Source organism: Parasteatoda tepidariorum, chromosome 10 (assembly GCF_982258835.1).
Source record: "Parasteatoda tepidariorum strain Cologne lab strain chromosome 10, Ptep-v5.0, whole genome shotgun sequence".
NCBI lineage: Eukaryota > Metazoa > Arthropoda > Arachnida > Araneae > Theridiidae > Parasteatoda > Parasteatoda tepidariorum.
The window spans coordinates 38,034,616-38,314,108 of NC_141764.1; the positions used below are offsets into that span (position 1 = coordinate 38,034,616).

Consider the following 279,493-nt stretch of genomic DNA (forward strand, 5'->3'; position numbering starts at 1 on the left):
CCCTCCCTAGTGTCGAAAACACCATCTATAGAGGCGGTGCTCATCATTTCAACTTTTTTTTAGTGGTAGTATGGGTATCATCATTGACTTTTCGCCGTTGCAGATACATCTTAATTCGGATGTAATCTAATGATAACTATCTCAGAGAAATGAATAAAATTATTTAAGAAAAATTTGTCTATTAAGTATTGAAAATGGCCATAATTCTAAATATAAAAATAAAGATAAAAACCCTTAAAGGGATCAAGAAAAGTCATTCTCTTCAAATCGAGAATTTCTGTTAAGATTGATATTCCACGGTTGGGACCCCCAGTAGCCAAAAATTTGAAAGTGAATGAATTGTTCCCAACTCACTGTTAGGAGCATGAGAAGAGATCCATGGTTGGCGATTTATTGAAAGATAACAGAGCCAAAAATAAAGCCAAGCCCCCATAATCAATATTAGATTTAAAAATACTTTGGTGATCGCGAATCGCCAAAAAGACTGTGAGAATTAGTATAACCATGTAACTGAATCATATTTGTGGTAAGAAAAAAAGAATAAACAGTTATAACCAGATTTTTGTTTTCGATTAGGTGCGACAATGAATTAATGAGTCTTATATTAGATTTGAAATAAATAGTTTGACGTTACATTGATCGATGAGAAAAAAAATAAAATATTTTATGTTCGCTTTTTATAAAATTTTAATAAAATTAAATAATTTGTTTAATTTAATTAAAATTTGGCTAAGAATGATTAAAAAAAATAAGTTATAGGAATTAAAGAAATTTTAAAAGCTAGGAAATATGTACTCCCTATTGTGGTATCACATACACTATAACTTAAGAGGCCTCTACTTTCGCCATCTTGGATTTTAGGTTAAATTTTTAATTTGCGTTTTTTTTTATATTTTTTGTACTTAACAAACTTCTGACGATATAATATTGTTAGACAACAGAATAGCTTTCAAAAAAGGTAAAAAATATAAGGGGTCTCTAAATTAGATTAGGCGAAAAGGATCTTTATAATTCTCAGATCTACTATGAATTTTTCCTCAAAACTTTAAAGCAATATGAAGATGCGATTTGTGGTTTTGAGAAAGTAATTTAAAATTACACGTTCCTCAGTTTTTAGATTTTTTTTGAAAAACCTAGCTATATTCCAATTTAAAAAGACGAAAGCTGATTTGGATGAAGCTAAAAACTTATTTAATTGTTAATCTCATAAAAACAAAGATACTTATCAAAAATCTAAAAACAGGATACTGCATGCTGTACCTATCAAAAACTGTTGATTGCAGAATTATATTGGTTTAATTTTGTCCGGAAAAATTAAAGTACTGTAAGCTTTATATCTCAAATTGCTATTGGGTGGCTGCCTTGTATTGTGCTTGTATCGATAGATAATGCCAAATAGAATATCCTCAGTTTATTTGTGAACATTAAATAAAAAATATTAAAAGCATATTTAGAATTTTCCGCCCCCCCCCGTCTCCATCCCTTCGATACTTGAGTTCGGTCGGGAGAGGAAGGAAATACAGTCGAACCTCGTTAACTCGAGCCTCGATTTCACGAATTTTTCGTTATCTCGAAGAAAAAAAAATTCCCTTCAAATTTCCTATACACTCAATGTTAAAAGAAACTTGATTTCTCGAATTTTTTTTTTCTAATCCCTCGATAACTTGAATTTTTTCCCATAAATAGTGCAGATTTTTTTTTCTGAAAATAAAAAAATATTCCGAAAAAATTTTTGAGATTAGAAAATCAATTCTCATAATCATAACCAATTTTCAAACAAGCACTATCTGCAGTGAACACTGTAAGGAGATTTACTGAGAGGCAGCCGAATATGTCAGAGGAGACATTTAAAGCTATAGTCCACTTAAAAAGTGTTATAGATAAACTTTCTTACACTTCTCTAAAACAAACAACAATTGAATCTTTTCAAGTGTAAAAATTGTTTTTAGAATAAATATGGAATAGTGAATAGGGTACGTAAAGAGCATTTTTCTTTATTCTACCATCGATTACATGCGATTTTCGATAATTCGAATTTTCGGTATCTCGAATTTTTTCTCCTCTCCCTTCAAGTTCGAGATATCGAGGTTTGGTTGCATTTAGCCACTTTTTAAAGTAACAAGTTAAAAAGACCTTAGCAGTAGAAGACTTGAAATTTCCTGAAAATAAAATGTCTCCTATAAAGACCAGAAGACATGTCCTTAAAATATTACTGTCAATTGTTGTCTTTCGAATTCAACATAGCATAATCGTACCTACATAAAGCTAATTTTTCTTAACTATATGCAAATCGTTTCTAATTCTGAAACAAAATTTAAAAAGGCTTCTGAACCATAAAACAAATTATTATCATCTTGTCAACTTAATCCTTATTGTTCCTTAAAAGCTTTTTGTCATCAAATCATCAGCATTTTTTTTTAATCCTGTTCCAAAGTCAACTCTATTTATGGCCAGCTGACAGTTAAAATAGAAAAATAATGGCTATTTTTTCCACATGGCCTCCAGAGTCTCGTTCTTGAAAGCTTCGTGAAGAATGGAATTGTAACCCTTCCTGATCATGGATCATGTATCAGGAGTAATTCATGTTGTCCTCATCATTGTCCTATTCCTTCTTGGAGCTGTTGCTACGATTTATTGTCTCCAAGTCGTAAAAGAAAAATGAATCTGTTAAAGATAATGCTGGTTTGTTCATTGTATGGCTGGTATTCAAGATCGTGGTCTGTCGTTATGATCTTGCAACATGCTAATGATATTACATCAAATACTAAGATTCATTTTTTGTTGAGATTTTAAAATTATTTTGGATGAATTTAAATTTAAATAAAAATGCATATTGCCTTAAAATGAAAACAAAAATAAATTAGAATAACTGTAATGTTTTTTTTTTTTTAATTTTAAGCATATTTTTACAGAATGCACATTAAGGATTATGTCTTGAAGGTCTGAAATTTATATAAATTAGTAAAATATAGCACCTGCATTGATAGGTATATGCGTTGAAAGGTATAAAATTTACAATGCAATAGCATTCTTTCTTTATTTTTATTTTTTCTTTCACAACTGTGTTTTACATATTCAGGGTTCGATGCAATATCAACTTTCGTCATTTTTTTTAAATTTCTTTCCTGCTTATGTGGGTATACATTTTATGTGTTAATAATGAAAGAATAAATGTAAAATATTCTAATAATAGTTTTGATTTAAATACGATTATCTCTTCTTTCTCTTTTTCTTTCTTTCTTTTTTTTCTTTTTTTTTTTTTTTTTTTTTTTATTACATAAAATACATGAAGATGTATTTAGTTACTGTTAAATAGATAGATAACATAAATTCGTGAGTAGATAGATAGTCAATTGCAAATGGACAAGATTTGAAAGATAGGTCAATATTTGTAAATTTAATACTAATCACAGGTTTAAATGATGAATAAAATTATTTAAAATTTATATTTTATACAAGTTTACAGTACAATACAAGTTTTAATCGTATTTTGACCGTTAAAAACAAAACTTAAATTTTATCGTCAAATAGAATTTATCATCAATTAAAATTTTGATCACTTTCAGACTAGCTAGAGAGCTCGAATTTCAACTAAAACATTGTGCCTGATGCCAATACAAGGTGCAAATGTTTTCTAAATGTTACAAGCAAAATTTATACTATCGTCAATTAAAATTTTAACCACTTTCCGACACATTTAAATTGAGAAACTAAAAACTTGAAAGGAAAAAAATATTTAAATAAAATGCATACGAAAAAAAACCTATCTTTTTTTTGCAAAAACTTAAATGAAAAACGTAAGAATTATCGTTTTTGTAATTTAACTCTATTATTTCTACTCGATAACTCCTCCTACGTCTTTTTAAAATAATGCATCCAATGTTTCGAATTTACATCCATTTCCAATGAATCCAATTATCTCCTTTTTACTCCACTTGAAAAATAATAAAATTTTTATTTTATTCTATTTTTTAAAATAAAATTCAAATAGAACACAAACATATTAAGTTTTCTTATGGTTCAATATTCAAGGGACATAAAAAGCCATAAATTAATTTATGAAGTATAATATCTGTAATTACATCCTTAAAAATGACAATTATGAAATTATTAGAACAGGCAACAAAGCTTTTAATTTCAATAAAGCGGTCAATCATTTCAAATCATTTGTTCATGCAAATCATTACAAATCATTTTGTTCATGCACATATCTTCCAACCTTGAATAATTTTTTTTAAAATCCTACCCTTAATAAATCTTTTTGACGCAGCTACAAATTATTACAACTAGAAACAACTTTTTTGCAATAATAATTTATACGTCCTGCAAAAAAGAAAAATAATTTTAACGCATCCCTAATAGAAAACGAAAATCCAAAGTTATTTTATGCTTTAATATTAGGGGGAAACGGCCATAAATTAAATTATCAGCTTTAACATCCTTAATTACATCTTCCAAAATGACACTTATTAAATCATTAGAATATGCAATAACTGTAGCTTCGAATTTCAATATGGCAAGAATACAAATCATTTGAACAAGCAACGTTTCTTCCCACCTTGAATTGTTCTTCTAAATTCCCTCTTTAATAAATCTTATTAAAATTTACAGCACGGAGGCGCGATATAACACAACTAGAAACAGCCTATTTGACCTTTTCAATAACCTTACATTATCATAAAGAGGCCTTCAATATTCCATTGACAAGATGTGAGTATTGTTTTCTTTGCACTAATTCCTTTATTAGCTAAGTGTAACAGTTTATGTAAATCAATTGATGAAGGATTAATAATTATTGGCATTATCAATTATGTATAACAGGAAGAAGGCATCTATAATTTTGTAAGAGAATAGACATTCCAGGCTGAAGTATGTAAGGTAAACTTCCTCTTAACTTCCGCAGACTTGAATTTGTTGGGAGTGGCTCGTAGGTAGGTTGGTAAGCAAATATGCTAGAAGCTATTGCTGAGTAAATATTCGAGATTTGAGGACTACTGGAGTTAGGATGTAGTCAAATATTTTTATTAGAGAAAAGAAGGAATTGCTGAGGACATTTTTTATGAAATAAAAATGTGGTTAAAGGATTGGCACTCTTCTTGTTAGGACTAAAGGTTTCTTTTAAATTAAATTCCTTTTGGGGTGATACTTATTTGGAATTGTGCTTATGTATTTTTAAATGTTACATTTGTTTATAAATTATATTGGATAGCATTATTTTAGTTATGAATAGCATATTTTTAGTTTCTATTCAACTATATTCTTTTTTGAATTCTCAATTATTAGATACAAGTAAGAACATATATCCGGGCTTCAAAACCAATGAGTTATCACATAACTTCAGTTAAATTGAGTTCTAGTTGTTAGATTGAGTCCTAGAACGTGGAAGATCCGATCATGTGGATCATAAGTTATTCAGCGTGGTCCCTTTCTTTTTTTTTCTTTTTGAGCACTGTACATATGTTAGATTAGGCCTAATTTTTTTCAATAATTGTCTCCGTTTGACTGTAATAAAGTCGAAGATAAATTTGAATTTCTAATGATTGTGCTGCAGAGACTGTAAATTCTGATCTCGGGCTTATATGTTTTGAGGAGTTGAATACGAATCCCATGTTGCAACCAAAATTTTTTCCATGATATAAGTTTTAATACTGAAGAAAGTTAAAAAAATCTAGTTTTTCGCAATTAACTTTTCTTTATTTAGATAGAAACTTTCTGATGACATATCTGAAAACGGGAGAAAACTTCAAAAACTATACCTACATCTTAACCATATAGTGTAACAAATCAAAGAATTACAAACATGCGAAAACTGACTTATAGCATTTATGTTTTTCGTAGTACTGCAAAGAAAAGATTGGGGAGAATAATTAATAAAGTTTGAAATTTTATAAAAAATTCTCCTGTCACGTCTCGCTATGCATGAAAAAAAAATATACTCCCCTCGATACATTTTCTATACATTTTCTTGAGCCTTCGTCAAAATCACTATTTTTAGGATCGTGCCTATTTTCGATTTTTCGTTCCTCTTTAATTTTTCTCAGTTTAACTTTGAATCCGTAAATGAGTATTCCCATCCCCCTCATCAATTTACTTTAATCCCCCTGAGGGAAGTTAATACCTTTATCTCCAAATCCAACCTTATTTTCGATATCTCTTTGTTACCCTTTATCCATTCAATTAGTAAGTAATACTTGGTTTACAATCCTTGGTTTTCTTCTTCGTTTTTCATAAGATACACGCTATCAATATTGATAATTGTAAATTAAAAATGTTTATAAGAATTTGCAATTGAACTATTTATTCTAGAACGGATAATTAAATCTTCAAACAATCGAGGAACCCAATTTACATAATTTCGAGTTTCTTTTTTATATATAATTTTACAATGCAACTAAGGACATTTTCTTGAAATTTCTTTCCTTTTTTTTTTAGCCAAACCTTAAATAATTTTAAAAAATGCAATTTCAAAACAGTTTTTTTTCATTTTCAAGGGATCAGTAGCATCACCATTTATCCGATTTCATTAAAATTTTAACATTATGCTCATTTTCAATTCAGTTTCCGTTGCAAATTAAATTTTACTTTTGTCATTAAAGTCTTGAACTAATTTAAGAACATACCCTGTCTTTGAAAGTATTTTTGTTCACAATGATCATTATTTTTAAAACAGAATCGAAACTTACATAATGATCTAAAACTCTTAAGAAAATCAGATTAAAATTAAAGATGTTCTCCAGTTGCTGTTCTCCACTGTAAAAAAATTTCGTATATCGTAACACTAAAAATTGTGGCAACTACTTTACACCAAAAGTGTTGTTCTGAAACACCAATAATGTTCCTTAACACTGTTTAGGGTAAAGTAGCTGTAATAACAATAAGGTAAAATACACATAAGAATCAGTAAACTTATTTTTAAGAGTTCATATAAAGAGTAAGAATAATTAATTTAGGATGCATATTTATACTAATTCTTAAAATAAAACTATTTTGTAATAGAAAAGTACACACAGTACAGAGAGAATATGGCGACGAATCAAAACTAGGCTTAACAGAGAAAAACGATTAGAAATCATGCATTATATAATTACTTAATTCAATTTAAGAAAACTTAAAAATAAAAATATAAATATCCTGATTACACAACTAAAAACATATGTGCTTTCTGTAAAGGCGAACTTTTGTTGCCGTGGGTGTATAACAGCATGAAAAAAATTGACAACTTTCCATTAACTCGAGATTGATTGTAAACATTATACAGACGGTATTTAAAGTGTTCCAATTCGACGCTTCAGAATGCGAAAATGTATGTGAAATGAATAATGAAAGTGCATGAACTTGGTCTGAACTTTTCCCTACATAAGAATTTCAGATTTATTTACATATTTTAAATTCTATTTAAAAGCTCGATTTGGTATAAACTTGAAAAAAAGTGTTCCTTCTCTCAATTGTTTGCGTTTTTCAGCATAGAATTTGGAGAAATATTACACCACAGTTTCAATGTCTTCAGAAACAGTTAAACGATATGCAACAATGTCAGTTAAACGATAAGCAACATACTTGTTTAATTCTACAGAATTTCTTCTACTAAGTGTTTTAAATATTAATAAAAGCATGAAAAAGAATTTGAAAATATTGCTTATGAATAATATTTAAAAATATTGCTTATGAATAATATTTAAAAATATTGATTATGAATAATATTTAAAAATATTGCTTATGAATAATATTTAAAAATATTGCTTATGAATAATATTTAAAAATATTGCTTATGAATAATATTTAAAATAATGGAAATCACAGTGTTCTCAGATAGCATAAAATTTGCAGAACTTCATTAGAGATTAAAGAGTTCATAGAGTTTACAAGATTTCTGATAATTATACTGGAAATTATTTGTTACTCTTTTGAGATCTGTTTTAGATGGCATTTCATTGATTTGGTAAGCAGATCTTATTTTCATTTAAACTGTTAAATGCGTTGAGGTCATGTTTTCAAGGAGATATTTTAAGCAAAGTAACTATTCCCTCATTTTAAATTTGCACCCTTATAATTGCTATTTTTATAGAAAATAAATTTCTACGCGGTTGGCCTCCTGACACTGACCTTCAAAACAGTATTTATAATGTCAACTTACAGAGTTCAAAATTAAAATAAAACGAAACACACTGAATAACTTTTTATTTAATGATAATTTTCCACACTGTAAAAAATGTTGATCTATAGTTGTCACCATTTTTGGTGTTGAGCTAAACTAAAACTTTTTCCGTGGAGGTAGTCACGCTTCTTTATTTATTTATTAATTTATTTTTTTGTTTATTTTTTTAACTGGCTGGATATATTTTCATGCGTAATAAAATCAATTAAATGGCTTAGACTCAAAAACATTCCATTCCAAAAATAAACATATTTTTAGAAATATATTCGTACGAATTATTTCAAACCATTGTTATTATTTTTATTTTATATTATTTTTTGCTCGATAACTACATCTCTCTACCAAAAAATTTATTTAGTTTGGTTATTACTAAAAAAATATATATATTTAGATTGACCTAAAATATAGAAAATAGAAGAAAAAAGTTACAATAAAAAAGTTCATTTATTTTAAAAAAAAGCGGAGTTTCGTGGAATGTAATGAAAAAAAAAAAGAGACAAAATAGGCAATGAAATGGGTATTCAGAAAATGTTACTGTTTAATTTTTACTTTATTTTTGATAGTAAACAAAACAAATAATGTTTCATAAATTATTTAAATAATAGAGGTTTAAAATAATTCTATATTTTTAGTTTATTTAGAACTACTCTTTCTCTCAATTCTTTTCCCCTCCACGCAGAAAAAAATGGTACATAATAAAAATGAAAGCAAAGAAACAAACAAGGAAGCAGTCAAAGTACCGTATCGAAAAAGAAGAAGAAAAAAAAAGCATTAAAGTCTGCTTCTTCAAAAATATAACTGAATTTAATACAAAAATTGAATAAACATTGCACCTTTTGCCCTTGATAAGATAATAGAATTTTAATGATTTAAATGATAACAATCAAGTAGAAAATCTGAATCGTTAAACAATTTCACACGCAAACAATCACAAGTTAGCATTTATAAGCACCATCTTGTTACAAATGAAACGCGTTAAACGTTTTAAATATGATTTAATGGAGGTTTTTTTTTCCTTTTCACATAGTCATTTAAAGTCGATTTACTTGCTACAGTTCCTTTAAAATCAAATTGTAAGTATTCTTCATTCCTTGCTCCAAGGTTTCACCTTTTGCACTATAATTTTGCACTTAACTTTGATTCAAGCTTTTAATCTAATCGAATATAAAATGGTTAACTTTTTTTTAAAAAAAAAAGTCCTTCGAAGAGTGCAAAATATACAATACTATAGAATAAACAATGTGGGAAAGTTACTTTTCTTTAATGACTGCCTAGTAATGATTAAACAGCCTTAAAAAATAATTTAAAATATTAATGCTTTGTAGTGCAAATAAATGACTTGGTTTTCGGACATTTTCAGGATAAAGAGCATTTGATGTGTGTGTGTGTGTATTTTTTTTTACAACTTGCTTTCTTTAATATCTAATACGAGAGTACACTGCAAAAAATTCCGAATTGAATTACGGTAAGAACACCTGCACTCAGAGTGCCAGCATTTCATCCGTAAAATCCATTTTTATAGTAAAATTTTACGGAACAAGAAATCTGATGTACTGTAAATTTTACAGTAATATTTACAGTAAAATCCCTGAATCACTGTAACTAAATAAATATTACTTTAAAATTTAAGATATAAATTTTTGCGATTAAAATGGATTTTACGATAAAATGGATTTTACAGAAGCTGCCTCAGATTGTCAATGCTATTTACCGCTATTTGATCCGTAAATTTTTACGGTGTGTAAAAAATTAAATGAGACTATTTTCTTTTAATTTTTGAGAGAGAGTAACTGTGGTTTATTTTCAGTTAGCAGTGACGAATACGAATGTTTTTGTATATCCCGTTTGTAGAAGTACCAGCATAAACTAAAAAAGACAAAGTCGCTGTAACGCAAATAAGTGTTTGATAGACGAAAGAGATAAAAAGGATTCCAATACCTTCTGGTACCTTTAATACGAGTGTCACCGTAAAAACGAAAAGTATCATAGCACTTTTAAGTTTGTAGTAAGGAATAGTGTAAACCCTTAAAAAAATTTGAAACTGCAGATACGGTACGGAAGAGTCACTCTCTTCAGTGTTCATGTCTTTGGCAGAATTTTCGAAATCAATTCACAAAGAATTTTCTGGAGGTCGTGAAAAATTTATGAAGCATCGATCGTCCTCCATGGGCCTTAGGAAGTTATTTGTTTCTTTGGACATTGGTCAAGAGTCAGATATCTGACTTTTCATTTCTCATGATATTATGTTTATCCCGTACTGAAAAATAAATTATAAAAAAGCTACATAAAAGTAAAATTATAAAAAAGTTATTCGTTCCTTGCAAATTATTTTAATTAATTACTATAGGGATTGGGATTTTTTTTTCACGATTTGCCTTACACAGAAATGACAAGAAATATTTAAAATCGTTTCTACTTAAAGAAGCACGATAATCAGCCTTTCGCAAGTCATTCTGTCTCAGAAAAAGATTTTAACTTTAATCTCGTTTCTCTTTTATGCACTCTAACATAATAGTAACCATTTAAGCTATGAGGCAAATTATTAAAATTACATAATATCCTAAATAAGTTTTGCATGTCCTTTTAATTTTATTTTTTTAAAGTCTAAAAATAATTTTTTTGTCAAAACAAACAGGTTAGGTATCAACTTTTTACCTAAATTTATCATTCCTTCAAACTTTTAGCCAGGTATTTAAATAATTATACATTGCTTCCCAAATTATCTGACTATATTATAAACATAAAATATACTAGTCTCTATGCCTAAAACTAACCCTAAACATGATTTATATTGCCAGACTTAACTTTGAATACTTCGAGAAGCTAATGAAACCCGCATTGAAACGAAATAACGTTTATCATTGCCTCAAGCACTAGAAAAAGCTTTCGAAATTATTTCTATTTCTCGCTTAGACCATGAAATTTGATTGATACGACAAGAACTGTTGCCCACAGCTATAATCTTAACAGAATCGTTGGCTTCTTCTTTGTATTATTCTAATCATCCTCAAATTACAAATCATTGTCACGAAATCATTCAGGAATTTGATAATTCTGATGATCTCTTGATTTATTTATGAGACCATCTATTAAACGATCCATTAATCTCTATAGCAGTGGTCAGGTAGCATTATTTTAATGATTCTAACCAGATTAACAATAAAAATATAATGATTTTAACTAAATTAACGATTAGTGGAGAAGATATATGTATGGTGGGAAGGTGATTTTATTATTTATGAACGGGTTGCATTTCTGTTGAAATATTCATGCTTTCTTTGCGTGTGGTAAGAAAGTATTCAAGGATGCTGCAAATACTATCCTTTATAATAATTCTTTGTATGAAGAGACTTATTTTTAAAAGGTTTTTCAATACTATTTCAAAAATGAGTTTAGTAACAGTGCAGATTTTAGGAATGCGCAATAATTGATATTTATCAAAACAAATTAAAAAGAATACCTTAAAGAAATCTCATGTCCATAGTATGGCAAAACTATGGTCATTTTTTTAATGGTAAGAATGCGATTGAATTTTGAAAATCTGAAAAAATGGTTTGAAAAACTAAATTCTTCGTACTCCGTAATGGTATTAGCATAATCATCTTAAATTTTAAAAAATTATTTTTAATTAGTTTTTAATACGGAAAGCAAACTTAGTTGAATCTAATATCTGTATCATCAGGAAAAATCAAGCGTAATTTACTTACTCTTGGATTTTGAAAATATGTTATTTTTATAGCAATAAAGCGGCTTGAAGAGACAACTTTAAAAATTTTTGGAAAACCAGTCGCTTTTAAAAACCCTGTTCAATGGAATTCAATTGTCTCCATTGACCTCCAAAATAGAGTCTTTAATTGAAGCCAATAAGCACTTTAAAAGTTCAATGAAATGGTTATTAAAATATCTATAGATGGCAATATTTCTTTCCTTGTGCTAAAGGAAAGAATGCCCTTTCTAAAACAAATACATAATTACGAAAACTGCTGGTGCTAGCACACAGAAATTCCAAACTCCTGGTCTACAACAAACACAACAAAAATTTGTATTTTCTCCTTTTATGGGTACATACGCAAGAGTAGAAAATGCACTCTGGTTTTCGTTATATTTGAAATTTATTCGACCAGGAGGTATTTGGTATTTGGGATAACATGGCATTTTCTAGGTTATGACACTTGTCTAGATCTAGTAGAACAGTGTTCCCCAACCTTTTTATCACCGCGGACCAGTCAATGACTGATAATTTTACCGCGGCCCGCTGGGGGGGGGGGACGTTGATTGTTTATATTTTAGATTATTTTGATTTATTAATTTTAATTTAATAGTATCTAAACATGCCTTCAAAAAAAATACAGTTACACCAAAAAATAAATATTAAGAGATTTAACATTTTAACTAACTAGAGCGTTAAATCAATGAGAACCCTGAGCTTGTTTCGTTGCTATGAGACGGTTCCATCTGGGGGTAATCAGAGACAATGATACATTAAAAAAATTATGTCACTATCTTCGGGGGCTCCTATTTTTTAAATAAATAAAATTTTAATGAAACACAGATATTTTTACTTTGGAGTATAAACCTAGGAATTTAAATTCAGTTTCAATGAAATGTGCCGCCCTTACCACTTGATCCGTGACCGGTACCTGTCCGCAAACCGGGGGTTGGGGAACACTGCAGTAGAACATTAAAAAAAATAATGGGTATTCTAATAAAACCCGCTTCGGAGTTTTAATGGGGATGAACGCTGAACATGGATTAACATGTTAGAAATTGGAACGTTGGTAACCGCGTCATTTTTACAAACACAGGGTGGAACTTCTGAGGTACTGCGAAGCCTATTTTGCGTGTGTTACATCTCCAGAATGAAAAGATATTTTAATTCAATATATACTGCATATAGCTTAAAAGGTGGAGTGACATTACGCGAAAGAGTTAAAAATTTCTTGAAACGTTTTACATTCTCAGTCGCCAACAAGAGGAGTTATTTTGAGACATTTTGAACACTTTCTTCATAATCTTATTTAGCCTTCTTTTTAAATGATAATTATTGCCATTACCGAAAATATTTTCGATCAGTAAATTTTTGTAAAAATAATTTATGAGTTTTCGTAATTTTTTGGCAGCATGTAAATATGTTCTTTATTTTCCTTAAATCGTAATTATAGAAAATATGCACTACTATCTTCTAAAAAATTAAGGTCAAAGTAAAAGATTCAATTAATCAAATTTAAAATTGTTTAAACTTATTAAAACTGGTTGTTTTTGCTTTACGATGGCTTTTGATTTTTAAAGAAAGTTGATTGTGTCTATGCGACAAAATGTTGTGAAGGTATCTGACAGATCTGAAATAATTAAAATTTCAAATAGAAACGCAATAGGAATAAAAGCATATTTAGATGAAGCTATCAGAAAAGCTTCAACATCAGAAGGACATAGACCCAAGAAAATTACAAAGCGAGATGACAGAAAACTGAAGCGAATTATGAAGAAAAATAGGGAAAGCAGACGATTGGCGACTCTACAAAAAAGTTCTATTTAAACTCAGAAACAAAAATATCTCATTGAACAATTCAAAAACAGCTTGAATTACTTAAGCTTATAAGTCGATGAAGCATCAAATATTAAATTAAGTGTTGGCCAGCATGTTTAAATAGTTTTAATATCATAAAGTTTAGTTTTATAATTATGAGAAAATTCATACAACTGCAAAATATTCCAAGATTGAATTTTCTATAATTATGTTCTTATTAGACCATTACTTATCAAAAATTATGAAAACGTTTATATAATTAGAAAATTAACTTCTTAATAAAATATAAGTTAGTAATTAAAATACAAGAAACAATAAAAAATTTAAAACCACAAAAACAAACAATATTAAAATTAATATATAATAGTACCAACAAGCAATTTCATACAAATACAAAATTAATAATGTTTAATAATATGAAGGCTTTAAAATAAAATATCAAGAAAGAATAAAATTTAAATTCACAATATTAAAATATTAATAATATCAACAAGCGAGATTAAAATTTTTAATTACAACAATAATATATCAATCTCAATTTTCGTGTTAATTAAAGTTTTCTCTATTTTATTGTTAACTATACCATAAACATGAACTAAATTCTAAATATAATTCATATTAAGGAAATACGAATACAAAATATTACTTCTCTTTGTTTCTATAAAATTTATAAAAATAATTGTCCTTCAGAAATTTAATTACAGTACAACATTCAATTCCTTACAGTTTTTTTACTATATATTTAGCATAACAATAGGAAGAAACAATTTAAATGTTTAAACAATATACCTTATTGATTAAATCTATATTTCAAAAACAGAAACTCCATCCACTGAAACTATTATTAACTAAAAACAACCTTTTCAAAAATAATTCATATTTCGCTGTAATAAGAAAACTACTTCCCTTTCAAATAAAATCAATATATGAACTCTTTCTTTATTTTCTTTCAAGACCTAAAGATATCTTTGAAAACAGCAATACTTAGTTTTGCATTTTCCCTTTCTGATGTCATTACTTTCTATAACAGCACTGAAAATTGCTCTTCAGAAAAAATAGATTGCTCAAAAACGATAGCAATCATATGCATTAGTAAGTTATGAATAAGTTCACAGATGGTTATTACAGGTTCAAAACGCATGGGAATGACAATTGGGTTATTTGGCGAGTGCTAGACAATGCCAAATCGCATATCTCTTGTAACTGTGGGAATTCTAAATATCATTGTGGTTAGTGAAATCTGAAGCAAAACGCAGTGGGTGGTTTTATTTGGTCTCTGAAATTAGAGGTTACGTTTTGGATGTTTTGTTTCTCTAGATCAAAATGATTGATTATGTCATAAATAAATGCATTTACAAAAGAAAAGAATTTAATTGTGACTGTATATTGCAAAAAGTAAAATTAATTGTTATCGTTATTCATTGAAATTGTGAGTTGTTTAATCATCAAGTATGATTGATCGTTTAAAGTACAGCATAAATTTTCCAACACGTAATTGGTTAGATCAAAATAAAGTACCAAAACGAAATTTATAAATCTAAAGCATGTCTTTTACGAAATGCAACAAAAGAACAGTGCCGAATGAAAAACGTATTGTTGATTAGTTTTACACAGCATTCGTCTAATGTCTATTAATATAGTCCGCTGGAAATAATAAACTACCATTTTTTATAAGGTACTTTTGGTGTACTTTATTTACGTCGCACTAGTGCAGCACACTGGGCTATTGGCGATGGTCTGGGAAACATTCCTGAGGATGATTCGAGGACCTGCCATCGCAATTTCGATCCTCTTCAGAGGGGATGGCAGCCCTGCTTTGGAAGCCCGACAACCTGCTCGTGAACATTTTTTATAAGAAAATATAGATAGTTCACGGCTAATTAAAACGTTCTTTGCTCTTTTACCTTTATTTGCTGTGTTGGAAACATTCACCTGCCTGAGTTGATAGAATTAGAATGTTGTCGCTATATTCGTCTTTGCTTTTTTAAGTTCTATATCTAATGATAAGTACAGCCCTACCATATAGTTCAAAAGATTTTATTTTCATCAAATTCGATTGAAGACACTTTTCAACACCTTATTCATAAATTGACAACTACATTTTTTATTTATTTATTAATCCCTTTGTGGTTTTCTCGTTCATATAGCATAAACAGTACTAATATCTATGTAATGCTCATAAATGCAAACCATCCTGTTTTGGCTAATTGAAACCCGCATACAACCTTGTCCTGGCAATATTCTGAGACCTCGTCAATGTAATAAATATTACGTCTTTCCAATAACTGTGATTTCAACTATGTTTCCATCCCTTTTTTCTGGGAATGACTTTCATAACGTTTCGTTGCATTTAGATAACGCTTTTATGCACCCTCAACTCGACTTCAAATGAACCGAAACAATAAGTAAAATTTTGATAGGAAATTTCCAAATTTTTCTTTAAATTTTTATATACGTATTTCTTTAAAAGTGCATTCATTTTTCTATAATTCCATATTTTTCTAGAAATTTATATACCATTTTGAGCATAAGTATATATTAATGCATAAGAAAAATATATTAAACCAACTCTATTACTTTTTAGCTGTCATTTTTCATTCCTTAAACGATTTTTACGTTTCGTCTATCATTGAAAAGCAGAATAAAAATAGTTAAACGATATCAACTCTTTTATCTCCGCTGTTTTATTTATGGAGAGAAATTGAAATGTCACAATGAGCTTGGTGAAAATCGTGCATTAAGTTGCAAGCACTTAACGATTCATCTTACTGTTTCATTGTCGTTCATAAAATTATACGGGTTCATCGTCCATTACAGCAACAATTGAAAGTTATTTTCTATTGAGACTGATTCTGATGTAAAGCTAAATGAAAAGATGATACGAACTCTTTTTCTACGAGAGTATACTAATCATAGCTTAATTGAATCGTTTATTTCGGGAAACAGTATAATATCCGTTTCTTTATTTTGTAAAAAAAAAATATTAAAAAGACATTTCCTTATTAAATCAAATTTTTCTATTAATTTCAAATATTTTATTGCTGTTTAAAATTTATTTGAATAAGAAGTTCTATTTTATGCCATTCCGTTCCTTTATGTTTAGCTAGTGAAAAATATTAGAAGAATAAGAAAAATTTAAGGATTTATATACACTACATACGTTTGTCTTATGTAGCACTAAAATCACGGGTTTTTTCTGTCTTATTTGGCAGCACTTGAATCAAACGTTAAACCACGATTAATCTATTTTTTCCTCTTAATATCTACATGTATCACGTAATAAAAAAAAATCTATTGATTTTTAACTATGCATCTCAAAAATAAGTTCTCTTTATATTTTCTCCCAGCGAAATACACTTATCGCTAACATTTAATTAATTCATTTATTTATTTTATTTTTTTAATTTATTTGTTTATTTAATTCTTTATTTTATTTATTTATTTATTTATTTATTTATTTATTTATTTATTTATTTATTTATTTATTTATTTATTTATTTATTTATTTTTTCATTTATTTAATAAAGTTTCCAAAATAAAAAAACCTTGATTTGTTTAATAAAACTAAATTAAGTTGTTTCCCAAAAAAATCATTTAGAACCTTCTTTCACTATGCTCTTAAACTGCGAGTTTTTAATTACTTATTTGTTCAGTTCGAATTTACAAAATTAAAAAACGTTGATTAGTTTAATAAAACTAAATTAAGTTGTTTCCCAAAAAATCATTTAGAGCCTTCTTCCACTACGCTCTTAAATTGTGCGTTTTTATTCATTCATTCATTCATTCATTCATTCATTTAAAAAATTTAAAATAAAAAAACTTTGAGTGAGTAAATAAAAATAAAATAAGTTGCTTTCCAAAATAATTATTCTACTAATAAGCTCTTAAATTATGAACAATAGATAAGTTCAACATACAAGATTCAACTATTTAACCTATAAATAATTAATATATAATTAGTCGTAAGGATTCGCTCTCAGAAAAATCGGTTAAAGGTTAATAAATAGTATCTGTGCCTTGAACCATAATAATTCTCAAACTTGCTGCAATCTTCGTAAAATATTAAATTGAACCATATCAAGTTGATTCATTGTACAGTGTAATAAGTTTAAGAGACAAGCTAAAATGATAACAACTGGCTCTAAATAAAGTTACCATGCTTTAAAAGTTTTATAAGTGTACAGTCCGCAAAAAAAAAAGATATCACCCTGAATAACTTTCGTTCTAATGATCGGATTTTCACGAACTAAGTGTCAATCTTAATGGTTCCTGGGGGTGACCTCAAATATGCTAATTAATTAGTGCTAACTATTAATTAAGTTATGAAATCAGACACAAAAACGTACTTTCTCTGTATAAATATATATATATATTTTTACATATTTGGAATCTTGACACTTGAATTAGGGGGGGTAGACAAAATTTTAAAAAAATTGGATCGTAAATTGGGTCGCAATAAAGGTTTATATATTTGGCGATAGTCCAGAAAACCGCCAAAAAAAGTCGCCTGCGCAAATGAATATTTTAAGATAACCCATTGACTAATTCAAAAGAGGAATGCTTAATTTTACTAGGTTACTAGGCAACCAAGATCTGGCCGTAAAAAAATTAATTAAAGTTTTGTGATTGCTTGGAGAGGTTTTATTAATTGTTAATGGAAAATATCTCGAAGTTTCTAGGCAATAGACAATTTTTAAGCTGATTTCTGTCCAAAAAGCAAAAAGAACATTTGAATCGATTTATAAATTACTTATTATGTTCTAAGTTTTTAGAATTTAAACACATGAACTTTTTATCTGATATTATTTAGATTATGTTGTTTTTGCTATATTTATTCTAGGATTTCATACTAAAATCAAATTAACATAACTTATTATAGCTAAGTACAAAATTTTAGGGATTATCATTTTACAGCTTTAATCGAGTCTTCTAGGCAAGAAAGTTTGAAGGGAAAAAAAGTGCTTGGAAAAAAAATGTAGATTGTATAGTAATTCTAATGCACATAATTCTCTATAATTTACGATATTTCTTTTTTCTATAACTCAAGGAATTGCTGAATGTTTTGTGGCATTTTAAAAACATTGAAATATGTTATATTTAAGAATAAGATATTGAAATAATATGTTGCATATTGTATGAATAATTGTTTAAAAATCGCTTCATTCTTCTAGATATTTAGGTTGCATGGTTTTCTTTGGATAAAGATAATTAGAAAATAGCATCCTCATGTTTCGATACATTCTGAAACTTACATTCGCAAATTCACCATAAAGTATCGCACAGCATATTCTTCAATTGCGATAAGCTACATTTACCACCAAAATTTATAAAATATATATTCAAGAAATTGATAAATATTTTATTCCAAATTTATTCATACGTATGTATATTATTGCAATTGTATCAGTTATTGAGAAAAAAAATAAAAAATAAAAAATAATCACATTAAAAAAGTACAATCTGTTGTATAATCATATTTTATCAGAAGCATGCTTTTATAAAACTCGACATTCGTTGAATAAAATGTTTTTTATTCAATAAAATGTTTTATTCCAATTTCTTTACTAAATTGCAAATCGATTTTTAGACGACTTAAAAAGAAACATCGTATTTTATAGTTTAAAAAAAAATAAAAATAAAAAGATTAGCAAACGATTATTAGCGAAAAAAATATGAATGAAATTTTACGCGACGCGCGCGAAGTCAAGTTCCTTGCAAGTTTATCACAATTTAATATTAATCGCCCCATTTAATTATTTCTTTTTTGTCGCCAGATTAATTTTTTTTAAATAATTAATTTTGGTTTTTCTCAGCTTCTAATGAATAAAAACAGTTGAAACTTTAAATTTTTCAATTGAAAAGCATGTAGATTAATATGGTATAAAAAAATTCATACCTTATAATTCAAAATTTTTTAATCCTCAATTTAATTAAATAATAAAAAATAATTAATTATTATTAAAAATTATTTTTTTCATGAAATTATCTTTGGGTAAATGATTTTTATGACTAGGTGAAAGTTTCTTTGAATTTGCTTTATTAATTTTAAAAATATGACTAAAAACGAATAAGGTGAAATTAACATTAAAGGGTACGAACTTTGGATAGCTCTCCTGATCAAACTATGAGGACCATATTTCCCAGATTGCGGCTAACCGCTATATTTTGAAGGTTAAAAATCCAAATATGTAAAAAAAATATATGTTTATTCAGAGATAGTACGTTTTTGTGTCTGATTTCGTAACTTAATTAATAGTTAGCATTAATTAATTAGCATATTTGAGGTCACCCCCAGGAACCATTAAGATTGACACTTAGTTCGTGAAAATCCGATCATTAGAACGAAAGTTATTCAGGGTGATATCTTTTTTTTCGCTGACTGTACACTATATTCTCTGTCTTAACAGATTTTGTATTGGATTCCACACTAATTTCATAGTGAACCCCTACATTATTGGGTACCAACCACCATTTTTTGTAGAAAAGTGGCGATGTTTCCCCAGTTGTAACAAAGCACAAAGGATATTCAAATTAAAGGGCGAAGTACTCTACGATAACAAACCATAAACAAGCAATTCAAATTGATATCAAAACACCGGAAGAAAATTTTACCATACAAAATGTTTAGCAAACCGATGAAATCAGAAAATTTAGCTTGATAAAACTCTAATAACAAAAATCTTTTTGTTTTACTCCAAACTTTCACTAAGATTCTCCAATGGAAAGCAAAAAAAAAAGTAGGAAGTTCTTCGTTTCCCTTTTTCTAAAGAACTTTCGAAGATGATTCTAATTGATAAAAGTTCTGAACTAGGGTTAAGAAGAGAGAGTAACTGTAACAATACCTCTTTTTTTCCGGTGGCTTCCCATTGTTGCGTTATTGTTGCAAAAAGGGACTCATTTTGTGGGCATTATCATCATCAAACCAGCGTGAGATACGCGCGTAGGCGGAAACGAGATGGAAAGTTTCGGAAGAACTCACATGTGTGAGTTTTTGCATGAAAGGTTCGCATTGTTTTAGTGGAACAACTTGTAACAAATTTTCTGAGTGTTGTTTTCAGAGTTCAAATATAACTGAACTGACATCGATTCGAAATGGAAAGTATTTACTGTATTTACACAAATAAACAAAATGTTTAAAGATGTGTTTCAATTGTACGTGCATGATGTATGCTTATTTACAACAAAGAAATTAGTAATTCCAACTTTTTTTCCCATTTATTTGTTGAAAAAGAAATCTTATATATATATATATATATATATATATATATATATATATATATATATATATATATATATATATAAAAATTCTGCTGTTCAATGTGGTACACGAAGTTAGAAAAAAATCAAACTTTATCAATTACGCAATTCATGTTATGGTACACATCAAAAATTATTACTTTAAATTATTATAATAACTATAACACTCTAAAACTAATTTGGTTCATTAGCCCTAATTAGTAAATAGATTCAACGTAGAGATGTAATTACGGAGATTAAATAAATAAAAGAGGAAATCTGTAGCTTTTCAATGTAATGGGCATACTATCAGCTTTCGAGCTTTAGCGGTAACATATTCACAGTAAATCTGAATGAGTGCGACAATTATTTGTTACCTGTAGGAATTTTGGGATCACTTTACTATGACGTTTTTACACAAATGTGTACTTTAAAAAAATAGTTGGGCAGACAGAGTAAATGGGAATAAAACTTTCTTTCATCTTTAGATTTGGTATTTTTTATGGGCTAGGTATTTATCTGTGGATTTGCTAAATTCCAATGATCTTAAGTACATTTTTATGCAAATTTATGCTTTTTCTTTTAAACAAATGCTATTTCCATAACCGAAACGAATGCTAAGGGTTTGGTTTTTATGTTTAGGCTACATATTTATCTCTAAATTTGAGCGAATTTAATAATCTTATACAAAATTTTTATAGAAATCTTTACTTTTTATAAATATAATATTTCAAAAATCAGAAGGAATGGAAATAAAAATGTGTTGCAGGTCTAGGTTTGAAATTACCTTAAGGTATGCATTTATCTCGTTATTCAAGAAAATTCAATGATATTTTATTACATTTTTACACAAGTCTAGACCTTTTTTCAACAAATGCTATTTGCATAAAAAGAGCGATTTTTTTCTTATCTAGATTTGGTATTGTTGTGTAACGTATTTATCTGCAGTTTTGAAAGAATTACATGATTTATTAGCTACATTTTTATGTAAATATTTACTCTTTTAGTATAAATACTTCCAAAACTCATACGGAAAAAAATCAAATCTCTTTTAACGGTATTATCTTTTAGCTGGAAATTTATCTCTAGAATCGGGTGAATTTTATAAATTCCTTATTACCATTTTACGTAAGTCTTCATTTTCTTTAAACAAAACTTTTTGTCATAAAAGAGAATAAGAATAATATTTCTTTCATTTCTTGGTTCAGGTTTCGTACAATATCAGGGATAGGTTATCAGTCACCTCTCTAAGTACTCTGCAGTGTTAAAAATTTCCGGATCAAATTCTGGTAAAAAAATACCTGGAATACTGATGTTTTTACTGTAAAAGGCATTTTCACCATAAAATTTTAATTCACAGAAATAAAATCATAATAACCGAAATAAAATAAAATCACCGAATCAGTGTAATTAAATAAATATTCATGCAAAAATTATTGTATAAAAGTTTACGGTAAAGAGGGACTTTGCGGTGAAATCAATTTTATGAATGATGCAATCAGGGTACCAATACTTTTTTACCGATTGATTCGGAATTTTATATAGTGCAGAATTTAATGAACTCTATACATTTCTATAAATACCTGCGCATTTATAAAGCAAATGTTTCCATAGTAAAGCTAATGTTTTAATTCATAATATTATACACTGAGAAAAATAAAGAATGGTCAAAACTACCGGAATAAGGTAAAATTTTTCATATTTCTGTGTTCGCAGCTGTATGGTAATACCGGAAAAGCGCAGTAATTTTTACCGAAGTGCTTTGGTAATGATTTTGGTAAAATTGAACATAAAATATGGTTTATAATTTGTGATAAAATTTAGTAAATGAGGAAAAATTAAGTAATATTTATCGTGATACCTTAAAGCATGGTATAAAGACTATTTATTTCGTTAAAATTGTCTTTTAGTTTTGTATTTTATTACTAAATGTGTGATAATTATAACTATAATTTTAAAAACCAGACTCTCCGTTAAAGTGTTACCATATGACCGGAAAAATTATCAAATGAATGGTTTAAATACTGTATATTTTGGTTCTTTTTAACCAGAATCATTTTTTAAACAAATTTTTTTTTACCATTTTTTTAATCAAAAATAAACCATTTTTTTTTTTATCAGAATCTTTTTTTTTTTTTTTTACCAGTACGATAATTTTACTGGAATTTTTTTCTCTGTATAGATTTTAAGAAGTTACATTTTAGATACCATAATTGTACATGAAATAAACTTAATTATGTTGTTTGAAAGTTTTATCTAAAGATATCTTAATAACGATTAGCTAAACTATCGCTACTAAGACTGCTGGTAATTCGTATTCAACGCTACTTGCACTGATTACAAAACGATGTCCACGCGTTTTTATTTATTTATTTTTACTTATTTATTTTTCTTTTTAATTTATATCAAGCTCTTTCTTCACATCAATGCCTTGTATTATTCATTACAGATTAATTAATGAACATCCTTTTGCCCATAAACTTTTTACCGTTCTTTGTTGTAATAATGGAATCAGGTGGAAAGCATTATTACCTTAATGAATACTTATCCTATTTGCATTTAAATTATGATAGGATTAAACCAATATGATAAGTAAACAATGGTTTAAGGAAATTTTTCCGAGCTGTGAGCTCAATAACCCATTCGTGCTCTGCAATGCTACGCAAAGTTATTAAATGAACAGAAATCCATCAACTTTCAAACTGTTTATAAAGAGAATACTTTAAAAGAATAGAAAGAAAGAAAGATAAAACTCTACATTTATTTAAGGATGTTTTTTTCACATTGTTTAATTTTTTTTACAACTTTTAGCGAATTTATGCAGGAATTATTTGTTAAACCATAACCCATTCGTGTGCTCCAATGCAATGCAAAGTTATTAAAGTAATAAAAATCCATCAATTTTTCAAATTGTTTATAAAGAGTATATCTTAAGAGAATTGATAGACATGCAAGACTGATCAAACTCTAAATTTTTTTAGGGATGGTATTTTTTTCTAGTTGTTTAGTTTTTTTAGCCTTTAAACAATATTTATGCTAGAATTGTTTGTTAAACAAACGGCATTTATTGAAGGAACACTTTATCTAAATTTTTGGAACATTATTTAATTGTTGTTGTTTTTTTTATATAATGTATTTTAATAATATATTTTTAATATCAGTTCAATTATATTTGTTAAAAATAAATTAAAAATGTACTTTTTCCCCCTTGGAGCTCACGTAATCCTTTAAAAACGACCCATTATTCATCACGTATAAATGTATCAAAAAGTTTCTTTTTTTAACAAAAACCAATTCTGGTTTTGGCGCCGTTCCCATTTAAATGTTTATTAAATAAGTATTTGGTCATTGTTCAGAAACATGCTCTGAAAAACTTAATTTCGCCTGCAATTAAGTTACCATAGTTTTTCCGTAACTGAGTTACTCTGTAAAAATATTTTTTAAATCCATCGAAACATCATACGAGGGTTGAATTTAGAATTATTCATTCTAAAATTGAAATACATGACATGGTTTTTCAAAATCTTTCACCAACGAAAATGAAGAAAGCCACCGTTTAAATGCATTACACTTGCAGCAAAGCTATAATTTAATACTGCATATGCCACCTTGCTGTAAAGAATTACCTGGATTTCTAAACATACAAGTAACTAAAATATTTTAAAAATTATTAAACTTTTTCGAAAATCCCCAGTTTGGCGACATTTTCCCACCTAGATGAAACTTATCAAAATAAATGCCTTAATCCCTTTTTTTCAAATTTTTATCAGCCCATATAATGCAGTGTTGGCGTAAGTTTTTAATTACTAAAAAATAGATCTCAAATGTTTTTCATTTTCTCAAAACTAACTAAAAAGAAAATTTGAATTACTTTCCCAAAAACTCCTATATTCTTTTGAATATAACTTCAAATTGTATATAACTTCAATTGCTTTTTAAATCCATAAAAGAAGTTTAAAAAAATACGCTTTCATATTTTATGTAGTTACATTAATTACTTATTACTTTTCAAGGATTAATTTTTCAATTAATTTACTTTCAAGGGCTTCCTAATTATTATAGATGAACTAAACCTTTGAGATGATTATTATAGATGAACTAAACCTTTGACATCATAAATTAACGAATATAAATCTAGGTTTTTAAATTAATAATTTAAAATAATTCATCTTGAAGGCAATAATTATCATTCAACAGTAGTTTCATTTTTAACCAATTTTGATGTTCTACTATTTCTTTTATCTCTATAGTTGTACAACGGGTATATTATTTAGTAGATCAACAAAACTTGCATTCTGTTCATAACCCATTAAATCAAACAATCATTCAGCTATATGTTATTGCATCCAATAAAAACTAATAATAATAATGCATAACCTTCAATTGTGAAGATAATTAAACTTGAAAGCCCCGTTGAATAAAACCTTACAAGAGCCGGAATCGTTCTAACAACTAGGGTGTAGTCTTAAATCTAAAATATCACTTTTTTGAACCTTAAATTAAAGGTACTACTCGAAAAAATAGTCAAATAACCTTAACTTTATTATTCATGGTTAAATGAATCTCAATTCCCAAAAAATGAAGTCTTGTATTCGATGATCTTGAAAAGCGTTGAAATACATGTAATGAAAATCCTGTAACCCAACATATCATAATTTTACGAACCATAAAATAGTTTGCGTAAGAAAAATTCATTCAGTTCAGAGAGAATTGCGTTTTACAATATCCCACAAACATACTTTCCCCTGCAACCAAAAAAACTCAAACTTTCACTCTTGACTAAAGAAGCAACAGTTCATTATTGTTTTACTTTTTTGTCCATAACCTCAATTAAATTTTACATATAAACTGCTTTTCAAGTATCAAATGGAAACAATGGATAATTAATGATGATACTCAATAGTGAATGTGAGCTCTTATAAGTTCAATATAAAGAGGTTTATTGTCTTATAAGACATTAAATGAGAGTTACATTGAAATGAACAGAGCACAAGACAAGAAGTAGAATTTTTCATGTCATGTTCACGGTAGTAAAAAAGGGTTAAAACCTGAACGACCAATTAATATCGTAAGTGGATCTTGTATAGGAGGTTACGCGTTTTGAAATGCACACCCTTCTTTTTACTGCATTGCTGTGTACTTCTTTTTTATTCTTGTTATTCCTTTTAAAGTATATTTGCTAACATTTCTTTCAAAATTTTTGTATAAAACAAATTCCATTACTATTGCATGTAAGTGATGAAAGCGCTACTAAGAAATTACTTTTTTTGCTTTGTAGGAAATTACGTTCTTATTCTTCTTTTAAGCTAGTGTTCTTTTTGTTTAAAACTTTGACGAAGAACTTTTATTTAACATATTTTTAATACTTTTTGCTTGTTATAACCAATAAATGACATTTAAAATACGACATAGCACCTTTTTTTCCTTCAGAAATGTCTTTATTATGCAAATATGGTATTTTTACAGTAATTTTTTTCTCTGTACAGAGACTCACATTAATGAACCTTAAAATAAAGATATATTTATACATATCGTTAGCATAATCATGATTCCCTTTATAATAAATATCACTAAAGGAAATGTTAGCACATTTTTACATTACCAGAGACAATTCGCGATCGCAACGCTCGAGTACGCCGTCTAGCGGGAGCCTGTAAATATCGGACATTAATTTATCACGTTTTCATTTAGTTCCATCAAAGTCATTGACTGAATCAGACGCCATTTTTTAGCAGCAAATAAGAAACAAAATCTCCCTAAGGAAAAGGCCGAAGAACTTGAAAAAAATCTCCAGAATATTAGTAAATCTTTCAGGAACAGAACACGCCAAACATTTGAAGAAAAATTCCTCAATAATTTTTAATTTCTATTATCAACAAACTTGCAACTGATGACTTCCGATTTCGGATACTGTTACAGATGTGTGTATTAAGGTAAAATGCATTTCTTCTGTCTTCAATTCATTACGAATTAAAGTGAAGTCAACATTGCTTTCGTCATTCCAGTGAATAAATATGAATTCAGAACATACAGAATTGTAATAGTTATAGCATATTCTTCTTCGTTATAGAATAGTATATATTTCTGTATCCATATAATTCGGAAAACAACAATAAAAAATTATCCAAGTTACTTGAAATAGTGCCATTTGTGCTGATTCTTAATTAATTTAAATCGTTTTCTTGGTAAGTTTTTTTTTAATTTTGAAAGAATAAGTTCAACTAGAATTCAGCTATTCTGTTTTTAGCTACATATTCAAATTCATATCAATTATAAAATTTTGCTGTGTAGTATGTTATCTAAAAGTAATGAAGGTATAAACTATGTATCTATTATTTGAGAATAAAGTTTTCAAACAAGGAACTTATCATTTTGGAATTCTCCGGGAATCATAAATCAGGTAAGTGCAATGATTTTTACAATAAAAAATTTGCTTGTAAATATTTTTTTTCCATTTGATGATGGTTCTCTACAGAATGGTTTTTTACGTCTGATTAAGAACTATAAGAATAATAAAAAAAGAAACAATATGAAAGTTTTTATTTCAATGTTAATAATTCTTAAAATCGTTTTTTTTATCCTAAGAATTCTTTATTTTCCGTTTTTTAGTTTATAATTTTTTGATAAAAATTGTTCTCAAAATACTTTTGAAAAATTAAATGGTATAACATTATGTGTTTATGTGTACTTCTTGTATATTCCAATGTTTGAAATAATATGATTCAGAAAAGTATGGAATAAAAATTCGGTACTTACGACGTATTAACGCCACCGCCGCTACAGATTTGGCGGTTTTTAAGTGCCGCCAATCTACACTTAAAATTTTTGCGACAGTTCATAAAATAAAACACTTTATTTAAAATCAAAATAGTTAATTAGATTTCGGTGGAAAATGAGCCGATATAGAGTTTAGCAAAGATTCAAAACAATCATATCGCCATATGAACTCTGATGAATAAGATTCCAAATGAAATAACATTTCCAAAACGTACGTTTGCGAAGATAAAGTTTTATGTTGTGGGAATTGGTACATTTTCGTTTTTTCGGTAAAATATTTCCCTCCTGAAAAAATAAAATTGCATCTTGTTTTGTTTTTGGCAAATCCCAAAGACGAATATTCGTAGCACTAAAAATGGCGACAAAAAAGAATTGTTTTTTTTTTTTTGTTTTTTTTTCGTCAGCATTCTTTATTTTACGTTTCTTAGTTTCTAAATAATGATTTTTATTGAAACTTGAAATTTTTTGATAAAAATTGTTGTCAAAAAACGTTGTTTACAAAATTAAATTTCATAAAATTATGAGGCTTATGTATACTTTTTGTTCATTTTAATTTTTTAACTAATATGATTCTTAAAACTATAGAATGTAAAGTTTAAATGGGCCTTTCATGTTATATCATTAAATTTAGTAATACTATTTCTCGGGCATTAGGTTTTAACTCTTATAAGAATATACATATTTTTTTCTGTTAATGTACAAATATTTTTCCGATGTGTTTTGGATATTCCTTCTCTAATAAAAAGAGACACCATTTTGTTTTCGGTTGTACAGGAAAGAAGATCGAGCATTTTTCTTTTTTAAATTTAATAAGCCACATTAAAGAAGGAACGTTGCAATGCTACACGCTACATTAATGACGTCTCCAGAGTAACTGAATGACGGTTCATATGGAAATCGCAGGTAAGCGTCTCATACAACAACGCCCCCTATAGTTCGTTGCGATCGCGAATTAAAAAATTTGTCTCAAAGCATTTCACCACGAAAACCTGTATTTTTAGGACGTAATTATTTTCTGCAAGTGTCACACTTAGAAATATTTTGTATTCGAGCTGCATTTTTTTTTTTTTTTTTTTTTTTAAGAAATGCAAATAAAATATTAAGTTTTAAAGGCAGAAACGTGATTACATTTTTAACGTTATGAAACTTAATTTTGTTTCTAAATTAATAATTTAAAAGATATTTTAATATCTTTTAAATTAGATATCTAATAATAGATAAATATTTTATGCGAAAATGAATCAATAAACGAATGCTATATAATAAATATGCTATACAATGAATATAAATTTCTGTATTTTTTTAATTGAATTATGTTGAATTTTACAGATATATGAGTCAAAATTATAAACGTTCCAAAGAAGACTTAAAAAAAACTAAATTAACAAATTGGTTCTACAAAAAGTATATTTTTAAGACGCAAATATTTTCTGCGATTGTCATGAGTTAAAAAAATGCAAAAAATAAAGATAATTTTTAAAAAAATATTTTATAAAATATAATAATATTTTATAAAATATTTATATAAAAAATAGATTTTACAAACTTGTTTTTCAAAACATTAACTTTAGGACATGAATATTTTCTGTATATTCTGGATGGCAATGTCGAAATATATTTCTTTTAAAAGTATTTTAAATTGAAAGTTTTAATTTTATTCATTTATTTTTTAATTTCAAAAAATAGCTAAGTTAAATTACTTACAATTCCAATTTTTTTTAAACTAAAAATTTCGCTTTCACTAATTTTTTTTTTCCTTCTCAATTTATAAATTGGTTTCTTCCCTTTTAAAAAAAGTTTTTTTCAGCCCTGGCCCAACGCAGGCTCAACTCGTTCAATGAGCTCCGGCTAGGACAGACTCAGACTCATGATAAAGTTTCGATTAACTTTCTTACTTTTTGTAAACAAACGTTTGGTTTAAAAATGAACCATATGCTCAGTAGAAAAAATATATGAGGTATAAAAACTTAAAGCGATCTGGTACTTTATTCGGTGCTTTTGCTTTGTATGACTTGCACCAATTGTCAAATGACTTTTCAGTTTAAGAATTTGATTTTCTTTTTCGATTTGTCATGACTCGGACATCTTTGACTCGGACTGAATTTACTTGTAACACATTTTACTTCTTTAAAAACAGACTGTAAATTACTTGTAAATTCTAAAAATATTTCTCTTAATTACAGTAAGGCAAAATGATAATTGTTTACTTTTCTCTCTCTATTTATTTTGTATTTATGATTATAGAAATTTTTTTTTAAAAATTAATAGAATTATAATGTTCCTGAAATTTGAAACATAAATATTTCAGGAAAGCGCTATTTTAAATTAATTTCGCTTATTTATCGATGTATTTATAGAAAAGAATCGAAAAATTATTTTAAAAAAACAATTAACGGTTGATCAATCATAAGTGTTAAAGAAAAAATTAGTCTGACATGTAAATGAATGAAGTTAATTAGACTCTTTCCATTGTCTGTGTCTAACTTTATTAACTATAATAAAATATATTAGAAAATTTTAAAAACTACGTTTTTCAAGTGGACTATGGAGAAGATAAAATATAATAATAATATATAAAAATCTATAGGGGAGAGTCGGGAAGCACCGCCCAGCGGGTACCCCCGCCCACAGTCAATTTCATGTGTATAGAATATTTTTTCAAGTCAATGGGCCATCGGACATTAATTGTTATATTAAAAAAAAGATTATTTTCAAAGTTTCAAGTATTTATGCAGCTGGTAACATGGTAAGCAATAGTTTTGAAAATATGTTGAAAACAGAAGTCATGAAATTAAGAAAAATTGATTGAATGTTTCGATTAAACTTCATTTTATACTAAAAAAATAATTTTTTTTATACATACAGCATTAAAGTATGTAGTCTTAAGTTTAATTTGCACAAAGAAAGAAGTTTGTATGTAAAAAATTGTTCCAGTAATTACAAATTTACAAAAAAATTGGATTTCGGGTAGCCCCGCCCAGTTACAAAAATTGTGTTTTTTGGCTATTTTTTCAGGTGTAAATGAGAATGACCAATGTATTGACAATAGATAAACCTTATTTATCATTTTTATCACAAAATTATCTTATTTATTACATATTTATATACTTTTAGTGAATTCTATCATTTAATAACAACAAATGCCATACCTTTTATCATTATTAATGTATATTAATATATTATAATATTAATATATATTTATATTAAATATTTAATGAAAATAATTTAATTTAAGTAACAATAATTAATAACAATAGTTGTTTTTCAATATAAACTTATTTGGTTGATCTCTTCTTATAAACATAATATAAAATTACAAATTCACTTTGTATTTTGATTGCATTCAAATGCTTCTGTAGATTGATTCGTTAACAAATGAGTGAAAATAAATAAGTAAGCAAATAGCTTATCATAATATTTATGATTTCTTGATATTAAATTTAATTTGGATATATCAATTACCAATATGTTTTAATATTATATGAAACATAAAATTATCTATTTAAAAATGCAAAAATTTATATATTTAAAAATGCAAATTAAATATTTTTAAAATGTAATTGATATATCCTAATTAAATTTAATATCAAGAAATCATAAATATTATGATAAGCTATTTGCTTACTTATTTGTGAACGAATCAATCTACAGAAGCATTTGAATGCAATTAAAATACAAAGTGAATTTGTAATTTTATAAAAAGTATTTTATATTAAGTTTATAAGAAGAGATCAACCAAATAAGTTTATATAGAAAAACAACTATTGTTATTCATTATTGTTACTTAAATTAAATTATTTTCGTTAAATATTTAATATAAATATATATTAATATTATAATATATTAATATACATTAATAATGATAAAAAGTATGACATTTGTTGTTATTAAATGATAGAATTCACTAAAAGTATATAAATATGTAATAAATAAAATAATTTTGTGATAAAAATGATAAATGAGGTTTATCTATTGTCGATACATTGGTCATTCTCATTTACACCTGAAAAAATAGCCAAAAAACCCAATTTTTGTAACTGGGCGGGGCTACCCGACACATCTTGAAAGGAGCTAAAAAACATGTTTTTTTAAATTTCTATTTTTTTAAGTTAAACTATTCTTTTTTTGGTTTATTCTTTTTGCATTATTTAACTAGATGGTAAAACAATAAAAACATACAAAAATATTGATTATTACTCAATATTATACAGAAATATAAGCAAAACTCCTTAGGTGGGCGTGGCTACCCGACTCTCCCTATATATATATATATATATATATTAAAAAAATTTAAAAACTACGTTTTTCAAGTGGACTATGGAGAAGATAAAAAATAATAATAATATATAAGAAATATTAAAAAATTTTAAAAACTACGTTTTCAAGTGGACTATGGAGAAGATAAAAAATAATAATAATATATAAAAAATATTAAAAACTTCGTTTTTCAAGTGGACTATGGAGAAGATAAAATATAATAATAATATGTAAAAAATATATGTATATTAAGAAATTTGAAAAACTGCGTTTTTCAAGTGGACTATGGGGAAGAATATAAAACTATTAAATGAAAAACGTAGGGTACATCACTCTCGTAAGATGGAGGAGAATTTTTAGTAATGATATAAGTTAATTACGAAAGCGATGTGCCTTACGTTTTTTGTTTTATATAGGTTGGACAGGACAAAAAAATATAATTATTTTCTCTTTCTTAGTCCCCTTGAAAAATATGGTTTTCAAAAAAATTATAATATTTAATTAATTTCTTCTTTTTATTTTTTGTCTAATTGTTATGTTGAAGAGTGGTCGAAATTTTGAGTGCTGATCAGCTTTGACCATAATATCGTGAAAAATTTTGCTTTGAGCAGAAAACTGATGGAAACTTTTTAAACTACAATTGGCAACCAGAATGGAAATCCATTTGAGATTTGTACACTCGAACTGATATAGTAATCAGAATTTTGACGATAAGCTTCATTTGGCTACAAAAAAAAGGCAATAAATTTCGCTTATCACAATCAGAAAACTACTGAAACATGTATTGCTTACATTTGAATACCTAGTTAATCATGAAATGGTCAAAATTTTGATTGACCGTAAATCTTTAAAACTTGTCAGCGCAGTAGCTACGATGAAAATTTTAATACTCCAGATCAGTGATTCTCAGCCACTGTGCCGCGGCACTTTTGTGTGCCTCCAAATTCTTAAAATGTGCCGCCAAATATTGGAAATGATTCAATAAAAATTATAATGCTTTTTTTTAATTATGAGTAAAGTTTTATTTTATTTATTATTAAAGAGTTGTATTTATATATATATAGATACTTTTATAATTTTTCCACGCTTTAACAGCGTGAACATCTTTGTCGGCGATTGTATTGTCTCTGACAATCTTAAAATAAGATGGAAGTGCTTGAATTGTATGTGACACACAATTTTAAAAAATGTTGTAAGAGCTAATCATTAAAGTAAGCTATGCGATTAATAAACAAATTAACAAAGGATAACTAAAAAAAAAAAAAAAATTTTTACCACAAAAAAATAACAGTTAATAATTATAGAAAACAAGCTAACAATTATTAACTAGCAAAAAAATAACTGTTACTAACTAATAAAAAATTGGTGGAAAGAAATAATTAATCCCTTAATAAATGTGCTTTTGTAGTACATATTATTTTATTTCACATTCAAAATTATTATCACAAACTATTTAACACAGTGTAAAAAAGGTAATTAAACAACTTTTAATCTAATTTTCTTCATTGTGTACCGTCAAATTTCGAAATCGTTAAAAGTGTGCCGCAACAAAAAAAAGGTTGAGAATCACTGCTCTAGATAATCAGAAAGTGGTCGGAGTCTTGATTGGCAATAAAAGGACAAAAAATTCTGCTTTTGAATAACTGTCAGGAATCAATTGAAAATTGTGTTGTCACCCAGCACACAGCTCCAATAGAAATTGGAGTGATCTCACTAGTCTGAAAGTGGTGGGAGTTTCGATTGATATTGAATTGATTGATATTGTTAAATTGCCTACTTGTAGCTATCAGGATATCATCATATCTGCTTGTGGCATCAGTATCTCATCATCATATCTACTTGTAGCAATCAGAAAAATATTAAAACTTGAATGGTCGTAAAATGGTCGAATTTCGATTGCAAGATTCCATTGCCCTTTACACGTATTTAAATATACTTGAATTTTGATTTCAAAATTTCCTTAGAATAAATTAATGGAATGACTTCAATCGGATGCTTGCAACTCGAGAAGAAGACGATCACTGATACACATGCACGTTACCTATGACCTCAGCTCCAGCTAATCTTTTATAAACAAGATGGCGTGTTAAAGTCGGGCTAAGTTTCTCCACATAAGTTAGAATGTTGTTTAACGTGAAGTTTCTTAAACACAACGCCGTATCACAGATCGAAATTGTTTAAATATAATTCTTTTTTTCGTGTACGTCTTTTACTGAACTTCGATTTATTATTTTTTATGTATTTTATTGCAACCGTGATATCTTTTTGTTTTGCATACTTGTCAACTTCGATGCATAATTAGTTTATCAATGTTCTACATGGCTCCGTGCCTGTCTTTGTGTTAAGTACGAAAGAATTGAAATCTTTGTGAAAGAATAAAGAATGTGTCACCTAAGAGAATTGAAACTGGATGGGCTCAGTTTACTTGAAATAAAATGGAAGAGAACAATTGCTAACGTAAACAAATGCCACGTTTCAACAACCAATCAGGATCGAGATACCCGCACTACGTCATTTGCAGGCATCCCATTGCCTGGAAGCAGACAGTTGCTAGTAACACTTAATACATTTAATAATAATGATAATACTTCTTTTTCTTTCTTAATAATAATTTTCTCCGTTTATTCTATCCATAATATTCGTGCCAAAAAGCCAATGAAAAATGCAAAACAACTCCGTCAATACATTTTAAGTAAATAGAAGTCCTATTTTAAAGCTAATTCATAGTACAATTTTTCATGGGATTGAATTTAATGAAGCCTGTATAGGTCCACTTGTAAAAATTTATATAAAGCTCTCTGAGCTTAGTACTTCTCTTGTACTTGAAAGTATTTTCCGTACTTTCTGATAGACCAATTAAAATATTTTGCACCTATTCTATATTAAACTCAAAGACCACTTAAGGAATGCAAAATTTTAATGGTACTGCTATTGGTAGTTTAAAAAGTTCCCAATTCTCGGTCAAAAAGATACGAGACATATAAAAAATTGTCACGAATATGAAACAAACCATCACTAAATATAGATTATAGTGCTGCCATCTATGAAATTGAGTTGAAAATAAATTTATCATTGAACCTAATCCTATTGTAAGTAACCTTTACTTTAAATTTATTGAATAAGTAGAAGAATCACAAAATGTATTAGATGTAGAGGAATTCATTTCCTTCCTTTCGTATCGTTGAATATTCTTGCAATTTTCCAAAAATTTTTTAAATTACAGTGCTGCCCTCTATTAAGAAAGAGTAAAAATAAATATTTAATCAAAACAGGATCCAAACTAAATTTTACGAGTAATTAATTGAATAAGAGACTGTACTCACAAAAATTAGTAAAAAATTTATTTCACATAATTGATAATAATATCCCTCATTAAATCCAAATGATAGATATGATTTCAAATTATATCCATCATTTTTATTTTAATAACCAATTTATAAGAACAAAATTATAATAATTTCTACTTATCACTTTTATATTTTTATGCATTGAGCAATAAATATATCCAATAAGAATTTTACTCAATATCTCCAGAACTTTCTCACATTGAGTAAAAATGCTTAATGAGCAAAAGAAACTTAGGGGAATATCTGAAATTAATTAATTAATAATTTCATAAGTTGTTTTTTTTATCAGTTTTATTTATTTATTTTTCATTTAAATATTTTAAAACTATGCATAGAAAAATATTGTTAAGCCAATGGGGGAAAAACTTTAATGATTTTGATATCCATGAGTACTCTATTCAATACACTGTTATCACTTCAATTTGAAAAATTATAGATGTTGATAAATATGAGTATGCTAGTTAAGTGTCGCTTAATATCACACATTAAGTTATAAAATAAGGTACACAAAAAACGTGTTTTATTAACATAAAAGTTATTTTTTTCCTTTTGATTTAAAACCCTTAGATGTACTTTTTATTCTTAGCAATTTTTATTCTTAGTATTATCTATAACTAGTGAAGAGGATAAAAAAAAAACACCTGTTCATTCATTAAGTTTAGTTCCTCGAATCAAAAATTTAAACATTTTTTAGAGCTTACTGTTCTTAAAATATATCAGTTATTATTTAGTTAATAAAATTAACATCAAAAATTATTTTTTAAAAAAATTTAAAAAGAACTTTTTATTTGCACAATTAGCTCTACAGATAAGATGTGTAACCAAAAAAAATTTGAAACAATTTATAGAGAAGAAAAAAGTACTAGAATTTCTAGGTCATTACAAACTGAAATACAAATAAATGGTATAAATTGTATAATAACTTTGTACGCAAGATTAATCCCGAACTTCCCATACAATTTTAGAAATTATTCTAAGTTTTCAAGAATTTTATTCAGCTATGTGTAGACTTAGTCAAGATCACAACAGTAACTATTACTAAATAATTTAATGCACTAGTTTTAATTGAAACCAAAAATATTTTGTATTGTTTTAATTTTAACTTTAGTTTTTTGCGATGGTCAAAATTTTAATTTTAACAATAAAGCACAAAATATCATTTATTAACAAAAAAAGCATGTTCCTAACATGGCCAATACACCTTTTCAACACAATTTATTTTATTTATTTATTTTCATTGGGAAGTAAGGTTTACTGGAAAGTTAATGTTAAATTTTGATAAATGGCCTATGCACAGTTCTGAAAATATCAGAATTATTGAAAGCATAATATATCATACATTACGCAATTTACCGACAGAAATGAAGACTAAAATTAGCACACCGGCAAGACTTCGTGTTTTATGACTACAAATCACTGCCTAGTTCATCCCTAACTCAACAATAGTTATTAAAGCTTGTGTAAGGTGTTTACCAACACTATCACCTTTATCTTTAGATCTCTCATCCTTTTTTTCCCAAATATTTGGTTTTAAAAAAAATTTTTATTTTTTTGATAAAAATAAAACTTATAAAAAAGAATATTTGAAAATTCTGAGAGGGTAATTTTCAAGTTTCCTAAAAATTATAGAAAGATCAGGGAACAAGATGACACTAACATAATTTGGTAAATACAACTAAAATTTAAATGTACAACATTTCAATTTTCATTAAAAATTCAAATATATCTGCACAAACTTTCCAAACAACCTATTAGTAAAAAAAATTAAAAATATTACAAAAAGGCTTAATTTTCACCTTCTTTCGTTTCGAAATAAATGCTTTAAGGAAAATCAAGATGAATCAAATAAACATACACTTTTTTCTGTATTGCAAAAATTTATTGAACAAATACTACAATACAAAAATGTAAAACATATTTGTTATGATCTGTACATTCATAAAAAATTATCACTACAGATGTTAAGTAATAAATTGTTCCCATTAAATTGTAAAATTAAATAAAATTGTTCACAAACATTTAAAACCTTATCAAAAATAAAAATTACGAAATTTTAACAAGTTTGTTCTGGAATTGACAATTGCCAAGGCAATGCTACGTCACAAATATGAAAGATTGTTCTATTTGTCCATAAATTGAGAACATTTTTAAAGTTAACTCCTAACAAATGTATTATGAAAAATAAAATAGTAATTGAACACTGATGATGTAAATATTTCTCCAAACATTACTCTCCACTAAATGCAAAATAAGTTTGTAAAAGTGCACTTTAAAAGTTTTGCTGCAAGTTTAGTAAAATTACATTTAAAACATTAAATGTTTTATTTTTCAAACTTGCATATTCATTCAGTGTGTATATTGTTTATAGAAAATAGTAATATTGGGATAATATATAGACTTCTAAATAGAATGCTATAAGCAATTTAAATAATTTAACATTTAACATTAAATTGACAACAATTATTCAATAACAATTAAAAACATTGATTTTTTTTTTTATTTTAGTATATATTCAACAAATACCAATAATACTAAAATAAAAATATTCTAATGATTCATCATTTTTATTTAATATAGTTCGTATCTTTACAAATGAATCAAAGTTTGAGATCATAATAATCCTGTTATTATAATATTTCAACTGATTCAATTTGTAAAAATGTTGATTATAATATTTAAATTAATTTTTATGCTAATGAAAAATCATCAGATAAAATTATGAAAATTATTGGATAAGAATTAAAAAAAAACAAGCCCGTGAATAAATTAAGATATTTCTGAAAAGGTAAAATTATCAGTAAAAAAAAATTCTTTAAGCAACTTTTTTTTGTTTGATGTAATAAACAAAGACTAACAATACTGAACAAAATAATCCTGCCATTTTAGATTTCGTAAATGTTCCATTTGTAAAAAAAAAATATTAATTTTTAAACACTTATAAAAAATATTTTGAAAACATTATAAAAGCATTGGATAACAATCAAAAAAATTAACTAATTTATTTTGGATTGGGCTTGTAAGGTTTCTCAATTATGAAATAATAATTGAATTACTTCAATAATTCAAAAAGGTACAATAATAAAATAATCTATGGATTTTTTTTTTTAAATTACGAAGCACTAATAATACTGAAATAAAAATATTCTAAAGAATTTTTTTTCAAATTAATATAGTTTAAATCTTTACAAATGAAGTACTTAAATCAAAAGTTAATTTGAGATCATAATAACCCTGTTATATGTCTTTAAGTTATTCAATTTGTAAAAACCTTGATTATAAAATCTATATTAATTTTTAAAGCAGTTTCAAACACTTTAAAACACTTATGAAAAATATATACAGTTTTAATACATAAAAGTATATAAAAAATAATTTTGTTCAAAATTAAAAACAGTTTAACAGCATGCCTACTAACAATTGAATCATAAAGAGTACAGAAGTACATATATATTAATATAAAAATTTTCTATAAAGATTGTAACAACAATGAAATATTGCTTTACAATAAAAACCCAACTTTCTAACAATATACAATGTGATGAATTTACAAATGCATCATAAATACAATGATTCCTTCTTTCTATTTAAAATGAGCATTTACAATGAACAAACATTTTTTTACATTTCATGCACATTAAAATCGATTCAATTTTAATTAAATGGCACAATTATAATTGCTCTATTCAACAAGTGCAAGATATATTCAAGACAAAATACTTATTGTAAAAAATAAAGCTAGCTCAATTTTTTTAAAATCTTTAGCGAATATAGTCTTAGGAAAATTAGTGGCTTAGAAAAAATTGTAAGGTATTCAGCATAAGAAATTTAATAAATTTCTGCCATCACAATGTACAAAATTATGCGCCGATTTGTAATTTAAAAACAACAAAGCTGCATACTTAAAACAGTTAGAAAACATAAAACGAATGTTTTTAACGATTCATTTTTTCGACTTCAACACTGAATGCAAATACTTATTATAGTTTTTTAAAAAAAAGAGGCATTTTTCTAATTTCACATAAATTAAACATACAATTAAACTTTAACAATGAGTGATTCACTGACAAAATAAAATCTATTTACAATTCCTGCTGTATATAGAATAAATATCTTAAATACACAACTTGAACATCAGAATGTATTTCTGTAATGTGCGATAGTGAATACAGCATATCCAGGCACTTGGAAAACAGATAATTTACATTTTTAAAAAAGTATCTTAAATGAACACAGCGTCAGGAGATTGCACAATGGGCGTAGGCCTGGCATTAGTAGTTTTTTTATGCTGTAAATGTTCTACAGTGTGCTGTTGGAGATGAACATTGTGCCCAGTAGGACTGGCTATACTCTCTGACCAATCAGAGGCAGAGTGGGGTGAAGAGCTGGACCATTGCCCAGGAGATTCTGGGGACGGAGTTAAATAAGTCTCTGGAGGATGATGATAAAGTGGCGTTGATTCACCACCATTAGAGCTGTGTTGAGATGGGGGTGTGGGATAAGTATATATCTGAGGATACAGAGGTGGTGCTAAATTGTTTCCAGTACTCTGCAAATCTGCAGATGGTTTAGGATAATCATAAGTCAAGTTGCCCCCACCCTGGGTATGAAACTTAGTAGTTCGCTGATGATGTGCAGTCCTCATAGCTGCCATATGTGTGGGTGATGTAAGCAAACCAGGACGCTGCTTACTAGGAGACACTGATCTGAAAGGTCGAGGAGGTGGCACAGGATTTTTAGCTGGCACGGAATTGTGCCTCACATGACGAGCGGGTACGTTAGGTGGACACTGATCTGTATAAGATGGTCGAGAAGTGACATAACTTAAAATATTATTCAAATCACCATATCCTTCCCTAAACGAAGACAAATGGTCATAAGAAGGTACTTGATGATTGCCTGCATTGGTCAGTTGTGTGTAAATTGGTTCTGAACTGTCCATGCCACCTTGGGTGAGAGCAGTAGGGGATGTGAGAGAATTCGGAGAAAGCGAAGGTGAACCATCCATGCCTGGAAGACCCATGTGAGAGATATCTTTGCGTCGTTTTACAGATGGCTTTCGTCTAAGGTTGGCATTAACTGTAGAATCACTGTTGTCCCTGAGAGCTGAAGAGTCATTGCACAACTTGTTCTTTCTTTTCGTTTTGGATTTGGTGGATCCATGCATACCAAGTAAAAACAGTGGAGAACCCTCTTTGAATTGTCGGTTGGTCAAATGAGCTGTAGAAGGGATAGAGCCTTCAAGCAACTGTACAATGTCATTATGAGAACGCTCCCTTGCAATATGGATTGGTAACCTGTCCATGTGGTCTGTTATTTCCTTATTCGCAAAATGTTCAAGCAGTATTCGAGCTGCTTCCAAGCTTCCTTCTCTTGCAGCTAGAAAAAGAGGAGTTTCTTCTTTCTCATCTTGTGCATCCTTATTTGCACCATGGGAAATAAGTAAATGTACTGCATCAACATTATTCACAGCAGCTGCCCAATGTAAAGCTGTTTTACCTACAAATAAATAAATTTTGCTTTTAATTACTTATTCCAATTATCAACATAGCTAGAGGGAGATAAATGTAGTAATTATAAAAGTAGTGAAACTGTGAGGATTTAATTATCAACTACATCAATTTTCATCTATCAAAAGGTACCGCGAGATAAAATCGAGCTAACAAGTCTTACATACTACTGAATTGGTACTGAATATTAGTAGTGGTAGTTACGCCACAAAACAATAAATATTAAATTCCTTACCATAGGTATCAGAAGCATTGACATCGCATTCAGCATCCAACAATAACTGAACCATATTCTCTATTGCAAGGCGTGTTGCAAGTATTAAAGGAGTTGTGCCATCGTTCATCTTTGCATTTAAATCAGTAGCTCGATTCCTTGCCAAAATCTGTAGAGAAAAAAAAGAATTTTCTCTTAAAAGTGGAAAAATATGCATAAAAAACATTTTATTTAAAAAATTTTACAAAAAAAAATTACAATTGATTCTCATAAAGGGTTTAGTTTCTAGTAATTTACACTAACATGATTCAAACAGAAACTGTATAATCAGAAACGTGCTAAAGGATTTAGGGGCCTACAAAAATCTATTTATCAACTCTTATAAAGCTATGCATCTTACACTTGTTCTAGCTATTTCCTATCATGCATAAAAAGCTATATATTAGCTACAGAAGTTCATTATTGTACAATTTTTAACAGTCCCTAGTTTGCAAGATTAATTATTAGTTTAATTTGGAAAATTTTTTAAATTGTCAATAGCAGTAAATTTCCTTGGCTTATAATCATGTTTAAAATTTCTAAAAAGGTTTGGAATAACAGTTCAACAACTTTTCAACACAAATTTGTTTGTGAAGCTTTTTTCCCATTTGATCCAAGCTATCGAATTTAGTATAAATAAATAGTTCAAAAATGATAGAAATTTAAACAAATCTATAAATTTTTCCCTTTTTTCAAAAAAAAAATTAATTCTTTAGAGCAAGTTTAGAACAGTCTTATATGAAATGCTTGAAGTTACATTAGGAACTTAGTAAATAAGAATTGGAGTGGCAAGACACAATAGCTTTTGATTTCTATTTTTTAATTTAAACTCTTGTAACAGCTTTGCATTATAATAGCTTGCATAGTAAATTTCATGTTGTGTGTCTAGACCAAGGATAGATGATATAAAAAAAGCGTGCACGAAAAAAGAATAATTTAGTTTCATTTTACCTGAAAGACACCTTGAGCATCGGCAGCTACTGCTGCATGCAAAGGGGTACGGCCAGTTATATCTGGAGCATTCACATCAGCACCATTATCCACCAAACTCTTGGCAGCATCTGCTCTTGAGTTCCTAGCTGCCAAGTGAAGAGCTGTTTCCCCTAAAAACAATTTAAATATTTAGTTAAAATACAATGATACTTCGGGCTTGCTTGACATATTTTATAACAATCAGTACTTGTAAGTATAGCTTATACTGTTTAATAACTTATTAGAAGCACAATTTTGCTTTTCTTTATTTTTCAAAATTTGACATAAAACCTAAAAAAAAACATAAAAAATCTATTTTTGACAGATATTTATTAAATATAAAAAATATATAAAATTTATTATTTTAGATTTAAAAAAAAAACAAGTTATAAAACCTTCAATTTTGTTTCTTAATAATGATGAAAAATGTAGTTTAAGATAAGAAATAAAAAGCTAGAAAAGTACAGTCTAAATTTTGAAGGCCTAAGAAGTCCTAAAATTTCCTTTAAAATATGAATAAGAGCTTTTGAAATAGCAACATTTTCTAATGCTAAAGAATTTTAATCATATCTCAATCATTTCTAAAATTTAATTGCTCCATAATTAAATATTTATTGTGCACATTCTAAATGCAGAATCAGGATACAAATTTCTTCAAAGTTTGAAATAAATGTTAAATAGAAGAAAATAACATAGGAAATATCATATAAAAAATGACCCAATACCAATAAATAAATAGAATATTTAGGAAAAAAAAACAACCTCAGAATTTCAAATAAGAAAAACAGCCTTAAAATGAATTAACAGGAAATAATCGGAAATGAATTTAAGCTTACAAAACTACTAAGTTATTAAAGAGAAACAAAAATTTAAATATCATCGATGAAAAGATAAATTACTAAAATAATAATAAGTAATAACTTACTGCTTTTTTCTGTGACTGCATTTACATCTGCTCCTTGGTTAATTAAATCTTGTATCGTATTTCCTCTGGATCCATCCTCATCAGAAGTACTTTCATTATCATAGCCATCTTTTCTATGAGTTGTACACATTAAGGGTGTTAATCCACCTAAAAAAGTATTTTTTATGAATGATTAAATGTTTAACAATAACCAAAAATCACATATCTAAAACTCTTAATGACCAATACCAATTTCTATATTAGAAAATTTACATCATACTAAATCTTAAAAAACAAAATACAGAAATCATTTTAAAATAAATTATTTGTAGTTTTAAGCCTTTTGCTAGTTTTCAAATTTTTATTAATGTCTATTGCAGAGACATATCAATTGCCAATTTAAATAGCAAAATCCAATAAATATTTGAATTCGCACTCTGTTGATATCTTGGTATTCATTTCAACTTAAATTTTTTCAGGATGCATAGCCAAATTTTTCAACGAAAAATAAGCACTTATTATTAGTGCTATAAACATTTTTATTAGTGCACAAAACCTATATAACTAGGATATGCGCACTAATAAAAAATGTTTCTTCCTATTGTTGAAAGTTCTTGATATATATTAACAAAATGGAAAATAATTTTCAAAGAATTTACATGATTATGTTAAAATGACTAGTTTCTGACAAAGAACTCTTTTCTTGATTAAATTAGCTACCATAAAAACAATTTATGCACACTTTAAAATACATTCAATATTGAGCGGCACATTTTATTTTTTAAATTAATAATTAATTTAATTACGTAAAAAAATTAATTCAAATTTATTATAAATTCCAAGTATTATTTAAAAACGTTATGGAGTATATATTTTTTTAGATTTAAATATAAGTTTTTTATTAAAGCATATACAACAAAACATTGACAAGATTAATATTATTGATCATACTGATTAATAGTTTACAACTGAAATTAAGAAGAGAAAAAAAATTTCATTTGCTATTAGGGAAAAAAAATTGGCAATGTATAGTTGGTCCCAGTGATCAGTAAAAACTCAAGAGATTTTTCGGTTCAATTTCAGAGGGCAGAAAATGAAGCCTGAAATTGAGAATGTCTTGCAAAATGCAACAGAGTTGCACATGAGAGTGCAAGAATCCTTCCCACTGAACCAGCTCAGTAAACACACATGCGGCCCAGGAAATATTTCATCTAACATGAAAAATGATTGCCGGACCAACGGTAAGCTGAAATAGATTATGTTTGAATGGATTTTGAAAACGTTCAACAGAACAATGTGAAAACCAAGGTTTCTGCAAAATTCGTAGCGAAAATGGATGTGGGAAAAAAAAAACATCTTTTGGAAAAGGGAAAATTAAGCATTTTTAATAAACACCCAATGAAAAAAACACCTTTAAGGGCTTTTAAGAAACGATAATCAAAAATGAGCAACATTAAGCACTTTTTAAAAATGCTACGCACCCTATCCTAGCATGAACGAAGATTCATTGGCAATTATTCCTGTACAGAAAAAATTCACTGTACATTTTTCAAGCAGATGACAGAGAATTGAAAAATATGATTACATGAAATTAAAAGTTCAGCAAACTGCATAATATATTGTCCTGTGATAGGTTGTGTTATTCCAAATAAACTCTTTTTTTTTTCCCTTGAAAATGAAAACATGTACTAAAAATTTACAAGGTACGAAACGATGAGAAAGATTGGTGCCTGAAACGCACCAAAATCGTAAAATATAAATAAAAGAAGAAATAGAATAGACTTAAAAAGTAATCTCTTTTTGAATGGAAAATACCATTCAAAATAATTTTGATATTGACTACTTTTTATAAGGAATATTCAACAAATAGTTGCAATACTTACCAGGACCTCTAACATTCACGTCAATACAACCATGATCCATGTCATTCTCTCCTTGAGGTGGTGTTAAGGCTAATATGTCAGGGTTTCTGATATCAGCAGCATCCAAGTGTTGTTGAGTCCACTTTCGAGAATCGCTTTCATCGTATTCAGGAGGAGCAAGAGAACTTTGGCTGTCACCAAAACTGTCGTCTTGAGATTTGTCACTTTTTAGTCTTTTCATGGGAGGGTGATCCAGAGCATCATCATCACTCCATTGATCAGAAGGGAGAGAAGGAACTGGTGGTGGACACACGTTTCCATTCATGCTGATATCTACTCTATTTGATGATGCCAACTTGTTTAAATTTCTAAAAATAATAAGTAGGAATTGATCAGTAAGAGAAAAGTCATTGTTAAAACTGCAGTCTAGATAACTTTGTTTTGATGACAGGAGTATTGTACTTTAGAAAAATATTTAAGATAGTTTTTATTCGATATAAAGTTTTTAAAAAAAAAAATTATTAAAATTTTCAATAATACAAGTTAAACAGTTTCAGAATTACTCAGTCCGCATCATAATTTTAAAGAATATAATTTGAGAATTATGTAATTAGCCATTATCTCTTTTTTCTAAAATCATCGTTTTTTTATGAAATAATTACAAAAAAAAAATAAAGAAGTAGTTTGTTTTAAAGTTAAGGTACATCAAACTTTATAAAAATTATTACCTCAAAAAGCTGTTTTTATTTTGATTTTAAGCACTTTTTTTTGTATTAACTAAAAATGAGCTAATATAAAATTTTATTAGTTTTTGAAAGTGTTTTATAATAAAATTAGGCTAATAAATATATGCACTTGAAAAATAGTTTTATATACCTACAACAACAAATATATAAAAACCATAGTATATATTTTGAGATTATGATATAAAAATTAGTTTTGTTTACGAGTGACAAATTTATAATGTAAATAAAAATAATTAATAATAAAGAAAAGTAACAAATCTAAATTATAAATAAAAAATATCTATCATGAAATCACAATAAGTGAATGTTATGAGTTTTATTACTATATTAATAGCTCAGTTCATTAATGGCAGTGTTTCTGAAATTGAGGATTGCGACCACCTAAGGAATAGACAAATCGGGGAGGTTGCAAAATTAAAAGTAAGATAAGCAACACATTTTATCAGACTCAAAACAAAAATACATTTTAAAAAATTAAAGTAAAAGTTATTATAGTATTACTGATTACATTTTGCCGATTCATCTATATATTTAAGGGGATGGTTTAGTTTTTTTAACCATTAAAAGTTTGCTCATTTGGGTTTCCATAATAAAAACAGAGTTTTTATTATGCTTCTAAGTGATAACAGACAATTTCTGCAATTAGTTTTTAATGCCACAGTAGACAAAAAGCCTTTTTCAGAAAAGCAAAATGGCACAAAAGGAATTAATATTTTCAAGGCTACAGAACTTGTACTTACTTCAATAGGCAAGCCAAAACTTATTTAAAGTACAATATGTAACAGCTTCAAGCAAGAAGTCTGAAATTATTTTATTTTTCCTTTTTTTTTATTTATTAAGGGTTCAATGATGAAAAGAGGTTGGAAAACACTGATCTAAGGTAACAATCACTACTGATAAAATTGAAGTAAAACAAGAAGAAATATAATAGAAAGTACGCAACAAACCTCATCTCTTGCCCATCTGGTCCTCGACGATGTGAACTTCGTTGTTGACTTCCACTCGTTCTAAAAAATCCCTCAGGAAACCAAGTGATACCTCTCACTTTTTTGCGCCTACTAATTAGAACTCCCATCAAGAGGCCTATGAGGCAGATCACAACAGCTATGCCAACATAGTAAACCATATAAGGCCTACTTATCTTAACAGCAACTGTCGAGTCAGAGTCTTCTCCAGAAATGTCTTCAAATTGAAAAGCAAATGCTTGACGGGCTTGAGTCGCCTTCAAAAAATTTGCAGCCTAAGAGAGATAAAAAAAACAATTAAATTTTAGGGAAATATATCAAATCATGACACTAGGTACACATAACTATGATTGAAACATTTTACTCTTTAATGATTTACAGTTATGAAAGGCTTACTTTGGTTGATGATTGAAAACATTCAGCTGCTGCAGTTTTGGTACACCTTCTGTTGTCAATTTCCATCACAACTTTAGTTCTGTTTAAAGAAAAATTATAAATAATTTAACATGGGAAAACTATTCAACATAAAACTCAAAATCAATGAAAAATTAAGGAACAAAATTGTAGCTCTTCTTGTAGCTCCTTAACAGATTATTATAGGGTTTTTAAAATCAGAGAAACAATAATCTATAGCAAAAATAAGGTCAAAGCACATTTTAATATTAACATTAAAAAAATTTTTTAAATAAATGTTGGAAAATTAATTATGAAAGTTTTTTTCTTTAAATAAAAAGTTTAACTCAATAAACTTGTTTTATCATCGTTTTCTGTCTACAGTTACTTATTTAAAGAAAGTATAATTAAAGAGCTGAGAAGATGGAAGTTTTAACCAATGTAGCATTACAAAATATGTGTATATAATCTTGCGTCAAATTCCCAGGACTAAAATCAAGACAAACGAAATATTCCAATCATAACTTAATAACAGCTGGTGTTCAAAAAAATTTAATTTCTTTTTTTGTTTGTCAATGGGGAATTAAGTGGCATTTCAGTGAATTTAAATAAAATTGCCTTAAAGATTATATGTTGACAATAAGATATAAAGATCATCATTATTTCGCATCTGCAAGCTTCAAACTGTTAAAATGTCTAGAGCTCATTTTATTTGTCATGGCAAGCCTCTACACTTTTTTTCTATAAGTCTTAATCTCATATCATAAAACTTTTTATTAGTTTTGAGAAATAATGTTTTTAATTCTACTAAATTTAGATGTTCTGGTGCATTTCTTTTGGCATACTTTTAATTCAGAAGTTATTTATGACAGCATATAACAAAAGTATAAGGTATTACTTACCCAGTTTTTGGATGCTTCTTGTGATGGTGACTGACAGCAATATCTTTTGCTTGCCAGCGATAAACCATAGGATTTCCATATTCGTCCTTTTTTATACGGACAATTGTCCTTAATGCATGGCCAATCTCTCGCAAGAAGGATACAGAGTTATTCATGAAAACCTAAAAATTATTATTTTATTAACACATGATATAACAATAAAAATCTGATGATTGTGATAAAATTTATTAATTGAAGATTTTATTTAAATTTACATATTTCCATAAATCTGAAATATGATAAACTAAGACGAAAAACATTTTTTCTAATCTAATATGTAATGTAAGAATCTTTATGTTTAATTACAGTTTTTTTTTTTTTTTCATAATGCAGTACAATTTAAAATGCTATAGTGTTGCTCAATAAATTATAATTATTTTTTATAACCCATTACAAAAAAATGTTGTATTCTTAGTTAAATTTTTTTAAAGTTACATTATTTACATTGTCTGAAAGCAATTGAAGCTCTTTTCAGAAAAACTTGTATAAAAATTAATTTTTACTTCATAAAACAGTCTCTAAACTAGCATATTTTTTATGCAACTAATTTAATTATTTAATAAAGATTTCCCTTAGCATAATAACATATATTTTGGCTTCATTGTTCAATATATTGTACAAATTAAGTTTTAGAATTATTTCAAGTAACTCATTATAAAAACAATTTATTTTACTTTATAGATTTCATACTGATATAATATTAAAAAATTACATCTTAACTTTAAATAACCTTTTAATCAAGACAATTTTTCAGGCATGGCAGTAGTGGCACAAAATAAAAATCTTTAATTAAGTTTAAAAATACTAGCTCCTTATTTGATATTCTCACAAAATCTCACTCTAAGCTCATTTTTTCATACAATCAATGTTAAACTAATAAGTTAGTTATCTCAAATTTAAATAATAAATAACAAATAAGTTTTTCCTTAATGTCATCTTCAAGCTTTCTCCTGAGAATTTAATTCTGTTCTCACATTTAAGATAAATTTCACTCAGCTTAAATTCAAAAATAAAATAAAAATGTACAAAATATTTTTGGGAAAAAAATACTAAGCATAAGTATAGATATAAAATCTCAGCATAAATATAAAATATTAAGCATATTTTCCTCGTGTTAGATTCGTTGAATTGTAAATAATGGACATCATTAACCATTAATTATACTTATTTTCAATATCCAAATACAAATAAGACTTTCATAGCGATTTATACACAATGTTTTCACACAGCATGAATAAGTTGATGTTTTCATATTTTATTTAATATAAATGTTACTAAAAAAGTTTAAAAATCAAAAAACTTAAAAACAAAATATTTCAAAAAAATTTAAATAAAATATTAAAAAATAGTTATAGAATAATTACCTCAGGTTCCATTAGAACAATTGTAACCAGTGAACCATCAGCAAGCATTGGTGCCTCCGACTCGCAATCCAAACCATCCCAGTTACACTCTTCATTATTACATCCATAATCACAATACCCATTAGCATAGTTCTTAAGACAATAGGTGTCATAATGTTCACTAAAATACGTAATTCAGAATAATTAATTATTAATATATATATATACATATTGAAAACAAATAAAAATTTTAAGTTTCTCCAGATATTTAAATATTTAAAAAAAAAAACTTTTAAATGTTAAGCCCCTACACAAAATTGCATTGAAACATGAAAGACTAAAAATTACTTTCCATTTGAATTACAAGGAAAAATCAAATTTTCAATGCAAGCATATCACCTTTAAAAATTTTTGAATAAGCTTGAGCTAATAATCAAAGGATTGACAATTTTACAGTTGAGAAAAGTTTACACATGAATTTAATTTTTAAAAAAAAAATACTTAGTTTAAAAAGAAAATCTCCTTTGAATTAAAAAAATAAAAAATTTATAAAGAACTGATTGTATATTAAAACTGCTAAATCATAATGACTAAGTTATCAGTGAATCTCAAATTAATTGTTCAAATTTAAAATTCAATTTAAAACAATCTATGCAGCTACATTTTAGGTACTTACTTGCATGGAAGAAGCTTTTGTTCACAATCAAAACCATCAAAAAGACAGTCAATATTATTACATTCAATGTTACACTCATCATTTCTAAACACATCCCAGCAGTTAATGGGAGCAGTACAATTCCTCCAAGGATTCATTCCTGTAAAAAAAGTCCCAAATAAATTTAGTTAAAAAGTACTGTAATGTTATTTTATTAAATAAATTAGATTTAACAAATTTAATTTAATTTTATTAGTTTGGTTTTACTAATCCAATTAAAGTAACAAAAGCAAAAAAGTTTAAATTAAATTATGTGAACAAATTACAGCATGATTAATTTGCAGAACAAATATAATCCAATAATACATACCCAAAGAGCAGTCACCCCCATCATAATTACATTCTCTGGAATTGCATTCTTCATTGCATTTTCTGTTTCCTGATTTCTTATAGCACTCATTCAACTCGCATAAATCCACAGGATCAATGTCATTAGCTCTCATAATTGTAACAGGTTTCAGATATAATCCAATTCCTCCATTAAAAGAAGAATCAAAGACACTGCAACGAGCACCGTTCCAATTTGGAGGGCATTCACATTCATATTTACCTAAAATTAAATGTAAAATATGTAAATAACAAGACAAATTCACTTACATTTTTTAAATATTTTTTTTAAAAAATAATAAAATTTTAAAACAATATTTTCTCATTTACCCTCAGCTATATTGTACATAATTTAAACAAAATGACCAACTCACAAAGTGGATTAAACTAAGTCTGGCAAAGAAAAAAAAAAGAGAAAGAGTATTTCAGGAAATTGCAGAAAAAAATGGAAATCAGAAAAAAATATCTAATGGTGTATTCTCTAGAGAGATTATATAAAATCAACTACTTGTAGAGAGATTTCTATACAGATAAATGTGCCAAATTGAAAAATGGCCACCTGGAATCGGCGAGAATGTGGAAATGGCGAATGAGGAACTAAAAACATTGAAACTCGAAAGTGTAAAATTAAAGGGGAAAGTCATTGCATGTATAATTTTTCAATAAAATCCAATTGCGAGAACCAGGCAATAACACCTTCGCAAATGCAGTTCATGTAGCTAAGAATAAACATGGGAATTTCCTCCATTTGTGAGCCTTTTATTCATAAAAAGTATTTTTCCTATCTGCTGAACAGAATTCTTTATAAGTAATATTTCTCTAAAAACTCACTCATTCTACTAATGATAAAAGAAATCATGACTATTTAATTTGTAAAAATGCCAAAATCAAAACTTGATAAAACCAAAATTTTAAGCATTTCAATTACTTTACAAATTTAAAATTATACAAAATACACCAACTTACCAATTCTATTATGACAAGTTCCGCCATTCATGCATGGAGATGAAAGACACTCATTGTATGTATCAATTTCACAGTTGCTACCTCCTGCACCATTTGGGCACACACAAGTGTAACTATTCTTTCGCACTCTACACTGTCCACCATTCTTACATGGATTAGCAATGCATGATGTATTAGCATATGCACACGTCTCCCCATGTAAACCCTAATAATAAAAAAATTCAAAGTTAAATATTACAGAATACTGAGATTTATTTTTGCAATAACTTTTTGGTATTACATTATTAAAAAATCTCTCTATTCTAAAAAAAAGTTTTTGCAGTTAATTTTGTCCCCTGAAAAACTTTTTAACTACGTGATGAAAATCTAAGATTAAGGAATCAATTCATTCAGAATCTTTCAGGGAAGACATTTAGGGCATTCAAATCTTTTACATAATTTTAAATTTTTATTTATTTTAGTTTTAAAGCACGATTTTGCAGTTAATAATGAAGAATAACCGCCGTTCACAACAGCCAATCACATGTCTGAAAACGGCAAGCTTAAAAAAGCGATTTACAAGTCTGAATTTTCTTTTTCAGAGATGCAACCAATCACAAAATAGTTAGAATTTCATTCTTCAGTTTTACAACATCTCAACTTATTTCGTATTGATATATTGATTAATCTGATTATTTGTTTTCTAAAACGTTAATTCGTAAGTTTAATCTGGTTTTAAATCTTAATTCGATTTGTTTATTTACAAGTAATGCCTAAAAAGAAAAGACCTAACATTACTAAAAAGTCGCAACTCAATGCGAAAGCTAATCGAAAGCGGGAAAAACGTAAACTTCATTGTATAGAAGAAAATAATGCTCTTTTGCTTATACAACCTAATGATGATTCAACTAACAAAAAAAAAGTTAAACTAACAAAGATTGAGCTAAAAGAGAATGTGTGTAATTGCTACACAGTCGCAACAACATCGACTTTCATTTGCCCACATCAAACCAGACCTGTAAATACAGAAAATGTGGTTGGAATGCACACTGTACCAATTCGCTTTCGCAATGTTGACAATGATATGGACCAAAATCCTAATCCACCTATTTTAAAATCAAAACAACATGAGTTTGCTGGTGATTTATCGAAATTGTTACCTATCAAGTTTAATATTGAAATATATGAAATCAAAGCATTCTTGGTTTTGCGAAGCAAACCAAGCAAGAATTGCGAAGCAATTCTCCGGAGGTTGGCGAGCGTCAGCGAGCAGGGGGCGGAGCCCTCTAGTCTTCTAAAAAACAAAAATAAGTAAAAGCAATAATAAAAATGCATAGTTAAAAACGTTTTTGATACATCTTAATATGCTCAGAAAAATAATATGGTACAAAATTTACATTGAGAGACTATAGAATATTAAGTCACCCTAATGAAGATTAAAATTTTTCTAAAGTAAAATATTTAAGATAACAAAATAAAATTTTAACTTAAAAAAAAGTTTTTTTAAAAAATAATAAAACATTGGTGTCATATTTTGTATTTCTTCAGTACATTTTAATAAAGTACTTGAGTTAATATATAAACTCATAACCTATTACAGTATAGCACATTTGTTGAAAGTAAAATAATAACAGCTGTTGTATTAATATATGCAACATTTGACATTTCTTCTTAATTCTTATTAGTTTAATGTTCATTGATTTAATGAATTCAATAAATACTTTTTAAAAAATTGCAAGAATATGAAATAAAAAAAGTGCTCACTTCAGGACAAATGCATAAATATCCTTGTCCAGTACCAGTACAGAATCCTCCATTCAAACATGGATTTGTGGAGCAGAAGTCAACTTTCAGCTCACAGTGTCGACCCATGTAACCAGATTTACAATCACACCTGTAGTTATTCACCAACTGAACACAGTCTTGTGTACCAGACACATAGCATGGATTTGACAAACATTCATTAACATCACCTTCACATCTAAAAGTTAATAAAAATAGACTCATTAAATACAATTTAAAAATTAAAGTTTTCTCTGAAATATATTTTAATCAAATAAGCATTTGAGTCCCCTTAAAATCAATTTTCTTGTTGTAATTCAATCAGAAAAATGTATATTGAAAAGAAACCTTAATAAGAACTTTGCATGTGAAATATTTAGTTGGTTAAAAGAGATGATATTGCCATTAATCAAGAAAGCAACAAGTACTTCTACATATTATAAAGAAGTTACTAAAACATAATTCATTCTCTTTTTCTCTCTATAAGTAATTTTTTTTTAATTCAACCACTAACATTTAATTAGAAATAGTTTTTAAAAAAAAGGTTTTAACGTTATAATAAAAAATAAAATAATTTATGTTTAACAAGTTACATTTTTTACCAAATAGTGGAACAATCTTGTATATTAAGAATTACAAAAAGTTTATTAAAAGTTCAGAAAATTTTATTCATTAAACAAATTAATTCATTCACCAGATAAATATTTTTTCCCCTTAATTGTAACAAAATATCAAGTCAGTAGATTATGCACAAAAATATTATATTTGCTTTATTTTTTTCATTTGTGAACAACAATAACAACTAACATTTTTGGAAAACTGCAAAAAAACATTTGACAAATAAATATTCCATTGAAAAATAGCATTAACAACTTAATAAATTCAAAATATATCATTCTTTACTGACCTAGGGCCAACAAATCCAGATGGACATTGGCATTCATAGTTTCCAACTTTATCAATGCACGTTCCCCCATGATGACATGCTCCATCAAAACATTCATTCACATTAATTTCACAAAGCACACCTTGAGTTCCATGAGGACAGGAGCAAACAAACTTATTTACTAAGTCATGGCAAGTTCCACCATTACGACAAGGATTTGGTACGCAGTCATCGATATTGTGCTCACAATTTCGGCCTAAAATAATTTTAATGAAACTTATTCAATTTATTTAATTCAAATTAAAATTATACTAAAGAGCTAAATTCTAGTTTTAAGATTCGAGCATTAAAAAAAATACTTAAGATGAACATACCTTGAAAACCAGGGGCACACGTGCAAGAATATCGGCCAACAAGATCGTTACATGTTCCACCATTTTGACATGGTTGAGATGCACATTCATTGATGTCATGTTGACAATAGCTACCCTCAAATCCATGAAGACATATACACCTGTGACTATTACCATGATTTTCACATCTACCACCATTCTGACACAAGTCTTTTACATCAATTTCTGAAAAATAATCATTAGTTAAAAGTTTAAAATCCACTATATAAAACGAATTATGAAAATAATACATAAAAAAATTACAACTAATTCTTAGTGGCATTTATAACAATTCTGTTTTCAAGTGTGACTATTTTAACAATTAATATTAAGTCCTTCACAGTACAAATTTTAACAAATTACTTTTAAGATGGTAATTCACATTCAATGTGAAGATCAACTAAAAATTGAAGTGATAAAAAGTGCAGAAAAATATTTGTCATAACACATAATAAAATTATAACAAATTCTTGATGACACTTATAACTAATGAATAGTTATTATCAAACTTAAAAACCATTTTTAGGATTGGAATTCACATTTGATGTGAAGATCTACCAATAATTGAAGTAATAAAAAACACAGAAATAAACATTAAAAAAGCGTAACTTCAAACTACAAACATTTTAACACTGTCATACCTGTGAACACAATCACTTAATGAAATAGAATCATCAAATGGAAGCCAGTTTTAGTATTGCTTAACTTGTAACATAGGTACACACCCCCAACAAACCAAAAACAATAAGGTCTTTTATTGTATGCAAATAACCAAATTTCTGATAAAAACTATAAAAATGTCCAATAAAAACATCACATAACTAACACAAGGTTAACTGCTTTACAACACTGAAGCATAAGATGAAGCAATTATCCAATGATCTTTTAGATATAAGACAACTTGATGTTGATAATTTTTGCAAAAAATTTTATTTATAAGTATAAAAATTACATTTTCTTCGCTTTTAACCTTCCTTGCAAGATTTCCTGTATCAAAGAACTGATTTCTCCATGCTATTAAATAGGAAAATACTGTGTAACTGGAAAATTTCTATACACTTTTACCAAGGGCTCAGTGCAAAGAAGGTTAATTACAATCAATATTTTAAACCATTACGTAATTTACTGAAAATAAACAGAAAAGTTCAGAGGAAAAAAATTTTTAGATAATTTAAATAGTAAAATTTAACACAGAAAGCCAAAACAACTAATATCCTCAAATTTAATATTATTTTAAAATTGGCAACAATTAAGATACATAAGACATTAACATAATAAAAAATTACCTTTCTGAAGAGCAGCATCGTTACACGAGACCATACTAACATCACAAAGAAGACCAGTCCATCCAGGTTTGCAAGTACAAGCATAGGTATTATTCACTTGTTTACAAGTTGCACCATTCAAACAAGGGCTTTTACTGCACCAATCAACAAAGTTCTAAAAAATATTTAGATAAATCAATTAAAAAGAATTTTATATAACATAACACCATTTCTTAATAAATATTATGTTCAATTAAACAGAGTTAAATTTTACATTACTTAGTATTATTTTTGAAAAATAAACTTGTTAAGTTATCCTACTACATAATTAACAAGTATGTTATTATTTACATTTAACAACAGATAAAACTTATGATTACTTTGGCACTTTAAAAAAAAAGTAAAGGTATTTTTAAAAAATGCAATTTCAAACATTTAGAAATATTACTAACACAGCTTACAAGTAAATCATGCTTAGATGTAAGACACAATAAATTAAAAATACTTACTTCGCACTGACGCCCCGTATATCCAAACTGACAATGGCAAGTGTAGTCACCAACAAGATCAACACATGTGGAGGCATGACGACAAGGTTTTGAATCACATTCATTGATATGATATTGGCAGTTACTTCCAGTGTAACCAGGTGCACATCGACAAGTATAATTATTGATGCCATCGACACAAGTACCACCATTAACACAAGAGCTGGAAGGAAAAAAATGAATACTTAACTAAAACTTAAAGTTCTTTAAAATGTTAATACTTCTTTATTACGCACTTCATTTAAAAAAAGAAAATAAAAATTATGATTGTATTAAAAAACTTAAAATAGGTATTTATAAATTCTTCCCACAAACAAAATGCCATTGTATTAATTAATAATTTTTTTGTTCTAATAATTCTATTAAATGTGAATCTAAATAAAATCTTATATACCTTCTTTTGTCATTACATTTATAAATTTTATAAATTATATAAACTTTAAAACAATAATAATATAATTAACGAATAATAGATCTTTTATATACATAAATGAAGAAATTCCTAAATCAAGAATCAGTTTTGAGTAGTATATGAAGATATATATAAAAGATTTTAATTTTAAATCAATGACCATTACAAAATTTAATGAGTGCAAAAACAAGAAAATTTAAAAATTTTAAAAAAAAGTAAAGAAAAAGAAAAGAAATTGTACCTTAAGTTACAATCTTCATCATTGGTTTGACAATTTGTACCACTGAATCCTAAAGGACATGTGCAAGTGTAACTATTGACATAATCGTTGCAGGTCGCCCCATTTTTGCATGGGTTGTTAGCACACTCATTGATGTCAGTTTCACAATGATCACCTCCAAAGCCATCAACACAAAGGCAAGAGTATTCTCCAATTCCATCCAAGCAAGTTCCACCATTTTGGCAAGGAGCTATAAAGTTTTAAGGCAATATATTACATTTCTAGCAAAATTGTTCTTAATTATAATTGATTTGAACTTAATTATATTTATTTAAAGTTTCTTAAAATCTAAAGAACATAAATCAATAATTATATTTTTTATAATATTTATTTATTTTTCATAACATTTATTTTTTCTAATTCTAAAAACTTCAAAAATAGTTCTTATTTGCCAATTCTACATTTAGATATTAATTTCATTTATTTATGAATTTATTAAACCTTCCAAAATTACATTTTTATCCAAGTTTTCTATTAAATTAATTAAATATAAAGATAAAACATGATAATGATATTTTCATCTATACTTATCATTCTCAACAATAAAAATTATCTTTCGCATTTCCTCTCTGACTTATTATTCACATCTACTAAGCTAAATAAAATTTTAATTTTGATTTGAATTTACAATTAAATTTCAAGTCTCAAATAGTTTATCTTTCGATTAGACACATTCTAATAATATTTATTGCAGCAAAAAAAAAAAAAAATCAAGATAATGCAAACAGCATAAACAAAACTAGTTCATATGCAACTTAAAAAATATTTTTGTAAATGCAAACTTAGATAAAGAGTTCAATTTCAACACTGTGATTAATACTAACATAGTGCACAGTCATCTGTGTTTATCAAACAGTGTCTTCCTTCAAAACCTTTTGCACATGAGCAAGAGTAAGAACCATTGGAATTGATACAAGTTGCACCATTTCGGCAAGGAGAAGAAACTGCACACTCATCAATATCTTCATCACACAAACGACCTTGAAAATAAAAATCAAACATTAATAAGCTTTTATTAGTAAAGATAATTTTTATAAAGGGGAAGCAAGAAAGAGATGTCATGATTTAGTGCCTACATAAATCTTATATGTTTTTGCTAATAGTTGATTTTACTAGGCTTTCTAACAAAAGCATTTTATTAAAGGTATATTATCATGAGTTCTAAAATAACAACCTTTGTAGCACATAAAAACATGGTTAAATAATAATGAATTTGATTTTTAAAAAAAATAAAATGCAAATTAATTATTTTCCCCTTGATAATTAACTGTTTTCCTACAATATTCTTTTACTGAAAATCTTCTTATTTCTTTCCCTTTTATCTTATGAATTAACTACAAAAATCCAACTTTCCTACAATATTATTTTTACTTATTTTAGTTTCCTTTTGTGAATAACTACAAAAATTCAAAATAATATTTCTAAAATATATCCTTATAAAATCAATTTTTTTAAATTTTACTAAAACTTGACTCTTGATTGCTCATTTATAGGCTTAACAAAAATTTATGCAATGTATGAAAAATTGCTGTAAAAACATTAGCTCCCAATTTTTTATTTTTTTTTTTTAAGTTTTATTATCAACATCAGTAATAAAACTGATACAATATGTATAAATAAAAACGTAACACATAAACAACATACCTGCCAATTTTTACGCTCGTCAAAAAAGTTTTTCCCAGTGGTACAGAATCACCATTTCAATGGAGATTGTAATTTAGTGTTTCATTGAAATTTGGATAACACACTTGAACAATTTTACCAAGAGCCAGCAGGCTCTAACCATATATATATTTAAATGTAGTGGTAGTCAAAATCATCACATTAAATCACATTTATTCAAAATAAAATAAAGTGTGGATGTATAAATTTTGCTACCACATTAAATATAAAACCTTCCAGAAAATACAGAAGTATTGGCAGGTATGTCACAGTTATGTTTATTCTCTTATACATATATTATCCTTACATATTATTCATACATATTTTATACATATAAAGAATATAATGTTCATTCCATGCAATAATTTCAGTTTAATCTAAATTCACACATAAATTTTAAAGTTTCTAAATTAACCTAAAACATTAAATAAATATGACTTACCTGTATAACCAATACTACAGCTACAGGCAAAATCCTGATAGTTAGAGGATGGCATGCACCTGGCTTCATTCTTACATTTGTTAGGACTGCATGGATCTAGTTCCACTTCACAATTGGTGCCGGTATAAGGAACTTCACAAACACACTGAAAAGCATTTACAAGATCTATGCATGACCCACCATTGATACATGGTTCCATAGCACAATCATCAATATTTATTTCACAGTTTCTACCAGCGTAACCTGGCAAACAAGTACAGCTGTAACTAGCAAGAGAATCTCTGCAGCTACCTCCATGTTGACACGGGTTTGACTGACATTCATCAATGTCAATTTCACAGCGATGTCCACCATAGCCTATAAAACAAGTATTTTTTTACTAACATTATAACAAAAGAGCATGATTTTAAACAGTAAGATAAGTATCATTTAACAACTACAAATGGACATAAATGTGAAATAGACATTGATGTCTAGCATGATCAAAGTCTATTTCACATGTATGTCCATCAGTTTTTTAAAAAAATTTCTATTCATATGAAAGCTACATGATTTTGAACAGCATCTACACTTAACTAAAATTAATTAACATTCAAATAAAATATAATTAAAGTTTAAATAAATTTCAAAATGTTAAATATAAAATGTTAGTAAAAAATGTTAATATAAAAAATGTTAACATAAAAAATTTTAATATAAATGTTAGTATAAAATTTTAAATATAAATAAATGTCAAAATGTGTGAAAAATATTTTAATGTCTTAGTCCCCAAATCCTAAAAACTGTTAACAAATAAATAAAAAAACATTTCAAGCAATTAAAACTGACTACTGTGTTTAAATAAAAATTCTACTACAGTAGGGAACCGATTATCTGGAACGATCGAGACCATTGCTATTCCGGATAACTGATTTTTCCGGTTTTTCTGAATCGCTACAAAAACCCGTTTTTTTTTTTTATTGTTAAACCCAAGTAAAAATAAAGTATTTGGAAATAATCTTAAAAAGAAGAAAAAAACAATGAAATAATACACTAATGATTATTTATAAAATGATGGTAAGGTAAACATCTTTCAAAAAAGAAAGAAAAATCCCAAAATCTTACAAGGAAAAAAAAAAATTTTAAAAAATGGCGGGAAAATTTATCGAATTTCGTTCCGGTTTTCTGATTTCCGGATAACGGGTTCTGCACTGTATTATTAAAGCAAAAATAGTGATTTAGAGATAAATTTCATTTATAATCTTGTTTTGTAGTGATTTACACCCTCTTTATTACAAATTATGTTGAATTTATACCTAAAATCTGGAATACCAAAGGTACTTATTTTTAATTGAGTCCCATACCAATCATCCATCATGTGATTTGTCACTTGTGTCTCTGAGAGGAATATGTGAATTTATGGTAAAAACAAATATTACAGAAAACTGTGAACCAATTTTGATAATTTTTTAATTGACATTGCTGACTAAAACTTTAAAATGTGACCTGATTATTTATAAAACATTTTTTTTTTAATTATATTATGTAGATTATAAGATTTTAAATGGTTATTATATCAAACAAAAATAATCTCACAAAAATTGGAACACAATAATCAGTGTTTCAGCCATAAATTCTCCTCCCCCTGGAGTAAGAATTACCATAGAAAAATAGATCATACACAGTTGAATATGTGATGTATTTACTAATTAAGTCATTTCTTTCATTTCTAGGTAAATAAAAATTTATCGAATAAAAAATACTACATCTTTTTGTATATACAAACAAATATATAATACCTGCAGGACAGTGACATATGAAACGATCGATTTCATCTTCACAAGTAGCTCCATGCCAACAAGGATTGCTAGCACATTCATTGATATCAGATAAGCATCTGGCACCATAATACCCCCTTGGACATTCGCAACGATAGCCATCTATTAGATCAGTGCAAATACCACCATTTGCACATGGGTTGTTTCTGCAGTCATCAATATTCTTTTCACAATGGATACCTACGGAATTTTACAAAAAATAAACTTATCTTTTTTAATTCAGTGTTTTGTAATTATTAAATTTCAAATTTTGTAATTATTAAATTAAATTTCAACTATGCATATAAAATAAGCAGCTATCAAACGAAAAAAAAAAGATACTACATATGTTGATGATATTAACAAAAATGAACAAAAGCAAACAATGCATGCTTATTTTCACACCACCATTGGGGATTAAATTTTAAGTTAAATTGAGAAATAATTGACTACTAATCACTATTAATTATTAAAACTACATAAGGGATAAAAAAAACTATACTTAATAAGTTTGAATAATTATTTTCATAACAAGTATTTCTATTACAAATATCTACGCGAGACATTGAAAGCACACATAAATACCCTATTCAACCTTTCAACAACCTATTCATACGTATTCAACTTTTGAAAAGTCCCAAAATTTCACAAAAATCAGAGAATTGACTTAGACAGTCGGACATTTAATTATCATGAAATATCGATTCATTAAAAGCAATAAGATAGATATGAATAACTCTGGTTCAATTTACCCCTTCAAAACTATTTTTAATACTTTAAATACAATTAATTTTGCCTTTTCTCTCATATTTTCTTTGCATTGTAAAGAAAATATGATGAGAAAAGCTGCAAAATTGATTAACATATAAAGAATTTTTTAGAAACAATACTTCAGAAAAAAATTCAGTTCTGAAAAATATAAATATATCATTCATAGTTCAGAAAAAAATTAAGAATGAAAAAAGTTAAGATAATTAATTCAAGAGTATTTTAAAAAATATATAACACAATGTCTAAATAACAATGGGTCTTAGTTTATCGTTAATTTGTAGCAATAAAAGCTTATAGCACATAATTTGTAAATATTTAAAGCAATTGAATAAGTTTATATGAATTTACAATTTTTTAAAACAATTGTAAATGGTTTTACAGTAATTTGAATTGTTTGTAGCATTTTGATTTTATTTATAGTAATTGTATATTTCTTCAATCGATAGTGGTTAATATTACAAGAAAATTAGAATTATAGAATTATTAAAATTAATTTGATATTTATTACATTTTTAAATTTTTTCTTTATAATCACAATGTTTATCAAACTGTTATTAATTATGTAATATACTATTATAATTACATTATTTTTATAATTTTCAGTAAGAATATCTTCATAAAAAAATTTTTTAATCTAAGACTCTTATATCAAATTCATTTGAAAAAAAATTTAAAACTTTATTTACCAGTAAATCCAGCTCTACACTGACAGGTATAGGAATTAATACCATCTTTACAAGTAGCTCCGTTACGGCAAGGATTGCTTGAACATTCATTAACATTGTATTCACAATTAATTCCTGATGTACCAGGGAGGCATTTACATTGGTAAGCATTTATTAGATCTTGACATATTCCCCCATGTTGACATGGGTTACTTAAGCATTCATTAATTTGCTTTTGACAAAGTTTACCAGTGAAACCTCTATGGCAATTACAATGGAATGAATTGATACTATCGACACATTCACCGTGATGGCAAGGTGAGGAAAGGCAATCATTGATGTTTATTTCACAGTTGGTGCCAGAAAAGCCTACAAATTTAAAAAGAATAAGGTTTATCATAACATATAATTTTTTACACACATTTTTCAATAGTTCACTAGTGAATTATGAACTTTATTCACATGGTTCAGTTTATAATGATATCAAATTCATCCCCATGGCAGAATCGTGGGGACACAGCGACATTGTTGCAGAACATTTCAGAATTCTTGCAGAAAGATTATTTATTTGGGAAGCAAAAAAGTTTAGTTTTTTTTATCTGCAGAATTTTTCGAAATATTTTTTTCGCACAGCTTTTTTTCCCCTTTCTACAGAATTATATTAAAAAACTGCCTAAGTGGAATAAATGCTTGTGATTTTTTTTTTCAACTTTCTTTTGAGAATAAAAAAAATTCCGCACTGACTGCCTTTAGCTAGAATTTCAGATTGATATTATAAAAAGTAATTTCCAAGTAGCAAAAATTTAAAAAGGTTAACTATTCAAATATTTTTTAGAACAGAGGAATATTGTCAATAATATTAGAATATCTATTCTTATTATAAAATTCTTTTGTAAAATCTGTATTCTTTTTTATAAAAGAATATCTCTTCTTTCATAAAAAAAAATTCTTACATTTATAACTAAAAAAATATTTATACTGCTCTATTCTATACATAAAGGCTTTTTTGTAAAAAGAAAGAGCTTCTGTTACGTTAAATTAGTAGCATATATATTTTCTACAATTAAAAATGTTTTTTAGAAAGATATTAGTACTAGAGAGAATTGTTGCAGAAAGCTCAAAAAAATTCTGCCACGGGGACATTCATTTTGATGGAAAACTGGATTTATTGCACTAATTGCAATTAACCCACATGGAAAATTTAACAAGATAAATTAAATCATATTCTTTTTTTTTTTTTAGTTTAAAATTCAATTTAAAAAAATAAGTGTTTTTAACATTTGATATTTTGGTATTTAAAACTTGATGAAAATTACAAATTTCTCATTTTTAATTATCTGATATTTGTAAATGCTAGTAATTATTTGAAAGGCCTCTAATATATATGAGTTCAAACGCTTTAACAATTCATTTCATCCATTCTAAAAATTTATTAGGGTAGATAATTAATCTTACAATTAGTTAAAATATTTTTATTTACTTTTATAAACAAGCACTTACTAATAATTAATTTTATTGACATTTAACAGAGAATAAAAATGCATGCTAGAGCTCAAACTTCAATACATATTTTTACATTAAACTAAAAGATAAAAGAACATACCTGGTGGACACTGGCAGTTGTAACTGGCAATAGCATCAATGCATTTGGCACCATTTTGGCAAGGATGGCTCATGCAATCATCTTCATTCATTTCACACTTCTTTCCTGAGAATCCAATTGGGCAGAGACATTTATAGCCATTGATCAAATCAGTACATATTCCACCATTTAGGCAAGGTCTTGGTGCACACTCATCAATGTCTTCCTCACAAAATATTCCCGCAAAACCTGCAAAGTTCAGAAATAATAGATTTAAATTATTTGTATGATTTATTAAGTTGACAGAAAAAGCAGTTTTAAAGCATTATAATAAAAAAATATTTTTAACTTTTTCAATTGCAATTAGCAATGTATACCAAATCGTTTTTTTTTTTTTTTTCAAGCATCATCTTAATTTCAAAAAATTTCTAACATTTAATATTTTCACTAAAAAGATGATTAATGGACAATACTAGAAGTACATCATCACTTTGTAATGCTGCTTATCCAATATTAAATTGGTAGTAACCAATATTTAAAAAGCAGTTTCCACAACAGACCATTGTGGGCTAGTGGGGCCATGAATGTTATAACTTCAGGCAAAACATGATCGAGGCAAAATGTGGTCAACATAGGGCACTGGCAGCCTTTATTTACCAAACAAGTTGGTATACACTGATGTGAAGCTGGGTGAGCTTCATGCTGCCACCATGGATTGAGCCACAGTTCTTCACAATGACAATTCAGTGCCTTAACAACTGAGCCATCACAGTTTCCCATACACACTCATTATAAATTTTAAAAAAAGGTTAATTAATAAAATGTGAATAGAATGAATATAAATATCCTTAAAATGTCTGGTAAATATAACCTATTGAAAAAAAAAATTTGAAACAAATTGAGCAATGTCATTTTGTCTATTGCACCTAAAAACTCATTTTCTATCATAAATTAAATGAATAATCATCCAAACAGAACTATAAGTCAAAATTATGAAAATTTGTAATAGACATTTGTAATAGTCATTTTGTCTATTGTACCTAAAAACTAATTTTTCTATCATAAATTAAATTAATAATCATACAAACAGAGCTATAAGTCAAAATTGTGAAAATTTTTAATAGACATACATTGCATAGGGATTTGTGATATGATTAAAACATAAAACATATCATTTTTTTATAAGAATTCAAAATATATTTAAACTAAATTCATAAGATATTCAATAACTTAAAAAGAAATACAGTAACCACAAAATTAAAAATGATATTTCTCTCTAATGATTCATATTTCTTAACTGCCTAATTTACATACAATAGGCAAAGTTTTTTATTTGACTTGAAATGCTTAAGCAATAATTTGTAATGCGAGACATTCAAAATAAAATGCAATGGATTTAATAAATTCAATATTTTTAAAATAAATATTCTAATCCTTTGATTTTAAGTTTAATCAAATGACAAAAAAAATTATTATTATTTTGAATTACTCAAGGTTACTAAATTATTGAACTTATGTTAATTTTTCATTAAAAACTTCTTTATCAATGAATCTACTATTTATAAAAAGGAATATTTATTTTTTTCCTCATTGTGACACTAAGATTATAGTCTTTATAATTGCTAGTTTCCATCTTAATAACATAGCTAGAATTGATAGAAACCTGTTTAAGTTTGAGTGATCAAATGACAAACAATTTCAAGGGCAGAAGTTCAAATAATGTAAAATTGCAATTCCCACCAGTGTGATTTTAACAGTTTATTGGGAAGGGGGGGGGGGGAATTAGGGACTTAAGAATTGGAAAAAGGTCATTTTCTGTCAATTCAATCAGCCATTAATTAAAAATACATAACACTGTAAACCAAAAAATAACTTTAAAAAAGGAGATAGTTGATCCTTTATTTAAAAACAATATTATGTATTTATTTTCAAAACAATTATAAGCTTTAAATTTATTTGAATAAAGCTTGAAATAAATATAACTTAATTATCAGGAAAGAAATTTTCTTACAGACTTTTTAATTTTGAAATTACGTTTCGATTTTTAAATTGGCCAAATTACTTGTAATTTAAAAGTATGGCAATCGAAAAGGTATCATAATCTGATAGGTATCATAGCTGATAAGTATCAAACGATTTTAAAAGCGCATTACCTTTAGAGGTAACTCATAACTAGAATGTACAACTGAATTTTTAAAATTTTCGGTCGACTATAAGCCTAATGGTAACTAAGTTACGATTATGAGTTCTGACGAGTACAAGCTATCATCCTACAGTAACTAACTGTAGGTCGATTGACGGTTATTTTTTAGTTCAGTCGATTTACAGTAATTGGATACATGTAAGTGAGTAGGTAAATCGAGGTATTTTTCAATTCAGAAATCAATCAGGTTCGATACACACACGTGACGTCGCTTACAGGTATTCAATTCAATCCGATTTAAATTAAATGGTTGGGTACAATCATTTCACTTCTGCCTGAGTAACAAGTACTTTATCAAATGCTTAGTAAATTGGGTACTAGCACTTCAAGAAAATCACGTATACCCACCAGGGTTTAAGCTGAGTCTAAAAATTCATTAGCAAAAAAGCTAAAATCTGAAAAAAAGTTTTAGCAAAATGCTAAAATGCCATTAGGCTTATAAAATTACTTTATATCAAACAAGTACTGTAAGTTATCTGACAAAGAATAGCTTAATGTACAAGAATATCAAAAAGAATACCTATAACAAAAAAAAAACACATTTATTATTTATCAAAACATTTTGGTTTATAATTAACAATCTTCCTTTCTTTCATGTTTGCCCATTTTACAAATGCTTCTTGAAAGTTAAATGCACTTTCAGGGCCCTCAATATTAATCATTAACAAATTGTTTACATGGTTGATTAACAACCTGTTTCGAATATTAGTTTTAATCAAATTAAGGCAGCTAAAGCCCCTTTCACAGTCAACAGTGTGCATTGGTATTGTTGCACAATACTCTATAACAGAAGTTATTAATGGGTACTGTACTGTTCAGACACATCATTGGTATATAAAAATAAAAGTAATTCATTAAATGACATGTTTTTACATCGTTGCATTAAGATGTGTTTAAATAATCCCCATTCACAAAGTAATTCAGTTTCTGTAAACTGAAAATCTTTTCTGGGAGGTTCCGAAAACAAATTGAAAATGCAACGGATTTCCTTTACACCATAATGCTGTAATTCTTCCGAACTATGGGGCATCCTGCTAGGTATAAATATATTGAACATTTCGATTTTATCCAAATCTCCCAATCTATCAGTAATATTTTCAATGATACAGTTTAAAAAATTGTGCATCAAATTACGGAATCTTTCCCTCTGTTTCAGTCCATCTAAAATTATATGGCCCATGAAACTCAAATGTTTCACTTTCCTTCTTAGGCACATCATCTAAAAAACTCATATAATGAGTGCCGGTGCCAGTTTCTATTTCTTCTAAACTTGAAATACAAGCCTTCACACTTGATTGATCATATTCAAAATTTAAATTAGATTTTTGAAATATGAGACTTAATTTATTAATGTTGAACATGATATCATTCATGATGGCAGTGGTTGCTAAAAACAAAAAAGTAGTTATATTTTTTAACAACCCTTGAGCAACAGGACGTTTGTCTTCCATTAAAACACTAACAAGAGCTTTTCATGGATGTTAGCGTCATGGTTTTTCGCGGAAGCTTTTTTTTTAATGGAATTTAGTAAAATCCTTTAGCAAAAATGCGAAAATGCTTTGTTGAATTTTAGCATTTTTTAGGGGTCTTTTCGCATTTTGCGAAAAAAGCTACCGTAGCGGAAACCCTGATACCCACACGTGTCCTATGACGTAAGTGCCCGCTGATCATTTATAAGCAAAATGGCGTGTTAAAGTTGAGCAAGTTTCTCCACATTAGTTCGAATGTTGATTAACGCGAAGTTAATTGAATACAGCGTCATATCGCACATCGAATTTATTGAAATATAAATCTTTCTCATTTATGTCTCTTACTTAACTTAGATTTATTATTTGTTTATAAACTTTATTGTAGCTGTGATATATTTTTGTTTTGTGCACCTGGCAACTTCGATGCATAATTAACTTGTTTACGGTCTACGTGGCTTCGTGCCTGTCTTTGCGTTAAGAAATATATCGTGAAAGAATTGAAATCTTTAAATAAGAATATAGAATGCTTCACTAAAGAGAATCGATACTTGATGGATTTGGCTTACTCGGAATGGAAATAGAACAGTTGATAGCGTAAACAAATGCCAAGTTTCAACAACCAATCAGGATCGAGATACCCATACTGCGACACTTGCAGGTATCCCATTGAATATCATTATTAATCTCTGCTATAACCTATAGTAACTAAGTCAATTGACGATTATGTTTTAGTTCTGACGACTATTCGTAACTAAATACTGACGATTACTTTTGAATTCTGATTAATACAAACTGTAATTTTAAAGTAAAAGCTAACTTTTATTTAATCAAGCTATCAACTAAATTTGTTTACATTGCATTTTGCATCATTCTATAAACCATTCTTGTAGAATATTTCGTTTCAAATATCATTTTCAAATTTAAACCAGTTTCGGAAAGTGCACTGATTCATTTCCGTTGAAATTTAAATATGTAATTAAAAAATATATAAATAAGAAAATAAGACTAAACAAACTGAAAAAAATTCCTACTGACACCAATATTTTTGACTAGCTTTTATTTATCCAACGAACAACCATGACATAAATCGTCTGGAGGCACCCTGAGGATAAGAAAAATACACCTGTGAGCAACCATGATGAAAGAAAGTGGGGGTTGAAAAGCAAGCTGTTACCCCTCTTCTTTCGCTCAAAAAGGTGTATAAAGGGTCAAACGAAATGGCCATAATCCACGACTAGCTCGCTCCATCATAAAAGCTGGTCTCCGGGTTCACAAAACTTTCTTTAAGTAATTACGCAAGCTTTCGAGTTCGTATCCACCCAAGAAAACCTTTTATGATAAAAGCGCAAACGATTACGTTGCTCGTCCCCCCCCATGGGGCCGAAACTGCAAGGTCCCATCATAAGATGAGAGGGGTGGGGGAATGGAAAATGGGGGGAATTTAAGCTTTTGGTTGCGTTTAGCTGTAGAGAATACTGTGAGACCAACAAAGTATTTCACTACTAAAACTTTTACGAACAAAACAGCAAGGTCACCCATATATAAATGTTCCTGCAGCTTTCATTTAGCGACTAAATTACAGACATGCAGTCGGACTTCTATTTAACGAACTTCCATTTTGCGAATTTCTCTATTTTGCGATTTTTTTTTTCGACGAACCAAGAACATTTTGGAAATTTCTTCTTAAAATAACTTCCAAATTGCGAAGTGAATTTTCTATTTAACGAACTTTTCTTTGAGATCCACTTTCCCTATTTCCCAAAATATTTCAGAACATTTCACGCATGCTAACGCATTTTATGGGTGAAATGACCATGAATTGATTTTCGAAGCCACTTTAACTTTTAGAGAAAGCGGTAAAATTCCTTTCCGTTTGCATTTCAAACGAAAAGCTCAGACAGAACGGATTTTATCAGTAACAATTAAACTTAAGAACGCATGTGGCAATGTATGTTTAAAATTACTTTTATGCAGCTATAATTTCATACATAAATTTAGCTTTTTTTTTTAATTGAAAATGTACGTAGCATGATAGTGTAACACTGGTTAATGTTTTGCTCTATTCTTGCTTTCCATGCAAATTTCTTTTATGGTTAAGATTTATAAAATAAATAGTAGATACTAGTTTACAAGATAAAGGTGAATCAATTGCTATTTTAATTACTTCTAGTGTTTATGAATTTAAAACCTGTTTTATGTTGTTTAAGTATTTCAAAAGGTGATTTTCCATTGAACGAATTTTCCATATAACGAACTTTTTATCAGGATTTAGCGACTTCGTTAAATAGAGGTCAGACTGTATTTGTCCGACCAAGTAATATTTAAATGACGTAGAGGCAAATTAAAGAGCAAAATAAAGGATGATGAGTTTTGACAGTCCAATCTACGATTTTTTTTTTTTTAATAAAAAAGCTTATATTAGTTATTTTTCTTAAGTTTAATTTCTTAATAAAAGCCAAAAATGAAAAAAAAAAATTAAAAAAAAGACTCTCTATCAAAATTAAAACGGAATAATGCAATTTTTTTTTTTTTTTTTTTAATGCTGGGAAGTAGAGATGAGACGGGATCAAGCTGAGCCCGACGCTGGCTCGCAGAAAAGGTTTTAAGCTCGGGCAGACTCAGTTTTATAAAATTTTCATAAACTTTTTCACTACTTTTAAAAAAACGTTCGATTCAGTTAGAGTACAAAAAATTTAAAATGTATACAGATTCTCAGCGATCTGCTACTTGTGTTCGGTGCTTTTGTTATGAGTGGCAAGGCGCTAACCGTCACTGCGCTAATTGTTTTATTTTTTAATTTTTGTTTTAGTCCTCTTGAATTTCAGATGGTTCAGATTTTGTCTGCTTTTTCTTTCACGGGTTAGCAATAGAAAAGGTTTTAATTTACTAATTCCCTTGTTGATACAGTGACAAGACTGCATAATTTGTGGCCTTTAAGCCGACGTATATCTCGGGCTAGGGCTTGGATCAAAATTTTTCCGGGTTGGACCTCCAAAAGCGAGTCAGCATCTCTACCACAGAGGAGTGGACAGCGAACAATTTCTCATGATTGGATTTAAAGAGCTGCATTTATTACCAGAAACTACTGACGGTGCAACATACCTATTTTTTTTCTTAAATTCAATTTATTGAAATGAGTTAGCTCTGTTCAAGGAGAGACGCACAAATGCCAATTAGAGACGCAACCATGCAGCAGCCATAGTCATCATGATTTGGATCTACAGCTTTCAACATTAATTTGCATCTAAGAACTTAGCAGCTTTTTAAACTACCGTTTAACTGCGACATTTTATTAACGATTCACTGAAAGATTCTTCGTCTACACGTTAATAGAATATTTTAGATGCAGCTTTTAAATGTTAGTTCAAATTTACTTTCACTAAAAAAGAATGCTGACCAAACGAAATTTGAATAAATAAGAGCTTACCTGGCATGCAAACACAGCGAAATCCTCCTCGCTCATCCAAACAAGTGCCTTCATTCTGACAAGGATTCGAGTCGCATTCATTGATGTTGATTTCACATCTGGGACCTGTAAATCCTTTGGTACAATTGCAACTAAAAGAACCCGGAATATTGACGCATTTGCCGCCATGTTCGCATGGATATCCTAAAGAGGAAACAAGAAAAAAAAAGCTCAGAATAAAAATCCTTTCAAATGGATTCTACGTGGTACGCACATTGCTGCAAATCACTTACCTTCGTCACATTCATCAACGTCTTCCGTGCAATCTGTTCCCTTGAATCCATTAGGGCAAGAACAAATATAAGTACCATCAATCGGACTGGTATCGCACATTGCTCCTGCATGGCAAGGATTGCTGGCACAAGCATCATCCAAGTGGCATAGAAGACCTAAGAGTTGCATTTGATAAATCAAGTAAATCTCAATTTCAGGCATTGTCTAACGACTAAATACTTTTTCTTACATTAACATTACTAAATACTGACATCTTCTTGGAAACAAGATATTATATACCAACGTTAATATGTTTCAATTCATAGTATCAACCCTCAAGAAAAAAAATTTAACAGTTATCAATTTGAACAGCACAAAATTTAAGAAACACATTGTTTTACAATAGTTTTTTTATATTTTTAAAAAAAAAAAAAACTAAATAAACGTCAAATAACCGATAACAACCGATCAAAAATAAAATGTAGGAACCATACGGTTTTGAGATCTACTTTACAATAAACAATGTAGCGATTATGCATTCATTATTTCATCTGCATATTTACGTAAGAAAGCTACAAAGCGAGACATAACTAAAGTCAGGGTCTTTAAAAACATAAATATGATACGCACCTGTTTTACCGGGAGCGCATTGGCAATAAAAGGAGCCTACTCTGTCATGGCAAGTGGCACCGTTGAAGCAAGCAGCAACGGCACAGTCATCGATGTTTTCAGAACAATCATGTCCAGTCCAGCCATTAACACAAATACAAGTATAGCCACCAACGGTATTTGTGCAAGTAGCCCCGTTCTTACAGACACTAGGTCGTACAGCGCACTCGTCCACATCTTTTGCGCAATATGCTCCTGCAACACAAAGATAAAAAAGTTTAATTCTAAGAGCCTTCGAAGCAATATCTAGAAACATATATGAATCGTAGGGCATCTATTTCCATACCTGTATATGCAGGTGGACAATGGCAAGTGTAAGAATTAACACCGTCAATACAGGTTGCACCATTTTGGCAAAGATTTCCAGGACAATCATCGATGTTAACTTCGCAGTTTGGTCCAGTAAAGCCTAAAAAGATGTTGATAAGCAATTCATGTATTTATAAAGATATAAGTTTTATAAAAAATGGAAATCAAATCAAGACACTAGTTTGTATCGAGTAGTTAATTCTCTTATTTTTAAGAGGAATAAAATAATGAGTCTCTCCAAAAGCTAGCGGCGATTTCAAAATTCTAATGAAGGAAAAAAGGGAAGGAGAGAGAAAAAGGTAAGTTGCAAAATTTTGCTCTTGCCAAGATTTTGCTTAAGATACCAGGCATTTATTTTCCTAAAATTACTAAAATTAGTTATAAAATTACCATAAGATAAAGTGAAAAAACAATGCTTTCCATTGCCCATCAGACCATTATAACTAAAATATATTTGAGCTCGCTTAATTTTATTTTGTAATTAGATGCAGTTTATATTGGGATGTCCTGCGTAACGTTAACGTAAATAATGCATTTGAGAAAACGGTGTTTAATAGTTCTTTTTTTTTTAATATTTTTAGGTTAAAGGCGCTATTTGTTAACAGAATTAGTGACTAATTGAAAAATTTAGTAGGAATGAATTATCTTCTGCGATTATCTTATCATCTAAGAAGAACGGAGAAAATTTTACATTTCTATTGCCTCCTGTTTTTCGTAAATTGATTTTGTCGATAATTTTAAGACGTTTTCAATGCATGTTAACTTTTTATGGCCCTAAACTATAATAATTTCAATTATAAAAAGAAAAACTTTTTTTAAAAAAATACAAAATAATCAAAGACGTCTTCAAACTTTGTATCAATCATTTAATGTATACCTCGCTCTTTGCAAATTATTATAAAATAATTAAAATCCCACGTGAATTATAATTCTTAGAAGAACCAAGAAGCGATCTGAGCAAAACAAACAACTTAAGTTAAGAGAAAATACTTCAAAAATGTGAACATAAACACGCTCTTCGTTTTCATGAAGTAAAACAAAGGTATAAGTTTTTATTGTAAGCTGAAACAATTTTTTTTTTCTTTTTAAATTTCAAAACAATGCTCAATCGAAAACCTTCTTTTAAACTTTGCACAGTTCACACAAAATAATGAAAGAGGTTAATATTTAAGTTTCTTTCTTGATGGCACTTTTTTTCCCCAGGTTAAACTTTAAAATTGGATTTAGATGGATAAAAACGGCATTTATCCTTTTTTGAAAAACGTCGATGATGTTTACATAATTTTAAAATTACAACTCCTTCATAGACGTTCTTCTTTATTTTTCAACACAAAAACAATATCCTATTTTTACATATTTACAAAATCATGTTCCTCACAAAAATGACACTAATTCTACGGTTGTTTCAAATTTAGAAAATTATCAGTAAATTTTTCACATATTCACTAAAACAAGACATTACACAAAAAGTCTGGACAGAGCACCAATTTTAATAATTTTTCACTAAACCATAAAAAATAGGACCTTATTTTCACAAATTCACAAAATGATGTGCAGGTTTTTAACAATTTTGCAAAAACAGGACCTTTCAGAAAAAGTCTGGAATAGCTTCCTGCAATTATTTCTACCTTCCAAAAATTTGATGAATATAAGCTAATTAGCTATGAATAATCACGTTGCAAATTAATGTAGCTATTCAGAAAAAGTTGTCTTATTTCGCGTCCAAGGAAAGAACATACAACTCAAAATGTTGGCAGTAAGTAAGTATGTTTTAAAATTCATCGCGAAGATTTAGATTTTACTTGAATTGGAACTGAAAACTAATTACAAGCAGAAAATGTATGGAATTTTAAGCCCTTAAAATTTAAATAAAACGATTAACAAAGATAAAATGTCTTACTTTAATTGAAAAATTAAGAAGACTAAGGCATTCATTTTAATTTTTTCAATTGAGTCAAAAACAATTTTAAAAAAATTAAATCGAAATTCAATTCGAAATACTATAGATCATCTCATATAATAGCAAAACTTCGATACAAAAGGAGACTAACTTTAGTTATTGTTAGATTCAAAAATTTAAAGAGGAAGGGATACATCTTAAAATGTTCCAACCCAGTCTCGATGAGAACATAATATACGGCGTTAACAGCAAAAACAGATTCGAACAAAAACAAAAACGTCTGAGTGTCTTATATTCTTCTGGGTGGAGAAAATTTATGCAATTTCCTAAAGGAATTATAAAAGGTGAGGGCGTTAGATGATATCGCTCACAGCGGGTTTTCCACGTGTTTCTATTCTTTATGTTCCATAGAATTAAAAACATAAATCTAAATTCAAAAAAAGACTACGCGTCAATCCTCCTAAAATAAATTCAAAAGACACGAATAATTTCAAGTCGAGGTCACATTTAAACTTCCCAGGCAGTAAACGCGGTTAAATTTGAAGGGATCAAGTCATACTCATCCGCTTAAGATTCAAATTTATCGAACAGAATCCGCAGATGAATGGCAGATAATCCTTTGATTATGTTTTAGTCGAAATAGAATAATAAAAAGTGAATTTTAATTTTTCTCTTTATTATGCCAAGTATATCTTACCGTGCATAACTCGATCTGATAAGTTTTAGTTGTAAATCCGAATTACGTGACAAATTGAGCTTACACTGATCATTAAATAATGAATTTAGAACATAATTTGTTCGGTATTTTCTTTAAAATTTTTAGACACTGATCACATCAAAAATTGTTATAACCTACTATTAAGGTACAGAAAAACTTACAATTTACCATCTCTGCCTGTAATAAACATATTAAAATTATTCATAACTTCATAAAACAAATTTTGTTTCAGATTTAACATAAATTTAGTCACAGACTTAAGTTTGAAATCAAAGGACGAAAAAAGATTTTAAAAAGTTAGGAATCGTTTGCATTTCTCTCCGGGAAAAAAATCGTTTGTTAAAATTATTAATTTCTTTTCTCGCTATAAAACTTTTTAAATTTAAAAAAAAAAAAAAAAAATACTCAGATTTTTACGTATTTCAAATTGCTAGTTGTTTGTATTGTTTAACAGCATTAGGCTAAATTAAATTTCTAACTCCTATAAATTTCTTCCAGAAATTAAGGTGGGTTATACTTTATAACCTTCTCAGGTGAGAAGAAAAAGCATTTACTGCAATATGGATAGAGCCCCTTAAGGAACAATGAAAAATCATCATCTCCGTTTTCAAATCTATTCCCACGCATCGAAAAAGATACGAAAGCGATAGTTATAACTGAGAATGATAGCATCACAAATAAATAATGATCCCTGGAGCAGCAGCATATAATAATAAAATAGAATACTAAGAATATGAATAATGACAAGCTAAAATGATACCAAAAAGTAATGTTATTTACCAATAAATTTATAATATTTATTGCACATAAAAGAAGTCTACTCTTGTGAATGTAAAATATTTTAGATATTAAATATTATTTTCAAAGTAATAAAATTTATTTCATTTTAATATGTATATGCAGAAGACAATGTTTACAAAGTTGGCACGTTTAAATTTTAAAACTATTTTGCCTATTATCAATGTTTAAAAAAATAACTTAAAACTCTTTTTCACATCCGTAATTACTAAAAATACATGAGTATATATTTTGTTTAAATAGATTTAAACATTTAACAACGAAATGTTTAAATTAAGAAAAAATAATACATTAGATGAAAGAATACTCTATTATTAAGATATCTAAAGGTAATTTATTACTTTACACACTTCATATTTTTCCTATTTAGTTTGTTATAATTGAATTATTTTTTATAAATAAGTATGAAACAATTTAAATAAAAGTATGATTTAAAAGTAATAAAAAATTGCCAACAATCATATGTTGTTCAATCATACACATTATAAAAAAAATCAAACGATCTTTTATAATGTGTTTAAAGTTCAAAATCAAACGATTTTTTTCCCCTGATGATACAAGTGGCAAACGATTTTTTTTTTGTTGGGTCCGTGGGTGTGAAACAACCACTGTTTTATGAGTTCTATCACGTTGAAAACAAGGTGCGGCCTTTTTTTTTAAGTGACCAAATGCAAGAACACATCTACTTTTTATCAAAGAAGCTTTCTTACAGGGGATGGGAAACTGTAGAAAACTTATTATAGCACATGAAGGTCTATAACGACAAGTGATAAGCTTGTAAAAAAAGTTCATCTCATTTTATAAGCTTTACTCTCTCATCGCTGTTATCAATCCTATAAAGAAGAAATAAATCTTTCATCAGGAAAAACGCCCTTGGAAAAGCCACTAGGCGCCTGAAAATTAATTGGTATCTTTTTGAAATTCAACAACAGGGTTAATGTAAGAGGAATAACAGTTTGTTTCATAAAAACTATGTTAAGTGATCGATTTTTCACTTCTCTGTAATCTAGATGAAAATAAAAATCTTGTACTAAATGTAGAACATATGATACAGTGAAAGCTAGTGAGAAACAAAAAATATTAAATAGCGATAACATAAATACTATTTATTAACTAAAATGCTGCAAGATAAGTTATATCTAACAAGCAATTAGAATGTTGATATAATGAAAACAAATTATAGAAGAAAAAAAAGACATTCGGTTCATTTACTCTAGTAATCATGAAAACTTTTAGTATTTAATTGCTGAATTAAAAATACCAATACTAAATTAGTTTAAATGAAAGAGTTAATGTGTGAGGTTTAAATACTCATAAATGACGAAATCAAATGATGAATATTAAAAACAATAAAAATATTAACAAAACATAAAACCAAGAGAAATCACTGTAGTCTCTTATAGTTGAAAAAGGGAAGTAAACTTGACGAAGGTATACATCCAATTAAAGAAAAAAAAATGAAATTTATTTTAGATTTGGTAGACTCCCAAGCGTTATTTAATAAGAGCTTAAAAAAATCATAGCTGCTCTTAAGTTGGATTTTAAGTTAAACTTTAAAAGGTTAAAAAAAAGTTGTTCCTGGAATGACATTCGACACATTTGACTGTGGCCAATATTAATTATTTTCAAATGCATCAAGTACTCAAAGTTAGAAAATCAAATAATTAGAAAACAAAATTAAAAAGTGTAAAAAAGCAAAATAAAAAACGAAAGAAAAATCACAACTGTTCCTTGGGATCGTGGAACTCTTGTTTGGCTGAAGGTAAGCCCTGTGATGAACTAATCCAATTTATGACACAAAAACAGATCTCAATCAGTGATAAACGATGGTCTGAAGAGGTCAAAACCGCTTTATAAGTTAGATTTTATAAAGTTAACTTCTGGGAAAAAGGTGAACAGTGAGTTAGCATAGGCTTAAACAGCATTAATAGTCATCAATAAATGTACTTATCCGAAGTAACAGAATCAAACGGTATTAGAAATATAATCCTGATCAGAAACAATGATTGACAGAAAGTAATGCGGGGTATAAACAGAAAAAAGAAAGATCAGGACAGATTTTTGGAGTCGGACAGTTTGGGTTTAATAATTTTACCTTTAACTGACATTAAACATAAATAAGATATTATTTATCACTGCTTAGAAGTTGGATCTTTGAAAAATTTACTTTTAGGAAAAGGTTGAGAGTTAGCACAAACTTCAACAGTTTTTAACTGTGGTTAGTATTAATAAACCAAGCATACAACTAGTTGTTTACTAAGCAGATAAATAGTCCTCCAAACAAGTTCATGGACCTCATACTATCTTAATGTCTGCGGACAGCCTACTGGGTGGGTGGACGCTCCTCAAATCTTAAAAACAGAGTAGAATAAAATTATTGTTATAGTAAAAAAGGGCTAGGCCTAAGCGTTCCTTCTCTTCCCATTTATTATTTGGGGTTTAACTCATGCCTCTTCTTACACCCGCCGCCATTGCTGATTGTAGGCTGTCACCATTTTCTTTAAGTGTGGCAACAGCCTTGTAAGTTGGGAACCGGTTGTCGACGAAATTCTCGCCAAGAGATCTGGGAACGATGAAAAAGTAACGTTCAGGTTGGATGTTATATGGGATAGGTAGACCTTTGTTCTTCTCTGTCTTGAACGTGGCTTGAATACTTTATAAATCTGGGAAACAAAAATGATTTTTCACGCTTACAAAGGACGGGCGTTGTTATTCTTATGGATTTTGAGAATGATGGTATAGAAAGAAGAAAAAACTTTATAAATTATGTGTCAGATATTTCAGCAAGAGCAGTTATGAAAGATGGTATAGAAAAGAATTAATTCTGCAAACATTTCTAAACCTTCACCTTGTGAAAACGTTTCGTAGAAGCCATGCCTTCTTACTAATTTCAGTTAGAATACATTATAATCCTTAAATTAATAACAATTTTTGGGCAATTGCATGGAAATGGATAAAAATGCAGAAAAAGAATAATTATACAATCCAAAAAAAGACTCCCCTAACAGACTCAACGCCTTAAAAACCTACTTCAGTAGAAATGAATCAAGCTCAGTTCAGTAGTTTCGAAGTCTTCAATTTAATGAAGAGCAATCCTTCTGGAGATAATGTTCTGATTGAAAGTCTTCAAGCTCAGACATTTGCCTGAGCCTGAACACTTTCAGTCAGATTGCCCGATCAATCGAAATGTTTTAAGGCAAATCCCGGCCAAGATTTAACAATTCTAACAAATTCTAAAAGGATATCAGAGTAAAAATTTACAACGCGATATAAAGTACATACTTTCGGATCATGACATTCAATACTTCTAAATTATTTTTATAACACTCGATAATTTTACTTTTTTTAATACTACAATGAACCAATTTTTTGCATAGATTTATTTAGATTAAAGATATTAAAAAAACATACGAAACAGTTATCATGAGCTCGAGCCCAAAAAAACTTTCATCAGCAAATAAGCCCAAAGGCAAAGTCGAGCCTGATCGCCGGATGAGTCCGTCTCATCTCTGGTTTTCGGATCATCACTAGGAATCAATCCTGATTATCGGAATGACTATTAAGTATAGCTCTACTGTGATGTCAATAACCAAACCTAGCCTAGTTCAGTAAAATTTGAGTCACATCGTGCCGGTTAGTCTAGAGACACAACAAATGATCGCGATATAACAAATTAAAATTGCAATTGAAAGCAAAAGAGGAATAAAGTTTAAATATCGCAGTCATTTCAATAGCTCTAAGGTTCAGGGTATAGAGTAGTCGCCCCCTGATGAGGTCAACCTTGTTCGAATTGCAGCATTATTGGGTCGATTCGAACTATGCATTCAATCTGCTTAAACCACAAAGTAACGTAAAATATATCCTCACTGTTCGACGCATCATGGGTTAGAAGTGGGAGGTTACGAAAAAATATGAGCTAATTTCAGGTTAAGCCCTCCATAAAGATTTGTTTCTCTAAATGCTTGATCCAGGAGTTCGCTTGTCTTCAGAGTTGGGAGCAAAATTACTAAGTTTCTGAATTGAACATTAATACCCGTAAACCCAAAAATGGGTCGGCTGTTCAACGACAGATATTCAATGAATAGTTCTAAAAGGCCTGGTTTCTTAGGACAGGACGCCGTCAGCTGGAAATCAGCGCTAACCTCCGATTGGTCCATTTGTGAGTTTGATAGTATACGTCATCGAGTTCAAGATGAGCGTTCGATGACGTACACTATCAAACTCACAAATGGACCAATCAGAGGTTAGCGCTGATTTCCAGCTGACGGCGTCCTGTCCTAAGAAACCAGGCCTTAATGCAATGTTAACAATCACAGCATAGTTCAGTAAAATACTATCATCATATATACTGCGCCGCCAGTCTGGACAAAAATTAATGTGATCTATCCAAATGCGTAATATAATAAAGATCTTAACAAAATGAGATCAATGCAATAAGATTCCTTTGCTATTATCATAAAATCTTCGATAATAGCTTGTAACTAAACACATGCACCTTAATTTTATTTAATCAGTAAAACGAAACAAAGAATTTTCTCTGGGAAAAGACCTGGCCTAAAGCGACGAGCTATCACTCTAACAGAAAAACTAAGCAGGTTTTTACGATTTCTACATTTTCAGAGATCATAGTTCACATTAACAATTAAAGCAAGCATTGTACATCCATATCACGTATTTCTTTAATCTTATCCACGGCAAAATAATGAATGAGAGTTGGAGATTTCAAACTTGTTTTGAACATTCTCTTTTTCATTTGCAAACTCGCAGTTGAAAAAAATTTTTCAGACTTCTTTCCCGAACGATTTACAACGCGCAAAACTACACAGTCGCCTTTTCATCTTGAGATAGATAATAATAAATAAAAAAAAGTTCTAAAGCAGGAAAATGGTGATCATAAAAAGTTCCGAAAACCAGTCTTTTTTTCTCTTCCTTAGAACTTCCCTATCAGAGAAAAAAATCTGCTTGCAACTTCTAAGAGCTTTTGAAATAAAGCTTTTAATTATAATTATTAGAACTTTGCCGGAAAATGTAGAACTTTATCTTAAATTATCTACGCAGAGGCATCAAAAATAGGAAAAAGGTTAAAAACTGCAATTATTCGTCAAATCTAAGTGCTTTTAATCGGGGAAAAAAATAATACATAATTGCAACCAACCCCATTTCATCCTTCTGTTGCTATGTAAAAAGCTTTTAAAATGCTTTTAACTGTTTAAAAAAAAGGTTATATATAAAGTTAAAACAAGACAAAATAGTTGCGGTAACAAAAATTTTTTCTGCCACTTTTAAATGATACTTTTTTTATTTTTTGTAATAGTAGTAGTAATAGTACTAGCACTTTTCGTTGAAATATTAGAAGACAAAATGAAACATTTTTAAACAGTAAGTTTTAATACATTTTTGTATAAAAATTAATAATCTGTATTTATAAAAGTATCAAAAAGAATAATAATTATATGAATAATAATTACGGAATTTATAGGTTCCCTCACGTGAGAAATAAAACTTTGCCCCTAAATTAGGAAGAGGAAATATTACTTAAACCTATAAATTACTTGAACCTATCATTTCTAAATTGGAAAACTAGAGAATAAGCCACATTTTCAAAATATTCATTAACACTTACCAGGAGGGCATGAGCATCTGTAACTCAGATTTCCCATATACCGACAAGTCCCACCATTTTTACAAGGACTAGGATCACAGGGAATGTATTGATGATCACAGTTGTGTCCAGTGTACCCGGGCTGACAGTTACACCTGCATAGAAGTAGAACAAAATTAACAGATTATCAATATACAGAAACTAAAATTCCAAACCCGAAATACTGGATAATACATAACGACACACCTTAATGTTTATTTTTTTTGTAAAAGATACCATGCACAAAACGTCACCAAATGCTCCAAAATTTTTGTCAAATTGAGACGAATCATTATCGAGGTCGATCAGATAAGCAAGGATTTTTATGCATAGTAGGACTGGAATACGCTTTTCGATCATAATAAATAAACTTGTTAAATTATTCTAAAATGAACTTGTTTTGATGATTTTAATTTCTCCTTTTAATCTCGATAATAATTCGATTGCATTTGGTGTTTTTTTTTTTTTTTTTTTGAAGTTAAAAGTTTAACCCTTAAGGTCTCTGCTCATTATTATTTTTACTCCTAAAATATCACTACTATTTTGATCAATAAAAAAATATATCTATGATAATATGTATAACTATGATAATATGTATCCTAAATGTATCCTATATGTATCCTAAACTATGATAATATGTATAATTAACTATGTTTTAGTTGAATTTATAAACTGTTACAATTGACCCCGTAAGTGGGGACAATTGTTACAAGTGCACGACTGTCAAAAATTGTTAATAACTAATATAATAGCATTTAAAATAAGGTTTTTTTTCTAGTAGAGGATAGTCTACTTTACTCGTCTGTCAATTAATACTAATAATATATTGGAATTTTGTTAGTTAAAAATAGTTAAGTAAAAATTTTTATAATTGACCCCACTCTCCCCTACTAGTTTGCATATTATTATTTCATTCTTACAAAATTTCTAAAAAATACATTTGAGGAGGAGTCATTACAAAAGATTCTGCATTAAGAACGAAACATCAACACTTACCTATAAGAACCGACGGTATTTACACACATTCCATGAACACAGGGATTTTTCTCGCACTCATTGATATCAGATGTGCAATTAGTTCCTGTGTATCCACGAAAACAAGTACATCGATAAGTATCCTCCAAGGACTGGCAAGTAGCTGAGTTTTTACATGGCTGCGGGGAGCAGTGATCGGGTAATTGGCAATGATCACCTTAAAAATTAAAAAGAATCCAAATTAGTTTCATATTGTAATACAGGACATGCCTAAGTTGCTACACGGGGTTTGTTAATTTCATTAAATTTTACAACGCAAGTATTATTACGCATTTGAAAGATGACCAAGAGAAATTTTAAAAAACTAAGAAGTTAACACGCCGAATTATAGCTACGATTTACTCAAGATCCATGTCAGATTCTGGTACGGGATCATGGTATCGGTTATTGTTACTTTCTCAACACAAATTACCGAATCCAAAAAAAATCCAAATTAGTTTCATATCGTAATACAGGACATGCCTAAGTTGCTAGTTTACAACACAAGTATTATTGAGCATTTGAAAGTAGACCAAGAGAAGTTTTTAAAAACTAAAAAGTTAACACGTCGAATGGATTTACTCAAGAAGATTCAAGTCAGATTCTGGTACGGGATCATGGTATCGGTATTGTTAGTTTTTCAACACAAATTACCAAATACAAAAAAGAATCCAAATTAGTTTCATATTGTAATACAGGGCATTATTAAGTTGTTGACGGGTTTTCATAATTCATAGCATTTTACAACACAAGTATTATTTCGCATTCGAAAGTAGACCATGAGAAGTTTTTTAAAACTAAAAGTCAACACACCGAATTATAGCTACGATTTACTCCAGATTCAAGTCAGATTCTGGTACGGGATCATGGTATCGGTATTGTTACTTTTTCAACACAAATTACCGAATCCAAAAAATAACCCAAATTAGTTTCATATTGTAATACAGGGTTTCATATTGTAAACGGGTTTTCCTAATTCATAACAGTTTATAACACAAGTATTATAACGCATTAAAAAATAGACTAAGAGAAGTTTTTAAAAACTAGAAAGTTAACACGCCGAATTATAGCTACGATTTACTCAAGAAGATTCAAGTCAGATTCTGGTACGGGATCATGGTATCGGTATTGTTACTTTTTCAACCCAAATTACCGAATCCAAAAAAAATCCTAATTAGTTTCATATTGTAATACAGGACATGACTAAGTTGCTAGACGGGATCTCTTAATTTCATCACATTTTACAACACTAGTATTAATGCGCATTTGAAAGTAGACCAAGAGAAGTTTTTAAAAACTAAAAAGTTAACACGCCGAATCATAGCTACGATTTACTCAAGAAGATTCAAGGCTAGATTCTGGTACGGGATCATGGTATCGGTATTGTTACTTTTTCAACACAAATTACCTAACTTAGCACGCAAATACTGAATGGAACGAATTCAGAAATGAATTCAGTGGATTTCAATATCCGTGTAGAAAACAATGCAATATGGATTGGTCTGTATAATTAATACACAACGTGCAAATTTCTGTTGGAACCGCAATACTGCTCAGTTGATTTCAATATTCGTATAGAAAACATTGCATTAGGTCTTGCTTAAACATTGCTTGGCCTGTAAAATCAACATAAATCTACGTGTAAAACAGCAGCACTGCTCATCAACTTCATTTGTGTTAGAAAATTAACTTTTTGTTATATTTATTAACGATGTATTGTTTTAAACAATATAATTTGTTAACATTTTCTTTAATAAGAAATTATGAATGAGAAAAAACACTATATTTTAAAAACATTTCGCATATTATTACTTGTATTATTAAGGTAAAAAAGCATCGGAAATGTTGTAAATTCACGTATTTTCCATGTATTCAAATAAATCTTAATTTTCACGTCAAATCGCTTAAATGCGCCTGAAATGCTAAGCGCTAACTAGCAAAGGTCTTAAAGAATCCAGATTCATTTTATTGTGGTTCTACAGGCAAATAGACCAAAGTATAAATAAAAATAGCATCAAGTATAAATAAACAATTTACTTTTAAGATTTCATATTGTCTAAACAAAATATAGCAATCAAGGTTATTACAATTCAATGGGTATGAGACGAAATTATATTAATCTACAACTCTTCATTATATAGGACAATAATTTAAACACACGAGCATCTCTAAATTCGATAAATTTCTTTGAAATATCAACATAACTTAACATGCAGATTAATCGATTTAATTATCTAATAAACATAACATAGTTATTTAAGTACACATAGGCCCATTTACTATGACGCATTTCAATCATAGCAACAAAGGCGGAAAATTCTAAATGTGTCCTTTCATGTCAATGCAAAATAAAGTTCTGCAGCAAATTCGATAAATAGCATCACTTCATGTATCAAAATGTAACGTTCCAAAAGCAAAGTTTAACCCGATCCAACCATGAATTTTAAATTTACACTAAAATTTAAAACGAACTCTCAGTAACGGCTACGTTTTGTTAAAGCTAAATTCTTTGTTTTCACTTTGGAAGAAGTCATTTTCTTTCATAAAAGTGAAAGCCTGGAAGGTGTCAGAATATTCCAAGCAAAACTAATGAATATTCCAACAATAATTAGCAAAATTAAAAGTATTTTTTGAGATTTGAAAATGAAACAGTATATCAAACTACCTCTGTATCCGGCGGCGCAGGAACAATTGTAATTGGTAAGTGAGACTAGATTGCAAGTTCCGCCGTTCATACAGGGTTGGCTGTCACAGCTATTTGGAATGGCAATTTCACAGAGGGACGCCGTGTAGCCCAGTGGGCAATCACACGATATCGTTGGTCCGTTCGTAACGCTCATTTCCACCTTGCAAGTACCACCATTCTGACATCGTGGTCCGGGTCCGGTATGGCAGGGATTCATGTGCTGGCAAAATTCTCCGACGTACATTGGTGGACAACTGGAAAAGAATTACATATTCATTACACACTTGTTAAGCATACACTACATAATCAATTAATCATGATCATACAAAAAGTTTAAAACAATGTTTAGTATTAATATAGATCGTTGGAAAAGAAAACATAATATTTTTAAATGCAAATATAGATAAATTTCGCTCAATAAATTCTTCAAGAAGAAAATCGTTTTAATGCAGGAGTTTGTTTCACGTTCAACATGAGTTCAGTTATCTTCTAGATTGAGTTTAAAATTGCAAAGTACACAGAGCCAGACACTGGATGTCTATGTTAAATGATAGTGATGAAAGAAAAGGAGGGGAAAAAACGAAAAAGTGAATTTAAAACATTAATAAGTCGTTTTTTGATTCATTACATCTAAAACCAAATTTGTTTCGTTCAGATAAAAAGTTAATTAAAAGGCGTGAATTGTCTCATTATGATTTAATATAAAATAATTATTACATTTAATCAGAATTAAGTATAATTCTATAGTATAAATTATAGATTAATATTGCAATAATATACTATTTAAACATACTATTTAAAAACCTTGGTATTACATTTGGGGAGGAGGCTTGCTTTATATATCCCGCCTATTAAATTCTCATCAAATTTGATATTTATTTAACATAACATAAACGTGGCAAACATAAACATAACATAAACGTAAACATAAACGTGGCTTACATTAAATTTTCATGAAATATAGATTATCATTTCATTTATATTTACTCTAAAAAGAAAATATCCAACACAAATTTTCAAAAACTATCTCTCAAAATTATTTTTAACGAAAAAAAAAACATTATATTGATATATTTATTATTATTATTATAATTATTATTATTATAATTATTATTATTATAATTATTATTATAATAATTATTGTTATTATAATTATTATTATTATCATAATAATTATTATTATCATAAATTATTAATAATTATCATCATAATAATTATTATTACCATCATAATAATTATATATTACCATCATAATAATTATTATAATATAATTTTATATTGATTATAGAAGCACCAAAAGAAGTTGTCGCATAATGCGAGCAAGTTAACCGTAAACTCAAAAATAAAAGGCGGTTTCTCAGCATGAACTTAACGGGATGACGTGAACGAAAATAACTCAATAAAACATAAAAACTCACACAGGAAGACATCACTTAGTTTTTATTCAGAAGGTAAGCAAAAGATTCTCCAAACTCTTCACAGAAGAAAAAAAAATGCTTAAAAAGGTTCTTAAATCAAATCCAAATCGTTTAATGCAATAAAAATAAAGACTTAAAAGCATCTTTCTCAGCAAGAGGTTCTACAACTCGAAGGGGTTCCCCTTCAATCGCGCATATATTTCGAACTATATTCTTTCTTCTGAAAGTTAATTCTCAAAAGATCGTAAAACTTGGAGCAATGTCACGCGGATGCACCCGTCAATCCAGGGAAAGGTTGAGTAAGTCTGTGGATGAAAATATCAAGAAATTGGCTCAACCACCCTTGAAGAAAATTGCACCACACTCTTTTGCGGAATGCAGAAGATAGCCGTTTTCTTCGTCGTTTAAGTATATGGAGAAGAAATAGCTTGAAAGTCAATTTTCAGTCAAAAAATAATCTCCAATGTCACCTCGAACCTCGATTTCACCAAAAGTTCCTCAATGTATTATCACACTATGTATTTTCTAGTTTAATATTGGGCAAATCGTACATATAATATAGCTATTATCAGACTGTGTAAATGTCTACTTTTGACAAAACCAATCTTCAACTGTCAGGATTGATTAATTGGTTAAATTAAATATAAAATTCAATCAATTCTCCATACTCTTTTGCGGAATGTAGAAGATAGCCGTTTTCTTCGTCGTTTAAGTCTATGGAGAAGAAATAGCTTGAAAGTCAATTTTCAGTCACAAAATAATCTTCAACTGTCACCTCGAACCTCGATTTCACCAAGAGTTCCTCAATGTATTATCACACTATGTATTTTCTAGTTTAATATTGGGCAAATCGTACATATAATATAGCTATTATCAGACTGTGTAAATGTCTACTTTTGACAAAACCAATTTTCAACTGTCAGGATTGATTAATTGGTTAAATTAAATATAAAATTCAATCAATTCTCCATACTCTTTTGCGGAATGTAGAAGATAGCCGTTTTCTTCGTCGTTTAAGTCTATGGAGAAGAAATAGCTTGAAAGTCAATTTTCAGTCAAAAAATAATCTCCAATGTCACCTCGAACCTCGATTTCACCAAAAGTTCCTCAATGTATTATCACACTATGTATTTTCTAGTTTAATATTGGGCAAATCGTACATATAATACAGCTATTATCAGACTGTGTAAATGACTACTTTTGACAAAACCAATCTTCAACTGTCAGGATTGATTAATTGGTTAAATTAAATATAAAATTCATTTCTAAAAATGGTCTGCCATCTTTTTTATTAAACGATATCATATACCCTTAAGAAATGAAATGTTTGTTGCTAACTAAATTTAGCGAGCAAAAAATGCCAGAAAAGAGATATGATCACGGAGGTACTATGAGATCATGGTAACCCTAACCCTACCTGGTAGTTTAACCTTTATTAATGCTATCACGCGAAATTAGTGGTAATTTAAAAAAACAAGGTAAAATCCTAGAATAGCCCACTTCTTGGAGACTTTTTGAAATCTCTCTAAGTTAGCGATTATTACTGGGATCAACGTAAACATTATAGTCAGATTAAATTTTAACGATTTGTTTTTCTAAGCGAAACATTTTATTTCATAAAAAAAAAAATATCCGATAACGAAATTTTTGAAAACTAAAGATGACCCTGTCGTTCTAGTCACCCATGAAAATTGTTGACCGAATAAGATAAACACAATATCGAAGCGTAGAAACTACAATGCATGAGAAAAACATTTTTTTTCCAGCGTTGAACATGATAGAATAAGCAAATTTTCGTGCTTAACTAGCTGGAAGGCTGAATAAAAAAATACTGCTTCTTCGAAAGTCAGGTTTATACTAACTACAATAACATCGGTGACTAAGTCTCTATTTTCAATTAAATTTTATTTCAAAAAACAGCTCAAACAATTAACATCATTATTTATACGTTCTTTTTTTTTTCATAAGACGAGGTTAAATCAGCAAAACATGCAATAACTATTACTCTATTTGGGATAGCACATAAAAGGTCGCATGAATTTATAACAATGATTTCGTGAATTCGTAACACTTTGAGACACAGAAGAAGTGACAGACATCACAGATTTGGTTAAAATAAAAAAAAAACTTTATTATTTATTTTTACATTTTTTCACCATTTTTATCAAAATACGATTGCATGTATGGCGTTCCGTAAAGACCACCTTTAACGCGTACTTTCATAATCCTTATCAAAAATTTAAATAAAAAAGTACACACACTTAGGAGTCACAAATTAATATTAAATTGCCGAAAAAATGAAAACGCCATCGATATGTTGTTGTTACTTATGCCACTTGCCATTACCAGCAAGCCTGCTTGAAATCAAGCGAATTTTTAAAGCAGAGGGTGCGCTTTTTCTTTTTTTTTTCAGTGGCGCCGTACATCATACACAAATCGTAATTTTGACCTGAACCAGAGAACGATCGATCTTCAATTTAGTACACCCACAGGTATTGATTTGTTATGGGAGCATGGAAACCTTTGTAACCCCGACAGATTTAATATGTCCCAGACACCATTTAATACACGGGGTTCTTTGACAGGTGGTATTCGAGCTCCCGTTCACACGAACACGAGCCCAACGTCCTACCCACCAGGTTATCCTGCCCCGCCATCGATATGTGACCAATTGCAATAGAAAAAGGCAAACGTAATGAACAGCAAAATAGGTTTAATTTGAGATTGAAACTTTAAGTAAAATAACTATAGTACTTCAACTCCCACAAACAAAAAAACTAATACTTTCGCCACCCGTAACGTGATTCGCTAGATTTTCATAGTGATTTTTTTTTTCTATGAAATTTTAAATTGCGGCTCTAATGTGCATATTTTTGTTGCTTTCACTGTAGTTGAGGATTCTAAAATATACATAAAGGGCCGTCTTTAAAGAATAACCTGTATAATCACTATCATTATTTTGAAAACGTGTAACTTCATTTATCAACGGTCCTTTTTCTCAATTTTTTTCAATACATGTTGAGACAATTTAACCTCAATGTATTTATTGCAATTATTAATATCAATAAAAATACTTTTTTTTAATGGTCATCTAAACTTGTGAAACATTTGATAAGATTTAGGGGGTGTAAATTAAAGAAATACATTTCCCAAAACATGATTTTTGTAACGAAAAATCTAATTTATCATTTTTGACACAATTTAAAGACCTTGTGTATGGAATACTTAATGCAGTCTCTTAACTAGAAACTTACAGCAAAACAAGGAAGAGCAACAAAGAGAGAATAGTGATTGCAAAGATATGTATAATATCTTTAAAAATCCAGTACATTTATAGTACTTTGTTGTTTACTATCATTGCTGATATTTTAAAGAATTATAATAAAGCAAAAATCAAAAATTTATTTTTTAAAATCAAGCCCGTAAAAAGTAAATAGCATTCCAAAATACGGCTTGTTACATTACTGTTAAAATAAACTTCCAAACACAATAACCCTTAAAATGTATTTTAAAAAGCTTAAAAACAGTAAATCGTAAAATAAGCAGACGCATCCACGGACAATTTCCCCATATTATAGCAAGTTATATGCTTAATATTTGATTCATGATTTAATAAAGCTATTTTAAAACTATTATACATATTGATGACTTTAACCACCATAACATATTGATGACTTTAACCACATAAATTTGAAATAATCTAGTGTATAACACAAATAATAGTTAGCAGCTAAACAGGAACCCAACAAAGGAGTGAGCAGTTTTCGTAATTTAATATCAAACAATACACCGAATATTTAAAAAAAAAATGGTATTAATATTATTTCAAATAATAATATTTCCATATGAAATATTGCAAACATTTTTGTGAAAAAAAATAATGATAATCATGTAATTTGATGTATTGGAAAAAACTTTATTCTTTTACTTAATTCTTAACTTTTAAAATATCTGAAATAACTAAAATTCTTACGAAATCTAAATTTTTATTCCATTTTCCCTACTTGAATTTATCCGTAATAAGTGTAAAAGTTGGCAGCTATCCCAATATTTAAACTAGATTACGTCAAAATAACGATATTTAAAAAGAAATAAAAATAGCTTGCAAAGAAAATAAAAATAGCTTACTAATAAACCGGAAACCGAATGAATGGGTTAACAGTTCTCATAATTTAATAACCGACAAGCCAAATAAAAACAAGAACGCATTTTATTTCCTAGTGATTATATTTACTATTTACATATTAAAATTTAAATTCTTAAAATTTTATTCTCTCGCTTAACTTAATTCTTATTTCATTTTCCCTAGATGAAATGTTCCGTAATAAGCACAAAAGTTGACAGTTAGCCCAATATTTAAAGTAGATGACGTCAAAATAACGATATTTCAAAAATAAAAAATTAATTATAGTTGGCAAATAATCAGGAAATCGAAAGAACATTGTGACGACCAGCTCTCATAATTTAACAACAATCGATAAACCGATTAAAAATCAGAACGCATTTTATTTCCAATTATATTTACATATTGAATGACAACATATTAAATACAGAAAAAACAAGCCAAAGATGAGTTTATAAAGTATGCAGTAGACCTTAACCTATATTGAGAAACGAGAATGAGACTTGTAGCCGAACAGCACCGAGGCGTAACCATATAATCGAGCACGCAAGAAGTTCTGGATGCCATCCAAGAAAAAGAAACTACAACAATGCCGGAATCAATTGAGCAGCCTTTTAGGCTTAAGAAGAAAGAATAAATTAATAAGCTGCGAAAGCTTCAAGCTGAGTATGGGAATACATTATGAGAAAGGCTTTTGAAATTTAGGTTAAAAAAGAACTACAAAAGTGTGGCTTTTATTGCAATTTAATTTCACAATAATGTGAATTTAATTAAATATAAATTAATATTTTGCAACAGCGAGTTTAATATAAATTAATTTTTTGTGTGGATTATATGACTCCCACGTAATTGACATTCCCAGAGTGTTAAAGTAACAATTAAAATTGTAATAAAATATATATTTTTGCATTATTTATAAATTTTGGAACTAATTTAAAAATTAAATCATTTGCATCAAAAACAAAAATCAAAGGTTGAAAGGAAATTTAACTACAAATGAGTATTTTTATAGGCGGAAAAATAATTTAAAGTGTGTTTTACTTTATTAAAAAAAAAAACCTTCATTTAAATTTAACATATGAGAGAAAATGATTAAATTACATGCCTGTATTAATAGAATTTAATTTACTTGGTGATATGATTGAAGCGTTAAAAAACATTGAGCTATAGAAAATACTATTCCATTATTTCTTTTGTTATATTTTCTTCAGTTTTGTAGCATTTTGTTTGTTGTTTAGCATCTGTTGTATTTTTCTTCCTTGAATAGATTTACATAAAGTTTTGTATTTCGAAAGGACGATAATTACCAAAGAGACTGGGGTTTTCATTTTAGAATGTAATTTCTTTTAAGAGCTTAATTTAATATAATAATTTATTTATTTGCTTAACTGCAAGCGTAGATGAAAGAAAATGTAAGATAATTACATTTCTTCAATGTAGTTTGTAGATTTTTAAGTAAGTAAAAATAAATGAATATTGAAAATATTTCAATTTTTCAGCGTGCAGTATAACTTATTTTTAGACATCAAAATAATAATAAATAAATAAATAAAAGCTGAAACACAATAGATAAAATCGATATCTGCGCACCGGAAAAAATTCGAGCAGGAAATTTTCAAACACAACTGCTAGCACATATATATGAAATGGGGTACGTTAATTCCAATTTTTAAATGATGGCGAATGTTAATTCAATTTTTAATGTGATTCACTCTTGGAAGAACATAAAGAGTTTTTAGGGTCCGATTTAGAAATACGGAGACTGTAGATCATAGTAACTGACAAAGTAAAGAACGTAACTGAATATAGTTTTGGCTTTTGTAACAAACATTCCTCACATTCACATTAAAGACTTCACAAAACGTGACAAACGAAATAAAATACGTAATTAAAGTTAATAACTAAAAGACCCATTTTAGACATAAAAAACGAAAACTCAAATTAAACCATTTAAGTTATTGTGCGACTGGAAGCAAACTGAACACATTAACCTTCATTAATTTCAAAAAATTGAATATTAGAATCAAGACGGTTATTTTATTCATTTTTTTTAAAGGAACCCTCATAATTTTCACCAAGCGTGGGTTGATGTAGTCATCGAATGCGACTGTAGTCAGAAATCTTCCAAATGTCGCAAAGTGTTGGGCTTATCACCCAAAGGTCATGACCTGTCATTAAACTTAAAGCATTACGTGACATTTCGCAAGGGTGGAAAATATTTTAGCAAGGAAGTCGTGGGTAGCCTTCTAATCGAATTAAATTATTTTACCAACGTAATAATTTTTAATAAAAAACGAGTTTTTTAAAAGATTACGTTGGCTTAATTAGTTAGAGCATGAGATTAAGCATATTTACCGAAACGGAAAAAAACTTATTAAAATGTAGCACAAATTGTAATTAAAACGCGGTTACAAATACACACAGCACTGATCAGCAATCAAAAATATAAAGCAAGAAATCCAGTCTCGTCGGTTTTTATATTAGTTAAGTTAGCTGAATGTTAGTAGCATCAACTGAAATTTAAACACTTTATATTTAGTCAGCATTTACAATGCTATATTAGTAGTATAAGCTGAAATATGAAAAAGGACACTAATACACAGTACTGATAGTAGTCGAAAATAATCAGCATGTAATTTAGTTTCTTCAGCTTTTATATTGTGTATTCCGTCAAGCGTTTAGAAAAAAAATCCATTGATATGAAAAGAAGTGCAAAGTTTATTCCTTTCCTTTATCTACTTAGATGAGAAATTAAAATCATAACTAATTTTTTCGCAGAAAACTATTAATGAATTTTGTCACGTAGTATTCAAACATTTGTCATAACAAATTCATATTACATAGGAAACTGACTTAAATTCTTAAGTGTTTATGGGAAAAAATCTATTGAACTAAAAAAGTACAGCTTACTCAATGAACTCATATTACTGCAATAAAATAAAGTTCCACAAATTTAGCGACCTACATCAAAACTATAAATAAACAAATAACTAATAAGCTATTAAGATTATGAATAAACTATTTAATAACAAGCTCTGTCAACTCTTTAACAATTAGGTTTTGATTGAAATTCAAAATAAACCCACATACTTCAGAAATTAAATTTCAATTACTATCACTGAAGTTCCTAAAACCTATCTTCTAAAATTTAAATAATTCGTTCTTTAAATATTCAAAATAGTCAAACATAAGTATTAATGATAACATCCATTACATTAACTTAATAAATATCATTTTTGCATCTTTAGAATTTGCATGAGGCGCATTAAATAAACAGAAAACCTTCAGAATTAATTAAAAGCTTAGTATTAAAATTCATCAAACAAGACATGCATGTCACGCATTTACATAACCAGTAAAAATTCTCACAGAAAAATAATTCGAAGAATTCAAATCAGTGACAATTCCCTTTCATTCATGGGCATCGACTTAAAAGTTAATTACTCCATTCAATTTCTAACACGCACACACCAAGCAAAAAGCAAAAGCCCTTTTCAAAAAGGAAGATTCATTTATCTAGCGACAATAAAAAGTTGTGATGTGAAACAAAAATGCCGGTGTCGATAGTATTAGAATCTATGGAAAATAATACAATGTTTTACAGATATGATAGCACAACGTGATTAGAAATCTTGGCCGGCAAACCACTATGTAACGTTTGTAGAGCCTGATAGGTTGATACTGTTTGGTGTCTTTACTATCAAGGTGAATACCATCTTCCACACATTAATATTTCATCAACCTATTCTTCGTTGCATTAAATTTTCAAAACTTAGCCCTAAAATTCAAGTAATTCCATCCTTAAATATTATCGTAAAGTACTAATCAAAATAGTTAAGATAATATAATGACAGCAATTTCATTAGCTGAGAAATATCTCATCGGCAACTTTTGAACATGCGTGACAAGCATTAAATAAACCAATAACCTTCAGAATTAATTGAAAGCGCTATTAGCGTTGTACTAAATTTCGCCAAACGCGACACGCAGGTGACACATTTACATAACCAGTAAGAATTCTCACAGATACATAATTAAAAGCATTCAAATAATCGGGGACGACTCTCCCTTTCTTTAATTCACGGCCATCGACTCGAAAGTTAATTACTCCAATCAATTATTAACACGACACACCAAGCAAAAGCCAAAACTCCTTTTCAAAAGGAAGATTCAAAGACCAAACGCGGCGACAAAGTAATAAAGCAAAAACGCCGGTGACGATATTAGCATCCAATCAGAAAACGCAAATGTTCTATAGACATGATAATCCTACATGATTAGGAATGCAGTGGCCAGCAAACCACAATGTAACGTTTGGGAAACATAATTCCGTTAGGATGATAATGCTGGGTGTCTTCACTATCAAGGCGAAGATCGTCTTCCACATGAAGTGTTTCATCAACCCAATCCTCAATGGCACGAAAGTCAGACACGCATGGCGATTTGTCGCACGCTATCAAGCACGTAAAGGTCCTTGTTGGTTGAGCTTTTGTTCAACCCCATTGAACCCTTGACTCATTAGTCTCCTTTATTGTTCCCTCCTGTTATCTTCTATGAATCTAAATCTGTTGTTAACAGTTGCTTGTTTATTTGGAGAGTTGGATCGTTCGGATGGATTCTTTGTCATATACGCCCGATCTTAATCGTGCAATCAATCGGTCTTGGGTTTTCGCGGGCTTTTCTTCTGCTTCTGATCGTGAGAACTTTTGGTGAAGTTAAAACTATCACTCATCAATATGAATTTGAATATAAAAATCTGTACGTTTATGCAATATTCTTGTTTTGTGCTCGTGCAAACGTATTAAAAGATTTGACACATTAGTTGTTACTCATTACTGTGATCGTAAGAACTTTTGGTGAAGTTAAAACTATTACTCATCAATATGAATTTGAATATAAAAATCTGTACGTTTATGCAATATTCTTGTTTTGTGCTCGTGCAAACGTATTAAAAGACTTGACACATTAGTTATTACTCATTTAGAACATAAAAAAGTGTTAGTTTAAAAAAGAAGACAACAGTAAAAAAAACTTACAAAACTTAACTGATTGCCCATTATCAATTTAACCAGGAATTAAAACTTCTGCAAACATGGACTCACTCAAATTAATAACATTTCAGTTTTCATAAATGAGTTGTAAGAAATGATAAGTAATAAATAAGAATTGTAAGAAATGATAGAGTTCAAAAATATGAACAACGCATATGCTTCAAAATAATTTTGTTATTCTCAAGAACGGAAAAAGATTTATTATAACAGTGACTTAACTGATTGCCCATTATCTATTTAACCAGGAATTAAAACTTTTGAAAACATGGACTCACTCAAATTAATAACATTTTAGTTTTTATAAATGAGTAAAAATTGTAAGAAATGACATAGTTTAAAAATATGCACAACGGCTATACTTCTAAATCACTATATTTATTATTCTCAAAAACAGAAAAAGATTCATCTTAACAATAACTTGAGCTTTAATCAGAGTTTGTTTGAAGAATATAAATTTTTTTTCTTCATAAAACTTAGGCGATATTTGAACCTCGTTATCTTGCATATTAAAAATGATTACACGATGCTAGGATTCAACCTGAGTAGAAGCATGGTTCAATTTAAACCCCATTGGGGCTGGAGCAAATTTGCACTATATAAGGATAATATGGTCCAACGTCAAACCGAATTTTCTGACGAGGTAATACAATTAACTCAATAAAATGTAAAAACAGAATATAATATTCTATCTCAAACTGATTAATAATATAAACCATGAAATCTAAGTAATTTATAAATCACATACATTACAATACACATAAGCACAAATTAAAATCTATGTACAATACCCCAACAACAAAAAAAAGGAAAGCTTGCTTTGATAGTTTAAACTAAGCTACATTATCGATTTAAATAATTTATATTTTATTACCTTAAATAGATAATAAAATTAATTAAAGGCGGCTACAAAACAAATAGAAAGATCATAAAGGAAACATAACAAAACTTTAAAACAAAAGTACCTGAAAGCTCTAACACGAGATAGAAATACTTAGAATTAAAAAAGGGGGTGGAACTAAGTCCTCAACTAAAATTTAATGTTCCAAAAGAAGTAAATGGAATGCAGAAAAACAATTTTTTTTGTGAATCAGGCTACCCTGCGGCAGGGAAGACGATTCATAGAATAATGGACAAAATAAAACATTTTTCCTAAGTTTTGCGTGCTTTAAGAATGTAAAAGAGAACTAAACTTTGCATAAAATGTTTATAACATTCGCAACTGAACAAAGAATCCTTTTACGGGGCAGAAAAAAAAGTAATAAACGGTTGTGTTCAGACTGGCGTTAAGGAAAATCGTGAACCAATAAATGTTGTTTATATCTTTCTAAGAACTGGAGAGCAAAAAAAAAAATGGCAACATTCAAGTTAAGAATTTACCATCCGCTTTATATTATTATTTTTTTCTTTACGTGATTTCAAACTCTTATATTATTTACTATAAAAACGGATCTAAATGGGGACAAAGGATTATCTTTCCTTGGAAGGTAGGTATTTGAAAAGGGGAAGAAAAAAAATTGCATCATTCCAAAGCTTCCAAATGAGAAATAAGAATCGATATGCCCACGCCTGACCATTTGATTATTATCTGAAAAACATCGGAATATGAATTAAGTGATATCGAACAATATTTTCGGTCATCGGAATTATATTATATTTAATAATTACACGTAAAGTTCTTGATTATTGAACCATTTCACAAATAAATAAAGATCTAATTGAAGAAAAAATTTCTTTTATTTTCAAAACAGTTATTCAGATTTTTATATCCACCAGCAGTCAAGAATATTAATAAAAATACAAATAACTGAACAACCAAAAAAAAAAAAATAAAAAATCAAGCGTAAATCTAGATTAAATCCCAAACAGTGTTAGAACATCATTCATGGTTAATCCGTGGACAAAAACAAGATATGTACTTAAAAATTCGTATTAAAACCCTTATATTATACATTAACCTTCATGTTATACTATAAGTAAATTCCGGAATTTTTCAACGATCGCACAACCTAAGGAGCTTAAAATAAAGATTTTATTTCGAACAAATTAATGTATTACTTCTCGCAAAACAGAAATTCCGTGAAAAAATTTTTACAGCCGCCATGGCTCAATAATAAGTCAGGATTTCATTTCTGCAAAAACGAAATTAATATAAAAATATAATAGTTTTATCAATGTAATACTGAAAAAAAAATTAAATATTTGAGAACCTATAAATTAGTTAAAACTACAAGGTTTGGTTTATAAACAAAAACAAAAAAAACAAAAAAAAAGAAAAGGCAAAATACTGTCACAACTTAAAAATGAACGATGAAAGACAAATTTAACCGAAACATAATAAAATCTTCAGAAGACGTAAATTTTTACGAAATACTAGTTTCAGAACATTTCAAATATGTTTTATGATCGAAACTAGAGGATTCGAGTAAATTTATTGAGAACTTTTTACTATCATCATCACAAGTTTTTATTCTCCGTAATATTAATTTTTTCAGCTTTAAAAGACATTGAAATAACACGAAAGCCTAATAAATTCACGTTAGGTTTATATATGATTATTGCTATCATTATTATTTTAATTTTCAAGAATTGGAAACTTCAGAGCCATTACATATTTAAGTAAAACAATTCGCATGATTTTCGGAATAATTTGTTATATCTAATATATTTATAATTAATTGTGTTATATCTAATATATTTGGTGTTCCCCAACCCTCTGGATTTTACCGAGGCAATCACTTTTCATCACAAATTATGCGTCAACTCCATTAAGCAATTTAAAATTAAAAGTATAGAAAAAGTGAGTTCAGGCAAACTTAGAGTTTCAATTGCTCAAAAAAAAAAAAAATCCAAATATTAAAAGGCAAACAAATTATTGAAAGAGTACTTTCCCATTGCATAAACTTACATTATCCTCTCATAACTTGTTTTCATGTAGATATTTTGAAAAAAAAATTTTTTTTTCATATTTGAACTTCAGGAATTATACTATAGTGCGGCTTTCAGGAGAACTCCTCCAGACTTCAGTCTCGCATCCTGGCGGGTACTATGGTTGCGAGGAAAAGTCACTTTGAATAGGGGTGTAAGAGGAATAGTTTTGTCTTAATCTTGGCATAGGTCGGCGTGAGTAAACCAATCGACACCTTCATTGCACCCCTATTTGAAACGTGCTCTCGCTTGTTACCATAGCAGCAGACAGTTCCAGACTTTCAGTCTGGAGGAGTTCTCCTCAAAACCGCACTGTAGGTTTGCCTGAACTTATTATTCTTTTTACTTTAAATTACTTACGGAGGGGTGACAGAAGTTTGCATTGAGAAATTTTTCCCGTGGTTGTCCTCTTTAACACGTTGTTCCATATAGGAGTAAATTTAACTGTGGTAGCAACTTGTTTTAAAATAGGAAGTTTTTTTTTAAAGACTTCATTCCCTTTTCATGTTTAATACATTTTATAATTATGCTGACGTTACACAGAAAGTGTCAGAATTTAAGAACATCGCAGATAAGGCAACAAAAAAAAAAAAAAAAAAAAAAAAAAAAAAAAAAAAAAAAGAGAAGCACTTCTCTAAAGAAATGCGAGGCAATAAACACGGGCACGAGTCCCCTTCTTACTGATTTAATGTCTTAACCACAGAATTAAACAACAAACAAATACAAAATTACATTTCTGACGTATAATTTAAATTGTAAAACAACATTCATTCCGAATTCCTCAAGACATTAGTCAATTGCCGCTATTCGTCTGTCGTTCACTCTTAAAAATTACAATAATATAGACACTAAAGCGTCACACGCAAATGCGACATGAATATCCCATTACAAAAAACCGGTCGGCCTTTAGGCATTTTTCGCAATATCTTAGTTCCTAACCGCAGAAGCCGAAATATAATTTTCGAAGACTAAAAAAGAATAATTTCTTCAATTTCGAAGACATGAGAATCCTTATTAGCGACCGTTCCAGATTTTCATGCTTTATTTTGCGACAGTAGGTCGTGTGTGTATTATCGAATAATTTTGTGAGCGTCCCCACCCAATTTAGAACAAAAATTTTTTAAGGGCTATCGAAGACTGACAATGATTAACGGTTACGTTAATTATAGTCATTAAACCGGTGTCACAAACTTCGTGGTTGATGTTATGAGTGATGCGGTCCTCAATATATAAATATACCCGTGCAGGAATTAAATCGATAAAACAGGTGGGGACCTGGAATGCCTAGGCATTCATAAAAATTAAACTGAAATATAGAATTATTTATTTAATTTGAGTGATTAAAACTTGATAGCTTGTTATTGATCAAAGCATAGTTGTATTAAACTGTGTAAAACAATGCAAATGTTTAAAACAAAAGAATATGTAAATCAGAGATGCTCGGCTATCATAACAATTTATCTGAGATATAGAATTAGGCACTTAATTAATGGAAGCATAGGCCAAAATTGGAGCCTTTTAGCTTGACAATTGAACAATATCAATAAAAAAATATTTAAAAAAGGCTAAAAAAAAGTTGATAGAAAAAAAAATCTTTTTCAATCAATTTCTGCAACAGTAAGGTACGGATCTAGTTCGGACTCAAATTATCGGAGTGTTTATTCATGGCAATGTGTTCAGTGTTTACAATGAAATGTCATTTTTTACGATTTTTTACGAATGAATTGGGCAAATGGATTGAGAAAACGAATATTTTCAAATTTTCAATAATTTTCTTTCTAAATAATATACAGGGTTATTCGTAATTCCCTCCGGGGTTTCGACGAAAAACGAAGACCAATATGGCAAAAAAGAACATATGATATTATTCCGAAAGTATTCAAGTTTTAATTTAGTTTCGGAATAATTTCATATGTTTCTTTTTTTCATATTCGTCTTCTTTTTTTAACTATAACGCTTCGAAACCCCGGAGGGAATTATGAATAACCCTGTATACAATAAGTCACAGGGTTGTAGTGATACGTCAATTACATCACTTTGAAATACAATCCAAACACATCCTGCATTTTTAAAAACACAGCGTTGGTTCTAAAAATGGTATTTTCCAATTTTTGTAATCTAAATTCTAAAAGGGTAACGCACTCCGAAAGTAATTAAATTAAATTTAAAAATATTTTATTAAACAGACAAAAGAAATAAAATGTCATTAGAATATTATTTTACTATTGTAAATCTGAAAAGAAAAGGTTCATTTCACTAAAAAGAAAAGGTTCATTTCATAACACTTAGTGAATTAGTTAAAACAAATTATAAGTAATTTCAGCATTGTGAACGAATTTGAATTTAATTCAATAATAATTTTTTATTTTTATGGCTTAGTACATGCATTAAAACAGTGTTATTAAACTGAAAAGTACTATGAAAGTCAAATCTATTTCTCTCCCTACTTGAAAAAAAATAGATATTAAAAAGATCAATATTATTAGAAACATAAGTTCAGAGAGCTTAATTATTTAAAAGACTATATAATTAGGGATTTTTAATCTCCAAACCTAAAGATATATGTTTACATTTCTGTATGCATTAAGTAAAACAACTGTCTTTTATAGTTAAATTAAACTGAAGAAATTTAAATCGTTCTATATCGTTTTCGAATATTATGAAAGAATGACGAGAATGATTTAAAACGGGAAGAAAAAAAATTTGGGGTTCATAGATTATCTGTTGTATGAAATAATTTATCTAATGGATATTTCAGTTTTTTTCTTTCTTTTTTTTTCTCCCCAGATGTTAAGGAAAGCTATTCACAACAGGAAGGTGTAAGAAAGTGAATTTTACAAGGAAAGAAAATTTAAGATTTTTAAATATTTGACTAGTCAAGATAAATTAAAACAAAAATTTGACTTCACATAATTTACCAATGAACCAAAGCCGTTGACTGAAATGCGTAACTTTAAATTTTAAAAGCGGCATTCTATAGATAAATACATTTATTAAAAATATTAAAAGGAAATTGACTCCAAAAATATCATTCTAGGTCAGACGAGCATTCTTTGATAAATTTTAATTTCAAAACGGGATGTCTACGCGAGAAGCATGTTCTATCGGCTTCAACTCTTAAAACAAGAAATCGCCCTTCGTCCACTTGTAAAAAAAATAACTAAAGTAGTTTTGACAAAAAGAACCGAATTTCTTAACTTCCTCATCAGCTAGTCTTGTGTCATCGTCAATACAGTGTCATTTTCAGTTATTACGTAATTCGCATTCCTTCGTCAACGATCCATCGAAGCTGTGCATGGAACGAAGAAAAAAAATCTGAAACTGTTGCGTTATTTATGATGTTCTGAAATTATCAGTTTCGGCAGAAGCATTTTTCTTATCTTTTTAATGATCTTTTTTTATAATGAATAAAAAAAATGGCACTTTAATCGAGAAGAAGCAAATCTCTTGAGACGTCGCACGAGGCCGAGACAACTATGCGACATTATATCCTAAAGGCAAAACTCATCAGGAGGGACTAGGGTTCTCTTTATGATATTAATCTTAGAGAAATGTCTTACAGAGCCGATCCCTATTCCATTTAAATAGCGTTAAATGTACTTGAAGTCCGGTATTTAAAGTCAAAACCCGATGTAATTTATTTTGTGTAAATTAAGAAATCAGATGCTGTGTGCTTCCATTAAAGAAAGAATTTATCTGATTGCTGAAAATAATCTAGATTTTTGAAAAATAATGATAAATGGAGGATTTATTATTATATAAGTTTGAGACAACAAAAATAACTAGTATCAGAAAAAAATCTGAGTGGAGATCGTTTGACATTGCGAACAGCAACTTACTGCTCAGGCTTCGAAATTGATACCATCAATAAAAATGAAAAGAAAACGAACGATTAAAAAAGAAACTATATTTAAATCATTAAACTCATACTGCATAATTAAAAGCGTCCTCAAAGAGGGACGATGTACAATTTGAATGGAATATCTATTTTCTCGTTATAAAACCAAAACACTTACAACCCTCATAAAAATGAAGCATTTTGAAAAGTCTATTTAAATACAATTTTCTTAAAATTTATTAAATACAATTATACAATATAATATAATTATGCAATAAAATAGCACAGTTATAATTATAAAATTACATTCTAATAACTAAACTAATAAACACAGTTGCACATTACGACTAAAATATTATAATAATGTAATTCAGGAATCACTTAGAATGTATAATATACTATAAAAAGCAAAGCACTGATTTAGAATAATTTAAAATGTAATTATTAATAACTGATAAATAGTGCGATTAACTTTATTTTTTGATGAGGGAAATAAGATTTTTTTTTTTTTTTTAAATTTAGACTTATCAGTTGGCTTAATACTGAAAGTTCAATTTACAAGTAATTCTTCTTTTAAAAAATAATAGTAATGATAATAATAATAATTTTCGAAAGAGTTGAACATTTTTAATAATGAAACCAGGTCTAGAAATTCTAAACGCAGTTATTGCACCGAAAATAAACAAAACTCTATTGACTATTAGAATTAATCGTTTCCAAAAAAGCAGAATCGTAAGTATCACCGTAGAAAAAAATTAATATTTACATAGTTCTCCAAAGATTAAAAAGAAATAAAAAGAAGGGGATAAATGATTGCTTTTAAAACCCTTCTCAAACGCCAACCAAGCAATTCAAGGGCATTCATGTAAGGTAAATCTAAAAGCGATATGGAAATTGCCATTGAGCCTCTCTAACATAGTCAAAACAAATTATAGTCTTGCAGACCATTCTAATAGACCCAGATGCAGGCCCCTGACTCGTGCATTCGAATCACGATTCCTTGTGACTCAAAAAGAAAAACTTTAAAAGGGGTTACCAACTTATTTCCTAACAAAGAAAAGCTTCAGAATAAAAGTGATTGTATTTTTTTTTTTCTTCCACAGTTGAGGTTGAGACAAAGGTGCTGCGTTTTACAGCACATACTGGAAATACTGTGGTGCAATGTTCGGAGTCTTCAAGAGGAACTCATGTAGAAATTTAAAAATTATTTAGAAAACAAAGTTGACGGCATCCTTCCTAAATGCACCACCAACATCTAAGTTGAATTTTAAAGAGCCCTAAATACGAATGTTCAAATTTAGTTTGACAGGACAACCTGCTTCCGACACTCGCGTTTGCAGGGGTCTGTCCAGACATTTTGTGACAGGTCCGTTTTTGTAAAATTGTGAAAAAAATTACTCGTAATTTGTGAATATAAAATAAACGTTAAGTCACATTCTTTCAACCAGGGTCCGCTATTGTGAATTAGGGCAAATAGGGTTCGTTATTGCAAAAAAACTTTTTCAAGGAGTTCTTAAACTGTAAAGACATACAAGATTATGCTCAACACTGCAAAATTATAATTAAGAAAATAAAATTTTGAAAAATAAACAGCAATTGCTGCTACCAAATTAGAGATGCAACATACAAATATTTGGTATTTAGCCTATACTGCTGCTGAACGCAGAATATTCATTTCGGACGAATAAAGGAAGAAGTGTTAACAAAACAATAATAATGATAAACAAATTTGTGAAGGGTCCGATTAAAAGAAAAATTATTTTGTGAAGGGTCTGTTTTTTTTTGTTTTTTTTTTTAAGTTAAAATATTTTGTGAAGGGCCCGTTTTTATGAAAAGATATTTTGTGAAGGATCCGTTAACGGACCCAAATTTCTTCTAAACAGATCCCTGGTTTGATTATAGCGAACAACCTAATTCCAACATCCACGTTTGATTATACAGAACAACCTTATTACGACATCCATGTTTCGATTATACAAATCAACTTAATTCCAATATCCACTTTCAGACATAATGATGTTTTGATAAAAACAATTTTAGAGTCAGATACAAGACAACCTATTTTTAACAATCACGCTCTGCAGAAAAACGCCATACCGAAGTGGGTTTAAAGAAGTTACTAATGCACACAAGATTTATTTATTCTTACTGTTTAAATAAACGTAGGTTAGTCATCAGAAAAAGTGTATATTTAAAACGTAACAATTATTAGCTAACCATCTTTTTTTAAATCAAAAATAAAATTATATTATTTGTTATTAATAAATTTATTGTATAATTATTATAAACTTATTAAATTTTATTATAAGGAATCATGGGAGCTGGTCCTCCCAAAAAATCTGCAAATATTCTCGATCCTAATAATTGAGTTAATTTAAATCAGTAAGAGTAATATTTTTGTAAAGTTAATCAGTAATCAAGTATTCTGATTTTAGACAAGTTTTTTAAACAAATATTTTGTTCTTTTCATATGATGGAATCTTGAATATTTTTTTTTTTGTATTTTTCACCGACATGCCTCCTCAAATCATTGGTAATAAAATCTTGCCTAATCTAGCATAAACAATAGGTATAAAACGCGAATTTCATTACAGAACAGCTTTCCTTTCGAAGTATTGTCCAGGTGGTATTTTGAAGACGCGATATTTGGTCCCGCAAATTTTGACCTTATGATTCTTCACCTAGCAAAATAACGACGTGGGAGAGAGAAAAAAAAATTTTTATTAAAAAAGAAAAATTTGAAGAAGCTTTGAAGGAAAAATAACTCACATTGATTTCATAAAGTGATAAATCATTAAGGATTTTTTTTAAAGCCAATAATAGGAAGATCTCGTATTTCTCTTGACAGTGAATTTCAAAGGTCGCTTGAAGCACGAACAGATCGAATTTTGGTCCCCGGGCAGTTCTTTTCAACTATATTTCAAGAGAGAAAAAAAAATATTTCCTTATCCTTCTTTCATAAAACTAGACACGCCTATTCATAATGAAATTTTTTTTTTCTCCCCAGAATGAAGGGGGAAAAAGAAGGTATAAAATCTTGAATCTTTTCTTGCCCACCCAACAGAATGGACATGTGGGCGATTCGAATCTTTTTCAAAAAATAAAATTTAAATAAAAAAAATGAAAAAATCACGATCAATATTCAATTTACGTTTCGTGCATTTTAAAGATTATTCGAGATTCGCAAGTTATGTTTTTTTTTTTTTAAATTCTTATTTGATTGAAACCTGAAAATGTCAATTTTTTTCTCGTTCTTTTAACCAAATTATCTAATTTAATTGTGGCAAAGTAGATCTACTCTATTATGCAAACTGTATGTAATACTTTATTCTCTTATAGACTTTTAAACAAATTTTGAAGCAAAACATTCATTTTCGTAACTTAAAAAATTTAACGTAACATCTGAGTCGCTTACTCAGAATAACGCATTCATCCCACTTAATTCATAGCTCTCAATCTTTAGATCTAAAAAAAAAAAAAAAAAAAAAAAAAAATTGCATTCAAATCTACAAAAACGTAATTGTGCGGGACTGCTTTAAGACAAAAGTTTTAGGTAGTCCCGTTTAATTCCATTGATTCTCATGCAGTAATCAAAAAAACATTAATTGTTATACATTTAATTTCCTTTTACATTTCTCTATAATAATACACATAATCATATTCATTCCAAAAAATGATTCCTTTAAAACGATAATTTTATTTTACTTTATAACTAGCGTTTAACAGCCGATCCAAGTCTGAGTTTACGACTATAAATGTTTAACTAGGTAGCTTTGTAAATTTGAACCCAACGTAAAAGACAAGGGGACTCCTAGATCACACATTGGGACAAACTAAACTTTCTGGATAACTTTTTAGCTGGAACTAACCCGCATTTGCGTTACATGGAAAGGAAAACCACGACACTCCCCTCCCTAAAAAATCATTGTTTGGAAGTGAGCCGTGTTTGAAAAATATCCTCTTTAACGCAGAAAAAGACATCGATTTTTCATGCTGTATTTCATAACCAGAAATTATTAAAATGCTAAATATAATATTTAACACTTATTTTGACCTAAATTAATAATAAGAAAAAATTTGTTTAAGAAATATTCTGTGTGAGGCTTTTTGTGCTAAAACATCGCATAATATTATAAAATTCCAGCTGAATTATCCAATAATTATTGTAATAACATTATGTAAAAGTTATTCTAAAAATAACTACACACGCTAAAGAAACTTAGATGCTTTTGACAATGAAAAGAAGAAAAAAAGTAGTTTTATTTGTTTGTTAAAAAAAATGTAGTTTATCTTTAAATTACCATTTCCATCTATTAAATTCCAACATGAGTGAATGCGAAAGTGATTTCAACAATCACCATAACATTATACCAAAAACTGTCCGCCCTTACCCACAACAGATGGCAAGCGAAGAAAACTTTGTCCCAAGAGGGCGCTTCTTTCAAGAAGCCAAGTCACTTCACTTCACTTAAGATATTACGTAATTATAGCATAGCCATTTACTAGCTACCCTTAAGGTACTTCCTAAATTACCACAGTGAAAGTTAATAATAAATGGACCTTACAGAGCAAAAGTCAATAAATATTTGATTTTTCTGGCGGGGTATGAAAAAAGAACCCTTAAAAATACAGAAAAATTACAAAGCAAGATAAAACTGTAATTATATAATTGGAGCCATTCAATTATAAGTTTCTTAAGAGCCATAATTGAATTACGGCATTTTTATTCATTTAACACACAATAAGGAGTGCCAATTTTTTCAAAAGGATAATTGAAAAAGATAATGATTTAGCCATAAACTTCATTGTTTAGGATCATCATCCAATTTTGGTGAAATTTCCCCGAAATTAATAAATGGAAATTGAAAATGCATTAAATGTATACAGGTAAGATAGACACAAAGGTGCAATTCTAATGGTAATTTTTTAAACAAAATAAAAGGAAATTAAGTCTTCAAATTGATTTTTGTTAGGAAAATTTGTTATTATTGTTGTTGATGTTTTTAAATTTTAATTTTAATTTTTAGCTTTTGAATAGAGTTGTTATCTGTTCAATTTCTCAAGAGGCGAACCAGTTTGATTAAGTTGTCAAAAAAAAATTATCATAAGTTCAGTAGATTATAGCATATTCATTTCATCACTATAAAAATGCTTAAATCCACTAAGGTAGGGTTCGATACCAGTTTTAAACATTCTAGAAGTTGGCCATATTATCGTTTCAGAAAACTTAAAAAATAGCATACGATTGTTATAAATTCTCGAATGAAGGCAGACGACGATTGGCAATAACCCTTATTATAAAATGTCGAATGCAAGGGAAAAATAGCTACTCACACAAAATTGAATACAAAAGTACGCACGCAAATTGCATTAATTAAACACAAAATTTAAAGTGGAAACAAGTTAAGGAAACCAGGGGTCTGTTTAGAAGAAATTTGGGTCCGTTAACGGACCCTTCATAAAATATTTTAACTTAAAAACGGACCCTTCACAAAATGATTTTTCATTTAATCGGATCCTTCACAAATTTATTTATCTTCATTATTGTTTTGTTAATTGAATAAACCCTTCCCAAGACAGAAAACAAAATATATGGTTGTAAACGAATTAAGTTTTGTCTTCGGCAGACGATTCTTCCATTATTCGCCGAAATGAATATTCTGCGTTCAGCAGTATAGGCTAAATACCAAATATTTGTGTGTTGCATCTCTAATTTAGTAGCAGCAATTGCTGTTTATTTTTGAAAATAAAATTTTTTTATTATATATTTACAGTGCTGAGCATAATCTTGTATCTATTTACAATTTAAAAACTCCTTAAAAAGAAAAGTTTTTTGCAATAACCGGATCCTATTTGCACAAATTCATCAAAGCAGGACCCTGGTTGAAAGAACTTGAGTAATTTTTTCACAATTTCACGAAAAACGGACCTTTCACAAAATGTCTGGACAGACCCCTGATAGTGCTCGAGCTTATTAATTTAAATCTCTTGAAGTGAGATAAAAAGATATCAATTCACGACATTTTCCAAAAAAAAATTAGATAGAGAATAATAATAATTTACAACTATATATATATATATATATATATATATATATATATATATATATATATATATATATATATATATATATATATATATATATATATATATATATATATATATATATATATTAGTTTGCATCTAAAGAAAAAAATTAGGGGTTTTTTTTAGGTGATGTGGTACTATCCCAATGTGTGAAGGTCGGTTTCATTACGAAAGCCACAAGATTTGAAGATAAGATCTGACATTCTTACAATACATGCTGATGGCTTCTAACTTATCAATGTAACAGCTGATTAAACAGCCTGATAAGCTAGACAAATCACTTTCTCGGTCGAGTACTTAGAAAATTGCCAATAGATTGGTATCAAATGTTTAGAAAGCCACTTAAGCTTCTTTATTAATCTTATTTGAGAAACGTTTTTGCAATAAAACTTCTTATTATTAATGTTTTCCTCTTATTATTATTATTAAGACATAAATGTAATCGGAACGAAGCTTAAAAAGTGTGTAAAGCTGCCAAAATTAGTGAATAACCAAACACATCGATTTATTGATTATTATTTATTAGTGAATAGGCAAACATAAATAGAATACATGGAGAGGGTGGTGGAAAATATTTGATGACGCTATTGAATTTTTAAAAAAAATCAGCTTTCGAATATATTTTATAACCGTCGTTGAATAGTCGACCCAGTTTTTTTGGGTTTACGACTAATAATGTTCAACTCTGTAGCCTTGTAATTTTGAACCCGATCCAGAAGACAAGGGAACTTCTGGATTAGGTATTGGGAGAAATTTGCATTCATGGAGGACTTTTTGATGGAAATTACCTACATTTGCGTTACATGGAGAGGAAAACCTCCCACGGTTAGCCAGATGGCAAGGAGCTCTAACCCATGATCCATCCACCACTGAGGATATTTCACGTCAGTACTGCGGTCGGTGCAAGCTGGATGCAGAATTCGTATCGACCAACCGATGCTGAGATTCGAACCTGGTTCACCTTAATGGAATGCAAACGCTCAATCCCCTGAGCTATCAAGGCTCAGTTTTGGAATTTAAGAAAATACCATTGTCCTGTTTACGAAACATCTTTTTCTATCAAAAATTGTCTTAAGAAAGACAGCAAAATAAAAATAAAAATTTTACAGCCAACAGAAACACTATCTTAAACCAGTAAATAACCGAAATATCGATATCGCAAAATAACGATTTATCGCGAAATATCGATATTATCTGACAATCACAATAGCGATATTTAAAATATATTCGCATAACATGAATACGATAATATTGCGATAATTATTGACAACAATAAATATAGAAAACGATAAATCAGGACAATTCATTATTGACATTATCGTGAGCAGCGATAAATATAAATTAAAATATCACGAATTTCGATAATTATTGATTACGATAATTTGAAGAACAAACTATCAAATATGATGTTATCCCGAACATTGATTATTACCAATACTGATTTTATCGTGAATATCAATAATTATTGACTACGATATCGCTAATATTCGTAACCATTTTAACCATCAGTTCTTTATTTATTGGTCAAAATTATTAGTCGTTGTCTTTTTGTCACTAAGAGTACTAAACATACAGGCAAGAAACTATTGTGTCAGTTAAAATCATAGTTTAGTTATGTGTCAAACAACATTTAATCAAAAAAAAAAATTATTTTAAAGTAATCTAAATGCATTTTTCGGATTAGGATTTAGAACTAAATTCTAAATAACCATAAAATTTCATAAACCTCAACTACACGTATGCTAATTACCCAATGTATTCATACTAATTACTAATGTATACATACTAATGCTAATTACCCAAGTCTGTACGCTAAATTATTACATTTAAACAAACAAACTTAATAATTTTTATTTCCAAATGAATTATATATTGATATAAAAATAAATAAATCCACGTCACATAAAAAATAGAATTAATACGAACAAAACACTATTTAAATTTATGCACTTTCTTCTTTTTTATTAACAAAGTTTTGAAAATTTTGTTTTAATTTGGACTCATTCAGAACAAAACTTCATAAATTTATTTACATACAATAAAAACCTATAATCTCAAAATAAATAAACCAAAATATCCGAAACAAGAAATGCCACGATCTTGAAAATACATTTAAATTCTAAAAGGAAGTCATAATCTAAAAAAAAATGTCACGATTGAATTTAAAATTCGTGCAGCCACCGCCAAGCTCTGCGTAATTCCGGATTTGGGCGATATTTATAGATGAAAAACAATATTTTTCGTCTTCTGCAGATCAGAATAAATACATATTGATTAAGGCCAAGCAGAAGAACCAAGCCCATCCTATGTATCTAAATACATTCGCAAGGGAATGGATTGACCTGGCGTTAGCATACATCGACCCGGTCAAAGAGTTCCACCACGCTTGCTAGAATCAAAAACATAATAAGGACTAGTTATTTTACCCTAAGGTTATCCTTATCTAAATGTTTTTATTCGTCATCTCCGTATCATCAGACGAAAAATTTAGAACTTTCCACTTCGCTGTATTTACCGCAGACTTTAATTATTAAATGAAGATTAATTTTTGCAGGTTAGGCACATAATTACAGACATTCAAAGAAATAATATTACCATCAAAAAGTCTGATCACTATTTTTTTTTTTTGTTGAATGTTATTCTTTAACTGATATTTATATTTACATACATCAAGTTGTAGAATCGATTCGAAATAATATAACAGGCGACCTACGTTTATACAGCAAAGGATATATAAAAGGAAGAAAAGAAAGAGGGATCACTTTATCATAATCCATAGAATAAATTTTCTTTTATAAAAAATTAAAAGCTGAAAAGACTTAATAAAACTTCCAACGATGAAAAAGGCACTGTTTTTAAATTAGTTATATTATTAAGAATTGCAAAGAAATATTTCTTTTTTTAGTAAAAAACTGTCTCTATCAGTAAATTCTTACTAAGAAGTTAGGTATAGTATATAATATTTCGCTTGAAACTGAACGGAATGACTCAAAATATTTTTTTTTTCTCTCTTCAAATACTTGTTAGATATTTTGAAGTCAACAATTCAGGTTTATATATATTACATTTCTGAATTTAAATTACTTTTGTAATCCAAATCCATCATTTGTATAACTATTTTTACATCCAGTAACAAATCAGTAACGTAATACAAACAGTAAAGTAATACTTAATCCTTCACCAGGTGACGAAGTACACTAATTAAAAATGTTTAGAATGCCAGAATTTAAAAAATATATATTTATTTTTATGTAATAACGCTCTAGTTTTTATGAGTTTTATAAATCTTGGTTTTCAGTTTGGGTAGAGAAGATATTGAACGTCGTTCAAAATTTCCCATTACTATAACGAGCGTTCGTTTTTAGAAACGAACGTTAGTTATAATAAAGCGATTTGAATTAATGAATAAATGGACCGAGAAAGAAGAGGAAGCGAATTAATCAAATCAAATAAAATAAATATCGAAACAAAATAAAATAAATATCGATATATGTATTGAACCTATAATTTACAATATGGAAATTTTTTTGAGCTGAACTTGGCCAGGTTATTAATATTTTTATTTTAAAATTAGTTATTTGGTTTAGGTAATTTTACAGTAAATTAAGTTCTGTGTGCTCTTTCATTAACAAATCTTTCCGTCATCTTAAATTACATTTTAACGCAAGTAGATTTTGGTATAATATTCATTCATTTTTTCAAGATTTATATAATAATTTAAATTAGTGACACAATTCAATCCATACTTTGGTCAATTAATTCGGATTAATTCGGAACAAAATTAATTCGGATTAATTCGGAACAAAATTAATTCGGATTAATTCGGAACAAAATTAATTCGGAACAAAAATCACATTCGATTTTTTTTTTTTAAATATATGAGTCCTAAACAAAATTAAAAACTAAATTACACGTTTCTAGTTTTAACACTTTAATGAAAAACAATTGAAATAAAAAAATACCCAAATATTACACGGTTAACACTGATGATGTGGAAGATGGGAGAGAAAAAAATAAAATCAACATTTCCAAGTTTTTATGGAACAAAATAATAACATAAAATTGAATAACTCAACGTAGGAGACGAAACAAAAATTATAAGCAAGTAATATCCACATTCTGATACCTCGGTGACAAGAACGGGAGAGTACAGCGGCCTAATTTTGTTTCTCGCAGACGTTGAAAAAGAATCGCCGCAAGACATTTAGAACATCATTTCTCACAGCAAGAATACCCAAGTTCTAAACTCGGCCGATGCGGGTGAAACTCATTTAACCAATCCTTATCATAAGAAGAAAAAAATTAAGATTAATAATGGAGGCGCAGCATATATTTTGCAGCCATGCAAAACAAAGATAATCAGCAAGCAATTTAAAAATTTTAAGAAGAATATTTTCATTCAAGGTTGACACTAATTTATTCATTTAAAAGCATATTTAAAATAATCGACCAAATCGCTCTAAATTTAAAAAAAATATTAATAATATAGGGCACCAAATTCCATACTTTAACGACTGATTAAACTTGACCCGCATAAACATGAAAGTACCAATTATGTTAACTATTTTCAATAAGTAAACAATAAACAAAGTGATGCGAAGTTTTAATAATAATTGAAAGGCTGTTTATGTCCGATTGATAAGCACAACTAAAATTTATAATTTCGTTTCGTAAATTTTTTTGGTTATTCTCTTACAAACCAATTAGTTCTTTTTTAATCTCAAAAAAACCAGTTTGATGTTAAACCCTGATATCGTAACCATGAACCATATTATCGTGCAAATTTGAACAAATTTAAAATATATATATATATATTGAACCATATATATAACCATGTTATATTGAACCATGTATATTATAATAGTGAATCATGTTTTCGCTCAAATCGAACCATACTCTCAAGTAATCAAGAAAGATTAATTAACATCATATTATGGTTCAACTTTAAGCCACATAAAGGTTCCAACAAAAACTGAACAATAATGTGGTTAAAAGTGTTTAAAATTTTCAAACTGCATAGCTTTGTCCACTCTCTCGTACTCGCCCTTATTACGATTTCAGAAATAAATATTACTTAGATGGTCTGTACTTCTGTGCTGATGCCATTATAGGCATTACATATTTCCTAAATTTTAAAATTTCCTTAATTTCATAATTTAATTTTTTAATTCTTAATTCTATTATAATTAAATTAAATCAATTATATTAATTTTTATCACATTTTATAAAAAGCAAATGTAAATATCTTTATTCTTTTCTTAACAATCAATGTAACGGCTAACATTTTATTTCAAGTGTTATAACTTATTAATTCAGTGTCGCGACTAGACGAATATCGATATCTATTAATGACTTTATTTTTCTCTAAGCTACTTTATTTCTCTAACCAGAAAAATGTTTCAGTTACCGTTTTATAATTCTAACGTTATTTTTGGAGATTAAGATGTAGCCAGATCATTTAAAATTTACGGTATTTGCTTAGGTTATATCATCTATAAAGAACTCGCCAAATTTTGGATCTATTCCCATGCTTCCCAAGTGTCCGTTAGCAACTAAGCATTTACTGAAAATTTTAGCTTCTTGGCTTTAGGACTGGGATGTCCGAAGGTCCCTCAGCCAGAATGTTAGAATTTTACAAAATTGTTATATAAAAATGGAAACCTAAGAGGAAACTTCTTCTTCACTGTAAAGAGAAGTTTAATATTTTATTCATATAATTTGCATTCGAAGTTAAAGGTACGGCCATATTTGTTCATTTCAAAAATGCTCCCTAATAAAGCAAGATATTTATCTTTGCTTGATCATCTATCAGATCATATATTTGATCATATATCCCTTTTTTAACACAACGAAAATGTATGAAAAAAAATTCCGTACTTATCTACCATGATAACTTCGAATTTTAAAAACGATGTAGTCTGCTAACTATACTACATGAAAAGGATAATGCAGATACATAAAATAACAGATACATAATATTATTTTTTTTATATCTATTTAGACCATATTAGTTTAAAAACGAGCTAAATTAGACAAATATAAAACTACAGTATATATCAAATAAGAAACAATTACAAACCCGTAAGCGTGAACATAAATATATTATTAATTACAACAATACAGATTTTTTTCAAATATCCTGTTAACTGTATTCCTTTGAAGATTTATCTGCAATTTGAGCTAAATTATATGAATTTAGATTTGAATAGCAATTTTTAAAGATTATCAACAAACATTAACAAGACTCAAATTGAAAACTGTTTTAAATTTTATTAATACTTATAGAAATACCATAGGGTTGAAACAGAGCAATTCTATGCAACCTATTTTAAAAAATTATAAATTTCTTGATTTTTGCAAACTGAAGTAATTTACGAAACTTTTTTTTTTGTTCTGAAAAGACTTTAAATTTTTAAAAATCACTCTATAGGATAAAACATAAATTGAGTTGTTTCAATACTTGCTTGAAAGACTAGATTGTTTAGCAGCTTTCATATCGACGCTTTCATGTTATGATTGGTTAGCAGCATTAGCATATTTTTCTTTTATTAAATAACAAATACAATTAAAATAATAAAACTGTTAATCTTTAACTAATAAGGTGAAATGAAATTAGTATTTGATTACAATTGCTTGTTTTGAAACATTTCAATATCTTACAGACAAAAAAATTAAAAGGAACGAAAAGGTTACAAAAAGTAAAACCAGGAAGACACTGAAGATAAATCGTAAAAATTAACTTTCAATTACAGAAAAATCTAGGTTTAATTTAATCTGAAATTATTATGGAGCAAATGAGAAAACTATTGAAGCATTTTTCTGAAACAACCAAACTTTCCATTTAGTCAAACATAACTTTCCATTTAACTGTATCCATATAACCAAACTTGGTCAACACTTTTTCAATCGCACCCATGAGGAAAGAATTAATAAACTAAATAACAAATCGCAGTAATCAACCCTTTATGTATTACCAGCTCTGAATTCCATAAAGAAAAAAAAAATTAGATGCCTTACAACCAAAAATTACTGTCACATAAACTAACATCAACGAAAAAAAGAAACTGGTCGTTAAAGTCCAGCGTGTAACTCGATGATGCAAAAATGGATGAAAAGAAAAAGTTAACTGTAACCTTATCCAACAAAGAAGTCTCTGATGACGGCCGACATTTTATTCCTACAGTGCACGATGTCAAAGGTTGGTACCAGAACACCTTCACCTGAAGGGTTCAAGATGCAACAAGATGATCATAAGAGAGAGAGGGAAGAAAAAAAACTTGTTCTTCCACAATCCTGTAAGATCATCCAAAAACAAGAGACAAGATAGAGATAAGAGAGGGTCAAAAAATGGTGTTGTGAGTTCTACACAAGAGATGACAACAGGTACATGGAAAAGTTCTTTTTGATGGCAAGGTCGCCAACACGAATGTGGGTGGCCAAAGGGTTGGGTGAAAATTAGTCAAACTATGAACGTAAGATATGGATGTATTTTTTTTTCCTCTTAAATTTTTTAATAAAATCCATGAAGAATTAAAAGAAAGAATTATAACCGGCGGAAAGATCAAAAAGGAACTTCTAGACTAACAGATTATTTACGAGTTAAGCTTCCAGAAAGTAAAAAAATAAATAAATAAAAAGGAGGGGAAAGGATGCAACACAAAAAATAAACAAAATAAACTCATTCTTAATAATGCGGCGGATTTCCTTTGTATCAATTATGTGTACCCAAAAATTTAATCGAAAAGGAAAATTACTAGATTTAAATAAAAGCGCTGAACGAAAACATTAAAACGGATATAAAAGGGACAACAAAAAAAAATAATCTGGCAAAATGACAATATGTATGACAAGGAAAAATTAGTAGTATTACGTTTAAATTAATAAAATGTTTGATTATATGTATGTTCGGATGTAAACTTAAAACTATCATTTTATAAGCCGAACGTTAAGCAAAACTATCAGAAAACACGTTACAAAAATTAAAAGAAAATATGAAATGTTGTAAAGCGAGAAATATCAAAAAGAAACGTTTATCGTAAAACTTTATAACCAAATTAAGAATTCTAAATATAGTGCTTAACATTATAAATTAGGAATGTTCATAGAAAATGTTTTATAATAAAACTTTGCAGATGAATTTAAAATAACCATAAAAAATAGATCGAAAGAAAAAAAACAATGTAAACAGCATGTTTTTTAGTAACGTAAGTAATAAATCAATGCAATTACTATTTTAGAAAAAGAACTGTAATACTTAAATTTATAGCCATTCATTGTGCAAAATAAACGAAGATTAAAATAGCTTCTACACAGTATTATTAATTAAAAAAAGACTAAAATTAAAGATAGAAATAATTTCGAAATATTTTTAAAATAAAAAAAAAAGATAATGGATGGCAGTGATGGGATTTGTAAACGTTAAAATTAAAAATACAAAAAGTTAAAGAAACAAAGAAATTCCCGCGATAAAGTATCATTGATATTAAATATCAAGGATAGAGCCTCCTAATGAGGGGACCCGGGTTCAAATCCCACCAATGACTGGTTGATACAAATTCCGCACCCGGATCGCACCAACCACAATGACATAAAGTACTCTCAGTGGTAGACGGTTCATGGGTTAGAGTCTCCTTACAATCAAGCTAACCGTGGGAAGTTTTCATGGTTTTCCTCTCCATATAACGCTAAAACGGGAAAATTCCATCAAAAAATGTCCTTCACGCAGACAAATTTCTCCCAATACTTGATCCAGGAGTATATTTGTCTTCTAGATTGGGTTCAAAATTACAAGGCAACGGAGTCGAATATTCAAAAAATTAGGTCTGCTGTTCAACGATGGTTTTAAAATAAAAATAAAATATTACTGATACCTTTTTCTGAAACCTAAATAAAACCTCCAATAGTTTGAGAAAGGAGATATTTCGTTTGTACTTAATATTAATTAAACAACAGAATTTGCCAATTGTTATTAAAACGGTATTTTTTTATTACAATAAAAAAATAATTTTCATACACCAAAAACAAAAATTACGTTTTCATTTAGCAACGTTTGAGCAGAGCTTAAAGCGGCTTTATATTAGTCAGATGTATTAAAAACCTAAACACATATAATATAACGAAGTCTGAGATATGCAGGATATAAAAACAATCAAGAAAAGGGCGACGTGGAGGTGTATCTATTCACGACGCGCATTAGAAACAAAGCACACCCTCTCTGTACCCAAGTTTGGCAGACGATTTAAGACAACCATATTCCATGAAGAACGGCTGAGTCCAGAAAAGATGTAGCAGAGATGACGATAAAATAGCTATTACCAGAAATGTACGGCAACATAGGCCGAAGGTAATTGCTCTTTAATTGCAGGATGAAAGAGAAAACTCCAAAGCTAACCTTTGTGTACAAGTTAAAAGCATTCCATGCAACAGGTATGGGTATGCCTCTCGGCCAAAGCTGATGAATTAGGAAAAACTGCTGGAGCACTTGCCGCAGTCAATTTAATGCTGTCGAGAAAGTTGATTGCGCTAAAGTGCATTCCATTAGGTTAGTTTTATTTTCGGCCTTTGAATTATTATTACAAGATTGGATTGGTGTTGTGTAGCAGAATTTAAAGTCTAGTTGGTCATAATCATTTACTTGATAATAATGCTTATCAGAAGCGGTCAAAGAGTGAAGATTACGGTGATAACACAGTGTTTAAAAGCGCTTAGGGACAGTAATTTATTTCACACAAATCCTTTGATGAAGATGAAAATAATTGTCTGTTATCACTTAGTCGATCAGTTTAACTTATAAAATAGTTTTAAGGAGTTGACTTTAAAACTGCAAAAGGTGATCACCAGATTATATATTGTGTAAGATTTTGAAGAAACAAATGCTAAATTTTTATATCATTTATTAGTTTTTATAATATTTTTGTGAAATGTTTGAGTGCAACTATTATCTTGGCAATAACTATGTCGGGATGGAAAAGAATAGCTTATTTTTGCCAATAAACAACTTGATCTTTCAATACTATGACTACAATTTAATTTTATAAATTTTTTTTTGACACTAAGCTTGGTATAAATTTTGCCAATTAGTGATGAGCAATGTATTTAACAATAAATTTACTAACGAAAGCAAAATGACTTGAGTTAAAATTTTAATCATATTTTAATCATTTCAAAGTCTTTATCAAAATTATATAAGCTAATCAATCCGCTCAGCTGTGTTGTATGAACCATAATTCCAACAATAAATAAATAAAAAATCTACTTCACGAGACATAAAGCCATAAACAGTAGAATCTAGATGAATCCTTGTGAGAAACTTTTCAAAGCAGGCCCATCAATAAAAATCCTATATAAATCATAGCACTACATCGTTGTCAGATTCATTATTAAACGAACTTCAGTTACATAACTTTATAAACAATGACAAAGCATTCATTCCCAAGCATTATCTAAATCCACCATCAACTAAATCTAAGCCATTCACATCTTTATAATAACAACAAAACTTCCCACGAAGTGATGAAGATGCAGACGTGATCAACTGACCAAGGCAAGCGGGGGTGGTCAATCGGACAAAGACATCGATGGGATAAAAGCGATTAAGGCATAACGGATTTTTAAAATCACATCAGATCATTGTTAGTAATGCCGTGAGATTTGATTCGAGTCACGCTAAAATAGCCATTGTCTTTTCCTGACGACTCTCTTAGAATTTTGAAGATGTAGAATATTTTTCTTACTTCCTTTCATTGCGGGTCATGATGTCAGTAGTGGAGTATTGACGGTTCTGCATACACCAAACCACACCGATTTCCGAATTTTATGATCCCGCACAATGGCTTATTAGGTCAGACGATACTCAATTCATACTTTTATTTCTTGATAAGCTTTCAACTCACATTGAGGAACCGGCGAAAGAAAGATGGGAATGTAAGGAATTGCGTATTTTCACTATCTTTACCGCACAGCTTTCTTCAAGGGTCAACGACGTTATCGGAACAGAAGAAAGTTCCGTGAGAATACGGTTACGTATAATGGAAGATTAAATGCATATTTTACTGTATTGAAATTGTAAAAACCCTTATTGTCAACGTAACAAGGATCAGAGTTAAAACAGTTCACGAAACAGAAACAAAAAGAAAAAAAACACTTATATAAATGTTTCATTTTTTAAATTAATGTTTATATCTTTAGGCTAAAATCGGATATAAGTATATATATCTGTGGCTTAATGCAATAACAAAAGTAACAAAAGGTAATGTGATCAGCTAAAAATAGTTTTCACATTTTAATTTTTAAGAACAATCTAAATCGAGCTTAGAGAAATTGACACATAAAATCGCCTTCTCTATCATACCACTACAATGTCAGCTTGCAAATAAAACACTAAGCCGATACTTTAGCTAACTGAAATATGACTAGATTAAATTCAAGTCTCAAGTCAACTTAAAAATAAAAAAATTAAAAATTAAAAAAACTTGAAAATTTTGATATAATGTATTTCTTTTCTAAGTCGGCTTATGCAATTTTTATATTATAATGGTTTTATGGAACCACTATAATATAATATTGAATCATTAATATATCAATCGTGTTTTTAAAACTTTTCAAGAAAAATTGACATTCCAACAGATATCAAAGTGCAGCGAAAACCATCGTGATTAGCTGGAAAAAAAAAGGCTTTTAACTAAGACAATCTAAGTCATCTCTAAGTCTTTGACAAAGAAAAATTGCTACCACTATGATTGTTATAAATTGCGATAAAAATTTATAATTGATATATTTTTAAGACATTTGATGTATTGATACCAGTTGGGAAAAAATTATTATATTATGAATGATTTTTTATTTCTTGTAATTAATGAATTTCAACTAAAAAATACATTTAATGATATTCATATAAAATTGCCTTTCAAAAAAAGTACCGTGAGAAAAACAAAATTCATTTCTCTTAATTAAAAAAAAAAAAAAAACTTTTTAAAAGTTTCAACCGTAAATCAAATTCGAAATAATTTTACTTTCTTCCACGCCAACTAGATTAAAAACAAAATAAATGCAACTGCAATTCAGGAATATATTTACTGTCAGAAAATAAATTATCTGAAAATAAATTACGTTTACCAATCTTTATTCTTTAATTAAATTACAAGAAATCATTATAAGTAGCAAACAAGGAACTACAAGCATTAGAAAGAGGACGAGTGTTTTTTATTCATTGTTTTCAACCGTTTCAGTACATTTATAACAGGCAATCACCTGTTAAATTTTCAGAAACTTCATCGTTTATCAGTTATATCAGGAAATGTTTCTCAAATATGCAGAACACATAATTATATTAATCATATTATCCATATCTGAATATACAGAGGTTGCCATTGAAAATTTCTTTAACATAGCATCATGCCAAACAATTCATATACGCAATATCCATATGATAATATCTTGCACGAATTTATAACTTGAATTAAAAAATTTAAAAAATGGATATAATACGCTTACATTTTTTATGTAAGCTATATAATTTATTTAAAAAGCATACTGTATAAAACTATAAATGAAGATTTCAAAAAAGAAAAATCATAAAAACTTTTTACTGATTTACGTAATCGAACTTTAAAATAATAAGCTACAATTTTAAATTACTCAGGTGAGCGTTTTAATTGGGGGGGGGGGAGAATGATTTTCTTGCAGGTACATTGACCCAAGCCTTTAAATTAAAATCTCGTTAATAGTTTTAAAAACTAAAAAAAAAGTGCAGAACATTTCAGATCGTGGAAAAATACTAAGTAAAAAAAGGAAGATTACGCATTTCTTTTGTTAAGCATAACATAATAAAAAACAAACATAGATTTCAAACACTTTGAATCAAGTGAAAATCTCCGAATCCGAATCGTTTTGATTGAATCAAGGGAAAACCAGCAAATTCGAATCATTTGAAATCTAGTATTTTTGTGTACTCGAATACGAATCTCTTTGAAAACATTGGATTGTTCGGAGAGTACTTTTTTCCCCCTACCAAATACTTTAACATTTCTTCACGGCCAACTTCATACTTAGGCCGCATAATCATCATATATTTTTTAAGCTGATATAGCAAGGCTCGCTGGTTAAAAAGTTCCGAGTGATTCTACGCAGTAGTTTTTGATTGGTTGTCCTTTCTCAAATATAGTAGGTGAAAAGCAGTTTTCGGCATATTTAACTTTTTTGCTATAGAAAAGATAAAAATGCTGTTCAAGCAAGAAAAAAATTAGATGGAGAATATGTGTTTGGCAGTGCGCCTGTGTCATAACTGCTATAGTAGCAAAATAACTTGAGCCGTCATTGGACCAATATTCACGAATCTAGACTCAATGAGGCTTCAAAGGACCGTTATTTTTCGATATTGGTCCTATATAGAATTCCCGATATTTTACAGCCACTTTATAACCAATATGTATCGATCCGTTTGAAAATTGTCAAGTTCACCCGATATTTTATATTCATTATTCAGCCAATAAAGGCCCTATTTTGGCAGTATATAAGCCGATATTGGTTTTATATAAGACCAATATTTTATATTTTATTTTATAACAATTGTTGAGCAGCCGGTCCACTTTTGGGTTTATGACTACTTATGTTTAACTCCGTAGCCTTGTAACTTTGAACCTATCCAGAAGACGCGGAAACTCTTGGATCAGTACCCCCAGAGGTATGGAACACGGAGGACTTTGTGATCAGACAGATTTATCATGCAACAGACACCATTTACTACACGGGGATTGTTCGGCCAGCGGGGATCGAACCCACGACCTCTTGAACATGGGCCCAGGGCCAGACCAACCAGGCTATCCAGGCCCGTAGGGCCAATATTTAAAAAAAATCTAGACAACCCAACATTGGTCCCTCGATGCATGCTCATATAAGGACCCATGTTGTGCCAATTTTAAGACTAAACAAATTTTGAGCCTAAACAAATTGAAAATTTATCGAAACAAAATTAAAACAAAAAAAAAAAAAAAAAAAAAAAAAAAAAAAAACAATATGGAAATTTAAAAAGGTGAAAAACCTCGATAACCTTTTTTATCTACAAATAAATTCCTGAGGGCAAAGAAATAAACTTTTAATTCAATCTTATTAAAAAAAAAACGCACAATCCAAATAAAACTAATAAAGAATCTACAAAAAAAATCACGATTAACCTACATATAAAAATCTTACCATCATGAAATCCATTAAATATAAAGAACATCACGAATGTAAATCTTTAAAGAATTGTTCAAACTTTTACGAGGAAAAATTCACGAAAACTGGCGAGGGGAAGGGAAAAAAAACTTATGTTTATATCCAGAAATTTCGCCAAAACTGTTGTCGTGTACCATTAACAATGAGCTCTCTTTTTACTATCAAACTTGTGCAAAGATGTAACAAAGACATATTCAATCGTAATTAAAGTATTATTGCAAGAAAGGCTAACATCAGGTGTGGGGGACATTGTTTAAGAGAGTAATAAAGAATGGTTGTATCCGGATTATAGTTTCTGTTACGAGGGTGGGGAGGTAGGAAAATGGCATCGCAATTTCTTTGAACTTGTAAGAATTCCTCTATCCATTTAACGTCATACAATGATATAGGAATATGAGGTTTTCGGAGGAATGTTAATTATAGCTATAATTTTGTAATTGCTTTTACTTCCTACATCTTAATACTCATAACGAAAAATTACTAATACTGATAATAAAGAAAAAATATTTTGTTTTTGTGTACCCTAATAGTTACAATAAATTTTACAACAATTTGAAAACGATAAAAAGTATAGAATTAAAAAACATGTTTCAATCAACTATTTTAGAAAATTTTAATTGTAATTTTTGGTAGAATTTTAAAAAAAAATTCCAATTTTTGTCTTTCTTAACAGAACAAAAAATTAAAACAAAATTATCTTACAAAATTTTTTATTTTATTTTTTTATTTATATATTTATTTTATTTTATTATTATCATTATTAGTTTGGCAATAGGTAGTTTATCATTCAAATATGCTAAATAGATTTTTAAAAAATTCTCCATTTTGAATTTTTGATCGCTTAGGTTGATTATTCTTCAGCACGGCAGCATTATTGAACTAATTTGAAATTAATTTTCAATTGAAGTAATTATTGTTAAGCTAAATACAAATTATCTAAGATTTGGTTAATCTACGTCAGAAAGTTTGCATGTCTATAAAAATAAAAACGTATTGTTTGCATATTACTATCCACTTCGTTATTTATAAAATTAAAAAAAATATATACTTTATGAACAAAAATTGAAAACTAAATCGAAATTACAAACAAAACGAAAATTAAGTATGTGAGCTTAAGATTTCCTTTCTATAAACATATAGGAGGCAAAGGTCAAAAAAGAAGAAGAAAAAATCAGCAGACAAACAGTTGATGGGATAAATATCAAAGAAGTTTTAATTATATAGGTCATCATAAAGACACAAATCGGAATTAACCAAAAAAAAATATACAATAACAAGACAATCTAAATCTGTCAAAAACGACCTGAAATTATTACTACAGGGGAAAATGCAGAAAAAAAAATGGCTGCACCGTCATGGAAGGTGATAGTGTCAAGAAATAAGAGGAGGTCTTAACAAAAGAAATGCCAAGAGGCCTCAAATATAAGAGAACACTGATTTCCATTTTTGGGCCCCACACTTTCCAACAATGCCGGAGCTGACAAAACTATAGTTCCAAAAGAGGGGGGAATAGGGAGAAATCAGAGAGGGGGAAAAAATGTATCGCCTATATTATGATTGAGTACGGAATCGGGTGTAAAAGTACAGAAGGAAAATTACTTTCCTTGCTTGTCTCCCCCTTTCTCCCCCGCTTCCTGGATGAAAATGATAGAGCAGAAATTGGTGAAATGTATTATCTTTCTCATAAGATATACAATTGCAAGATGATGTAAATAGAAAGACAGCGGTAATTGGTTTTGTATTTCCTGTTACTTTTAGTGGAATAATTTTAGCATGCAATAAGACATTCTCAACATAACCAGGCTTATTAAAAGATTAAAAACCGATACATTTTAGGATTACATTTGGGGTCAAAACCTGCGGCTCCCCTTGTCGCCAGACTATAATTAGAAAAACTAAATAACCACCGTGAGAAATTTCATCATTCTTTTTAAACAAGTTTTAATAAATTAAAATTTTAAAAAAGGTGCAGAAATATGTAAAAGCATTAAAATCCTAAATTATTAGGTTATTATTTTAGATTTCATGGGATTATTATTTAACAAAACATGATTAAAACAAATGTAGTGCGAAAATTTATTTAAAAATTAAGAGTTTAAGCAATTTGTATAAACAGTAAAAAAGATATAAATTTAATTTTCTCGTGGGAAAAGTTAGCCATTTTTTAATTTTTTATAAGACAAAGTACACAAGAGTTCAATGTCATTTAACTTAAAAATATCGCACTTACACTTTGTAAATATAACCTATAATTTATGCACTTCTTTTTCTTTTAATTTTTAGGACTAATTGATATTCTTTTTTAAACATAAGAATAATATGTGTTGCGAATTGATTTAGAAATAGAACTCATAGCGACCACAGAAAGGTTTAAAAAAAAAATTCTGTGGCATTTTCAGGGAAAGATTGCTCAATCCTAGATTAGTCAGTGAACATTAAATAAACTAGTAAATTAAAATTTAAAAACATGTGAGCTTTGATTATTTTTTTACTAATTGGTATGTAAATATTCTTAAGTTCAGAAAGATTGTTGTTATCCACTTTTATTTATATACATTTATATGAAAGTATGAAAGGCTTTTCTACAATGCCCGACAATTTAACCAATGAAGTAAAAGAGGGATTTTCTTTTTTAAATAAAAGAAAAAGAACATGGCACAGACAAGGGAAAAAAAGACTTTCTAGGCAAATAAAATATTAACATGTGATCACTAAAATAGCAATAAAGATTAAATGGATTAAACATGGAATTTTATTTTCCTAATTATCATGGTCATTCATCGTTAGTAAACAAAAACTATCAAAAATTCATGAAAGCATGCCTAATTTTTCAGACGATAAACAAATCTGTAACAAACGATGACCTTTTCGAAGAAGACACGCGTTGTTCAGGTTCTTTTTCATCAGAGTACCCCTGAAATTGGAAGAACAGAGACACGTGCCTGCCACTTGTTGAGTGACAGAAGACAGAAGAGGCCTCAATGTGATGACGTCACATGAATATGAAAAGAGAGAGAGAAAAAAAATAAGGAAAATATCTACTGAAGCAGACAGGAAATGTCTTCTGCAGAGATGACGAGGTTTGACAGTTGCCGAAGTGCCTTTCGGCAAATAAAGGAATTTTTGGATAAGGTTTTAAAATATCTTGATGAAAAAAGAGCAAGCAAGAGACAGGTTTATCTATTTTCCAACCTTCTAGGATTAAAAGAAACTATCAAGTTACCCCATTCACTTTAGTGACAAAATAAAAAAGGGCTTAAAGCTGAGCTTTTCGCCTCAGGTTATGAATTCGTCTATTATGTCAAAATTTTTACAATAGCGTAGAGAGAAAGGTGCACGCTGTAAGCAGAATTACATATTATAATAGTTATTTAAAAAGAAAACATTCAATAAGCAAAACCATGGAACATGTATGCTTTTTACTTATTATTGCACACATTTTTTTTTTAAATGTAGATTTCAAAATAATTAAACGACAAAAATAAAACAAAAAAGACAAAATGAATAATACGCGCATTCGAAAAATAATAACATAAAATTAATAATAACATTTTACGTCACTACTATAACTAAAATATGCCATTATCTATAATATAACTATAGAACTACTATCTATACTAGCATATCAAACTATAATACAAAAATGTTTATAACAAACCATAGCTATAAAATAAATATCACTAACATACTGTACCTTCTTATAATATACCACTATAACATAATTTACTATACAACCTTACTAATATAGCTAAGAAAGCATTAGTAAAACATTCCATACATAATAAGTAGAGTAGCTTTTTCGTTCAAAAAGAAGTTTAAGATAGATAAACATTGAAATTGGTAAAAAAAGCATTTTCTTTTTTTTTTTTTGAAAAGTTGGGAAAGCAATGACTATATAAATTATTAGAAATAAAAACGTAATTTAATATTTTAAAAAACTGATTACTGTGAATGAAGAAATATAATGTACTGGTCCAACTTATAATACTGATGTTTGATATGTACTGTAAAGACCTAGTGTTATTTTGATGTATGAAGTTGATGTAACTATATTGATGTATGATGACATAATCCAATTATCATAAAATAAATTACTTCCTCAAAGGAATGATAGCAACATTACTTGCTAATCATCAGTTAAACTTAAAAAACCAAACAAACTCTAAACTTCAGTTACCGCGACAATTTTATATATTTTGTAATGGCAATATTCACATGGGTTTCTTCATTTAAAAAAAAAATCTCAAATGAAAAAGAGGTATTTCTTCTAAGTCGTTAGGTTTAATCGAAATTTGAGAAAGGGGAAAAGGATAGCCATAGCATCAAGTAGACTTCAAGTCAAGAAATCAAACCCAGCCCATTTCACTTCAATTCGGATCTCTTTTTCCAGTCAGACGATTTAGAAGAAAAAGGGAGTGGTGGCAACGTCAAATAAATGAAAGAGGAACTCTTCAGCTCGGGGGAGTGGCGAAGAACCAGTCCATTTTGAAGAAGTGGCAAGACCTTTTGAAGACGATAGAGCAATAAGGGAAAAAAATATACCAAAAAAAAGGATAAAAGAGACCAATTTCTTTCCAGGCTCGAAGCCACATATATACATAGTCTCAGAAAATGACATTCTTTGTGGACCGTCATGGTACATTTCATTCTTTCCCCCCTATGTTACGAAGAGGTGGTCGTCAGTCAGACCTGCCATCTTAGGATTGTTTACACTTTGGATTATTATTTTTTCTCATTTTTTCACGAGTCTGAGGGTAAGGGGTAATTTTTTTTGGAGATTTCGGTTTCCTGTCTGATTTACAAGTTGGGGAAGTTCAGGGGATTAAATGCTGCTGAAATTTATAAAACTTAGAAAATCTTTAATAATAAAAACTTAACCATTATTTGCAATTAGTCAAAACTCAGTTTTTAGTATACAACGCCATTTGTTTTGGGCCAAAACACAGTTTTTTAGTACTTTTAATACAACACCACCATTTGTTGAATAAAGCTATTAGGGATTAGTTATTTAGAATTTTTTACGAAAGATTCGCTGGTTGCTTATGTGAAATTGTAAAAAAATCTACTCCTAATTCTAAGAATTTGTAAAAATTATACCCGTTTTTCCGACTTTGTGGAAAATTAGCAGTATTTTTACAAAGGACAATATTTTTTTGATCACATGAAATTAATCAACATTCGCGATAATATCGTAATTAATAAATGTCATCACTAACGTTATAATCATGCCTGATAAAGCTAATAATCGTGATATTATCATACTGATAGTACTCATGATATAATCATTTTCATATTTCATCGATGCAGGAAAGCTCTCGCTAGCATCGTTACCATCAATTACCAAATATTCGGTATTTATTGCAAGACACGATATTCAGGAAACATTATAAGAGCACATTTAAAATATCGTTATCGCGATATTTTATAAGTACCCATATTTCACGACCACACTGATGATCTCTCAACTTCATTAGCATATTAGTTCTTTATTAACCTTGCCAAAAGGTGTTCTATATAACCACCCTTAAACTCATCTTTTTTTTTTATTGTTTTTTGAGAAACTTTTATTTAAGTTTCTTTTAACAAAATATGCTAAGTGAAAACCATTAGATAATATGAAATTTCTAGTTTTAAATCATCACATTCACTGCAGGATTGCATTCATAAAAAGGGAGGGGGAAATCTATCAAGTTTCAAAGCTAAGCTGCTTAGTTAACAGATAAGAAACAAAAATCAATGTATTTTGTCGAAGATTTTTATTTATATTCCATAATTCTAGAATAGACAATACAAAATCAAAGTGTCTGCCTTTGAGTCATATTTCATTGGCTTTACGTTCAATAGTTAATAAAATAAAACGAATTAACATTTTTACAACCTCTGAAATCGCTCCACCCAGCGATGCTCCCATAAAATCAGTATGCAACTATTAATACATCGTAAAAGAAAGAGCAGCTTTCAAGGTGAAGTTAACAACGACATTCTTAAACAGAACACTTGTAATAAAATACATCTTAATAAATAAAATAAAAATGTTTATTTCGCGGCGTATTTTAATACTATAACCTTCCCTCTAAAGATAAGGTGCATTCATCTTTTTTGTATAACCATGCCGTAACAAATTTACACATTTTAATATATTACGTGTAATTTAATCGACATGGACATTTTGAGCTGGCGGTAGATAATTTGCCTTTATGTTTTGAATGCCTGCAATAAAATAATATTGCAATAAATCAATGTAAAAAAAAAAGAAGGTTGAAGTTTACTTCGCGGCGAATTTAAATACTATAAACTTCATCCTGCCCACGAAAAATTATGTTCATCTTTTTTTATTTAAAATAAACGTTGTTCACTAATTTAAAATTATTAATATCTGATTATTTCCTCCACTCAGACATTTTAAGATGATGATAAATAACTTGCTTTTATGTTTTTAGTACCTGTAATAAAATATAATCTATAGTAAATCTTAATAGTATCACAAGAAGGGGTTTAAATTTATTTTGTGGTGCAGGCATGAAAAGATTCACTTTTTAATGCTTGTAATTACGCCGTAACAAAGTGAAAAACTTAATTTTATTGTTTCCCTCATATGAAAATTTTAAGCTGACCGTATAAAACTGACATCTTTTGAATAAATCTCACACCAGCGCATTAATGCCAGCATATAATTTATACCCAGGTTGGTTTTGCTCTTGTTGGTCCAACATAAAGTTGTTCCAATTACTAGTATGGGGTCTCTTGACGCCTTGATTCCTGACGTCTTGATGGCACCATCAAAGAATAAGATGGTTTTTGATGTGATATTAAGTTGGAAACCATTAAAATATGATGGTTTGTTGGGAATTCATAAAAAAACATCAAATTATATTGGTTTTGCTCATGTTGGTCCAAAAATATAGTTGTTCCAATTCTTAACATACGTTGATGGTCAGTCGTAATGGCACCATTAAGAAGTAAGATGGTTTTTGATGGTATCCATCTTGTTCATGAAGGCCCATCATAGAAAGACCAACAAAAATTTTTCATTCTGAAAAGCCATTAGAAGATTTAATTAACTTTTTATACTTATAGCCAGGCCATGATAAATTTAAAAACTTTTATTATTTTTTTATTCCCTCCACTTGAACATTTTAATAACAGTAATTAATTGACTTAATGTTTTCAATTGAATGAAAATTTTTACTATTAGGCAAAATTATAGCTTGGAATTATTATTAATTATAAACAAAATCAGATTTGAGCTATTTAAATGGGAACTTGATAATATTTTTTTTCATCTTTTGAATTCATAATAACTTGTCATGGAAAAAAAAATTCCCATTTTTTTTTTATCCGTAGCTAGACGTTCTTCAGCAATTAAGCAGTCAATTTAGACCTTGTAAAGTTTTTACCGACAACATTAAAAGATCAATCATTTAACGAAAGGGTGTGTAAAAGTTCCGAGACAGACTGCAAAAAAATAGGATTAAGTAATAGCACGCATATTAAAGGATGCTATTTTAAATCCGCCCAACGCCTACGTTCCCCGAAAAATTGCTTTAACAAAAAATATTCTATTAATTTAACAGACTCCACTCTCTTATGAAAACTAGTGTTTAAAACACACTGATTGGAGCTCTTAGCCACAAAATTACGGACAAGAGACCAAAGTAAATAATATCTCTCTTACTGATAATCATTTAACTTTTAATAACTGAAAACTTATGTAAAGCAGGATGCATAAAAAAGAACAAATTAAAAATTATAGAGCTTGGACCATAATTACAGTAATCAGAAGATCGTGAAAACTGGGATCCTTTTTAAATAATTATTGTAAATGTTTGTTTTAATGCAAATTTATTATGGAGTATAAAATAAATTTTACAATTTCTGTTATTGGAAAAAAAAACAAGCTTTATTCCAGCAAAGGATTTTTTTCTCTAACTAGGGTTAGTATAACTTTTGCAAGCATTGAAATAATTTTTTGTTTAAATTTGGGCTGCATTTTCAAAACATGCTAAAAAATTTTTACAAATAAAATTTTCTATTACTGCTACACTAATAAAAAATTACTGCACCTCTAAATTTGACATATCCGTGTTTAAATTATTTACTTTAAAGGGAGTTAATTGTAAAATAAATGCATATAAATTGATGTATTGTATTTTCAAAAATATAATTTTCATTCAATAAATTATAATAATTTTAATCTTGCAACAAAAATGAGAATTGTTTGGCATTAAATAAATTTAAAATTCAAATAATTTATTATTCATTTAAGTCTTAAGAAACTTCTTACAATTTTTTTTTAATTTTTAACTTATGTAGTTTTTTTAAAATAAAATTAATGATTAACAATTAAAAAAACCACTACCAAAAAAAAGTTTGAAACGAATCTATAAACATTTGAGCAATACAAAAAGGCAGTAAAAGAATATTTGAACCTAAGAAGAAAAAAAAAGCTGTTTTCAAATGTATACTAAATAAATGAAAAAGGGTTTTTCTAACTCTAATCACAATATTTCATTTTCAGAACAATTACAACAGATAATTTTGGTTATTAAAAATAGTGTATCATAATACAACAGCTGAACGTCTTTACGAATGAGACATCTTAATTTCGTACGAATTAAGACGTCAATTACGTTTTTGTTACAGAAGAATCAAAACTTTCAATCGGGGTACAATTACATTTGGATTTTTTTTTTCTTTCTTTTTAAATTATATCCGAAAAGTATTCGTAAACTTCATGCATGGAACGCAAAAACGATTTCATTTCGTATTTAGGAAGAGGAGAATATACACTTTTCCTAGAAGATAACAACTCTTACTGGTAAATGCTCGAATATCACGACTAGGTAATTTCGTGCAGGACTTTTTCTTTCCAACAAGAAAGGATTTTGCCAACCCTTGACCTCAAATACAGCTGCACTTTAATCATCGACAAAAAAAATAAATTAGAAAAATAAAGAGGCAAAGGACCCAGAGTTAAAACCAATTTAATATTTCAAGGGAAGTTGCTGACCGTGGATCAAAAACATTTCGATCATCTATTTGGATTTTGAATTTTCTCCTGAAAAGCAAAAGAAAACGACGATCAGAATTAAAAATGTTTATTTCCGCAAATGTTAGATTGGATAATTGATGATCTAAATCATTTTCTTATACTGAGCTCTTAAAATTTTGCGAATTACAACAGATACAACAAAAAACAATTGGACAACAAAGTTCTTTTTTGATGGAAAATATAAGTTCTCTCTAAACTAAATGGAAAATATAGTTCTCTCTGAACTATATTTTCCATCAAAAAGGAACTATGTTTAAGAATTACCAATTACAAAGTTGTTTTTTTTCTTCCTGCCATTCTTTTTCATGTGGGAATCATACAACTAGCTTTTCCCATAATCATTAACAAATAACCATGTTACTTAATTTACCTTCCCTTTTAATCACGTTTCATTTGTATTTACATTGTTTGTAAAATCTTATTTCATAAATTCAAAATGTTATGTTAAATCTTGAATAGTTGCTAGCCCGGTAGCAGAAACACGGCAGCGGGCGCTACAGATTGATTACAGCATCTCAAGATCAATTTTCAGTTTTCTTTTAGAATCAATTTTTAGTTTACTTATAGAATGCAAAAAAAACAAATTGAGAAAATATGGCAGAATATTTTTTAAAATATATATATATCTTTAAACTTGTTTTGAATAAAAATTAAAAAGATGAATTTAGAGAACACTGCAAATAATAAAAAGTAAAGATATTTTCTGTCACTTATACAAACTTAACTTTAAATGTTGAAGTTTTTTTTTTTTTTTTTTTTTTTTTAAGTATTATTGCATGAAATTTAACTTAGATTTATGAAACGAAGTTTTTATGTATAATTTTTACAGACTTACTTTCACTTTCTTTCGACTACACTTTCACTAAAAATAATAATAATAATTTCTTAAAATGAAAAATAAATAAATAAATAAAATGTACCATAATGTAACAAAAACAAATTAATGTGCAACGTGCAATACAATAAAAAATTACTATGTGTTATGTATTGTCATTTTTTCAAAATTTTTTTGAAACTTTATAAATGTTGTTTTTGTTATTATAAATTCAGTGACTCAACATACAAAAATAAACTATTTTTTAATTAATATTTTTATTAATGTACTGATTTTTCTAATTTACGCAGCAATTAATTGGCAACGATGTTAAAAAAACAATTTATGAACATATTTGGGGTAAATAAAAGTTTCATTACTAAAACATTTATTTATTACATATTAAACTTTATTTTTGAATCAAAAGCATTTTATTGTTATTTCTCTTATTATAAATTTTTTTAGAGTGTTTGCATAACAAAATGTAAAATAATTCTGGGAAGGTCCTTATCAAAACAACCTACAAATAGTATGAAGACAAAATGGCTGAAAGTTAAATATGCACGGATCATTTCGTAAAAGTTACTATAAAAACGAAAGGTTCGATGAATAAAATAAAAATAATAGAGAGAAAGAAAAAGAAAAAAAGAGAATAAACCGCCTCTTCCAACTAAAAATGAAACCTTTTTAGCGGGTCAGCGAACGTTAACAATGTACTTATTGGACTCTATCGTAGTCGGGTGCGCAATTATCTCTAGCGTCTTTGCAGACTAGTAATTGCTCTGGCCAACCACTTTTAACAGGTTGTTTACATGCCGATAACTCACACTGCTTTTTTTTTTTTTTTTCTGAATAAGCTAACAAAAACTAACGTTTAGAACAAGTTTTAAAATGTTTAGAACGAAAAAAAAAACTTTTTTAATGCAGTTTTGTCTATCTGTCTGAACTAGTAAAGAACAAATCCATTGAGAAGATAGTTTAATCTGTTACAAAAAGTTTAACAACATTTAAAAAAACAATTAAAACTCTGCGGCGAAAAAAAATAAACTTTCAATTTTGTTTCAGAAAAGAAATTTGCCACGTTATTTTGTCTATTTGAACTAGTTTAAAAAAAATAAATAAAAACTTTTTTTAACCCTTTGGCGCAAATAGGACACCGATGTCCCTTTTATAAGTATTTTTTTTTCTGACGCTTTAATTATAAGTAAATATATATTTTAATATTTAATTATAAAAAAACAGTCTAGTAGTTACTAAAGAAATCTGTTAGATTATCGGAATCATATTTGTACTAAGATGTAAAATCCAAAAAAAGTCATTTGAATTTTTTTTTATTCATATATTTATCAATAATTGATTTCGAAAATTAAAAAATTTCAATAATGAATTGCTCTTTCTCTTAAATCTAAAAAACTGCAAATTTGAAAAATTATTGTTTGGAAGTGAGCAATCAGTCCATACTTGCCTAAGTACACATGTGCTACTAACCATAAACAAAAATTACTACGGAAATTGTAAATAAATTATAAAATAAATTATAAAATAATTTATAAAATAAATTATAAACAATATTTTTCACTTATTTTGACCAAAATTATTACAAAATAATGAAGAAAATATAAAAAAATGTGTTTAATGAAAATTCTACGTCAAGAAATTAAAAAAAATAAATAAATAAACAGTGGCTTACTAATATTTAATTCAATTACTGAAAAATGATTCTTTATTCACACTTATTAAAAATATTATAAGTGCAAATTTGAAAAATTATTGTTTGGAAGTGTCGGTCCATACTTGACTAAATACATATGCATTCCTATCTGCGCCGAACCTTAACCATAAATTATTATAAGTAATATTTTTCACTTATATTTTGGCCAAAACTAGTACAAAATATTGAAGAATATATGAAAAATGTGTTTAATGAATATTCTGCGTCATAAGATTAAAAACAAACAGCGGCCCAATAATATTTAATTCGATCATAGAAGAATGATGATTCTTTATTTACATTTATTTTCTAATTTTATAAAAATTACATTTAACTTGTTACCGCATTATATTTACTTTGAAATTAACACAAATAATGAATTTCACTTTCAAAAAAATGAGAATGATGAAAATAATATTTATTGGACTAAAAAAAGAAGAAAGAAAAAAAAGATGACTTATGAAATAATCATTTTGCTATTAACTAAATAAACATTAAAATAAACATAAAAGACTGAAACTTAGTATATACCGATATTGTCCAAAAGCAATCAAAATGACTGCATTCTGAAAGAATAACTAATGTGTAAAGAAATTTGTTTAATTAATTTTTAATATTTTTTATATTATTTACAGATATATAACAAGTTATTAATAAATGTTAATAATAAAAATAATTTACTTCACTTGGAATAAAAAATATTTCATGCATTATTTGCACATTTTTTGCAAATGAAAAAGCAGTAAAAATGACTTTCTTGGGCAAATCTAGTGTTAATTAAAATAAACATTATCTAAAATAAATGTGACAAAATTAAAAGCTTAAAATAATAGAACGAGTTTCCGTAAATTTATCGAGTAGTTGGCAAAAAATACATATAAAAATGTCTTTTGATTTAACTTATGCGATTTATGTAAACTAAAGCTCATTAAGTTTAATATTTAATATGTGTACTATAATGGTTTATAATATATGTAATATAAATCTTTTGATAAGTGGAACAATTTTACTGCAGTGTATACTTCAATGGGTGAAAAATACAATATAAAATACTTTTCAAAGAAAATTTCATAATCCTATTCAAAGACAAATTTAGATTTAGACTTTACTGTGAAAACACTATTCTATTCTGCCATCTCAGAAATCTCAAAGAGACTAGATTTAAAGAATAACTTTACCCCTTTCACCTTAGTAAAAATTATTGCACGACCTTCGAAGATATTGCAACCTGAGATTGAAAGAGTGGGGAACAAAGCCTATAACCCCGCTTCATAAATTCCAGAAATGCTTTACTTTTTCAAACGCACTCAGAAATTATTTTGAAAAACATTGATTTATAATTTTGAGACATGAATTTAGTTTTAATAATTGCTATTATGGAAATAAGTTAGTTCGCTAGCAAAGAAAATAGATACTTCATAATTATCAGTCAAGTTCGATTGCTTAAAAAAAAATTCAATTTTACGTTTGAAAAATCAGATTTAATACTGATGATAAATTAGACTCCTCCTAAAAGTTAATATGAAAGTATTTATTTTTTTAAGTTTATTCTTAAAATTGAGAATAATATTATAACTAGTTTATGACGGATTTCACTGGAATTTTTGAAAACTAGTTTATTAAACAGCATTATTGTTATTTCGTTTTTAAATAAACGCTACAAAATATATATTACAGGAAACCAAAATTTATATTATTTATACTATATATAAAATTTAGATTATATACGGTTTTATATTAAAACACTTGATAATTTAACAATTGTGAGGAATAATTCCGGACTTTTGTTCCGGACCTGTTTTTAAGAAATTGTGAAAATCTGCTAAATTTTGAGACCCCGTAAAAATAGCCCGTTTTTTTGTGATTTTGGGAGAGATCGCGAAAAGCAGTGCTCTGTGCTCATTTTTTGTGAAAGGTCCCATTTTGTGAATATGGGAAAAATCTACTTATAGATTTTCTGCAACTAAAATTACAGCAGAATGCTTTTACTGTCTAAATACTGGTTTTGTGAAATTCAGGAAATAGGGTTTATGTTTGAAAACTCTCTCTCACACACATCCATGTCTTTTTGCAACAGTTGTAGTTTCACAATTAAATACATCACAATCTGCATTTACCAAAAGAATTTTGTGAAGGGTCTATTCAAAAAATATTGCAAAGGATTTGCTTATAAGCTGAAATATCTTGATATTTTTTTTTTTCAGAATATAATATTTTGAGAATGGGTAAACAAACCCATTTCTAAAATAACTCGTTGTTAATGAATTAAAAACAAAGTAACAAAACAACGTAATAAGTTTGTGATCGAAGTAATTTAAGTAATCCTACTTAATTGGAAATAATGTGGAATATATTCAAATGGAAGTATACTCAAATGGAAATATACTCAAATTTTTCTTTGACTATTAATAAACATTTATATTACCTTAACCGTTTAAACGCAGATGAGACACCAGTTTCCCTTTTATAATTTTTTTTAAACAAGCAAAAATATATTTTAGTATCTTTTAGTTATAAAAAACAGTTTAATAGTTTTTAGAAAAATCTATTAGATTATCGGAATTATAATTGCACTCAAATATAAAAATCCCAAAAAATATAGAAACACATTTTTTTCATTCAAACTTAAAAGTTTATCAATCATTGATTTTGAAAATTAGCGAAATTTCAATAATTAATAACTGCAAATAAGTAAGAATTTGAAAAACTATTGTTTGGAATGATTTTACTTAAAACGCGGAAAAAGTCATCTATGTTTCATGCTGGATTTCATAACCAGAAATCATTAAAATGTTAAATACAATATTTTTTATTTATTTTGACCAAAATTAAAATTAAAAAAAAGTATGAAAAATATGTTTAATAAAAATTCTGCGTCAAATTATTCTTGGCAGACAATTGAGGTTTCATTCCAAAATTAAATATAAAAATAAGAAGAAAAAAAGATAAACAGCCAATTATAGTCACCCTACATATCACTTACTCCTGCCATAACCACATTGAGTGGCAAGAGGAAAAAGTGCGCGGGCAGTGGGGTGGGCGTGGCGTGGAACGGCCGCCGATCTCTTTTCCCACGGTGGTACCACGCGCAAGCGCAGTTCATCACTTTGCTGGCCTTCACTTGATGCCCAATCCTGATTTACGGAACTTAACATAAGTTCCGCGCGGAAGTGTTAAGTTTATGAATACAGTTTATACTAAAATAAAATTATTAGGAATGCTACACACGTGAAAGTACTTTTTAACAATAATGCATATAAGTTCTAATTAAATGCTGACTCTATATTTTGATATTTAAAAAAGCAAATTCTTATTTACCTTAGATAACTATACTCAGCAACCAATCATTATAGCCTCATTGCATTTAGACTACGAATTAAAGACATACATATTTTTATATTTCGAATAGGCCTAGTAAATTTAAAATTCTAATACATAAATAAGTGATCAAATTTAACGTTTTTTTTTAACGTATAAAAGAATTATGATAGTCTCTGAAGAAATGGAAATGGTCGAAAAGTCTTATTTTAGGAAAATTTACTTTTTTAAAGTAAGTAAAGTTAATATCTATTTGGGAGTTAATTGTATAGTAAAAGAATGCGTCTCCGTAAATTGAAGTTATTTTATTAAAGTATGTTATATTGTTGAATAAAAAAAGACAGAAATTAAATTCAGATGGAAAAATGTCAACAAAATTGATAAAATGTAAAACTCAATAAAATATAGATTTAAAGCAAGCTTTTAAAAAATACCTTGCTATATGCATTCTTGACAATTTTTTCGCTTTAAAAAGATAATTTTTCCTAGTAGTAAATAATAAGATGAAAATAGAAGACAGAAGGTTTTTATTTTGTCAAAGCTCAGACTCATAATCTTAACATAATTATGCATTTAAATCTACGTTTAATTTGTATATATGTTGCGGCGATCATTGTCTTTTGAAATTCAATTTATATATATTCAAAGTATAAATTTTGCTACCATTTTAAATATAACAATAAAACCTAACGAAAAATGAGTATAAGAAAGCAGCTATGTTACATGAGATTACACAGCATCGACCTTTAAAAAACACTTTCAGTGATGAAAATTTGATAGCCTGTTTAAACACAGAGTTGTGTTAGCACCAACATTGCATAATGATATTTTTTAATGAAAAAAAACCTGATATCAAAAATTACTGAATTAGAGTAAAATTAATGGCAAATCCAATGCACGATTCAAAGAATACAACTTCCAACTTGAAAAAATTATTTAAATCTAAAATTTCCTATTAATCTAACAAGTAGCAATAGCTAACAGTCACGTGACGAAGCAAGGGAGAGAGTTGCAAAATACAACCATGCCTTAATGTACTCAAACGATAATAATAAAAAAAATAATATAGAAAAAGGAGAGGCAAAGAGAACATTTCAAGGTACAGTAAAAGTAGAGGCTCAAGATGGGTTTTCTATAAAAGGGAGGACAGAAAAAAGCAGAATCCATATGGAATATTTTGTGACTCACTACCTATTGTTGCTCAATCATGATTTAAGGTTCAACGCAACCTCGAAAACTCCAAGAATCTTTTTTTATACCATCAAAGCCATTTTGTATTCACCCCTCACCCTGTAAGTTCGCTCACGAGCTGACCTCCCGGGGATTTAGACTCCCCCATTGAAGACCCCCACACTGATTTCTTCAGATATCTTCCATGGGTATTAACCATAGGAACATTTTTTCCAAAAACGGATCTGTGTCAAGTAGGACCCGAAATCGCGGCGACAAATAACTAGCATGCACAACTGATTTATTGAAGCGTAAACAAGATAAGGATTAGAGAGCTGCAAGCAGGAAAATATAAAATAAATAAATTTAAAAAAAAATAGCTTTGATCTTCGGCTACATAGCCTCGCACAAATCCATTCTTGATTGAAATAAATAAATAAAAATAAGCAGACTATTTTAAAAAGCTACCGAAAAATTTTGTTGTTATATTTTGATATTTTACATAATTTTCAGAAAGTTTTCGAGACAAAAAAAAAATTATAAAATAATATCTTTTAGACGATGAAGTAATGCGATTGGGTATAACATGAAAAAAACACAACTACTTCGATTTAGTAGGAACAACATATGACGCAATGCTAAACGAATGGAATTTAGTTGTTGTTTATTTAGTTATTGTTATTAGTAGTTGTTGTTATTTGTTTTAGTTGTTGTTGTTTGTTTAGTTGTATTTAGTTTCAATAACTTTTCTTTATAATGCAATAAAATCTGGCGAGCAGCTATTTAAACGATCGAACACTTCGTTTGTTTATTTGAGGCTTGAAGTTAGGCTCGCAAAAAATGCCGTTCATGGGTTAAATTTAGTAGGAACAACACAACCTGTGACGTAGGCTATATTATACCCAATTGCATAATTTCACTATGCGATTGCATTAATTCTTTATCGCTTTGAAGAAAGCAATAATGAACCAGAAGCAGGCTTATAACCATCAATAAATGTTATTTCACGAACTAGCTCATCAAACCAAGATCATCAAAAATAATGAAACATAACTATTAGAAATTATCTAAATAGCCAAATCATATTTATGTCAAGAACTTACATTACCAAACTATGCGAACTAAAATGAAATAATAAGTATAAGCTAAAAAAAAACATTATTTTGTATAACCATCGGAAAGCAGATTTTTTTTTTTTATTAATGAATAATAGCAAAATTTGGGGCCCGATAAGATAAAAATTTACAATATTTTGTTTAAGAATGCTCGACGAATCTAATCAAAAATGAATTTCAGTTTACTTCACAATTAAATTTAAGGCTATACAATTGGCTAACATAAACAAACTAGATCCATTTAAGTACAGAAAATTAACAATAACATACATAACCTACTTTGGAAATAAATCTAATTAGGATTAATTTTACTGAAAAAGAATAAGACATAACGATCTGTAGAATAATATAACATAAACAAACTGATTCTCATAAGTCAGGAATGCTACCTATAACATGGAAATAAATCTAATTCGAATAAATTTCACTGAAAAAGAATTTTCAGTTAATTCAAAACGATTGTGTACAATTTAAATAGGTATACCAAACAGACATACAGGTTTTCCATTTCATTATTTCGAAATAATGAAGCGAAAACATCATTCGAAATATACAAACAGGAACATTTTTCTTTTCAACAAGCATATTACTTTACAAACTTCTCCAAATTATCAGACGATGAAAATAAAATAAATAATTTCTAATTATCAGACGATAAAAAAAAGAACTCTTATTATATACTCTTGTCAACAAACAATTAAGAATTGCTTTTGGTTAATATTATTCAAATTTGATATCTATCTTAATAATCATTGCTTCTTAATACTTGATTTATACCGCGAACGATCACAACATATTTGAACACAATTACAATCTCTTAACAATCATTTCTCGTGTACTCCAAGGGACAAGAAATTATCGCCAAGTTGTAACATAATAAAAGCATCTTTATCATAACACGGCAAATAAGGAAGGGTCATAATCTATGTAGCTGTAAACATGAATGAAGTTCTTTATCACATTTTTGATAATAAGGATCTTTCACGGAGTGACGCAAAACATAAGCAAGGAAAGTAGATATCAGATTGTTCTCAGTTTTTGCTCGAGCACTTGACCGCCCGCGTATTAGCAATACTTGAGGACGTACTGACAACAGGCACGGGGCGGCAGGTCATTGAAAAATAATATGTATAAGGATAAAACACATGTGTTGAATAAAACGATGGGAAAGCACTTCTAATACCAGCTTTGTTTATGGGCGTATCTAATGACCTTTAAACATCAGTGTTCAAGCCTTTTAAAAACTTCCGATATCGATATAATAATATATATATTATCAATAAGCCTCTTAAAAACTTCGATACCGAATTTATAAAAAGAAATAGAGGAAAAAAGCTTTCACGTCTTAAAAGTGCATTATTTAAACAGATTTAGCATACCACTAGGATAGTATTTTAACTAGAAAGAATTAGGAAAGAACTAGGTTAGAAGCAAATTTTAAAATAAACATAATAAAATGCTGACAAGAAATAAATAGTCTAAATATAGTCTAAAAAAAGTCAGTTAAATAGTCTAAAAGGTCTAAAATAATTAAATTAAAAATAATTGCAATTTTGAGATCAGAATAATGTAATATACTCTAGATACTGAGAAAATGATCTATTCCTAATATACATTCTTACCTGATAATAATTAAGTACCGCAATAGTTATAAGATTGTAGCCAAACAATAATTAAAATAATTTACAAAGATCTCATAATTTCGTACGAAAAATTAATCTTTTATCAATAAATATGAAATCAACATTATGCTTGCTGAAATACTAACATATCTTCATTTTGCAGCAGCTAATTATATATTCAATTACATAATTTCTTAATCCCATCTAGATCCCATTATTTTCTAGAATGAAGTAGTTATAATTAAATTTTAATCGTAATAAATACATAACCTTCAGAATTTATTTTAATATACTGGAAAGAGATCATAAAAATTTCAAATTAAGGGACTTGATACTTTTGTAATGCTTTAAATAAACACGAACACATGTGTATATTAATATACTCTACATTGTTATTTGAATCACATATAACTAAAAGTATTAAAATACACGCATTAAAATAAACAAAGGGGAAAAAAAGGAAACATAATCGAACACATCAAGGAAATGCATTTAAAAATGTGGTGTTTTATCGAAACATAATTTCAACACTACATAGTTTCAACAAATTGAAATAACGATATTATAATCGCGAAAAATTATATCACGTTCATTTGATATCTAGACCATAACGTACTTCCATTTCGATTAAATAAACTTTTAACACGCCTCATTTGCACATAATTACGCTTCATGTTTCAACAATACGAACTCTATACATTCCAAGTGCAAACGATTTTAAACTTCTATGAGGAAAATAGGCGGTGGAGAATAAATTCCCAATCGATATCATAGAATGCACAAAGTAGCAAACGATAATTTCAAATGTAACTAACTGCATTTGTAAAAAACAGAGCCGAGACAGAATATTTTAATACGAAAATTGCTTTCCTCCATGGCTTTATTTAAATAATAAACAAAATGAAAAAATAAAAATAATAATAAAAAAGCGATAGTAACGACACGCATGGGAAATCTGAGAATGATTTCCCTCATAAACATATCAGGGATTGATACCTGAATCACGTATTGATTTCCCGCCAAGAAAGATAATTGGAAGAGTGAAGATGTTGAAGATAGTGACGAATTGACAAGCACCGTTATTTTCTGAAACAAAGTATGGGAGCCGAGGAAGAAAGCAAAGAATAAATATAGTGTGGGAAGTAGTTACTAGCTTTCTTCCTCGAAAAATTTCAAGCTCATTGTACAAAGAAAACGAATGTAAACAAAGAGTTAACTAATAAATAAGAATTGAGCTGAAAGAGTAATTGTTCAATAATCTGTATAATTTCGTAACCTAATTTTATTAACAGTAATACAACAATCGAGTTCTTCAAATTATTTGACGAATTTTTTTTAAAAGAATTGAATCAAGTTAGTGAAGTGAGAAGTACCATACAAATTAATGAAAACAAAAATAGCAAAACTATTATATACTAATTTTACAACTGCTGTACTGAAATATGGTTGGTTGGTGTCGTATCCTCTATTGAATCATATTTCATGGTGTGCTTGAATAGTTTTTGTTATTTCTATGGTATTAAATTAATACAAATCCTCTTCTGTGGGGTAGTTTAAGAGGTGAAGGCCTGCAGGGCAGTTAAAAACATGATATGGTGTCAGTTCCACATTAAGACAGTTGCCACAATTTTGATACTTTCTAGTCCCATCTGTAGAGATTTTCATGTTTTTATGATGTTTTGTTCTTAGTCTGATGAGAGTAGTGGCTGTCTTCCTATCGATGTCAAGATTAGTTATTTGATCGTGGGCTTTGATTTTTAAAGGGGTGAATAGTCTTGACTTTGCAAAAGCATTTGGATCTGCCAACGTGGTTGGGATTGTATTTTGATTGAAATCTCTGGCATTTTTAGCCAAGGAATCAGCTATTTCATTGAACTCTAGGTTCACAAGGGCGGGAATCCACTGCAAGAAGCATTTTTTCCGGAGACGCTGAAGTTGTCCAAATATTAATAAATAATAAGCAAACTTTTCCTAGCTAATTTAAAATTACATTATAATTTTTTTTACAGAATTTAATTAAAACCTGTAATCCTTTAATGTGGGCAAACTTTAGGCTTAATTTTTTTTTTTTAACGAAATGTTTTCATCAAAGTTTTTACAATGTTAATTTGAGCCAAATTAATTAAAATGTATTCTAAATCTCTCGTCTGTACAAAAGCTTAACTATTCGCAGAAAACTAACACAAGTTCTTCAAATTTTAAAAAACTAAATAAATAAATGAGCGAACTAAGCAAAATAAAGTAGGCGGTAAAATTATTGTTCTTTGAACAAACTAAATTGAACATAATGGATCATAATATTTTATTATACATATATTTTAATGCCGAAGTTTGTAAACATAATACTTAAACGTACAATGCACTTTTCTAAAGAATGAATATGGCTACTTCAGCCTGAAACAAAAAGATCATAAAAAATCGGAAGAGGTCATTAAACATAAGATTGTTTCTAAAAGAGGTTTAATTAACATTACTTTAGTCTATAGATACTAGATACGATTTAATTACATAATAGAGAACAGTTATCAGAAAATGAAATCAATTACATCATACAATAGTCAACATTAACACTGAGGCATAAAAATTCAGTCTTAATGCAGAAAATAAATATGTTCTCTTTAAAGCTTGATAAAAAAAATTATTATATACAAATTGTCATTAATTTTTTATGGTAGAGAACAGAAAAATCTACGTTTTCACTAGTTAATTGTGGCCATATTAAATATAAGTATAATCAGTATGCAGACAGTTTTTAAAACGTAATTTACTCTATAAAATGAGGACTAAATTCACATGATATAAAGTAAGTAAAATATAATTCCTCAATGAATAAATGTATGAAATGTCAGTTTCAGTATCTACACACGGGAAGGATTGTTAACACTGGTGCTATTGATGTTTTAAATAACAAGGATAAAAGAATATCAACATCGACAACTTCAATTCGAAAACATTTTCTTGTAAGTATTCAAATATAATAAACAAATTAATATGCAACAAAGGGAATGATTTTGAATATATATACCATTTCCCTTTCAAGGTTTCCTTAAAATTACAATTTTAAAATTTGTTTTCTATCGCGAATCAAAATTAAATTGATGAAAAAATTTTGAATAGCTATTTCTACATTTCTCATTAGTAGGCGATATTTCGCGATAGTATTTAAATAAAAATAACCCATTTTATAAAATATTTTATATTCTCAAGTAATGGATTGCAATAAATTAAATGTCATGATTAAATTTAATAACTGTTACATTTTTATTTTAATTATTTATTTATAATAATATAATGTTTCGAATAGTACATTTAAAAAGTTAATACAATTGTCAGCAGTCATGGATTAATATGAATTGAATTTGATAATAACAAACCAACAAAATTTCTTAACTATTTCAAAATAAGAATAAAAACATGTGACAAATATAGAACAACTATTTTAAAACTTATATGACGTAATTTTATGTACAAATCTAAATTGATTAACTTCAAGAAAAAAATATTTATTTATTAATTATCACAGCGATTGTTATTAAAGACTGGATATTACCGCTAGACAATTATGATTGACCGCACAGTTTTTGATTAAAGAGAAAAATAGAAATTCAATTAAATTCTCCATTATTTTCTTCTTTAATGTTCCACTTAAAATAAAGACCAGCTTTTGAACTATGTTTTTATGAACAATAAATTTGCAAATCTCAACACGCAAGCAACTTTGGTTAGTTTAAGCTACGATTATGAAAAACCAGTTTTTCAGAAAACGATATTTATTTATATGTAAATTGTTATTTAAGGCAGGAAGCGCTTGCGACAGAACATAAAAACTTAAAATACACAAAAGCTTCGACTAAAGTTTAAATTAAAAATCTTATTGGAAAAAAAGTTTCTAGCAAAAAAAATATTACTTTTGGTTATTTTTAATATTTTTGAGTTTGCCAGAAATGTAGGGGGGAAATTGCAATACCTGTTCCGCATGTTTGGCTGAACAAAATGCACCATGGCGATGTTGTTTTTAACAATTTTCAGAAAGAAACGCTTCATCGCATTCTTGTCAATTCACAAAAAATAAACCAGTGATTTTATTTACAACAAAGGGGATAAAAATAAACTTGAATCATGTTTAACACTTTCCAGTTTCATTGCAAATATGATACTAATGCAACACTTACTAATTGAAAAGAAGACATATAATCTGTATATATATTTCTCTTATGTGGCACCATAAACTGGGGTGTTTCTCAGTGTGTTAGGTAATCTTAAGTAATAATTTAATGTAGTGTTGAGAAATTAGTTACGCGTTAAGTATTTATTTAGAAAAAATTTGTATTTTTATAGAAATAAAAGCATAGTTAGTACTTAGAAATAAAAACTTTAGCTTAGCTTTATATTTGACCCTTTCTAAAATGGCTAGAAAAATTTTAAACTTAAACGGTGCTATGCTACTGTATGCTGTCATACTAATTATTGGTGATGGAATTAGACTTTTTTGAGCAAAAGCATATATATTTTAAGATACTCAAGCTCGAGAGGTGCGTAAGGAAGTAAGTACAGTACGTATCTGTCTCATCTCACAGAGATGAGAATAAATTTGTTACTTAATACTGTGCTGAAATGTTCCAAACTCATACTTACAATGGTTCGTGAGAGTTAATGACTGCGGGATTACCATCTTATATGAACGGAAACGTCACAAAATTATTCTTTTAAAAAAGTAGCTTTCTTACGTGCTCCACGTGTTATTTCGGAGGAGAATAATTTATAGAGGGTTAAATAAAGTTATTAATTAACAAAGAAGCTTTTTTATATTTAACATTAATTTAAAAACTTATTTTTTGCACTGTTCGCAATATTGCTGAAAGTCGTAATGACAAAAATCTTACAAAAACAGGACTCAAGATGAAGGAATCCGAATCAACGCTGCTTTAAGATTTATTACAACTAGGTGTAAATTTTTAACTTTTTCAACAAAAAAATAATTAGAAAAAATTTAGATGGACCCCTTGATGTTATAAAATAGCAAAATTTCTGAAGAAAGAGGTTGATGTGATTACGCACTTTCATTTAAAAAGCATATGAACGATTTAAGATATGTTTATAGATTAGCGATATTAAGATATCAAAAACACTTACTTGCAGTAGGATTCCCCTCTGGGGTTGGAGACACAGGATGCACCATGCTCGCAAGGATTGGAATTGCAAGACACTTTGCCTAGAACAAAATCAAACACATTTACATAAATAATCTTCAGCTTCAGACATACTTATTACTTTCATTAGATTTAATCAAATAAAACTGTGCATTTAAAACGAGATTTTATTCTAACACAGCGGCTTCAAACAAAATTTCTGACCATACATTGTAATACAATATTCTGGGCAGTGTTGCCAGATTAGGGGTTTTCCCCCTTAATCTAGAGGGATTTTTTTACCTTCAGTGGGTATTTTAGGGGAATTTGTTTTTAAGGGTTTGTTTTAGGGTTATTTGTGAATTTTACTTGTTTCATTTTGGTTACGTTCTAATATCAAATTTTATAACTGAATGTGTGGGATGGTAATATGAAAATCAATATGTTAAACCAAAACAAAAAGCTTAAGATTTAATTTTAGAACTTAATGAACTTGTTGAATGTAGTAAGTTATTACTTAGCTCGGTTCTCGACTTAAGTTTACTTAGTGCTCGACTCTTCTTTTGACTTTATTAAGTATCCCGTTTTCAAATGCAGCTGTGGAGAGATGTTTCTCCATATTAAATATTATTAAAGAGAAATTGAAAAATAAAATGTCTATAACTACAGCTGATGCTATTTTGCGCGTTCCATATGAACTTTCTAATGGTTGTCAAAGTTTTGTACCTACTTCTTCTATGTTAAAAATGTTTAACAGCGAAAACATATACAAATCAGAAAGTATTGACGAAAATATGTTGGATATTTTATCAGAAATTTAAGCATAATGTTAGAAATAAAATATTAAAAAGATTCTATCGTTGATAATAAAATATTTATGAAAAAATGTGCGAATCAAGAAGCATTGAAAAAATATCTTAAATATTTTAGTGGAAATTAAAGATAATGTAACGATTGAAACGTTAAAAAGATTAATTTGTTCATAATAAAATATTAAAAAGTATTAAATCAACGTTTTCTATACATTATTTAACTTTTGTACAATTTTTTAATACTTATACATTAAGTTAAAAATTTTGAGGTACTTTTAAAATTTTTAGAGGATTTTACAACGCTATCTGGGGGTGAACGGTTATCAGTACCTGGCAACACTGATTCTGGGTCAACAATTTTGAATTGTGTTGAAACCAAAATATAGGCATTGGCATAATGGATCTATGTTAGTTAAACCTCTTTTCGTCTGAGTATTGTTGCGCAAAGCAAAATGTGCAAAATCATGTAACATAAAATGAAATAGTTTAATTAAAACAGCAGCTACACTTGTTAATAAGTGCTTTATATGAACTTAGTTCATAACTCCATAGTATTAGCTCTCTAAAAATGTTGATATAAGTTGAATACAGTTATAGTAAAAAAAAAATGAATATTTTATGTTTCTAACTTCTTAAGCTTGCAGTACGAATTAGGAAATAAAATAGATAATTATGTCAAAAAGTACATTTTATTTTTTATGCAACACGCATATCAATTACAAATAAAATAAGACTTAGCATGCTGTTATTTTTACATTGAACATATTTCTCGGTCAAAAAAACTTTTTTTAAGTAAAAATAAGTGTCAATGAAGATAGAATTTTAAAAAAAATAATAATAATAAGATATTTTACCCATGCCTATCGTTTGACTTAATTATTGTTTCAAACATGTTTAATTTTGAACTTAGCTTTTAGGTAACTTAATATAGAATACAAAACAGAACAGAAATACAAAAATTCTGTTTGGCATAATCTTTCCGAATATAAAAATCGATTGATGATTGTGGATTTTACCATTTTCACTGATGCCATCTTTTTTTCCTTTATACACATTTACTAACTGACTAAACTTTTTTTCCGTATTGTTTGAAATAAGAATTAAGTAATTTATAAACAAATGTCATTTAAGAAAAATAAAAATGTCCAATGAGGCTGTAGCAAATTAGAATTCTCCTTTGAACTTATGGAACCTTTCTAAGATAACAATCATTCGACGGAATATACATACAACTAAGTGCACTTAAATAGGACTTTGAAAACTCAGATATTATCAGTAGTTTATTCTTTTTCCATTTCGAATAAAGTCTGCCTTATCGGCTACGACAGATACTGTCACTTTCTAGAGAAAACCAGGCAGACAGGCCGCTTGTAAAGCAGTTTCCGTTTCTAATATCGCCACAAATTTTACTTTTTTTTACAGCCGCCCCCATTATGAATGAAAAAAAGGTTTAGAAATGTTGCCAGATAAGAATTCGATTTATATTGCACTTTAAAGCGCCATTTTGAATGCTATTAGTCATGAAACAAGATCTTTTACTTAAGCCTTATGCTTTATTGTCGTTTCTATGTGAGTTTTTGCTTTGCTGGGTAACAAATCAAACATTTTGAAGCCACTAAAAAGAAAAAACTCAATTTAAATAGTATTGGTGTAGATTAGATGTTTTAAAGCTGTTCTGTTTTTCCAAGACTCCGTCGTTAATATGAAATTATGCTTTTATGCAATTTTTATAACTGCTGTGAGATAGCACGACTTTTAAGTCAAGTTTAACTTATCAAAAGCCAGTGCCTGTCTGCTCTTATTTCGAAAATGGCGCAAAACGTCAATATGGAGAAAAACTACTGTTTGTGAAAATGAAAAGCATTTGTGGTCTAATTTTTCTTACATTTAAAAATTTACTCTAATGCTGCATTACCTGGGCTCATAAAAATTTGCAAAAACCGAGAATAAGGCAGTGATTTTTATAATTTTTATCTAAGTGGGAAAATGTCGCCAAAAAAATTGGCGATCTTTTAAATACTTTAATAATTTTTAAAATATTTAAGTTATTTGTCTGTTCAAAAATCCAGATAATTCGTCACGGCAAGATTATATATAAATATAGATTTAAATCATTGCATTGTTTCAAATGTAAGGCTTTTAAATTATGGCTTTTTTATTTTCCTTAGTGACAGAACTTCGAGAAACAGCGTTAATAAATGCAGATTATGCTGCTTTACCCGAAATTCGAAGTGCCATTTTAAGCGGTATTAGTCATAAAAGAGAATCACATTTTTACGTTTTAATGCCATGTTTCTTAGAAGTTTCTTTACTAAAAATTTTGAAGTTACGTAAAAAACTGAAATACAAATCTCAGTTTAACCAGCAGTATTAATGTTTACAAAATATTCTTCAAACAATAATCATTGTACAAACATAGAGAGATTTTGTATTGCGTTACATTTTGTTAGCTATTTGATCTTTACAACGCATGCGCGAAAATTTGCAAGAGCTTTTTATTAACTACTACTGACCGATGCTTTATCTGAAAATTTCGTTAAGGAGCGTTTCACTGTTTATTGAGTGATAAGTCAAAAAAAAAAAATTTTTTTTAACTTCATAAAATGGCAGCAAATTTGAGATTATGTGCAGTGGATAGATTTTTTTTAGCACGCAATAATTTTTAAAAAGCTATACCTCCGAAAGAAGATTTAAATAGTAAATATATTTTTCACTTTGATTACATTTGGGCCTCGACTTTGACGGATATGGAATGTTTTATCCCTATTATATTTTTTAATGGTACATATATCTTAAAAAGCGTCTTATTAGTGGTTCGAAATTAAACTTCTATATTATCTTTAATATATTGATTTGATTACTTAACAATAAACAAACAAAACAATGTTTTATTTAATATTTAAGAATAAAACTATACTTTAAAAAAATATGCTTTATGGACAATACCGAGCATTAAAATATTTACAATTCTTTTACATATATATTTGTTACGCTTTGATAGCATAAACATTGTAGATTCGTAATGTGGCCGGTGCTTATTGAAAAAGATACAGGAACATGAAGAAATAATACAATTTTATTAAAATAAGAGCCGGGATCCCAAAAATGAGAACATTACATGCTGGTGTATAGATAGAGAAGAGCCAACTGACCTTGGAAGGAAAACTTTTATATCTTTCTGGACAATACATTTAAATATTAATAGGTCTTAGTAACGTGGGACTGATCAAATTCCCAAGCTACTAAAGACACATCATCACATTTTCTGATATAATTAGATCAATATTATTACTTTCTTTGTGGGAAAGGTTTTAAATAAATGCGAGTTAGATACAAGTTCTATTTATAGATTATATTTTATTGTATAATTCTTTTAACATTACATCAGGCCCGGACTGGGATTTAAAATCGGCCCGGGCATTTTGGAGATATCGGCCCTCTATTTCAGATAAACACCGTGTGCGCGAAGCGTACGCGGCTCCTAATGTATCATTTTTAGGCATTTTTTACTTATAAATTCTCATGAACGTAAGATAATTTATCGAAGTAAGAAAGAAGATTGAAATTGCTTAATAATCCTTTATAGAATATATTTCAGTTTAAAATACATGGTTCTTATGAGGAAACATAGCTTGATAAAATCAAAAAGAAGGTGAAAGATGAAGAGTAAATAAAAATATTTATTATACTACACATACATGAATGATTTATCTAAACATTTTTTTAAAAATAGATTTAATGCTTCTTCAAAAGTCAAGTCATTAAATAAAAATTTAATTTAATGACTTTTGAAGAAGCTCACTATTTTCTGCCACTTTATCGATTATGTCGTCGCTGTCTAATTTCATTAATAGATTCTTTTTCCATTGCCATTACCATGAGAGCATTCAAATTATCCGAAGATAAAGTACTCCTCATTCGATTTTTAATTACTTTTAATGTGGAGAATGATCTTTCCCAAGCCACCTGACTTATTGTCTTATTGACAATGTTAGTAAAAATTTTAATGCTGAACCAATTAAATTGCAAGAATTGGTCAATAAATTGTATCTCAGTAATATCTTGTAGCAACAAATAACACAATTTTTGCACGCACTGCGTGTTTCACATTTTAGACTTACTTCTTCTTCTGTTTCCAAAGTAAAGTCGTTATTATCTTCATTTGAATGATCATCTCTGATTATTTTATAATCTTCTTGGTCTGAATTTTTCAGTTTTTCCCACTGTAAAGCTAAATTTCTTAGTTCAATCCTCAAATTTTCACCTATAGCTGTTTCGTCAAATTTTAGCAAGAGTTTGCTTAACTCATTTAGTTCGCCAGATTGAAGCTTGTTAAGACGTATTTCAGGAAAATGTTTCGGATCTAGATCGGAAAAGTCAGCGTACAATTTTCCATTTGCGGGAAACCGGCGTTCCATTGGCGCTACAACTGTGCTGAAAATAATGTTATGGACGTTTATCTTAAATGCAGTGGTTTCATCATCAAAAACTGTTTCATTCGACGCTATCTCAACCGGCATCAATTTTCTTTTCTTCACTCTTTTTTGTGGAAACTTTGTTCAAATTCCTTATTTACGCGAATAATAAAATCATCTGTAACTTTTTGTACACTTTCAAAATCTCTCACTATTTTTTTTTAGTTCTGAACACGTTTGTGATACCATTCCAAAAGCTTTTAAGATGTCTAAACCAGAGGTTTGCAAATATTGGGAGAGTGGTGTAGTTAATTCAAATATTCTTGAGAATATTTGGGCGGGGATTACTGTTTCATCTTTGCAAAATGATTCTAAAAATATTTTTGCCTTTGCACGGATATCTGGCTTGAAATTTGAATTTTGTTGTATAGTTTCTAAACTTGTAATCAATGTGACATATAACGGCTTTGTAGTTGAATCTGAGTTTGAAAATGACAGACATTTATCTTTAGCAGTTTATAAGATTCAGAGCCCATTAAGAATAGCTGTTTCATAAAAATTCTTTAATTTTCCAATCAAAATATGAAAAAATATTGCATGAATAAATACAATATGTATTAGTCAATTTGTATACAAACAAATATCAACTTTACTACTATTTTTGCTAGAAGACAATGAAGTGTATAGTGTATTCAAATATTAGTCAAATAGATATGCTATTGAATAATCGGAAGTCGTCGAGGAGAAATCTTCTGCGGAAGGCATTGGCTCACATTCGGCTGTTTAGCCAACTATGATGATGATGAGATATGCTATTGAATTCTGAGGTTAAACCAGTTTTTACTTTTAATGTTTTAGTACGGTACAAATTCGACTATAGGCCCCCATAACCCCTTCGTCCTTATAGACCCCCTTTAAAAGTCCTTCGACCGGTTGGGGGTCGATACCGATCCTTAGGAAACCCCTGGAACTTAATACCTATACAATATAGAAAGAAAAATTAAAGATAGGTACTTACCAAATGGAATTTAAAAAGCACATAAAAACAAATAATACATTAGATTAAAAGTTTAGTGAAGAGTCACACATTGTAGAAAATTCTACTGGATAAAATAAAAGTTCACGTTTGTGCAATACTGGAAATAATAAAGAAAGAGAATCTTACACAGCACTAAAGACTCCCAGTCGGACATTTATTTATTTATTTGATTCTATCATGTGTCTACAACGACATCTAACAGTATCTCCAGGAACTAATTTAATATTAAGTTATAAAATACAGGGTGATTCAGGCAGGGTACTTCCGGGAATTAACAATATCACTATTGAATTCCTTGGGGTCGATTTAGTTGTTAGATTTTTTATTTCAAATCGATTATTTGCTCCATTCTCGAAGAAAATGGGTGGCACGCATGCTCTGAATCACCCTGTACATTAAAACAATATTATTACTACATATATCATATATATGTTATTTAATATTATTATTATTTGCGCAATATTACTTGAAATTCATGCAATGTATAAAAAAAAATTGCGCTGCTGGTTCGGCCCAACCGGCCCTCAGGTCAGACCGGCCCACCGGGCATTTGCCCGGTCTGCCTACTGGCCAGTCCGGGCCTGCATTACATATATATATATATATATATATATATATATATATATATATATATATATATATATATATATATATATATATATATATATATATATATATATATATATATATATGTAATTCTAGATAACATAGATATGATTTACATTGAATAGATTACTTAAGAGTAAACAAATAAAACAATGTTTTATTTAAGAATAAAACTATTTTTAAAAAATAAGCTTTAAGGACAATTCCAAATGTTAAAAAATTTGCAATCCCTTTTTTTTATTATTATTTTTTTTTACATAATTTTAGATAACGAAGGGTAAATCTTTCAAAGCAAAAAATAAATTAACAAATTTGTAATTACAATTTTAAATATGACACACAGAAAAACAAAAAGAAACTAAATTTGACTTTTCAGTATTCATTACCACACGATTACAATAAACATTCCATTTTTTTCTAAGGAAACTTAAAATTAATCAGCTTCAGAAATTAAGGAGCTGCATCTCTATAATATAATCGTAGGGTTCGATTAATACGAAGGGGGGTTGACAGGAGAGAGAGAGTCCAAAAGCTATTTGTCAAGGCAAGTCTTCTGCCATGTCCCTTCAGTTGACAGGTTGACCTCAAAATTATTAGAATTCTTTGATTATTAAGAGTTTCATCCGTCCAATTATTGACAATTTAATGATTCTATACGACAGACAGTAAAAGATGGTCATGTGATTAATTAACTTTTTTCGTAATTTTTGATAATTGTGTATTTAAAACGAGCTTCATTAATCTCATTGAATCGAAAGGAAATGCAAATATTGATACAACTTCAGGCTTAATTGGCGTTTTCCTAAACATAGTATAAAAATAGTAATCAAAATAGCACGTTTTTAAACGATATAGAATAAATAGCGACAATTCTGACAAATATCATCAATATCCAAATACGAACTTTAATCGTTGTTGCTCTAAAAAGGTTGCAAATTCCGTTAGAAAATTTAAAACTAAACTTTTGAAAGAAATTACATTTTAAATCATGATTTAGAATCATTTAGAAGGTGAAGATCCGATCATTGGAGATAAAGCAATTCAGGGTGTTCCATTTTTTCTTCTTAATTTTGCGCACTATACTTTATTTCTTGGAGGATATAAAAAAAACTTCTATCACTTAAATCTGAAATATTTGATAATTTCTTAAATTAAATATTCACTGTCAAGAAGAGCATAGAGCAGGGGGTGGCCAAACTCCTTCATAGTCGAGCCATTTTTCAAAATTTGAAATCTTTAGCGAGCCGCAATTAAATGCGTATTTAAAAGGTATGCAAAAACGGTATTAAAAATTTTTTTCGACATAAATTATATTTATTGAGAGCATGTAAGTAAAAGTACAAAATATGTGTATTGAATTTAAATATCAAAAATTAAACACATTTATTTTAATTCTATTGATAATTCTTTAAAATTTGGTGAATAATTGGTGACAGCACTTCTCAGTAATTCTTTGAATTGCTGGTTTGTTAATACTGATCGGTGTTTGGATTTACCGAATTTTAAAGTGGAATAAAATGATTCACATAAGTACGTTGTTCCGAATATTGAAATAATTCGACAAGCAGCCTTTTTTAATTCAGGATACTTCGATTCTGGTACAAATTTCCAAAATTCAGTAATTGACTTCGACTTATATTTTAATTGTAAAGATTGATCTTCTTGCACCTCTAATAATTCTAATTCTTCAGATGCTTTTTGGGTCATAATTATACTGAAAATGGAAAAGTCACCTTGAATTGAACAACGTTGTCAGGGGTCTGTCCAGACATTTTGTGAAAGGTCCGTTTTTTGTAAAATTGTGAAAAAAATTACTCGTAATTTGTGAATATAAAATAAACGTTAAGTCACATTCTTTCAACCAGGTTCCGCTTTTGTGAATTTGTGCAAATAGGGTCCGTTATTGCAAAAAAACTTTTGCAAGGAGTTTTGAAATTGTAAAAACATACAAGATTATGCTCAACACTGTAAATATATAATTAAAAAAATTAAATTTTAAGAAATAAACAGCAATTGCAGCTACTAAATTAGCGATGCAACATATAAATATTTGGTATTTAGCCTGTACTGCTGAACGCAGAATATTCATTTCGGACGAATAAAGGAAGAAGCGTCTGCCGAAGACAAAATTTAGTTCCTTTACATCTGCCTTTCTTCCACCCCCCCCCTTCCTGAGAAGGGTTTATTCGATTAACAAAACAATAATGAAGATAAACAAATTTATGAAGGGCCCGATTAAAAGATAAATTATTTTGTGAAGGGTCCGTTTTTATGAAAAGATATTTTGTGAAGGGTCCGTTTTTTTGAAAAAATATTTTTTGAAGGGTCCGTTAACGGACCCAAATTTCTTCTAAACAGACCCCTGGTTGTACTTAGTCTTTCATATTTGTTCTCATTAATTTAAAAGACATTTTATAGAACGCTAAGGGAACGATGATAATTTTTTTAAAAAATATAATAGCACAAAAATGAAAAGGGAACTCGGCTACATTTATCGAGAGCCACAAATAATCCTTCAAGGAGCCGCAGGTTGGCCACCCCTGTCATAGAGTTTGAAGATTAAAAGAACTATTTCTTAAAAAGTGCTTAAAAATAACAAACTATCTCATGTAAAGATGAATAAAAATTTCTTAATAACCTCTCATACTTATCTAAGTAATCATTTTATTCAAAACCATTTTGAACATTGGTGTGAATAATGCTCTCCAGTTAAGTGTGTACGCGTTCTAAAAGTAGTGAAGTAGTAACTATATTTCGAAAGTAGTTTGTAGTTTTTTCGACCACTCGTTGTAGTCAAAACAAAGTACAATCATTCCAAGATTCTTAAGTTACATGATGCATGAATTAAACAGATTTTAAATTCTAATTTATTTTAATTTGAAGCATATTCCCAGACATCCTGAATAATTTATGTTAATTAATTAACATAACTTATTGTGTTCGCATTTTGCATCATATTTAAAATTCTTATAATACCAGAAATTGCAATCTAATGGAATTTACTAATTCGCAATACAATTTAATAAAGTGACACATTTAAAACACTAATTACTTTAATTTCGGGTCATTCAAAACAAAGTTTAGTTCCACAACCCTTTAACGCAGATGAGAGAACGCCGTCTCTTTTATATATTTTTTCTCATGCTCTAATTACGAGCAAAAATATTTTTTGGTATTTTTTAACTATAAAAAACAGCCTAATGGTTACTAAGAAAAATCTGTTTGATTATCGGAATTATATTTAAACTAAAATATAAAATCCAAATGAAGTAGTTAGAAATTTTTGTTTTTATTCATATTCAAAAATTTAAGTGCAAATTTGAAAAATAATCGTTTGGAAGTGAGACGTGTTTGGAGGAATTTACCTTGATAGCAGAATAAAACGTCGGGATTTCAAGCTGTGTTTCATAATCATATATTATTAAAATGCTAAATATAATATTTTTCACTTATTTTGACCTAAATTAATTCAAAATAATGAAAGAAGTATGAAAAGAATGTTAAATGAAAACTCTGCGTCAAAGGGATCATTCAGAATTTCTCGGCACGATCATTTATTAAAGACCAATAAATCAACACCCATAACATGATCGAAGATTAACTTTCAAGAACTATTTCGAATTTTATCAATGAAAGAATGTCAAACTTGACTACTACTAACGAAATCTGACATTGATGAGGATAAAGCGTGGACTTGGAACTATGTTATCAATTTAAATAAGAATCTTGACTCGACTAAATAAAGAAAGTTAAGCAATTCACAGCTAGCCCTAAACTTAATCGATAAAAATTATTTATTTTCGATGGAAATTTATCTTGATTTGATAAATTATTTTAGAAATAGTGGCAAAATGTTATCACAAAGTAACAAGTAACAGTGATTAAGTTTTGTTCTCTTCTCTTAGATTTATAGTTCTTATAAAATAAATCTATACATGTTCTTAAAAATTTCAGTACCAGCACTTTTTGTGGTTCATTATACTGATGCTGAACTACATCAGGATTTCAATATCGCAATGCATTTTCAGGACAAATTTATAGAAAACGATAAAAACATCGTGATCCTTTTTTCAACTAAAATAATCTACCTTATTTTTACATAGATCAATATTTTCTTTCAAATGAAATTTATCAATATGTACGTAAATAATCATATTCTAAAATTATCATAATCAATAATATTATCGTATGTCATAACTGAATCGATAAAGTGATTGATGTTTTCATATTCACTATTTATCGTAGTCGATATCTATTGTAAATTCGATATTTATCGTTTGACATAGTATTTACGATATATAATTGCAATATTTTTTTTTTTTTTTTTTTGAAATATTGCGACTAATAAAAGGCGTTAACTCAAACAGATGTCGTTTCTTTGTTATTATACGTCGATAGAAGTAGTACATATTTGTATTTCTAGATATATCTAGTAAATTTTTAGACTTATTTCTAGTAACTTTTTTGTTGATTAAGTGGCTTAACTTAAAATAAAAGATGCTAGCATATGTGAACGATATTGTGGTTGATTTAAACTTTAGATAGCCTGTTATAAAAAAAATATGTAACATAAGACTTCAGGATGGAAAATTTAATTAAAACGAAAAAGGATAAAGCTACATTTTATGTTTAAATTCAAAAATAATAATTTTTAAGTTTTTAGTCCTTAAACCCAACAATCATTCTTTAATTGCGCTGAATAAGATTTTCTCTTTATAGATTTTAAGTCCACTTGCGAAGACATCAAGTGCTTAACTTATTGGCGACATCAATAAGAGCTCTTTGTTTATAGTCCTTTGTTCTTTTAATCCAGCACTAATAAATTAATCATCTCCTTGCACTTTTTCTTTTATGCCCTAAAGCTTTGGAAACATTATGGCACTACTACTTTACAAACTAGGAAGTGAAGGTTGAGTGTAAAATTATTATTTTTCGCGAGAAAAAAAACCAGGAAGTTCTTAACACTTTTTATCACTGAAAAAATATATAAAAATCTAAAATTAATAATTCACCTGTTCTCTATAGAAGATTCAGTAACATTATTTAACAATTAATATACAATATCAGTTTAAAAAGTAATAATAATTTTATAACAGCAGTAAAAATGTATTTTAAATCATTAACCTCATTGTAGTTTTTTTTCCCCTCATTTTCCCCTTTTTTAAATGTTGAATTAAAAAAGCTAGCAGAGACACTTGTTATAGCGAATAAAATTATTAAAGATTTAATCGATATTGGATTAAACTTTAAAGTGCTTAGTATTTCAATATAATCATTGTTTTGAATATTTTTATTTTTACCTACATCGTTAAAAACATAACCGCTTATCGAAGTATAACAACATCATACGAATTTACTAATAACTAACAAGGATTCAAACTGACTAATTTTTTTAAAAAAACCTATTAAAGTATTTAACTGGGTCATATAAGCTGCAATTTTACAAAAGAATCAAATTTAAGTATAATCGTTGCAATCCTATTAAAACATCAAATTGGATCATGTGTGATGCAATTTTAATAAAGGAATTAATCTGAACCATATTTGTAGCAAGCAATCATATTAAATTAGGCCAGATGTAAATTAAAACTTATAAAGGGATGAAATCGAACAATAAGTTACGCAATTCTATCAAAATATCGAATGCTGTTATTTTTTAAAGGAATTAAATTTAAACTTATGCGCTGCAACCTTACTAAAGTATTCAGGTAAGCTACATAAGTTGTAATCATATAAAAGTATCAAATTAAATCAAGTATAAAATTATAAACACTGATACTTTTTATTTTCAACAAACTGTTACTTTTTTATATTAACATTTTGCGCCATTTTCATAATTAGTATAAAGGGCTTAAGATGGATGGGACTTAAGATGGGCAAAACTTAACCTTGCAATCCTAAACAACTGTAACACACCAGCAAAAGTTAATTAGCATATTATTTGCCTAAACCATTATTTCATTTGACGATTGTCTTCAAAACATAAACCTTAAGACAATAGAAAAGTAAAAACCATATCTAAACTTAGAAGGCACGTGTGAACATTTCCAGACAAGTGCATGCAAATTGTGAACCAATAAAGAAGAAAACGCCAGACAATATAAAAAGATCCAGACATAAACAATTTAGTTTAAAAGAGAGAGCATTTTCATTCTTTCACTAAACGCAGTTTAAAAACTTAACTGTAGCATTGAAATTTAGCGCAAATCCAACTATAGCCTCTGGTTCTTTATTATCCTTTCAAATAACTTCGAAAAAGAACAAAACGCATGCCTAAGAAGATGGCTTACATCCTTCAGGCCCTATGTACGGGTCTCTGGAATATTCCTTTGGAAGTTTTTATCCCCACGGCCTGTTTGACGATCGACCGAGCACAAAAAGCAGAAAATTATTACCTACCCAGTCTAAATTGCAGAGTCGCGCGAGTTAACTGTACCCGTCGATAGGTCCCTGAGTTTGCCGAACCGTGATATCAAAACTAAAGCTTTGTGTGCTTTTTTTTCTTTTCCTTTTTTTTTTTTGCCTATTTCAATTTTGTCTCCTATCGAATGTATCTAGTAGAAAAGTTTTTTTGAAACAACTCTATGTATCTAAACGGAAGTTGTGGAGATTGAAAATAAAATGTTTTCTACTTGCATAGATAATGGATTCCAGCTTCAGTTGACAAATTTAAATGATGATATTCGACGATTCAGGAAATTTTAGTCTTTGTATTGATGAGATGATTTCGTAATGATTTAAGAAATCAGTATTTTTCATTTTTTTCAATGATGAAGCTTGATAATACAGTGAAACCTCCAGGAAAAACCTCCTCTGTTTGCGACTACTTATGGGAGGCACGGGACTTTATCCATACACATTGTGTTGAAGAAAACCTACCTCAGCGACCGGGCAAACCTCTGTACCAGAAAAAGTGGTCAAATAATGCGGAAAAGTTCAAATAAGGAAACGTGAAAAAATATCAAAACCATAGCTACCAACATGGATCGAGAAAAAAAATCCAGGAGATTTAACGAAATAATATTAATTTCATGATAATTGTTGCATAATGTACTAAATATTTTACACAGAGTCATTTTAGGAATTTTTATAGTCATCAAAATAGAAAAACTGCTACATTTTCCAGTTATGATTGACAAAAAACATTCTTGAAATGTTACGTATTATGTTTACTCATAATTTCGAATATTAATAGGCATTTAATTCATAAAAGTTCTGGAATCTTTATTCTTGTTGAGTTCTGAATAAACTGAACATTTTAGAAGGGAAAAAGTTTTAAACTAATTTTCTATGAATGGGGGTTCGCTTCATTATGTATATCAGTAATACTTATTTAAATATTCAAGCAATAACCTGTTCAAAAATTCTATTTCAGTAGGGATTTTTTTAGGAAACTTATTCAATTTTAGAGAATTTTTTAAAATGTACAAAAACTAGGAGAATTTTAAATTAAAACAGCAGACCAGGAGAAACTAGTACAATCTAGTAGTCTACTGGAAAATCCAGTGGAGTTGGCAGCTATGCAAATCAAAAAATATTAACGAAACAAAAATGATTCAAATGTAACCAAATTTTTTGTGAGTGGCTCTTATTTAGAGAGCTCTTTTTGACAATCTATGAAAAGAGATCGACAAGCTCATGTTGCAATCAGAGAACACTGAAGACGATGCTATCCTTGATTCATTTTTAAGAGTCTAAAGTTAAATTAGAAAAGAAAAATTATTTTTGAAAAATTAAATATCTCAAACAAACAAACCTCTTCTCACTTTTTAATGCTAGCTTTTTATGATATAAAATTAAAGGCAAACTCAAACAAAAAAAACATAATTGTTTATTTATTTAATTAAAATAGTTCCATCAATCATAATTTGCATATTTGTTTTTACAAGCAATTATATACGTAAAGGTCATTTTCATTAACGCTAAATTGTATTCATCGATCTAGTTTTCATGATCGATCTTGTTTTCATGGCTTTTCCGCACCCAGAAAATGACGCAGAGAAAAATTAAAATAGCTTACGAAAATTCATGTATCTTCGATAACATTTTGAAGTAAATGAAGGTAACCACTTCGTAACTTTACATCAAAGTATCAAATAATTAAAAGAAATCTCACACTTAAAACTGACAGTGGCTTCCTACGTTGAGATAAATATAAACGAAGAAAAACTTAAGATATTTAATTCCAAGCGCTATTAACCACGCAAAATTAGTGTTAGAGTTGACTTTCTATTGAATATAAAAAATTCTTTAGAATAAAATTTTAAACAAATAATTCTTCAGTAATTTTAAACTAATTGGAAGGATTTTTTTTAATTTATATTTATTTGAATATCTTTAAAACAATAAAAAATCCAGATTAAAAAAATTCTTTTTCTAAAAATAAAAAAAGTATATTTATAAAAATAAAAAAAAGTCTATTTTTAAACTGTTCGAGTGGAATTTAAAAAAAAAAAAATGGAAAAGAAAACCAGGCATGAATTTTGAAACCTTAAACATCAAATATAATAAATATTTTTCTTCATTATAACCTGGCTTGTTAATGATGGTGATGCAAATGTAATCAATTGATTTTCCATCAAATCCAGAAACCGGAAGTTATATTGTCTCAATGTCCCGGGAAGTTACAAATCTTCCTAAACAAGGAATAAATGAAAATAATCATAAATAAGTTGACTACTTCCAAAGGGTCATTATCTCATTAGAATGAACTGACGAGCAGCTTCCTATTGCTTAATGGGACTCAATGAAAAATTTTCATCAGGAGCGTTTTTTTGTTTATCTGTCTCTTCACAATAATGTGATACACGAGATATAACTGGACTTTCATAATTTGATGATTTATTAATTTATTTTGGTTTCTAAAGAAAATAATAAATCAGTTTTAAACTTCGAGACAGAAAATTATATTATGAGCATATTTTATGGCATTGAATAATCAATAATATAGATTTTAAAAAATTTATTTATTCAATTTCGTATTTCATGAAAGAATAGATAGCTAAGAAAGCTATAGTTATAGAAAGATTCTTTGCTTAGATAGCTAAGTACATGATTTCATTAAGACCCAGAAAACGAAAAATTTTTGCTAATGATCGGTGAAATATACTAAATATATGTACATTTAAATCACAAGTGTTTATTTATTTACTTTAGAAAAAAAACTATTATGAAACTTTTCCTTTTAATTGTCTGATCTCCTTTTAATGCAAAATTTTTACGCCATCCAACCATGGTGTCAGTATAAATTGGAACTAGACAATAAATTTTCTCGTGAACCTGAAGCTCAAATAGGGACTTGAACTCTCAACCGTCGTTTAAAAATATCTGCGAAAATTAATGATGTCATCAAGTTAACCGTAGAACGTATTATATAGGACTGATTATGAGTTGTTGCAAATTAAGTTAGACAAAAGAAAAAGGAAAATATATGTAGGTATATTTTCCCCTTTTTTAGGGAAAAACGGTGTAGGGGAGATGAGAGTGTTACATTTTAGCTCGTTAAAAAATTTAACTTTACAAATAAACAGTCTAAACTTACTAAAATACTAATTACTTATTCAAAAATATACATATATATGAGCATTTTATGTTGAGCAGAGATATCAAGCAGGAGATGTGTGTGTGTTTTTGTAATTATTCAACAATAAAAACATTTAAGGTCAGTAAAAAACATAATAAACTGAGCATCTGACCACTTTAAGGTATCTATATTCATAACATTAGTTTCACTGGCATAAATCCAGTCATTTTTTATTCAAAAAATATAAAGTCACACAAATTTGTCAAATTTTAATAACGGTTAAAAAAATATCCAAAATTTGCCTAAAATTTTATAATTTTTAAAAATACCTAAAATTTTCAAGTTCAACATAAAAATAAAAAATTCTGATAAATATTGATATTTTAAATGAATTTACTTATCACTATAAAATGTACAGTCTTCCAAGGAATAAGCTAATAATAAGAATAATAATTATTCTCATAATATAGAATGGGGAGAAAAAAAATATTCAAATTAGACCATTCCCCTCCTATACTTAATCACATAATATAATTTGAATTCTTTCATCACTAGAATTGATAATATATATAAAAGCAGCTGTTTATTGATGTTTTTATATTTTCCTTCTGCACTTGCTGCTATTTCCGCAACAAGTGGTTTCATTCCAAAAAGCATCTGCTGCCTTCAGATGCACAGGATGTTGGGTGTCCTTACCAGCACGTGCAACGGACGACCTTGCGAATCCCCACTTTCCATATTTACCACCTTTCCTTCAAATTTGAACGCCAAAAGAAATAAATTCCAATGTATAAAAGGCAACACGTGTTTGAGATCTATGTGAACAGGTGAAAAATAAATCAGCGTTATTTACAAACATTGATGAGTTTGTGTTTTTTTACTTAAGGCATCTAGATGTTGAAGAAATTTGACAAACATGATGCGTTTGTAAGGTTTCTTGTATTTGTATTTAAACCATACACAGTCTGCAAGACTTCGCATTTGGCTTACTAAAATATCACTGGAGATATCTAACACGATTTTTGACCAAAACTGACCGCTTTCATTAAACAAAATAGATTTAAGATGTGCCAATTCTTGGTTCAGGTATTACTAACAAATGAACTAAAATGGTTTACATAAAAATTGTTTCATCAAATAGGTACATAATTTATACTGTTAGTTTAAAAAAATATATGCATTTCTAATGCGTTAAGTTTTGGAAACGTAATTAACGAATTTTTAAACGTTCTAATTCAACTAAGCTTGAACAATTGTTTTCAGTTGATTTTTAAACATAAATTAGAGTGAATCAACTTCAACTTGTAAATTAACTAGCACCACCAGAACTAAACTTGAACCTATTTTTAATTTTATGATATCTCTTTTAGATTTCTATGTAAAAACTGCTGTTTATTTTCAAATTTAAAGTAAAAATCTTCAGAAGCAGATCGACAACTGTCTTCGCAGTTTTAAATGCAAGGGAAAGTTTAAAAATGATTAAAAAAATTTTCAACAATTAAATTATCTCTTACAACGGTATTAGAATTCATATAAATTTTAGTCACTTTTCAAATATGAAAAACACTTATTAATAATATAAAAATGTATTAAAATAAGTGATCAAATAAGAGTTTTAAATATTTTTAAATGACAAAATACTTAAAAAAAGTGAATAAACAAAAATATATGTTACTTATAGGCTTGAAATTTTTGAAGATTATGTAGAATTTATACGTTAACAAAATTAAGTTTTATAGACGTTTATTTATTTTTTGCCGTTTAATATATTTTGTTTACAAGAATCATGTCAGGTATGAGAGTTAAAAAATATTAAAACAAAATTTTGATCCTAAATTGACGAAAAAATTTCAAACAAGCTTCGTTTATAAACACAGTTTTGCAACATCTTTTAACTTTACTCGTGGTTTGTTTATTAAAGTAACACAGACATAGCACGAGCTAAATACTAATACAAAATACGGGACTAGAATAATAATAGTCAAAACCTGTACTAGCAATCTAATAGATTACTTTTTTACATTTACCATATAGTATGCTAGTTTTAAATTAAATGTAAACACTGAAAATTGTCAACAAAGTAGTCGAAACTTAAAACTACAACTTCTCAATTACAATTTAAACATTTTGTCAACAATAAACTAAGCTTGATTAAAGAAACACTAGATCAGGGGTGGCGAACCTTTATACACCAACGTGCCATTTTCTCTAAAAAATTGCTTAGTGAGGTAGGTCATAGACGTGCCGTCAAATAATTTTGACTTCGTGATTATTGGGAAAATACTATCAACTCAAAACTCTTTACTTACATTGAAAAAAAAAAACATTTTGCAATGTCTCAGTTTGTTATACACGTAATTCAACTTAAAGTAACATCAGTGTGACTTCTGTTGTTGCAGATTAGATGACCAATAACTTATAATAGGTTGTAAGATGTTAGTTTAAGCAGGATTGTTGATTTTCTTTGCTCGTTATTTATTGCTAACTTGTTTTTTACGGTTATTAATTGTTTTTTTAGTATTAATTTTTTTATTAATAATTGTTTATTATTTTGTTTCTTTTTTGTTAATTTTAATATAATTGTTACATATGCTTGATAGCGTAATAACATTTGTGTAATAACAATTCATAGTGTAACAACAATTGTGATGGGTGGAGTGCCCAAAATATTGTGTCGCGTGCCATAAATGGCACGCGTGCCATTGGTTCGCCATCCCTGCACTAGATCATTACACTTTGAATTGCTTAATCAACCCTAAAGATTCCAAAAAAAAAAAACAATAAAAATTATATATATATAATTACGATCTCAAAACAGGAAGACTTTAAAATGAGATTAGTTCGGAAGCAAAACTAGTATAAAGGAAAATTTTTAGAGAAATTAAGCAATTGAATTTTAAAACAAATTTCATTCATAAGCAAAGCACTTAAATAAGAATTTTAATAACCTTTAGTAGTAGTATCTTAATAACCTTAGTAAGATTTTTAGTAAGAATTTTAATAACCTTTGTACGGAAACAGAGCATTTATCAAATAATAATTTTAAATTATAAATATAATTTCCTAAAAATCGCGAAATACTTCGAAAAAGTGAACAAATAAATAAATCACTCACCTCTTAAAGGCTGCACTTGAAGGAAGGCAGCCGCCAAGACGGTCAATTGTATCAGCCAGCCTAGTTGATAAAACCGCCAAGGCATCCTCGCTCCTCAACAAAATCTTAATCCCAGAAATTGATCACATCGATATATCCAATTTGTAATCCACAGATTGACTCACACTCACAAAGACACACATAAAAATCCTAAATATTCACGTTTAAAATCTCACAATCCAAGCTATTTTTTGTTAGAAAAGGGACCTGTTGCCTTTTCAACTTGTTGCTCGTTTTCCATGCACACAACCACTTTCCTCGATTCCAGCCTGTTTTGAGAACAACATTAGACAGTTCTTGCTCACGGCTCGTTGAGATGGAATAGGGGGGAAAGAGAGGTGAATTAACAGGGTTGCTGCGATTCCAGAATGGGATGGTTTTTCAAGTTCTGGGGAGATATGAGATATGTCGCCAAAAGTGTGATTTTGGCTAGGTTGGATTTTGATGAGAAAAATGGATACGGTCTAGATTTCGCCAATGTTTACCAGATATAAATAAGGATGCTTGGAAAGATATGAAAATAAGCGTTGGTTATTTGAGCATTGGTTAGAATCTTGTTTAAAAGAGAAAAAATAGCTTGCATTCATTACAAATATTGAAGGCAAAAAAATAGTGCATTATAATTTAGTTTACTATTGCATAAAAAATAATAAAACATCCAAAACTCTCAAATTGTATCATTTTTATTATCACATTTTAACGTCTTTTTATCACTTGCTTTCAAATAGCGCTTGTTAAGTTATATGAATTTTAGTTAATTAAGAACTACACTTGTAGTTAAAAATTGCACATGTAGTTAAAAATTGTTTAAAATTTCACTTGGTTTAAAAGAACTATTTAATTTAAACTGATTTCGAAAAGGATATGGAGTTAATATTAAGTTATAATTTAAGTTATAATTTCATATTAAGTTATAATTTAATATAGCGGTCAGTGGATTAAAATTATATTGTCTGTGGAGAGAAATTAAATTATTGCGTACCTTAAAAATATTTGAAAGCCTAATTCTAATTAAATATTGAGAAAGATTTTCTAAAATTAGCAAGAAAAATAGGTAGAAGTTAATCATTCAAAAATATGTTTAATTACAGAATACTTCATATGAATTATCGGTGAATAAAATAGGAATTTAACTATAGAAAATTTGGAATTTATAGAGAGTTTTTTTTTTCTTTATATAATTAATTCCTGTATTCATATAATGTTAATTCGGGCGTTAATTATTATTATTTTTCAAGCGTTATAAAATTTAAGCCCTAAAAATATTATTTAACTAAAATCTACTTAAATAAGTTTCAGTGGATTTGATTTTCTAAGAAAGATGATTGAATATTAAAAATCATGAATCATTTTTGTAATGGAGCTTAGAATATCACGTATTTTTTACAAGATGTTTTACCAGCATTTTTGAAACTGTAAGTACAGTAATAAATAAATAAAAATATAAAATAAAATTTAAGAAAAATACAACATGAATAATTTTTGAGCGAACGATAGGATTTAAACTTGTTAGTCACAATATTTTCTGCTGTTCTAATAAATTCGATTTTATTACAGTCTGAGTTTTGATGTAAAGGATGATTGTAATGATTGGAAAAGAATGGAAATGGATAAGCATGCAACTTTTTAATAATGGATGCATTTGCACAATACATTGATTCAAGTTAGCTTTAACCAAAGAAAAATAATAATAAATAAATCTATTTTTGCGTTGATTATTTTTATTTTATATTGAAAATTTTTACTTTGCTGAATAGGTATTTATAATAAAATTTCTTCTAACCCTGACATTAATCTTCGCGTTTTGCAATAAATTTACATAGTAAACAAGTAAATTCTTGTCAACAGCTTTTAGGTAGATTGTAAGATGTGCACCCATAATTATTTACGTTTCAAAGGTCGAACCTATGTTTCTAATTCGACGTATGAACTCAAGATTAGACTGTAAATTCTTTTGAAAGCAAATCCTAAATCCAATTAAACAGAAAATAAATTAGGCAGATTAAAGGAAATTCACATCCTGAGTCTTTTTATTTTTCCTTCTTCTTTTTTTAAAAAAGAAATTCATGGTTAACAAAGTTTATTTCAAAGCAGAATAGAAAATAATAAGAAAATAAGTTAGTAAATAAAGAAAGTAAGAATTTAAAAGAATAAGTAAAATAAGAATCTAAAAGTAAAAAAAAAGTAAGAATGGAAAGTAAAACGAAATGTTAGTATCGAAAAGAATAAGAAAAACAAGAATTGAAAAAGATAAAATAAATAAAGAAAGAAAGAAGAAGAATCGAAAAGAAAAAGAAGTATTAAAATCGAAAAGAATAAGAAAAATAAGCAACTAAACAAGAAAAGTGAGAATTTAAAAGAATGAAAAAAGTAATAATCTAAAAGAATAAAAAAAAAGTAAGAATCGGAAAGAAAAAGAAAAGTAATCGAGAAAAGTAAGAATTTCAAAAAATAAGTAAAATGAGAATCTAAAAGAATAAAATTAAGTTAAAAACTATAAGGAAAATACAAAGATAAAGCGTATTTTTATTACCCCACTTATGGAAAGAAATAAGATGTGAAATGGAATTATGGAAAAGTTTGTCAAGACACAATTCTGTTGGTCAGATATAGACCAATGATCATATTTCAAAATTATAACTTTTATATTAATTAAAATTAGTTATGGATGAATTTTTTATCAAATTAAAATAGAGTTTAAATTAAAACCATGATTTTATGTTAATTCGTGGGTTCCTTTCACATCGTTGAAAGTTGTACAATGGAAGTGAGATGCTCTACAGGGTGTTCCGTTAACACTGTCCTTAATATATATTTTATAATCCTTGTCAAAAATTAAGTCAAGACTGTTGTACATTAAGGGACGAAAATTAATGTTTGAATGAGGAAGAAAGAAAATGCTTTCAAAATCTGTCGAATCACCAGTGAAAAAGGCGGATACAAAAATAATAATAATAACTAAATTTGATTTTCTGATGAAGCATAGAGAAATTTATAATATTCGCATTTAAACTTCCCTCCATTTCCTTCTCAGATCAAATAGGTTTTCTTTGATGTTTACAGGTCGCCTTCCTTGGTAGTTATTCATTTCAATGGTAGATTTAAATTATGTCTTTGCTTTCCTTGTCGAAATAAAAATTTGCAACTTCCTTACTACTTATAATTTTGACTTCATTTTTGCCAAGCATTTTAAATTATACTTTAAGAATGGTAATTATAGAGTAGCCTGTCTATTCTGCATGTAGATCGACTAATTATTTACGAATAATCTCATTTATATAAACAGGCAAACGGAAAGCTGTTTAACACTAGAAAGTCTGAAATACCTATTTTGCCCAAAAGCAGTCAAAATGACTGCATTGTGAAAGAATAACTAATGTATAAAGAAATTTGTTTAAAATTAATTTTTAATATTTTTTATATATAACAAGTTATTAGTAAATATCAACAAAAAAAAGTTATATGTTGTACGGAAAGTCACAAAATTCTAAGAAATTGTGTCCTCATTGTTTTTCGAATTGAAATTAAAAAGCAGTCAAAATTACTTCCTTGGGCAATCTAGGGTTAAATGAGAATAACTATATGAGACAATACGTATGAGAATAGAGCTGTTTAAATGAAAGTATGCATGAGAATAGATCTCTTTAAATGAGAATATGTATGTGAGTAGAGCTATTTAAATTATAAAGTAGAATGTCTATTTTGCATGTCTATCGACTAAATATTTTCAAATAGTCTCATTTCTATTCAAAGGCAAATGAAAAGTTGTTTAAATGAGCATGAACCGTTTAAATATGTTTCAGTTGATGGTAAATTGCGAAAATAATTATTAATAAAGCTTACACTTATAGTGCCCAATACCCAAAATCTTCCCTTTGGAAAATAATGAAATGAAAAATAAAATAAAGGAATGAAAATAAATAAATATGGATGGTGGCAATTCCATTTGGATAGAAGAAAAATATTAAAACTCACCATACTAAAATTATTAATTGTAATAGTTAAAATGATAAACGCTGTAGAAGTGATTACTGAAGCGTTCTGCAGGATTTAAAAATTAAGATTAGAGAACTGAAAAAAAAGCAGTAAAACTTACAATTTAACTTTCACATTTTAATGAACTTGTTTCGACATTTTCCATCAAAAAGATAACAAAATCATAGGAAAATATTTAATGATCACCTGAAAAGTTTTGCTTGTCAAAATAAGGTACTTATTTCAAAATATTTAATTGTTTATAAACAAAAGTACCAAACACATCATTACAACTACACGCCATAGTGCTCTTTTGATGACGATCCATTGTCACAGTGAATTCTTGCCAGTTATCGTAATTAAAAAAGAAAAAAGAGAGAGAAATTATTTAATTTTGCCCAAAAAATAATTTGTTTGACCTTTTATTGTCCTCCTGTTAGTCAGTTGTTGAAATAACATGAGAAATATGTCACGCTAGCAGCCGAATCAGTTTTTAATATGCAATTAAAACAAGCGAATTTCGATTTTAAACGCAATTATGCGATGAAAATAATTTATTTTCGAAATTTCTATTTTTTTTTTTAAATCAAAAAATATTACTCACGTGGTCATTAGGAGAATTAACGCAGCTATTATCAATATCTTATTTTTTCAAAGACGATGAAATACTAACTCTTTGCTGAAGGTTTAGCTGTAATTCATATATAAAAAAATAATGATAAAAATATTAATAATAAATAAAATTAAACTAATTATAAAAATACAGTAAAAAAATTTTAATATTTGATATTACTTTTTTTATCGTTGCATTTGAGCAAAGAAAAATTTTATTTAGTTTTTTTTTTCTTTAAAAAAAAACTGAGTATTTTAAAATAAAACATCGAAAAAAATTAAAACCAAGTTTAAAAATATAGTCCCAACAAATGGGCTAATTTCTGACAAAATTATTTTTCAATGGTATTCATCACTGTGCATAGATTGAATACTTAAATTTTAACACAATAAGATTTATATATTAGCTATAGATAGATTTATATTTTAAATCTTAAATTTATGTTTTTGATTGGAATAAATCAAAACCATTAAATACCTTATAACTGAATAATATTACCTTATAACTGAATTTGTATCAGATTCAGTTATAAAGTATGACATACCTTATAACTAATTAATATTATACTTTAAAAAAATACATTTTGTTCTGTCTCTCTGTTTATGTATAAAAAATATGTCTAAATTAAACCAATGGAAAAAAAATAAAACTTATGTTTTAGATTATAGTCTCTATGAATGCTTAAGTGTTGGAAGTATGTCCACAAATCTTTTCAGTTATAGTTCTTAAATTTTCGAGAAAAAATTTAAAATTTTCAAAATTGTTCCAATCTTGTTCAACCTCCCCTTTATTAATTATATGTCATAATTCTATCATTATTAGAAGGAACTATTACCTTTTTACCAAAGACAACCTTTTTCTTAAGATTTAAAATAGAATTTCTTCTTTTAAAAAATAATTAATATCTATATTTTTAAATTCTATGGATGAACATAAATGTATGGAATGTATTTATCAGTTTTTTTTAATAAAATTGATTTTGAATTTTTCCAGAAAAAAAAAAAAAAAGCTTAGGACTTTCAAAAGTGGGCCAAGATAATCATATTCCAATCCCTTTATGACTTATATTTTTTGAACTTTATTAAAAAAATTATTGTTATGTTATTATTATTTAACTAAATTAGAAAAGAAAACTATAAAATTTCAAATATTTATCAGTTTGTCTCACTCTGTGTGTCCAATATGACTAACATAATTTTGCATGAAATATAATTTTTTTAACCATAAAAATTTCGTATTAGTTAGAAATCCCTTATCGGCTTGTTTTTCTAAAAGAATTTGCATAAGATAATAAAGAATTAACTCTCTTTAGTCGAGAAAACAAAATTATTTGTCACTGTTTTGTTGATTTTGTTTCATGTGATTTAAAACCAAACTTTACACTAATCATCAATGATAAAACTCCAAATCATTTCCTTAGTATAGTCAAATAAGTCTCCCGTCACCATCATGTTATTATTTTTTTTTTCAAGAAATGCTCAAAATACTATTTTGAAACTTCAAAAGTTCTGAGTTTGTACGATTTTTCATGCTTAAGTCAATGAAGTTTTTTAATCAAATAATAGACTAATCCGGTACCCATTGGCGTCCAATTTTTGAGGGAGACGAAATTAAAACAAGCAGTTTCATTAGCTCTCAGAATTCCTTCTAGGAAATAGGAAAAAGATGAGAAAAAATGTTTTCCTTTTTAAATCAATGCAAAAAGATTTTTTTATAGTTTTTTTTTTTATTTATTTATTTATTTATTTATTTATTTTTTTTTTTTGGATTTCTTAGTTTTATCTTAATTAAATTTAAATCGATTAGGGCTTCCTTTTACTTGTGTGAGACATTAGACGGGGGATCTTTTGAGGTTTCAAATTATTGAAGGAGTCATAAACACACAACCTTTTACGTCAATTCTTTTACGAAGTTACTAAATTTTGGGAAAAATAAATACTATATTACAGAAAATATACATTCTCTTTGCTACATTATATTGTATTTCAAACCAATGTAATTCAGAATTTTATTTTTTTTAAAAAAAAGGATAAAATATTGTATGTACTTCCTTAACCAATAAATTACAATAGAAAGGTAAACAATATTAAATTGGCCAGCAAATTCACCTGAATTGACCATGACAAATCGAATAAATCATTAATAAAATTCTCCCACACTTAAAAACCATAAATTCCCACACTTTACGCTAAAATTAGCTCTGTTCACTAGCAAAATACAGCTGAAAAAACACGTGCCTTATATGTGACGTGCAACTTTCAATAATTTTCACGGTTCTTGGAGAGCAAACAGTTAACTTTTTTGAAGCATCCAAGAATTATTCGACATGTTCCAACGGGCTAGGCAGGTGCTTCACAACATCCCTGGAAAAAGGATTCCTGCAGTAGAATTCGTCGAGGATTCGATGAGATTTGTCGTAAATGTTATAATTTACTTAATACCCTGTATCACGCAATATTTCCAGATGAAATGGCAGTGGCTGTTTTGTGTTAGGATAATTCGAACCTTTCGGATGTTCTTAATCGTTTGGGTTGGAACTATGTTGCAACATGCGATGGAATTCACAAGAGAGTTTTAGTAATTAGACTTTGAGAAAATATAGTTTCTCACATTTCGAAAAATGCTTCAAAATACTTCATACATATAATACATACAACTAAATATGCGGATATAGAAGTGGCGAGGCAGAGAGGGGCGAAAGGGGCGACGACCCAAAGGGGGCATCCAGTACACGTCTAAGAACGCTAAAACAACAGATCTATTATTATTATTATTTGATAAATACTTGGCTTAAAAAAAATATTTTATGAAGAATAGAAATACAATTTTAAAATAAAGTTAATAAGGAATTTATAGGTAATTTCATTATATATATTTTTTGCACATAACAAAAAACGCTAAAATTATTTTGATAGGAAAAGAATAATTTCCGAAATAATTACCATGAATTAAATTACTGTGAATATTAATTACCATGAATATTAATTACCATGAAATAATTTCCGAATAGATTGTTTTTTAAAAATGAATTTAAAATACGAATTAAGATTTTTGAGAATATATATCGTATCATTGTTTTTTGTTGTTGTTGTCTAAATTAAATTGCTTTCCCCTCTACTGATTACATTATCACACTCGTCTTTTCAGAGACTCGAGGCGCGTAGATTCAAACCAAGGAGTTTGTCTTAAGCATGAATCTACACTCCTTTGCAAATCTCTGCTTTTTAAGGTAAATTCCTTTACCGCAAAAAAAGAGAAAAAGAATTACCCATTTAGATTGGGAAAATTAAAATACAATGCTTCGAAACTTTCATTTCACTGTTGGAGATTTTTAAACGTCTTGAACCATAACATCGTTCAAATTTGCTAAAATTTTAGCTTGGCGCCAATTTTAATAGTTAAATTTGAATGCACGATACCTTGGTACGATACCAGATTAGCCGATACATGGTTTAAATTAATGCCTTATTATTAAGGCTGAAGAAAATTGGAATATAATGGTTGAATGCTGATTTTTATGAGAATGTATTCACACAGAGCTCCGTTCAAAGTTGTACAATTACTGTTAGTTTTATCCGGAACTTAAATATTTACTCTTTCAAAGACTCATATAACTTTTAAATAGCACAAATACTATTTAATACTTACTGTGTTCGTCTTAAGATTCTGTTTTACACTTGGTGTGTTTTTGTTCTTTTTTTTAAAGATTCTATTTTACACTTGATGCTATCCCCGCGGCAGAATAGTGGCGACACGGCGTCATTGTCGCAGACCATTACATAGTTCCTGCATAAAGATTTTTTATTTAGGAAGCAAAGAAATTAGGGTTTTTCATCTGTAGAACTTTTAAAAATATTTTTTTTCCACAGAACTTTTTTCCCCTTTCTGCAGAATTATATTCAAAAAATACTTTTCTTTCATATCGGAGGTGGAAAATCTTTGCTTACTGTTTTTTAATTTTATCGAACTCCTGATGCTATTTTCAAGATTTTATCTTAAAATTGATGCTATTTCCAAGACTTTATTTTATTTTTAATATGCTATGATCTTGATTTAACCTTACACTACTTGATGAGCTACACTTGATGTGCTCTTTTTAAGCTTTTATTTTACATTTTATTTGCTATTTTTAAGATTTCATCTTACTGTTGATTCGATTTTAAAACTTTTATCTTACAGTTGCTGCTATTTTTTTTATAAAAAAAACTTAATTTATTTAATTATTTATATTAGAAAAGAAAGGGCAAAAAGTAAAATAAATAGAAAACTTCTTTTATTTGTAGACATGGAAAAATATTGCAAAACTGATAGTCTATAGGCAACATAATCGAAATCTATGTCTATTTTTTTTTATTATTATTATTTCTTTATTTTAGACAAAACAAATATTTTTTCTCGTTAACTGAATAGATGATGCATTCTTTGCACTTTGTAACGTTTAAAGATGTTATTTTTTCCCGGAGTTTAAACAAAACAATAATAATAATAATAAATTAAAAAAACCGCAGCCTCTTTCCTTGATTTTCAAACTATAAAGCATTATAAGAAGCATTTGTGCATGACGAATATCTCTTGAATTTTCCACTTGAACAAGCTCATTTTACATGACATAAAAAATAGTTATTTTAGACTGTTGCTAAAGCTGTGCATTTTAGTTATTTATAATACACATTTCTTTTCTTTTTTTCTTTTTTAAAAAAGAGTAACTGGTTAGTTTATTTTGATTTTAGTTAAAGCAGTCGAGACTGTTTTCTTAACGATAAGTAGAAAATGATAAGTAAACAGTTCCAGAGAGTTAGATGATTTTTTTTTTCGAATGAAAATTTTTTTCTCTTTGTGTGATCGTAGGAATTTGGTATTAAATTCCTACGATCTTGGTATTAAATTCAATACTCTTCAGTACTCAAGAGTATTGAATTGTGATGGTTATTTGGTACGCAAAGCTTAAAAGTATTGTGCTGCAATGGGGATTTGGTTGTCAAAGTTAAAAAAGTATTCTACGTTAACATTTGCATAGTAATCTTTATTATTTATAAAAATTTTAAAATGTTTGCCGAAAAGGCATAATATTTTTTTAGAAAGATAATGAATTAAGTGAAACATTCATGATCGATCATTTATTCAATTTGTTCATTTTCTTAACTCCATCCCATGGTAATAACCTCTCACAGTTAGCCTGACCGCAAAGGGACTCTAACCCATAATCCGTCTATCACTGAGGATATTTTTACGTCAGCACTGTGGTCGGTGCGAGCCGGGTGCGGAATTCGAATCGATCAGCTATGGCTGGGATTCGAGCCCGGTTCTCCTCATTTTAAGACTACCGCTCTATCTCCATAGCCACCACGGCTCAATAAGTCACATTTAAAGTTTTCGGATTTTTCTCAATGTCAGAATAAAGAGCTGTGTCTCAAGGCATCGCTGAGTCTCAAGGTTTGTCTCCCTAGGGCAGGGATGGCGAACCAATGGCACGCGTGCCATTTATGGCACTCGACGCAATATTTTGGGCATGCCACGATCACAATTATTATTGCACTATGAATTCTCATTACACAAATGTTCTTACACATAAAGCATATGTAACAATTAAATTAAAATTCACAAAAAACAAACGAAATAATAAACAATTATTAGTAAAAAAATTAACAATTAATGCTAAAAAACAATTAATAACAATAAAAAACAAGCAAACCACAAATAACTAGCAAGAGAAATTAACAGTCCTGCTTAAACTAACATCTTACAACCTAATATATGTTATTTGTCATCTAATCCGCAACAACAGAAGTCACACTGGATGTTACTTTTTGTTGAATTACGCGTTATAACTGAGACATTGCACAATGTATATTTTTTTTCAATGTAAATAAAGAGTTTTGAGTTGATAGTATTTAGTATTATTATTTTCCCAATAATCACGAAGTCAAAATTATTTGACGGCACGTCTATGATCTCATTAAAATTTTTTTTAGAAAAAATGGCACGTTGGCGTATAAAGGTTCGCCACCTCTGCCCTAGGGTGATCGCTTAATCGCTGAAATCGAGGTGAGTCAGGTTCGAATTCCAGCGATGACTGGTTCATGCGAATTCTACTCCCTGCTTGCACCAACCACAGTGCTGACATAAAATACCCCCAGTGGTAGACGAATCTTGGGTTAAAATCCCCGTACCATTGGGCTAACCGTGGGAGGTTTTCGTGATTTTTCCTCTCCATGCTAAACAAATGCGGGTTAGTTTCATCAAAAATCCTCCGCGGAAACTAGTTCATCTCAATACTTGATCCAAAATCCCCCTTATCTTATGGGTTAGGTTCAAAATTACGCGACTTCGGAGTTGAACATTGAAAATCGTAAACTCAAAATTGGATGAAATGTCAGAATAAATGGAGGTTTCTACGTGGATGTCAGTATGAATATCAGAATCTTTCTGTAAAATTCCTAAATTGCAATATAATATATAAATGCTTTGTGAACTCCAAGCCATTTTAATTCTTATAAGGTTCTTTATACGCACGAGGTTCTTAATATGATCTAAAAATAGGGTCCATTAAGATGAATTATATTTCAATGTCACATCAATTCCTTAAAATTAAAAGAAACGCGTAAAATAATACTAACTTTGATTACTGACATTGTGTTCACCAGAAAGTCAACCAAATTATGAAACATTCCATGAATCGTTGTTCCTACAAAATTGTTCCACTGGTGGAAATGGCGAAATAATGTCCCTACCACTATGAATGACATTCTCAGGTGAATTGGATAGGGGGGAAAAACTATATGCTCTGTTCACAACTTCCATTTTTAAAAGGAATCGTATTCATAAATAATCTATTAGGCAAGTGAAAAATGAAGTTTTTCCTTGACCCTTTAAAAAATTGACTTCTTTCTCTTGGGACTACAATGTAAAAATTGCTCATTACACAGCATGGTCATTTCTGACTGGACAGAAATGAAAGACTGGACATTGGTCTGATAAATGAGACTCTAGATGAGGGGATGAATTTTGACAGAACATGACGAATGGGAAAATGTATTGTTGAATACTTTTGTTTGCCAGGTAGTTGAGAAATCTACAATAGCCACTTCTTCCCAGAAGCTTTCTTTCCTTCTTAGTTTCCTAGGCTAGTGCAACCCTTCTCTATGCCTATAACAATTTTTATCCACATCTTTAAAGGCTTCTTTAAATACCAGATGGACATACGTAGAGTGATGTAGATCCTAAATTATTAATGACCTTACAACCACAACCCTTTTACCCGCTGAGAAGACCACCCACCATATTAAGTAGCATGTTCTTTTTAAATAAGTTAGGGAAGGTGTTATTGCTGCCATTGAAGAAATATACTGCTTTCTCCGCAAAAATTGCTATAATTTCAAAACATATTTAGAATATTAACTATTATCTACAAGGATATATTCTCAGAAAAATCAATCCAAATTTGAATAATAACATTGGTACTCTGAATCACACAGTGCAAATCCAATTTGCAACAGCCTTAACAGGATTTAAAATTGAGTAAAGTTTCTACTCAAGTTGTTATAATTTTAAAACGTTTTTGAAATTATAACAAGGAAAAATTAATTCAACGATATTCAATACTCAGATAACGATACTCAATACTTAATTCAATGCCGAGATAAATTAGTTCAACGATAAACAAAAAGTATCGATACTTTGAATCATAATGCAGAGCAAATTTGCAACAGCCTTAATAGGATTTAAAATTGAGAAAAGTTTCTACTCAAGCTGTTATAATTTTAAAACGTTTTTGAAATTATAACAAGGAAAAATTAATTCAACGATATTCAATACTCAGATAACGATACTCAATACTTAATTCAATGCCGAGATAAATTAGTTCAACGATAAACAAAAAGTATCGATACTTTGAATCATAATGCTGAGCAAATTTGCAACAGCCTTAATAGGATTTAAAATTGAGTCAAGTTTCGACTCAAGTTGTTATAATTTTAAAGCATGTTAAAAATGATAACTATTAAGTACAAGGATATATACTCAGAAAAATTAATTCAACGCTAAAAAAGTGTCGGTACTCTGAATCATAATGCAGAGCAAATTTGCAACAGCCTTAATAGGATTTAAAATTGAGTCAAGTTTCGACTCAAGTTGTTATAATTTTAAAGCATGTTAAAAATGATAACTATTAAGTACAAGGATATATACTCAGAAAAATTAATTCAACGCTAAACAAAAAGTGTCGGTACTCTGAATCATAATGCAGAACAAAAATGAAACAGCCTTAATAGGATTTCAAATTGAGTAAAGTTTCTACTCAAGTTGTTATAATTTTAAAGAATGTTTAAGATGATAACTATTAAGTTCAAGGATATAAATACTCAGAAAAATTAATTCAATGGTAAACAAAAAGTATCGGTACTCTGAATCATAATGCAGGGCAAATTTGCAACCACCTTAATAGCATTTAAAATTGAGTCAAGTTTCCTTTTCAGTTGCTTTAATTTTTAAACATGTTTAAAACATTAACTATTAAGTGCAAGGATATGTACTCAGAAAAATCAATTCAACGTTGAACCGTAATATCGGTACTCTGAACCATAATACGGTGCGAATTTGCAGCAGCCATTATAGGATTTAAAATTGAGTCAAGTTTCTACTCAAGTTGTTATAATTTTAAAGCATGTTAAAAATGATAACTATTAAGTACAAGGATATATACTCAGAAAAATTAATTCAACGCTAAACAAAAAGTATCGGTACTCTGAATCATAAATCATAATGCAGGACAAATTTGCAACCACCTTAATAGCATTTAAAATTGAGTCAAGTTTCCTTTTCAGTTGCTTTAATTTTTAAACATGTTTAAAACATTAACTATTAAGTGCAAGGATATGTACTCAGAAAAATCAATTCAACGTTGAACCGTAATATCGATACTCTGAACCATAATACGGTGCGAATTTGCAGCAGCCTTAATAGGATTCAAAATCGAGTCAAGTTTTCATTCAAGTTGAACCATAGTATAGAGTAATCAAGTACGACAATGTGGTTTAATTTAGCTGCATATTATGATTTCAGAAAATTTATATCATATAATGGTTCAAAACTATCAAAAATCTCAAAAATAGTATTAATATCGAGTAAAGTTTATACTACTTGCCCAATGCAAATTTTAGTTCGAGATAAATTCTCATGTAAAATCTTACGACTACCCACACCCAGCCTCCGAGAGACATTTTTATAAAAATCAAAATACCAAAAAAATAAAAAAAAAATAAGTAAATAAATAAAAATTTGTGAACATGCGTAAACAGAAAGTTAAGAATTAAATGTTTCGAAATTTATTCATCTGTGCAAAATACGACTTCTTTCACGACAATAAATCAATGCTGAAGTAATTTGCAAACAAAGTTTTGATCGATTGCTAGCACACGTTTAAGACACTGAACTGGTTAATCGAAGCAATTAACCTCACCCGTTGTACTTCCAGAGTTGAACAACAATCACATCGAACCCCATTTAGTTTCAATTACATGCACAACTTTCTTCCTCGTTAACCCCTGTCGTTTCACCCCGCATTTGAAGGGATACGAGACAAAAACATTTTAAAAATCCGGATTTTGGGGTCGAGGGCTTTTCCCACGGAAAACTCCCGATATCGAACGCGTGTCGGACACGCGCTCTCTCCACAACTCCCACGCCCCTGAATGCCGGACGCGAACAATACGGTTCGGACGCGACAATTGAAACCGCAAGGGATTCATGCAAATCGGGATGTCCCTTTTACAATACTTTTAATCTCTTTTTGACTCTTTGTTGCGAAATTGTTCAACTGTAAATGTTTGAACCCAATCCATCAATGAAGAGGCATAACTGCGTGGGAAATGCTGAACACTTTTTTACTTTTTGGTGGAAGTTACCTTATCTGTTGTTGTACTTGCGCGATCATGCATAGGATCGAGGTTGATGGTTGGAGTGTTTTTAAAAAGTTAAGCTTTTGCTGAACTTTCTGATTTAAACGGTGGTTCCCGTGCAAATTTTGTTATCTTTGGAGGTAATACCGCACGACACCAATATGCTCGGATCCTGTTATAATATTAACGGCATTGAATCGTTTTATGGGAAAAATTAATGGTTGTTTCCGTTATCTTTCGCCAAAAACGTTTGTTTTCAGACGCAATTTGCTTAAATCTTTTTGAATTTCAGGTTATATCAAGTTTCTTAAAATAAAACTGCTTACTTACAAACAATTTTCTTCGGATTAAAACGGAGCATTCTAGTTTGATCAGTTTAATCGATAAAATGAGTTTTCTTTTAACAGAATGAAAAATATGGCACGTTATCAATGAAGATGCTTTAACCTATTTACTGGAAGAAATATTTCAGATTTAAAAGATTTTTCTGTGGAAATAAAAATAACCCGTTATTTTGTATATTTATATTTAATCGTGCTTTAAAGTAATCGGGGATTAAATTTAAAGTATTCGATCGTACTAACTTTTAAACCGTATTATATTGAAAGCCTCCAAGCCATATAGTAATAGTTTTATGTACGCAGCAGAAAAATTCCAATAGAATATTAAACATTTTGTTGGAATTTTAAATTGTTAACATTCGAATAGTAAACACTTGGTTTTCATTTCATTTAACACGATACTTTCTAGTATTAGTTCTCAGTCGGAACCAAATTTATTGCGAACATTTAACATTTCATTCGAATTTGAAATATTAACCATTCGAATTTTGAGTATTATTATATATTCATAGTGCCTCAACAATTCTAGTATTAGTTTTTAGGTAGGACCAAATTTGTTTCAAGAATTTAACAATTTATTCGAGTTTCGATTCTTAAGTATATTTTTCGAATTTCGACTATTAAATAGAGTGGTTACTCGTTATCTTCTTGAATAAAATAATACTTCTTACCTGCACACAATTTTCGTCGATTAAAATTTAAATTTTCTAGTTCAATAAGTATAAACCAATATAAGTATAATATAAGTACTAATATAAGTACTAATATAAGTATAAACCGTAAACTAAGCTTCAAAAAAAAAAAAAAAAAAAAAAAATAGAGAGAGAGAGAACAATATTCAATGTTATCATTTGACCTAATATCAAATATTAAATATTCGAATTTTTTATGTTTTTAAAATGTCAGTTTTTATTGATTAAGCTAGATGCTTAGCTTAGAGCTCTCTTTTATTAGTTTTGCGGCTGAATCAGACTTATTTTTAATACTATATAATTAATATTGAATGTAAAGGAAGGCGGTTTTTATTGTTCTAAACTAAATATTCCGAACACTCTTCTATTAGTTTTACGACTAAACTAGATTTATTTTTAATTTAAAATACTTTAATCTAATATAGAATATTAAATATTTGAATTTTTAATGTTTTAAAATGGACGTTTTCATTGCCTTATACTACATGCTTAGAGCATTTTTCTATTAGTTTTCCAGCTGAATCAGACCAATTTTTAATCCTAAATATTTTAATACTGCATTCCTTAATCTCATATTAAATTTTAAAGATGGCGGTTTTCATTGTAATAAACTAGATGTTCCATACGTTTTTTTTAATTAGTTGTTGTTGTTGATTTACGTCGCACTAGAGCTGCACAAGGAGCTATTGGTGACGGCCTGGGAAATATCCCTGAGGATGATCCGAAGACATGCCGTCTCAATTTTGATCCTGTGCAGAGGGGATGGCACCCCAGCTTCGGTAACCCGACGATCTGCACTCGAAGTCGAGCACTTTACGGTATAGCAGTTTAACGAGGACCAATACCGCACACCCTCGGTCCCTACCATCTCTAACCGGACTGATCCAAGTGGTCACCGACCAGCACACTGATTGCAGCCAATGATGCACCCGCACACTGACCTCAGACAGTGATGCTTGACTTCGTTGATCTGGTGGGAACCGTGTCTTAATCTTAACGATCAGTCCTCTGCGGGACTTTCAATTAGTCGTACGGCTAAAGCTGATTTATTTTAAGTTCTAAATGCTTCTATCTAATATAGAATATTAAATATTCGAATTTTTAATGTTTTAAAATGGCAATTTTTATTGTATTAAGCTAGATGCTTAGCTTAGAGTTCTCTTCTATTAGTTTTGCTGCTGGATCAGACTTATTTTTAATCCTAAATATTTTAATCTAATATGGAATGTTAAAGATGGCGGTTTTCATTGTATTAAACTAGATTTTCCGAACTCTCTTCTATTAGTTTTACGTTTTAACATTAAATACTTTAATCTAATATCGAATATTAATTATTCGAATTTTTAATTTTTCAAAGTGGCAGCTTTCATTCAATTAAACTAGATGCTTAGAGCACTCTTTTATTATTTTTACGACTGAATCGGACTTATTTTTAATTCTAAATATTCAAATATAATATTGAATGTTAAAGCTGGTGGTTTTCATTGTATTCTGTAACACTATTCTATTAATTTTATGGCTAAACCAGACTTATTTTTAATGCTAAGTATTTTTACCTAGTATAGAATATGAAATATTCGATTTTTTAATGTTTTAAATGGCAGTTTTCAGTGCATTAAACTAAATGCCTCGAACACTCATCTATTAGTTTTGATTTATATTGAATATTAAATATTTTATTCTTGTGTCGAATATTAGTTTGAATTTTGAATAATAAACATGGTAGTTTTCATTAAACTAAACTAATGCGCCAAGCACGCTTGTATTAGTTTTAGAGTTGAATAAAATAATATATTTCGAATTTTAAACTTTCAATTTAAATTTCGGGTACTGAACATTTCGAATATTTAACATTTGACTTTGTAATATTCAACATAATTGCTTTCATTTCATTAAACTTATTGCCTTTAGACCCCTTTATTAATTTCAAGGTTAAAATAGATTTATTTCGAAATATTAAACGTCTTATACCAATTTCTTATCTTAAGCATTCAATTTTCGCAATTTGATAATTCTTTAATTATTATTACCAAACTCTATAGTATTAACTTTACTGTTAAATCAAATTTATTTCGATGAAAAAAGAATTTTTTTTTTTTTTGAAGATTTATTATTTGAATTTCGAATGCAAAACTTGTCTATCCAATATCTCTCCCATAAAACGTTATTTTCAGGGAAAACTTTCATTACCTTTTTAAATTCCAACAATTTTTTAATTGAACAATTTTTAGATAAAACAGCTTGCTTGCAAACAATTCTTTTTCAGATTAAATTTGAGTTTTCTAGTTAGGTAAATTTAATCAGAAAAATTAGTTTTGTAAAAAAAGAACAATATTAAATGTTATCAAGAAAAGTTTATTCAATTTACTCGAAGAACTGGTGCAAATTTACTGCTAATTATGTGAAAATGAAATTAACGTATTATCTTATCTACAGTAAAATTTAATCGGGCATTAACTTTAAAATTGATCGATATTGTAAACCATTCGAGTTATAAATTTCAATGTTCCAAGCACTCTTGTATTAGTTTTACGGTTGATTTATTTCTGTTGTTATAAAGTGTCATAGTACCTGGATAACTCCCATATCTTGATAATGCATCTGCAGTAGGTCTTAGGGTATTAGGTATCAGGTTAGGCTTAGTAACTTATCTACTTAAAAAAAGAAGAAAAAATCGATATCTTTGTAATTAACTTACTACAAGATTTTAATTTTGCTACTTCCTCATAGTTTATTACTTAACTCTTTGACGCAGAAATTTTATTAAGCCTATTTTCATACTTTTTTTTTATTATTTTGTATTAATTTAGGTCAAAATAAGTGAAGGAGATTATATTTAGCATTTTAATAATTTATGGTTATGAAATACTGCATGAAACACTGGTGTCATTTTCAGCGTTGAAGTGAAATCTTCCAAACAATAACTGTACATAAGTTCAAATTTCTCAAATTTGCACTTATTTGCAGATATTTAGATTTATTTGATCATCACTGAAATTTCTTTAATTTTCAAATTATTTATTGATAACTTTTTGAGCATGAATGGAGAAAAAAAAATTACAAAAACTTTTTTTTGGATTTTATATTTTCGTACAAACATAATTCCGATAATTTAACAGATTTTTTAGTAACTTTTATACTGTATTTTATAATCCAAAAATACCAAAATATATTTTTACTAGTAATTAGAGCGTCAGAATGAAATAAGGGACAGTGTCCCATTTGCGACAAAGGGTTAATTAAATCAGTCTCGAATGGATAAAAATAATTTTAATTTGATTTTCATTTGAAGTTTCAGAATGCCAGCTGGGCTGAACAAATTCATATTAAAACAGCTTTTTTGAACTTAATTCTGAAAAACTTATTAGAAACCATTCCACGGAGTCATAGGGTTCGATGCCTGGAGGCGACTCTAAATCCACTCAGCTTTAGATCGAAGGATACAAACTTGTCTGGGAAGTAAAATTCTGACCACATTGCCACTATCATGCAGTCGATCACTTGGTGAACCTTAACTCTCATGATCACCCTAGCCCATAATGAGCTGTTGCAAAAATGCTTTATAGTATAGTTTTGAGCCGTGATGGCTTAGGGGATAGAGCATTCGCCTTCCAATGAGGTGAACCGGGTTCAAATCCCAGTCATGGCTAGTTGGTAGATACGAATTCTGCATCGGGCTTACACCGATCACAGTGCTGATATAAAATATCCTCAGTGGTAGACGGATCATGAGTTAGAGTCCCCTAGCCGTCAGACTAATCGTGGGAGGTATTCATGGTTTTCCTCCCCTTGTAACGCAAATGCGGGTTAGTCCCATCAAAAAATCCTCCACGAACGCAAATTTCTCCCAATACTTGATCCAGGAGTTCCCTTGTCTTCTGGATAAGGTTCAAAATTACAAGGCTACGGCGTTGAACATTAGTAGTCGTAAATCGAAAAATTGGGTCGACTGGTCAACGATGGCTATAAGATTAAATATAAAATAGTATAGTTTAATCAAGTTTAGGAAGTACTATAGTATGGTTTAACTAAGCTATGTAATAATGTTGCAGAAAGTTAAAGGATAATATGGTTTAACAAACACCAAAATTTTTTTTAACAGTGTATACATTTTTAACCCATACCGACCACTACCATGTTTTAACCATGTCCGACCACTATGATTTATATTAAACCCATTATACCCGGTCGGAAAATGATTTATGTTAAAAAAGCGATCGATATAGATCAAATATCATATACACTGAATAGATTTTTGTCTCTGTTACCTGCAATTTTAGTTCCATATAACATTTTGAACACTAATAATCTGTTGCGAAATCAATTTGAAAATTATCAATTAGAAGTCCTGCTATAAAAATGCTTTGAATCAAAGATTTCTTTGAAACAGTAAAAAAAAAATTTGCAAGAAAAATAAATAATTAAATATGCATCCGCTAAATTAATTTTCAATGCCAGAAAATAATTATAAATAAACAATTTAAACTATTGCGAAATAAAAAATGGAATTTACGAAGGTTGAAAATAATTTACGCTAAATTACCATTCTACCATTTAATACATGAAAATAGCGACTAATTTGTTAAATTTATTCCCCAAAAAAATAATTTCTGAATGCAAATAATGTTTATATTTTTTTTATTAACTTTTCAAAGTTTTGATAAATTTTTTCACAAAAAAGTCACTTTTGAATTTCAATTTAAGATGTCTCTATCTTTCATAAAAAATTTTAAGACAAAATTTCACTTATCACTTATGAATTAGATTTTTTCTTATTATTTCTGTTATTTTTGTCGAAAATATACAATTTATTTATGATTATTTTCATTATTTTCCCAATAGATGGCAGGGAGAAATACAATTTCCGGTCTCTCAATTTCCTGTATGCATTTTCGCTTAGAGTTCTTAAAAGTTGATCTTAATAAATCGAATGAACTGAAAAGGTGCAACTTTTCCTTGCTATTAGAGCAAGAGTTATAACAACTGAGAAAACTGATAGCAGTCAGATTGCTCCGAGGAATCATTTGAATTCATTATTGTTTACATTGTAGTGGAACTTCGACAACGTGTGTTTTTCGAGCTTAAACTGTCTATTTTTGTGTTTATTTTATGCAAAATGGTGCGAAAACTGAAATATCATGAACAGAAATTATTAAAGAAAGTTGACTTTATATCATGGGAAGTCGACAATACAATTCACGAGTTGAAAATTATGAAAAAATACTTCGTTCAGAAACGAGAAGATTATACGAGGTATGATTCATTAAAATGTATCATTTCCAATTATAACATGTCTATTTGCTAATTTTGAAATTTAATAAAATAATAATATAGATCATTATGCTAAATAATAATTGTTTTCTTATCATTAATTTAAAAAGTTGAATCTCTTGATAGCTGATAGTTGTACTTACCATTGGTAAGTGCTGTATGCTTGAAACATAATTAATTTAAGATTTTTATTGTTCCTCGGTTTCTTTTTTTCCTAGATTTTTATCAAACTTTGTTTCTCTACATAATTTATTACATATTGGTACAAAGTTTTTGGCTAAATGTATGAAAAGAACAATGGTCAGATAAACTACATTTTTTTTTCGTAGCTAACTACGAATACTCTATTAAAAATTCAGTTAACTGCAGCTAATTTTTTCTGAATGCAGTGACTACAATCGAATTTTGAAATGTTTACTTTACTGTTTTTAGAAGAACTTTGCTGGAGTTTTGAAGAATAAATTGGCTTATGTAAGCATGAGGAATTATTTAAGATATATATATTCAAGTTCGCATGAACCAGTCCAGTTTGTTCCTCTAAAAAAAATTTTTTATTCGTTCTATTAACCTACAACGTTTTATGCTTTTATAATTTAAGGAACACTCGGTAATTATCAAATATTTGTAGTTTTATTGAGTGTTTAAGTACTGTTATATTTCTTCTAAATAAAGTGGAAAATTAACAGACCAAAATATGTTCTCTTTCATCGGAATAACATGTTTCTATTCATTTAGAGTTTCAGCAGAATTCATTTTGTTTCAGAAAAAATTAACACTCAGATTTGACAATCTGACAGTTCAAATTAGATTGCAGAAGAATTTGAGCTGACAGGTTTATATTTATTGTTTATCTGTTAAATACAAGTTATAAAACATTATTAATCTTAGTAAAGTTTATAGAACAAAAAAAAATTCCTGTTTTTCTATTTGTCGATCGCACTGAAATAAGTATTATATGCTAACGATGGCAGTTTAGTATTATCATCATGAACCCCCCTGTGGCAGAATTTTTTCGAGCTATCTGCGACCATACCCTAAAGAACTAATATCTTTCTGCAAGATACTTCTAATAGTAACAGACATATAAGTTATTAATTTAAAATAACAAAAGCGAAGTTTACAAAGAAAAAAAAATTTTAATATGTATTTTTTAATTGAACATGTACTAATACTTTTTTTTTTAATTCTAACGTTATGGGTGATATTCTTGCATTATTTTAGAGTGGGGGGGGGACTCACATATTGTTTTCTTCTTAGCATTTTGTAAATAAACGTCACAAAAAAATTTAAATTCATGAAATCCATAGTACTTCTGGTAATTGCCGAAAAAAATATTGACAACGAATTTACGCGTATTGAACTTCTCAAATGTGTGGTTCGTTTCGAAATTGGGTTGTAATAAAAAATATTGTATTTAAAAACTATGGAGAAATCAATGGCAATAAACGCCAAAAATTAGATAGAATTATTGCCTTAAAATGTAAATACTCAAATGCACGATTCGAATTCTCCATATTGTTTGAAATATATCGAGATATTTAAAAACCATGTGAAAGTGAATTTCAATAACTGCCGAAAATATAATCCAAACATTACACCGATTTACGATACTATGGGTGTAAATTGAGAGTGTCAAAAAGTGGTTATCTTAATGCATGATTACAAGTAAATTTCTACAGAAAAGAAAAGTAAAATTGTTTGCCTTTTTCAAAAGAAAAATCTTTCCTCAAAAACTCTGTAATGTTCTGCGACAATGTCGCTGCGATTCTGCCACGGGGCATGAACCTATAAAGTAGCTGCTTGTTTCCATATTTATTTATAATTTTTTTTTTAGAAAATTCATTACACTTGTGATTTTGATTGAAAAATTTCTAGAAAACAGTAAAACAAGCAGTTATTACTTATCTTTAGGAAATAAATATAAAAATCTTGCTGCTCTCAAGCATCAAATGCAATTTTATTAACATTTGGCCACAGAGGCAATCTCCTTTCAGCCATTGAGAAGATCCATGTGAGATTTGCATTAATTTCTTTAGAAAAATTAGTTACATTTAAGCCTTGTTTCTTTACTAAATTAACATTAAAAGTATTTGCTAGGAATCGCTGTGAGCTAGTTTTTTTTAAAAGTAGAATGCTACACTATTAAAAAGTAGCTACTTCTGACACTGTAATCGAACGTACTATATATGCAACAATTTGTGTTGAGTAATGCACTTGGCGGTTTTAAGATTTTCTCTTGGGGATCATGAAGGTTAAAACTAGGCAATTTTCTAACCAACGTGATTGTGACAATGTGGTCAGTATCATGCTCAAGCTGCCTTTACTACCCAGGTACACTGGTGCCCATTGATCTGAAGCTGGGTGGGCTTGAAGCCACCATTAGGGTTTGAACCACAGCTCTTCACAATGACGATTCAGTGCCTTAACCAATGAGTAATCTCGGCTCGATAATGTTAGCATGACAACAATTATGCAGACAGTATTTTGCGTCAAGGGGATATTTCCATATTGGTTTTGTTTCACTAAGTTCTTCCTTTTCTTGCTATATTTATTTATTTATTTTTTGTCAAAATCGTCTTAGAATTTAGTTTTTTGTATACATAATTAACATAAGTAGATACATACACATTTATGCCTTACTACTGCTATGGCATCATTTTATGTTTAGTTGTATATTTCATTAAAGATTTTTTTACAGTGTCAGAGGAAGGCTGAATTTTGTGAATATTCTTCATGATGTTTCTATATTATAGATTTTTATTGAAGTACTTCATGGAAATGTTTGCATTATTTGTTATGGAAACAACAGTTTGTGTCTAATTATGTATTTCAAATTTTCTTAACTTTTTCGTTATTGTACTTCAATTGGTTTGAAAAAAAATTTAATCCATTTTTTTCTTGCTATCTAGAGGCCAAAAAAATTTGTTCAATTATTAGCTAGTTAAAAGTAAGTAAATTTGCATCTTTGTTTGAGATACTTGTGAAGATGGAGTCTTTGAAAATGTAGACGAATGGATAAAATAATGGAATAAGCATGGTGCGTAGCATTTTTAAAAAGTGCTTAAAAGTGCTTATTTTCGATTTTTGTTATTTAAAAGCCCTTAAAGGTGCTTTTGTCATTGGATGTTTTTAAAAAGTGTTTAATCTTTCCTTTTCAAAAATGAGATTTTTTTGTTACCATGTCAATTTTCGCCACATATTATGAAAAAGCGTGCTTTTCACATTGTTCTATTACACGTTTTCACAATCCATTTCGGCGTACAGTCGCTTCATAACGTATGAAAGTGCCAATCATTTTACATGTTTGGTGAAAATACTTGCGAGTACATATATGCGTCTACTGAGCTGGGTGCGGGGAGATTGTCTTCTCAAATGCAAACTCTGTAGCATTTTGCAAGATATTCTCAATTTCAGATTTCTTTTTCCACCCTCTGATATCGAACCGAAAAAATCTCTCAATCATTTTATAATGGCTAATGTAATTAAGAAATGAGTTCTTTGTCAGGAACTAGTTATTTTCTCATGATCATCTAAAGTCTTTGAAAATTATTTTGCATTTTGTTAATGTATATAGTGCTTAGAAATATTTCTTGAGTGCTAAAAAAGTATTCAAAAGGTGCTTATTTTTAGTTGAAAGATTTAGCTACGCACCCTGAATAAGCCTAATTAATTGTATATACATTTATTAGATGAGTAATCTTCATATATTTTTTATTTTATTGCAAATTTCTATTATACCTAGTTTTAAGTTTTTTAGGCTTTGATTTACCATTCTCAAGTCCAGTTTGATTATTGTTGAGATCAAAACAAATTTAATTCTATGTTGTAACTTTATGTATTGTTGTAACTTTATCGAATCTGAAAAAAATTGCTCAAACTGATGTACTTTAACTGTATTTTTTAACTATATAATGTATTTATAATTTACAATTTTTCTCATATCTCTTATTCATGGCCAAACATTTGATATAAGTTTATTTTATTTTTATAACGTATTTTGCAATATATTAAATGCTATCAAATCTGGTGTCCATGGGCAAAATTTTTAAATATTTTGATAAATTTTTTTCCATATAATTGATATTTTTAATTACTTAGTTTGGAGTACCGAATAAAATCTTATATTCAATTTAGCAGGTTTACCAAATTAGTTATTAGTATCAGTAATAATGAGCCAAAAAAGTACTTTATATAAAAATCTATCAAAATTATAGTTAAGCTGTAACAAATAAGTTATTATTAATACGTTAAGTTTTTTTATGTATGGACGTCTAAAGTTAGATGCTTTACAATGACTTAAGAAAAAAAAATTTATCTACTCACAAAAGTATTAAAAAAATTTTTTTGGAATAATTTTGTTTTTTAAAATAGGTAAACATTTGATATTTTGTATTTAAAATATACAACATTTTTAACAAATTGCAGCTTATGCTAACATTTTAAAACTTTGAGACAAAATAAAATTTTCTTGTCATTTGTAATTTTGTTTAGTTAATAGGGCTTTGTTTTATTGGTAGAACTATGGACTTTTGTTATATAGGTGTTTCAGTCAACTCGTATTCTTTAAATGATGTATAACTTTTGGGATGCCCATTTTCTTAAATTTTGCCCCTTGTCCAGGAAAATTATATTTGGATTCTATTATATAAAAGAAATCTGGTCAGTAATTATATATTTGTTTTTTATTTTTTCTTGCTAAATTTGCCACGTTGCTTGAACAATAAACTTGCTTAAATTTATTAAACAATTGTGAAACTTAAAACATTATTGTTCTAAAAAAATTACTTCTGTTTTAAGAAATAATTTTTTAGAATAATAATGTCATCACCATTAAGATATTATTCTTTTCATCAGTTGTTGTTACTATTCTTTCAAGCACACTGCAAATAATATCTATTTTCTTTTCAGATACAATCAGTTGTCTAGAAAAATACGAACCCTGGGTCGTGCAATAAAAGAATTAGATATGAAAGATCCTTACAGAAAAGAATCTGGCAATCGTCTTTTACAGCAGCTGTAAGTTGTATTTTTGATGTTTTTCTCTTTGATTTTGAGTAAATTGTTTGAATTCATAAATTTTTGGTGGTAAATATTAATCTTATTCGTATTCTTATGAAATATTGAAAAAGCAGTTTTGAGAATTTCTATCCTTGACCAGGTGTAAGATCGGAAATGAATATTTATTAGAAATAAATATTTTAGAAATAAAATTTAGCACATAGATAACAATAAAAATTATAAAAATTGAAAGTTAAAATAATTTTCAAAGTCCTCCACAGTTTGCAAACGTGGACCCAGCCCTGAGAAACCCTGTGGTTTTTTTTTTTTAGATTGGGCCCACTTGAAAAAACCCATCTCTAATTCACCCACCAAGTGGGATGTATATGAACGGATATATATTATATATATCCAATATTATGAAATGAATGTGATATTTTAGACGAAGAATGTTGACACAAATTTTTTAGTTAAAAAAAATTCTGTATTGATGATGTTAAAAGATAAAACCAAAATAGCCCTATTTTCTAATAAGATCTCCATTATAGATTGCACCTGTTTTCATCTACTCTGCCTTTTTGCATAAAAAATCTATATTTAAAGATGAAGTTCAGAGTGTTATACCCAGAATTCTGTATGAAACCATAATTTAGAATTTAAGTTGAAAGCCAAAACATTCTAAATTATTCACTGATTCTCTTATGACAGCTGGAATATATTCTGATTTTAGATTAATTCAATTTAAACTGCAAAATCAGTTAAGGACTGAATAGTTTTGCATAGCTACCAACTCTATTGGATTTTGCCCGTTTACTCCTGGTCTACTGGTTTAATTAAAATTCTCTTGGTTTTTGTACGTTTTAGAAAATTCCCTACAATTTAGTAAATTTCCTAAAAAATTCTCTATTGAAATAGAATTTTTGTACAGATTATTGCTTGCTTGCTTGCTTGCTTGTTAGAATATTTAAATAAGTATTACTAATACATACTAATAGTAAGTATTACTAATACATACTAATAGTAAGTATTACTAATACATACTAATATAATAAGTATTACTAATACATAACGAACCTCATTTATAGAAATCAGTTCAAAACTTTTTTCGTTCTGAAATGTTCAGTTTATTTTTTTTCAGAACTCTCTTTTTAAATTAATTAAATAAAATCTTTTAGCTATTTTTGATGAACTAAATGCCTATTAATATTCTAAATTATGAGTAATAATACATAATTGGGTTTTTGCCGTCAAAAACTGGTTTTTAACATGACAGTGGTAAAAACCGTGTTTTTACTGGTAAAAACTGTGTTTTTACTGGTAAAAACTGTCAAAAACCTACTGTTTTCTTTAATTTATGTCATATAGCGGACAATATATTATTTTCACATAATTGCCTTTATAATTGAATGTTGTAAATGATTGCTATTGATTTTGCAACTATATACATGTATTCTTATAGAAGGATATACATTCAAACAGAAATATTGTAATAAACTTATTGAAAATAGTGATACTTACTTTTATCATTATAGCTTGATTTGCAAAGGATTCAAAATTTTGCACTTCTTAATTGTTAGAAATAAACAAACAAGCAAAAAAGCTTGGAATTATTCATAAATTCAAGAGCTAAAAAGAGGAATTTAAAATTTGGCATTTCTTAAATATTAGAAATAAGCTAAACAAAACTTTCAAAACTTGTAACTACTAACAAACTCTTAAGTCAAGAATTACTGCTATTTTGTCAAGTTAAAAACTTTTATTCAGTTGGAAAAAAAACATATTAAACAAAACTTAATTACAAACAAAATTGCATGTTCAGTAGTCGGGGTCCCTGTGCCGAAGCATACGATAGCAGGTGACTGAGCAGGATTTTGCGCATTTTTCATTGCCCAGTCGATTTCTGAGTTTAGTATGGAGGAGTCCAAAATTCGAGAAGATTCTTTCAATGGATGCGGAACTGGATGGGCAAGACATAAGCTATCACCAAAACTATGGGTTTTTGACATGACGGTAAAAACTTGTAAAAACCGTAATGTGTCAAAAACTTGCCAACCCTGTTCATAACGTTTCAAGTATGTTTATTGTCAGTCATATCTGGAAAATATTGCAATTTTTCTATTTTGATGACTTTTTGATAGAAATCCCTACGATTCACTTTATAAAAAATATTTAGTACATTATACAACAATTATCATGAATTTTATGTTATTTCATGAAATCTGTTTGATTTTTTCTTATCCATGTTGGCAGCTATGGTTTTATTACTTTTTCAATATTTCAATAATAAGAAATAGAAACTTCTGATATTTTAATTTTTTAGTTTCTTCAAACTGTTGTGAGGACACTCGAGATTAGATTTGATTTATATTTTACATTTTAACGAGTACCCAAAATATTTTAATGTTTATGAATCTTAGCTATGTTTGCTAATAATTTATTTGATTAAAATTTTGTTAATTACAAAACAAAGATTAAATTATGTAGTGAACATAAAATTGTATCTATCAACGAAATGTGAATGCATATCGTATATATTTGTTCATGATATGTTCATTCCTTCATAATTATTAATTAAACTTAATGAGAAATTTGCATGCTCATTAAAATCTTAAATTATAATACTTAGATTGCTTTGAAAAGAAATGCTTTACTTTTTTAAAAAAATTTTCTAGTTAATTTGAAATTAAAGTCTAAAACAAAAATAAAACTTGATAATTATTTTATTTGTATGCTGTAAAGAATTCATATATTAAAAAATACAAATGTATTGAAAAATAAAATTTTTTTGTTGAACATACCATGTTCAACAAAGAGATAAGTGCTTTTTTTTCATGAATGTTTACAATGTTTCTAGAATTTTCATTCATTAATTTCAAGCCAATTATACGTTCACCTATAATTTTAAACTAGCCACATGACTTCGTATGCTTTACATTTTACATAGACTCATTTCAGTAATTTCATCATTATGCAATTTGTTATACATTATGAAAGAAAAAAATGACTGAAATAGTTATTCTCATAACTATTTCTTTTATTAATCCTTTTGATTACAATCAATCATTTTTTCATCCTGTATAATATCTTATGTTTATATTTAGTTTATATAAATTTGCATGTAGAATATACTTGAAAAAACTAATTTAACTCCAAGTGAAATTTGGTATTTTCACGAGACCCCCCTCCCCCATGGACTTGGTTTTTTCTTAAAAACCAGGGTTTTGGTAGTTCAAATAAGTTTCAATAAGTTTCTGGCTTGAAAAGTGGAAAAATCCTCTTCAGTTCTCCATGTCCAGAAAGTGTTCCAAAATAAGTTTTTACTGTGTCCATAGTTATAGTTCAATACTTCTTTGACTTTGTCCAATCATCTGTATAAGTAGACGAAGCGAAATATCATCTTCACAGGTCAGAGAACTATGAGTAATTGACTATTATGCCTTGTATATGTCTAAGGTCATCCCCATTAGACTTAGAATAATGAAAAAACCGAAATGAAAGTTCGTTAGGAGTTCGGGGAGGATAAAAAAATAAAATTAAAGTAACACGTATGATACTGGGGAGAGCTGTTGCACTAAGCCAAGCGAATTGTGTGGGAAATCATCACAATTCGTTTGGTTTCCAGCACTACACATTGGCAATAAATCACCATTTATTGCCAATGTGTTGATATTCATAGAGTTCTGTTCCTAATGTACGAACTTTAAGAACAAATTTATGTGCACAACATCAGTCACATAAACGGAATTATACCTTATGTTCTGCAACAAGAGTTATGTGATAAATTGAACAATCCCAAGAAACGAAAACATACTTGATAATGTAAAAAATTCATTTACTTCATACTTTTTTCACCTTAAGCATTTTTGAAGCAAATTAAGTTTTTACTTAATCAAAACTTTTCTTAATTGCAAATGTTCAGCGATAAACAGCTTACATTGGATACAGATAGATCACAATAAATTAAGCTGCTTGAGACAGCCAAGGCTGACCACCGGCTGCAATGCTTATAAAGGAAAATAATTCTATTTTTGAAAAAGAAAATCAGAATTAGATATCAAATTACGAAATGCCTACACAAAAATTATCAACAGGCCTGCAAAAATTGAGCTGTGACGAAGTGATTGTGCAGTACTATAAATGGCTGATTTTTATATTATACTACTGATTTCAAATATTTTATTAAATGGTCATCAAAAAGCTTTGTGCGAAATGGCTTAACAATTGGCCTACGCAGATTCAAGGTATTAATGTATAGTACGGAGAAAAACATTCCTGAATTACTTTTGATCTAATGATCGGATTTTCACCTACTAGGACTCAATCTTAATGGTTTGAGGGAGTGACATCAAGTATAGTGCAGGCGATATTTTAAGTTGCGAAGTCAGGCACAAGAACGTACTCTCTCTAAATAAGCATACTTTTTTTTTCGGATAGTGATTTTTGACCTTCAAACTATAGGGGTAGTAGTTCTCATGACCCAATAGTTTGGTCATGAGAACAGTCGAAAGTTTGAACTCCTTTATTTTTAATTTCACCATTTATTTGCGTATTTCGTTACATCTTGAGATATTTTTGAGCGAATTAAAACATTTTTTGCATACAATTATACAATTCGTTTATGCAAAAATAATTTCATGCAAAAAATGCTTTTTAATGATTATTTATTATTTAATTTAATTGTAGTCGAAAAATTTTGGAATTTTTAGGTATGCAAATTTTTACATCACTTAAAAAAATTTTTTTTAATTTTTATGGTAAAATAAAAAGTTTGAACTAAGTCAGTTTAATAGTTACTTAGAATTTTAACCTTTAAAAAGTTATGTTTTAGAATTTGGTTTCTTAAAAAATTATTCGATTGATTTTGTTCAAATTTTGCCACGTAAAATTACTGTACGTATTAATTAGATTCAATGATATTTCTTCCGAAATTAGAAAACTTTACAAATTATTTCACCTTTATAAAGGACTCAACAGTCTTATTTTAAATGTTTTTCTTTGTAAAAAGGAAGTAATTATGATAAATAAATTAAATCAGTCCAACTCTGTATATTATTCTTATTCTATCTCGTTTTTAGAATTTAAAATCCTTGAAATCTATAAAACATTTGTTTAATCTTAATCTCATCCTTTTTGTTTAATCTTCAAATGCAATTTAAAACCTCACCATTATTATAGGAGTTGAGAAACGATTATTATTTTTTTTCTTCTTCATTTTATCAAAATAATATCACTCGAAATTATCAACGATTTGATTTACCGCGATATGCTTTTAAAAACGCACAATGAAAACTAGACTGCGATTTTCTATTGTAGAAATCAAGACGATGATAGTTTTCTTTAGTTTCAACAGTGACCAAGTTCTATGTATTTTGTGGTTGGTAATCACCCTAAATTATGTGTTTGTCTTCTTTCTCATCTTCTGCAGATAGCAGCATTTGCGGCCTCTCTTCAGCGAGGGTGGAGACCTTCCCTCATAGGTGGAGGTGGGAAAAAAATGAAAGCAGATCTTTTGGGTTTCTTTTGTTATTGTGGTTTAGGCGAGATTTTGTTATTGTTTTTCTTCTAATAGCGATAGCTAATGATCTTTCACCACAGGGGTTACGCATATTCCAGGGGCTGCGTGTGGATATGTCTGGAACACACCTTTGATGGTAATTATTAGGTCTGGTATCAGTGGCCTGGTTGTTATGATTTCCAACTTAGTGTATTGTTAATGAATCATATGCTATGGCATTACGAGGATTGTTTTGATTTGACGATTTTGCTAGTTCAGTAGTTAACTTCTATAAAATTTTGTCTACGATGGATTTCGTTTTTTTTATTTTATTTATTTTTCAACTTTTAGATTATTATGTTATTTTCGCGATATTGTTTATCGTGCCTCAAACAATTCTGTTCATTTTTATTTCTCCTCTTAGAAAATATTGATTAGAATTTCTTATAAGGAAAAATAAATCATTAGACTTTTATTTTAAATTGTAATAAGTTGCAGTGTTTAGTTTACCAGCTAGGCGAGCCTTGAAAATGTGTGCCTGTTTTTTAGCGTTTTTTTTACCATTTTCTCATTTTTTCCGCAAAGAAAAAAAAATTATATGTTATCAGGTATATCTTTTCGCTTCAGTTACTTTGGATTATGCATTTAATTATTTTTCCATTTTTTGACTAAAGTAGATGATATTATAATCATGTGAGTTACAATACATATAAATAATATGTAAATATTTGTATAATTTAATTAAGGTTCATTCTAAAATTAATATGAATAGAATCAAATCTGTATATTATAACAATAATCAAATTATTTATTATAAGTCAATAATTTGAAGTTTTAAAACAAATTTGTGAGTGTTCACACCAATTACAATTTAAAATAATTTTCTTAGAAGTATAAGAGGAAAAGAAAGAAAGAAAGAAAAACGTATCACCTTCAAATTCAAATTTTATTCTGTAAATGTAAATTTTTTCCCTACATATTAGTGATAATTTTATTATGAAAATAAATGTTTGAATATCAAGCAGGATTCGATTTTTAAGTGCGGAAAGAAACTTATGTTTTAAACTGTAAATATGTTTTGAAATATGGAAAATAACTCTAACAAAATTTAAAACAATAAATGTAATTAAATAAATTTTTTAAATAGCCTAAATAGCAGCAAATCGAAATTAATGTTTTAATGTTGCTAAACGAAGAAGTTATTTAATTTGACATTCTTAGTGTAATATTCCTTTTTTAACTTGACATAATTTTCAGCTAATATTTTATTCATTTTCAATTATTATAAAACATATGTTCTTGTGAAATTTTATGAAATTACAATGGGAAATCATATTACTTATGAAATCATTGTATTGTATTGATTTTACCACTATCAAGAAGTATGTAATTTGATAACCAGTAAAATGTATGCATATTCAATACCTACAAATTGCTTTTCCACACTAACTAGTGCAATTTTAAATTTTCCCAAAAATAAATAAAATTTTGTAAAGGAATAAATATTTCTTAAAATTTAAAGAGAGCATAACAAGATCCTCAAAACTATGTTTTGATTCCAAAATGATTATTTTAAAGAAAAATGCAAGCAAAAAGATGTTTTCGGGTTTTCTGTTTTTATTCTTTAATCTAATAGCGATATCTATGGGTCTTTGGATTACGGTGTGTTGGGGGCACTAAAACAGCTATTATCGGTTAAGATATAGCCCCCCCCATGGCATATCCCCCTCTTTTCGCTAAAATCGTGAAGTTTAGGGTATTACGTAGTGTTGTTATTCGTGCCGTGTAGCACGCCGAGCCATTTTCCCATAACCTTCCTAGATCGTCGATCCGGTAGCCGTCGTGATCTGTGCACATCCGGGATCCCGGACTGTCCTAATCGGATTCTGAGGGACTGTATCCTAATTGAGAAATTATTCTATTACAACGAAGTTTTGCAATTATACGTTATTGTTTTTATTATTTATTACTAATGAATTATTTCTATTAGGGTTAGAATTTTTTTTTAAAAGACTTATTTCAATTCTTCAGCGTTTGCATACGTAACTGAATACGCCCTGAATGAGCTATGAAATAATGAAATTTAATTTTATTTTATTCAGCATTTTTTTTTTCACAATTGCCTCCCAGCAATGACTGGTCGATTCAAATTCCGCACCCAGCTCGCACCGACCACAGTGCTGACGAAAACTATCCTTAGTGGTGACGAATAATAGGTCCGTCAGCTGAGACTGTGAGGCTAACTGTGAGAGGTATTCGTGTTTTTTTCTCTGTAACTCAAATGCGGTCCTCAAAAATTCCTCAATGTAGGCAATTTTCTCTCAATACTTGATCCAGGAGTTCCCTTGTCTTTTGAATCGGTTTTAAAAATAAAAGGGTACGGAGTTGAACTTACGTAGTCGTTAACTCAAAATTGGGCCGGTTGTTCAACGACGGTTATAAAATAAAATGTGAAAGTTGAGTTGAGGTGCCTCAGCGGCCAAAGCACTCCCAAGTGCACAGGACTTGTTTAAAATATAGGTAACCGTCTATTTCGTTGCAATTAACATATAACTAAATGCTCACTGTTTTTCTGGGAAATATTGGCTGACTAAAAAAATTAAATGAAAAACAATGATAAATGCGAAACAATTACCGTTGCTGGTGAACAAAGCCTTCTAGTTTAGTAAATTTGTTTCAAATTTTTGTCAATTTTTTCTCTTTTTTTAAAAAAAATCTGTCTTTTTTTCCATTGCATATTCTGTCTAACAATATAAATAAATACACAAATAAATAACTACACAAATTTAATGCTAGTAAGATGCAAATCAATATTGAACTTTATTTACAACATATTGTATATAAGACATCATAAAATGTATCTCATATTTAAAAATAATTAAATATTTTAAGATGTGCATACAATAAAAATTAATCTTCTCTAATAGTCGCAGTGTTTTCTTTCATTAGTATCCGCTAAATTAGGAATTTTTAATTTTGAAAACAGGTTTCGCTGCTCATTGATGTAAAATAATAAACTGATAATATTGTATTTAATAACTTCTTTATTAATTATTGTTAATTTTCAGTTCACTGCTCAGGGGTCTGTTTAGAAGAAATTTGGGTCCGTTGACGGACCCTTCACAAAATATCTTTTCATAAAAAAATATTTTAACTTCACGTCTTCACAAAATATTTTACCTTCACAAAATATTTTAACTTAAGAACGGACCCTTCACAAAATAATTTATCTTTTAATCGGACCCTTCACAATTTTTTTTATCTTCATTATTGTTTTGCTAATCGAATAAACCCCTCCCAGGAAGGGGGGGGGGAGAAAGACAGATGTAAACGAACTAAATTTTGTCTTCGGCAGACACTTCTTACACTTGCAGACTTATTCGTCCGAAATGAATATTCTGCGTTCAGCAGTAAAAGCTAAATACCAAATATTTGTATGTTGCATCTGTAATTTAGTAGCAACAAATTGCTGTTTATTTTTTAAAATTTAATTATTTTAATTATAATTTTACAGTGTTGAGCGTAATCTTGTATGTCTTTACAATTTAAAAACCCCATTGAAAAAGTTTTTTGCAATAACGGGACCCTATTTGCACAAATTCACAAAAGCCGGACCCTGGTTGAAAGAATGGGACTTAACGTTTATTTTATATTCACAAATTGCGAGTAATTTTTTCACAATTTTACAAAAACGGACCTTTCATAAAATGTCCGGACAGACCCCTGTACTCTCCTTATACTTTATTTCAATTTACGAAGAATCCCCTTTTTATTTCGAATCCCACAGGGGGTAGGCCAAAGCACGATTTTTTCCAAACCTCAAAAAAGCTGATAGCGTATCATGCATCTTACCTTCAAAATTACCTTTCCAATGAGAATGAACTCCCTAGACACTGCTTTACCAATACCTGAAGGTGGATATGATTGAGTAGGGGATCCTTCCCCCTCCCACTATCACGTGCGATAAAAAATCGAACCCCCCTTTCTAAAGAAAGTTGTGTTGCTAACCTATAGGCACGAACTATAAGTCCCGTTTGAAAGTGTAGTGTAAAAAATATGATAGTTTACTGGGTACTTTGTGGTCACGATTTACTACTGGCGAATTTGTTTTGATGTCCTTATATCACACCCATCGCATTTGTTTTGGGGTGGTAAAGGGGCGGAGTTGGTTGGAGTTATTGATGTAATTTCATAATTAAGAACGCTTTAGAGCTGCTGGTTTTGTAGCGCCAACAAAATGGGTCTGGAAATCCACCTGGTATAAGAGCTAATTGGTTAATTAAATCGATAGCAAAATTTTGATGAATATTTCTCTAGAGCAATTAATTATGTATTAATCTATTTGTTAGGAATAAATTTATTATTATTATGATTGTTAGCATATTTATTAACTTTTTTTTTAGTTAATTTAGTGTTGAAGCTTTTTTTTATTTTAATTTTGTTTTGTATCGTGGTAAGAAACTATTTTTGTAGTTTAACTTTAATTATGCTGATTAATTAGGGTTTATCCGAATAATTAATCAACATCGTTGATAATATGAAATTTGCTTGAAAAGCATTCATTTAATAATCACATTGCTATAAAGAAATGTTATTTGTGCTGAAATCAGGGCCGGATTAAGAGGAGGGCTAAGGGGAAGGGAAGTTTTTAAATATTACAAAATTAGACCACAAACGCTTTTCATTTTGTCAAAACTGTGGCTGTTCTCCATATTGACGTTTTGCGCCATTTTCAGAATAAGTGTAGAGGGCGCTTGCGAACGATAGTTTAAATTTGACAAAACAATCACGAGTAACTATTGCAATCTCACAGTAGTTATGAAAATAGCATATTTATCAGAATAAAGCGTTATTTCATGCTAAATCTGTATCGTTTCCCCCCCCCCCTTTTTTTTTTCTGAAACTCATATCTTATTTAGCAAGCTTTTCACATTATTCTGTTATTATTATTTTTTAATTTTGCCAAAACTGTTCTATCATTTCCGAAAGCAACTAAACTCGTTGACAGTTAATCTCTTTATCTTTGCCCGTTTACATTGTTGTCGATCTGAGTGCAATTTAATTTCATTTCGTGAATGTTACGAATTACGACTATTTATTTGTATACATATGAAAAGGAATTATATTTGAAAACGATTACTAATATATAAATTTATTTTTGAATTTAACAAGCGCGGTAGATTTGAGGTACTAAAAGAGTGATTGTCCATGAATACATTAATATGTTTTTTAAAAAAATCAATTAACAAATCAACAAAAGAATCTGATTTTTTTTAAAATATTTTTTTATATGCTACATCCACTTCCCGATTGATTTTAAATTTTATTAATTAAAAGTACAATTTCATGTATTTACTGGTTAATGATTTGACACTGTACTTTAAAAAATCTTCATCTAATTGGCAGTTGATTGACTAGTTATATTTATTTGTAACTTCCTACGGATATATAAAACAACAAAGAAAAACGTAGTTCAATGAATAAATGGTTCGACTTCTCCCCCCCCCCCTCTCATCGCTGCTTACAAAGCTACCCTTTCATAAAAATCACGTGCATATCAATATTGCTCAGTATTTATTCTTGTCATTAACGTTAAGACCATAAGCATATATTAAAACGCTGATAATATCAGCTTTGTTCAAAATGTCGGATCACGGGTGTTGGAAAGAAGAAAAAAACTGTTTGATTGTCGCGTTATTTTAGAAGTTGTTCATATTTCCCTTTGACATGTTAAACTCACTTTTGTTATGATGGTCTTTTTAAGAAGACACAAAGACTCTTTTGAAGTAGAAAAATGGAGTTACTGTTTACGAACCAAACAAGCAGTGAGTTCATTCCGTGCGAACTGTTCGTTTTTTAGGATTAATTTGATTTGTACTGTTGAAGTATGGGTTGCTCTTGTCAATTCAAAAGAAATGAAAATAGACAAAAGCACCCACCATCCATAGACTAATTTGGAAATTTTTTAATTTCGTTTTATGTATGCATATGTTATTGTGAACTGGGCATTTAATTTTGTAACTTCGATTTACTTGTAATACACCAATGGTGTTGTATTACTAGTTAAGGATAGTTGGCAATCTATCGCATGAAGAAATTTTGCCATGAGTTATTACACTATTTTTTAATTTTTCGTTGCGTTTATGTTTGTAAATTTTTTTTCTGGGTTTCGCTATAATGACTAAAAATTTAAAATATAAATTTAAGAAAAGCGGAATCTTAGAAAATTTATGTATGCCAAATTTCAAAATTGACTCCAAACTGGGAACTTTCATAGTTTTTAAAACTATGAAAATGTTTTTCCCCTAAATAACCTTTATTTGCTGCAAAAAAAAACAACAAAAAAAATAGCGAAGTGACTTCTGGTGGACAAAATTAATAAACGGATGTTCAACTATCGAGTTTAAATGGTCGATCCTACAGATGAAAGCATTGTTTTTTAGTTTATTTCCAGTTAACGACGCCATCTGTTGAAAAAATTATTAATTTCAAAAACGTAATTATCATAAATTTATGATTTCCTCAGCAGGGAGCAGCAAGTCGCACATTCTTACCTTTTGTTTATTCCTTAATTAATTTTTAAAATCGCCTGTAATTTTTTTAACACACTTTATGCTTTATGAAATAAATATTAAACTTTTTTTTTTAAAAAAAAACTTAATTATTTAGTTTAATGAATAATTTAATTTAAAAATAAAATTAATTAATTTAAAAAAAAAAACTATGAGAATGAGTTGGTTTTGACCATAATCGCAAACGGATTTGAAGAATATGTACCCAACTTAATGAAACCTTATAAATAAAAGGATCTTAATTTGGTCTTATCACAAAATATTCCGAATTCGTTAAAAAATTGTTCCAATAAAAATTAAGATGTTTGTGTTCATTCAAATTTATTAATTGGTCAAACAAAATTCTTTCTTATAAATAATAAGTAATTATTATGAGATTTTCTATTGTTTTTAAATGCAAATGAACTGCTTACATTTGTCTTGCATGATAGCATTCTCACCAAATAACAAATCAAGATTCAAGGCATACATATCAATTTTTACCACTTGACGAACTGGGAAAGCAATTGCAACAAATCTTCACTCTTGACAGACAATAAATAATTTAATTAATAGCTCATTTATTTTTCAATCATTATCAATCCACTCCTCCCTAAGATTAAACTGCTTAATATTCAAGATGAGAAACTTTCATAATGAAATTTAAATTTGATATTTAATTGTGTTGTGGGATACTTAGTATGGTGAGGACACGCCCATATTTTAATCTCATTGTCATGAAGTTCCATGTTCCTTATGATGCATCAGTCATAATTCGTCATTTTAGTCACGTTGGTGTTGTGGGATTGAATAAGATTTTCAATGTTTGATTGACAAAAAAATGTTAAAATTTTAATATTTCTGTACCTAAGGCGTTTAGTTATCAAAAATCATCTATCTTTTTTCCCCTACTCGGAATCAACTTATTACTGCCGACTAACCTCTGTGTATTACTTTTTTATGTTACTTAAAAAGACAATGAAAAGTTATTACTGCCGACTAACCTTTGCGTATTACTTTTTTTTGTTACTCAAAAAGACAATGAATTTAATAAAACATGTTAGTTTTTTTTTAATGGGATATTCTGAAAGCGTAGTTGTGTGAAAAAAATCTTTGATAGTGGATATTTTTCAAAATAGTGTATCGGTCAGAAAAAAAACTTCATATTTGCTATACAACCCTGGTTCCGTACCCTTACGGGAGTTTTGAAATGTTATGTAAAGGCGCTGGTGTTCCAAATCTTAACATTTAGAAATTAATTAAAAGGAATTCCAAGAGGCATATCATTTTTTAACGTTTTTATTTATGTAATCAGAAATAACATCGAGGATATCGCAAAAGCTGGGATGAGCAGTTATAGAAACTTACTAAGTTAACTCCAAAAGGAAACACTTCAAAATTACTTTGAATATTTGTTATTTTTCATCGCAATTTGATCTCATATCAAAATATAATTTTATTCTCATATAAGAAGCAATAAAGAAAACGAAAGAAATAAAAATATGACCACCGAAGCCGACGTCTTCAATTCTCATATATTTATTATAATTCAATTCTCTTAATTTATTCTCATATACTTATAATCATCTATATCTATAGACAAATTTATGAACATTCTAATACAGAATTTTCTAGAAATTAATCCAACAGACGTTTCTGTTTGTTTATATCTGACATATGAAACATAAAACCGAAGATATCAAGATGAGAGAATAGCTTGCATTGAGTTATAAAGTTATAGGTACAAAAACCCCATGGCAGAATCGTAGCGACCCGGCGAAATTGTCGTAGAACGTTATGGAAGAATTTACCCCGACCCGCCCTTAATTAGGGCATACGGGTATCGTAGAACGTTATAAAGTTCTTGAAGAAACATTTTTCTTTTGAACAGCAAAAGAATATAAAAAAAAATTTTCTTTTCCTTTCTACTGACATTTAAACGTAATATTTGAATCATGCATTTAGATAATCACTGTTTGATGCGCTCAATTTACGCCGATATTATCGTAAATCGATGTAATGTTTGGATTGTATTGTTTGCCGTTATTGATATTGATTTTCACGTGGTTTTTAAATATATGGAAAATTCGATTCTTGCATTTGAGTATTTTAGGCAATAATTCTATCGATTTTTTTCGGCAGTTATTGTTACTGGTTTCCCCATAGTTTTTAAATCCGCTATTTTTTATACGATATTATTTATTACAACAACCTAATCTTGAAACGAAACACGCATTTGAGGAGTCCGATTCGCGTGATTTCGTTGTCGATCTTTTTTTTTCGGCGTTTTACTACGGATTTCATGATTTTTAAATTTTTTTCATTGTGATGATTATTTACAAAATGTGAAGAAGGAAATAATTTATGCGTCCCCCCCCCAACAGAATTTAAGAATATTACCCTTAATATTATAATAAAAAATTATTGCATGTTTAATAAAAAAAAATTAAATATTTTTGTTTGTTTGTAAACGCAGCTCTTTAGTTATTTTAAATTAGTAACAAATACGTTTGTTATTATTAAAAGTATCTTGCAGAATGATACTAGTGTTAGAGTTTTGTCACAGATAGCTCGAAAAAGATTCTGACATAGTTCAAAATGGATGTTAACTAATTGCAGGGATGAGATTCTTCCGCGGATTCGCGGATTTCCGCTTTTTCTCAGATTTTTCCATTTTTCCCGCTAATTTCCGCTGAAATTTTTTTTTGCACAAGTTAAAATATTTTATGAGGAATTTAATTTTCCGCGGAGCGAAATTATTGAAGTCCTCATTCCTCCCTCTGAAGTTTTTCTAAAAATCATTTCCTTGGGATAAAACTGGTTGACCTTTATACAGGGATGAGATTTTTTTCGTTTTTTTTTTATTTATTTATAAATATCCCGTTTTTTTTTTTAAATTCAGTCGTTGAAGTCAATTTATTTATTTACGATTTTCAAAGAAAAACAGAAAATTCAAACTACGTCCCAGGTGCTAACCCTTCCGCATAATTACTTATATTAGCTATTTTCTCCGATTTCACGCACAGAAAATAAGATTTTCCGTATTTTCGTAATTTAGACGTCGCTGCTTCTTGTATTCTGGAGTGAAAGCAAACAAAAAAAGCGAAAAAAAATAGAGGTGGATTTGCGGTAAAAATATTTATTTGCTCATTCAAATAATCCAGTAAATTTTCATTTATTGCGTAAACAAAAAAACAATTCAAACAAGCCTTTTAGAAATCCCAAGTCCAGACTCTGCAAATATCTCGATTTTAATATCAATCATCGATTTTCGTATTTACCTGATTTAAAAGTTGCGCATTGCAATTCTTATTTACGCTTTTTAAATATCGTACATTATGACTCGTATTTACGAGATTTAAAAATCTAATATATCGTGTTTTGTATTTTTACATTTTTAAAATCGAGATTTTATTATCAAACATCAATTTTCGTACTTACCTGATTTAAAAGTTGAAAGTTGCGATTCTTATTCAGGCCATTTAAATATTGTACATTGCGATTCTTATTTACGAGATTTAAAAAACCAATATCGCGATTTGTATTTACGAGCTTTTAAAACCCTATGTAGCTACGCAGCTTAAAATCCATTGTCGCGATTCGTTTTTGCGGTTGTAATATCGCGCGATTTTAAAATTATGCATCTTGATCTAAAAATTACGCATCATGATTTGTATTTTCGCATTTTTTAAATTCGATGTAGAGTTTCATATTCACGTGATTTAAAGGACTCATATCGGGATTTATAATCATATGGTTTACAAGTTTAAAAATTGCACTTTTTTGTCAAATTTTTGTTTATATATATATATATATATATATATATATATATATATATATATATATATATATATATATATATATATATATATATATATATATATATATATATATATATATATATATATATATATTCTTGGATTTCCTCTTTCTTACTTTCTGACTACTCTCATCCCTGTAATTGAGTAATGGGTAAAATATAAGAGGTAGAGAATGTGAGCATTTTATTTTTCTACCGGCGTTGAATAGCAAGCAGATCCATTTTTGGGTTTACGATTATCAATCTTTAACTTCGTAGCCTTGTAATTTTGAACCCGTAATACTAAAAAATTGCTGGATCAAGCATTGGGATAAACTAACCTTCGTTGAAGATTTTTTTTTTACTCTCTTGATAAAACTAATCCGCATTGGCGTTATATTTTTAGAGGAAAACCTCTTACAATTAACTCGACGGCAAGGATACTCTAATCCAAACTCCGTCTGTCACTGAAGATATTTTACATCAGCATAGTAGTCGATACAAGCGGAAAACATAATTGGTATCGACTAACCAATAGGTGTAAAATTCGCTGGGATTTACACCTGCGCCACCTAATTGTAGACAAATTGAAAAAAAAAACATCTGATTTTTTTGCAAAAGTCGCCGGCAATTTGTAATGCCAGGCTGATTAGAAAAGTATTCTACGTATTTTTTAAGTTTTTTTTTTATCAACTAGTCAAGTGTTCCCCAACCCCCGGTCCGCGGATCAAATGGTACCAGGCAGCCCATTTCATTGAAACTGAATTTAAATTCCAAGGTTTATACCCCAAATTAAAAATATCTGGTAAGGAGTGGATCAGCGACCCATTTGTCAAAAAATCGGGCGAATCTAACATGTCTGTGCAAGAAGAAGATCAATTGCTGGAGATTGTAAATGATGGTGGTCCCGCAGTGGACTGATCGTTAAGACACGGTTCCCAGCAGATCACCGAAGTCAAGCATCTCTGACTACGTTCAGTGTGCGGGTGGGTGACCACTTGGATCTGTCTGCGTAGGAACCAAGGGTGTGCGGTATTGGTCCTCGTTAAACTGTGCTACCGTTAAGTGCTCGACTTCGCGCGCAGGTCGTCGGGCTACCGAAGCGGGGGTGCCATCCCCTCCGCAGAGGATCAAAATTGTGATGGCATGTCTTCGGATCATCCTCCGAGATGTTTCCCAGACCGTCGCCAATAGCCCATCGTGCAGCTCTAGTGCGACGTACATTAACAACAACAACAGCAAATGATGGTGGCCTTAAAACTACGTTCGAGAGACAACAACTCTGCCGGTGTTCTGGATTGAAGTCATGGCAGAATATCCCTAGATTGCCACCACAGCACTTAAATCCCTGTTGCCATTTCCGACAACCTATCTGTGTGAAGCGGGGTTTTCTGCAGTAACAGCAACCAAAACAAAGCAACGGAATAAACTGGACATAAGCAACACACTTCGGGTGTGATTGTCTCCGATTACAAACCAGATGGAACAGTCTCATTGCAAAGAAACAAACTCAGGGTTCTCATTGATTTAACGCTCTAGTAAATTAGAATGTTAAATCACTTTAATTTTTGGTGTAACTGTATTTTATTTTGAGGGCATGTTTAAATACAATTAAATTAAAATTAATAAGTCAAAATAATCTAAAATATAAACAGTCAACGTCCCCCCCCCCACAGCGGGCCGCTGTAAAATTATCAAACGTTGACAGGTCTGCGGTGATAAAAAGGTTGGGGAACACTGAACTAGTCTATTGCAATGAACTTATGCTTTTAGGCAAATTATAAAATGTGTTACGAATTACTCAAACTGATTTCGTTAGGCTCATTATTATAATCCTTTAATGAGGCTATTTACAATTAGACTAAAGGTATGTTAGCTGTCTGGGATAAGTCTAAAAAGAGAGTAGGCAGATACATTTAAATACCATAAAAAAATTTTTTTTTCTTATTTATTAATGAGATTTTAGTACTGCCTTTTGGATAATGTTAACCCGTTGTTTTAATCTCTTTTCTAACAACTTAGATCTATAATTGTGTGGTGGGTGGATTAAAACACACCCATATTTAAATCCCATTGTCATGACTTTAAGTTCCGTGTTCTTTAAGTATCGGTCATTATTACCCATTCTAATCACGTTATTTTGTGTGATTCTAACTTTCTTTGTTTGATTGATGACACAAATTTTTAATATTCTTAGACTTGAGGCATTTGATTATTAAATAATAGAACTTTCATTTTAAATTGGGTATACTATAGCCTACGTCACAGGTTGTGTTATTCCTACTAAATTTAACCCATGAACGGCATTTTCTGCGAGCCTAACTTCAAGCCACAAATAAACAAACGAAGTGTTTGATCGTTTAAATAGCTGCTCGCCAAATTTTATTGCATTATAAAGAAAAGTAATTGATATTCGATTTTTGATTAATAATTGATTTATGTGGATAGTGGCATTTATGTGGATAGTGGCATAGAATTTAGCATTGCGTCATGGTAAATGTTATTCCTACTAAGTGGAAGTAGTTGTGTTTTTTTTAATATTATACCCAATTAGGGATACAAAAATCTTTATAGAAAAACAATTCGCGATCGCAACGCTCGAGTACGCCGTCTAGCGGGAGCCTGTAAATATCGGACATTAATTTATCACGTTTTCATTTAGTTCCATCAAAGTCATTGACTGAATCAGACGCCATTTTTTAGCAGCAAATAAGAAACAAAATTTCCCTAAGGAGAAGGCCGAAGAACTTGAAAAAAATCTCCAGAATATTAGTAAATCTTTCAGGAACAGAACACGCCAAACATTTGAAGAAAAATTCCTCAATAATTTTTAATTTCTATTATCAACAAACTTGCAACTGATGACTTCCGATTTCGGATACTGTTACAGATGTGTGTATTAAGGTAAAATGCATTTCTTCTGTCTTCAATTCATTACGAATTAAAGTGAAGTCAACATTGCTTTCGTCATTCCAGTGAATAAATATGAATTCAGAACATACAGAATTGTAATAGTTATAGCATATTCTTCTTCGTTATAGAATAGTATATATTTCTGTATCCATATAATTCGGAAAACAACAATAAAAAATTATCCAAGTTACTTGAAATAGTGCCATTTGTGCTGATTCTTAATTAATTTAAATCGTTTTCTTGGTAAGTTTTTTTTAATTTTGAAAGAATAAGTTCAACTAGAATTCAGCTATTCTGTTTTTAGCTACATATTCAAAATCATATCAATTATAAAATTTTGCTGTGTAGTATGTTATCTAAAAGTAATGAAGGTATAAACTATGTATCTATTATTTGAGAATAAAGTTTTCAAACAAGGAACTTATCATTTTGGAATTCTCCGGGAATCATAAATCAGGTAAGTGCAATGATTTTTACAATAAAAAATTTGCTTGTAAATATTTTTTTTTCATTTGATGATGGTTCTCTACAGAATGGTTTTTTACGTCTGATTAAGAACTATAAGAATAATAAAAAAAGAAACAATATGAAAGTTTTTATTTCAATGTAAAGAATTCTTAAAATCGTTTTTTTGTCCTAAGAATTCTTTATTTTCTGTTTTTTAGTTTATAATTTTTTGATAAAAATTGTTCTCAAAATACTTTTGAAAAATTAAATGGTATAACATTATGTGCTTATGTATACTTCTTGTATATTCCAATGTTTGAAATAATATGATTCAGAAAAGTATGGAATAAAAATTCGGTACTTACGATGTATTAACGCCACCGCCGCTACAGATTTGGTGGTTTTTAAGTGCCGCCAATCTAAACTTAAAATTTTTGCGACAGTTCATAAAATAAAACACTTTATTTGAAATCAAAATAGTTAATTGGATTTCGGTGGAAAATGAGCCGATATAGAGTTTAGCATAGATTCAAAACAATCATATCGCCATATGAACTCTGATGAATAAGATTCCAAATGAAATAACATTTCCAAAACGTACGTTTGCCAAGATAAAGTTTTATGTTGTGGGAATTGGTACATTTTCGTTTTTTCGGTAAAATATTTCCCTCCTGAAAAAATAAAATTGCATCTTGTTTTGTTTTTGGCAAATCCCAAAGACGAATATTCGTAGCACTAAAAATGGCGACAAAAAAGAATTGTTTTTTTTTGTTTTTGTTTTTGTTTCGTCAGCATTCTTTATTTTACGTTTCTTAGTTTCTAAATAATGATTTTTATTGAAACTTGAAATTTTTTGATAAAAATTGTTGTCAAAAAACGTTGTTTACAAAATTAAATTTCATAAAATTATGAGGCTTATGTATACTTTTTGTTCATTTTAATTTTTGAACTAATATGATTCTTAAAACTATAGAATGTAAAGTTTAAATGGGCCTTTCATGTTATATCATTAAATTTAGTAATACTATTTCTCGGGCATTAGGTTTTAACTCTTATAAGAATATACATATTTTTTTCTGTTAATGTACAAATATTTTTCCGATGTGTTTTGGATATTCCTTCTCTAATAAAAAGAGATACCATTTTGTTTTCGGTTGTACAAGAAAGAAGATCAAGCATTTTTCTTTTTTAAATTTAATAAGCCACATTAAAGAAGGAACGTTGCAATGCTACACGCTACATTAACGACGTCTCCAGAGTAACTGAATGACGGTTCATATGGAAATCGCAGGTAAGCGTCTCATACAACAACGCCCCCTATAGTTCGTTGCGATCGCGAATACCTTTACGACTTTCATTAGTTTTATGCTGATGATAACCAAAACAATCTGGAAATGAATGAGGAAAAACTGGATCCTACCACGTGATTTTTCAGCCAATAAAAATACTCCGACAATAAAAATCTTTTCACCTGACATGTAATTCGCGATCGCAACGAACTATAGGGGGCTTTGTTGTATGAGACTAATACCTGCGATTTCTATATGAACAGTCATTCAGTTACTCTAGAGACGTCGTTAATGTAGCACGTAGCATTGCAACGTTCCTTCTTTATTGTGGCCAATTAAGTTTAAAAAAGAAAAATGCTTGATATTCTTTCTTATGCAAACGAAAACAAAATGGTATCTCTTTTTATTAGAGAAGGAATATCCAAAACACATCGGAAAAATATTTGTACATTAACAGAAAAAAATATGTATATTCTTATAAGAGTTAAGACCTAATGCCCGAGAAATAGTTGTACTAAATTTAATGATATAACATGAAAGGCCTATTTAAACTTTACATTCCATAGTTTTAAGAATCATATTACTTCAAAAATTAAAATGAACAAAAAGTATACATAAGCCTCATAATTTTATGAAATTTAATTTTGTAAACAAAGTTTTTTGACAACAATTTTTATCAAAAAATTTCAAGTTTCAATAAAAATCATCATTTAGAAACTAAGAAACGTAAAATAAAGAATGCTGACGAAACAGAAACAAAAAATCAATTCTTTTTTGTCGTCATTTTTAGTGCTACGAAAATTCGTCTTTGGGATTTGCCAAAAACAAAACAAGATGCAATTTTATTTTTTCAGGAGGGAAATTTTTTACCGAAAAAACGAAAATGTACCAATTCCGACAACATGAAACTTTATCTTGGTAAACGTACGTTTTGGAAATGTTGTTTCATTTGGAATCTTATTTATCAGAGTTCATATGGCGATATGATTGTTTTGAATCTATGCTAAACTCTATATCGGCTCATTTTCCACCGAAATCCGATTGACTATTTTGATTTTAAATAAAGTGTTTTATTTTAAGGAATTGTCGCAAAAATTTTAAGTGTAGATTGGCGGCACTTAAAAACCGCCAAATCTGTAGCGGCGGTGGCGTTAATACGTAAGTACCGAATTTTTATTCCATACTTTTCTGAATCATATTACTTCAAACATTGGAATATACATAAACACATAAAGTTATACCATTTAATTTTTCAAAAAAAGTATTTTGAGAAAATTTTTTATCAAAAAATTATAAACTAAAAAACGGAAAATAAAGAATTCTTAGGATAAAAAAACGATTTTAAGAATTCTTTACATTGAAATAAAAACTTTCATATTGTTTCTTTTTTTATTATTCTTATAGTTCTTAATCAGACGTAAGAAACCATTCTGTAGAGAACCATCATCAAATGAAAAAAAATATTTACAAGCAAATTTTTTATTGTAAAAATCATTGCACTTACCTGATTTATAATTCCCGGAGAATTCCAAAATGATAAGTTCCTTGTTTGAAAACTTTATTCTCAAATAATAGATACATAGTTTATCCCTTCATTACTTTTAGATAACATACTACACAGCAAAATTTTATAATTGATATGAATTTGAATATGTAGCTAAAAACAGAATAGCTGAATTCTAGTTGAACTTATTCTTTCAAAACTAAAAAATACTTACCAAGAAAACGATTAAAATTAATTAAGAATCAGCACAAATGGCACTATTTCAAGTGACTTGGATAATTTTTTATTGTTGTTTTCCGAATTATATGGATACAGAAATATATACTAGTCCATAACGAAGAAGAATATGCTATAACTATTACAATTCTGTATGTTCTGAATTCATATTTATTCACTGGAATGGCGAAAGTAATGCTGACTTCACTTTAATTCGTAATGAATTGAAGACAGAAGAAATGCATTTTACCTTTATACACACATCTGTAACAGTATCCGAAATCGGAAGTCATCAGTTGCAAGTTTGTTGATAATAGAAATTAAAAATTATTGAGGAATTTTTCTTCAAATGTTTGGCGTGTTCTGTTCCTGAAAGATTTACTAATATTCTGGAGAATTTTTTTCAAGTTCTTCGGCCTTTTCCTTAGGGAAATTTTGTTTCTTATTTGCTGCTGAAAAATGGCGTCTTATTCAGTCAATGATTTTGATGGAACTAAATGAAAACGTGATAAATTAATGTCTGATATTTACAGGCTCCCGCTAGACGGCGTACTCGAGCGTTGCGATCGCGAATACTAATTTGAAATAATGGAATCAAAACAAAAGACAATCTCAAAAATATTTTTTTTTTTTTAATTCAATTTTACTTTGTATGTCTTTTTTTCTCTTCATTTTCATGCATTGTCATCCAATTCTGAACTATGTGCCAAATTTGAAGTTTGTAGCTGGTCGGGAAGTTAGTTTAAAATCGATTACAAAATTCCACCCGGACAGACATACACGAAGGCAAGTTTATATAAACGTGGTAAAATATAATAAAATGAGCTTAATCTCTCTCTCACTCTTTCTTTTTAATGAACTTTTTTATTGCTGACCAGACTCTGCTCTTTTTTTAAGTTGCTTACAAAATTAATATTACTGGAAATTATATATATTTTTTAAAAAGTTTTTTTTATTTAATTATTTATTATTTTTATCGTTTTCGTTAAAAAGATAATGTTTAACCACGAAATAATGCAGACACACGTGCAATTTTTTTTCCACATAAAAATAAATGGAAAATATTATTGGCTTACGAAATTGCTAATTATTGACTAACGAAGTCTAATTGAACTTATATTTTAATGTAAAAAATAAGTTAAATTGCAGTGATGGGAGATGCTTCCTTTCTATGTTTTTTATAAAGTAATTCATTAAGGTTAATAGTCATATATGTAGTATCTTAATTCGGGGGTTTGCGATTTTTTTACTTTTGTGTGTGACCTTTTAAGATCTATTGCAGATTTAATTTTTTGCAATTTTTCTCTTCGTCTATGATTGATGGAGAAATAAAATAATTTTTAGATGTCTTATGAAAATGTTTTCCATGAAATGATATAGTTCAAAAATTTAAAGAACTACTAGTTTTCTTACAAAGAATGCAACATTTTTCTCTGAAAGAAGTAAATTTTTAAAGGCTCGAAATTTTAATTGTTTTTCATAAAAATCAACTGCAATGCTGTAAGTAAAATAATATAGTAATAAAATAACAAAGTAATAAAGTAATTTATAACTTCTTATACTTATTGAGAAAGCGGAGCAATAAACATGATTTAAAAACGTAAACTATTATTTCTGAAAATTTGTTTTGATTTTTGTCTTTATTTTACCAGTTACATATGTTTATTATTTTTGCAAAGCAAATGATTGTGTGCTACATTCCCAAATCAAATTTATTTAAGAAATGAATTATGAAAATGATAATAATATTCCATCAGGTTTCTGCTTCAAAGTTTTTCTTATAACACAATAAGACTTTTTCCTTTGAAAATTTGTTTTATATTTTCTGAATGAGGTAATCTGAATGTTAGGCAAGATGATCAAAATTCACATTACTCAAGCTAATATATTTTTATATCGTGGGAAAAAGCTACATTCCTTATGAAGTTATGAATCAATCTCTTTCGTGTTAAATGGATAGATTTCCAGGAATTCGGATTTTCACAGCAAATAAATAAATAAATAAAAATGAACTTTTGATTAAAAAAATATGTTGACTGCTATTATATTTTCGTGGAAAAAAATATAAAAATATTGCTTAAATTAAATTATTACAGCATTAATTGGTAGTTTGGTTTTATTTTTCAAATAGAAATCGGAATTCTAGAAAAAAGAGCCGTTTTAATTTTATTTATTCGAGGTAATACATGCTTTTTGTAATTTTTTTTATTGTTGATAAAAATAGACAAATCGTAAATATCTTGTATAATTTTTTAAAACTAATATTTTTTTTCTTTTCGAATTTAATTGTTTTTAGTCATTTTCAAGGAACTAGGAGGCTCCGCCCCCTGTTCGTTAACGCTCTCCAACCCCCGAGAATTGCTACGCAATCCTATGTGGTTCAAGCTGTGAACCATGGCTCGCTGCGCTCGCTCTCCAATGAACACAATGTGCTAGCACAAAGACATAGTATATTATCATCAAAGACATAGTATTTTATCATCAAAGACATAGTATTTTATCATCAAAGACATAGTATTTTATCATCAAAGACATAGTATTTTATCATCAAAGACATAGTATTTTATCATCAAAGACATAGTATTTTATCATCAAAGACATAGTATTGTACTTATGTAGAAGAATTCTATCAATGTTCTTATTGGCTTTTAAAAAAGTATATTAGCTATTTAGATTGTAAATGGTGAAAAAATAAAAACATTAGCTAAATAAGAAACATATTAGCAAAATAAATTATCAAATATTGCAGTTACTCACCTAAATTCAACTAAATGTGTATAATAAATTAGTTAATGCTAGAAATTCTGAAAGTTTTAGAAATTTTTTTTTTGTTATTTAAAAATATAAACTTTAAACCCTAACTTTTCCTTGTGAGATAATAACCCTTAAAAAATCTTTCATTTTCAAGAACACAAAAATTTGTTTTATCGCCAAATGAAATATATTTTGGTGATCAGCATTATTGAAATCAATTTCTATATTAATTAACATTTGTGATAAAATACATAACATTTTAGAACAAAATAAGGATGTTTTACATACAATAATTTAAATTGCATGGCTGTTAGAATTACCCAAGAAATACCACGTGGAGGTCGCCATGCTGCATTTCTAATCGGGGAGTTTTGATTTTGGCAGTTCCCCTTGCCTACTGCCAATAGAAGTTTCAATTAAATTTTTTCCAAAAAACATTTTTTTCTGCAAAGCTCTAAGAAATTAACACTAAGCATTTAGAATTTCTTTGAAAACACAATTATAGATTTGGCATCTTGGAGCAATTACTGAAAGGCTGTCAAATGACTTAACTCTTGACAGGCCAACATAAAGTTGTCCATGACTAAAAACTTGTGTTGTTGTAGGCAATACTAAACTGATTTTCTCAAAAGTCTGACCTTGTGACTTATTTATAGTCATGGAGAAGGCCAGCCTAATTAATTCCTAATTGAGTTTAAATTAAATATTATGTTTTTAGGGCATGAATCTGAATTGAACAACCTGATAATGCTCACTCAGGTTATTGTTTCCGTTTTTAAAAGCGCTATATGTTGAGCCAGTTTAAATTATATATTATCATGTTTTTAGGGCATGAATCTGAATTGAACAACCTGATAATGCTCACTCTGGTTATTGTTTCCGTTTTTAAAAGCGCTATATGTTGAGCCACCTCATGTGACATTTGCCATGTGACATTTTTAGCAGCAATCATTGGTCAATTTTCTAACGTTGCCATTCGGGGAGTTGTAATGAGGCTTTTTTTTGGTGCCGTGTAAGAGAAATATATATATAGATTTTTGATGACTAAGCGAGTTAATCTTAACATTATTCATATAATTTTGTCTGCAAATTTGAATCCCTCTTCCACTGTTAGCAAAAGTAGGTAAATCATAAGATCATAACCCCTAGTCTAAGCGTATCCTAGAGCGTTTTTTAATTTTTTTATTTTATTTTTAAATTATAGGAGATTATTAATGGTAAAATAAATTAATTTTTATACGTAAGCATTGCTGCTATCCCCTTATCAGCAAATTTTAAACCTTGCCATTGTCAGTAAGGAAGGATAGATAAACTGTAATTTTTTTTTTTAAATAAATTGTTTGCAAAGTTCAGAAATTTGTGCAATTTACTAGGTCTTTTTAATAATAAAACGAATTTAATGATTCACTTTATTTTCTTTTATTAATCATATTCCCTCTTCCTAGACCAAAATAATATACAAATTGCTAAAAAAAAAATTTTTTTTTGTGCATAATGCATAGGTAATACTTGAACTGTCTCAATCAGACGAAAAATTTTGTTGCTCTTGGGTCATGCATCATTGTGTAAGCTGTTTTTTATTTTATTGTATAAGTTGTTTTCCTTCTGGATAAAAGTTCGATTGCTAAAATAAAGAGGTAACATTGAAAAGTCTGTATTGGGGTAGGAAAATCTGTTAATAAAAAAATTAATAATTATTTTTTTCTCTGTACAGTTCGATGACGTCAAACAAGAAATCATTGAAAAGACTATGTGGGGCACTTTAAAAAATAAATTAAGTGTTCTGCTTTTCTTTATTGACCAGCGACTTTCTATCATGTGATTTTAGTGTCCAAGACAGCGTTTTACAGATTATTGTTTGTTTTTTTCTTAAATACATTGAACACGCTTTCAGAGTAAGATTGTCGCGTAAGGAAATATGTTTTGAAAGCAATAACTGGGTAAAAATAAAAAATGAATAAATAAATAAAAAAGCTTCTGCAATATTTCAAAGCAGTGGTGAGCAAAGGTGTAAGGATAGGCGGTCTGAATTCCTCGGTTCGATACTATTTAAAAGAGGAGTAAAACGCACTAAAGAGGACAAACAAAAAATTAAATAAAAGTTGAAAATCTATGCTATAAATATATCTTTATTGTAGATATATTTGTTTTTATACAAAAGCAAGCTATTATTCCAAACTAAGTATAGTCAAAAATGTAAAAAAAAAAAATTAAAAAAAATTATATTAATGACTAAAATTGTTTAAAAATCGAACGTTATTCTTGATAAAATATTTTGCTTGAACCAAATGTTTACCAGTTAAAAAAAAAAAAATTCTATTTCATCATCAAAATAAAAGTAGTCAGTAGTTTTTCGAATTTTAGAGTCCTTGGTTGTCGTTTCGGTGCCCTTTTTGTGTGTTAGGAGCTGTTAGTTGACCCGCTTTTACCTCTCTGGCACGCCAATGTTTCAAAGTTTTGTATAGTTTTTAGACGAGGAGTAATTACAATATGTGTTTATGGGACAAATTTCGTGTAAGCCGAAAATGTAATGAAATTATCTATCCACTATCTAAATTATATTGCTAATTTTATTAATGATTTTCTGAAGCATTTAAGTTTCTAAAAACGATTCATGTACCTTATATTTCGACTAAATGATTAAACCTAATCTAAATAAGAAATATTTTTTTTACATTAGCTATAGCATAAAAAACTAATGAAACTTTTTTTTAGCTATTGATAGTAATAATCAGTCTACGAATTTGATATTCCTTCTAGCTGGAAATAACAGCATTTTGCTAGGCAAATATTTTCACAATTTTTATCGCTTGAAAGAATTTTAATTGCAGTTCAATAATGATTGGTTCAATAATCAAAACATCCATTTGTACAGCCTTCGAAAGTAATTCTTTGACGATTACGCTAAAAGAACGTAACCTAGTGCACGATCCAAGGGCTCAATCCCTCTATTTGATTAAGTAATGGCAATCGCGTTTGGATTGATCATGCAATCAATGGTAATAATGAGAAGGCATAATATGTGACCGAAACAATGGCAGATTACATGAAAGAGGTTCTTCTTCTTTCAGACAATGGTAATTAAGTATCATTGCCGCGCTGGCCTCCTGAAACAGATTTCAGAAGATCTGCACCTGCCTTTCTCTTTTTCGAATATCGATTTGTTGGATTTTATTCCTTGGATTATGATAATGATGAAATAAAATCTAAATGCACAAGCACCAATCATAAAACTTTTTTCTTTTTAAATGAAATTTTCAAAAAAGAGGAAGCTGCAGTTCTGACTGAAATTTTTGAATATTTTGCAATGGAATTTAAATTCTACACTTCACGGACTATTCTGATTTGCATTAATTCTTCGGTTATCTATTAGTAAGAGTTTTTCCCTGGAGTTTAAGATAGATTGAGTAAAATAAAATAAAGCCAAAAAAAAATAATAATGATGATAAAATTGTTAGAAAAATGAGAGACGCAATTCGCATAACATGTTAATTAGATATTTGGGACGATATCGATGTGTAAGTTTTTAGCCCTTATTTTGTCGGATAATGAAGTGAAATAAAAACATTTAGAGTTAAAAATGTTAATCCAAAACATGTCACTTCTGATTTGAATAAATCCTTCCAAAATGCATTAGAATAATCAGAGCTCATTCTAGGCAGAAAAAAGGGCATTATTGTTCTAAAAAGGCAATAATTTCTTTCTATGGACTTTACACATTCTATTAAAAAAATTGTCTTTTTTTTTTACTTTACTAAAAGTACCAAAGCAATCATATTAATTACTAATTTTTATTAATAAATTAACATATATATATTGAGTTAACTAGCTTAGTAACTTATTTAAAATGCATGCATATATTAATAAAATAATAAATGTATGTTTTTAAGTGTCTGTAGTTATGATTTAATGATAGTGAAGTAACTGCAAATTTTCAAAGACAAGTGCAACAAAGGGGTGTGATGGCTATTTTTCCTTTCCCATATAAATCTATGTATTGACAGCAATGACAAACTAAATAAAAAGATTTGAAAATAAAGAAGGGTTGAGGAAAGAAAAGGCAAAAAGGGTACTTTTACATCAGGGTACTAATTTACTTCAGGGGCAACAGGATGGATTCTTTTGACTAAAAGGGCAGCAGAGTGCTGCGCCCTGTTTACCCTGCCTAGAATGAGCTCTGGAATAATGCAATCAATTTCTTGAAAATGCGGAAAACTGTTACTAAGTTTGTATGTTTGGCTAATTTTACGGAATTCAAACGTATTGAATCAAACTTTTTGAATTTATTTTATTTTTATTGTAAATTTTTTTTATCGTATTGCAAACTCGCAGTTTTGCATCACTGCTAATTAACTTTCGATTTTTGCACTTCTCCAATTTAAATGTAGAACTTATATACCTTGCTTATGATTGCAATTATGTACACTGACTAACAGCGGTGGGGAAAAAATGGTTGATTATTGATATTTTTTTAGTATGCTTTCATTTGTAAAATAGTTCATCAACATATAACTTGTTTTGTATCATGGAGACATTTTAAAAAACTCTTTGAAAGTTTTATATTTTTCTTAATTATCCTAAAATTTGAAATATTAAATTTTATTCAAATGTGAAAATTTTTAATTACTAAGAGTTCGCGCAAAAAAGACGTTTATAAGAAATTTCAGTAACATACATTTAATTTTTTTTAATTAATGTCGTATACAGTTATGTTATTTAGCATTATTTTATATGATTAATAATTTAAATAGTTTTTAAAATCTTTTAAAAAAAATTACGAGAACTAAATATACTGTTTTTTTACAATATTTCTATATTCTCTTCAATGACAGCATAACTTCACAAAAATTATTAGTAATAATACTTTTTTTAGTGCGCTTGCATTTTAGGAAATATTAATAATAAAAAAGGTAGACTTGCTTTAGTCAAGCATTTATTTATTTAAATGGTGCGGTAACCTCTAAAGAATACGTGTTTAAATAATTATTTTCAAACGATTTGGTAGCGTATTAAAAAAAAGAATATATGCTTGTTTTAATAATTACTTCTCGTAAATAGCGTTTGATGCACACGAAAAAAAATCCTAAACAATAAATTATAACCCTTTTTCTATCTCATCCCTATTGCCCTTCAGCATTTACGAACGTGACTAATTAAGATGGACAGCTCCAAATCTAGTTCTTTAGCTTCTCACACAGTACAGATCTATGTATAAAAACCTTAAGTTTTCTTCTTTTTTTTTTTTTTTTTTTCAAATTAAAAAACAAAATTGTCGGAATTCTGAAAAGAGTTGTCTTGTATATCTCCAGGGGTTCGTTGACAGTGCAGAAACAGGTGGCTAGTCGTCCTGATCACGTACATTTCCCATGAATGAGTTCATTACTGTTTTAGCTTCAGTTTTTTTCGTTGGTTTTCTTATTTCTGTTTAATTATTCAATCACTTGTAGATTAAACAGATGTAACTGAAGCTACGGCGCTCATCTTTAATCATTCTTAATTTGATATTTGTGTGTGCTTGTGTTTCGACTTAGGGCTGATGTTCTTTTTTTTTACCTTGCTGGTTTCAAACCGGTTTCGTTTTTATTTAAACTCGCTCATGATATTAAATAAATATCTGCCCACTGGCGGTATTCGTTTCATTGAAAATGAAGGGGTAAGGCCGGCGACCTTTTGCAGAAGAAGTTTAATTTCTTCGAAATTATATTTCTTAGTGGTATCGGTCAAGTGTATTAAAGCTTATTTTCATAATCGATTTCAAATTGTCTGTTTTTTGCGTTTTATTATTTGACTAGATGAATTAGCTATTTTCTTATATAATAAGCGTCTTATCAGTTTTATAATAAAAAATCCCATAATTTTCTTTCCTTTTAATAAACCCTTATATATATATATTATTTTAATAATGTGCATAAATTATTTATTTTGAATATTATTATCATCTTTTAAATTTTGACGCTCTAATCACTTAAAAAAGAATTTTTTGACATTGTTATATTATATTTATGAATAAATTATCGAAGCCATATTTTCATTCTTGTTCAACTTCAGAACTACTTCAAACATGTGAAGTTAAATTGAAATTTTTTTTAAATTTCTTTTGACAGAAATTATATCAATATCAATATTCTATCGTTCCATGGTCGATATTCTATTAAATTGGTTAAATAGTACTCTCTGCATTTTTTCCCATTATTGTTGTATGAAGTATTATACACTGATTATCATAAATTAAGGAAAAATCACAAAAATAGCGATAACTCTTTCAAAAGTAAGCCAAACCGTGCAAAATTTGCATATGTTGTCCACTAAGAGTAGCTGAGTAAAATTGCAATATGCAAATTAGTGGCGCTGCACTCGGCTTACGTCATCTGCCTGGAGCATAAAGGTCCAAGTTTGAGAGAAAGCACACAAATTTTACTGTGATTGCGACATTGAAAATCTGAGATAGCCAATTCGTAATAATGACCTCTAGGCATCATTTGCCTGAAGAACTACGATGGAGAGCCATCGGGAGACTAGAGGCAGGGCAGAGTCAATCAGAAGTGGCCAGATGGCTAAATGTGAGTCCATCTGTGGTTCATAGACTTTGGAGGCAATTTCAAACCACAGATTCGGCATCTAGGAGGTTCAGTCAAGGACGGCCAACTGTTACGACCAGTGCCGATGACCGATATTTGACATTAAGTGCACGCAGGAATAGAACCGCTACTCCGACACATCTTAGATCCTCTCTTGCTGCAGCCACCGGAAGGTTGGTGTCAACGTCAACTGTGCGCAGAAGGCTCCACGAAGGTGGTCTGTATGCGAGACGACCAGCCATTTGCGTGCCGCTCACATCACGCCATAGGAGAGACCGTTTGCAGTGGGCCCGACAACATGTCCACTGGACGTCAGATCAATGGAGGCCTGTTCTCTTTACGGATGAGTCCAGGTTTAGTCTAGAAAGTGACAGTAGACGTTATTTGATATGGAGAGAACCTGGGACCCGTTATCATCCATCAAACATCCGTGAAAGAGATGCATACGGAAGAGGCAGTGTCTGTGTTTGGGGAGGCATATCCTTAGGAGGGCGCACATACCTCCATGTCTTTCCAAGGGGAACCGTGAATGCTCAGGTTTATCGAGACAACATCCTTGATGCTTATGTGCGCCCATATGCCGGGGCAATTGGTGATTGCTTCCTGTTACAGGACGATAATGCAAGACCACACAGAGCTCGCATTGTTGATGATTATCTTCAACAGGAAACAATTACTCGCATGGAGTGGCCAGCTCGATCCCCGGACTTGAATCCTATCGAGCACGTTTGGGATGCTCTAGGGAGGCGTGTATCTGCCATCAATCCGCCCCCTCAGACCCTTGCCACGCTTGCAACTGCTTTACAAGAGCAATGGCTCTCACTTCCTATTGAACTGATAGACCGCATAATTGAAAGCATCACACATCGCTGTTTGTGCTGTATTGCTTCTAGAGGCAATCATATTCCATATTAAAGGTACTTTTTCTATTGCAAACCGATACTTCCAATTTGTTTATTTTATACATGTGCTAATTTCTATACTACTATTAATGTCTGATAATTTCTTTTTATGTTGTTTAATACCTTACTATGTGTTGTATATTGTGGGTAAGTTTCATAAAATTCCATGTGTAATTTCTTGAGTTATCGCGATTTTTGTGAATTTTCCTTAATTTATGATAACCAGTGTATATTCTTTAAGCATTCACATTATTTTAGAAAGAGATAAACTTTCAAATATGGTTGAGAGTTAACTGAGAAGTACCTTACGTATTGTTAAATATGTAAGTTTAAATATATATTTTTAATTTCTTTCTAACTCATCTTTACTCTGATAGCAGTTGTACCACCACTTTTGTCACACTATCCCGCTCAGAATCTGTAAAATCTGCATTTCTTGGTTCTTGATGAAAACTTATCCAGTAGCATTCACATTTTTTTTTCTTCCTTTTTTAGCAAAATCAGCTGTAAATCAAAATCATCCTATATTTGGGTTTGTTGGGATTTGTATGTTTGTTGGGACATATATTTGGGATTGTTTGCAAATACAAAGTACATACTTTTTTGCACCAATATTTGTCGTTTGCCTTACTGGTACCACTGACTAAAAAATCTTATAGTCTTCTATATTGTTATTAAAAGACATTGATTGCTTGCATCCTTTCATTCGTTATTTTATTTTTATTTTTAGTTTACAGCTTCATAAGTTGAGGAACAAATGATTTTGATTTTGAAATTTGGAGAGAATAAATTATCTCATTTCTTAAACAACAAAACGCTGTAAATGTTGCCTTCTTATGCTTTGTTAATAGTTGTTTTCTTAAATCATTGGTTATTTCTAGAACACCTAGAAAGCACCAAGAGCTTACTCTAAGAAAACATATCAAGGCTTCCATGAACTTTTGATTTAATGTGTACAAATTTCAGTTGATATATCGTTTGACGCTAATGATAGATCGGTTTGGATAATTAAAAACGAAGATTTGAGGGTAAACGATATTCTCTGATTCTTGTAATTGAATTGTAACTAGAAAACTTGTCTTCAGAAAAAGTCGTCTGATTTATTAAACTAAGTTGATGGAGTGAGAGAATATAGCTTAAATTCTCGTTTGAAACCGACTTGAAATGATACAACCAACTATATCATCAGCTGAAAATGGGAAACGCCCTTAACCTCAACTGAATTTTCGAGAGCACTTGCCTTTTCATATGTCTTCACATTTCTCATCATCTCATTCTCCTTTGTCATTTCGATTTTACCATTCTGCATTCCTCCCATGAATTGTTTTTTGGGTCGCATCGGTCATTCCTTCTGGCCCTAGGGCATATTATATTATATATGGGATATCGTATTTGTTTTGTGCTCGACCGGTGGGTGTGGTTCCTTTTTGGGTTCTTAGATGCAAGAGATCTTAAATGAACTCTTCTCTAAATGGTTTTTTTTATTGTCTTGATTTTTTAGGAATCTTTAAGAGTGTATTTGGTTTCTGTTGAAATTCGAAGCATTGTGTCTTGTAGTTGTTAGAATACTTACCGTTCTTTATCTTGAAATATTTATCCTGAAACTGATTCTTTCAGTTCATCTCTTAGAAATGTTTATAATGAAATCGCTTAATCAGCTAATTTTTATAAAATCCCTTTCCATTCCTCGGTTGCCGAGAAAGTTTTTTTCCCTCGTGGTTGCTAAGCAACCGGCTTATTCGAGATTAAATTTTTCTTAGCTTTTCTTAGCACTAGAAAGACTGAAACTTAGTATATTGCCCAAACGCAGTCAAAATGACTGGATTGTAAAAGAATAAATAATGTCTAAAAAAATTTGTTTAAAATTAGTTTTTAATATTTTTTTATATTATTTACAATTATATAACAAGTTATTAGTAAATATTAAAAATTAAAAAAAATATATGTTGTACAAAATTCTAAGAAATTGTGTCATTATATACATCATTGTTTTTCTAATTGAAATTAAAAGCAGTCAAAATGACTTCCGTAGGCAATCGAGTGTTAACCATTGTAGTGTGTTCCTATTGGATAGAATTTATGTTTGCTGTTTCTATTTTTCTAAGTTAATGCGGAATAAAAAATTTTCTTTATAAATTAAAAATCAAATTACCAATATGAAAAGTAACATAACAACGAAAAATCTGCGAATTTTTTTATTTGATTATCTTGATTTTATGTCGCTTTTGTATGCCTTAAAATTTCAAGCTAGACTACTTACTTCTGTTGTTAGGATCGTGTGCTGCTGTTGTTATCTATGTTGTTAGTAGCAGGGTTCTGTTCAAGCCAAATTTACTACCGTTTAGCGGTACCTTCACAAATTCAACTTTAGGAAAAACGGTAGTTTCACAAAATACTTTTTCATAAAATTTTATTTTTGTGTCTCGTAAGAAACGATAAAATCCATATTTTTACCATTTTTTGTGTTGATTTTTTTAATATAATTTTTAATTTTTACAAATTATGTCTAAATTTTCACAAAATAGGTACCTTTCAGAAAAACCTAGGCAGACCCCTGAGTAGTCCAGGCTTGTCCAATGGAATATCATATGTGTCTGCAAATTTTTATGGAAAATGTGAATTTAGACTAGTATACGTTTGCGACAATTACAGATTTTTTTCCTTCATCTTTCTTACTGGGTTATGTTTTTGAAATGAAAAATCATGCTTTTTGAATAAATATTTTTACGCCAAAAATCAAAGATCAAAACAGAAACCTTTCGGTTACTTTCTCCGGTTTCTACTGTTTCAGTTACTTAAATCTATTGTTGGTGTGTATTGGTCATTGATTGTAGAGAAAAGTAAATTTAGTACATTTTTATTTAAAAAATTAAAAACCAATTTTATTGCTTCAAATCCTGATCTCTGCTTAGAATATTACCCCTAGAGAAATTTTATAAAATGTGGTATTATTTTATTGAAATATGCTTAAATTATATATCTAAGCTTCGTGTATGAAAATATTTTATTTAAGAAATAAAATGGTGCGTATATGGCTTAATTGGCAAAATGAATGGGCAAACCAGTCAGTTGAACATTAGTTTTTTTTTTAATGAAATTTGTTTTATTTTCACTTTACTTTTAGAACTTGCTACTTTTATTCATCATAAAAACATGTGATTAATCTCAAATGGAATAATGATACATATTCAGAAATTCGAATTTGTCTCTAACCTTTTCAAGTTAAGAAATCAGAGTAGTTTAAAAATTTATCATGTTTACTGCAGTTGAATTACTGATATTTTATAGATGTTAAGACCCTTGACAATAGCAGACAAATAAAATTAGTAAAAAGTGTACGTCACACTGCTAATAAAAAAAAATATTTAAATGGTGTGTTAGCACACCTTTGGTCGAAATGTGTTAAAAATATATTACAAAAATCTTAGAAATCATTTTGAAAAGCCATTTCATCTAATTCCCACAATTCTTTTTATTATCAATTTATACCCATAATGATTATTTTTTATTTTCCTATTTGATAGCTTTTATAATAAACTTCTAAAAACTAATTACTTTAACAGTTTTTAACAGAAGTAAGTTAGATTCAGTCCGTTGTAAATAAAACATTTTAAGTATAACTTTCACTAAAAGTATTAGCTGCACAAACAAGCGAAGAAATTCTTTTATCCAGAATGTTAGCTTTATTTACTTTTTTATTACAACTTTAATCCTTCATAAAAACACGATTAATTTCAAATGGAATAATTATAAATTTTCAAAGTCGAATTTGTCAATAATAATTTCAAGAGTAGTTTGAAAGTTTCGCAACAGAAAGTGTTCACTCCAATTGAATTCCTAATATTATATAGATGTCTTTAGAACACTTGACAATAAATAGCAGGAAAATAAAATTAGCGAAAAATACACGTCCCAGTGTTATAATATTCATTGAAATGGTTCGTATACGCACCTTAGGCTAAAATGTGTTAAATAAATATTGCAAAAATCTTAAAATTCATTTTGAAAAGCCTTTTTATCTAATTCTCACAATTCATTTTATTATCAATCGCAATTTTTTTTTATTTTCATGTTTGTTAACTTTATAAACTTTTAAACTCTGGTTATTTTTATAATTTTCGACGGAAGTAGCTGCTGTAAATTAAATATTAATACGTATAGCTTTCACAAAACGTAATAGTTGCGCAAATAAGCGAAGAAATTCTTTAATCCAGGATGTTAGCTTAAAGATTACTCACATTGCAGTTTTTTCCTTACTCAAACAGTCTATATTTCTTTAATCCGTGTTTATGATCTTTTGGTGGCGCATTTCGAACATAGAATGTTCGAGAACAAAAAAAAAGAAGAAAAAAACGAGAATACTTATGGTAATATTTACACCACTTGCTACAAGTATCGCCGCACCTACATCTCCAACTTTAAAAAATTCAGGGGTGTGTACTGATTTTTGGAAGACAGTTTTTTTTTTAAGTGTGTTCTAGACTCTTAGAGCACCCCAGTGAATTCGACTGAAGATTTCCGCCCTCCCTATGCGCTGTCTGTTTAAAGCTTTTTTTTACTGTAATTTGTGGGTGGAGAGTCCACGTTTGAAGTTCAAATTGTCTTTTATGGGACATGGCGGAGCGCCATCAAAAACAAGTCATGTCTGACCATGAGAAAATTTAAAATTCCTTCTTTGTTAATAGTCTTTCAAGGTCTCATCTTAAAAGAAGAGTTTTAAGTAATTTCAATTGCATTAATCCTTAACCCTTTGACGCATATGGGACAACAGTGTCCCTTATATATTTTTTTCTGACGCTCTAATTACAAGCAAAAATATATTTTGGTATTTTTTAAATGCATTAAACTGTCTAATAGTTACTAAAAAAATCTGTTTGTATTTGTATTAAAAAAAAAAAAAAACAAGTTTGAATTTTTTTTTTTTTTTTTTTTTTTTTTTTTTTTTTTAAATTCAAAAATTTATCAATAATTGATTTTGTAAATTAAGGAAATTTCCATGATGATTAATTGTTTCTCTTAGATCTAAATAACTGCAAATAAATGATAGTTGAAAAATTATTGTTTGAAAGTGAGCCGTGTTTGGAAGATTTTGCCTTCAACGCAGAAAAAGTCACCGGTATTTTATGCTCTATTTCATATTATTTAAATGGAAAATGTTAAAAAAAAAAAATTTTAAACTTATTTGGACCTAAATTAATACAAGATAAAGAAAGTATGTTAAGTAAAATTTTTGCATCAAAGGATTAACGGAATAATGCTGCCACATAAGCGGCACGGCACTTTTTCTTATTGTTTCCAATGCCGCATTTATAGCGGCATAAAATCATTTTATAATTTTTATATATTTTATGATAATTAATATTTTAATTATAATAAATTTTCACTAAAATAGAAATATTTTTTTATTTACTTGATATTAAAACAGTGTCTTTTCTGTTAAGTCAATGCAAAATTTTTCTGGAATTAATATTTGTAACGAACTATTAAAAAGTATGGCTTGCATGAACTGTTAAAAAATTATTGTTTTTAAAGTTGTGGAAAAAACGTAAAGGAAAACGTCTTTAGATTCAGTTTAGATTCATCAAACAAACTGAACTTTAGATTCAAATTACATTCATCTTTGAACTTTACAATTATCTTTAGATTCAAACAAACTGAACATGCCCTTTGTGAACTAAATAAATAACCATTTATTTATTATTTCCGTTCAATATTCTGTTGATATCCGTCCTGTTGATATTTGTTCAATATTCCGTTCAATATTCATTTACTATTTCCGTTCAATATTTATTCCTCTGTCATAAAAACAGAAGAATAAATGCGTTTCGATCAGTAACGTTATCGTCCCTGTAGTCCGTGGATCGAGATTCAGACAGAAAGTAAAGGTTTATTAACAAAAAGCAAACAAACACATACAAATTTAAAAAGAACGCCATCTGGCGGTATAAAAAGAAAAAGACTTCGTAGCTATCCTTCTCAGGGAATGACAACAATCTCCCCCTGCGAGAAGGATTTTACTTTTTAACACATATAACAATATACGCATAAAAAATATTAATTCTCTTAACATAAATTTCAAATTAAACTTATTTTTTCCAAAGAAAAAATTAACTTATCAGAAGTTACAGCTTTAGTTAAAAAATCAGAAATATTATCATTAGTATTCTTATACACAGTTTTTAAAATTTTATTTTCAATCATATCCCTTACAAAATGAAATTTAAGGTTTACATGATTGGTTTTGTTAGAAGATTTACCATTATTCAACCAGTCAATAGCTGCTTGGCTATCAGAAAACATAGTAACAGGAGCATCAATAAATTTTTTACAGTTCAGTTCATTTAACATATTTATTATCCAAGTAAGTTCTCGAGCTGTGTCAGCTGCAGCAAATAATTCAGCTTCACATGTTGAAAGTCCTACACATCTTTGTTTTCTACTTTTCCATGCTATAAGAGAATTACCTATCATAATTACACAACCTGAAAAAGATTTTCCTCCTTCTGCATTGCCCCAACTTGCATCCGCACTACAGCTTAAAAAACCAAATTCTTTACTATAAAACAAGACTCTATCTTTTGAACCGTTCAAATATTTCAAAACTCTCTTGGCCAAAACATAATGCCTTTTTTCAGGACGTTTATTAAATTGTGATAAATAACTAGTTACAAAAGCAATATCTGGTCGGGTTCTATTTGCTAAATATAAAAGTTCACCGACGATTTCCTGATAATCAGTTTGATCTACTAAATCATCAGTAGGATTAAAACATCTATCTTCACCTTTAGTTATGGGAATATTTGTTTTCTTGCAATTTTCCAAACCATATTTTTTCATTAAAGTTTCAATGTAATGAGTTTGAGATAGACCAATTCCGTTTTCTTTTTGTGAAATCTCAATGCCTAAAAATTTTGAATCATTAGTTGTTTCTTTTAATTCAAATGTTTGATTAAGTTTTGAAATAATTTCCTTGTATAATTTCGAATTATTAGAAAATATTGCCAAATCATCTACGTATACACAAATTGCGAAAAAGTCATTATCATTAATTTTAGTAAATACACAATTGTCAGATGCAAGTTGAGTGAGACCAATCTTTTTAAGTTCATTTTTTAACTTTATATGCCAATTTCTACCAGATTGAGGTAGACCATAAATACTTTTATTTAATTTACACACTTTATTTTTACCATATTTATCTTCAAAACCTGGAGGTATTTCCATATATACAGTTTCGTCAATATCACCATATAAATATGCAGTTTTAATATCAAAAAATTTAACAAATAAATCCAATTTTGCTGATAAAGCAATTAATAACCTGAATGATTCAATATTTACCACAGGTGAATATGATTCAGAATAATCAACATTTTTAATTTGATTAAACCCAGCTGCAACCAGTCGAGCTTTGTAAATTTTGTTATTATCGTCATTTTTAATTGTATACACCCATTTACTTTTTATTATTTTTTCCTTCTTAGGCCTCTCAATTAATTCAAAAACCTTATGTTTCTCCATCGAAAGAAGTTCACTTTCCATTGCGGTTTTCCATTCCGAATATTTATTACTATTTATCGCCTGGTCATAATTTTGAGGAACAGATGATCCTTTCAAGGCTAAGTTCGCGTTTGCGGATATTTTATTTTTAATTCTTTCAGAACGTCTTAATGCAGGAGTATTTTGATTATTTTCATTTTGTGAATAAGCACTTTCTTGAGAAGATTTATGAGAAAAAGAATGTTCACTGCTTGATTCAGTTGGAGGGGAGTTTTGGGTTTCAGTTTCGATCTGTGGTAGAGATATATTAAACTGGGTCAAATCCTCAATGTTCCATATGCTACATTCATTTTTGTTTGTTAGAAATTTACTTCCTCTTAATGATTCGTTAAATTTAACAGATCGCTCTTCAATTACAATATTTTTATCGACATCATATATTCTATAAGCGCGCCTTTCTCTAGAATAACCGACGAAAATCCCACGTTTTCCCGGAACATCAAATTTATTACGGAATTGTTTAGGTATAAGAAAATAAACGACGCATCCAAATACTTTTAAGTAGTTAAGTTTAGGTTCTTTTCCTGACCATATTTCAATCGGAAGATTCTGTTTATTTTTACGCGGTGTAAGATTAGAAATGTGAGTGCTAAAATTTATCGCTTCAGCCCAGAATTTTAATGGTAATTCACTTTCATATAATAATGTTCTAGCCCTTTCTACTAATACTCTTATGGCTCGCTCAGCACGTCCATTTGACGAAGGATTATACGGTACTGTTTTTTCATGTATGATCCCATATTTTTCTAGAAAACTATCAATCTCGTTATTGACAAATTCTAAACCGTTATCTGTTCTGAATCTTTTGATTTTCTTATTCATTAAATTTTCATACCTTTCTTTAAACATACAAAACATTTCAAATACTTCATTTTTATGTTTCAAAAAATAAGAAAAGTACATCCCAGAAAAATCATCCACTAGTACTAAAAAATATTTTGAATTTCCTAATGAATCACAATTTATAGGGCCTGCAAGGTCCGCATGAATTAACTCTAATACAGAATTACTTTGTGCAATATTAATTGATGGATGACTCTTATGAGTTACTTTACTTATATCACAAGATTCACAATGATAATTTTCAAAATCTTTAAAATTTATGCCAATAACATTTTGCATTTTAACCATGTATTGTGGATTTAAATGACATAGTCTTTTATGCCAAATATTATAAGTATCCAAATTGCTTACTTCATTACATTCTAACTCAGAATTATTTACATCTTTATAATCAAAAAATTTAGGTGAAATGTTACTACACGGTTCCATTAAAATTTCAAAACGATTGTTTACTTTTACAGCTTTTAAAACACTGCGATTATCATTAGTTAAAATCAAAATATTATTACCTTTAGATTCTATTTTATAACCTTTATCAATTAATTTAGATACTGAAATTAAATTGTTTCGTAAGTCTGGTACATATATTACATCGTATATTGTTAGATTTTTACTGCAATTATCAACTGTTGTTGTAGCTTTTACAATACCAATACCTTTCGAAATTAAATTTGACTTCTTACCTGCTAATTGTATTATTCCATTAACATGATTTAAGTTTTCAAAAAAGTTTAAATCTTTTACCATGTGTGAAGTAGCACCAGAATCCAAAATGAAAACAGTTTTGTTTTTACCGGTAGCACTAGAATTTACGCGATGTTGTTCTTGTTCAGCGGTAAGTGCGAAATTTTCACTAGAATGTTTATCTTGATTTTCAAATGCACAATGAGCGTTATTGTTTTTGATTTTGTTCATGCCCGATTTATAGTTCGAAAATGTTCTTTTTTCTTGAGATGTTTGGTTTTGATTTCCCTCGGTCTTGTTTCGGAAGTAGCAGTCTTTAGCTAGGTGATTCGTTTTATGGCAGATGAAACATTTCTTCCTGCTTCTATTTTCATATTTATATTTTACTCCGAATGCTTCTGCTCGTCTAGGAATATCATTTCTTAATCTTGATAAGATGTTTTCTTCTTCACGCAGTATTTCTAAAATTTCATCCATTTGTTTTTCACGTTGGGTTTTCAGGATTTCTTTTATTTTTGTAAATTTTCCTCTTAATCCTCTAACAGTATAATAAACAAGTTCTCTTTCAGAAATTTGCAGTCCAAGTGATGAACATTTCGTTTGAAGTCCTCGTGATCTTGCAATATAGTCTGACACATTTTCATTTTCTTTCATTTCAAGATTTTTTATTTCGTTACTTGCATCGATTTTTCGATCTTCGGTTTTACCAGTAAATGTGCTTTGAATTTTTTCCCATAGAATTTTTGCGTTAGTTTCGTTTGCGAACTGAAGACTTTGGTCATCAGAAAGCGATAGTTGTATGTATGCAACTGCGTCATCATTGTTTAATGTCCATTGTTCCCGCAACTTTGGATCAACGGGGGCTTCTTCAGTTAGCACATTAGCTATTTTCTTAAGTGTCAGCAAAGCCTTGACTTTAATACTCCACTGGTAAAAGTTCTCACTGTTCAGCAGTGGGATACTCGGCAGATCCCTGTTCATTTTGATTTTGGAATCCAAACGATGTAAATCACGGCGAAACTAAGTGAAACTTTTTACTGCGTCATAATTTTCAAAACCACAGCCATGCTGCCAACTGTAGTCCGTGGATCGAGATTCAGACAGAAAGTAAAGGTTTATTAACAAAAAGCAAACAAACACATACAAATTTAAAAAGAACGCCATCTGGCGGTATAAAAAGAAAAAGACTTCGTAGCTATCCTTCTCAGGGAATGACAACAGTCCCAATTTAAATTTTTTTTTAAAATTTTCAATAATACAAAGCATTGAAAAATTTTTAAATTTTCATTTATGTCTTTAGAATTCGAAAGTAAATAATTCTTTATGCTTATTTTTTTTTTACTTGTCTCTTCTTTTATTTAATATTTTTTTCAAAATTTCTTTAATTAATGGAAATTGTTTTGAAATTAACATCGACTTAAATTAACATACTGTGTTAAATCCATTTAAGAAAAATAACGACGAAAAAAAAAACTCTTCCAGTTTTTGTTTGTAATGCCCAAAGATCTAAAAACATCCCCCTATTCATTTATTATTTTCATTCAATATTCTAGGCATAAAAACAGAGGAATAAATTCGTTTGGATCAGATACGCTATCGCTCCAATTTACATTTTTACAAAACAGTTTTCGATTCCTGAATGGGAGGTCTTTCTTTGATCGACCCCGTCAGTATTTCTCCAATACTTGTTTCTTGAAGAAGAGAAAATAATAAATGAAAGGCCCCCGTCACAAAAAGATAAAAGAATGATTAACTGCATTGTTGTGCTTACAGTGCATTGAAAAAGCACGATTGAATTGATTTTGTGTAAGAAACAAACCTGTTGACATGCTTTGTTATTAATTTTGAAGTTTTTATGTCTTCGAAACTGATTTAATCGATTTCAGTGTTCGGCTTTTCTGAGGAATTAATAGATTTTACTGGGCTGATAAATTAGATCAATCGTTGGCATTACAATCAGAAGATCTAAAGAAAAACATAGCCCATTTAGTTTGTTTTGCGTTTTTAGAATTTTTAGCAATTTTTCTTTTAATGTCACTTATTGTGAAGTTATTGTAATAGAATTGAAACATACGAATGCTAGTGCAAATTAGGTTGTACAATTTTTTAATTCCGAAATATTAACACTTAAATAAATTTAAAAAATACTCATAATATCCTCTTTTTTTTCTTCTTCAAATTGTTCTTTAAGAGTTCTCTACGAAGCTCTTTCGCTAAGGTAAATGGGAAAAGTTAAAAAAAAATACCGGGTTCTAAAATTTTGCCGAATCTAGGTACACTGTGAGAAGTGAATCTTTTGCTAGGTACTCGGTAAAAATTTTATTTCTTACTCGGCCGGTTCTGGGTGCCCGGTAAAATATTAATTGATTACCCTGTTTTTGGTATCCTGTAAAATGAAATTGATTACCCGGCTCCGCTTACCCAGTAAAATGTGAATTGATGGCCCGCTTCCGGGTAACGAGCCGGTTATTATAACATTTATGCAAACAATATTTTCTATCGAACAAATAATTGACAACATATAATTCTAATTGGATGCCTGCAAGTGACGTCATCGTAGGTGAATCGTGGCATTTGTCGATTCAGATGCCAATCTTATTCGACACACACGTGTACATGACGTCACTTACAGTTATCCAACTAAATCTGATATAAACACATGGTTGAGTATAATCACTTCACTTCTTCTCGAGTTGAAAGTAAAAGATTGTTACTAACTCCTAACAGTTATAAATGTTACATATATTCGTAAAAAATCTTCATTTCATATTGATAACAAATTGAACAATGTTCCTTCGTGGTTAACTTGGTACCACTTGGGAACTTGCAACTCTAAAGAAGTGAAGTGATTTAAATCAGATTTAATTGGGTACCTGTAAGCGACGTCTCGCGCGTGTGTCGAACCTGATTGCCTTCTGAATTGACAAATGCCACGATTTACCTACAATGACGTCACTTGCCGGTATCCAATTGTGGTTATTAAGATTATAAAACATATTTTTACAAATATGACTTAATTTACGTCCGATAATAATAATAAAAATGTTCGTTAATTAATTAAGTACTGAAAATTCTTTTCGGAAATACATTTGTAGTTGAAGCAGTTAATCGTGCAAAAAACACCCTTCTGTTACCTAAGAGTTTTATATAATTTCTAATTTACGTGTTACAACGAAATAAATTAAGTAATATAGTAGGGAAAGAATATAAAATCCTTGTGATCTTTGCCCAATGCCGCCAAGCTTTTTCTTGAATTGAAATACTTAAGACATTTATAATAAAGTCGTAAAACTTAGTCATTAAGCCCATTTTTTTTCTTCTTCCTTTTAATTTCTAGTGGTTTTCACCAAGGAAATATACTTACGTCATTCTTTACTTGTCAAGCCTTAATCGCCAAAGGCGTCCGTCTGCGTTGTTGTTGGGTTTGAACGTCTAGCAAACACGCAAGGACATAAGACCATTAAAAGAATTGAATGTCAACTTCTTTTGGTGCGGTTTGTTTGTGTTTCCTTGCCCCTTTCCCCTATTTCTGCGATTATTTTTCAATTATTCTCAATGCTTATTAATTGGTAGCTTTTGAACTTAGTCAGCTCTGTGGTTTTTGCGAGTTTTGTTTCTAAGATTATTAATTATCAGTTATAGCAGTGTTTCCCAAAGTGTGGTACGCGTACCCCCAAGGGTACGGGAACAGTTTAGCGGGGGTACGCGTTCTTATGCGAAATATCTTGCAACAAACGAAAATTTCAAAAATTTTTATTTGAAAATAAAGTTGGCCAGGAAAATTAACGATTACGTATTTTTCTATTGGCTATTTTTTGCAGAATTAACAGTTAATAATTACTGGTATCAACAGCCAGTTGTGATTTTTAACTTTAGTTCAATTTTTTTATAGTAAGAAATACATTCATTTATTTATTAGTGGTACACAGCGTTACGAAAAATTTAGAAAGGGTACACAAAAGTCATAAAGTTTGGGAAACACTGAGTTATAGTGATTGCGAGTTTCATTTTCACCATTTTGTATTGTAAGTACCCATAGGCGAAGTTTTTATGAGCATTTTCTAAATAAATGAAAATGTTGTTTAATTAACTGCTAATACAAGCGTGTATGAAAATATTTTAGCAGGAATATATTCTTTTCTTTTTTTATTATTTAGCAACAAATTTTTTAATTGTTTATTTAATTTTTTTAAGGCCGTTTTTATTTATAAAACTTGTTTTTATTAATACAATATTTTTTTTTATTATAGATTTTCCTACAAAATTTATCATGAAATAATTTAAATGATGCGAAAGTAAAGAATCCATATGTACGAAAATTTAACAGTAATGAGTAATTAGAGAAAATAATAGTTAAAACGTTATGTATATTTGAAGAGCCTAGAATCAGAATGTTGTATTAGTGGCATATTTTTTTTTTAAAATTGAGATTTCTTTAAGATAATTCTATTTATCTATACAACATTGATTATTGTATTTTATTTATATGAGTTTGTAAATTTTACGGTTCTTAGAGGTGAAAGTACTAGATGATAATCTTGATAAAAGCATGTACAAGCATGATTTAAAAGCATGTTTGCAAGAAACAATGGCAAGGCTTAATTTTTATTTTCGATCAAATTTTTAACTCATTAAGTTAAAATTTAATTGTTCGTGAGTTTTATTTTTGATTTTTATTTCTTGAAGCTTTAATTCTTCTGAATTAGATATAGAACTTCTGAGTATTCTTCTGAGTTTTATTTCTGAAACTTCTGAGTATTAATTCTTGAAACTTTTATTTCTTGATTTTTATTTTTGTATGGCTTCTTGAAAATTTCAAACGACTTTATAATAGAAAAATAAAAACCGGAATTTCTGCTTCTCTTTTGTATGCCAGCCAATAACAATGATACAGGAAACTTTATCTCAATCTTTGTGGTAAAAGTCAAGTCCCAAATCCCAGCATCTTCTTGAAATTCCGATGTCCCACTGGGACAAATTTTCTTCCCCCACCCTTATCTCGTCGAAAGCTGTCTGAAGCTTAAATCAGTACACCATTCACCTGTCCAAAAATATAGAAGGGCGCTTTTGTCAAGGGGGGTCCAGAATGGGACTGGGTCTTGCAAATTTATTTTTATTTTTCATTTTCCTTGCTCTTTTTGACTTCCCTTTACTTGTCTGCAGTCAACATTGACCATTGTGGTAGATTTAGACACGTCGCATGTCTTCGAACAATTTAATGTACTTTGTCTGTTTGATAAGTATTTCTGATTGCACTGACAATGGTACATAGCTTGCTGAGAGTAATGAAAACAAACGAGGACCGTGTTTCAGTGCTGTTTATGATCTGAGGGAAAATCTGAAACGTCCTGTATTTTGAATGTGAGTGAAGTTTTTATTTTATTATATTTTTATTTTATTTTTTTATACACGTATAACAGGATTTTTTTTTTCATCTATGTTCTTCAAAGTTCTATAACTATTCTGAAATAAATTAAAATGTATGCAGAATTTCAGTGGAAGATATTTTTTGAAGCAATTTTTTATAATGGGATTTTGGTTCTGTTGACATGGAAGAACACCAATACAGGCAGGAAAGAAAAAAGAAGAGAAAAAAAAAACGAATAACTCTTCTGATTTTTGAACTATTGGTGAGCAGGGGCGGATACAGAAATTTTTCCTGGGGGGGGGTCATAGACTCAGATCCCCCCCCCCAATGAATTTTTTTTTTTTTTTTTTTTTTTTTTTTTTTTTTTGAAAAAAAAAAAAAAAAAAACTTGGGTTTTTAATGCTAGTCTTCTTATTTATTTCTTTCATCATGAACAACAGAACAATACATAAATAATTCAAGTATTCAACATCTTTAAACAATAAATGTAAGTCGTTTTTTAGAAACTTTGGCAAAGCTTGGCTTTGGAAGAAGAAAAAAAAAATGATTTTTCCGACCTACCTAGGTGTATTTGCCCCCTTAAATAATTGTTAAAAAATTTTATTTCTTTTGTAAACTATTAAAAAAATTAAAAATTTTTTTTTCAATTTTGGGGGGAGGTGATGACCCCCCTCCCCTGCTGGATCCGCCACTGTTGGTGAGATTTTCATTCTGTCAAAAGTGTTAATCTTTTAAATTATGTATAACAGTTAACTCTTACCGTGACAAAATACACTTATTTTAACCAAAAAACGCTGCTAAAAACCTAAATCTAAATTTGAGGAAAAAGAAGAGTATGTTTCTTTAGAAAAATCTGAAAAAACAATCTTTTTTTTTTTTTTTCTCATCAAATTTGGATTTGACATCCCCTAACAACGAGGCGAAGTTTCTAAAAGCTGGCTTTAATGGTTTAACCGTTATAACGGTTCAAAGTTTTATTATTCTTTTGTCATTTTAATATCTCACATTTCTCTTCACAGCAACTGATTGATTTTTTAATTTAAAACGGTTCTTTCGCAAAAAATTATAAGCCCTAATCCTAAAGACAGAAATGCAATATAATGAGGAATTTGGATAAAATAAATAATTTTTATTAATTAATTTGTTAATGATTAAAAAATTTTGAAGTTTTATGCAAATTTTTATAATAAATAAAAAAGTGCTTAAAAATGAAATTGAAAACATAATTAATAAATGGTTATGAAATGGTTCTCCATTTTGTTATTATATCTTATTTTATATTATTTTATAACCGTCGTTGAACAGCCGACCCAATTTTATGTGTTTACGACTACTAATGTTCAACTCCGTAGCCTTGTAATTCTGAACCCAATCCAGAAGACAAGGGAAATCCTGGATAGAGTATTGGGGGAAATTTGCCTTCGTGGAGGACTTTTTGATAGAACTGACTCGCATTTGCGTTACACCGAGAGGATGACCACGAGAACCTCCCACGGTTAGCCTGGCGGCAAGGGAACTTTAACCCATGATCCGTCTACCACTGAGGATATTTCACGTCAGCACTGTGGTCGGTGCAAGCCGGATGCGGAATTCGTATCGACTGGGATTCGAACCCGGTTCGCCTCATTGGAAGGCGAACGCTCTATCCCCTGAGCCATCGCGGCTCTGGATCAAGTATTGGGAGAAATTGGCCTTCGTGAAGGGCTTTTTGATGCAACTGACCCGCATTTGAGTGACATGGAGAGAAAACCTCCAAGGGTTAGCCTGACGGTAAGGGAACTCTAACCCATGATTCGTCTATTAGTGAGCATATTTTTACGTCAGCACTGTGGTCAGCATGCTTCTTTTCAACATGCTTTCTGTCAAATAACAGCTCTTCAAGCTCTAAGTCATTCGAATTAGCCTATAAATGAAAAAGTGATTCCTTCATTTGCGAAATTAAACGCCAGTGTTGTAGAGAATATAAAATTTTCAAACTAAATTGTATAAAAATGATCATACAAAATTTTTTTGAAAAAGATATCAGAACCCCAGAAATCCACTTATAAGGAATGGGTTGTTTATAAACGCTGATAAGATTAAAATTATTCATGATTTATATCCAAAGCTCTGGAAATACTAACTGAAGACAGTTAACTTTTTAATATATAAATACGGATCCTATTACGCTGGCTCGTGATACGCTTGTAATCTTTCCTTATATCATATGTTCCCTTTTTCTCCTTTTTATTTTTGCATCACACTTAGTTTATAACATCATTTAATTTCCTTCCCTTACATTTATAATATTGTTAGTTTGGTAGAGTACATCTGGTTCTGAATCTTGTACCATTAAAATCTACTTGCGTTTATAATGTGTTTTTTCAAACAGTTCATTTCAAAAATTCACGAAAATATCACTTAAAACTTTCTTCCACTAAATTCTTCAATTTATATGGCACTTTTCAATATAAGAAACTGAATTTCTTAAAAATTTTGTTTATAATTATGAAAAACATCTGCATAAAAATGTAAATTTAATTATAGTATGCCTATTTTCTCATGCTCTTAAAAATTTTATTTCATGACTCCTTAATGGTTTTTGGTTTATTGAAGGACCTAAATATTTTACTAAGTTAACCCGAAAACAATAGGTCAGACTATTGTCCTTTGGTCTAATTATTGTTTTCAGAAGTTTAAGTATAAAATCGCCAGGAAAGTCCATCATTGTCCGATAACTTCCTATATAATTTTCCAATGCTCATCAGTAAATTCTTTATACAACTAATTATTAACTTTGCTATTTATGAATATATCCTGAGTTATTAACATTTAATTTCCATGGATTTAACCATCATGCATATACATACGCGATTATGGAACATTCTGGTCTGTGTCACAAGCCTGTTTACACGTGATTCTTGTTTAACCATTCGCTCCTTATGGCCCGATCCCTAAGACCCCGTTATTGTAGTCAAAACACGAATCGATCAAGGTTGGGAAAAAGCTTGATTTTCATACTTGAATTCCATTTCTCGACTAATTGTTAATTCGATTCTTTTGTTGTGCAAATCGTGACTGGATCCCGATGAAGTTCCGATACTTCGATCACGTAGATCGGCCATTAATTACTGGCATTTTGCGTAATTTTTCAACCATCACGTTTTCTTTTTTGGACTCGACTACCGGACAGGACTTTCTTCCTGCTTCTGATGGATGGAACAGCATCTTATTGTCTGAGACCTCGACCGAGTTTATGTATATTTTGGCTATTGTGTTATTGATGGCTGCTGGTTTTCGATGCCGATCGAAATTTTTTTTTTTAACGCTCTTATTATTACGGTAATGCGGAGGGAGGTTATGGTTGATCATGGTGTAGAATATGATGAGCCAACTGGAATCGACCTATATATTGGAAGATCGTGACCTGTGAATATTCAGTAAAAGTTGACCCAGCTCGTGATTATAGGCATCAAATTAATACTCAGTTAATTGAATGTGGCGGTATATTTAATTTAATTTACCTTCATGAATATCTGTTCAAAATTTGAAGGAGGAATGCAGGGCAGATGTTTCAAATTATTTTAGCAGGGAAGTTAAATACGTTTGAAGATTAGTTAGTTACTCATTTATTATAATTTTGCTGAATATATGTATGTATTTATATTTTGTAACAAAAAATAAATTTTAAAACCTTGTGGAGTGTCACAGTCTTTGACATTAGTGTCTGTTTTGAAAAAGTCATTCAGGCCACAGAGGTAACTGGTGTCTTCAATTACCCGCTTAAATTCAAATTTTGGCTGTAATGGCGAGATCCTTATATCCTGTATAGTGGCGTTTATTTTCCGCGTCTTTACCTAAATTCAAATTTCAGCCTTAAATTGTGGGTTATTTGATGTTGCGCACGAAATTAATTTTTTTTTTTTAAATTTATGATTATTTCTTAATTGTAAGTCTAGCATGAGTTAATTTTTTTTCTGAATCGCGGCGGCACATGTGTAGAAATTTTCGTGTAGTATTACTATTTTATAATCATAAATGGTGATATGGGCCCTGCTTGAAATTTCCCTCTTGAATTGGCACATGGTGCATAACGTTCGTGCCTTAGTGTTTTATGGTATTTTTAAATTTTAAGGCAAATTCTTGCTTTTATTTTGTAGAACATGGATTCTTAAGATTTTTAATTAACTACTTACTGACTGTTGTAGTTTATGTCAAGTTTTACAACTCGAAATAATTTTTAATGAGACCTTTAGAATTGCAATTGTAATTCTTCGTTTAAATTTAAAGTAGGTTGAAGTAAGAAAAAGATCATTCTAATCTGAAATTACTAATTACATGATACAAAAAAGGGAAAAAATATCTGAGCTCCATTAAATTAATTATTTGCGATTTGGTTTAATTTTGATCGTTTTTCTTAGAAAGTCTAGAACTATCTTTAAGTATTTATTAATGTAGCTTAAGCTACTGTATATAAAAATTTTAAATAGATAAATAAAAAGCGACATTAACTTAGTTCAAGCGGCATTTCGCCTTTTTTTTTTCTATTCTCGAGGGGGGGGGGGGCTCAAGCTTGACTTAGAAAATGTCATTTTACGTGAAATTCCTGAGGACCCCCCTCCTCATTTTTTATTATTTTATTACTTGTTCGAGGAACGAAATTTTAGAGCGGCCCCTTTGGTGGTCTAGTTCGATTTATTTGTCGTCCTGTATATATTAATCCCAAATTAAACCCATAAATTCTGTTTTAATCCGAATCTCAGGTACTGACTTTTTTTCTCCATAGATACTTTATTATTTTTTTTACGTCCCTGATGAACGCGGCCAATCTATATTTTGTATCATTATCGAGTTCCTAAGTTGTCGCCCATTTAATTTTCATTTTCCGCGTTTATGAATTATACATTTTCGTAACTGTCGTTCGTGGAAGTCTGAAGAAGATGATTTAACTGCGACTGCCGCCTTGACATTTTTCGTTTCGAGCACATAATTGGCCTTGATGATGTAATAAGTTTTGGGACAATCAAGATGGCAGCTAAATTGGGAAGAAAAATGGAAAACGATTCTACTGAACTCATGTTTCTTCGCCTGCGAATTTTGTAAATAGCAACATTGAAAATCATTTTCATTTCGCTCGTAAAGAAGTGGCGACGATTAGTTTCTTTTTACCAATTTGTGCAATGACGTGTTTTCTTTTATTAAGATTTATGATTTTTTTTTTCAAATTTTAATTAGTTTTGATGTTTTTACTATTTTACTTCTTTGTTGAACTATAGAATGAACTGAGTCATATGACAAGGAATATATTTTTGATGCTTTCTTACATTTTTCTCAACGTATCACGTCATATTGTACTGGGAATTCCTTTTATTAAATAAGGCAGAGACGAGATTCTTTGAGTTAAGAATAATGTTTTCAAATTTAAAATAATAATACCTTGTATATTATAGTATTTACTGCATATGATGGGACGCATTTTGATTGAATATGGATAGGGCACTTAGAAACTTTATTATATTAAGCTCTTGCCCAAGACATATTTTTAAAATGCGGACTCGATTTTCAATTTAGTTTTACACTTTTTTATATGATTGTGATGTGATGATAAAAAAAAAAAGCTCTGTAATTTATTTATCTTGATTTTCGAAAAGTATTTTAGCTTTAATTATAATCTCTTTCATAAAAAGTGATGTTTAATAAAAATAATTTTTAAATTATTAATATAAAATATCTCCTTTAAATACAAAATGCAATTTATTTTTTGTGCTTATCTAGATTTTCTTCTTTTATTGATTTTGAGTATGAGATTTTTTTACATGTAGCATAAGAAATTTTTGGTAATCTTCCTATGGAATTAAATTTATTAAACTGTTTGCACTTGAATTTTTTTTTTTAATATTCAGTTGCAAAAAAGGTCTCAAAATTTTATTTTGTCACTACTTTCGACTCTTTAATTCATGCTAGCTTATGGGTTCATGTTAATAAATATTCTATCATGTGGTAATTATTGTTTTTAATAACTTATTTGAAATAATAATTCCCACTTGTTAAAATATTTATTAACATGAACTTATTAACATCCATTAAATAAAGAGTTAAAATTAGAATATTAAAATAAAATTTAAAAACCTTTTTCGTAACTGATCTAATTATAATTAACGTTGTCGATTTAATATTACTATTATAGCAATGTTTTATTTATTTTTTAATGTGAAAATCAAGTTCGGTGCAGGTTTGCTAAAATAACGAAATAATTGAAGTCTTTTTCAATGATGATTATTTCGTCTCAAAGTAAACAAACCATGAAGCAAATCAACTTTATTGACGAAACAAGCGATAAATTTCTTGGAGGCTTTTCTTTTATGTCTGCTGCTGCCATCTAGTTGAGATTTAGCTAAATATTACAATTTAGAATTTTGTTTTAAAAAAAAATGCAAAATATTTAACAAATTCTTATTTTGTTATCTTTTCTAAACAGATATTCTATGGGTTTGATTGGAAAAAATGAAGGCTTGGAATTGTGTGATAAAGTCACAGCTTCATCATTTTGCAGGTAGTTTGGATTTCCTTACTTTATTTAAGTATCTATCCTAAACTTTGTTTGCTTTATAAATTTTAATTTTTTTTCCATTCATTTATTTTAATAGAAGAAGATTACCTGTCCTTATGGTTAGAAGCAAGATGGCCCCATCATTGAAGATATCTCATAAATTCATTGAGCAAGGCCGTATCCTTAAAAAAGATATATATTCGTAATCACATTCAGAAACTTAATATTGTTTCTTGTCTGTATTCAAAAATTTTGGATATTGCTTACCTTTTCTTTTTCATTTGTATGAGACGTGAGCTAATTATATCACTGCTTTCAAATCAGCATTCGGTTTCTCACTACAAGCTACAGTTTTTAGATCAGTGGTTACCAACTGGCGGGCCGCATGCGGCCCGCTTATCCTTTTTTTATAGCCCGTGAACAAAATATATTAGTGTTCGTTTTTTTTTTTTCGGACAATTTTCGTAAAAAATCTATATGGGTTTAAAATACTTTTCTTTTGTTTAAAACCTAATTTCTTCGTTTCTGTGAAATTTAACATACCAACGGTGCAAAAAAAGGTTTCTCAGGTTTTGCACCCAAGAAAATATTTATTCAAATACAAAAATAATAATCGTGTATGTTGCTCTTTTTTATTTTTTTTTTTTTTTTTTTTTTTTTTTTTTTTTTTTTTTGTGAATATAATTTAGCATGTGTGTATCAGAAATTTTCTCGAAGAAATTCTCAGATTTAAGTTTTTGAAACCACTGATTTTGGACGAAAATATTTACACACACATTTGTAAATTTGAAATCTAAATATCTATTCTCTGGTGGCTGCAGCTAACAAACCTCAATTTTGTCATTGAATGTTTTGTGTGCTACTATGTAAGTTTTAATACCAACCTTTTTAAAGTTTTATATCTTAACAGTTAGATATCTGTTGCACATTAATTGTTTAATACATGGGTGCACATAAGAGTTATTGTAGCCCGAATTTTTTAATATGCAATTAAATATTTTTAAAAATCTACTTCTTATTTTAATTTGTAATTCAATACTTTTGTTTTGTGCAACTTGGTAAAAATCTGACAGTAATATTTAATGTTCCTTCAAACATAAAAGAGTCCTACATAAAATTTTGATAAAGTTGCGGCCCGCCATTTGATTTGTATTTTTTAATTGTGGCCCCCCGGCCTCATGTAAGTTGGAAAGCCCTGTTTTAGATAATACGTTTCAGTTTATGAAGATCACATATTTTTTGTCTCAAGTGTTATTTTCAAAGAAGCAGACATATTTGTGTGTATAAATTTATACGTTCTTTATAAACTTGTACATTCTGACAAAGAAATAAATTAAGCTCAAAATATCACTTTGGAAAAAACCTGAAACTTTTCGACCAAAACTAATTTCAAATTAGAAATTCCCACACCCAAACTAGGTGTAATAAATAATTGTGCTAGCTACACAAATGTTTCCCAACGAAATCTCGGTTATGTGAAAATAACTGAAGAAAATTCATTTTCCGATCGAAATTTATATTAAAAATGTTTTCTTTTTTACACGTGATAATATTAGTAGATTTTTTTTTAAATAGTATTTTGGTCGAAAAATCCTGAAACTTTTCGACCAAAACTAATTTCAAATATGTTTTACAGCCATGTATAATAAATGTTTTATAGTAATGCAATTGCAGGTTACAAGTACGATGAAAATAAAAGCGAATATCATTATCAATTGAAAAGCGGATTAAAGCAAACAAAACACAAATTTAATTTCAAAAATATTTTTTTATGTCAGTTACTACCATAGATATAAAGGCATCCCCTATATTAGTCTCTGATTACTACAAAAAAGTTGTGCTGTTTTATATAAGAAGGTATTAACTTTAACTGCAGTTAGATAAAAAAAAAATCTTTTTATCATAATTTACCAATTTCATTAAAAATAATAATCTAAGGAAGAAGCAATTGAAATTAATCTTTTCACAGTTGTTTTTCTTGCCATATTAGAATAACTTCCTTTTAATATTGTCTTGATGTAAAAATCTAGAGATACATTTGAAATTATTAAAATAAAATATGGTTTTAAAAATTAGATTTGGAAATGAAAGATTGTAATTCCTAGCATTTGAGTTACTTTCTTATTTTTATCTTCATTATTTTTGGAAAAAAAATCCTATAACTATTTTTTTAACAATAAAAACATAGGGTGAAAAAACTGCATTCAGTGATTTTTATTTCCGTTTTGAAAAATCCAAAACATCACAAGATTTTAAGAAATATCTCTTCGCAAGTCTTAATGTATCACGCAAAGGATTGATAATGATAATAAAAATTATTTTAATTAAATCAATAAAAAAGGTTTTTGATTTAATTTAATGATTTTAAAAAAATATTGAATTAATAAGCTGATTTAAATAACCGAATCTCTTATAAGCAGTTGTTTATAGTATTTAATAAAATTTTACTATGTACTCTAATCTCTAAGATTAAAGATTATTAATTTTTATTTTAGAGGTCCTGATCCAACTAGGGAGTAAGGATAAATTTCTTTTTTAAAACTTTGTAATATTTTCTTGAATATCTATTACACCTTGGAATTATCTGTTTTCTTTTTTCTTTCTTTTTTTTTTTCTTTTTAAATCAAAACTATTTGTTTATTCTTACATTTGATGTAACTGAATCCTCGTTTTAGGGTATCTGCGCACCTGGAAAGTCATGATTTTTGGTCGCCGAAAAATCTAATTTTTGTAATGGAATTTACCCCCCCCCCCTCCCCAATTTTCATGGTGTTCCGAGTATATGAATTGTAACAAAATCCTCACTCATAGTCATATTTTATTAATGTATAAAATGTTTTTATCATGTTCTTTAAAAATTATGGTGTTCTTTCAAAAAATGAAAGAAAAAACATAATTTCTAGAGCGAATTAAACTTCTGTGATTTTAGAATTTTTTTTTATTATTTTTTTATTTTTATTTTATCAATTTAAATTTCTAGCTGAAGCAAGCTAGTCATTGGCGATTTTTTTTTTAAATTCTGTAATGGTAACAAAAAAAATCAGGTGTATTTTTTTCCTTTCCGATGAACTAGAAAATTATCATTAGAATATAATTCTGCAGAAAAGGAGAAGAAAAAAAAATTTTTGCTTTTGTATTTTTTTCCTGCTATTTTGTTGCTTCAACTCTTTCTTTACTCTGTTTTTTAAATTTAAAATCTATAAATATGAAGATGCAGCGTATAACAGTTTCGGTTATACCTATCATTTCAATTAATGTTATTATAATGCTTTGTTTAATTTATTGTTGTGTTCTTGTCAGAGAAAATAGTAACTTCGTTAAGTCATGAAAAATTCTTGGAATTAGTCATGGAAAGCCATGAATTTCAAAATCGAAATTGTAGCAGATACCCTGTATTTTATTTTTAAAAAAGTTAAGATATAATGTTTTTAATAGTATATATCTTTCGATATATTCGAGTGACGATTAAATTATTTTTTAATAAATTCAATATTAAAATTACGAACCTAAGACCTGACTAAGAAGTGTTGTAATTTTTTCTTAACATTTTTACCCAGATGTTCGTATAGGTCCAAATGTTGTGATGGATCCTTCTTTCTTAGTTACTAGGAATATGGAAGATTTCATTACATGGGTTGATAGATCAGCTATTAAGAAACACATAGCCAGATACAATGAAGAGGTAAATAATTAATTTTATTTGTTGTGTTTTTTCAATTTAAAAAATTATATATTTTTTTTGTTTTATTTATTCTTAGTTAGAAAATAGCTCTTTAAAAGTTATTACTGTCAAATAGTTTAGTGTATTATTATTATGTTCATTTAGTTTAAAAAGTATTATATATAAATATGTGGAAAACATCGACCTTAATCTGGAAGTGGACTAAGGGGATTAGTTTTAATAACGGAAATAATTAGTTCACAAATATTAATTAAGTGAATAAACGAATTCGTAATTTAATAATTAAGTTATTTTTTAATATATTGCATGTTTGTTATATTTTGCATGGAATTATCTTAGGATAAGCTAGTTTTATAATAGTATGCAAAAAAATTTTTTAATTCTCTTAGAAAGTTCTTTACATATAGCGAAAAACGCAATAAAATAAAATTAACGTTAAGGGGTCCAAACTTTGGATCGCTCTCCTGACCAAACAATTCGGAACATATTTTACAGATAGTGGCTCCCCCCTATATTTCGGGGGTCAGAAATCTGAGTTCGTCGGGGGAAAAAGGTATATTTTTTCAGAGAAAATACGTTATTGTGACCTAATTTCGTAACTTAAACTATCGTCTACTCTAATTACTTAAGCATATGTGAGGTCACCCCCTTGAATCAATAAGATAAAAGCCCTAGAACGTGAAGATCCAATCATTAGTTCAAAAGTTATTTAGGGTGGTCCGTTATTTATTTTGCCCCCCTGTACATTAGAGGTAAGTTTTTTATTTTATTGTTAATACTTAGCTTCCGTTGCTCACATGATTGTATGGATTATGTTTATCGATTTTTATTACTGTTTGATGAACTCCGATTTTCAAAATAGTTTTCGTTCACTTACTTTCTCTCTTTCTTTTTTCAAAAAAAAAAATGTCTTTAGTGTAACAAAAACTACATGATTATACATTTACATGCTGCTAAAGATTTGAATTAATTCAGTAAAACTTAAAGTATTAAACGAACTCTCATTTTGAGTTTACGTACTAGAAGCTCGTTAAGTCTTTAAAGAGGAAATTATGCCGTCATGTAAACCAAGTAATTTTTTGACGCAGTTTAAATTTTTAACACATATTATTAGGTGTATTTTTAACAAATATTAAATATTTACCTCTTTAATTTAAGTGTAAAATTTGATTTAAGTCTTCTGTGGCTTTTGAATCATTCCTATAATTATAACTAATATAATTGAAGCGTTAATGTTAAGCCACATTTTTTTTCAATAGAAATTTTTTTTTAAACATCAAACTGTAACTTAATATATCAAGTAGATAAGTAAGTTTCCTGAATTTCCACAGGATAACATCATAATACACCTAAACATTTTTGCCAAGTGTTGTTTTTCACTAAAAACAATCCTAAAAAATGCTCTCTTGAAACATTTGAAAATGTGACTTCAAAACATGTAATAGTTACATATGTTTTTCTAATATGTATTTTTTTTCTTCTATTTTTAGCTGGATGATTTTGACCTTATGTAAGGACCTTCACAAATTAGTGTATATACATCATGTAAATAAAATTTGTTAAAACAAGGATTTTGTTTTTATTTAATTTGCACAAGACTATAATAAACAGTTTATAATTTCTTTTTATTTTATATAAACAATAGCAGTAGTTGGGCCGTTTTCAACATTTAGAGTTGAAACGCAGTAATTTTAAATCATTTAATAGGCGGTAATAAAAAAGAATAAAATAATTAGTTGAACAATAAAAAAAAATAGGTTAATACTTCGACTTATAGAATTGGCATGACTTTACAATTAATGTCTTGTGTATGCATTTAAAAATATTTCGAACCGTATTTTACATCCACTCATACTTAATAACAACAGGGTCAGCAATTTATTTATTTATTTAGATGAAGTTTTCTAATCTGTCGATAGATGGCGGCAGAAGTTCTGAATCTGGCTTAGGACTTGAGGGAGGGGGTAATAATCAAGAGTTCACGCTTGACTCAGATACCTTGTTAAAATTTATATATATATATATTTTTTTTTACTGTAGCTCCTAAATCTGCAAATGATAAATTTCACACTGATTCCTAATTCTAGAATTTAAAAAAACAAAAAATCATTTCAATTTTATAGATATGCGGTATCACAGTATCAGTGATAGACTTAACTATTTATGTAACTTTATTTTTAAAACCAGTGAATAATTATCTTTTTGACGGAAAAATTCTATTTTACCTTAGTTCGAGATTAATTAAAATTTATACCATTTTTTAAAGCAAAATTTTATTAAAATTCTCTTATAAGTTTGCCTTAATATTCCAGCTTAATAATCTAATTAAAAATAGAATAGAAAATTTTAATAATGGTTCACAGTTATTTCTTTATTTTATTAAATGGGATTTAAAATCCAGAGACCAACATGAGTTAATTTCAAAGTGTGCAATAAATTACTAAATAAATTTATTAATTAATAAATTAAGTCCAAAGAATAATAACATTATGGATAACTCAAAACTATGCATATTAAAAAAGTCATACCAATTGGCTATCAGAGTATTGTATAAACTCAAATCTTTAATAATTTTTTTTCTTTTACTAATTGTATTTTTCTAGTGGTTTTACCGTTAGCTAAATTAGCTTGCTCCTTTTTTATTATCTTCTATCTGCACTGTATGCCGTTAATAATGCGAAGTTATGTGTTACAGAAAATAATTGTTATTGAGCTAATGGTTTTCTAAAACCCAGTAAACTGCGCTGCTAATATCTTATCCCCACTTGAGAAGCGTTGCTGACAGCGTTCAAAGCAACCTTGGTGACCATTCCTCCTACTTCAATCGTGCAGTAAAACATTGTCTGATAAAATCGTGGTCTTGCCAATACTGTTCCTCCATTTCTTTTTGGTCAATTTTCATTTAATAGTAATTTTTTATACGCAGTAATTTTTTTTACTTCTGTTATTTAAAAGTGCAAACTGTATTTAAACTACGAAAAAAAAAAAATCTGTGCATTTTAAAATGACAAAGAGCTTTCAAAGTCTTGAAAATCGATCTAAATTTTGATTAGACCGATGCTATTTTTTTCAAGAATATTGGTTTAAATATACAGGGTTATTCATAATTCCCTCTCTGTTACCTTATGTTTACTACAACTGGCTTCAGTGGTACATGCTACTGCCATCTAACGGCAACTGCTTAAATTAAAACTTGAATACTTTCGGAATAATGTGATATGTTCTTTTTTGCCATATTCGTCTTTGTTTTTTTACTATAACGCTTCGAAACCCCGGAGGGAATTATGAATAACCCTGTATATATTTGATGCCCCTTTTGTCACCTAAGTTGGTTAAAAAGTATAAGTTCTTGGTGCAATACTTGCTGCTCTGCTACATTCATGAAATACCAAATTCAAAGGAAATTAGAAAAACCTTACTTTAATGTGGTTACATTTTACTGAATTTTAAAACATTTTTAACTAATCTTTATTAGCCAAACTTCTGCATAATATTTTTAAAAAAATTTATGCACATGAAATTTTTACTTTTTACCGTTCATCTAGTGAAAAGTTCATAACGACAACAACAGACCAAAAGTTGCATTGTGTATTCTGGATATAGTTAAGTATTAGTTAATCTTGATAGTAATGCTGATATATGTATGCATGATAATAATACTGAGTAGTTAAATATTGATAATAATGATAAAATTAACTTTATTTTTATATAATGTTCTGTATTTATATATTTTCTAATATTTATGATACAATCTATTTCTTTGTTTTATAAGTGTTATCAAACTATTTTACAATGTAATACTTTTTCAACATGATTATTAATTTATCACCAAACATCGAGAAATTTTCATAGCGTATTGTAATAAAAAAATATTGAAATGAATACTCGTTACAGCAGTTTTTAATAATATTTTAATTATAAATTTCTATGTTTTAATAACCAACCATTGTAAAAAACAAGAAAACAGCAACACTACCGCTATACTTCACACTGATAAAAGTTGACAACATTTTGAAACGATAAAAATGAATGAGAAATGTTGATGTAAAAGTTATAAGATGCATTAAGAAGTCATTTTTGACAATGAATTACTTTTTTTTTCGAATAATAAAAATTATTTTTAATTATAACAACACAAAATATATTATTTCTTGTAGACCTTTCTTTTCTTCAGCTTTCATATCTTGATTTGAATTTTCCTCAAAAATTCAATTCAATTTAGTTTTATTATAAGAAATACTGCAACATATTTTAATAAATAGGCTAAAATGATTTCGAAAAAAAAAGTAGCTTTCTGGCTTAATAATATGCAAATTTACTTATTTCGACACACTGCACTTTAGTAATTCACTAAATTTGAATAGAGCTGCAGCCAGCATTACGCAGGCCATACACGGAGAAGGCAAGCTGTAAGTTAGAGACAAATGAGAAGCAGATTCCCATACTTTCGCATTAGCTTGCGCGCATTACCTCTGCGCATCCTAATGCAAATTTATAGGAAGTATATGTATGCCTTTTTCTTCCCTTACAGTTAAAGAAATTGTAACAGAAGTAGAAGTTAAAAATAAAATGTGTTTTATATTTTTATATCGAACACGATTTAAATTTATTCGTATTATGACACCATCAATTACGAAAATCACTGCCATTCAATTGTTTTCCGAATTATTAAAGTGACAATAAATTTATTACGAAAAAAAGGTTTTCGTTTAGAAAGGTGCGTTTAGTCGAAGGGAAATAAAAGGCATTTGCGCCAAAATGCCTTCCTTGTTGCCAAAATTAATAAAAAAAGGTAAAATAATTGTTTAAATATTTTTTTAAGGTTTAAATATTGCCGATTTAAAAATAATAATGTTTTTTTTTTTTTTGTATTTTTGAGAATTAATCCTCAAAAAATATGATTTTTAATGATAAGAAATGACTCGCCAACATTCGAAACTCTTCCCAATTAAAGAACAGTGTTACTTAATTATGATAACATGTTCAAGTAAACAAAGATGTTTTACTATTAAATATCTTATCTTTCTTCTGGTTTAAGATAAGATAGATTTTAACGTGATAACATCCCATTCATTTTCAAAACAAACAAAAATACTTGGCGAGATTTGGTCAATGAAATGAGGCTCCAAAGTACTAAGTAGAATATTTTTTTTTTTTTTTTTATCCTTTGCACTTTGTGTACATCAAACTATTTGCCCACAAGTTATGAAAGTCACAGGATTGTAATGTATTTAACAGTGATTTTTAGGTGAAATTCAAAGGTCAGATTAAATTCTCAGTGAGATAGCAGTCGGGTGCACCAACTATTTTCGTATTCCGTGTCTCAAGATCTTTCAGTACGTCAAGAAACTGGTCTGTACAATCCCACGGATTACCTGCGAGAAATTCAAAAATAAAACAAACTGTGAATAAATACATAATTTTAAATTAACAATGTAAAGTGAAAAACAAAACAAACTGTGAATATTACGTTATTTTAAATTAACAATATAAAGTGAAAAACAAAACAAACTGTGAATAATATGTTATTTTAAATTAACAATATAAAGTGTATGTTAAAAATCATCGATAGTTTGAATAATCAACCAAAATGAAGTTCTGTTCAGGAGACTAGAAATTTATTCTTTCAAAATTAGTTTACAAAGTTGGAGATTAGATGGCGTTGCTGATTTAAAAACTATAAAAGAAGTATTTTTGTAGACTACATTATCATTGTAGACTTCATTAAATTTTCTAAAAACTATAAAAGAAGTGTTTTTGTAGACTACATTATCATTGTAGACTTCATTAAATTTTCTAAAAACTATAAAAGAAGTGTTTTGTAGACTACATTATCATTGTAGACTTCATTAAATTTTCTAAAAACTATAAAAGAAGTATTTTTGTAGACTACATTATCATTGTAGACTTCATTAAATTTTCTAAAAACTATAAAAGAAGTGTTTTTGTAGACTACATTATCATTGTAGACTTCATTAAATTTTCTAAAAACTATAAAAGAAGTGTTTTGTAGACTACATTATCATTGTAGACTTCATTAAATTTTCTAAAAACTATAAAAGAAGTATTTTTGTAGACTACATTATCATTGTAGACTTCATTAAATTTTCTAAGTATTTTGAAAAAGCAAATGATAAATATATTTAACTAGTTACGTATTTTTAATAAACCTCCTCCAGCCGCGATAGTCCGAGGATAAAGTGTTTCCCTTCCAATGAGGTGAACCGGGTTCGAATCCCAGTGATGGCTGGTTAATACGTATTCCGCATCCGGCTTGCACTGACCACAGTGCTGACGAAAAATATTCTCAATGGTAGACGGATCTTGGGTTAGAGTCCCCTTGCCGTCAGGCTAACCGTGGGAGGTTCTCGTGATCTTCCTCTCCATGCAACGCAAATGCGGGCTAGTTCCATCAAAAAAGTCCTCCACGAAGGCAAATTTTACTTGGTCCTTGTTGAGTTCCCTTGTCTTCTGGATTGGGTTTAAAATTACATGGCTACGTAGTTGAATATTAGTAGTCGTAAACCCAAAAATTGGGTCAACTGTTCAACGACGGTTAAAAAAAATAATAAATAAACCTCCTTGCAGCAATATACGGTAGCTTCATTAAATTAAGTTATTGCGGATTCGGTGGGCCGTTAGATTCTTAACTTCGATTAAAAGGATACTATGTTCAATGTCAAAATACAATGGTCCGTGCGATATCAACACAAATTATCCTTATTTAACCTGAAAGTTCTTAAGGTGAATATAAAATTTTTCACCTATTCCTAAAATGCATAAATTAATTTCGAAGAATGGTACATTAGGCTGACATAAAATAAATAAATAAGCATATTCTTAAGTTAAGGGCCTAAAACTACATTTTGACAAATAACTCAAAGGAGTTCTGAAGATAAAAAAAAAAGAATGAAAAAATCTCTTAATGAGAAGTAAGAGTGCCGCGGTGGCTCAGGGGATGGAGGTTCGAATACCAGAGGTAGCAGGTTGATACGAACTCTGCTCCCTCACCGATCACAATGCTGATGTAAAATATCCTCAGTGGTTGACGGATCATAGGTTTGGGCCCCCTTGTCACCGTCTAGTTTGTTTTAATGCTTCACCCAGGAGTTCCCTCGTCTTCTGGGTTGGGTGCAAAATTAGAAACCTATGGCGATGGTCATTGATATTCGTCAACTCAGAATTTGGTGGGCTTTTCAATGGCAATTATCAATTAAAATTTTAAAAAGAGAAAAATACGAAGACATTTACTAGTATTTTTGTACATTTTTCACAATAAAGTGATTAAAATGTTTTTCGCTATGTAATGATCATTCATTTATTTTAATTTTCCAAGTAACTGGAAAAAAAAAAGGCTTTTCCCACAGAAATTAAATACAAGCTAAACTGTAACTATTAATTTGTTTGAAAAAAGTTACATTCATACTTATTGTATTCGTATAAGATTAAACTCTTTAAAAGTGAAACATTTTTTCCACCCTCGAATTATACTAATAAGTCTATTCTGGAAATTAGTTGCGTCCGAAAAAAGATGGTAAAAATTTTGAAGTAGGGGTTTAATTTTATTATAGAGATTAATAAGTAATTCTAAAAATATGTTAATAAGTAAATGAAATCATCCTTATTTTTTATTTTAAAAAAATCTATATCATAGTTCGAATTTAATATTTGAAATCTATTACAATGCAAGTATTAATTTCATTTTTAAGGATCTGGCATCAAAATTTGTTCCATAATTTAAATAAAATTGTGAATTTGTAAAAATGTGATTAAAATCTATAAATTTCATTAAAATGCATTTAGTCTATTAATCTAGTTTTCATAAAAAGTATTTAACAATTTTTAATGAAATGATGGATTTGTAAAAATGTAACAAATGACTACGAATTTAATAATTGTTATTTTTTTAAGTTCATTGTTACAGTTTTTATATTAAAACATAATAATAATTTTAGACAAATTTAACTAAATATTGTATTTTTAAAGATCTTTGAATTTAATTAATTACTGAAGTAACGTGTAAAAAAAATCTATTTCAAATGAAATTATGCATCTTTAAAAAATTAATAAATGTCTATGATCTTAATAATGTGGCTATTAATGACTTTGTTAAAGTTTCGATAATAAAATATAATTAATAACTTTAAATAAAATAATGAATTTTTATAGTTTAATTTAAAATCTGGGATTAACTCGTTTCCTTTCTTATCTAGTTCGTTTCTAATGTAATTGATAAGAGGAAATGATAAATGAGGAACTTATATTTATTCAATTATCAGGATGATTATGTGATAAATAATGAAAGTGAAACTTCGATTCAAGGTCAGTGTGACAGGAAAGCTACTTTTTTTTCTCCGTCTTTATTTGAGTATTTTATATTTTTCTTTGAATTTTAAATTTATTTTACAACAATTTATTCCTATTTGCTCATTTATTCTACAAATGTTTCATTCCTTTTGTTTTTTTAATTCTTTTCTTAAATTATTTTATAAAAATTTCATGCAATTAAAGTTTTTGATTAGCATTCAGGAACTACTTAGCAAAAAAAAGTAATTCATGGTTATTAAATTATAATAATGAAAATAATTTATTTTGAAGTAAATTTTTTTTGTATTCGCTAAATGTTTTGTGTTTTCTGACTTTGTCGTAACCTAGCACGAGAATTAGACAGGTTTGTCGACCTACTCTGAATCAGTGAAAAGACTACGCATAGTTTTGACTTTTGAGGATCTAAAATTCGCCTTAATCCGGATTCTTTAACCCGGGTCCTGTATTTGGGAATGCTATAAAAAAAATTTCTGATTTAGAGAAAACTCATTTGCTGTTTAGTGAAATTTTTTCTTCTTCCCATTTTCCAATTTTTTATTAATAAAAGCATGGTCAATTATGGATAATTTAGTATTTGCAAAGCTCTAAGTGACCCACGCCCCTTTTTCCGGCACTGAATTTTATTACTTTTATTTTATCTTAAAAATGTGCATAAAAAAACAGTTATTGTGAGGTAACAAATAATTAGCTTAGTTTCACAAAATGCTTGATGATTTTATTGATTTTGTAGTTAGAATTTTCATTATAAAGATAATTAAATTCATTTTAAGAATAAGTTTTTCATTTTAAAGATTAAAGTTCTGAACTAGAATATACTCGTAATTCGTTTAGGTAATTCGTAATGTATTCGATACTTGTAATTCGTGTAAATTGTTTCTTCACTAGGAAACGAATATGGCTTATACAATACATTAGAGATATAACTATTTTTATAACACATGTTATATGCGTGAGTATAACACATGTATTTGGCAGGGTTAGCAAATATTATGATTTTCTTTTTAAAAAAAAGTATTTTTTATTATTTATATTTCCTAATCAAAATTCAGATAAAATTTATTAACAATACTCAATATCACTTAATAACAATGCAACTGAAACTCTTTTTATCTAAAACGTTTTAAATTATTTTGTACATAATTGTTACGTATTAATCGCTAAAATATTAAAATCAAAGTTTTTTTTTTCAAGTTCAGCACTAAACATCGTTATGAATTTATAAAGACAAAGACACAATTTGTCATTAGATATATAAAGAATGAAAGATTTAGATCAGGAAGCGTAATATATATATATGTGTATATATAAATACAATACAATTATTCTAAATTATCTTTTGCATAATAAGTATTTATTTATTGTTCATATACACTTAAAATATTTTTTATAAAATTGAATTATTTTACGTACAGTTGAAGAAAAATTATAATGTTTAGATGCTTCATGTAATTTTTATCCAAACTTGGTAGTTTTTTCTTAATTTGTTTATTTTGAAAATTAAATAACAATTTACATACATTTTACTTTCATTATTTTTCAAAGCAAACCTTTCAATACCAATAAAATCCAACTTTTAAAAACATAAGAAGTAATAAATTATAAATATACTCTTTAGGAGTATGTGTATAAATATATTAAAAAATATAAAAATCAGAGATTTCAGGGAAAAAATCTAGGTAATTTAAATCATACCAGCCCTGGTACTTTGTAATACCGTTTTTGCATTTAATTCATATATTTAATCTATTCAGATTTCTGAATTGACCATGTCTATTATTCCTAGGATGAATTTAATCGTTTTCTACCAACTTGTTCTTTAACTCTTTCATCGCTACGGACGACTTAACTCGTTTTCGAGGAATATTCGCTGTGTGCTATGGACGAGATCACTTGTACCCTGCATAAAGTTTTTTCAATATTATTGCAGTGTGTACAGTACAGCGACTTATTTATTGACATTTTAGCGCATTTCAGTCCATATTTTTTCGTCTTTCAATTTTAGCAGAAAATCTTATCCCAGAGAGAAGGATGAAGACGTGCCATTACCGCGATAAAAGTGTTAATCCCCCTTCAAAATTTTAATTCTTTAATTATAAAAGCCAAAGATTTTAAAATTATTTTTATTTTCAATTCATTCGTGATTTCGGTCGAAAAATAATTATAAATAAACTATTGTCCTATTTGATTAAAATTTCACTTCGGAATCGACTTAGGTTAATAATTCGGATGAAATACATTCAGATAACCAATATTTAATTTTTATTAAGTGTGCAGGACTTTTATAGTAATGTACTAACTTTTAAACTATTTAAAACTATTTTATCTGTTAATCAATCTTTCAACTGCTAGAATAAATATAAGCAAATAAAATAAAAATTCACATAAAAAGTTTTCAATACAGTAAAACACTGTTTTTACGTTTCTCATTTATACGTCTTTTACGTAGTTTCATTGAAGTCCCATTTTATTCTAAGCAATGTAATATAATTAAAATAGTTCATTCATATGATGGAAAAATGTAACTGATCAGTAATACGTAATTTTTTACGTCTTTTTTTTTGTAAAAAAATTATGTATATACATATTGTTTTTAAGTTCATAAATATTTGGCTTGTATTCATGCTAGAAACATTTCCAATTAGTTTTTTTTTTTTAATAAAATTAGTATGAGAAAGATTAAAAATATTTTATTTTGATAATTTTTAAAAGAACGCTTTTGAAGCAATGAGTAGATAGATTGCGGAACAAAAAAAGATAATTAAAATAAATTTTTGACGATTTAAAAATTATGGATAGAAGATATTAATGAAAAATTGCTCACCTCCGATTCTAACCATTCCCAACTTCACATTGTGCATAAATCGATGTTTCTTGATATTGCTGAATTCGTTGTTTTCAATGTTCAGTACTTCAAGATATTTGATGTTTTTCAGACCATGGCGGAAATTCTGCAACTTGTTGTTTTGCAGGTACAGCTGTCTTAAATTCGGGAAAGAATGTCCAGTGACTGCATCGATGTTAGTCAGTTCGTTATGCGAGAGATCTAAAACGCGAAGATTTTTCATACCCTGGAAACAATCATAGTCCAAATTCTTAAGATTGGTATTAGACAAATAGAGTTCTTCGAGGTTTTTCAAAGGGGCTATGGCTTGGCACACATTCTCAATGAAATTTCCAGAAAGATCTAGAATTTCGATGCTGTTGAGTTCCTTGAAAAGATCTTCATTTATTTCTGTGATGTAATTGTAAGATACATTTAATTTACGAAGCTTTGTCAGGGGATATAAGCCATCCTCAATTTTTTCTAGGTTATTGTAAGCCAAGTTGAGATATCGAAGGGATTTTAAATCATTGAAATTGTCCGATATATCGTGAATGTTATTCATGTCCAGATTTAAGTGCGTCAGCTGATAAAGTCCATCAAACTGTTTATTTACATCTACCAGTCTATTGTTCGATAATAAGAGTACATCCAGATTCGGTAAATTTTCCACACTTCCATTCAATGACGTCAAGAGATTTTTGGAAAGAACTAAACCGACTAAAGATCTGGGAAAGGAATTTTGTTCTATCGACGAGAGTCGATTGTTCGGGAGATATAAATATTTCAAATTATGTAAATATCTTACCGAATCTTCATAAATTTTCATGATGAAGTTTTCAGCTACACTCAAGGTGCGCAATCCTGATAAGTGTTTTATAGCTGCAGATGGGAACTCTGTCAGACGATCGTCAGATAAAACCAACAGCCCAAGTGAGTTCTGTCCGTCGAACGCATTATCATCGATATTCCTGAAACTGCTTCCTTTCAAATACAATTTCTTGGTCGTGATGTTGTTAAAAGCATGATGAGGTAGTTGGTATTCATGCACGTTGCTAACCCGTAAACATGGCAAGGGGGTCTTGAAACGGTGCACCAGAGCATTACGAACTGTATCCAAACTTTTAACATCATTGCATACAACTTCGCTCTTCGGAAAAGCAGTGCACGTGCACGGATAAATTAGATCCGCTGGCGGACATTCAAAATCGAAGCTTCCGTAGATTTCCACTGGTACCAGAAGGGTAATAACGAGCAATGAAATCGCAAATTTCATTTTCATCAATAAAAATCTCAAGTACATTAACTAATATCCAAGAAAAAAGGTTAAAATATATCGTCTATAGAATTTTCTTCGCGTATCTGGTCAGCTGGGTCCTTGGGCCTTCTATATGTGGTATATTTATTTGCAAATCGTAGCAAGTTGAAGATGGCCATAAATATGAAATCGCTTCCCCGATTAATTGCTCAACTGCGATAGTAGTTCAGAAGAAAAGTGAGATATAGAATTGTAGAGCTGATTGTTTTGGGTTTTTAAATCCCGTGCCTTCACGAGGTGTTCACGTGCTGTCAGGGCGTTTTCTATTGGTTGTTTTTTCGACCTATGAGGGTTACAAGCGGTTATAATAATGAGAGAGGAAGTTCTTTTTTTATAGAACGCATGTGAAGAAAATTGAATTGCCAAGACGTTCAAGAAGATGAAGTGGTTTTTTATGGAGTGGCAGTTCCTTTTTAGATGCGATCACGAGAATTGCCCGGGGAAAACGAAAATAAATTACATTTCTTATGCATCTGATGCAATTTATGAAAAAATGTTTCGCCTCTTTTCAAATGATTTCAAGCTCGATTTTCTTACATCAGCTTTATTTAAATTAATATTACTTATAATTTATAAATAGAGACCTTTAAAATATAGTTTTTCTAATGCTTCTTAAATATAATATAATATTTATTGCTAATCCATAACATTTTCCTGAAAACTTCAGATACAGTACAAGTACCTGTGTAAATAATTTTTTAAACTGTTTTTACATTTAAAAAAAAGCCCTCAACAGTGACAGTTATACGTTGTTTAGGGAGAGAAAAAATTGCTTTAATAATTGCATCTGATGTAATTTATGAAAATGAAAAAGGTTTCATCTCTTTCAAAATAATTACAAATTTGATTATCTTACTTCAGCTGTGGTTAAATTATTATAACTATTTATTTATTAATTGAGGACTTTAAAATAAAATTTATAATATTCCATAAAATAATATTTTGCGTCAGTTTCGTTTAAGATATTATAACTTTTTACTTATAATTGAAGCCTATACAATAAAGCTTATAATATTTCATAGAATAATAAAATAATATTTATTGATAGATCCATAACATTTTCCAGAAAACTTCGGACACATTACAAGTTGCAACATGTGTAAATAATTTTTTTGAACTGTTTTTACATTTAAGAAAAAAATTCAAATGCATTACTTGATTGTTACAGTTATTCGGTGTTTAGGGAGAATTTTTTTTTTATTTTTAATAATTGTATCTGATGCAATTTATGAAGAAGAAAAATCTTTCGCCTCTTTCATAATGATTTCAAATTCGATTATTTTGCATCAGCTTTGTTTAAAACGTTGTTACTCTTTATTTATAATTGAAGCCTTTACAATAACACTTAAAATATTTTATGTAATAATAAAATAATATTTATTGATAGATTCATATAATTTGACTTAAAACTTCAGATACAAGATACATGGTTCAGATAAAATCTGTGTAAAAAAAATTTTTAAACAGTTTTTACATAAAATAAAAAACTCATGCATTACTTGATTGTTACAGTGATTCGTTGTTTAAGGTGGAAAATTTTTTTAATAATTGCATCGGATACAATTCATGAAAAAAAGAAAAATGTTTTGCCGCTTGTAAAATAATTTCAAATTTGATCATCTTGCGTTGACTTCGTTTAAAAAATGATTCTTTTTCATTAGTGAATAGAAGTTTTTAAATTAGTATTTACCGCATTGCATGCATTATAATTATTCAGTATTAAAATATTATTTACACTTAATTTTTAATATTTTCGCAAAAACATAAAACTTACCAATTGTAACAGGTCTTTTTTTTTTTTTGGAAACTGTTTTATTACAACAAATGCATTCTTATACCATTCTCTACAGATAAAACTACATTAAATAGTATTTCAGATATTATAATTACACATTACGGAAATATTATTTACTTTTAATTCATAATATATTCCTAAAAGCCTCATATGCATTAAAAGTTACAACTTATAATTATATAATTTTTTTTAGCCGTTTTTATGTAACAGACGCATTTTGATAATTCTTAATACTACATTAATATGCTATTTATGAATCGAAAATTTAGCACCCCTAATTAAAATTCAATTCAAAAATTAATTCAATATTAGGTTGCTCATAATAAATATTTAACACTCAGGTACTGTTATACCATAGGTTCCTGTTTCAATTAAGAATAAAACGTATGTATAAGGCTTTCAGATTTTAAACGTAATTATTGTATGACAACCTATAACTCGAAAATCACTTTAGTATTTCCGAATTTATTGAAAGCAAAATGCTTAATATTGAAAATTAGCCAACAATTTCTAAAAGGAAGTAAGAAATATTAAAACAGTTTTTTTAGAAATATTTTTTTTCAACAACAGTTTATGAATTATGCGAAATTTCAAGTAAAAATTAATTTAATTTTAATTTTTTTTAATGAAACAAGACTCTAATTTGCTTAACCAAAAATACAGCTATTAATAATTTGTAACATTAATGTTTCAAACGTAAAAAATGCTCGAAATATTCCATGATATGTTTTTTTTTCTTCCTTCTCTAAAACAAGGCTTTTTAAACCTTTTGGTAAGGGGGCCCTGAAAAAAGTTAAGGAAATTTTGTGGAACTCCATAATAATCGCGCATATCCGACACACATGAGAATGAAGCTGTCGGTCAGTTTTAGGTCATTAACTTTAATTTTTGTTTTAAAACATAGAACAATGCGAAAATTTTAAATAAATAACAAACATAAGAACGTGAGCCGCGATCGCTCAGGGGATAGAGCTTTCGCCTTCCAATGAGGCGAACCAGGTTCGAATCCCTGTCGATACTAATTCCGCATGCGGCTTGCACCGACCACAGTGCTGACGTGAAATATCCTCAGTGGTAGACGGATAATGGGTTAGAGTCCCCTAGCCAACAAAGTAATCGTGGGAGGTTTTCATGGTTTTCCTTTTCATGTAACGCAAATGTGGGTTAGCTCCATCAAAAAGTCCTCCACGAAGGCAAATTTCTCCCAATTCTCGATCCAGGAGTTCTCTTGTCTTCTGGATTGGGTTCAGAATTACAAGGCTACGGAATTGAACATTAGTAGTCGTAAACTCAAAATTGGGTCGGCTGTTCAACGACGTATATAAAATAAAACATAAGAACGTAACACAATAATAAAAATAATTTCAATTACTTTGGTCAATTCAAACATTACTATAGTCTATCCATTGTCCATTATGTGTAACCTCTTGAAAGGTCACTACATAGAAAACCCACTTACTTCTAACAGCGCAGGTGCAAGGTTTATGTATCAATTGGAGCAGCATGCTCATTTTTAATTATATTATCAAATTTTGGCAAAATAGTTGATACCGCAGGACGAAGCATTTCTTTAACATTCTTTAGATTTAATCAACGCTTTGATTTTATGGAGGTTAAAGACAAAACTGTCGTCACACAAAAATGTCTTTATCTATTTTCAGAAACATTATGTAATAATATTATAAAGAAAATAAGTGTAATATTATACTAATAAGTTAAAAACAATATCAAATTTGCTAAAATTTATTGTATTCTTTGAAAATAAAGTTACACAGATGAATGAACTTATTAAATGACTTATAAGGACTTAGTATAAGAATTTAGGGATTATGTCACTCTTCCTTCATTCAAATGAGATTCATGACGTTTTCCTTTTATTGAGTAAGATAAGAATCTAGGGGATTATGTCACTCTTCCTTCTTTCAAATGAGATTCATGACGTTTTCCTTTTATTGAGTAAGTATAAGAATTTAGGGGATTATGTCACTCTTCCTTCATTCAAATGAGATTCATGACGTTTTTCTTTTATTGAGTAAGTATAAGAATTTAGGGGATTATGTCACTCTTCCGTCATTCAAATGAGATTCATGACGTTTTCCTTTTATTGAGTAATAACATCCAAGGATATAATGGTCCAAATAATTTTTAATAAACCAAATAATTATATTTCTGTTGCTATATCGAATTAAATGATTCCCCGTGAACCTTCTAATAAAAAGTAATAAGTGTCTATGAAGTAGCTTAAACATTGGTCGTTAAATGGAATGTACGCTGTAATGAGAGTCGCGCTAAAAAGCGTAAACTAGTATTTATAAAATTAATTTTTACGTTGTGCCTGAAGTTTTGGGGGTTAAGTTACCTTTTTTAAAGACAATCTCTGAAATTTCCTTTTAGTTTGGGGGTTCAAAAAAATTTGGCAAAACGTTTTAATTTTTAATAATTTTTATTAAAAAAAATTAATGAAGTTTTAAAATTCTGTTTGAAAATCTGTGTGCTCATAATGTGATCAAATAAATTCTACATGCCACAATTTGGGTGATTTATAAATGTACACTGTAAAAATCGGTGGTTAGATGCCACAATTTCTACGTTGAGCTAGACAAAAAACTTTTTAGTGCATATACTCACATCTTTTATTTGCTTTTTCACTGTTCTTTCATTATTTATTTATTTATTAAGTTTTTTTTACTGACATCATATATTTTTAGGCACAATTAGAATCAGTTTAATGGCTTCATTGCAAAAAACATTTCGTTAAAGAACAAGCACAGTTTCAGTAATATATTTGCACTAAATCTTTCAAGCAATTGTAATTTTGTCATTTTATATCATTTGATTACAGTATACAGATAACTACAGTTTACATGTGAAGTAAGTTTAAATGTATATAATTTATCTCAACACCAAAAATGGTAACAACTATACGCCAAAATTTTTTACAGTGTAAAGATGTCTTAGATTTATCATATGACAAATTTTGCCTGTATGAAAATCTATAAAACTAATAAATATTTAATTCTTGCATATTTTTATGTGAGGAAACAATGCAGTGTTTAACCTTTTGGACACCGGTGTCCCTTTTGTATACTTTTATGACTTTCAAATTACAAACAAAAATATATTTTGGAATTTTTTAATTATGAAAAACAGTCGAATAAATGTTGAAAAAAATCAGTTAGATTATCGGATTGTATTTGTATTAAAATGTAAAATCCAAAAGAGTAATTAAATTTTTTTTTCATTCATATTCAAAAATTTATCAATAATTGACTTTGTAAATTAAGGAAATTTCAAAGATGAATTACTGTTTCGCTCTAAATAACTGTAAATAAGTGCAAATTTGAAAAATTATTGTTTGAAAAAATTTTACCTTCGCAAATAATTATACCCAACATAATTATTAACATAACATAAATTATTAAAATGCTAAATATAATATTTTTTTACTTATTTTGACCTAAATTTAAACAAAATAATGAAAAAAAGTATTAAAAATATGTTCAATAAAAATTCTGCATCAAGGTAGCTTTTCATATATCTTTGAAACGGCCGTGATAGCCTGGTTGGTAGGGCGCTGGACTCTCGCTCAGGAGCACGGGAGTTTGAATCCAGTCGGACGATGACTCCCCATGTAGTAAATGGTGACTGGTACACGCTAAATATGTCACGTCATTAAGTCTTCCGTGTTCCCATAACAAGTTATACCTCTCGGAGCACTGAATTGGAGTTCAATCGTTCTCTGGTGCAAGTCAAAATAACGGTCTGGGGATAAATGAATGAATGGGTTCGCCCTATAAACAGGTGTGATGGAAGTCGAATTCTCGGCCATAGATGGCGCCACTGGAAGACAAGAATAATCGCACGCCCTATGCCTTAGTAGCTGACAACAACAATATATCTTTGAAATATATAACTTATATAAGTAGAAGACAAAAGTTTCAAAATATATCGTGTTTTTAAACATTTATTTCAAACTCGCCAAATATTTTAAATTAACGAAAATCAAAATTTAAAAACTTTGAAAAAACGTTTCTGTAGGTTATCTTTATCTTTCACCTCAGAAGCTTCCCCATTATCAAGCCAAACCATTGCATTTCCTGTTATTCTTTATCTTTAATTCTCCTCGAATTCTATTAATGTCAATAATGGCTCTAAGAAGCGAAATTTAGTTTCATTTTCTTGCATTAAACTTTCATCTCGATTGTTCACATGTGATATCGGTTTTCATTAGATATTATCTGTTAAAATACAGAGAGAAATTTAAGAGAATTTGATGGGATATTCATTCTCTTTTGATCATATTATTTTTAATCACAAAAGGAAATTTATGTTCTGAATAGTGCACATGACACGATATTTTAATTTATTGAAATTGAGGTATTGATTTAGAACTGAGTGATTCGTTTCATCTAGAAAGTTTTAATTGTTTTGAAATAAAAAAAATATGTAATTTCTGCCAGTTATATTTTTATTCTTAATGGCAGTTTGATGTCATAAATATTCTGAGGAAATATTCGATGACAAAAAAATTAGTTTTTAAATGAGAAAACTGATATAAAATCCATTAGTTTCCTACTTTATTTGCGGAGATATTGATAGCAATCGCTATTACAGAATCATGTGAAAAATGGACATAATTGGATTCATATGTCATTCCAATCATCGTGAATTACTTTAATTTATTATTATTTTCCTTTTTAATTTAACAGTAACATGCACAGGTATTTTTGGTTTTCATAAATAATGCATTCACAAAAATGAAAAAAATAAGTATAAATAAAATAAGCTTTATCGATAGCTGTAGTTTTTTTTCCTAGAATTTTTTTCTGGAATTTTCTTAGTGTATTTGTTTTATAAAGGATAACTTAAATAGCATTGCTATTCACTTTTTAGTTTTAAAAGGAACATTCTTAGCCTATATATTATATTTTCCTGATGTTTTGATTTTTATACAAAAATCTATTGTATCGTCAATTCATATTGAATTTAAGATTTCATTGTGCAAGTAAATATTATTTATGAAAAACAAAATGTAAAGCTGATATTTATACAAATACCTATTAGATCTTCAATTCAGGCTGAATTTAAGATTTCATTGTGCAAGTAAATATTATTTTTGAAAAACAAAATGTAAAGCTGATATTTATACAAATACCTATTGGATCTTCAATTCAGACTGAATTTAAGATTTCATTGTGCAAGTAAATATTATTTATGAAAAACAAAATGTAAAGCTGATATTTATACAAATACCTATTGGATCTTCAATTCAGGCTGAATTTAAGATTTCATTGTGCAAGTAAATATTATTTATGAAAAACAAAATGTAAAGCTGATATTTATACAAATACCTATTGGATCTTCAATTCAGACTGAATTTAAGATTTCATTGTGCAAGTAAATATTATTTATGAAAAACAAAATGTAAAGCTGATATTTATACAAATACCTATTGGATCTTCAATTCAGGCTGAATTTAAGATTTCATTGTGCAAGTAAATATTATTTATGAAAAACAAAATGTAAAGCTGATATTTATACAAATACCTATTGGATCTTCAATTCAGACTGAATTTAGGATTTCATTGTGCAAGTAAATATTATTTATGAAAAACAAAATGTAAAGCTGATATTTATACAAATACCTATTGGATCTTCAATTCAGGCTGAATTTAAGATTTCATTGTGCAAGTAAATATTATTTATGAAAAACAAAATGTAAAGCTGATATTTATACAAATACCTATTGGATCTTCAATTCAGACTGAATTTAAGATTTCATTGGGCAAGTAAATATTATTGTAAATGACCTTAGATCAGTTGATTTACAAAAAAATTACTATGTACAATAATTTATTAATACTGCACTGCGAGCAGCAAGATATTCTTTACTACAAATTTTACTGTATATAGCCTCGAAATCATTATGAAAGTTATGAATTTTTTTATTCTTTCTTAATCATTTGTTAATTCTTCTGTGCCTTCGTATTTTCATGTTCCTCAGTCTTATAACTTTTATGCAACAAAAAAAAAACGTAAAGTAAAGCTAAAAATATGAGAAAATTACACGAACACTTTAAAGTTGAAATTCAAATTTTAAAATTGAAATTACTTTAAAATTTAAAATTGAACAAATTGAAATTTTAAAAATAAATTGAGCTAAGTTCATAAATAAATATGATTATTTGAGAATTATTGTAAAATGACATTTCTATCAAACTCCCCGCTCGGTATTTATGATTGCACGTTTAACAGTTACTTAATTTTTCTCAAAATAATTATCGAATGCTACTTTATTTCCATTGTACTTCCGTACATTTTCTACACACCTTCGTAATTTCAAGTTTTCATATAATTTGTGTAGCAAAATAAACAGCGAACACCCAAACAGCGGTGAATTTTAAGATTTTTTAAAACGGAGAGAAATAATGTAAAAAGTCATTTATTTTTGCAAAATCTGGGAAGAAAAAAGTTTCTTCTTTTATTTAAATTATGACTGTAGTTAAATTTAATCAAAGTCCCACTAAAGGAAAAATACTTTTACGATAATAAAATGTTCTTTGTTAAAACTAAAAACTAGGAAATTGTTGCAACAATGCATTTTTAATTATATTTATTTAAAGAATTAATTTTATAATTATAAATACATTTATTTGGGTACTTGCACTTCAAGAAGAAGAAGATCACCGATACCCATACATGTGACCTCTGACGTCAGCGCCAGCTGAGCGTTTATCTGCAAAATGGCATTTTAAAGTTGAGCTAAGTTTCTTCACATAAGTTAGAATGTTAATTAATGAAGTTAATTAAATACAACGTCGTATCGCACATCAAATTTGTCGATATATAATTTTTTCTCGTTTATTTCTTTTACTTAACTTCAGGTTTATTATATGTTTATATATTTTATTATAACCATGATATATTTTTGTTTTGTGTATCTGGCAACTTCGATGCATAATTAGTTTGTTTATGTTCTATACGGCTTCGTGCTTGTCTTTGTGTTAAGTCTTTGTATAAATATATAGTGTAAGAATTGAGATCTTAGTGACCGAATCTTTGTGAAAGAATATAGAATGTGTCATTTAAGAGAATTGATGCTTGACGGACTGCATGTAAACTCTCTTTACATTTATAGTATCCCAAAAAAATTTCGAGCTCTCTGATTGGATTTCTCGGCAACGCCTTCTGTGACGTATGGTTGCTTCATTCTGCCATGCTTGTTATTTTCAGTATTGAGCGATTTCTGTACTGCAGCTTTTGTTTTTCAAACTTGAAATGTTAGTTTTCTCGCCTGAGTAACAGCTTTCTTCATTTAAAAATGAAATAGAAACTATTTCATCAAATATTATTACCCTTAGAAGCAATATTCTAAATTTAGAAGATTGCAACAAGTGGGTAAAGGAATTTGGGGAACTTAGAAAGGCGAAATGGAATTCTAGAACTTCGAAATCTCAAGGAGAAAGATTTGTTTCTTGGTAAGTAACAAGTTTAGTTATTCTAAGAAATATTTTGTATTTAATTTTCATGGGAAATGCTTTTTTTCATTAAATTTTTGATTATGACATGCACGAGTTCTTATGAAGCTAATAACACTCTAATTTATTGAATAACATTGAAATCGAAGTTTCAATGGTATTCAATAAATAGCTTTGCTCAATTCTTATATCCACTATGAAATGAAAACTCAATAGTTTTAAATTGTTATTTATTGAATCAAACTAATGTTTATCGAATTATATTAATGTTTATTGAATTAAATTAATATTTTATTTATTTCTTGTGGATTACTAAAATTAAATTAAAAAGTTTTAAATTTAACATTTTATTAATGGCGCCATCTATTTTTATAAAATAAAACTAAAATATATGCTATATGCCTACCTGCTTAAAACTTATTTTTAATGTTTTCTTTTGTTTGCTAAATGTTTTATAATACCGAAAAACTATAATTAAAATTAAATTACAGATAATGATTATGCATCAGTCACAATAGTCTCTGCGATATTAGGAACTTAGAATTTGCAGACGGTGATCGTAATTGCCGACATAGGATTACGCCATCTCTCCGCAAATAATGAAGCGAATCGAAATTTTTAAACGCAATTATAGATAATTATTATGCATTAATCACAATTTTATCTGCGATATTAGAAACTAAGAATTTGTCGATTGTGATCGTAATTGCCGACATTGGGAGGGCAAAATGTCCTTTATCCCCTTCCCCCAAATAACTACTCCGCTGAGTTTAATAAGAAAAAAGGAAAGCCGGTGGCATATTCATTTTTATATTTTAATTTTTTTTCAGTGAAAAGGTTTTATAATTTGTTTAGCAGAACATTTTCTGATTAGTTTCAACATTTTAGTAAATTTAATTAGTGCTTGTATTATTTACAATTATTGAACTTTGTTACAATTATTGAACTTTGTTACAATTATTGAATTATTTCAATTATTGAATTATTTCAATTATTGAATTATTGTTTATATTAATTTACAATTATAATGCATATATTGTAAAATCTTATATTTTTGACTTAGTTTTAAAAAAAAAACCCAAGAGGTCTTATTATTTAATAACGTACTGTACGTTTATTTCTAAGTTTCATTGGTCTTACAATTGAGTTTTCAACAGTCTGAAAATTGTGAAATTAATTTTTATGGTGTAATTTTTACTAAAAATGTTGTATTTGCTCTCCTTGCGAGCATGACGTCATTAGAGAATGCTGTGAGTGGGGGAAAATGTGTTATGAGCGAACAAGGCTATTTAAAAAATACTTATCTGGAGACTGTCGAACGATAGCGAGCACGTTACGGAGCCCTCTACACTGTAAAACATTCTGGATTAAATTATGGTTAAAAATATTGGCACTCATGGTGTCAGTACTAGCACTCATCGTGTCACTCTCTACAGTAAAATTGATTTTTACTGGAATATGTTACAGAAGAACAAATTTGATGTACCGCAATTTTTACAGTAATAATTACCCTAAAACCTCTGAATTGCTCCAATTAAATAAATATTACTGTAGAAAATACGGTATAATATTTTGCGGTAAAAATGGATTTTACGGTAAAATGGATTTTATGGTAAAATGGGTTTCATGTTAAAATGAATTTAATGAAGCATGCATCCCATGTGTAGTTTTAACCGTAACTTTTTACAGTGTAATAATAAACTGAAACTGGAAATACTAAACTTAAACGCTTTTTATAATTATTATCGCTTTTAGAGATACTGCTGCATTAAGTACAATTCAATTGCTTGAAACAGGAAGAGAATAAAAAAAGAAATTAATTACTAATAATTTATGTCCGTTCAACATGATATGACTCATGTAAAAGCATTATTTCTACAAAAAAGGAAAGCTATTAACCATTGTGTTTTATCGCACGTGGCTTGTGTCAAATTATTATCCTTAAGATTTATACAAAATTGTTCTTTAATGACTGTGTGTTTAAGCGCCTCTTTTTTTTACAATTAGCAGATCATATGACGCATATGTCATTACTTTGAGACATTCTTTTTACATTCTTTTATCTCTAATGTAATACTTGGAGGATAAGCCTCAGTCCGCTGTCGCTCATCAACCCCGATGATTGCTTCGCAATAGTTGTTTTTCAGCATAAAAGCTTTTTTCATACGAAATTGGTGGTCATTCTCTTAAAATATATGTACTAAAAATACTGTTTGCTTATGCGCCTGCACTCACTCCCCTTATCCTACTTTCATTTCTTAAATTATAATTCTAAATTATCTTTAAAGTAGTTCCTCACTTTGAGTCAAATTTGCATGGTAAATGGTATGAAAGTTCAAGTATGATTCTATTTACCTTATGATTTTATTAAGACCTATTTGTGAACATTATTTTGCTTAGTAATTTTTTTAAAATCTCTTTAACGGTCATTTATAATAGGATATTAATACAATTTACATCAAAAATTTCGTTTTAACGCCACATTGTATATAGAAATTAAAAAATATAAAAAAATAAAATAAAAAATCTGGGAATAAATGTGTGAAAACTGGATACTACCATGTGACTTTCAGGCCAGTAAGAATGTACCGACAACAATAGAAAACTGCGACACGTTCGCTTGATTTTAATATAAGTTAGACAGAAAAAAGAAATATGTGATATAATGCAAGGATCAAGTTATAGAACTGTTTATAAAATATTTTATCGTATACATTAATTTGGATTATTTTTCTGAGGATACTAATAAATGTTCTATTACGTTGCAAGTTTTTTTTTTCTTTCTAAAAAGTTAAAACTATTTAAGTAACTTTACGCTACGAAAGTAAAAAAAGAAAATGCATAACCAGAAATTGCGAGGATTTAGTATAGTTTATCTGAAAAGAAAAGTTTGAAATTGAAAGATAGCAAACGATTCCGAGAATACTATTTAAAACTGTTTACGATTCGCGATCGCAACACTAGTACGCCCTCTATCGGGAGCCTGTAAATATCAGACATTAATTTATCACGTTTTCATTTAGTTCCATCAAAATCATCGGCCATGACGGACGCCATTTTCTTAGCAGCAAATAAAAATCAAAATTTACCTAAGGAACAGCAGAAGAACTTGAAAAAACTAACCAGAACATGCCAAACATTGAAGCAGAACACGCCAAGCATTTGAAGAACAATTTTTCAATAATTTTTACCCTTCTATTACCAACAAAAACTTAAAATTTCATGATCCCTTGCTGTTACAGATGTGTATATTACGGTAAAATAATTTTTTCTGTCTTCAATTTATTACAAATTAAAATGAAGTCAACATTGCTTTCGCCATTCCAATAAAGAAATGTGAATTCAGAACGTCAAGAACTGCAATAGTTATAAAATTCTTCTTTGTTATAGAACAGTATATATTTCTGTATCTATATAATTCGGAAAACAACGATAAAGAATCAACCAAATTACTGGAAATAGTGTCATTTGTGCTGATGATTTTAAAAATTTTTATCGTTTTCTTGGTAAGTATTTCTTAGTTTTGAAAGAATAGATAATTTCAACTGGAATTCAGCTGTTCTGTTTTTAAGCTACATATTCAAATTCATATCGAGATCCTACAATTATAAAATTTTGATGTGTGGTATGTTATCTAAAAGTAATAAAGGGATAATCTATGCACATATTATTTGAAAATAAAACTTTCAAACGAAGAACATTTCATTTGGAACTCTACGGATTTATAAAGAAGGTAAGTGTTATGATTTTTATAATAAAAAATTAGCTTGTAAAACTTTTTTTTCTTATTTGATGATAGTTCTCTACAGAATGGTTTCTTACGTCTGATTAAGAACTATAAGAAAAGAAACTATATGAGAGTTTTTATTTCAATGTAAAGAATTCTTAAAATCGTTTTTTATCCTAAGAATTCTTTATTTTCCGTTTTATAGTTTATAATTTTTTGATAAAAATTGTTGTTAAAATACTTTTTTTGAAAACATAAATGGTATAACATTATAGAACAGTATATATTTCTGTATCTATATAATTCGAAAAACAACGATAAAGAATCAACCAAATTACTGGAAATAGTGTCATTTGTGCTGATGATTTTAAAATTTTTTATCGTTTTCTTGGTAAGTATTTCTTAGTTTTGAAAGAATAGATAATTTCAACTGGAATTCAGCTGTTCTGTTTTTAAGCTACATATTCAAATTCATATCGAGATCCTACAATTATAAAATTTTGATGTGTGGTATGTTATCTAAAAGTAATAAAGGGATAATCTATGCACATATTATTTGAAAATAAAACTTTCAAACGAAGAACATTTCATTTGAAACTCTACGGATTTATAAAGAAGGTAAGTGTTATGATTTTTATAATAAAAAATTAGCTTGTAAAACTTTTTTTTCTTATTTGATGATAGTTCTCTACAGAATGGTTTCTTACGTCTGATTAAGAACTATAAGAAAAGAAACTATATGAGAGTTTTTATTTCAATGTAAAGAATTCTTAAAATCGTTTTTTATCCTAAGAATTCTTTATTTTCCGTTTTATAGTTTATAATTTTTTGATAAAAATTGTTGTTAAAATACTTTTTTTGAAAACATAAATGGTATAACATTATGTGTTTATGTATACTTCTTGCATATTCTAATGTTTCAAGTAATATGATTCAGAAAAGTATGAATAAAAATTCGGTACGCCACAACAGTATTAACGCCACAACAGCTACAGATTTGGCTGTTTTTAAGTGCCGCCAATCTACACCTAAAATTTTTGTGACAAATCATAAAACGAAGCACTTTATTTAAAATCAAAGTAGTTTATCGGATTTCGGTGGACAATGGGCAAAATATTTCGCTCCAGAAAAAATAAAATTGCATTTTGCTCTATTTTTGGCAAATCGTAAAGACGCATTTTCGTAGCACTAAAAAATGGTAACAAAAATCGAAGAACAAATCATTATGGAATTCTTCTGATTTATAAAGCAGGTAAGTGTTAATTTTTATAAAATAAAAAATTTTACTTTTAAGTAGTTTTTTTCTTGATGATAGTTTTCTGTAGAATGGTTTTCTACGTCCGATTATGAATCAAAAAGGAAAAAACATTAAAGTTGTTTATTTTAATATAAATAATTTTTAGAATTTTTTTTTTTTTGTATCGTAAGCATTCTTTACTTTACGTTTTTCAGTTTCTAAATAATGATTTTTATTAAAACTTAAAATTTTTTGATAAAATTACTTGTCAAAAAACTTTATTTATAAAATTAAATTACATAAAGTTATGAAGCTTATGTATACTTTTTGCTTATTTTAATGTTTGAAGTAATATGATTCTTAAAACTATGAAATGTAAAGTTTTAATGGGCCTTTCATGTTATATCATTAAATTTAGTAAAACTATTTCTCAGGCATTAGGTTTTAACTCTAATAAGAAGATACATATTTTTTTCTGTTTACTTACAAATATTTTTCAGATGTGTTTTGGATGTTCCTTCTTTAAAAAAAAAAGAGATACCATCTTGTTTTCGGTTGTATAAGAAAGGATATCAAACATTTTTCTTTTTTAAATTTAATAAGCCACAGTAAAGAAGGAACGTTACAGTGCTACACGCTACATTAAAGACGTCTCCAGAGTAACTGAATGACGGTTCATATAGAAATCGCAGGTATGCGTCTCATACAACAACGTCCCCTATAGTTCGTTGCGATCGCGAATAGTAAAATCGTTTGCGCAAAAATTTTATTTTTTACCTTTAAATTACAATTATTTTTCGATTAAGAATATAAACATACTTTTGGAATAAGAATCCAGTTCGAATGATGCATTATAATAAAATATAAAAATCTTAAATATTAAACATCGTCTGCAAATATTTCATATCTTTAATTTGGTATAATATAAAAAAAACACAACTACTTCCACTTATTAGGAATAACATTTACCATGACGCAATGCTAAATTCTATGCCACTATCCACATAAATGCCACTATCCACATAAATTAATTATTAATCAAAAATCGAATATCAATTACTTTTCTTTATAATGCAATAAAATCTGGCGAGCAGCTATTTAAACGATCAAACACTTCATTTGTTTATTTGTGGCTTGAAGTTAGGCTCGCAGAAAATGCCGTTCATGGGTTAAATTTAGTAGGAATAACACAACCTGTGACGTAGGCTATAGTATACCCAATTAAATCAAAATAGTTTTTAAACTCTATAACACAGAGAAACTTTTCTTTTCCTTTGAAATATCTTATGCAAATCAGATTATCTAAATTTGAGGAACTAAAAGGGAATTTTAAAATCTGATTTACATACTTTTATTTTAAATTTCCAATAACCAATTTTCCAGGCCAATTTTCAGTCAGTTCTGCGACATGGAGCTTTTGAAACAGCTCAAGCGAGTATGCCGTTAAAAAATGGATTGATAAGTTTAGTTGGCTTTCATCTTAAGAGATGAGTGTAGATATTTCTTCCTTATCTTCCTGTTATAAATAATCAATTTTGTGTAGAATTCAATGTTTTAAGAGTATTTGTTTTCATTTTTATACAAAATATCTTACAACGCTGCACCGACAATACTTCTTTTTCACTTTTCACCAAAATAAAAATTAAATTTTGCTTAGAAAAATCAAACCACATTCAGTAGGAACATTCCTAAGTTTGTAAAAATCGGCAGTTGTATTTAATTATTCTTTAAGCTTTTAAATTTTTTTAATGTAGTTTGATTTTCTGATAGAAACATTTAAAATGTTTATAAAAGAATTATTATTAAATAAAGAACAATGGTAGGTAGGTACATTACGTAGGTAGATACATGATGTGTTATGTATAGGTAGGTACATTATGTACGTCGCACTAGAGCTGCACAATGGACTAATTGCGGCGGTCTAGGACAGTGGTTTCCAACTGGCGGCCCGTGGGTCTCATCCGGCCCACGAAGCCTTTTTTTGGGTCCCGCGAACCGAAATATATTAGTTGTCATTTTTTTTGCAAACAATTTTCGTAGAAAATCTCTATGTGTTTTAAATATTTTAAGTTTTATGTCTTAACAATTTGATATCTGTGTCACATTAATTGTTTGATACATCGATGCACATTAAAGTAATTGTATCCAGAATTTCTTAATATGCAATTAAATATTTTTAAAATCTACTTCTTATTTTAATTTGTAATTCAATACTTTTGTTTTGTACAACCTAATAAAAATCTGACAGTAATATTTAGCGTTCCTTCAACCATAAAAGAGTCCTACATAAAATTTTGATAAAGTTGCGGCCTGCCATTTGACTGGTGTTTTTAATTGCGGCCCCCGGCCTCATGTAAGTTGGAAACCCCTAGTCTAGGAAACATTCCTGAGGATGATTCGAAGACTTGCCATCACAGTTTTGATCCTCTTCAGAAAAGATCTCATTATGATCTCATTCCTCGATTTAGACATGGATCTGAAGGGGGAGGAAATTTTCTCTAGATCCCTGTATCCATTGTTCAGCGATCGACCCCAGGACTTTCGATTCTACAGTTTTTATGAGCACGTATACCACGTGTACTCGGTCGGTCTTAGCGGAGTCGAACCTCAGTCCCTCCGGACCCGAGTCCAATTGTGCCCAACCACTGAATCCAACCACAACAAAAATCAGGTGCAAAAACACTTACTTTCCCTAAATAATAAATCCTTTCTTAGAGAACGGTGTTCAGATTCTCCAGAATTATGTTTGGAATTGCGTTCCGATTGTATTTTAATTTTCGTCTTATTCTCATTTTGAAGTTTCACGTTTTCGGTTAGGTCTCTAAAATCTGAATTGTTACAAAAAGAAAAGCTTTTTAAAATCAAATTATAGTAGTTGTAGTTGTTAATTTACGTCGCACTAGAGCTGCACAATGGGCTATTGGCGACGGTCTGGGAAACATCCCGGAGGATGATCCGAAGACATGCCATCACAATTTTGATCCTCTGCGGAAGGGATGGCACCCCCGCTTCGGTAGCCCGACGACCTGCGCGAAGTCGAGCACTTTACGGTAGCACAGTTTAGCGAGGACCAATACCGCACACCCTCGGTCCCTACGCAGACTGATCCAAGTGGTCACCCACCCGCACACTGACCGTAACCAGTGATGCTTGACTTCGGTGATCTGCTGGGAACCGTGTCTTAACGATCAGTCCACTGCGGGACATCAAATTATAAAACTAGTTATTTAAAAAAAATTAAGATTTTAGAGCTTGTGTGTGTGTATTAATCTACATAATTTGTTAAGCTTAAATTTGAATTAAAGTAATATTTCTATCTAAAATCATGGATTTATAATAAAAATAATTAAGTTTTAGTAAAAATTAAACTTAGTAAACTTAAAATCTTTAACAAAAATAAAAATATTGTCACATGAAGTCTCTTGTGGTTTACGAAGGGGTTTTCATGGTTTTCTGCAGCTTTCTTGTGTGAACTAGAGAGTGTGACAGTTTCATCTCATTCACGACTTAAATATTTATTTTAAATAAGAAGATATTTTTAATATATTTTTATTTCATTAAATTTTTTCCAAAATGAATTCTTGAATTACAAATTCATTTTACAGTATTGTAAGTTTCGTTGATTTAAAGATAAGTCAAGAAATTTTTTTAAATAAATAACAAAGAAAAAAAAAGAAAAAAATTGGCATAAAATACTTAACATCTAATTTTTTAATATTTGAAAAATTATTTCAATGTTGCACTGTTTGGATTTCACAATGTTGCACTGTTTGGATTTGTCCCTTTGCCCTCAGGCTTTCCATGGGAGGTTTTCGTGGTATTCCTCTCCATGAAACGGAAATGCGGGTTTGTTCCGTTATAAAGTCCCCCAAGAAGGCAAATTTCTCCCAATACTTAATCCAGGGGCTCCCTTGTTTTATAGATAAGGTTCAAAATTATGAGGCTACAGAATTCAACCTTGTTAGTCGTAAACTGAAAAGTGGCGACGACGTTTAGAAAATATATATATAAAA

General features: G+C 28.8%; 3 protein-coding genes across 4 annotated transcripts; 1 reads left to right on the forward strand and 2 right to left on the reverse strand.

Moving 5' to 3' along the window:
* Positions 1-37,156: 37,156 nt before the first annotated feature.
* Positions 37,157-166,249, reverse strand: LOC107442769 (uncharacterized). Its single transcript, XM_016056409.4, has 32 exons — positions 165,839-166,249; positions 146,333-146,411; positions 84,721-84,995; positions 82,038-82,233; positions 81,024-81,157; positions 71,962-72,084; positions 71,637-71,870; positions 71,027-71,182; positions 70,755-70,937; positions 63,677-63,904; positions 62,095-62,442; positions 60,620-60,838; positions 58,842-59,198; positions 57,562-57,717; positions 56,699-56,927; positions 56,007-56,208; positions 55,519-55,672; positions 54,215-54,418; positions 53,862-54,096; positions 52,937-53,153; positions 51,194-51,398; positions 50,211-50,450; positions 49,862-50,000; positions 49,207-49,366; positions 47,804-47,964; positions 46,905-46,983; positions 46,491-46,783; positions 44,819-45,165; positions 42,957-43,103; positions 42,011-42,162; positions 41,042-41,189; positions 37,157-40,795 (listed from the first exon to the last, which is right to left on the reverse strand). The coding sequence occupies exons 1-32, from the start codon at positions 165,921-165,923 to the stop codon at positions 39,519-39,521; spliced, it is 7,362 nt and encodes a 2,453-aa protein (XP_015911895.1). The 5' UTR covers positions 165,924-166,249; the 3' UTR covers positions 37,157-39,518.
* A 20,033-nt stretch (positions 166,250-186,282) lies between these two features.
* LOC107442777 (U3 small nucleolar ribonucleoprotein IMP3) lies at positions 186,283-250,345 on the forward strand. Of its 2 annotated transcripts, none has more exons than XM_016056418.5 (6): positions 186,283-186,647; positions 191,574-191,681; positions 245,023-245,097; positions 245,192-245,271; positions 248,652-248,776; positions 250,267-250,345. In XM_016056418.5, the coding sequence occupies exons 1-6, from the start codon at positions 186,511-186,513 to the stop codon at positions 250,288-250,290; spliced, it is 549 nt and encodes a 182-aa protein (XP_015911904.1). In that variant the 5' UTR covers positions 186,283-186,510; the 3' UTR covers positions 250,291-250,345. The 2 variants fall into 2 exon arrangements, 1 of the variants encoding a protein (XP_015911904.1); XR_011637538.2 differs by having other exon boundaries at positions 186,392-186,647; positions 248,652-249,135; positions 249,184-250,345.
* Positions 250,346-252,669: 2,324 nt separating this feature from the next.
* On the reverse strand, positions 252,670-261,512 carry LOC107442773 (uncharacterized). Its single transcript, XM_016056412.3, has 2 exons — positions 259,926-261,512; positions 252,670-254,151 (listed from the first exon to the last, which is right to left on the reverse strand). Exons 1-2 carry the CDS (start codon positions 261,226-261,228, stop codon positions 254,039-254,041), a joined length of 1,416 nt encoding a protein of 471 aa, XP_015911898.1. The 5' UTR covers positions 261,229-261,512; the 3' UTR covers positions 252,670-254,038.
* Between the last annotated feature and the right edge of the window lie 17,981 nt (positions 261,513-279,493).

What these genes read in the sequence shown, in the direction of transcription:
- LOC107442773 (XM_016056412.3), bottom strand. Translation starts at nt 261,228, where the DNA reads ATGTACTTGAGATTTTTATTGATGAAAATGAAATTTGCGATTTCATTG. An exon ending in GGGAATGGTTAGAATCGGAG is followed by an intron (nt 254,152 to 259,925) that starts GTGAGCAATTTT and finishes AATTTCTCGCAG; the next exon opens with GTAATCCGTGGGATTGTACA.
- LOC107442777 (XM_016056418.5), top strand. Translation starts at nt 186,511, where the DNA reads ATGGTGCGAAAACTGAAATATCATGAACAGAAATTATTAAAGAAAGTT. An exon ending in AATCGTCTTTTACAGCAGCT is followed by an intron (nt 191,682 to 245,022) that starts GTAAGTTGTATT and finishes TTTTCTAAACAG; the next exon opens with ATATTCTATGGGTTTGATTG. An exon ending in TAAATTCATTGAGCAAGGCC is followed by an intron (nt 245,272 to 248,651) that starts GTATCCTTAAAA and finishes ATTTTTACCCAG; the next exon opens with ATGTTCGTATAGGTCCAAAT.
- LOC107442769 (XM_016056409.4), bottom strand. Translation starts at nt 165,923, where the DNA reads ATGCCTTGGCGGTTTTATCAACTAGGCTGGCTGATACAATTGACCGTC. An exon ending in GTTTTCAATCATCAACCAAA is followed by an intron (nt 46,784 to 46,904) that starts GTAAGCCTTTCA and finishes TATCTCTCTTAG; the next exon opens with GCTGCAAATTTTTTGAAGGC. An exon ending in CGTGAATGTTAGAGGTCCTG is followed by an intron (nt 43,104 to 44,818) that starts GTAAGTATTGCA and finishes ATACTTTTTTAG; the next exon opens with GTGGATTAACACCCTTAATG.